The 287,382-nt window shown below is 35.8% G+C and overlaps 8 protein-coding genes and 1 long non-coding RNA gene across 25 annotated transcripts; 5 read left to right on the top strand and 4 right to left on the bottom strand.

Annotated features, from left to right (window-relative positions):
- The first annotated feature begins 12,169 nt into the window (after positions 1-12,169).
- inaE (inactivation no afterpotential E) lies at positions 12,170-68,480 on the top strand. 4 transcript variants are annotated; one of them, XM_073978102.1, is made up of 14 exons: positions 12,170-14,316; positions 42,150-42,244; positions 42,310-42,416; positions 51,044-51,148; positions 55,126-55,227; positions 55,298-55,475; positions 55,787-56,006; positions 56,080-56,279; positions 56,345-56,875; positions 57,044-57,185; positions 57,249-57,481; positions 57,657-57,680; positions 63,906-64,038; positions 66,376-68,480. In XM_073978102.1, exons 2-14 carry the CDS (start codon positions 42,150-42,152, stop codon positions 68,371-68,373), a joined length of 4,068 nt encoding a protein of 1,355 aa, XP_073834203.1. In that variant the 5' UTR covers positions 12,170-14,316; the 3' UTR covers positions 68,374-68,480. The 4 variants fall into 4 exon arrangements, with proteins under 4 accessions (XP_073834203.1, XP_073834204.1, XP_073834205.1 ...); XM_073978103.1 differs by lacking the exon at positions 57,657-57,680 and having other exon boundaries at positions 66,376-68,479; XM_073978104.1 differs by lacking the exon at positions 66,376-68,480 and having other exon boundaries at positions 63,906-64,442.
- A 6,085-nt stretch (positions 68,481-74,565) lies between these two features.
- On the bottom strand, positions 74,566-76,764 carry LOC141399421 (uncharacterized). The gene is made up of 2 exons (XR_012411841.1): positions 76,662-76,764; positions 74,566-75,258 (listed from the first exon to the last, which is right to left on the bottom strand). It is a non-coding gene; the product is annotated as an uncharacterized lncRNA (long non-coding RNA).
- Positions 76,765-81,807: 5,043 nt separating this feature from the next.
- Positions 81,808-82,776, bottom strand: LOC141399417 (dnaJ homolog subfamily C member 30, mitochondrial-like). Its single transcript, XM_073978118.1, has 2 exons — positions 82,370-82,776; positions 81,808-82,303 (listed from the first exon to the last, which is right to left on the bottom strand). The coding sequence occupies exons 1-2, from the start codon at positions 82,656-82,658 to the stop codon at positions 81,903-81,905; spliced, it is 690 nt and encodes a 229-aa protein (XP_073834219.1). The 5' UTR covers positions 82,659-82,776; the 3' UTR covers positions 81,808-81,902.
- Positions 82,777-84,613: 1,837 nt separating this feature from the next.
- LOC141399418 (mitochondrial coenzyme A diphosphatase NUDT8) lies at positions 84,614-89,260 on the top strand. Its single transcript, XM_073978119.1, has 2 exons — positions 84,614-84,978; positions 85,048-89,260. The coding sequence occupies exons 1-2, from the start codon at positions 84,704-84,706 to the stop codon at positions 85,565-85,567; spliced, it is 795 nt and encodes a 264-aa protein (XP_073834220.1). The 5' UTR covers positions 84,614-84,703; the 3' UTR covers positions 85,568-89,260.
- A 4,405-nt stretch (positions 89,261-93,665) lies between these two features.
- Positions 93,666-112,349, bottom strand: Clic (chloride intracellular channel protein 5). Of its 2 annotated transcripts, none has more exons than XR_012411840.1 (4): positions 112,049-112,317; positions 95,857-96,123; positions 95,021-95,795; positions 93,666-94,845 (listed from the first exon to the last, which is right to left on the bottom strand). XR_012411840.1 is itself a non-coding variant. In XM_073978080.1 (4 exons), exons 1-4 carry the CDS (start codon positions 112,115-112,117, stop codon positions 94,356-94,358), a joined length of 768 nt encoding a protein of 255 aa, XP_073834181.1. In that variant the 5' UTR covers positions 112,118-112,349; the 3' UTR covers positions 93,666-94,355. The 2 variants fall into 2 exon arrangements, 1 of the variants encoding a protein (XP_073834181.1); XM_073978080.1 differs by having other exon boundaries at positions 93,666-94,544; positions 95,553-95,795; positions 112,049-112,349.
- Positions 112,350-137,363: 25,014 nt separating this feature from the next.
- On the top strand, positions 137,364-236,902 carry LOC141399408 (uncharacterized). 9 transcript variants are annotated; one of them, XM_073978086.1, is made up of 12 exons: positions 137,364-137,714; positions 138,784-139,255; positions 198,897-199,303; positions 218,818-219,650; positions 230,182-230,345; positions 230,414-230,559; positions 230,693-230,898; positions 234,443-234,635; positions 234,702-234,930; positions 234,995-235,726; positions 235,805-235,947; positions 236,041-236,902. In XM_073978086.1, the coding sequence occupies exons 4-12, from the start codon at positions 218,908-218,910 to the stop codon at positions 236,287-236,289; spliced, it is 2,805 nt and encodes a 934-aa protein (XP_073834187.1). In that variant the 5' UTR covers positions 137,364-137,714; positions 138,784-139,255; positions 198,897-199,303; positions 218,818-218,907; the 3' UTR covers positions 236,290-236,902. The 9 variants fall into 9 exon arrangements, with proteins under 9 accessions (XP_073834187.1, XP_073834182.1, XP_073834186.1 ...); XM_073978082.1 differs by having other exon boundaries at positions 137,365-137,714; positions 138,015-139,255; XM_073978083.1 differs by having other exon boundaries at positions 137,365-137,589; positions 138,015-139,255.
- Positions 236,903-262,495: 25,593 nt separating this feature from the next.
- On the top strand, positions 262,496-264,587 carry LOC141397423 (uncharacterized). The gene is made up of 5 exons (XM_073973574.1): positions 262,496-263,134; positions 263,200-263,658; positions 263,720-264,063; positions 264,122-264,264; positions 264,323-264,587. Exons 1-5 carry the CDS (start codon positions 262,999-263,001, stop codon positions 264,459-264,461), a joined length of 1,221 nt encoding a protein of 406 aa, XP_073829675.1. The 5' UTR covers positions 262,496-262,998; the 3' UTR covers positions 264,462-264,587.
- Positions 264,588-266,114: 1,527 nt separating this feature from the next.
- Positions 266,115-268,802, bottom strand: LOC141397424 (uncharacterized). Of its 5 annotated transcripts, none has more exons than XM_073973576.1 (6): positions 268,718-268,802; positions 268,289-268,469; positions 267,750-268,241; positions 267,350-267,684; positions 266,985-267,127; positions 266,115-266,332 (listed from the first exon to the last, which is right to left on the bottom strand). In XM_073973576.1, the coding sequence occupies exons 2-6, from the start codon at positions 268,428-268,430 to the stop codon at positions 266,191-266,193; spliced, it is 1,254 nt and encodes a 417-aa protein (XP_073829677.1). In that variant the 5' UTR covers positions 268,431-268,469; positions 268,718-268,802; the 3' UTR covers positions 266,115-266,190. The 5 variants fall into 5 exon arrangements, with proteins under 5 accessions (XP_073829677.1, XP_073829680.1, XP_073829678.1 ...); XM_073973579.1 differs by having other exon boundaries at positions 268,289-268,456; positions 268,718-268,786; XM_073973577.1 differs by having other exon boundaries at positions 268,544-268,750.
- Positions 268,803-278,351: 9,549 nt separating this feature from the next.
- LOC141399409 (ubiquitin-conjugating enzyme E2 S) lies at positions 278,352-280,750 on the top strand. Its single transcript, XM_073978092.1, has 3 exons — positions 278,352-278,831; positions 279,653-280,120; positions 280,198-280,750. The coding sequence occupies exons 1-3, from the start codon at positions 278,823-278,825 to the stop codon at positions 280,327-280,329; spliced, it is 609 nt and encodes a 202-aa protein (XP_073834193.1). The 5' UTR covers positions 278,352-278,822; the 3' UTR covers positions 280,330-280,750.
- Positions 280,751-287,382: the final 6,632 nt, after the last annotated feature.

Below are 287,382 nucleotides of genomic sequence, written 5' to 3' on the forward strand. Positions count from 1 at the left end.
CCAATTTGAACTTCTATATCTCAATAACGGTAAAACCTACGAAATTATCATAAAAGTCAACACTTTCTTTAGTCCCATTCTGATAGGACTTGCGATTTCCAAGCAAAATCGTGAAGACCTAAAAACCCTTAAAAATGTCAAATTAAATCGCGATTTTTTTAAAAACAGCCCCGACGAGTTTTCCTTCAAAATTATTCTCCATTTAAATGAAACCCAAATTTATTTAAAAGTCGTCCATATCTTCCGCAAGATGTTAGCGTGTATTCGGGAAGTGAATACAATAATAAATGTGCGTTTTTGCCTGAATTTTACCTAAAATAGATGAATAACGCCGACCTATTTTTCCTAAACTGTCTTCACCTAACTATGTAACTTACAAAATAAATTTGGCTGGCTGCCGGCCAGCGACTTGAGGACCTTGTTCCTACTTCTGATCTTATGGCAAATAGCTAGGACATGCGCGGACGACTTAAAAATGCTATCGAAACGTTACACCCAATATGTGGTGGTCGGAATCAGGTCATCCGTATTCAGTGGATCCTAATTTCCGCCGTTCAAGTGGTGGATTTTGCCGCGGATATTTTCATATTCCTCAGACGGAAGAACAGCACTTAATCAGCTATGGAAATATCTCCACATATGTCACCGACGCCAAGATCGTACAATCATCCGCATACATTACGATCTCCATGCGGTCTTGAGGGTGTGGAATTTCAGAAAGGTAGAGGTTAAACATTTCCGGTGGTATTACCCCGCCTTGGGGAACTCCCTGTTTAACTCTATATATAATTCATTAACCAACGTTTCAAACACGGCTGGAGAGTGGTCTTCTCTATATCCTCGAACAGCTTGGCATGCATGACTGTATCGAAGGCCTTCGATAGGTCAAGTGCCACCATGACTGTTTGTTCACACGGCCTGTTCTGGTTCAGTCCTCTACTGATATGTTGAATCCATGTTGATGTTGGACAACTGGAAAACTGCTTCTCATCGTGGGGAGGATTAGTGCCTCTAGAATCTTTACTACTGGCGACAGAAGGGAAAGCATGTACGATTCACCTCAGCTGGCATCCTTGCCGGCGTAGCACACTCCTATTCGACTTATTACTTTCAGGGTCTGTTACTATCACGCCGTTGAAAGTAACAACCGTTCTATCATCTTTCCTTCTCCGATTCGAGAGTAATTGCGATGATGCTTTGCTTCAGGTGGCCTATCAACTTTTTGCACTTATGTTCGCCTACTAACCTGTTGCCTCTGTTGGCATATTTGGTATTCGACCAGCAGATATGTAGCGAGCGGCTGCTGCTGTGGTGATGTCCCGGAAAGTTCCCTTAGCTACCCGAGGATCTGAGGGAGTGGGCAGCTCTCTGAAGCCGTAATTGGTAAATTATCTCAACCCTTGCCAATAAGCTTTCCCATGGTTCCGAAAAGTACGGCGTTCAGAGGTTATGAAGTTGGGTGTTCTATTTACAGAGACGATGATAGGAAGGTGGTCTGAGCCAAGGGAAATGACAATGGTTCTTTCGTGGAGGTCTCTGGTATCCAAGTATGGATTTTGTAGCTGTTTGCATGGAGGGCCAATAATGTGTCTTTGTATTGCGAGGAGTGCTTTCATTAAGCAATGCGGCTAGTTGAGTGGAATATGCTGTAGATATCTTATGTGATTGCAGCTTACCGATTTCCAAATTGCATCTTGTCTGTTCTTACTTTATTTGCTTTAATCGGGTCCGTAGCGTTGTGATTCGGTGGTGGTGGTGTTTGCTCCTCAGAAAATTCATACATCCAACACGCTCTCTATGAATGTCTTCCATTTATCACAACGTGGTCAATTTGAAATTCGAAATGCTTAAATCTGGTACTGCTAACAACCATGCTTTTGCGCTGCGAAGTCTAATCCGCAAAATTTCAATTGCATATGTTTTATTTTCTTTGTCCAATATTTTAACGTTGTCAATGTTAGCTTTGTGTCCAGTTTTCGCAATATGTTGCTGTAATGCTGTATTTTCTGTTCCTTTATCGATGTCTGCTTTGTGTTCGTAAATTCATAATTTTATACCCTCAGCCTTTAGGCTATGAAGGGTATATACACTTTCATACGGGCAAAATGTGCCTCATCGAAATAATGGTTTTAGACCCCAAGTATGTTTGGACGAAATGTGTTTCAGACAATTTGGAGTCGATTGAGCAATGTCCGTCCGTCTGTCTGTCTCTCTGTCTGGCTGGCTGGAGCGCACGATAACTCTCGAAGGGATGAACCGATTCGGTTCAAATTTTGGCTTTCGTAATATTTTGTCCAAACTTAGTTTAAGTTCGAAGATGAGCTATATCGGTCCACTCCTTCCGGTACCTCCCCCACAAAAGTTCGAAAATGTTCGGAAAATTTGTACGCACGATAACTCTTGAAGGGTGTAACCGATTTGGTCCATACTTTGCCCATCGTGGAGCGTGTACCAGACTTAGATCAGGTTTTAATATGGACTCAATCGGTCCACTCCGTCGGGTACCTCCCACACAAAATTTTCGAAAAGTTCAGTTTAGGAACATCTCTCGAATCGCTTTGATTTTTGCTTTAGCAACTTGTATTCACTGCCCTCCATACGACGGTATAAGTTTCATCAGGGGCAAGTCCATACTTCCTGAGAAAATAGCCTGAAAGTTGCAAAAAACCCCTATGACACCGTGTGAGGAGGTTGGAGGGCAAAATAACTCTCGAACAGGTCTGCCGATTCGGTCCAAAGTTTGGCCTTAGTAATATTTTGTTCAAACATAGTTTAAGTTCGAAGATAAGCCATATCGGTCCACTCCTTCAGGTACCTCCCCCACAAAAGTTCAAAAATGTTCGGAAAAATTGTGCGTACGATAACCCTTGAAGAGAGTGGCCGAATTGGTCCATACTTTACACATCCTAATATATCTACCAGATATAGATCAGGTTCAAATATGGACTATATTTGTCCACTCCATCCGGTACCTCCCACTCAAAATTTCGGATACATGTTCACTTTAAGACCTGCTTTCGAATCACTTTGATTTTTGTTGAAGCAACTTGCATTGCTGCCTCAATTGCGATGGTAAAAGTTGTTTCAGGGGCAAGTTCCTACTTCTTGAGCAAACATCCCTGAAGGTCTAAAAAACCCCTATGGTACCATATGTAGTGGATGGAGATCCATTCTTTTTAGTATCTCCTCCGCAAAACTTTTGATATTAAATCCTAATCAACATATTTGTCAGTTCAAACGCACAAAATTTTTAAAACTCCCTAAATACATGCGTTTTTTGGAAAAAAAATTGTTTCAATATACACAGGCTGAGGGTATATCTCTGTCGGCAAAGCCGACTGATACTTTTTTACTTGTTTTTATCCACTCTTCCTGGCACGATAACCATTGAAGTCAACAACTCCCAAAATATAGACTATGTCGAATCGGCTGATCCGTTCGAGAGTTATTGTACGTTCCAGCCATTACAAATGGTGCCATAAGGGTTTTTTTACAACTTCCGAAATTTTGTGTGGTACCTAAACGATGGAGTGGACCGATATAGTCCATATTTGAACCTGTCTCGTAGAAATGTTACGATGTGCAACATATGTACCAAAGCATTCGGGATTTATCGTACACGCTATTTTACCGAAAAGTTTTGAACTTTTGTGGGAGTGGGCCGATATGACCCATCTTCGAACTTAAGCTAAGTTTGGACAAAATATTACAAAGGTAAAATTTTGGATCGAATCGGCTGATTGGGCTTGTCATTTTAATAATTGGGTCCACGGCACCGACGTGAAAATTTTTATAAGAGCAATTCAACAATAAGATGTAAAACCGTTGCTTAATCTTTGTGGTTTTAATTGTTTGTATATTTTCTCTAACTCGTTTTTATAATGAAGTATTTTGAAATTTCAGAACAATCAAAAATTTTTATAGCCTAGGTTACCTTCAGGCCATGTAGTGATATACTCTGAAAATTTCAGGAAGATCAGTTCAGCGGTTTTTGAGTCCATAAACTTCAAACAAACAAACGTACAAACATTTTTCTACTTTATATATATTGATTTACAGTGGTGGCCAATACATTTGCAACAAAATTGCACGTTTTAGGAAATTTTATTTTAAATATTTTTTTGAATGTAAATTTTTTTTGCAATTATTTATATTTCATTGTCTCAAATATAAGAATATAAAAAGTTTTGACACGTTATACAACAAAAAATTTGAAAAAATATATGAAAATACCTAACACGCCTAAAAATTTAATGGTCAAAACATATGCAACTGAACCAAATCCGATGCAAAAATCTTCAATATTTTGTAAAATATATTTTTTTTGTTTGATTCAAGTAATTTGTATTTGTTTTGGGAGAATTAAAATTGAATAAAATTTTGAAACTGATATCAGTCATACGTACTTCTTCGAGGGAGTGGCGGGTCGTACGGGAGAAGCATGGATATGGATGGGTCCAAGGGTCAAAATTTTCAAAACTAATGGAAATTTCTTCACATTTCAGTTGTCAATTTAATAAAATTCAAAGTTTAGAGTGCAGTTGCATCATTTATTTGCAAAAGCCAGAAGTCTGGGTCTTGAAAAACATATGATCGTAGGGATTTGGTCCAAATCAGAATGTTGGATACTGATGTATTGAAGTTATAACGGGCGTTGTCATTGGAAATTTTGGATTCTATAAACTTAAAAAGTTTTAGAAAGCTCATCAAATGATAACTAAACACCAAAATTGAGTATATATACACTTCCAGAAAAACGAAATGAATAAACTATAAATAATTGCGAATAAATACTTAATTTTAATTTCAAAAAAACATTTTAAATAAAATTTCCTAAAGCGTGCAATTTTGTTGCAAATGTATTGGCCACCACTGTATTACATATTATTTCCAATTGGAAACAGTTTCTTCTTCGTCAAAATCTCAACAAGTACCACACGACTTTGCGGACAGGAATATACCCTGAGCCTGTGCGAACTGAAACTTTCATCTATAGACAGATCGAATAGCGGCTACACAGCCAAAATCCTTAAACCCAAAAACTATGCATTAGGAGGTTTTCAGAAATCTTTAGCCATTTTCGGACGTATGAACTTGCAAACAAAATATGGATTTGTATCATTGTGTTGCGGAGGAGGTATAGGAATGGACCGGACCGACATAGTTCATTTTGGGAGTAGATCTTATTTTGGGAGTCATTCCTTTTAAAAGATATAGCGCCCACCAGTCATTTCAGTTCGCCACAGTATAATTTTCACCTTTTGACTCTAATGTCAGGAAATATGTACTTGCCCACGAAACACAAGGAATACCTTCAGTAAAAATTTCTAAAGATCCTCAAATATACATCAAACTGCACTTAAACAACTATTTTAAAGGTTTGTGAGGGAGGTACCCCAGTATGGCCCATTTTCGAGCAAAAACTAAGTTTGGAAAAAAATATTACTAAATCCAAAGTTTGGACCAAATCTGTTGCTCCGTTCAAGAAAACTCGCGATTACCACTTTAGCTAAAATTCTTGAAATTTGGGGGGAAAATACCGGAAGAAGTAGACCGAAAAGCACCATCTTCGAATTTTGTATGTATAAGGCTCGCTGAAATATTGCGATAAACAAAGTTTGGACCAACGCAGTATCCGGTTCCAAAGTTGTCGTGCGCATTAGCAACTACACACGATTGCCTTAGGTGTTCTTTACAGCTTTCGGGCCATTTTCTCTGGAAGTATAGACTTGCCTCTGAAAAACGTGTACGGTAGTAATAGGAGCCCCGGGAACACTTGTTGCAAAAAAGCAAAGCGTTTCCAAAGAGTTTTTTATTTATGAATTTATTTATTTCATATTTTTACTTATAACTAAATTATTAGCAAAAAGGAAGTGAAGCCATGACCATTGAGGTCTTAAGCTTACACAGCTTATCCAGAGAGGTCTTAAACTGCACTTCGCTTAAAATTTTTGAAATACTCTGCGGAAGTTTGCCGAATGAGTAGATCGATATGGCCCATCTTCAAAGTTGATCAAAATATCACGAAGGCTAAATTTTGGACCGAATCGGTTGATCTGTTTGAGAATTATCGTGCTCTATAGGCATCTACACAGACGAACGGACATAGATAGGCCGACTCCAAGTTTTCTGAAACAGACTTCTTCCAAACATACTTTCGCCCTAAAGTCATTATTTCGATAAGGCACATTCGGGCTAAAGGTTGAGAGTATAAAAAAATTTAGATTGGCAAAAATTGTGTTTATGGATTTTAGCTAAAAGAATGTATACATGTATAGACCTTGGATTGGGCGACATAATTTCATTTTAAAAGAAGTTAAGACTGGATTGCAGAGATTCCTTTGTTCCTGATAAATTTATGAGAAGATCCAGAATTTCTATAAGTGAAGTCCGACGATTGTACGCCATAATTAGTCTATTGACAGATGCACGATTTGGCGACAGAATTTTTCATTTACATAACCGCGATTGGGTGCTAGAATTTCTTGATGGACAGACTAACTATTGCTCAGCATTAGTTCTTTGCCTTCAGAAATTCTTTGTGATAAGAAGACATCGGATTTTTGCATATTTTTGAAAATTATAATGTTAAGATATTTGAAAATTAAATGTTATGATATTTCTAAGGTTTTCCGTTGTATTCGCTTTCATTGGTCTTACCGAAGTGATATCACTGAATTTCATAACATTCACTGTAGTTGTGAATTATTTGATAAATGATACGCCCAAAAATATATGGGCTTATTAATATATTCATTGTTTTGACAATATATTAACTGTGACATATTGTCAAAAAAGTTATAAAAACAAGTAAAAAAGTATCAGTCGGCTTTGCCGACAGAGATATACCCTCAGCATGTGTATATTGAAACAATTTTTTCCAAAAATACGTATATATTTAGGGGGTTTTAAAAATTTTGGGCGTTTGAACCGATGAAAATGTTGATTAGGATTAAAGATCAAAAGTTTTGCTGAGGAGATACTAAAAGGAATGGATCGACATTGACCGTTATGGAAGTGGATCTCCAACCGCAACATAGGGTGCCACAGGGGGTTTTTACACTCTTCGGGCTGTTTGCTCAAGAAGTATGGACTTGCCCCTAAAAAAACTTTTAACATCGTAAATGAGGCAGCGAATGCAAGTTGCTTCAACAAAAATCAAAGTGATTCGATATCAGGTCTTAAAGTGAACTTATCCGAAATTTTGTATGGGAGGTACTGGATAGAGTGGACAAATATAGTCCATATTTGAACCTTATCTATATCTGGTAGATATATTAGGATGTGTAAAGTATAGACCAATTCGGTCATCCCCTTCATGAGTTACCGTACGCACACTTTTTCCGAACATTTTTGAACTTTTGTGGGGGAGGTACCTGAAGGAGTGGACCGATATGGCTTATCTTCAAACTTAAACTATGTTTGGACAAAATATTACTAAGACCATACTTTGGAAAGAATCGGCAGATCCGTTCGAGAGTTATCGTGCGCTCCAACCACCATACACGGTGTCATAGGGGTTTTTTGCAACTTTCATGCTATTTTCTCAGGAAGTATGGACTTGCCCCTGATGAAACTTGTACCGTTGTATGGAGGGCAGTGAATACAAGTTGCTAAAACAAAAATCAACTCGATTCGAGAGATGGCCCTAAACTGAACTTTTCCGAAATTTTGTGTGGGAGGTACCCGAAGGAGTGGACCTATTGAGACCATATTGGAACCTCATATTACTCTGGTAGAAAGTTTACACTATACAAGGTATGGACCAAATCGGTCACTCCCTTCAAGAGTTATCGTGCGCCCAAACTTTCCGAACATTTTCGAACTTTTGTGGGGGAGGTACCGGAAGGGGTGAACCGATGTAGCTCATCTTCGAACTTAAACTAAGTTTGGGCAAAATATTACGAAAGCCAAAATTTGAACCGAATCGGTTCATCCGTTCGAGAGTTATCGTGCGCTCCAGCCAGCAGGACAGACAGACAGACGGACGGACATGGCTAGATCGACTCCAAATTGTCTGAAACACATTTCGTCCAAACATACTTGGGGTCTAAAACCATTATTTCGATGAGGCACATTTTCATCGTATCAAAGTGTATAATATACATATATATATTTTTTTCCAAAAACATATTTCTTCTCTGTCTTAAAACACGATACTAAAAATTTTCGATATTTTATAACACCGTATCCATTTTATAACGTTTTTTGCTTCTCCTGTAAAGTTTTATTTTTGTCGGTTACGTCTTCCGGCATTTATGGTGACGATATACCCTCCTTAGCCTAAAGGCTGAGGGTATAACAAGATAAAATTGGCTAAGAAGTGTTACGCCATTTGAATTAAAAAATAGTAATGAAAATTATTTCATCAGTAGAATAGGTCTAAAATAAGGTTTACATCTTTGCTAAATAAAACATTTTCGTTAACATGAATTTTAAAAATTTTGGTCAGGTGGGCCCCCCCCGAAATGAAATCCTGGCTACGTCCCTGGTCCACGGTTTGTGATACCTGTCCCAGAAATGCCTAAAAATGCATAGTACACTTAGGTCCGCCACTCCTGTTATTGTTTTTATACTCTCTGCATTTATGCTAACGAGGGAATATATACATACTTTCATATGGGACCCCAAGCATGTTTGGACGAAATCCGTTTCAGACAATGTGGAGTTGATTTAGCCATGTACGTCCGTCTGTCTGTCTGGCTGGCTAGAGCGTACGATAAATCTCCAACGATTCGGTCCAAAATTTGGTTTTCGTAATATTTTGTCTAAACTTAGTTTAAGTTCGAAGATGGGTTATATCAGTCCACTCCTTCCGGTACCTCCCCTACAAAACTTCGAAAATGTTCGAAAAATTTGTGCGCACGATAACTCTTGAAGGGAGTGACGGATTTCGTAGATGGAGTTGTTTCTAATATGGACTAAATTGGCCCACTCCTTCGGATATCTCCCACACAAAATTTCAGACAACTTTACTTTAAGACCGGCCGTCGAACCACTTTGATTTCTTTTGAAGCAACTTGCATTCGCTGCCTTAATTACAACGGAAAAGTTTTTTCAGGGGCAAGTCCATACTTCTTGAGAAAACAGAACGAAAGTTTAAAAACACCTACGGCACCATATGTAGTGGCTGGAGAGCAAGATAACTCTCGAACTGATCATTCGTCATATTTTGTCCGAAATTAGTTTCATTTGGAAGATGGCTAATACCAGGTCCACAACTTCCGGTACTTCCCCTCAATTTGGTCCGAACTTCTAAAATGACCGATACGGTCCTCTCCTCTCCAAAAGTTCAACATTTGTGTCTAAGCGCAGTTTAGGGTCTGTTCGAAGATCCTTTGAAATGTATACCGATGGTGTTCGTTGTGGTCCTGTTTGCAGCAATATTATGTTTTCTGTGGACCAGTGGATCATGTGGACCGTGCTTCCTGGCATACTGGTCCAAAAGTTATACGATGACCCACTAAATGACTAGTGGGCGTGATATCTATTGAAAAGATATGACTCCCAACATAAGATCAACTTCCATAATGGACTATGTCGGTCCATTCCTTCGAGTACCTCATCCGCAACACTTTAGAACTTTAATCCTAATCCACATTTTTGTCGGCAAGTTCAAATGCCCAAAAAGGGCCACAAAATTCTGAAAATACCTTAAATAAATTCGATCTGTCCGTCTGTCTAGAAAAAATTACGTTAGGTCTTAGTAAACAATTTTCTAGAACATACGAACTCTGTAGAAATAGTTCTTAATGGCTAAAATAGCAAATCAAATGCGATTTTTATCCTCTTTTCTCGGTTCCTGCTCCATAGATACTAAACCGTTCAAATTTCAAGAAAACAATGGGACACAATAATATAGCAAAGATATCAGCGCAAACAACTTTCTGGAACATACGAAATGTCTATGACCGGTTCTTAAATGTGAAAATAGCCTAAAATTTTTGAAAATTTTCGATTTTTATACTTTTTTCTCCGATTCCGGTGCACAGATGCCGAACCGCCCAAAAATTAAGGATACAGTCAACTACAAAAATGTACCTATGATTTCAATAAACAACTTTTTAGAACATAAAAACATTCTAGGAAAGGTCCTTCAAGCTGAAACTCACAAAAAAATTAAATTATTTTTAACGTTTCCCCCAGCTCAGTAGAGTTGTACAATCTAGTTCATTTGAAAGATCTAGTTCAATAGCTCAGCTCTTTAAACTGAACTAGGTCAGTAATCTAGTTCATAGTTCACTGTCCAGTTCAAACATTGGGATCAAAATCGTTCACCGGCTCTTAATCGGTCGTTTGATGAAAACGCATAAATACACCAAATACAAACAAAAGACTAATATAATTTAACTACTCCATAACAAAAATATTAAATTTGCATAGTTTTATTGCACTCTTAAAGAAAGATTAATTAATTTTAGAAAAAACATCCTTCATTTAGATGGCTGGCAAAAAATCGTATGTTGTGTGTGTAGAAATTGTCATTACAAAAAAGCTTTGTGTGTGTGTGTTTCTTTTTATTTTCCCCTTTTTTCTATTCAAAAAGGCAGATTGAATCTGGATTCGACATATTGTAATATGTTATGTCTTGTATGTTTTTGTAAAAATTTTCATTTTCGGACAGCTATTCCATGTACCTTGATCCAAAACATAAACAAACTGATCACATTACAAAGGCATCCCTTAACATAGACGACGCCGTCACTTTATGTATTTGTGAACGACATGTTGAACTAGATTGTGAATCGTTCGTTGATCGTACGGTCACCGACTGATTATAGTTCAGTGAACTATTGAACTATAATGAACTATATCGAGTGATCTAGTTCATACGCTCTTTTCAATGAATCGTTCAATTGAACTAGTTCGTTCATGAACTATACAACTCTACAGCTCAGTAGTGCGATTCTCTAACTCATTTTTTGAGTTACCGACAAAAATCGGTAAAATTAAAATGCAAAATTATGAATAACAAGTTCAAATAAATGTTGACAACACTCTCGCTATCGGTAGAACTTTACGACTCTTTTTTATTCGTCGCTAACTTACCGAAAAACATCGTTAATTGCCGAAATTATAAGCATTTTAATTTTACCGACATTCGTCGATAACTCAAAAAATGAGTTAGAGAATCGCATTACTGGTCTGGAAATGACATATTGTTCAAAACTCAAGGAAATTTGAAAAGTTTGTTATTTACGAACCTGAATTTTGAGCTTGAAGAACCGTTCCTAGAATATTTTTATGTTCTAGAAAGTTGTTTGTTGAAATCTTAGGTACATTTCTTTAGTTCGGCATCTCTGGAATCGGAATCGGAGAAAAAATTATAACAATCGAATATTTTCAAAAGTTTTTGGCTATTTTCACATTTAAGAACCGATCATAGACATTTCGTATGTTCCAGAAAGTTGTGTGCTGATATCTTTGCTACATTATTGTGGTCCATTGTTTTCTTGAATTTTGAACGGTGTAGTATCTATGGAGCAGGAACCGAGAAAAGAGGATACAAATCGCATTTGATTTGCTATTTTGGCCATTAGGAACCATTTTACAGAGTTCGTTTGTTCTAGAAAATTGTTTACTAAAATCTTACGTACATTTTTCTAGTTGGTTGTTCCGAGAAAAAATCAAAAGGGACATTTGACCTTGAAGGTGAGGTTGTATGGATTTTATGTGTTCACAGTTATTATTCTTTAAGACGAGAGCTACAACTTTTCTTCTTCGAGTAAACCCAAATTCTTGGCGGTTTAGATGCTATGTGCCTGACAAAATGATCCCTTTTGACATCAAGGCCTCAGGTATTTTGGGGCCCATAACCGTGAAAGTTGAAGTGATAAGGGAAAACGCCGGAACACGTGTCTTGTTATTTTTGGTCTTCTATCCCGCTGCGGTGTCAGAATATGGTTAATAATTTTCGTGTCGCACAGTGTAATCATAGGCTGACCGAATTTAACTGTCAGCAAAGCCGAATGATTATTTATTTGTCTTGTTCTTTCCGAGTTTTCTTGCCAAACTAAGCCACTGTGCACATTCCTCTGTGCAAACAAACACCTTTCCAGCTGGTTCAAGTTGACAACACTGCTAGAACATATGTTTGCGGCTCTCATTTATCTCTGGTCTTTCATAACAACAAAAGATACTTTCTCTTTGAATGAGGTTTCTCATTTTTGTAGTGACTGCTCATTGAAGAAAAAATACCAAAAAATTCATAGTATTTTAGTCAGTCAGCGAGTCGACCGACGACAACGACGACGTTGCACAGTGAGCGAGCGCAAGGCTACCAAGTGAAAGTGCTGCGTTTTTAAACGGTATACAACAACGCGGAATGCGGTTATATTTTGTTACAAATTTTATTTAAGAAAAATCAAGCAAAAAAAGATGAAAAGAAAAATTATATAAAATAGTGAAATATATGCTCACGATGAAAAGCAATTGCCGATGATGATGATGAAGAAAAAGAAAAGTAATTTGTGTTAAGTGAAAAGAAAAATTAAACAGATAGGTATATTTTTTGCTGCTAGAAGTGATGAGGAGGAATACCTTCAATTTTTGCATATCTTTGCCAAGCTACCTATTACATACATACATACCTACCTATCCAACTAAAGTTTTCCTCCTCTTGTGTGCGTTTGTCTCGTTCATCCGTTCTTCTTCTTCTTTACATCAAAAAATGCCCTTAGTATGCTGCCGCGCGGCTGTGGTACTCAAATGTGTACACATCGAATAGTGGTGCTTCGTCCATACCTCTGTACATATCTACGATGATGTATGTTTTGAAAGAGAATGAAGTTATTTGGTGGTCTTTGTTGTTGTTGTGTTTCATTTACAATTTAAGCTGCTCTGTCCAATCCACCAACCAACAAACCAAACGACCGACCAATTCTATGTGGGAATGAAGTGTATCTGTGGTTCCTAGTGTCTGTACGTCGGTGTGTTTGTGCGCGTGAAAAAATTGCAAAATAGAGAATAAGAGCGCAAGCAAACAAAAATGTTTAAGAATGGAAAAAATGTTTAGCATTTAAGTGAATTTGTTGTCCCCAAAAAGATAATTTTCAAGAATTAAATAAAATTGAGTGTAATTTAAAATCAAATAATTCTGAGGGTTGAATGCTAGCGACAGCCAGTCAATCAACCAACCCTCCATGCGTATTATCATTGACCCATGTTCAAAGAAAATCAACAACAACAACAACAACAAAACAAAAGTAAAGAAAGGTACCTATAAAACTGCGAAAAATTTGTAAGGGAAGCCTCTATTAGTTTACATTGAATTGGATTTGTGTGTCATTAGTGAGAAACGAGTTCCTTCCATGCATGCCATTTGGCCAAGTTTCATTCGTCGCCATCACATGAAAGTGTATTCGACAAAGTGATATGTAGTGCAGTAGTGCAATAGTCTACTACCGAATCCCCTCCTAGCTAGGCTAAGCCCAACCGACCGACACTCAAAAGAACCTTCTGTGAAAAAGAAAGAAAGCAAAACATTTGTTGTTTTACGCGCCGTATATCGATCGCTGGTGCCATTACGCCTGCTACGTCACACTTACACGCTTTGGTGCACGAACGGGGTAGCTTGTGGTACTGCTAGGCCGTTGGATGATGGTTCACTGTAGGACCTCTTGAAACGTTAATCTGCCACAACAAACACTTGGCCCCCTTTTTTTCTTCCGAACAAAAGCAAAACAAAAATAAAAACTCTGTGAAATGTTAAGAAAAAGTCGCTGTCTTTGCTGTAGAAAACAAAACGAAATACTCAACAACAACAAGACGAAGAACTACAACAATAAAATTGTCAACCTTGTTTCATTATTTGATGGAAACAGCAACAGCAGCAACAACAACAACAATACAATCAATGCTGCATCATCCTCATCATCTAAGCCGTCACCAGCGTCGTCGTCAACTGATGTTGGTATACACAACAACTTAAAGCGAAGAACAACAGCAACAAAAATAATAATAAAAGACGACAAGTTATACAAACAAAAACAAACTTGCGCTGGCGTAAGTTGCTGTCACCACTGTCGCAACTGCTCCACAAAATTGGGGCTCAATCAACGAAAGTCGTTCACAAGCTATGCCGGTAATTTTATCCGGCTGCACTCCATTAGCGATTACAGCAGACGACAGCATCTTGACTCTAAGAAACTAAACCTCGCCAAATTGCAACAGCAGCAACTACTTCATCACTGCTAACCGGAATACAACATCATCGCCGCCGCCTCCGCCCCCGCCTACAACTGTGAAATCTCTACACTACACCTCACCTCTTCTCTCTTCCTCAACTTTAAGTACTTAAACTAATGTGCATCTAAGGTAAGGAGTTTAGCATTTATTTTATTTCTAATAGCCTCCACCCCCCCCCCCCCCCTCCCCAACCTCCTTCCTCAGTGTTGACTTAAAGTACAGTTTTGACACTTAAACCGTTTAAGAAATGGGGGGGTTAAGTTGAGCATCATTTTGAGGAGGAAACAGGAAAATGTTAATGCATAATTATTTGAAGCTTCCTTCGTAGAAAAGAAAATCCTATACTTTTTATTGCAAGAACAAGAAGAAAATGTGTACAACACTCCGTCGTTAGAGCATCACAAGTAAGGAACCACCACCACAACTAGCTTAATCCATACGCCACACCACACCACATGAACTCCAACAACAGTCCAAAAAGGTTAGAATGTTTGGAACACAACCCCCAAAAATAAAACACCTCCCCCCGCAGTTCCATCATACCTTGGCATGCTGCTTTTATAGTCAAAGCACGAAAATGTCAATGGGCCACACACAAAACACAATCATCATCGTCGTCAGCCTCAGCATCATCATTATCATGTACGTAATATAGCGAAGAAGGAAGAGGAGAGGCAGCACAATCAAATGCAATACACAGACACATAAAACCAACGATCCATCCAACACCGCCGACTGACTGACTATTGACGAAATGACCTTTTGTTTTCTTCTTCTTTTTTTACTTTTTTTTTTTGGAAAAAAAGATAATACATAATTTCAAAATTAAATTTTTGGAATACATAAGCAATGAACCAACCGGTTTTTCTTATTTTCACACCTTCCCCAAATGTTAAAGCTCTGCCGAAATTTATGTTTCAAAACAAAAGTGTTTAAAACCAAACTCGTTTGTTTTGATGTTGGGGACACAACCTATTTGGTGGCATGTGTGTGCGTCTGTCTGTCACTCTGATGTTTTGTTTTAATGTAAATGCTTCACATTTATATAATATGTAAGTTAGTTGCCACAAAACAAAGATGGCTCTGAATAAAATTTAGTATTCAAACGATAATTTTTAAGGTACACAATATTAAATATTTTTGCAAAACTTTAAGAGAGTTGATAACCGGATTTGAAAATATATTTACACTAGATCGCATAAATCTGCGTATAACTATTGATATGAAATGTATTATCCCATTTATGGGGAGAAATAAAATTAAAAAAAAAAAAACAAACAAGTAAAAAAGTATCAGTCGGCTTTGCCGACAGAGATATACATTCAGCCTATGTGAATTGAAACTTTCATCTACGGACAGATCGAATGAATTTAGGGTATTTTCAGAATTTTGAGGCCCTTTTTGAACTTACAGACAAAAATGTGGATTAGGATCAAATTTCAAAAGTGTTGCGGAGTAGGTTCTTGAAGGAATGGAACGTCATATTTCGATAGATATCGCACCCACTAGTCATTTCAGTGGGTCATCGTATAACATTTGGACCAGTATGCCAGGTAGCATGAACTTGTCCACGGAAAACATAATATAACTGTAAACAGGACCACAACGAATAGCATCGATATACATTTCCAAAGGATCTTCGAACAGACCCTAAACTGCACTTAAACAAAAATGTTGAACTTTTGCAGGGAAGGTACCTTAAGGAGAGGACCAATATGGACCATTTTTGCATGTTAAATTGGGACAAAATATTAAAAAATCCAATGTTTGGAACACATTGGTTAACCCGTTCAAGAAAATGTATCGTGCATACCTTGTTAGCGACATTTTTTAAATTTTGGAGAAAGTACTGGAAGTTGTGGACCGGTAGTGCCCACCTTCGAACTGAAACTAAGTTTGGACAAAATATGTCGAAGGCCAAATTTCCGACCAAATCGGTTGACCAGTTCGGGTGCTATAGTGCGCTCCAACCACTACGCATGGTTCCATAGGGATTTTTACAACTTTCGGGCTATTTTCTTAGGAAGTATTTACTTGGCCCTGAAGTTGCTCCAACATAAATCAAAGTGATTCAAGAGCAGGTCTTAAAGTGAACATTTCCGAAATTGTGTGTGGGAGGTACCCGAAGGAGTGGACAAATCTAGTCCATATTCGAACCTGATCTATACCTGGTAGATATATTAGGATGTGTAAAGTATGGACCAAATGGGTCACTAACTTCAAGGCTTAACTTCGAACTTAAACTTAACTTCGAACTTAAACTAAGTTTGGACAAAATATTACGAAGACCAAATGTTGGACCGAATCGGTAGATCAGGGACCTAATTATGTGATTCGATATCGAGTTGTTTCGACCTGAGTACTCAAAGTTGGGATGACAACATTCGTTATCGAGTAAAATTATCGAGAAATTGAGCATAAATTTGCGAGTAATTTCTCGAGGCCAAATTACCTATCGTAAACAAATAAAATGAAAGATTTCCTTATTGTCTTTTTGTTTAAAATGTAAAAATTGTTGTTTGTTGTCGTTTTATAGAAGAAAAACGATGTTAGTAAATAATTGGCAGCATTTTTTAGACAATATAACAAGAGAAATTGGGAAAAGTCCTTTGCAGTCGTTTTGAAAAATTGTGATAAATTTAGAATTAAAATGCATGCAATCATTAACTAAAAATTACTTTTGCAGTCGTTAAAAAATAAGCATTTCTGGAAAAAAGAAAAAAAATATTTAATATTAATAGCCTTTATTGTATAAGGGAAGTACATTTTAAACATTTCATCCCCCGTTGTTTATCAAAGGAAATATTCTCTCAGAGAGGCTAATGCAAAACATCCACCAAACTCTCTCTCATTTATTTTGAGAGAGGATTATTAAGGTAGATGTATCAGCAATCCGTTACAACAATGTCAAAAAGATTTTGCAAGAATTAATAATTTTCTTATTTCCATAGCACAACTTCATTCCGAAATTATTATTGAATGTATTGTTCAACAAATTCCACAAATATTTACATTTTTCATTCATAATTCAGTCTTTTTTTGGTTCTTGCTTTCAAAAAACACCTTTTTTACATCTACCTTCATCATATTCCCTATAGTACACATAGGCTTTCATAGTTCGATTACCGGTTACTCTCGAAACATTCGATCAACGATTTCGATCGAATCTCGTCATGCCGCTTTTTTATCGTGTCGAAATCTTTTTCACGAGCAAATACTCCATCGAATCGAATTACGTAATTAGGCCCCAGTTCAAGGGGTTTTTACAACTTTCAGGCTCAGAGCTGATATAATGTTGCAAATTCTACTGCACGGTATGATCTTATTTAGTTTCAGCAGGAGTCCTTTTTTCCATACTGTGTCATAGGCTGCCGACAGATCGACGAATGACACCGCTGTTTTTTGCATCTGGTCGAAACCATTTTCTATGAAATTCGTGAGTGCTAGTACTTGGTCGGTGCAGTTCCTACCTTTTCTAAATCCAGCTTGTTCAGGTGGGATAAACTTCTCTATTTCTTCCTCAATTCCGCTCAATATAAGCCTTTCAAATAACTTTAGGCACACTGAGAGAAGGGCAATCGGTCGGTAGCTCAAAGCTTCAGCTGGGTTTTTGCCTGGTTTGAGAAGGGCAATGACTTTTGACTTCTTAAATAGACCCGGGATACGGCCTGAGTGAAGGATATCGGTGTAGGATCTGGCAAGCCATTTCCTAGTACGGGGACCACTATGTTTTATGAACTCTGGGTAAATGCAATCCACCCCTGCTGCTCTTCCATTTTTCATCTTTGACAGTGCTTGGTCAATTTACGATACGGAGAAAGAGTCGGAGAAGGAGCCTTTTGGGGCGGTGTAACTACGTAGGACCTTTAGTTCAGAGTTAATGTTTCGTGTTAACGGTTTCTCAGCCTCGGCCTTCGATAAGTTGACTATATGGGCAGCAATGATGTTTGGATCCATCTTAGGACTTGTGGATGATGGGGACTTGCGAAGAAGTTGCCACGCTTTACGACTGGAGTGTTTGAAGCTCATGTTGGATTTTTCCCACTCAGATTTTCTCCCATCGTTCAGACTTTTTATGAGTTCATATGCTACCTCTGGGTTTTGGTTTGTACGGAATTCTTCGAGAAGTCTTTCACTGTCCTCATTCCAGAATGGGATATAGTCTTTACGGAAGCCTCTTGGGATGCACTTTTTGGCTGTGGCAATAACAAGTCCAGAGAAACGTTCGAAGTTGTTGGACTTAGAGGGTATAAATCTAACGTCCCCGTCGATTTTAGCGGTGAATTTGGGCCAGTCAGCTTTGCGAAAGTTCCACCTCGGTTTAAGGGTAGATCTTATAATCGGAACGGTTATGCCAATGTTTACAATTGTCTTGAGGCTGTGAGGGGGTTGTCATTAAAACCAGAAACAAAGCATAGGTCGGGATTGTAATCACGGTGCCATCTGGCAGAGCGAAAGCTGCCGGGGTCCTTGCCATCAAACAGTTGGTGGAAACCATGATTTTTCGACCATTGGTAGAGCCATTCGTTGGCATATCTCAAGAGTCTGCGGTGGCTGTTGAAGTCACCGCAGTAGACAGCCGGGTGGGGGTAGACTGGCAGCACGTTTTCCTGCCAGGAGACTGTGGGAGGTTTATAGATGTTTACGATGTGCATGCCTTGTATAAGAGTTGTGATTATTGATACATATGCCTCCTGTATCTGAACGTAAGAACGTCACCTCAGCAGAAGATATATCATTATGTACATATGTAGCGATGCCGTATTTCCTGTGATTAATAGCTGCTAGAAGTTTATAGCCAGATATATTGCCTCTGTTGTGTAATGTTTGGTGTGAACCTGTAAGAGTTTCCTGGATGAGGACGACGTCAACTTTTTCATCTGGACAGATAGTAAAATTTTGGGACTAGGCATATTTTTGCAATCGAAACATATGACATTGAAAAACTATGCAAGATGCATAAATTTTTGCATATGCAAAATTTATGCATTTTACATATTTTCTTATGCAACAAATATTTCAATAATAGGTACAAAAATGTTTGCATGTACAATTTTTCTGCTTAAAATTCTTTTCAGACAAGTCAATAAAATAGAGAAATATATATAACCACAGCCTCAACCTTCAAACTACCGAAAATTGGGAGGTATCGTTCTAATCGGGAGGTAGCGTACTATGGAGACGTGGGCCTATACCGACAAATTTCAGGTGGAAAGTTTTATACTCCCAACGAAGACTCTATACAAAATGTGAGCCATTTGAATGTGATGTTGAGACCACCACCTTCAAAATATCGGAAATCGGGAGGTACCGTTCTATGGGGGCTATATGAAAACGTGGACCCCTGCGGACATATTTCAGGTGTAAAGTTTCATACCCATAACGAAGACTTGATACCACATTACAGCCATTTCGGTGGGATTTTTATGCCACAAATCCTTGTATTTATTTTTGCATATGGTTTTGCATATGCTCATTTTATGCAAATATCTAAAAATATGTCAAAATATGCAAACATTTCTGGGCCTAATTCGTTTTATTTTGTGATAAAACTAGTTTCTGTCTAAACAGATTTTCTCTACGAGCATCCTAACCATATATGCATTTGCATAGGATTCCGCTGTCTACTGATCAAGTACATTTTTTCAAGTCATATACGAGGGCGGTTCGGAAACTTCTTAGCCTATCAATGAAAGAGAATAGTTAGTTTTTCAAAAATATTTCTATTTTTCAATATAATCTCCTGAAACTTCAATACACTTAGTCCAATGCTTTTCTAGCAATTCTATCCCTTGATTAAAATAGTTTTCCTCAAGGTCTTCAAAATAGTGGTTTACAACTGTAAGTGCATCTTCATTTGAGGTAAAAAGTATGCCAGCAAGGAATTTTTTTAGATTTGGGAACAAGTAAAAATCACTGGGAGCTAAATCAGGAGAATAAGGTGGGTGGTCAAGCAACTCGTACTTTAATTCGTTGATTTTAGCCATTGTTAAAACACTGGTTAACTCGCTTACTCAAAAAAGCGAATTGTACGGTCTTAAGATTAACATTAAGAAAACGAAATATATGGTAATAAGTAGAAAAACTTACCAAAACAACACATCATTGAAAATAAAAAGTGACGAAATAGAACGGGTAAGGAGTTTTAAATATCTTGGGGTCCTTATAAATGACCAATGGGATGCCTCGAGAGAGATAAAATGCCGAATAGAATTAGCTAGGCAATCCTTTTTTAACCATCGCAAAATATTAACAAGTCATGACGTCAACATCACAACAAAAATGCGCTTCATAAAATGCTATGTATGGTCCACTCTACTATATGCTGCCGAGACATGGACAATAAAGTCAATAGACGAACAAAAATTGAACGCATTTCAAATGTGGATTTATCGCAGAACACTGAAAATTCCTTGGACTGACCGAGTATCAAATGAAGAAGTCCTGAGAAGAATGAACACTAAACGACAACTTCTTGATATCATAAAAAGTAGGAAGATATCCTATATGGGACACATAATGAGAAACGAAAAGTATTCTGTCATCCAGAGCATAATTAAATGTCAAATTGAGGGAAAAAGGCCAAGAGGAAGAAGAGAAATATCCTGGATAAAAAACATTTTGGAGTGGACAAATCAACCAAATGAAAGAAGCCTTATCAACGCTGCGAGGAATAGAGAGATCACCATTGCTGAATAATTTACCACAACATATTCATAAACATATATCTATATATACAGCTAAAAAATACTTAATTTGTTATTGTATGATCGCCAAAATCCGAATGCGGATCGGCAAATAAAGAAGAAGAAGAAAACACTCTTGTGCGCTGGTGCGATGTCTTGATGAAAAATTATTTTTTCGTGTTGTAAGCCAGGACGTTTTTCTCGAATTTGTACATTTAATTGATCCAAAAGGTTGCAAGGGTACTCTGAATTTATTGCTTTACCCTTTTGCAGATAGTCAATCAATAAAATACCTTTGAAGTCCCAAAAAACCGTTGCCATAACCTTACCAGCCGATTGAATTGTTTTTGCCTTCTTTGGGACACTTCCTCTAGCTTCAGTCCATTGTTTGGATTGTTTTTTGTCTCTGGAGTATAGTGGTGGATCCATGTCTCATCAACAGTTATGAAACGACGCTTAAAATCCATTTTATTTCCCTTAAAACAATCCAAACAAGCTTGAGAAATGTTCCTTCTTATGCGTTTTTGATCGACTGTTAACAAATGCGGCACCCATCTTGCAGAAAGCTTTTTCATCTGTAGTTCTTCATTCAAAATTAAATGGACTCGATCATTTGAGATGCCCATGATATTAGCAATTTCACGCACTTTTATTCGTCGATCATTTAATACCATATCATGCACTTTGGCTACAATTTCTGTTGTTGTTGCTGTTTTTGGACGTCCACTACGTGGTTCATCTTCAATGCTTGTACGATCACGTTTAATTTCAGCAACCCATTTTTTTTACTGTTGCATATGAAGGAGCACTTTCACCTAACACATTCACCATACCATTATGAATTTCTTGTCCCGATAAACCTTTTTTATGTAAATATTTAATGACAGCACGCATTTCTAAGTTTTCCATTGTAAAAAAATTGCGGATGCGTCTTTTTTGAACACCTGTTTCTATATGACGGAGTTGCCAGATCGAAACAAAATTTATCATGTGTTCATAACAGAGATGGAAGGTTCCAAAACACTTAACTTTTTTCTGTTTATACCGCGCTTTTTGTGCTAGGCTAAGAAGTTTCCGAACTGCCCTCGTAACATATGTAAATATTGATTTAAATCGACGAAAAAACCATACCACACATTTTTTGCAAAATTTCTAGGAAAATTTTCATTTTACCTGGAAATTACTGTTTTTCCAAAATTTGCCTATTTTGGTATCCTTGATATGTATCGGAAGGGTTTGTATAGATTTATCGGTGGCAAGTCTTTATTAAACATCTGTTGATGACCTCTGAGAGACCTGCTTAATAATTCGTATAATTATTTGATCATCCCCATCAGGAGATGTTGTTCTTACACCTCCATCCCATCTTATGGCGATTTTAATTCCTTTTACGCGGTATCCAGCTCTGTTTTAGATATTGTGCTGTTCCTATGCTTAGTTTTGGACTTCGTTTAAATTACCACCGATTCGGTCCAAAATTTGGCTAATATAAGTTAACTTTGTTTAAGTTCGATGATGGGTTATATCGGTCCACTCCTTCCACAAAAGTTCGAAGATGTTCGGAAAATTTGTTCGTACGATAACTCTTGAAGGAAGTAACCGATTTGGTCCATACTTTGCAAATCGTGAAATGTCTACCAGACTTAGATGAGGTTCCAATATGGACTCCATCGGTCCACTCCTTCGGGTACCTCCCACATAAAATTTCGGATAAGTTCAGTTTAGGACCTGCTCTCGAATCGCTTTGATTTTTTTTTGAACATCTTGTATTCACTATCCCCCATACGACGGCACAAGTTTCAGCAGGCGCAAGTCCATACCTCCTGAGAAAATAGCCTGAAAGGTGCAAAAAACCATATAACACCGTGTGTAGCTGTTGGAGCGCAAGATACATCTCCAATGGACTTGCCCATTCGGTCCAAAATTTTTCATCCGTAATATCTTGTCTAAACTTAGTTCAAGTTCAAAGATGGATTATATCAGACCACTCATTCCAGTACCTCCGCCACAAAAGTTCAAAAATGTTGTGGAAAATTGTGCGCACGATAACTCTTGAAGGGAGTGGCCGATTTGGTCCATACTTTACACATCCTAATATATTTACCAGATATAGATCAGGTTCGAATATGGACTATATTTGTCCACTCCATCCGGTACCTCCCACACAAAATTTCGGATAAGTTCACTTTAAGGTCATGTTCATGTATGTCGATAAGATAATGAATGCGCAAGAGAAACTACCAAATTTGAGTGTGTTTTTCAAATTTGTTTTTTGTTTTGAAGCAAAAGCAATAATACATATTTCCAAAACTAAAGCTTGGGTGTGTTTCATGCGCACACATTTTCGTTTCGAAATACATAAACTGGGGTAAGACCTGCTATCCAATCACTTTCGCTGCCTCAATTATGACCGCAAAAGTTTATTCAGAGGGCAAGTCCATACTTCTTGAGAAAACAGCCCGAAGGGTGTAAAAACCCCGTATGGCACCACAATGGTCTATGTCGTTCCATTCCTTATGTACCTCCTCCGCAAAACTTTTGAACTTTAATCGTAATCAACATTTTTGTCGGTTCATACGCCCAAAATTTTGAAACCCCTAAATACATACGTTTTTTGGAAAAAAAGTATTTCAATTTACACAGGCTGAGGGTATATCTATGACGACAAAGCCGACTGATACTGTTTTACTTGTTCTTAATAAATTTGACATGTCCTGTTTTCGGCATACTTGTCTGTCAAAAGTAAACATAGGTGGGATAAAATGTACTCCTCATGAAAGCTGATTAAAAACAATCCGATGCCAATCAATAAAAAAAAAATTCGTCAAAAATGAATTAATAAATATTCGTACCACGAAGTTGCAAATATTTTGAGCAGGCTGAAAAAAATGTGTTCATCCGATATTTTACACATTTTTGTAACATAAGTGTTCATAATTGAATAATCATTTTTATATATTGAAAATAGAGTCAATAAAGAATCAATTAACAAAAATAAATATAAATTTCAAAACTCAAAATGTCTCTTAAAATAGATTGAATGTGATATAGGCATCTGTAGTGCGATTCTGTAACTCCTTAACGACAGAATTAACGACGAATGTCGGTAGTTAACGATAATTTTCGGTAAGTGCTATTCTGTAACCAATTTTAACAATTTTTGTCGGTAAATTTTGTCGTTAATTACCGAAAATTATTGTTAAGTTAACAACCAAAAAAAAGTAGTTGTTAAGTCTTAACGACAGTAAATTATTGCAATATTTTGCTGAATTCTTTTAACAACGGCGTTTTATATGAACATATGCTATGTCAATGAAGACGGTACACAAGGTAAATTCCGCCTTATTGAGAAAAATCTTTTTAAGGCATTTACATAAGGGTTAACTATGTAGGATAACAGGGGGAAGCTTCGCCACTGTTGTGCTTTCGCCGGCGCCGATTTTATTGAAGCTGCATAAAGATCACCAAAGAGAAAGTTGTAGATCTTCGATTAACTCATAACTTTCCCTTTGAAGATCTACATGTAGCATCAATTAAATCGGCGCTGACGAAGGCGCAACATTGGCGAAGCTGCCCCATGCTACTACCCTACGTATGAAGACTGCGCTAACCTTTGTTTTACTTATTAAAGAGGAAAAACGTTAGCTAATGCTTCAAAAGAACTCTAGTGTGGTACTGCTATGTAAGACCTATACCAATGTCCTTAACACTATCTTTCTAGGAGGCGCGTGACGTGAATAAAATAGTACGTGACACGTGAAGAGTATTACTATAACCTACTTTGTTCTGTGATAATCTCATAGATTTAAACCCAGCATCACTAACAATCAGAATGCTAAACATGGAGTATAAGCTGGGATTTTCGAACTTTTCATACTCTCCGCTTTGAGAAATGTGGGCGTGAATTGAATATGTGAATATATAAACTCAAATGACGGTAACGTGGATCCACGATCACTGAAGGGGCTTAAGTCATGTCAAATATCACAGCTGAATTTTGATACAGAGCGCCAAAACCCAAAATATGATCCCAACTTTTAAATAAAAAATACAACTGCGCTTTTAAAAAGATTAATGGTGGTTTTATCACTTTTATTACTTTTAAATCACACACACAATAAAAACATCTTAAGAAATGCTTCATTACTGGCATCCGTAGCCATCCAAAAGACACACATTTGAGCCACATTCCTTCAAAAGTCTGAATTGTTTCCTTCTTAAACGCTTCATGTTTTGTATTCGCGACGAAATAATGTTTTCAGCTTCAAAATATATTTTAATTAATATTAAAATATAATATTTGACATTTCCTTCCAATCGATATTCGTCGGTATGAGTTAACGATTTCTACAATCGGTAACATAAAGTTACAGAATAGGACATTCGTTAACTCAACCGAATATTTTCGTTAACTACCGATGTCGGTTCGTTATTAAAAAAAGTTACAGAATCGCACTACTGAGTTGCAAATGTTTTGAGCAGCACTGTAGATAGAGAAATTATTCAATAAATTGTAATACTTCAAAGTTATTAGTAGACATCAGGCACCGTTTTGGGGATTAACTTGAATTTGTTTAATTGAACCAACCACCTATTTACCTGTAATCAAATTAACATATCATAATTTTCAACTAGGAAATCGAAATTTCAATATAATTTTGCTATAAAAGACAATATCGCTCGCATGCAAATTACAAACAAGAAAACAACAACCAAATAAAAACGTGTAATGAAATTGTTAATAAGCGTACACACTATATTTACCGCCGCATAATTTCATCAAGTCTTATCAAAGAAATAATCGGAAATTAATAAACAATTCAAAGCATGTCCAAACGTCAACACATCACAACCAACATCAGCCACAGTTCTAAACAAAGTATTTCATTGTTAATCGGTGAATGACGATGATTTGTTTGTTTTCTGTTTAGTTCAGAATTTAACTCGATTTGAAGTGGGATGTTATTTTTTATAAGTCACAACGAACGACTCAGCATTATTTGTTGGAATTAGAAAAAAAATATTGTTTATCTTGTATATCCAGTTGCAAATATTTTTACCGACCGCATCAGCTTATTAATATTGTTGTGATTAATTAATTGGCATTGTAATTTTCCTAGAAAAATTCTATGTAGCTTCGGGAGTTCTGAGTTTATGGATAGAATACAATTACCACAAAATCAAAACCGGCTTTAAATTTGTATTCATTGCGTTATTTGTTCTGCTCTGATTAAAATTATTGTTGTTTTTCTTTTGTGTATTGTTTTAGGTGCATATGACCTTGCAAACATACACCCAGTATTGCTTAAAACATTTGCAACTGATATACTTCTTAAAACCGATTTTATATATTTTTGAGCTTTTGTTGTTGTTGCAGCAGCGCAAATATGTTCGATGTTGTGTTATATCAGTTATCACGTTGTGCTAGTTCCTTTGCATCCAGACTCAAAAATTCTGCAACTTGGACTGGTTGAGTCCATAAAGAATAAGGATACAGGTGAATGGGGTGTTAGAAGGGCAGTTAAACAAATGCAGTGTGTCGTGTGGTCCCAATCCATATACCGTGCAAGTGTTGGGTATGATGGCATCAATTCGGGCTCAATACGAATTGAGCTGGTTGCGACCGTGCCTTGGCAACTGTCGTTCTTCTGCTGCGATGGATGTGGGGTGGCCCCTAAGCACGGCATTCACACTGTATCTCTGTACTGCCTGCGCGACTGCATCAATGTGAATGCTATCCAAACCTGCCTGATCGGCTCGTTGGTCTAGATGTTCCGGTTTATACCTGTATACATTTCTCTCTCTCTCTAGATCATGAATATCTCCGCTGACATGCCTCGGTGGGGGAAGCCTGTCCTTTAAATCGTGACAGGAATGCTCATGTTGATGTACCGGTAAAGCCTTCGTCTCCTCATGAAGATGGTCCACTGGTGTCATGAGAAGGCACCCTATTGCATACTCATGGCGACATTCTGGCAGGTTTGAATATTCTTTCACTGGCGCCGCAATGCTATGTAAGACATCAACAAGGATTCTTTCTCAACAAGGTTTATTTGTCAATGCTGCCGGTCAGAGACTTGAGACCTTGTTCCTGCTTCTGATCTTATCACAAATAGCTGTGACTTGCGCGGACGACTTAAACATGTTATCTAACGTTACACTCAATATTTTGTGGTAGTTAGTGGTCGGTAGGCTCCCACTTTTCAAAGGTTCAAGTGGTGAACAGTGTGTCAATGGATTTAGCGGTGGATATGTTCATATTCCTCAGATGGAAGAGCTGCACTAGGTGACTTATGTAGACATTTAACCTATCACATGTCAACGACCCGACATGTGATAGGACACGACACCAAGATCGTACTATCATCCGCATACATTACGATCTCTATGCCGCCTGGAGGGTTCAGATTTAGGTATAGCTCCTATATACAGTGCTATACAAATTTGTATGGAACGAAAGGCGAATTTTAAACAAATCACTCTGCAGACCACATTTATTGTCCAATCGATGAAAATAGTTTACCAGTTCTTTGTAGTGGCTAAACAAGTAATCATACAAAAAATTTTGAAACTTAGAGGCCCCAGTGTCACGTGTTACCATTTTCCGATTGAGCTCAAACCTTGGCAATCTTAATTATACCCTCAGCATTTATGCTAACGAGGGTATATACGGGCAAAATGTGCCTCATCGAAATAATGGTTTTAGACCCCAAGTATGTTTGGACGAAATGTGTTTCAGACAATTTGGAGTTGATTTAGCCATGTCAGTCCGTCTGGCTGGCTGGTGCGCACGATAACTCTCGAACGGAGCAACCGATTCGGTTCAAAATTTGGATTTCGTAATATTTTGCCCAAACTTAGTTTAAGTTCGAAGATGGGTTATATCGGTCCACTCCTTCCGGTACCTCCCCCACAAAAGTTCGAAAATGTTCGGAAAATTTGTGCGCACGATAACTCTTGAAGGGAGTAACCGATATGGCCCACACTTTGTACATCGTGAAAGTTCTACCAGACTTAGATGAAGTTTAAATATGGACTCAATCGGTCCACTCCTTCGGGTACCTCCCACACAAAATTTCGGAAAAGTTCAGATTAGGACCTGCTCACGAATCGCTTTGATTTTTTTTGTATTCGCTGTCGCCCATACTACGGTACAAGTTTCATAAGGGGCAAGTCCACACTTCCTGAGAAAATAGCCTGAAAGTTGCAAAAAACCCCTATGACAGCGTTTGTAGTGGTTGGAGCGCAAGATAAATCTCGAACGGATCTGCCAATTCGGTCCAAAATATGGTCTTCGTATTATTTTGTCCAAACATAGTTTAAGTTCGAAGAAAAACCATGTCGGTCCACTCCTTCAGGTACCTCCCTCACAAAAATTCAAAAATCTTCAGAAAAAATATGCGCACGATAAGTCTTGAAGGGAGTGACTGATGTAATCCATACTCTGCACATCCTAATATATCTACCAGATATAGATAGATCAGGTTCGAATATGGACTATATTTGTCCACTCCTTTGGTTACCTCCCACGCAAAATTTCGGATAAGTTCACTTTAAGACCTGGTCTCGAATCACTTTGATTTTGTTGAAGCGATTTGCATTCGCTACCTCCATTAAAATTTTTTTCAGGAGCAGGTCCATATTTCTTGGGAAAACATCCCGAAAGGTATAAAAAGCCCAATGTCACCATATGTGGCTCTCGAACTGTTCTACCGATTTGGTGCAACATTTGGTCTTTGTCATATTTTATCCAAACTTAGTTTCATGGGACAATGCCAATCCCCAACTTCCGGTACTTCTCCCCAATATTTAAAAAATTTCACTAAAATGTTAGGACGATATCACTTTAATGGTGCAACCATTCTAAATTTTGACAAAATATTAGGAGATCCAAAGTTTGGACCAAACTTTAGATTTGTCAAAATTTAGTTTAACTTCAAAAATGGCCCATATCGGTCCTCCCTAAGGGTACCTCCCCCACAAAAGTTCAACATTTGTGTTAATTCCTAATCCACATTTTTGTCGGCAAGTTCAAATATTGAGAAAGGGCCACAAAATTCTGAAGAGACGCTAAATACATTCTATCTGTCCGTAGATGAAAGTTTCAATTCACATTGGCTGAGGGTATACCTCTGCCGGCTGACACTTTTTTACTTGTTATTAACAAAACTAAACATTTTGAAAGGATGTCGCAAAAAAAACCCGACATCGACTTTTTAAAACCACTCTAGTATATATAACCAAGTAAAACTAGTAATTTTTTGCACATATGTTTAAGTTCTTATAGGACCCGATCATCTTAACTAATCTAAATTCATATACGAGGTTCCGGGACTCTAATCTGGACTCTAGACTATTACATATAGAATAAAACCTTGGTATTTAACAATTATCCTTAGAGCACAGGATTCCAAAGGATATATTAATGTATTTAGTTAACTGGTTTCCTTTACGATGTCTCCTGATAATAAATAAAATGTTTAACTCACAAATATAATTTCTTCAGATTTTAAATCAAATTTTCTCAGTTGCAAATGTTTTGAGCAGAACCAAAGGTGAGTTCGAGCCTTGTTATGTATATTTTTGTAAAACTAGTGCATTTTTTGCAAATTAATTATTAAACCTTCAAAAGGGACCCAATAAACAATCAATCTACAAAAATATTTGCATTTCAGATCCACAAACTACCTCAGAACTATATAAAATATGAACTAGTCATTTCAGTTGCAAATGTTTTGAGCAGCACTGTATATTTTAAATATTCACAGTGGTGTAGGGTGTCATAAAGTCGGCCCCGTCCGACTTTGATCCTTTCCTTACTGGTTTTATATCTATTAATTATAATCTTTACAAAAATGTCATCTTATGATTTTTTTACGGTTAGGTTAGGGAATTATAAAATATTGACCATTGTGATTAGATTAGAAAAGTTCGTTTCTTAAGTCCTTACAGTATTATTTTATTTTCATCACTCATGTCAAGGAAAATCGTAAAATGATGAGTTTCTATAGTCCTAGAAGAGAAATGAGCTATATTTTTATATATAGTTCCCAATCTGAAGTTGAATCTGGATTTGAACAGCTGAATTATAAACATTATAATATAATCAGTTCAATTAAGAAACATAGAGGGGCAAATAAATTTGCTTGGGGTAGGGAATGGCCTTAACCTTGAATAGGCATTTATAACAATTGAAAAACAATGATGGCAGATTAATGTGAATTTTGATAAGAATTAATTGGGCTTCGAAACAACATCATGTGGGCAAAATGTAAAAATAAAAATATCGCTTAACAACAACAAAACACGAAGACTTGTTTACGATAAATAAATTATTGATTTGTTCCAGAACTGCAAGAATCTACTAATTTTTACTATTTCTTTCGATAACATAAAGGACAAGGCATTATATGTATGTCTGTTCCACAACCTGCAAGAATCTGCCAATTTTTACTACGATAACAATATTTCTTTTACATATAAATAACTATAACTTAAAAACCGCAAATTAACGTAGACCTTGAAATTTAAAATAATCCGCCATTATGTCATCATAACCAGTTGTGAATCATCTTAACAATAAAATGTGAAACAATAAATGATTACGTTTTCGCAATTTGTAAATACGATTTGCACATCGCATCGATAAACAACCATGCTTTATTATGATTCGCTGGGTGCAAAGTTAAATAATTGCAAAATTGTTATTTGTTATCTTGATTAAAGGTGTAATCAATACATTGGTTTCGCTAAACCTGATTAAATATCAAATATGAATGGGATTTGTTATAATGCAATAAATACCAGATTTCGATTGTTGAAATATTAGATGCACACACTGCAGATTATACTCCAGTATGTCCATTAAGCAACTTTAGATCGGCATTCGATATTGCGCTGATATAAACCTACTATTACCTAATTTTTAACAAGTTTTTACTTCTTTATGAAAAAAGAACCCTTCAGTGAGGCACTAGTAGTTATACGAGGGCTACTAGATAAGTTTCTGGTCTAGGCAATACTACATGTTGACAGACGCTATTTGATATTTCCATTGGAAAGTTTGGTGTACAAACATGTGTTGCGTGGCGTTTACTGCGACATAAAAAATCAATTTAACAAAAATATATAATTTAGACAACTTTCGACGTGCATCGATTAAATCTTTGTATGACTATGAAGCACCATTAATAATAATAATAATAATAATAATAATAAAGTTAAGGATTTCCAGTCGAGTTAAATTAAAAAAATATATTTCAAAGGCAAACCACGGTGCCTGTTTCTATTAGTAAAACACTGAAGTTATCACTTTTAATTCACTTTATTAATTTACTTGACACTTATATTATTACTTTGGATTACTTGACACTTTAATTATAAGACAACGTTTACAATCGACTGCGTAACTAAGACTAACTTCTGTATTCGATTAATGTCTTCAACAGAACTCCCAATCGATGGTATTGCATATATTTTGAGTCGTGGGAAATGCATGATCAGGGAATAGTGTAATTGGGCCGGATGCGCGTGCAATGCTTGGTCAGTGGTTTTAGCTGGTCGTAAGTAAAGGTGAATGGAACTATGCTTTTGATGATGGTATGAGTTGGGCGCGTGCAGAAGTAATATGCTGATTCGAACAATTATAATTGGTCGGCAGTGTCGACTACGTTCTTAACTCCTCCCTCCTTAAAAATCTGCGTCCCGCAGATCACATGGGTAGGGGTATTCATCACTTGTGGTAATTGGATTGTTGGCAGGTTTAGTTTTTTGGTGATTTTATGCCAGAGAATCCCAATACAGATGCCAGCTAGTATTAAGATCGTAATGTAAGTTCCTAGAGATATATCCAGTTTCGAAGCAAGGCTTTGAAGTTTTTGAATGTTGCGCAATCCAATGCTATGTACGTGATCAATGTCCAAAACAAAACTTTCGGTAGTTACATTCATTAGGACTGGTGGTAATGGCTGCAATCTGGAACTTAATGTACTGGAAAAGTTCCTGTCACCAATAGTAATGCTTTCGTTGTAGAGTTTAATTAAATAAGTACCGTTGAGGGTTTTGGTGTGTTGCTGGAGATTTATAGCACCTTTGTAGTTAGTAAGGAACAGGATGTCCGTAGTGATCATTTCTATAGTATGTTCATTTGTTAGCTTGTATCGGCAGCTGGCGTTTCTGCTTTTAAGAAGATGTGGTATGCAAGTGTCCTCAGGTAATTGCTTTAGTGAAGATTGTCGACATACCGTTACATTATTGATTTGTAGGCAAGGGCTATAAACACCATAAGTTTCAGCTTCGCTAACAAGGACTTCATCGTAGGGTAGTTCGATTTGTTTTCCGTTTTTAATAGGGGCTCTGAGGATGAGTCGATGGTAAAGATCTTTTCTCAATTTTGGTATGGACAGCACATATAGTAACACGGATCCATTTGTATAAATTGATGGAGTGCCGTATTCAATGGCTTCGACTGCATTCGCATATGGCAAGGTTTCCATTTCGTCTATGACATCCTCGACTTCGCCTTTGTTTAAGAGATTGGTGTTGATGATGTCATTTTTTGCCAGTTGGCATGCCCTAATTATCTCCTTGAGGACGTCCTTCAAGACAATGACTTGGTTCATGGTGTTCTGTCCAATTTCCTTGTTTTCTCTGCCGTTGCTTATCTGGTTAATGGAGTCGACAAGTTCATTGGTTTTCCGAATTACATCTCTCGTAGAGTTAAGAAGATTTTCATTGATTTTGTATTGCTCATTGTTATTTCTAACGATAGAGTCTTGGCTTCTGAGCAAATTATTCCAATCCGCTGCGTCAGGGTTTCCGGCTACCCATTTCCATGCTGACCCAATCCAATCTATGGATCTCTTCTGCTTCGTAGCGCAACCTAATTCCTCCAACATTTTCTTGATTTGGCCGATTTGGTCACTATGGGGACGTCATACTGAAAAATCTTTGCTCCCTCCAATGTATATATGGCAAAGCCTGCCAAGATGGTGAAGACTTCTCGTAAAAGCATATCTCTAAAATGTAATAATTGTGTTGATTAGGGGTTAGTAGAAAGGCAAGGCCTTTTTTTTATATAGTTAATTATTGGTTAGTATATAGTATATATCGAGCCCTTCCCGCGAAAAAGGTGTAAGCGACAAACAGCTAATTTTACAGGAGACGGTTTTTATTGAATAACTTTTGATATAACCAAAATTGTTTATTTAAATTTGGTATAGTTCTGTTATTAAATCCTATTTACTGAGAAAATAAAAAAATTGTGGAATATCTTTAACATAACGGTAGTTTGTGTCGCTTACATCTTTTTCGCTGTCACGCATTCAGGCTTTTACTTTGAGAAGTGGCGGTTACATCAAAAAAAATATTTGAAACAAATCATTTTTAGAGTAATTCTTATATACAATTTAAAAACAATGCACACTAATTTTATAGCAAGTATTTATTTGAAGAATTATAAGATTAAAACGTATTTCTTGTAATATAGTTGTATAACGACATGGTATGTAAATGTGCAATTTGATGTAAGCGACAATTCGCTGTCATAAACAAATGTACACAAAAAGCAAAAATGGCGCTTACATCAAAATTGTTTTTGCTCTAATTTCGTAACGGTACATGGCTGAGTTCTAAAAATTTGGGAGATGGTGTGTTGGAATATTCTTCATAGATTTCCGTAAAAAAACGAAAATCGAAAAAATGTCGCTTACATCTTTTTCGCGGGAAGGGCTCGATATATTTATTTTTGGTTGTAGTATCTGATTACATTTTTTTTTCAAATTAGTTTATTTTTTGGCCAATGTACATGGGGATATCCCAATTTTCAATTTACTATTATTCTTTATAAGGTGAAGGTCGATTATCTATCATTATAAGAAAGGTAAAAAAGAAGTCTCTTAAGCCATGGACAACTTTTTAGTCCTTCAACCGATAGGAATCTTCCCTACTTCATTTTTTTATTTTTAACATATTTTACATTAATTTTTGTCTTGGCCATTTATTATAATCATTGAAATCGTAATGTTTCCAGTTTTAAGCATTTGCCATTCATATATCATGATTTTTCTCTTTGAGTAATAGAATGATTTCCATCAGTATAAGAAAGAACAAAAGGAAGTCTCGTTAAGCCATGGACACCTTTTGAACCTTTCAACTGACGGGAATCGTCACCACACTCAGTAATTCATAAATCCAGTGGAAGGAAGTGGAGGATTTTATTTAATTTTTTTCAGATTTTTTATGTGTGCCTTGTGTATCCTTTTACCACTTACCGTGCGAACTGTGACCTTATTATCTTTATCTACAATTTCTTTCCTATAAACTGGCTTATTCTTGCCTTGTATGTTTTTAATTCGGACAAAAATAGCATCGCCCTTTCTAAACTTTCTCGGTGGTGAACGTTTCATATTCATGCGTTTATTTTTTTCTTTTGCATTTCTCTTTATAATATTTCTAAGGTCTCTATTTATACTTATACGTGCCTCTATTAATTTGTCAAAGTCTATTGTATTAAATCTGTTAAAAAATATATCGTTCGGTCTTTTTCCTGTGACTGAATGTATTGTATTGTTATACCTGTCCACCGAAACGTATGTGAGTTCAAGAACGCTAAGCTCCGCCTTTTCTGCCCTTAAACATCTGTAAATTTCATGAAGAGTAGAGTGAAATCGCTCTACTTGGCCATTCACTTCGCTGCGTTGTGATGGAGTTAGGTATATCTTTATACCTAATCTTTCTAGAAAATCTCTAATTAATGGGCTAATGAAACTACTCTCGTTATCCATTACCAGAATTTTCGGAGCGGTAAAAAAATTTAATATTTTCACGAGTTTTTCTCTGATTGTCAGGACTGACCTATCGCTGATGTGAAATACCTTAGCAAACTTTGAAAATTTATCAAGTACTGATATAAATTTGTGACCTTGAATTTCAACTATATCCATATGCAAAATCTCACAAGGCATCGTCGGTATAGGTGTCTCTTGAAATTGTGGTCTTGTAGGTTTCCTATCATATTTATTTGTGTTGCAAATATCACAATTTGTCACGAACTTCCGAATGTGTGCAAACATGTGAGGAAAATAATATTTGTCTAATATTTGTTTCTTATTTTCTTTGGCATTCCTATGGGCTCTGCAATGCTCTTCCTTGAGTATTTCGAATTGTCGGTTTTCGCAGTTAATGTCAGTAACTTTGTTCTGGGCTATCCTGATCTTGTATTTTGAAAAGTGCTCCAAATAGAGACTTTGTAATATCGACAAATAACACTCTGGAATTTTTATACCATTAACCACACCTGGGTTCAATAATTCTTTTAATTTTCGTAGTAGTGTTTCTCGATTCCATTCACGAGACGAAACATAATGACGTATGAAATTCTTGTGTGGTGTGTCATTTGATTGGAGTTCCGGTCCATTTTGTATAATTATCTGGTTTCGGAAAACGTTAATTGGGACTTGCATGTGGGGTATAAGGTCGGAAGCATCCTGATCTGCGCTGTGAGCCGTTGATCCTGTGGATTCAATGTCTTCGTTATCGATCTCCGAAACTATTACTGTACCTTCCGATGCTGTTCTTGTATATTGCGAATCGCCTTCAGTAGCAGTATCCGTCGATGTCTCACTGATGTGGTTGACACTTGTTTTTAATCTAGAAAGAGCATCAGCGACGAAGTTTGATCTACCGGGCTTGTAGATCAACTCGTGATTATACTCTTCTATACGTGCTTTCCATCGTTTTAACTTGGAGTTAAAGTTCCTATTACCTAATGCGTAGGTAAGTGGTTGATGGTCCGTATATATCTTTATACATTTGGCACCGTATAAGTAATTCCGTAGATTATCAAGCGCCCATACGATGGCTAGCATCTCTTTCTCGTTAGTTGCATATGATTTTTCAGTTTTATTAAGTGAACGAGATATATAAGCAATCGGTCTATCTTTGCCTATTTCTCCTTGTGAAAGGACAGCACCTATAGAATAGTTTGATGCATCTGTTGTAAGGTTGAATGCCTTATCAAACTCTGGAAATGCTAGAACCTCCGCTGATGTTAATAGAGTTTTTAACTTTTGAAAAGCTACAAGTGCCTCATCGGTTAAGTCTATAGGAATCTTCCTAGACTGGTTGGCTTTGACTTGTGCATTTTCCCCCCTGGACATATTTGTCAAAGGTTTCGCTACCTTTGCGTAGTCTTTAACGAACCGTCTATAATACGATGTCATTCCTAAAAATGATTTTAGTTCCTTGAGGTTACTTGGGGGTGAGATATTTTCTATAGCGTTTATCTTCTTCGGATCCGGTTTTATCCCACTCGCGCTCACGATGTACCCTAAAAATTCAACCTCTGTTTGCATAAAGTGAGTTTTTTCAATATTAGCTCTCAAATTAGCCTCATCGAGTTTTCCAAAAACTAAGTCAACGTTATTCAGTAGTTCCTTCTCACTATTACCGAACACAATTATGTCATCAATATAGACATAACAAATTTTTCCGATATAGTCCTTTAAAACATCATCGATCATCCTCTGAAAGATTGCCGGAGCATTCTTTAATCCAAAAGGTAATCGTAGAAATTCAAATTTACCATTCATCGTTGAAAATGCAGTTTTCGGTATATCAGAGGGTTTCATTGGAATTTGGTGAAACCCAGAAGTCAAATCTATAGTTGTAAAATATTTGGCATTACCAAGACTTGCCAATGTAGCGTTAATGTCGGGTATGGGGTATGTATCTGGTATAGTTACTGCATTAACTTTTAGTATAAATGGGGCAGGTGTAGTTGTTCGTATCTCCGCTTTTACATTCGTTGAAACTGCTTGACTTTTGTCTATTGGCCCAAATAAATTTTTGTATTTTTCCAGAAGTTGGTTAATTTTTTCTCGAGTACTAACTGGTACCGAATCGTCTAGTACATAATTTAAAGCATTGCTGAATTTAGCCTTTAGGGGAATTACTATCTTATTTCTGATAAGGAGAATATTCTCCCTTCTATCTATCAATGCATCTAGTTCTTTAAGACAGTCGACACCTATAATTCCATGAAATGTTGTTAGTCCGGGTAAAATGTAAAAGGTAATTTTGTCTGATATTCCAAACCTGGAAAAAAATGCTCCTGTTATTTTTTTGGTTATCAGAATTTCTCCACCCGCCGTATTAACTACAATTGGTTTAATTAAGGGTGTACTTCCGGCAGACAGGTCTGGGCTGCAAAAGTTTTTGTTCGAGCCGGTGTCGATCAAAAACTGTAATATTCTATTTTTTCTGTCTACGTATTCTATGTAAGGTAGGCTTGATGGCCTTCCTAGATAAAATTCTGTTCACTCGTCTCGTCATTGACTTCGTCAGGCAGTGCTTCCTCACTGATATCATGTGGATCAGGATCTTCACAATTAGCATCTAGGTGAAAAATACGCGGCTGTTTGTCCCTATTATGAATTTCAGATCCATGTCTTTTCTCAGGTTGCCTGGGGCGATTCATGTAATTGACATTCCTTGATTGTACAGAACGATCCACCTCCATAGGCTCATGCTTGATTTGCGGGTTCTTGGGGTATGGAACTGGCCTATAATTCGGGTTATAGTCATGACTGTTATTCTTTGATTGCCAGTTATTGGCTTTGAAGTTATTGTTCTGCCTGTTGTAATTATTGTAATGTTTGGGTGGTCGAGCTGGTGTAGGTGGAGATGTATCTGTTGGACTGTTTGTTGACTGCGAATTCTTATGCGTTCCTGGATGCAAAATATTATTCCTCATTGTTAGATTTTGTAGTTCAAGACAAGCAGAATATGCCTCGGGCAATGTCCTTGGTCTTTGTATGATCACCATTCTGGACAGAGCCGGGGTAAGACCTCGTATAAATATGTCTAATGCTCTGTTCCTATGGGTACTTATTAAAGCATTAATAGTTTCTTCGCTATATGATTCACTTTTTATTTTGTTAATTATCAGGGACAACTGGTTATTCACAGTTGAATAGAATTCGTCGATCTTCGACGATCCCTGAGATAGCTGGTTGAGTTGATGCTCCAGCGTCTGGACATCCCTCTTGTCTGCATAATGCAATGATAATATTTTCTTTACGTCTTTCCAGTCACTGTCGAAGATGTTGTAGGACACCAATGCCGTGTCCGCTTCTCCAATAACTTTTTGCCTAATACTTTGCATGATTGTCCTATATATTGGCTTATCCTTTACGATCTCGAAGTCCTTTAGGACCATCTCCACAGAGTGGACCCAAGAGACATAATGAAGCGGGTTACCGTCAAAAGTGCGCAACTCTTTGACACTATCCGGTAGCCGACATTTTGACTTAAGGTCTTCCTCAGTTCTAGGAACTGCTAATGTATACACCGCTTCCTCAGTGTTTGGGGTTCCATTTTGCCTTAGCCGTTCTAACTCGTCAAGTCTCATTTGATTGTTCATTTGATTGTTCAAGTCTCCCTAGTCTATTCTCTACTAACTTGACCTGTTCTAAAAGCCTATTGACCGCCCCCGTAAGGGTTGCCAAAGTCGTTCTCATTTCCTCCATTATTGTCACAAATTGGAATGGTAAAAGGACTCACCTGGTTATACGGCTTGTTTCGTTTTTGAACACTCTCACTTCACTTCTCACTTTATAGGATTTTTTATTTAAGATTTATTTTCTTTTCTTTGGATTCTATTTGAAAAAATTTTAAGGATTTCTTCCTTTTCTTTATTTCTTTCTTTCCTTTTTGGAATATTTTCTTTCTTTTCTTTTACAATTTTTTTAAGGATTTTTTTCCTTTTTTGTTTGGTATTTTTGATTTATATTTTATTCTTTCTTTCCTATTTAAGGATATTTCTTTCCTTTGTGCAATATTTTTCTTTTTTTTCAATTTTCTAAAGGATTTTTATTCCTTTTTTGTGTAGTATTTTTGATTTTTATATTTTATTCTTTTTTCCGTTTAAGGATATGTATTTTTTTGCTCGTTGAGCCTTAGTTACGCGACGCGACGCGATCGACTGGATATCCTTTGTTATCCTCGCGGAAGGTCCGTATTTTTCCTTTTTGGAAAACCGCTTTTATGCTCACGGTAACCTACTCGGGTACGGGTAGCTTCACATTCACTCCGGTAACCTTCTGTGATATTTTAGGGTTAATTGATCACCAGGAATACCGGTTTGGCGAAGGAGGATAACTAACAATGATTCTGGAGGGTCCCGTAGGATTCGCAGAATTTTTTGTTATTTTAAGGATCCCGCTTTTTTACACTTTAAGGATTTCCAGTCGAGTTAAATTAAAAAAATATATTTCAAAGGCAAACCACGGTGCCTGTTTCTATTAGTAAAACACTGAAGTTATCACTTTTAATTCACTTTATTAATTTACTTGACACTTATATTATTACTTTGGATTACTTGACACTTTAATTATAAGACAACGTTTACAATCGACTGCGTAACTAAGACTAACTTCTGTATTCGATTAATGTCTTCAACAGAACTCCCAATCGATGGTATTGCATATATTTTGAGTCGTGGGAAATGCATGATCAGGGAATAGTGTAATTGGGCCGGATGCGCGTGCAATGCTTGGTCAGTGGTTTTAGCTGGTCGTAAGTAAAGGTGAATGGAACTATGCTTTTGATGATGGTATGAGTTGGGCGCGTGCAGAAGTAATATGCTGATTCGAACAATTATAATTGGTCGGCAGTGTCGACTACGTAATAATAATAATAATAATAATAATAATAATAATAATAATAATAATAATAATAATAATAATAATAATAATAATAATAATAATAATAATAATAATCGTGGGTTCGATTCTCCGGCCAGGCAACATCAAACATTTTTCAACGGTGGCAAAATATCCCTCATTTCCTGAGTATTTCAGCCATGTAAAACTTCGCTGCATCATATAAATAATGGTTATAGACCCCAAGTATGTTTCAGAAAATGTGGAGTTGATTTAGCCTTGTCCGTCCATCTGGATGGCTGGTTGGAGCGCACGATAAATCTCCAACGGATCAACCGATTCGGTCCAAAATTTGGCTTTATTAATATTTTGTCCAAACTTAGTTTATGTTCGAAGATGGGTTATATTGGTCCACTCGTTCCGGTACCTCCCCCACAAAAGTTCGAAAATAACCGTAACCGAATTGGTCCTAGATGAGGTTCCAATATGGACTCAATCGGTCCACTACTTCGGGTACCTCCCACACAAAATGTCCGAAAAGTTCATTTTAGGACCTGCTTTCGAATCGCTTTGATTTTTGTTGAAACAATTTCTATACACTGCCCCCACTAGGGTCAAATCCATACTTCCTGAGAAAATACTCCGAAAGTTTTAAAATACCCGATCGATAACTCTCGAACGGATCAGCCGAATCGGTCGAAAATTCGAATGGACTGTGAATCCCTTTGGTTTTTGTTGTAACAACTTGTATTCGTTTTCCCCACGACGGTACTTTTTTTAAGGAACAAACCCTTACTTCTTGAGATAATGGCCCAAAGCTCCAAAAAAGCCCCCCGGCACCGACTAAACTGGGTTGTACGTAAGATAAGCCTCGAAGGGAGAACCCGATTTGATCCAAACGTTGTACATCGTATTATGTAGCCGTCAGAAATAATGTCTGTTACTTCTTATCTTTAATTGATGGAGTATCAAAAAAATTGTTTTTTTTTTTTTTTGAAATCGAAAAGACAATTTTAGATATTTTTCCTGATACATATATGTATGTATGTATATATTTTTTTGTTTTTAAAATAATCTTCCTCAATGAAATTACATTATTTAATTCTGTCATTCTGTTAATTATACCCTCAGCATTTATGCTAACGAGGGTATATACACTTTCATACGGGCAAAATGTGCTTCATCGAAATAATGGTTTTAGACCCCAAGTATGTTTGGACGAAATGTGTTGCAGACAGTTTGGAGTCGATTGAGCAATGTCCGTCCGTCTGTCTGTCTGGCTGGCTGGAGCGCACGATAACTCTAGAACGGATCAACCGATTCGGTCCAAAATTTGGCTTTCGTAATATTTTGTCCAAACTTAGTTTAAGTTCGAAGATGGGCTATATCGGTCCACTCCTTCCGGTACCTCCCCACAAAAGTTCGAAAATGTTCGGAAAATTTGTGTGCACGATAACTCTAGAAGGAAGTAACCGATTTGACCCTTACTTTGCACATCGTGAAATTTCTACTAAACTTAGATAAGGTTCCAAAATGGACTCAATCGGTCCACTCCTTCGGGTACCTCCCACACAAAATTTCAGATAACTTCAGATTAGGACCTGCTCTCGAATCGCTTTGATTTTTGTTGCAACAACTTGTATTCATTGCCCTCCATACGACGCTTGTTCATCAGGGGCAAGTCCATACTTCCTGAGAAAATAGCCTGAAAGATGAAAAAAGCCCCTATAACACCGTGTGTAGTGGATGGAGCGCAAGACAACTCTCGAACGGATCTGCCGATTCGGTCCAAAATTTGGCCTTCGTAATATTTTGTCCAAATATAGTTTAGATTCGAAGATAAGCCATATCGGTCCACTCCTTCAGGTACCTCCCCCACAAAAGTTCAAAAATGTTCGGAAAAATTGTGCGCACGATAACTCTTGAAGGGAGTGACCGACGTGATCCATACTTTGCACATCCTAATATGTCTTCCAGATATATATCAGGTTCGAATATGGACTATATTTGTCTACTCCTTCTGGTATCTCTCACACACAATTTCGGATAAGTTCACTTTAAGACCTGCTCTTAAATATCTTTAATTTTTGTTGAAGCGATTTGCATTCGCTACCTCCATTACGACGGTAAATGTTTTTTCAGGGGCAAGTCCATATTTCTTAGGAAAACAGCCCGAAAGGTGTAAAAAATCCCTTTGTCGCCATATGTGGCTGTCGGAGAGCACGATAACTCTCGAACTGTTCAACCCATTTGGTCTTGGTCATATTATATTCAAACTTAGTTTCATGGGGCAATACAGGTCCACAACTTCCGGTACTTCTCCCCAATATTTAAAAAATGTCACTAAAATGCTAGGACGATATCACTTGAATGGGGCAAACAATTTGGTCCAAACTTTGGATCTCCTAATATTTTGTCAAAAATTAGTTTAACTTCTAAAATGGCCCATATCGGTCCTCCCTAAGGGTACTTCCCCCACAAAGATTCAACATTTGTGTCTTAGTGCAGTTAGTTCCTAATCCATATATCTGTCGGCAAGGCCGACTGACACTTTTTTACTTGTTGTAATAATAATTTTAATTGAAAATATTTTTAATTTGTCCTCTCCTTTCAGATGCCTGGTCTTGTTGTTTTTCGAAGGCGTTGGTCCGTTGGCTCTGATGATCTGGTGGTGCCTGGTGCATTCCTCCTAACTATTCATCTTATTTGGTAAGTTGATGAGGCTTCTAAATAATTGTTCAATGCCTAATCTCTCTCTCACTCTTCCTTTTCAGTTTAATTACTGTTATTGCATCTCTTTGCACTTTTGAATACGACACTAACATTTTCGATGTTAAGTTACTTTTTTATCATCAGATAGGCTATGTAATTATATTAGGTGGTAAGTATTGGAACGATAAACTAAATTTATAATTGAAAAAAGTCTACGACATTCATGTGCAAATTCATATTCGGCTGATTGTTTTAAAACTTCAGTTGCTTTGTGTAACACAAATCTGTTAAAAGTTTCCAATCCTATAAATCTTAAACTCTTATAATTTTTAAAAGAAAACATTTATAAGACTGTTGGAGGTTTACTTCTCGAATCAACAATTCAATTTTAATTATTATTTTAAACTTTTAATGTACGTTTAATTATTTGAGCATTGATTCATTAGATTTTTTATATAAAAATTCTTCAAACTTCTGTTGATACAAAATGTAGTCATGACTACCAAAAAGACGTAAAACGATTAGAAGCCATATTTGCCAAAAAGCACACACTGCTTTAACTTTCCTTCATTTTCGGTCATGTTCTAGAGATAACAACACAGGTCGTATCATAAATCAAAGTTTTTATTTATTTTTAGCACTTCAAGTGAACATTATTTAGATCTTTTGTTTTGGTTTTTTGTTTGTTAAATTTCCGAATAATGTGGAAATAAACAGAACACTTTCAAATAAGATTTTCATGATAAAATACGAGTAAAAACGTTTAATTGTACACTTCTAGCAGTTTCGGTCTATTTCATTTTGTAAAATTTAATGTTTCGTATCGCACGAATGGTTATTTTGATAATAAACGAAACCCAACCCCCAGAAAAGAACAACAAAATTACTTGTGTTCAAACATGTTAGTTGTTGTTTATAAATATTCAAATAAAAAATCTTCATACAGGTATATTTGCTTTTCGTTACAAGAGTACCTACAACAAACAATTTTAATGTTTGCACAATTATTTTTTGTTTTAATGCTTAATCCATAAACTAAACATATTCATGTTTATGCCGGATTTATATTTTCTGGGATGACCTTAATTTTTGTTATCAGCAGCTTGTCTACATGAGCAGCATTCTCGTCATCATCACCATCACAATCTTTAAATCAGATTTAAAACACAGAAATTGTGAGTGAGTGAATCATAAATCTAAAAAAAAAATATTTTCAAGGTAATCAGCCGGAACAGAAATTTTGTGACGTTATAGAAACGGTAATTTACTTTAATGGCTCTGAAACAACTATTTTTTTGATTTAAAACATTGCCAATGAAATGTAAAAAAACCGCCTTGTACTATGTGTGAGTATGTCGACATTGCAAAATGCTGACACTTCGCCCTTGCCACTTCGACAGTGCCACATTATTAAATAAACGGTTTAGTTTTTAAAGAAAGTCTTGCAATATTGCATGGTGATGGCCACTCTTGGTGCGGAGTGGTGAGATAGAACAATAGTGGGATTCTCTAACGCATTTTTTGGTTACCGAAAAAATCGATAAAATTATAATGCTTACAATTTCGGTAATGTAATTTTCATTCATAATTTTGCGTTTTAAATTTACCGATTTTTGTCGATAACCAAAAAATGACTTAGAGAATCCCCCTACTGTTCTATCTCACCACTCCGCACCCACTACTGATTTTTATTTGTACTTAAATAGGTACTAAATTGTGTACGATTAGTATTAAGTGCCAAATAATTTTTTAATTGGCTTATTTTAAAGTATAAAGCTAGGTTCACACTAGGCCAGCCAAGATCATCCATATACGTTAACGTGACTACATCATACATGTACTCACAATGAGAACAACAATCAGTCGTCGTTGAGCAGCCGACAAGTAAACATGTGCATGGATGTACGCATAATTTTAGTGGGGACACTGAACAAAACCGCACACACCCACCACATGTTTACTGGTCGCAGTTCTAACAACCACTGAATGCTGATACAAACTTTCTTGTGATTCTCTCACTACTTTACTCTCTTTCTTATTTTGAGCATCAATGCACTAGGCAAATATTTGCTCCAGCGACAGGGAGTGTGTGTTTACTGAGAGCAATTGAGCATAAATTTCAATGCATTATTTACGCTCATCTGCTCTCAGTAAGAGCACACTGCCGGTCGCAAGAGCAAATATTTGCATAATGTAGGGATCGTTGATGTACACGCCTGCACGTTGTCGTAACAACGGAGATTAACAAATCCAAAGGATATTACTCTCCCAACAATTCTCTCTCATTTATTTTGGACACCAATGGTAGGGATGCAACAAAACGGTATATGTGACTGTAGTGCTAAGAGTACCAAATTTACTCTCCGATTGAGTACAAAATTTAAACATGTTATTTTTAATAGATTTTCTTTATTTGCTTGATATGGTCATATTAAAGAAGTCATTTTAAATAACAAACAATAAATTACAAGTGTTAATTCTAATGTACAAACACTATTTAAGTAAGTGCTGTTTTACATTTAAGCGACTTGTCTTACGATTTTTTGTCTCCTCTTTGCTCATCTTCGTAAATTTCACACACAGGGTTGCATTTTTTTGTAACATGGTACCAAGTGTACATTTTGTTAAAAATACTTAATGTAAAAAGAAGGTATTTTATAGAAATATGTTATACAAATTTTAAAATGCTTATAACAAATAAACATTTTATGCTTTAAATGATTTTTTATGCACAAAATTCATTGCAAAACTAAAGTTTGTTTCAATTTCTCTTACTATGTTTTGCAACTCTGCCTAACAAGAATAACCACCACAAAGAGGAGACAAAAAATCGTAAGACAAATCGCTTAAATGTAAAACAGCACTAAAACATGAAGAAAACATTTCGTACGTCCGTGCGTGTGTTCTTTTGTTGACGTCCCATCAACGACTGAGCGCAAGAGAATAAATAGAAGCAAACGAAATTAAATTTACGCTAGAGTACTGTTCTGTACATCCCTAGCCTAGTGTGATCCTAGCTTAAGTAGCATAGAATATGTGGTAACATTTTCAAGTCGATCGGAAAAATTTTGCCTGGGATATGAACTTTGGAAGGAAAAAATTTATAGTGTTTTGTATGCAACATGAAAATTAAAAAAGTGTTTTTCTGTATGTGACATTTTGAAATCTGTGCCACCTCCAGCTCGAAAACTAATGTCATACAATTTTGTGGGGTTATCAAGGACATCAAAATCTAGTCCTTCATCGATTGATTTTTTTATTTTTTTGCCCGTTTTATGACCAGAAAACGTCAGTTTTTAAATCTAAAAATTTAAATTTTGAATTTTTTGGTCTAAATATGCCCACAAAAATATATGACGATCGGTTAATTCGTTTTCGAGCTAGAGTTGGCACTGCAAAACGCTTTTACAAAAAAGAGTCATTTGTCAAAATACCACACAATATTTTTCTACAAAAAAAAAAAAAAAAAAAATCAGACACTAGATAAAGATGTACTCTTGTAGATAAAAAAAATCTACCAAAAAGTTTGGTAGTTTTCTTGAAAAAAAAAAACAAGTAAAAAAGTGTCAGTCGGCTTTGCCGACAGAGATATACCCTCAGTCAATGTGAATTGAAACTTTCATCTACAGACAGATCGAGTGAATTTTGTGGCCCTTTTTGGACATTTGAACTTGCCGACAAAAATGTGGATTAGGATTAAAGTTCAAAAGTGTTGCGTTGTTGAGGAGGTACTTAAAGGAATGGACCGACATAGTCCATTATGGAAGTAAATCTTATTATGGGAGTCATATCTTTTCTATAGATATCCTAGTTATTCCAGTGGGTCAACGTATAACTTTTGGACCAGTATGCCACTAAGTATGGACTTGTCTACGGAAAACATAATGTCGCTGTAAACAGGACCACAATGAACAGCATCGATATACATTTCCAAAGGATCTTCGAACAGACCCTAAACTGCACATATACACAAATGTTGAACTTTTGTGGGGGAGGTACCCTAAGGAGAGGACCGAAATGGCCCATTTTAGAAATTAAACTAAATTTCGACGAAATAGTAGGAGATCCAAAGTTTCGACCAAATTGGTTGGCACGTTCAAGAGATATCGTGCATACCATTTTAGTGACTTTTTAAATATTGTTAGGAAGTACCAGAAGTTGTGGACCGGTTTTGCCCATCTTCGAACAGAAACTAAGTTTGTGCAAAATATGAAAAAGGCCAAATTTGAGATCAAATCGGTTGATCAATGAAACTTGTATCGTATAGAGGGCAGTAAATGAAAGTTGTTACAACAAAAATCAAAGCGATTCCGAGAGCAGGTCCTAAACTGAACTTTTCCGAAATGTTGTGTGGATGGTAGCCGAAGGAGTGGACCGATTGAGTCCATATTGAAACCTAATCTAAGTCTGGTAAAAATTTCACCATGTGCAAAGTACGGACCAAATAGGTTACTGCCTTCAAGAGTTATCGTGAGCACCAATTTTCCGAACATTTTCGAACTTTTGTGGGGGAGGTACCGGAAGGAGTGGACCGATATAGCTTCGAACTTAAAGTAAGTTTGGACAAAATATTACGAAAGCGAAATTTGGGTCCGAATCGGTTGATCCGTTCGAGAGTTATCGTGCTCTCCAGCCAGACAGACAGACGGCCATGGCTAAATCAACTCCAAATTGTCTGAAACACATTTCGTCCAAACATACTTGGGATCTAAAACCATTATTTCGATGAGGCACATTTTGGCCGTATGAATGTGTATATACCCTCGTGTCACCCCTTGGGGTATGAAAGTAATAATGAAAGTGGAAAATTTCACAAAAATGTGAAGTAGGTTGGAGTAGGTGGTCACACAACGGAGATCCAACCCGAGTTTTCATTTTTGGGATTTCAGTTGTAAAGCCTATTATCACATCTGCGGCTGGTTTCCTTCCGAAAGCAAAGCATGCCTATGAAAGTAGAAAATCTCACCTTTACAACAATGTATAGTAGGTTGGCGTAAGTGGTCAAACAAAGGAAATATCGCAATTATCTATAATAGGCTGACTTCCTTCCGTGTCGTCTGTTGCTTTGTGTTTTTAAACCTTGTCAAAATATTTCAGTTGCACGCTCATGCATTGTTCCTCGAAAATGCAACTAAAGGCAACAGAAATAAAAATGATACATGTTTGCTTTTTACCTGCGTTAAAAATTCGTATTTGTGACGTTTTGAAACACGTAGTTTCGCAGTTGTTAAGTACTACAGTGTTAAGAAACATAATACTTCGCACATTTGCAGTCATTTGCCAAGCAAGTGTCGTTACGGAAGTCCGCCATACATCCCACTTTTGCATCTTTTTTTTTTTTGTAATCACACGAAATGTTGGTGGTTGTTGGGTGTCCCAGCGGGGAGAAGCCTATTGATTTTGATGATGGTCGGATAACATTCAGGGTCGGAATGGGCAAAAACCTTTTGTAGGGAAAATTCAATGTTTTATTCTTTATTACACGCTTCGGGTAGGGTTATTCCAAAAGCAAAGCCTGCATGGAAGAAGAAAATATCACCTTTACATTGATGCAAAGTAGGTTGGTGTAGATGGTCATGGCTTGCAGCGCTGTTGTCGTGCTGTGCTGCTTACAGAACCCATGCTGATGGCCGACAACTGGATAGCTATATTTCTGGCACTGGGGAGGACAAACCCTCAAGGGTCTTTGCTGCGGGCGACAAAAGCGAAATCGGTCTGTACGATTCACCTATGCTGGTATCCTTGCCTGGCTTCAGTATAGGGACCATCCCAATTTCCAGACTTCTGGCACAATGTGGCTGGCTAGCGACAGGGTGAGAACTTTGTTGAGATACTCAACTCCCGGCTCATCCAGCTGTTTGCGCATTACCATGGAGATTCCTCATGGCATTCGCAACATCATCCCTTGTAAATTGTCTTGGTTCTTCCTCGGTAAGAAGGGATCTAATGTGACGCGGTACTATTCTCTTCATCATGTCACTACCGGGGTGATCGACAAATTTTCGATTAAAATAACTTGCGCACCTCTTCGGATCAGTCAGCGTAAAGTCGTCAAAAATTACTGAAGTCCTATCTACGTTCTTTCTAGGGTTCGAAAGTTAGTCACAATTCTCTTATTCCGGTTCCAATGTTGCAACTCTTCAGATATTTTAGCCACTTGTTCCCGGCTTGTGGTCACTAGGATGGGCTGGACAAAGCTCACTCACACTCACTTACGTACTAGTCCCGCTTCGTGTATTCGACCAGCAGGTAAAAAGCGAGGGGCTGCGATTATGTCCCGGAACATTATTTCTGCTACCCGAACATCAGAAGGGTTGAATTGGTCCTTTGGTGAACTCTCTGAAACTAGGCAAGCTCTCCCATGATTGTTGAAGGTGAGGTGATGAAGTCGGGCGGTCGGTTGATGAAGACGGTTATAGGGAGATGGTCTGACCCAAGAGAAACAACGGATTGCCAGGTGACGCCAATAGCTTTACCAGGTGATACGATGGTAACTTTTCAAAAAAAAAAAAAACGTAGAAAACGTAGAACTATCAATGTGATCAGCATGCGCTATATCCATCTGGTAATTACCTAGGACCGAATCCCGTAATGAGTCGGTTATGAACTTCAAAAGCGTGCTAATTTTGATTTTGGAAATGTGTACACATGCGTACAAAAAGTACTGAATGGTACTAAATTTGGTTAGACTTGGATTTGGGTGAACGGATAGACCTGGAATCTCATAATTTGGAATTAAAGTTACACTTGGTGTGTAGGATTGAGATATGGAGGTAGTTTTGGAAATTCGTACCGTTATGTGCGAAAAGTACTAAATGGTACTAGATTTAATATTGGTTGTAGGAATAAAGGTGGCATTTTGATATTTGGTATTAAGGTCCCTGTTGTGTTGTTACTAAATGCTACTAAATTTAGTATTGGGTGTACCGGTCAGAGTTAAAGTGTAGTGTCGAGATATGGAGATGGTTTTGTAAATACGTACCGTAAATCTGAAATTTGGTATGAAAGCCGCTTTTGTTGCGTCGGGCTGAAATATGGAAGTGGTGATACGAAAAGTACAAGGTGGCGCAAAAGTAATCTTCCGAAGTTTTTTGGCTGTAATTTTTAAAAAAAAAAAGAAAAACTTTGATTTTTCTTGTGGATTATTTTTATTTGGTCTTTTAATTTTTTTACATCAAGTCGAGAATATGATATCAGATAAATGGCCGCCGCCACAGTTTATTGCCTTTTGAGCCCTTTTTATGCCATTTTCCATCACTTTGGCCAAAACTTCCGGCGATAGGTCCTCACAAAACCATACTTCCTGAGAAAATAGCCTGAAAGGTTCAAAAACCCCCTATGACACCGTGTGTAGTGGTTGGAGCGCAAGATAACTCTCGAACGGATCTGACGATTCGATCCAACATTTGGCCTTCACAATGTTTTGTCCAAAATTAGTTTAAGTTCGAAGATAAGCCATATCGGTTCACTCCTTCAGGTACCTCCCCCTAAAAAGTTCAACAATGTTCGGAAAAATTGTACGCACGATGAACTCTTGAATACTTAACGCATCCTAATATATCTACCAGATATAGATCTGGTTTGAATATGGACTATATTTGCCCATTCCTTCGGGTACCTCCCACACAAAATTTCGGATAAGTTCACTTTAAGACCTGCTCTTGACTAACTTTGATTTCTGTTGAAGCAACTTGAAATCGCTGTCTCAATTACAACGGTAAAAGTTTTTTCAGTGGCAAGTCCATACTTCTTGGCAAACAGCCCGAAAGTTGCAAAAGACCCCTATGGCACCATATGTAGTAGCTGGAGAGCACAATAACTCTCGAACTGATAAACCGATTTGGTCCAAAATTTGGACTTCGTCATACTTCGTCCAAACTTAGTTTACTTTTTAAAATGACCCATATCGGTCCTCAGCCACAAAAGTTCAACATTTGTGTCCAAGTGCAGTTTAGGGTCTGTTCGGAGATCCTTTGCAAATTTATACGATGATGTTTTTGTGGTCCTGTCTGCAGCCCATATATGTTTTCCGTGGACAAGTCCATGCTTCCTGGCATACTGGTGCAACAGGTGTACGATAACCCACTGAAATGACTAGTGGGCGCGATATCTATCGAAAAGATATGACTCTCAAAATATGATACACTTCCGTAATGCACTATGTCGGTCCATTCCCTCCTCCGCAAAACTTTTGAACTTTAGTCCTAATCCACATTTTTGTCGGAAAGTTCAAATGTCCAAAAAGTGCCACAAAATTCTGAAAAGACCCGAAATACATTCGATCTGTCCGTAGATGAGAGTTCCAATTCACATAGGCTGAGAGTATATCTCTGTCGGCAAAGCCGACTGATACTTTTTTACTTGCTTAATATTTAATTTATTTCTGAGTTCAGTCAAACGGTAACAGTAGTTTGGTAGAAACTATTAGGAAGGTTAGGAATCAAATTTTGTATTTGAATAAATTTTTCAAATTTTACTTTATGAATTCTAAATGTTCTAAACAATAACGGTAAAATAAAAGTTCTGTTTGCTTCATTTTTTCTATAAATCTAAACTTTTCGCTAACGAAGTAGCGGGTACATGCATGTTCTATACTATAAACATATATTAAACTTTTATTTTTGAAAATTCTAATATTTTAATCTGTCAATTTTGAATTTGCACATGAATGTCGACATTGACGTCTGTAGTAAAATGTGCAATTACTTGAAAATGCACATGTGAAAACTGTCATTGTTTTATTGATTTATTTTTCTTGTTTCTGATATTTTTGTTCGTTTTTTCGTTTTTTTGCAGCCTCATTGGCCATAGAAATTGGAATATGTATTATATCGATGAGAGGTAGTATATTGGACTCAGATGCCCGAGCGCCAATAAATATGTGGATTTATTTAAAGACTGGTGAGTCAAAAAAGTGAACAAAAAAATACGAGTAAATAAAAAACAAACAAAAACATTTGCGTATATGTACATATAAACATTAGAAAGAAAACAGATGACAATTTTCCCACACCACTCTTTGGTCAAATGGAGACTATAATTAAATTTTTGTTAATCGCCAGACACTAGTATTGGATTTAGATGAAAGTTATGAAATGTGAAATTGGTTATGATAAAGAAGAGACATAGGAAAAATCACTAATTAAAAATATTTTCAAAATACTTTTAAATGTGTTGTATATTTTCTTTAAAATAATTGTCTACACTACTTTAAAAGAAAATATACACCATATTTAATAGTAAAAGAAGAGGGAAAATTAAAAAAAAAATACTTCAAAAAATTAAAATAATTTTTAAAATTAGAATTTGTTAATATGTCCTTTGCGCTTCCAAATGTATCATTTGTATTGAAATCAAAAGCGACGGAAATACAATTTTGAAAACTAATGCCATGCAGTGGGATTCTCTAACTGTGTTTTGGTTACCGACAAAACATTGGTGACAATAAAATTGTCAACACTGTTGCTATCGGGGTTTGGGTGCCACCGTGGTGCGATGGTATGCATGCCCGCCTTGCACGCAGAAGGTCGGGGGTTCGATTCCCCGGCCAGGCAACATCACACATTTTTTCAACGGTGGCAAAATTCCCCTCAGTAATGTTGGCGACATTTCCTGAGTATTTCAGCCTTGAAAAACTTCTCCATAAGTGGTGTCTTAAGACACTCCGTTCGGACTCGGCGATAAACAGTAGGTCCCATATCATTGAGCTAATATGAATCGGGGCGCACTCATTGATATGAGAGAAGTCTCCCTTGACCCGTATGGGATGTTGTTGAACAATGTTTTTGTTTTTTTGCCATCGGTTGTTGTTGTTGTAGCAACGCAAATGTGTTCGTTCGTGTATTATTTCAGTTATCAGGTTCCTCTGTATCCAGAATCAAGAATTCTGCAAACTGGACTGGTTGCGTCCATAAGGAATCAGGAGACAGGTGAGTGGGGTTAGCTGGACAACTAAACAAATGCAGTGTATCGCGTGGTCCCAATCCACATGTTGGACAGGTATTAGGTATCGTGGAGTCAATTCGGGCCCAATACGAATTGAGGCGGCTGCATCTTCCGGATCTTACCTGGGCTAAAACCACTCGTGTTTGCCTTGGCAGCTGGCGTTCTTCTGCTGCGATGGATGGGGGTGGTCTCCAAGTACGGCATTCACACTGTATCTCTGTACTGCCTGCGCAACCATGTCAGTGTGAATGCTATCCAAGCATGCCTGATAAGCTCGTTGGTCTAGAGCAGCCATGCACGCGTCTTTACGAAAAAGTTAACTACAACTCTCTTTCCCATACAAAAACCCAAAATAGTATTCTCTTCTTGTGCACCATTGGTCTAGAGGTTTTCTTGTATACCTTTGGACCTCTCTCTCTAGATCATGAAGATTTCTCCTGACGTGCCTGGGTGGAGGAAGCCTGTCCATTAAATCGTGACAGGGGTGCTCACTGCGATAACACCCAAGCAGGTACTGCATCGACAACATTTTATTGTGTTGACGCACCGTTAAAATCTTCGTCTCCTCACGAAGATGGTCCACTGGAGTCATAAGGTGGTACCCAGTTGCAGTCCTCAGGGCAGCATTCTGGCAGGTTTGAATCTTCTTCCACTGCGATGCGCTAACCTTTGCAGACCATGCTGGCGCCGCGTAGCTTACCACAGACCGGCCTATTGCATTGTAGGTGGTCAACAAGGTTTCTTTATCAGCACCCCAAGTGCTGCCGGTCAGCGACTTGATAACCTTGTTCCTACTTCTGATTTTATTGCAAATAGCTGTGGCATGCGCGGACGACTTGAACATGCTATCCAACGTTACACCCAGTATTTTAGGGTAGTTAGTGGTCGGAATCAGTGCACCATCGACCTATATGTTCAGTGGGAGCCTCATCTCAGCCGTCCGTGGCTGTGGATTTAGCGGCGGATATGTTCATATTCCTCAGATGGAAGAACTGCACTAGGTCAGCTATGTATGTAGACATTTAACCTATCACATATGTCATCGACGATAGGACCCGACGCCAAGATCGTACAATCATCCGCATACATCACGATCTCTATGCCGTCTCGAGGGTGTGGAATTTCAGAAAGGTAGAGGTTAAACAGTTCCGTAGATATCACCCCTCCTTGGGGAACTCCCTGTTTCACTCTACGGGTTTTGGACTTCTTGTTTCTGAATTCTACAAATGACTGGCGTCCACACATATACCCAACGTTTCAAACATGGCTGGAGATTTATTTTTTCTATATCCTCAAACAGCTTGGCATGGCTGACGGTATCGAAGGCCTTCGATAGGTCAAGAGCCACCATAACTGTTCATTCGCACGGCCTTTTCTGGTTCAGTCCTCTACTGATATGTGTGGATATGGTGTCTAATGCTGTTGTAGTACAATGCATTTTCCGAAATCCATGTTGATGTTGGGCAACTGGAAAACACCTTCTCATCGTGGGGAGATCCTCTAGGATCTTTGCTACTGGCGACAGGAGTGAAATCGGCCTGTACGATTCACCTCTGCTGGAATCCTTGCCAGGCTTCAGTAACGGGACCACCCTGCCAACTTTCCAGGCTTCTGGTATGATATGGGTGGCTAACGATAGGTTGAGGACACTTGTTAAATACTCAACTCCAGGTTCATCCAGTTGCTTAAGCATTACCATCGATATTCGGTGTGGGCCCAACGCTTTGGATGATTTCGCGTTTCGGATGGCATCTGCAACATCGCCCATCGTAACTTGTGGTGGTACCTCCGCGGCTGGAAGGGCTCTTCTTATACGGCGTAGCACACTTCTCTTCGCCCTATCACTATCGGGATGCTTTATGAACTGCCGGTTAAAATAACACGCGCACATATTTGGGTCAGTTACTGTCACGCCGTTGTTATGTGTTTGTGTTCGTGTGTTGCTATCGGTAGGACTTAGCGACAGCTATATTTTAGTTGCTGCTAACTTACCGACAAATTTCGTTAATTACCGATATTATTTATAGGCATTTTAATTTATGGATTTTTGTTGGTAACAAAAAAAAGATTTAGAGAATCCCATTACTGTTCCTCTAAAACGATTCGAAACCAAATTAGTTCGAATAACTAACAAACCTATTTTTTTGAAAATATTTTTAAATAATTTTTATTTCCAATCAATAAAAAAATATTACCTGTTTCACTAAGACGTATATTTTTTAAAAATATTTGAATGAACATTTGCTACAACATAAGTTTGGTAGTAATTCGAACGAATTTGAATTCGAATAGTCTTAGAGAAACTGGCCATTACAATAACAGCAGTTTGTTAGTAGATCGAACGAATTCGGTTTCGAAATGTTTTTTCCCTAGAAAAACTGACACCATACGTGGTTAAACTGACCACATCCGTTGTCGATAGTGTATCAACACCGTTTGTGGTCGATTTGAGCCCGCCGTTGTCAATTTGACAACGATATGTTGTCGGCGATATCGAGAATTGACAAAGTACCGTGGTCAATGTGATCACGTTTGTGGTCGAAATATTAAAAATTTAACACATATGTGCACATGTTGACACCAGAGTAAAAAAATGACAACAGCCGAGGTAAAAAAATGAACACGCTTGTGATCATGTTGACAACATATGGTGTTGATTTTGAAACGATTTTTCCCTCCGTGCGGAATTTTACAATTTTTTTTCCATATTATTTCCAAAAAAGGGTGTCGATTACATAATTCAGTGATTCTAGTAGTTTTCAACGTTCCAAAATATTGATTATAAAAAATTTCACGTTTTAAAATTACTTTCCGTGCGTAAAATTCCGAGTAATATATTCGTAATTGGACTGATTATTTTTGTTTTAACTAAAATTTTATTTTCATATAATTTCTAAATATTAACTAAGCTCTCTCTCTCTCTTTTGTTGTAGCTGTAATGCTATTTGATATATCATGGTTAATCCTGGGATCAATATGGCTATCTAGGTATTATCTGGATTCTCCAGTCAATACACCAAAACAAATATTCTTTGGTAAGATAAAAACACATCTTTTATAAATCCTCCATCTTAATATAATTTAAAACCGCCATTTTATTTACAGCAATTGTGATCTCAAGCTGGGCTTTAGTTTTTGTAACGTGTATAACAGTTTGGTGTACTTTTGACACAGCCGGAAGATCTTGGGTCAAAATGAAGAAATATCAACGATCAATGCGGGAAACCGAATCTCGTTTCAATTACAAACGCAGCAATAGCATGAATCGTAATTGGCGGCAAAGGTAGGTACAAACAGGAAACAGTGAAGTCTTTAGGCCTTGGTACAAAAGGGCCATGGCATTCTTACTAAAGTCATTTCTGGTAAAAGAATAAAGACGGAACGATCTAAATTCCATTTAGGCTGACCTTTGCCTTTTGGTTTTAACAAAAATGACTTAAGCGTGACTACCATGTCCCTTATGTACCGGGGCCTTTACAGTTACAAAGGTTTAACAATGTCCCTCATATGTCAGATAATGTTCAGTTCTAAACATTTCGAAACACTCTGTATAAAATTTGGTTAACCCTTTATTTTGTTTCTCCTTTTTTGCAGAAAAGTAATACGAGCATATCAAGACAGTTGGGACCAACGTTGTCGCCTACTTTTCTGTTGTATGGGTTCCTCAGAACAGACTCGCAACTCTTTTACCGACATAGCTAGGCTATTAAGTGATTTTTTCAGGGAATTGGACGTTGTGCCGTCCGATGTTGTGGCCGGTTTAGTATTATTACGTAAATTTCAACGTCTCGAAAGAGAGGCCATTGTCCGGCAGGTTAGTTTTGTTTGACACATTTTTGCCACGCTTTATAAATAATTGATAAATTCTTTTGTAATTCCGTTTCCAGAGAAAAAATGGTACCTACGAATTTTTAAGTGGTGTACCCATAACAGAACGCACGCAATTTCTTGCCCTAAATGATGTCAAAAATTATGAGTTCTTTCAAACTGTTATACATTATATGTATTTTGCTCAGGGTGCCTATGGCTGGCCCATGTACTTTATTATAAATCGTTCCAAAGTTTGTCATCTGGTGCCGGAACTTAAGTAAGATACTGCAATGCATATTCTTAGTTAATCAGTTGTTAATTGCATTTTCTGCTACTTTTCAGATGCTTTGCCTGTTGTACTGGCGGTGCGGCACCAACTGAGACTGAGGTTATTCAGGATAATTGTTGTTATTGTAACTATGCTGCCCTTAAAAAGACTTTACAAGTGGGTGACATTGAAATCGTTTATGTCACATATCACGTGGACGTTGGTGAGACGCCATTTTTTGTGGCCATCGATTATACCCAAAAGAAAATTGTGATAAGCATACGTGGTACGCTCAGTATGAAAGATATTCTCACTGATTTAAATGCTGAAGCTGAAGTATTGCCCCTAAATCCACCACGTGATGATTGGTTGGGCCATAAGGGTATGGTTCAGGCTGCTGTTTATATTAAAAATAAACTCCAGGAGGAGAATATCATAGAGCGGGCTTTGAATAAGAACCCGGAAAGGAATACCGATAGTTTTGGTTTGGTAGTAGTGGGACATTCATTGGGTGCTGGAGCTGCTTCAATATTGGCAATACTCTTGAAACCAGACTATCCATCGGTACAATGTTTTGGTTATGCTCCGCCGGGAGGACTTTTAAGGTAATTACAATGAATGTTATTATAAAAACTAGTGAAGATTACAATAATATAAAACTTTTTTGAAACATAAATCCAATAACCGAAATAGTATATGAATAAGCTTCACAATAAACTATTCACAACAATTTAAATGTTCACTTTTCTTACTAATTACTCTCCAACATTTAGCATGCCCGCCGTTGAATACTCCAAATCGTTTATAACCTCTGTGGTATTGGGCAAAGATGTTGTTCCCCGCATAGGTTTATACCAAATGGAAGCCCTAAGGGCTGATCTCATAAATGCCATACAACGCAGCATAGATCCCAAGGTATGTATAAAAGAATTCCAAAAAACACGACAGTTTTTTACCCCTCTCTCTCCCTCTCTCTAGTGGAAAACTATATCATGTTCAATTATTTGCTGTGGCTGTGGACCAGAACCCAAATCGGTACTGGAAATGTCTGGCAAAGATACCCACATAAATAAATATCAAGAGGAGCGGGGCACAGCTCGTTCCACGAGTACACATCCCACAGATAGTTCAATAGCTTTAACCTTACATCAACCACTATATCCTCCGGGACGTATTATACACATAGTTCGTCATCATCCCAAAGCAGACGAGTAAGTAGCCTAAACTCCAATTTTATTCTGAATTATTTGTTTTTCCTTTCTTTGTAATTGAATTGTAAAACTTTTGAAGAAAACACGTAATAATTTAATGCTTTTTATTGCTATTTATTTATTTGCTTATTTTCTATGCCAATACCAATAAAATATGCAAATAATTTAATTACAGGAAAAAATATGACAGAGGTTGGAGGTAGGAAAGCTGGTTTCATGTAGAACAAACAAAAAATACCCTTTACCTTATGAACAAATCAGATATATGAGAGTAGAGTTTTAAGTTGCATGCCTGTCTTTTGTTTAAAAAATCTATTTTTTGTTTATAACTTGCATGTTAAATGTTATATACAAACATAAATACACACTTTGTCAGGAAAATATTTCCAGTAATCTATTTTTTTCAATATAAAATTCATCGATGGGTGACAGATATTAACAGTAACGCGGACTTTTCTATAACGAAATTGTTTTTAAAGAACAAGTGGAAATTCTCACACAAAACAATGTCTCTATAACGAATTGTCTCTATAACGTAGTAATTCGTCGGTCCCCAAGTGCTACATTATAGAGAAGTTCGACTGTATGTATATAAATAATAAGGCCGCCATCAGACTATCTGCTTTTTCACATGTATGTTGTCACTTTGGGTATACTAATATACAGAACAGAACAGCTGATGGCGGCCTAAGCGATTTTGTTTTGTATAGGGATTGTGTGGGCTAGCATTCTACCACATGGGTGAGGAATTGTGCACAAGAGCCTTTTTCACCATGTCGAAAAGAAGATGGAAGAAATAAAAAAACACCCAAACTTCACTTTCCGAATTTTTTATTTTCAATGTAAAATAACGCAAAGAAGTTTTTCGTTCGTCCATTTTCAAATCGACAAACAGAAGAGGCACTAAGAAATATGGTATTAAATTTTATTAAATTATATTTCATATCAGTCTTAAGCAAACAATTAAGATATATAACACTATATAACGATATGACTAAAAAGAAAACTAATACTACTAATGTCATCCAATCCCACGGCAGCGGGTTCTTTCGTACCGGATTGACCCGAGACCATAGTGTTTCGGCCAGCGGCTGCCAACCCAGCATCAAACCTGTGCTTCACCTAGATTTCTATACTGCTACAAGAACAACAACTAATGTCATGAACAAATAAATCCTTCACCGGCGATGCGGATAGCAGTGCATAAGCCGAACAATTTTAAACTTTTGTGTGGGGTGTCAGAAGCAAGAAGTCCTAAACTTCTAAATTGAAAGTGTTGTCACGAAGAGTTAACGTTCAGAGCCAAACTCATAACTTCCAAAGGCTACGCATTTATCATGGAAGCCATGCAGGTTGAACGGACAAATATCCGTCGCTGTAAAAACGCATTGGAAGTGAGAAATCAAATTTCCATAACAGAGAAGTTACTCCTACAGCCGACATGTTTGATGAGCTGTTTAACTAACCTTGAAACTGGTCACATAATTTGGTAGTTGTATGAGTTCGAAACTTCGGGTTTCCTTTTTCACTTGCAAGAAATCTTCTATCATTCAGGTCATCTCCAACAAAAACAAGTAAAAAAGTATCAGTCGGCTTTGCCGACAGAGATATACCCTCAGCCTGTGTGTTTTTTTTCGCAAAAAAAAAAAAACTTATGTATTTAGGGGGGTTTTCAAAATGTTGGGCGTATGCACCGACAAAAGTATGGATAGGATTAAAGCTCAAAAATTTGCAGGGATATCGATAGATACGAAAAAGATAATAACGCTGTAAACAGGGCCACTAAGAAAACCTTCGGTAAAAATGTCAAAAGGATCCTCGAACCATACAAAAATGTTAAACATTTGTGTGGGTGGTACCTCAAGGATTGGACAGATATGGCCCAAATTTGAACATAAACTAAGTTTCGATAATATTTAGAGATCCAAAATCGGTTGCTACGTCTATGAGAAATCGCGCGTACCTTTTTAGCGAATATTTTCGAACTTTTGGGGGGGAGCTACCGGAAAGAGTGGAGCTATAAGCACCACTTTCGGATTTCATCTAATATTCGAAGAAAAATTACAATATCCAAAGTGTGGACGAACGCAGTATTTGCTTCGAGCTCTCCAGCCACTACATAGTACCATAGGGGTTTTGTACAACTTTCGGACTGTTTTCTCAAGAAGTATGGACTTGGCCCTGAAAAAACTTTTACTGCCGTAATTGAGGCAGCGACTGTAAGTTGCTTCAACAAAAATCAAAGTGATTCGAGAGGGGTCTTAAAGTGAATTGATCCAAAATTTTGTGTGGAAGGCACCCGAAGGAGTGGACAAATATAGTCCATATTCGAATCTGATCTATATCTTGTAGATATTTTAGGATGTGTAAGGTATGCGCACAATTTTTCCGAACATTTTTGAACTTTTGTGGGGGAGGTACCTGAATGAGTGGACCGATATGGCTTATCTTCGAATTTAAACTAAGTTTGCACAAAACCCATCTTCGAACTTAAACTAAGTTTAGACAAAATATTACAAAAGCAAATTTTGGACCGAATCGATTGATCCGTTCGAGAGTTATCGTGCGCTCCAGCCAGATGAGGCACATTTTACCCGTATGAAAGTGTATATACCCTCGATAGCATAAATGCTGAGGGTATAAAAAACAAGTAAAATAGTATCAGTCGGCTTTGCTGACAGAAATATACCCTCAGCCTGTATAAATTAAAACAATTTTTTCCCCAAAAACGTATGTATTTAGAGGTTTTTAAAAATTTTGGGCGTTTGACCAACAAAAATGTTGATTAGGATTAAAGATCAAAAGTTTTGAGGAGGAAATGTTAAAAGGATTGGATCTACATTGACCATTATGGAAGTGGATCTCCAGCCCCTACATATGGCGCCATAGGGGTTTTACACCCTTCGGGCTGTTTGCTCAAAAAGTATCGATTTGCCCCTGAAAAAACTTTTACCATCATAATTGAGGCAACGAATGCAAGTTGCTTCAACAAAAATAAAAGTGATTCGATAGCAGGTCTTAAAGTGAACTTATCCGAAATTTTGTTTGGGAGGTACTGGATGGAGTGGACAAATATAGTCCATATTTTAACCTTATCTATATCTGGTAGATATATTAGGATGTGTAAAGTATGGACCAATTCGGCCACTCTCTTCAAAAGTTTCCGTACGAACAATTTTTCCGGACATTTTTGAAATTTTGTGGGGGAGGTACCTGAAGAAGTGGACCGATATGGCTTATCTTCGAACTTAAACTATGTTTGGACAAAATATTACTAAGGCCAAATTTTGGACCCAATCAGCAGATCCGTTCGAGAGTTATCTTGCGCTCCAACCACTTCACACGGTGTCATAGGGGTTTTGTGAAACTTTCAGGCTATTTATTTTGGACTTGCCCCTGATGAAACTTGTACCGTCGTATGGGGGGCAGTGAATACAAGTTGCTAAAACAAAAATCAAAGCGATTCGAGAGCAGGTCCTAAACTGGACTTATCCGAAATTTTGTGTGGGAGGTACCCGAAGGAGTAGACCTATTGAGTCCATGTTGGAACCTCATCTGGTACATATTTCACGATGGGCAAAGTATGAACCAAATCGGTTACAACCTTCAAGAGTTATCGTGCGCAAAAATTTTCCGAACATTTTCAAACTTTTGTGGGGGAGGTACCGGAAGGAGTGGACCGATATAGCCCACCTTCGAACTTAAACTAAGTTTGGGTAAAATATTACGAAAGCCAAAATTTGAACCGAATCGGATCATCCGTTCGAGAGTTATCGTGCGCCAGCAGGACAGACAGACGGACGGACATGGCTAGATCGACTCCAAATTGTCTGAAACACATTTCGTCCAAACATACTTGGGGTCTAAAATCATTATTTCGATGAGGCACATTTTCATCGTATCAAAGTGTATACACCCTCTTTAGCCTAAAGGCTGAGGGTATAAAAATCAAGTGTTTTATTGGAACAGCTATATCTTAAGAATGGCTCCTTCTAGGAAAAAATTATAAAGATCAAACTTGTAGATAATTTTTCTGTCTACAATATTTATCTTGGTCACTTTTTGGTCAGATCAACCGTTTTCAAAAAATAAATCCGAAAACCTAAACATCTTAAAATTTGACTTTGGCCCCGAATAACTTTTTTGCACACATGGGATCGATGGGGACTTTTAGGACGTTGCTTCTAATGGCAAACCCTAGCTCTCCACCAAAATTCAGCTCTTTGGGAATTTTTGCTATTGCAATGTCTATTTTGACTGGGCTACAAATGAAGTACCGTCGTAATCAGTACATGACTAGACAGCGGAATCCTATGCAAATGCATATATTGTTAGGATGGTCGTAGAAAAAATCTGATTAGATAGAAACTCGTTTGATCACAAAATAAAAAGAATTAGGCACAGAAATGTCTGCATATCTTGCATATTTTGCATATAGTGCATATTTTGACATAGTTCTACATATTTGCATAAAATGAGCATATGCAAAACCATATGCAAAAATATATACAAGGATTTGTGGTCTAAAAATCCCATCGAAATGGCTGAAATATAATATTAAGTCTTCATTAGGGGTATGAAACTTTACCCCTTTAGCCCCACGTCTTCATATAGCGCCCATAGAACGTTACCTCCCTATTTTCGGTATTTTGAATGTTGTGGCCTCAACATCACACTTAAATGGCTGACATTTTGTATAAAGTCCTCGTTGGGAGTATACAACTTTCCATCTAAAATTTGTCAGTATATGTCCACCTCTTTATATAGCACCCCTAGAACGGTACCTCCCGATTTTCGGTATTTTGAAAGTTGTAGCCTCAATATCCCACCGAAATGATTGAAATTTGGTATTTAGTCTTCGTTGGGGGTATACAACTTTCCACCTGAAATTTCTCGGTGTAGGTTCACGTCTTCATATAGCCCCCATAGAACAGTACCTCCGGATTTCTGGTATTTTGAAGGTAGTGGGCTCAATATCCCTCCGAAATGTCTGAAATGTTGTATTAAGTCTTCTTTGGGGGTATAAAACATTCTACCTGAAATTTGTCGGTATAGGTCCACGTCTTCATATAACCCCCATAGAACGGTACCTCCGTATTTCTGGTATTTAGAAGGTTGCGGCCTCAATATCCCTCCGAAATGGGTGAAATTTGGTATGTACTAAGTCTTCCTTGGGGGCATACAACTTTCAACCTGAAATTTGTCGGTATAGGTCCACGTCTTCGGATAGCCCCTATAGTACGGTACCTTTGGGGGTAAACCTAAAATTTGTCGGTTTAGGTTCAGGCCTTCATATAGCACCCCTAAGAACGATATCTCCCGATTTTCGGTATTTTGAAGGTTGAGGCTGTGGTTATACATTTCTCTATTTTATTGACTAGTCTGAAAAGAATTATAAACAGAAAAATTGTACATACAAACATTTTAGTACCTATTATTGAAATATTTGTTGCATAAGAAAACCACGCCGTTAAACATGACAGATGTCTACTCATTCCTTTAACTACTATCGGTTCCAATGTTACAGCACTTCATATGGTCTAACCACTTTTTCCGTTTGTGTTCACTGACCAATCTATTGACTTCCAATGTTAGATCTCTGACTCTGATATCGGTAGATTTCGTAGGAAGAAACTGATCAGACTCATTCGCTAATCTCTACTGTGAAATTAGGCCTCACTTCAAGTATTCTACCAGCAAGAATGTGGCGAGCGGCTACAGCAGTGATGGTGTCTTGAAAATCCCTCTTTGCTACCCGAATATCAGAGAGTAGTTTTCTTAAGTGTTGGTTTGTGATTTATCTGAATCCTTGCCAATTGGTTAAGGAAAGTATGTACGATTTTTGTCTGCAACTCAGATGTTTCGGCCAGCAACTTCTTATGGCAAATAGCCGGTGTTTACCCGCAGACTTAGATAAGCTTTCGAACGTTATACGGACATACTTGCGGTAAATATTTCAAAGCGTTCCAAGAACAACACTTAAAAAAATTTCTTTTAGTAGTATTTTCCAATTTTAAATTATTAGAAATAGTTTTAAAAAATACTTTAGGTAATTTTCATATAAAAATATATTTATTCAGAAAAAATAAATATTTATTGTATATATGAAGGAGTTTTATATGATATAGCCCCAAAATTGAAATATTTGTTTGCTTTAAAAGGTATAATGCATGAAATTAAATAGGAACATCAATCAAACTGTTTTGAAGTTTTCGGAACATCAATAAGGGAAAGCAACAAATCAATGTTATTTTTTGAAATTTGTGTGTGTTGTATAAATTCGATGTTCCCCTATAAATAATAAAACAAATGTGTTCTATGTGTTAAATGTTTGTGTGTTGAAATTAAGTCGAATTTTCTTTAACCAAATAATTAATTAATTCCCCTCTGTTTTTTTTTCTTTTCTCCATATTTTGTTTTACAGAAATGTTCTGAAAAGTCGTGAACCCGTTTATCAGGCAATCTGGGCTGATACAACAGATTTCGATGAAGTTCTAATATCACCGGTTATGCTGCAGGATCATATGCCGGATAAGATTTTAGCTGCCCTAAAGAAGGTAATTGCCGAAGCGTCTGATGATACATCATCGGCCAGTAGTAATGCCAATTTGACAAGCAGTCCCCCTCATACAATTACCCAACATGTTTGATGAGACTATGTCTCTCTCTCCATCCTCCACATCATCTCTGCTGCACTGTCATTTGTAATTTAAAAGAAAAAAGAAATCAATTAATCTCTTTTGTGTTGAAATTATTTTGTATTTTGTTTTATTTAAGTACATATTTGTAATTATTATTTTTATTATTAATTGTTGTAAGATTTTGTATATACATTTTTATATTTTTGTATATCATTGTTTAGCCTTTAATTAGCTTATCTGAACCAAGACATAGATAGAAATGAAATTTTTTTTTCTATTTTGTATTTGAAAATAAATATTTATTGTTTTTTTATCGCAAATTCATGATTTTTATTTTTTTTACATTGTTTTTAATTTTTTTTTCTGCTTTGTGTGCTTGGAACAAAAAGTGTGGTTAACATTTCAAAATCACCTGGAGAATTCGCCGAATTTATTGATTATTCTTATTATACCAAATCAGTTCAAAGACCCAAATAAATATGGACTGATAGAAAACTATATTTACAAAGTTTTCAAACCCTACCAAAATAAAGCGATCCCTACTAGATTTTTATCAAGTTAAGGATGAGTTCGATCTAGAGTATACACGGGATCATCTTAGCTTCATTGACAACATCTTGTAATGAATCTAAGATCATCCCATATAAGGACCCCCTATTCTGCGAAATACATATTTTAGTCTTGCTTCTGCAATTTATGCCATGGTTTAATCTAAGTTTGGTTTCATTTCCTTAAGCAAGTTCCACCCACATAGACTAATGAATCGTATAGACAAAGAGATTGTAGTGTGCTTATTTTTTGTAGGTGTCGCCCTTACGGAAACTGCTTAATATTTTCACTCAATTGCACAATGTTTTGGGGTAAATTGGGTATACATTTCGCTTGTCCCCCGTCGGAGTCATTTAAAATCGTGTTTGAAGCTCTAAATCTTCTTCAACGAGGCAAACAAACATCAAAATTTGACAGACAAAACTTTTTATATGAAAATGTACCTCATCGAAATAATGGTTTTAGACCCCAAGTATGTTTGGACGAAATGTGTTTCTGTCTGGCTGGAGCGCACGATAACTCTCGAACGGATCAATCGTTTCGGTCCAAAATTTGGCTTTCGTAATATTTTGTCCAAACTTAGTTTAAGTTCGAAGATGGGTTATATCGGTCCACTCCTTCCGGTACCTCCCCCACAAAAGTTCGAAAATGTTCGGAATATTTGTGCGCACGATAACTCTTGAAGGGAGTAACCGATTTGCACATCGTGAAATTTCTACCAGACTTAGATGAGGTTCCAATATGGACTCAATCTGTCCAATCCTTCGGGTACCTCCCACACAAAATTTCGGAAAAGTTCAGCATAGGACCTGTTCGCTTTGATTTTTGTTGTAACAACTTGTATTCAGTGCCCCCCATACGAAGGTACAAGTTTCATCAGCGACATGTTCATACTTCCTGAGAAAATTGCCTGAAAGGTGCAAAAAAACTCTATGACACCGTGTGTAGTGGTTGGAACGCAATATTACTCTCGAACGCATGTGCCGATTCGGTCCACAATTTGGTCTTCGTAATATTTTGTGCAAATTTAGTTTAAGTTGGAAGATAAGCCATATCTGCACTCGAATCACTTTGGTTTTTGTTGAAACGATTCGCATTCGCTACCTCCATTACGACGGTAAAAGTCTTTTCAGGGGCAAGTCCATATTTCTTGGGAAAACAGCCCGAAAGGTGTAAAAAACCCCTATGTCACCATATGTGGCGGGCGAAGAGCACGATAACTCTCGAACTGTTAAACCGATTTGGTCAAACATTTGGTCTTTGTCATATTATATCCAAACTTAATTTCATAGGGCAATATCGGTCCACAATTTCCGGTTCTTCTCCCCAATATTTAAAAATGTCACTAAAATGCTAGGACGACGATATCACTTGAATGGGGCAACCAATTTGGTCCAAACTTTGGATCTCCTAAAATTAGTTTAACTTCTAAAATGGCCCATATCGGTCCTCCCTAAGGGTACCTCCTCCACTAAAGTTCAATATTTGTGTCTTAGTGCAGTTAATTCCTAATCAACATTTTTGTCGGTTCAAATGTCCAAAAGGGCCATACAATTCTGAAGAGACCTTAAATACATTCGATCTGTCCATAGGTGAAAATTTCACTTCATATTGGCTGAGGGTATATATCTGTCGGCAAAGCCGGCTGACACTTTTTTACTTGTTTTTCCCCAATATGTTCATAATTGCACTTTCTTTTTCTAGGTGGTAACAACCAGTGGTCCACGAAAACCTCATCGCCAGGCATCAAATGCATTTTCAATGGCCTCAAACGATATTCAGCGTAGCAATCAGGATGTCTACAGTTGTTATAACATTTCGAATGCCGAAGATATTCATCAGCAGCAGCATGGTGGTGATGGCGTTTCTCAAACTTCACATCACACCGCCGATACGCGTTCGAATACAACGACAAATCACACCGAAGCCCAAATGCATGCAACGCTGACAACGGTACAGCAACTACAACTCCTGCAGCAGCAACAAAGAGTATGTTTAGAAACATCATTTACCAATCTCCACAGTCCAGTGATGATTCATAAACATGCGCATTTTTGTGAAAGTATAAGCTCCAGTAAAGCCTCATCATTGGCGGGCAGTGTCCTCAGTCGTAGCCAATTGAGCAGTATCCAGTGTGACATATCATCGGTTGCGGAGAATAGCATAGCTACGGTGGCAATGGCAGCGGCAGCACGCAGAAGTCCCATGGTCTCCATACACAGTAATGAGGCTACACACTCCTATAGAATGGAACAACAAAATGCCACAAAAACGAAACAAGTCGCATTTGAAGATACAACACCGCCAACACCAGCGTCACCAATTGCAACTGTAATGGGTAATTTACAACGTCATTCATCAGAGAAGGGTCCAAACAGTGCCAGCAAACCAAAGTCATTGGTAATACCTCCATTACGTCGGGCTTCAGTGAACGATACAGACGATGCGAACAAAAAACGTACCGATAACTGGGGTGTTGCACCTTTAGCTAGTCCTGAAACTCTCTCAGAGATATCCAGTATATCTTCACGTAACAGTCTGGGCACAGGTCTTGATCGACAACTGCACGAGGGTGTGGCCAGCGATTTGACGAAAAACGGTTGTGATAACAATGGTGGCATGTCCATGTCGCCAGAAGAAGATATTTACGAATCACAATTACACACTCCCAAGGTAATGCGTAGAGCACCAAAGTTCATTGAAAATCTGTCGACATGTGCTGAGGACAAACGAAATCTGGACAAATATAAACGTATGGGCCGAGTTTTTATTAGTCATCCGCTTTTCCATCACCAACCAAGTCAAAATTCAAGTGATGACGATGATAGCTTTGAATCGGCCGACAGTTATAAAAGTAAACCTCAACAAAATGGGGAGAGGAAACGAGTAGAAGTTGAACAAAACTGCCAGAACCTTTGTTCAACTGAAACCACCAAATTGGAAGACGATAAAGTCTGCCAAACAACAATAACGAGTGAAGTCTCAATAATACAGTTAACAGCCAGCGGTGATAGTATTCTCTATGACCAGGATGATGAAGAATCATCGTGTCAGAAAAATACACTTAATATTATGTCGTCTCTAGATACTGGAGACTATTATAGCGCCAACTCGTCCATAGAAAGAGTATCATCCTCAAATCACAATAACATTGGGGATGATGATGATGTCGATGCGGATAGAGATCTTAAGGAATCGTCGTCTCTGACAGCTGAAAACTATCAAGAAAATCATACCCAACGAATAGCAACAATTATTCCTCCAGGTGTCTTAGAATCACACTTTCCCCTACACTATGACGCATTTACATCCACAACCACAATTGCAACCACAGAACCATACACAACAGTCACCACAACGTATCCCATAACAACAAACAACGATGAAGATCAGCAACCACCACAAACACAACCACAGCCACAGACTGTAACAGTACAAAGCCCTAGCAAAATGTCGATATTATCAAGTCCATCATTGCTTGGGCGGAAACGAAACAAATATTGTATATATCCCTCCGGACTCACGACTCCATCTTGTATTGTAAGTGGTGGTGGTGGGAGTGGCGTTGTTGATGCAAGAAGATCATATAACATTTCCGCTACTACAGCCACCACAACAACTACAGGATCCAATTTACCTGAAATTCTAGTTACAAATGGTACGAGACAGCCTAGTAAAATATTAAATGAAAGTACGGTATAATCTAATCTTAAATGAACTAAAAAGGAACATCTACACGAACTCTCTAGTAAAACCAAAGAACACAAGAGTCCTATGATAGAAGAATAAATAAGAATAAATAAGAATAAATTATGAATTGATCACATGTAACGTTGAATGTTGAGTTCAAGTTAGATACACCTTACTGCAGCTAAATCTTTATAATTTATTCGTGCAATCGGAAGGTACTCTCTGTTGGTTGTACAGTCCAATTCTAATCCAATTTTTTAATGTGATTACACCGCGTTGGAAGCGGCCTTGCTGCTGACAATCTTCTCATTAGAGTTGTGTAGGTCCGGAACTATCTAGTTCATCCCCAAGGAAGAGGTTTTTTTAAGTATCAACTCCAATGATCAGAACTATGGAAACGTGTGAATACACAAAAGAAATAGATTTGCCCAACTCTACTTGTCTCATTGGTAATGGGGGGTGGTGTCGAACACAATGCTGATCGAATTTGATGAGGAATATTCATGTACCGCGCCCGTTTAGACCCGTTTCTATGCCGTTTAGTAATCGTAACACAAAAGGTACTACAAAGTACCTGAAGAATTTTATTCCGTTTCCCATTTTTCCTTGTTACCATCCCACGATGTTTAAAAAAAGAGATGAAGATTGTGAAAGATGACACGTTGTGAAATTCTGACCACTATATCTACTAGTTAAGAAGTCTTTAAAAGCTAGATGATGGCTATCTATATTTTTTTCTATACATTTTACGTCTCTGCCAATGATATGCATGGATATCCCAGCAAAATATTTCGACGCCAAAGATGCAAGTGATCTGGCATGTCATCTTTTTATACCCTCAGCATTTATGCTAACGAGGGTATATACACTTCCATACGGGCCTCATCGAAATAATGGTTTTAGACCCCAAGTATGTTTGGACGAAATGTGTTTCAGACAATTTGGAGTCGATTAAGCAATGTCCGTCCGTCCGTCTGTCTGTCTGGCTGGAGCGCACGATAACTCTCTAACGGATCAACCGATTCGATCCAAAATTTGTCCAAACTTAGTTTAAGTTCGAAGATGGGTTATATCGGCCCACTCCTTTCGGTACCTCCCCCACAAAAGTTCGAAAATGTTCGGAAAATTTGTACGTACGATAACTTTTGAAGGGTTTAACCGATTAGGTCCATACTTTGCAAATCGTGAAATGTCCACCAGACTTAGATGAGGTTCCAATATGGACTCAATCGGTCAACTCCTTCGGGTACCCCCCCCACAAAATTTGGGATAACTTCAGTTTAGGGTCTGCTCTCGAATCGCTTTGGTTTTTGTTTCAGCAACTTGTATTCACTGACCCCCATACGACGGTACAAGTTTCATCAGGGGCAAGTCCACACGCCCTGAGAAAATAGCCTGAAAGTTGCCAAAAACCCCCAGACACCGTGTGAGGTGGTTGGAGCGCAAGATAACTCTCGAGCGGTCCAAAATTTGGCCTTAGTAATATTTTGTCCAAACATAGTTTAAGTTCGAAGATAAGCCATATCGGTCCACTCCCTCAGGTCCCTCCCCCACAAAAGTTCAAAATTGTTCGGAAAAATTGTTCGTACGGTAACTCTTGAAGGGAGTGGCCGAGTTGGTCCATACTTTACACATCCTAATATATGTACCAGATAGAGATCAGGTTCAAATATGGACTATATTTGTCCACTCCATCCGGTACCTCCCACACAACATTTCGGATAATTTCACTTTAAGACCTGCAATCGAATCACTTTAATTTTTTTGAAGCAACTTGCATTCTCTGCCTCAATTACGATGGTAAAATTACGATGATAAAAATTCAGGCAAGTCCATACTTCTTAAGAAAACAGCCCGAAGGGTGTAAAAACCCCCTATGGCACCATATGTAGTGGCTGGAGATCTTCTTCCATAATGGTCAATGTCGATTCATTCCTTTAAATATCACCTCCGCAAAACTTTTGATCTTTAATCCTAATCAACAATTTTGTCGGTTCATATATCCAAAAAATTTTAAAACCCCCTAAATACATACGTTTTTGGGAAAAATTTTTTTTTCAATATACACTGGCTGACTGTATATCTCTGTCGGCAAAGCTAAATGATGCTTTTTTACTTGTTATCATCTTAATCGATGAATTTTATATGAGCGTGGACCCCAAAAGATGATATTCGTTTTTGGATCCAAAGCATGTCACTTACACCAATGCTTTGACATGTCATTTTCACCAATGCCTTTTGGCACACTGTCATGGTCCACAATGATACGCCTTCTCTTGTTCATGTTTTTGAATTTCTCAAGAGACTACAGGCAAAGAAATTGTAGTGTACCACACAGAATTAATAGAATTATTGTAGCAACATGGTAAGAAACAAGCATCCATTTGCTTCAAAGTGATTCTTCCATGGAAAACTTTCGTTGGATTTGGCTCGCCTTCGAAGACCCCCACGGCCGATTGTTGATTTGTTTCGGCCTCATACGTATAGATCCAAGATTCGTTGCTACGATGGGATGTAACCACATATCTTCTGGAGTCAGTTGAGTAGGTTTGGTAAGGCAGTTGAAAATATTCAGTGCGTCGTGCGGGCCAGTGTCATATGCTGGGATCCTCTTCGAGGACCGCATTCACAAGATAGTCGTTTGTGGCATCTGCGAATGTATCCCTGTGACTGTAATTTTAATCTACTTGATATGCCTGTTGGTCTAGGGATTCTCTCTTGTAACGTTAGACCCCTTTCTTTAGATCATGAAGATCCCTCCTGATCTGACCTGGGTGAGGGTCCTATGTACCATATAGTGATTAGGATGGATCTCACGTTAATGCCAGAGCAAGTACTGTAACGAAAGCTTGCCATTATATTGCTGTACTGGAATAATCATTGTCTCCTCATGTAGATGACCCACTGAAGGACATGAAGAGGCACTCTGTTGTGGTACTCAGGGCGACATTCTGACAAGTTTGAATATTTTTTTCATTGCGTTGCACTCGTGTATATTCTGGACCACACCACAGACCGCTATCACGTTATATGTGGTCACAAAACATTTTTTATCTGCCCCACAAGTACTGCTGGCTAGGGACTTGGGAGCTCTGTTCCTACATCTCAGCTTGTATATGCTGTAGAATGTGACCCTAAAATCTTGGGTTAGTTAGTGGCCGGAATTCTGATACCATCGACCATTACAATCAGTTCAGTGTTCACCTCCGCAGTCCATGTGGTGAACAAAGTGGTTGTAGATTTAGTGGCGGATATTTGCATATTCCTGGCATGGAAAAAATGTGGTAAGATCAGTCAAATAGGTGTTCAGCGTTTTACAAATGATACCAAAATCGTACAATTAACCGCATACGTTACGAATTCAATACCGTCTAGAGCGGGTGGAATACAGGAGAGCTAGAGGTGATATCACCCTACCTTGAGGAATGACGTGTTTCACTATACACGGCTGTGTTTTCTTATTCCTGAATTCCATGTATGATTGGCGTTTACACGAATAATTGATTATCCAACGTTTCAAACTTGTCCGGATGGTCGTCTGTTCAATGCCCTCATATAGTGTGGAGTGCTGGACAATATCAAAAAATGTTGCTAATTCAAGCGCCAAATGATTGACGATATACTTAAAATGGTGTGTCCTTACTTCTATGGCTCAATATGGCTCAAGGAAACTGCATCTCATTAGGAGTTTTGTTTGGGGATGCGCAGCTGCTGTGATGGAAGCCACTCCACTCGGAGACCTTGATGTCCATTGTGATCATCATTTGGGGATTAGTAAAGACATTTTTCCAATGGCAGTTTCATTAAAAGAGCCTGAAAAGAATAATGCCATGCCATGCTTTAGTAGCAGGACTGCCCTACTCTCTGTACTTAAGAACAATGTCTGTTTTATCGGTCGAGGTTATGTAAAGATCAACCAATCAAGAATATAACGAAATATATTGAGCAACATTGACTTATATCAAGAATGACAATCTTATCCTGGTTCAATCTTGTCATTGTAGTGATGCATTTCCGTCGGGATACATACAATATTTTGAAATATTTGCAACAACTAAAACTTCTAAGATGTTCATGTGCAAGTACATACATAGATGTATTGCTTTTTTTAACCAACTAAGATTAACAGCAATTACAACCTAGGACGTCGTTACTCCTAGATCATTCCGCACAACACAATGGAATCATTGCGTCATATTTTCAACACGCCTTCAAAAGAATGCGAAGAAGTGCGTATTACAGATAGCTATGACCGACTTCCGTATTGTCAGTTGCTTTGTATTTGTGCATGAAACTAGGGGTTCTTAAATCGATTTCCCCACTACTGCAATTTCATAAAATGACTCGATTTAAAAACTCCTAGTTTCATGCAGAAATACAAAGCAACTGACAATACGGAAGTCAGCCTATCACGCAGCTGAAAACCCAATAAATTCACCAACTCCTCATCTTTTACCGTGTGCTCATCCTTATCAGCGAACTCAACTGAACGTTTCATCTTACGCAACATGTGTTTTTAATTCTTATATTGAACCTATGATGTCTTTCTAACTGTCCTATTATCCTACTGATCTTCTGAACTCTAGTCCTAACGTAGTCTATAGTATAAACTAACTAGTTAATATGTTTAGAACATTGTTTGTTATAAAAAAGAAGTAAACTAAATACTGTAGTAGTCAATATTTTAACTATACACCAACCAACCAACCGAACAAAAACCTAAACTAAACTAAATGTATTGAATTATTCATATTATTATATGTATACTTAGCTAGTTATAGTTGTACACATACTGTACGTATACGTTTAACTGGTTTAACTGTTATGTGTACAGTATGTATAGTTATACAATACCTACTACCTACCTAAACTCAAACAAAAAACAAAACACTAACAAATTATAAACTAAGATAGGACAATGGGGGTGTCAAGTTTCGTTTTGGAGGGAAATTTTTCGCCAGACCTATGTCTCTTTCCTTCAAGTAAGCTCTTGGTAGAAGAATTGTTATGTCTCCGATACGTAAGATTGAAATATTTCCATTGGAAACGAATAAGGACATCTTCATTTCCCATCCATCCTCTAAAACTACACAATATAGAGTCAAATAGTTTAATATTAGGAAATACCATAAGTAGAAAATTTACAAAAACAACAACAACAACATTACTTAGGAAATGTAGAAGTAACGAATTTGTTGAACAAGTGATAATGCCATCCGTTTTTTAACATAATTGCGCATAATAATAAATACAAACATACTTAATAATAATCATAATAATATTTTCATTATTAATAATAATGAAAAAGTAATAAAAAAGAATTCTCCCGTCCCGTGTCCATGTCCTTTTTAATCCAAATATCCGATAGAAAAAGTATAAAACGATCTCATTATTATCAGTGCACAGTCGTGAACACTTTTGCGAAGCTTTTTATATATATTTTCAATAATACCGAAAAGCATAGGTCGGAAATATGTCCATATTTACATTAGGCAATTTTCCTTGCGGCACTTGTCAGTTTGTCGGTGAGAGAGGATGTTGAGAGGCAAAAGGTTACCATATGCCTCACCTCTCTCTCCAGCAAACTGGCAATTGCTGCAAGGAAAATTGCCTAATATAAATATGGACTATAACAGTTGTTTTGAAGAAAACTGTTTCTTCCACATCTTTACACAACCTTTTACTCTTCTATCCTTATTGTGATTAGTGAAAAAAAAAAACCTTTTACTGAGTGGTCCTTGCTGTATTAAACTGCTTTGAGAACATACATATGTATTTGAAATCAGAATAAATTTAATTTTTTGCACACTAAATTGTGTTCACGACTGGATCAGGGAAGAAGGAAACATGAATGTATGCGAACATATCGTCAAAATAAATAAAAACAACCTAACTCCAATTGCATAAAATCAATCGACTGGAAAGCAGCAAAGAATTCCTTCTAGTCAAATTAAGTGAAAAGTGTGATGACACACACAACATTCTGTCACCAGAAGTACACCCACTTTACAGGCGGCCTAATGTAAATTGTTGTTTTGAATTTATTGTGAGGTTATGTACACTTCTTTCCGAGACGATAGATATGTAATGAGAACAAATTTAAACATTTAACATAAATTGATGACTGTGATGTGAATGGATCTCCTCATATAGATTTTAAAATGCCAATGTATATAAAATACATACAAAGAACAAACAAAGAAATTCAATAAAAACAACAATTTTATTTTTTACATTTATTTTTCTCATTTCTTGGGTTTTTATACAACACAACATACCGTCGTAAACCAGAGATGCATAACTAATGCGCAATGAATGCAATTAAAACAAAAATAAATAAATTAAGAAATTTCCAAAAGTAACAATTTTGTAATAATTTTCAAATAAATTATATAAAAATGGGAATAAAAAAAATAAAATTTAAAATGTTAAAATGTTTTATTTGCAAAATATTAAATTATTTAAAGGTTTGTATGCTTAAATCTTAAGAGCAAATTGTTAATGCGCGTATTTTAATTACAGGTGGAAATAAATTTAACACACAGAATTTGTTTGAGAAATCTTAAGACTTTCTTTTGAAAATTTTATTAAAATATAATCGAAATGATATCCTAAGTTGAGAGTCAACAATTATTTGAATTGGTCTTGGACCACGAATATCGCCTCAGTTCATTCTATAACAAAAAAAAATCCAAATTTAATGGTGATAGCACCAGTGTAATAGAAAAACCTTAAACAAACAGCAATACTTGACTACACACTCGATAATCCTCAAGGAATATGAAAGAAAACTTCCAATATTGAAATGTAAACGTCCACAGCGAAATATATTTTTTGTAATGTAGTTATCGATATTTTGCAGGTGCACCAGGGCCTTAACAAATCATTGGAATGAAACTAAAAAACAAAAACATAAACCAAATAAGTAAAAAAACAAGTAAGAAAAGTCTATAGTCGGACGGAGCCGACCATGGGATACCCTATACCACTATACCTGGACAATAACTCTCCACGGAACTTCTTTTCAATGGTTGTGAAAATTTAATTATCAAATATCAGAGATATAATGTATAATACTTATGACCAAAACCAAAAAGTTATCTAGCATGTCAAAGACATTTTTGTAGTAGGAAAGGAAAATTTAGTTCACACAAACTAAAATGTATTGAAACCCACTTATGTAGTACTACTACATCCGTTGTTTAACCGCTACGTTATTGAAATTTTTACCAATTTCACACAAAAGTTTCAGTCCATTTAACCCGCTAAGTATTATCTGATCTTCACGTTGGTTTGTGCGCTTCTTCTTCATCATAAACTCAAACTTTGTTTAAAATTTTGCGGTTTATTGTTTTGACCTACAGAGCCGCTACAAAATTGGTTAAAATTTTGTTTTTGATCCATTTCATCCCCTGAACATTTCACGATCATCACCAAAAACTAATCATTTCTATTCTGGCCGAACCCAACCTCCTTAAAAAATTAGTTACAATCGGTCCATAATTGCGGCCTTAAGCTTGTTTACTATTTTTAATGGACGGACACACATCGCTAAATCGCTTTATCTCGTCGAGATATGAATTTTGGCATACCAAATAAGGAGTCTAGGACGAATATTTCGTGGTGTTACCTAAACTTTTCGAGAGACAATAGCATGGGATAAAAATGTGGTTCTCTACACAGAACCCATTATATATTAGGCAGTAGGCCCGTTATCTAGCAAACACTTTATTGCAATTTACATCAGAGGAAAGGTCAGTAGTTTTTTTCCATATGTAGGCTACTTTGCGAAATATATATGTCCTCAAGGAATTAAAATATCGACCAAAAATAATTTTTTTATATTTTTCATACAAAAGTAATGGTCAATTTCACCCGCTAAAGAATATAAGATCATCATTCAAAATTGTAGGCATCTTTTTCGACCTATACTCTTACCCGGTGCAAAATTTCGTGACTATTGATGTATAATTACGACTTCTAGCGAGTTTATTATTACACTACAAACAAATAACGGAATATATTAGGCTGTAACTCTGTTATCTGATCATGCCTAAGTTATAGTGGTTTATGTCTGAAAACCCCCACAAAAAACCTATAAAGGAATTTCTCATAATTTTCAAAATAAATATTGAACAAAACAAAAAAACATTAGCGGTATTCACTCATTGTGGTAGATTTACAACTCTTGTTAATGTACTATATGTACCAGGGTTTTTTACTACGAAGTGTGAATGTCTTTTTGTGAATTTCGTAAACAAATCAATCGTAAGTCTATCTTTTAGTTTCAGTTTTATTACACTTTTTTCATAAAAAATTGTTTTTTTCTTGGCCTCCATTCTTTTATTATTCTTTCATTCTTTTTATTTTTCCCATTTTTCTAGCAAAAGAAAACAAAACTCCGACATAAATAAAACTCACAACAAAGTGACGACACAACAATCAGCTGTTTTAACCCTTGTAAAAGTACAATGGAATGTTTACAATACTTTTAGGTCGAGTAAATTAACAACCCTGTGGTAAATTAAACGTTCATATATTTTGTTGTTGTGGTATTGTAAACACTTGTAGATCTACAATATTAACAAGATGTACAAGATCTACAATGCCACTTTACTAACATGAGTGAATACCGCTATTATATTTTTGAAAATTATGAGAATTTCCTTTATAGGTGTTTTGTGGGGGTTTTCAGACATAAACCACTATAACTTAGCCATTTGTTAACCGATTTAAAACAATAATAGCTTATTCAAAAGACATTATTCACCCCCTTAAAAGGAAGTAGAATCAAAAGAAATCCGTTGTGGATATGCCCGTTTAAATTTGAAAATGTAAGAAACCCAGATTTTCACTACTTTTACCGTTATAAAAAAATAAAACGAAGTGACCCAAACGAAATAAAGGCATTGTCGTTGTCCATGGATCCCAACACGATATAATTTTGCGTCAGAACACTTGAATATTTTTCGGGTCAAATTTTGTAGCACAATGTCATTTATCGACATTTTCCGAAAGGTTTGCACATTCTTTAGGCCAAAACTGCCTAAAGGAGCGTTCCAAAGCTTTTGCGATGTATTAGAGAGTTTTCAATTACTGTCTTGGCTACAATGTTTGTCTTTGTGTTGGATCGAAAATCTCAATGGTTTGGCTGTTATATGCCAAAATATCCAAAAAACTTCAATAAAAAACTTAAAGTCAAAATCGGGAGGCTCGATTTTCATCGTAGACATATGGTCCAGTAGACTTTTTTGCTCAGTTCAACTCCAGGAATCAGAAACGCGAAGGGCTCATTAAGGTTTTCAAATCGCCCCGGCCTAATATACATTGTGGTATAGGGTGTAAATATTCGAACGGTAACCATTCGCTTGGACTTACCAATATAAACGAATACGAATGCTTTAGTTTTATCGACTTTTTATTGGTAACACCAAAACTTAGGAAGGACTTAGATATCGTCAACCATGCCAAGCTGTTCGAGGATATAGAGAAGACTATCCTCCAGCCGTGTTTGAAATATGTGTGGACATCAGTCGTTGTGGGTGTAACGTTTAAGTCGGTGGTGCTCAAAATATTTTGTGCATTAGTCTCTCTGAGCGTGCCTTTCCTTTGCTAAACCACGACAGATGAGAATAAAGAGAACATATGTTGTTGTTGTAGTCACGTTAACGTTGATCTTGGCTTGTTTAAGGGGTTATCCCTACTTGTCAATTTTAAAAAATCAAAAAAAAAAAATGTTGGGATATGACCTTTCAAAGTGGAGAATCCGTAGTGGTTTGTGAGTTTAGACTTCTTTTTGCATAATTTGGCTATCTCTCACAATGGCTACCTGTTGGGAATTCCCTGAAATGAATTCATTTGAAACCTATGAATGAGACTCGAAGACGTACACTGGCCTATTAAATTATAATCCATATGGCGAGGTAGAAGTCATAAAGTAGGAATGTATCGTTTGGGGTCCCGCCTTCGAAGTTTCTGTCTATTACTTCAGTGTCTACTATGGACTTGCAATTCGACGCCATTCGAATTCAATTCACGATATGCGTGAGGCAATATGGGCGACATTTGATCATTACAGTCCAGGCGATACAAATCCACGTAACGAGAGATGTCCACCCGGTGAAGACTCGTGGTGTTCATATTAACGGACTCGGGCAAGAAAAGAGGAAATGACATTAGTTTATAAAATTTATTGTTTTCTTAAAATGTTAAGAATAGGTTTATAAAAACATTTTGATTGTTTATAAATATATTTTATGTATGTTTTATATTTCATACGAATTTACGTTGTTTGTTGTGTGCGAAAAAATAAGGACACTTCATGACAACTTTTAATAAGGACCAAATTTGAAAGAAATTAATGCAGGTTTTTACTAAATAATGGTAGATAAAGCGTTTCACTTCCATTAGTACTTTGTAGACGAGTTATTGATTTTGAAAACGGCAGCGTATCGTCTAAGAATGAGTCAACCAAATTTTGGCACACCTGTACTGGTACCGCGTCCCACGTAACCTATATAAATTGCCAAAAGTCGTCATATTTTGGTGGACACTTTCCCCTGCTTGATCTTTTAACTTCATTACACAAATTTTCAGTCGGGTTCAAATCAAGGGATTGTGCGGGCCATTCCAACAACTTAACTTAATTGTCTTTTTATTTTTGCCTTATTAAGGCGAAGGTCATTTATAGTGATTTTTAAATAATTCTCTTTCGAGTTGAGCTTATTAGACCTATTGTATACATTGAAAAATTAGGAGTCAACCGAAGTCCCACGCATTCAACCATTACGCTACGTTTCACAGGTGGTTAAGCCGATCTTCAGGCGTATTGAATGTTGTTTTTGTGGCAGACGAAGGCAGAGCTTGGGAACTAGAATATACATATATCGCACTTCATTAGATAAATGCAAATGCGAAATTATGTCAGTTAATTGAAACTCCAAACTTTTCCTATAGTCCTGCTTGGTAATCCCATTTTTCAATGTTCACAAATGCTATGGTAAGTTTTATTCCTACGTCATTAGTAATTGCTCTCCTATATCAGAAGATTTTTGATCATCAATTATTGTCTACTAAAGTTTTGACAAGTTGATGGTGGCTCAGAACGCTAAGACGCCGGCAACCTTGACAATCAGTTGTTGGAGACCCAAGTTCGAATCCCAGCCTGGCCCATGCTGAAATTATTTTTTTTTTATTTTTGCCTTATTAAGGCGAAGGTCATTTATAGAGATTTTTAAATAATTCTCTTTCGAGTTGAGCTTATTAGACCTATTATATACATTGAAAAATTAGGAGAAGTCCCACGCATTCAACCATTACGCTACTAAATTGTCCTTATCCATGTTGCCGTATGTTTTGAGTCATTATCCTGCTTGAAGACTCATTTGAGAGGCACATCCTAGCACATTCAGCATACGGTAGTTTTATATTTTTCAAAATTTCAATGTAATCTAGTGATTCCAAAACACTTTGAATTCTGTAAGAAAATGAGCCCCACACCATGATGTTACCTCTGCCATATTTACTCGCCTTCAGAGTATATTTTGGGTTATATTATTGATTTTTTGGTCTTCTACCTTGATGAACTCCTCTATCCGAACACAAAAAGTAACTTTGGTATCATCGGACCAAAGAATGGTACGCAATTTTTTTTAGACCAAGCGATGTGATTTCTAGCAGTCTGTATTATTTGTTGAATATTTTTGTACCCTACACCACTACGTGGGATGGGTATTATGTTTCAGTTAAAATGATACTTTTCTGACACTATGAGCTCTAATGTGGACACCAAAGATGGTTTTACGAGTTGTTGATTCGTCAAAATTAATATTTAAGTCGTTTTTTATTTCATCGGTTTCGCGACTTATTATTACAGGTGTAATTTTTGGTGTTCTGCAACGAGTTTCGTTTTTGAAGTCCACTTAACTGCATTCTCTACCATTGTTTTGAAAATCTCAAGGTTTTCCTGTAATTTTTCTATATGAATTTCCTTCTTTATTTAAACATTTAGTGATTTCTCGAGTAGCGTGATAACAACCCGTATTTTTACCCATATTTAAAAAAGAAAACTAAAAACTATCGGTAGATTTAACATTTAATGAATAGAAATTAATTCACTTTAAACATGTACTAACAGGAAGGCATCCCAAGAAATAATATCAAATTATTTCACTAAAACGAAAAACTGTCATTATTTTTCACAGCAGAAATCGCGTATTTTACGAAAAATATTTGTTTTGTATAAAAAGGAGACGGGAAGAAACCAAAATCGTAACGGAATTTCTTGTCGCAATACATGTACATTTTCAAAAACAAATTTCCATCGCCAATTCTTCCATTTTACACATTTTAGGAGCGATCAAAGGTAGTGATCGTCACTGTCCTTATTATTTTTCACATGACTGTATATACAAGCTTGACTGTATATACCTTTCAAGTGAAGCATTGTGAATTTTACAGCTTACATTGCGACTGGTCTTTTTAACGAAGGTACAAAAGCATTGTTATTTTATTTGAGCTCGATCGGAGTGAGCTGTGGACAAAACGCACACGAATATGCTAACAAAATCGACCAACCACGAATTGCACTGGCAGAGAGACGAGCGGCCGAGTGCACTCGTGAAGGAAGAATGTTGCGAAGGCACACCAAATTTCCATTTTACAAGCTGCATCGTCGGCGGAAGAGCTCCTGTATGGACCAGGAATAGATGACTCCTTGTCATTTTACCAAAAATACATTATTCAGCACAACTGGGGATAACCCCTTAAGTCATCCGCGCAAGCTCCAGCTATTTTATTTATTTCAATTCACATATGCCCAGTCCTTCGACCTTAAGGTGGTACACTACAATATAATGCCATGATAACAAGTAAATTTTAAATTATGTAACTTAAGGGAGGGATGACGCAAAATAAACCAATTTGGAGGCATTATAAATATAATTTTTACATTGAAAGTTAATGCCAAGAAGCTCCTCCTTGAAATTCAGTCATCACTTTTAACTTTAAGTTAAGCGGAACGCTCTAAATCTATTCGGTAAATTCAAAATATAACAAAATGGGGGGTTAAACTATGATGATGAAAATGTTAAAAAGTTCAAAATTTGCACCCAATCGAGTACTCCGTTCGAGAGTTATCGTGCAGTCTATCGGCACCAAATTGTCTGAAACGGATTTCGTCCAAACATAAATTATTATATCCATGCTAAATCGGTTTATAAATTATAATACGTTGTCAAGTCCATTTTTTTAGTTGTATCTTTTCACACGTTGATCAAAGAAACTGATTTTCAATAGAAACTCCTTAGGTCATATAGCTCGATTAATAATTAAATTATTTTAAAAATCTCACAAATAATGGCATTCACCCCTAAAAAGACAAAAAAAAACTTAAAAACTGATTTGCATTTCAGTTTTTATTTCTATACAATATCATCACACAATATATTTTCAATATCGATTTTTTATTCACACTTATTACTCATACAACAAGTTCAAGAAACAATTTATCTACATTGACTAAGCCTCGTTTAATAGACCAGCTATGACGTCTTCGTACTATCCTTTCCACTTTCTTTAATCTTAATTTTATCTTCCTTTGATGAACCAAATGTAGATTCAGGTGAAAGTTTTAGGAACACCAGTGCAGTTATGATCATAATACCAAATAACAATATTTCATTTTGGAGCATAAGGGCACCGTCTTTTTCTTGCTTCTTGGTACGGTCGTATTTTTCTTTTGCATTCTGGCGTCGTTGAAATGTATTCGCATAATGTGTCCGCGACCACTCATCAAGATTATATATGGGCGATCGGCCATCAATGTCAGCTACAGTGGATTTCGTAAAACGTGATTTATAGAATTTTGTTTCAGGATCATCTTCGACTTCTGGTTCTGTTTTCATCGATTCTTCAGGTCGGTCTGCCGTTGTGTGAATGACACCTTTAATATAAAATAAACGTCATTTGGTTATGCATAAAATATGAACAAGAGGGTGGCAAAAAATACCTTTATCATATAGCCTCCTTAGTTTATAGTTGCCCAACACTTCGTAGGCTTGTGTTATTTCTCTGAATTTCAATGCAGCCGAATCACTTCCTTGATTCTTGTCCGGGTGATACATCATTGAAAGGCGATAATAGGCTGCTTTGATTTCACTCTGTGTTGCTTTCCTTGGTATTCCCAGAACATCATAGTGATCCGCAAATCGTGTACTGCTCGTAGATATTTTAGCCTGCTGTACAAACCATAAATTGCGTAGAATCACAGAACACTGCCTTGAAGATGTGGACAACATTGTCCACTTATATATTTGGCTTTATTTGTTGTGCTGGGCTCGTTGTTTTGTTTGTTATATCACTTCATTGTCAAGTTCATTCACAACAAAAATCAGTTGATTTGACAAAATCAATCAGCTGTTTAACAAAAAAAATAAACAAATATTGAACAATTTGCAGGTGTAGTAACAGAGTTGCCATTTCGTTAAACATTAAAATTTAAGGCTAACGGGGAAATTGCCCTTAAAATTGAGTTGGGCAATCTCGTTCAATTGAAAGAAAGTATCGTTGTCCATTGAACTAGTTATGCTTGGTTTACATTTACGAAATCCACTCGATTTCAACTGTCAATTCCATTGCTTAAACGTCAAATGAAATCGAATGGATTTCAGATGAGTTTCCATTTGACGTATACGCAAAGGAATTGACAGTTGAAATCGAGTGGATTCCGTAAATTTAAACCAAGCATTAGTGATCCGGATCGTTCAATTGAAAGAAATTGCCCAAATCTACCTTAAAAATCTCTGAGAACTTGCAAGGTTTTACTGGAGAAATTTCAAGTTGCAAAATCTTTTTTTTTTTTTTTTTTTAATTTGGAAAAGATTTATTCAATTCAATTTATTTTCATAAATGGGAACCTAGCCCATAGGGCCAAGAGCGGTTCGAAAAGCTACAAAACATACACTACTCCAAAAGCTTAAATCTAACAATACATTAAATTTAATAGTCTTAAAATTCATTAACAGGATGTAATTAAAAAAAATATGAAGATCTGTTTAGTAAATCAGCTAAGCAATATTAGAAATAAGGAACATAAACAATCATAACAAAAATTTGTACTAGTCGAAAAATTATTAATCTTCAAAATCACTCCGATTGAAATGTTCAAATAACTTCATTTTATAACGGATTAAGGAGCCACTGAATGTCTTAAGATCTTGCGGTAAACCATTAAACACACGGGCAACCCGTACCAAAAAGGATTTTTCCAAAAAAGGGGTCAAACGCGGTATATGAATTTGTTTATTCCTCTCCGATCTACTAAAAACAAATAACTCTAAAACAGAGGAAGGGGCTTGGATTTGTATCACCTTAAAGAAAAACAACATGCACCTAATATTCAGAAAAACATCAAACGAACTACCAAGAAATTCTTCTACATACGAAGAAATATGATCACGACGTTTAAGCACAAAAACATAGCGCATGACCTTATTAAACAATAGTTTAAGCTTACGCAAAACATAGCCACAACTTCCACCAACAACCTCAATACAATACAAAAAATGCGGCATTATCAATGCATGTACTACCTGTATCCTAATTTTCTTAGGTAGGACAATATCCAAACAGTACAACTTTCTTAAAATAAAGTTTACCTTGGAAACTAAACAATTAACATGCAGATCAAACTCCAAACCACTATCAAGCAACAAACCAAGACACTTCATCGAGCTTACAACATCTATAGACTCCCTATAGATGGAAACATTTATAGAACTCTCTTGGAAGTTGCCAAAAAACATAGCCTTAGTCTTACTAGTATTTATTGAGAGCCCATTGTTGGACAACCACGTGACTAACATATTACGTAAACAGACACACATATTGTTTAGAAGCAAGTGTTAAATGATTTCCTAGAATTAATTATGTCAGTCACCATTCCTTGGATATCAATAATTCGACCGCAATATTTGGATTAATTCTAATGCGTTTATGCTTAGTGCAGCGCATTGCCAAGCGTATGCCTTCTCTTTCCAGAAGGATGACTTTATTTTTCCGATATTTCTTATATGACAGTGGGAAATGCGACAAAAGGAAGGAACCAAATCGACGAGATAAGTATAAAATCGTTAGAAAGATTTTTTTAGAAATTCCTTTTATTGAAAGTTTCCTTTATAACGTTTCCCAAATTTTTATATCACCCTTATAAATCCACTGCCTTCATAAATTGTCAGCTGACGCATCAGCTGTTACACTTCCAAAAGTAAACAATTGTTGATTCTCTTACGTTACAACATCTTTGCCATCAAACGAAGTACAAAGCAGCCTGAGGGGTGAAATTATGTTGATTTTCAGAACCCGTAAATCCGTTGCGTTAATCCACGCCACCTTTCTTCAAAATTCAAAACGACTCTTTCACAAAACTCTTATAAATGCAAGCCAGGAAACCACCACAGAATATGCCATTGATGAAGAACTTTTACTATCGGAGGAAAATCGGAAGAGATGCTTGGAAAAAATGAAAGCAGCGGCACCAATGGGTATACGATTAAAGGGTAACCAAAGTGAAATAAAATTTGCTGCAGTGCTTATTGCCATTTGTACCGACGAGAATGGGTAAGAGCTTCTCATTTTTGAAGATCTTGCAAAGTTCAAAGGTTAATTTCTATTATTCTCATTTCCCAGACGAAATCCCTCAATACTCTACACAAGAAGAGCACGAACATTAAGAAGGCACATGCGACAAATTTCATTTCCTGGGGGTATACAAGATGAAAATGAAGATTTCATAACATGTGCACTACGAGAGACAGAGGAGGAAATTGGTCTGCCACGGAGTCGTGTAAAAATTTGGGGCACAGGAAATTTAATAAAACCTCCACACACAGCGGCAATAATGCCAGTAATTGGAGCGGTGAAGAATTTCAAGGAAAGTGAACTGAAATTAAATGAAGACGAAGTAGAAGAAGCTTTCACTGTCTCCATACGTCGTTTGGCTCATCCTCAAACACTGCATTATACACAATTCAAAACTGGTTATTCCGGACCTGTGTTCATAGTCGATGATAAGAAAATCTGGGGCATTACAGGATTTCTAACAAATACTTTTCTAAATTGTTTTCTGCCACCAGAAATGAATTATTTAAAAAATCGTGTCAAATACATAAGGCCCCTGAAAGTCACCAGCGGTGGTGACAAGAAATGATGTTTCTACATACCAAGAGCGAATGTGTTCTATAGGCAAATTTTAATGCTTGTATCAAATGATGTACAAAAAATAGTAAATTTTATCCGTTGTAATGTGTTATGTAAACTTATTTGTTGTAATAGATGACTTTCTTGTATCCGACGATACCTCACCATAAATAGTGCCTGCTCATTTCACAAGTAAAAAGTTTTAAAATAGTAATAGTTTTAGAGTCCCAGCAAAATCTTCGATGCTAAAGATGTTCATTCACTTTACAAGGGCGCGGTCCCCAAAAGATGCAATTCATTTTTAGATCCTAAGCATGTCATCTTGACTAACCTTGTAAAATCGCATCTTTACTCTCCCTTTGGCATGTTTTTATAACCTCCACCATAGGATGGGGGTATATTAAGTTTGTCACTACGTTTGTAACTACTCGAAATAATCATTGTAGACCCCACAAAGTATATATATTCTTGATCAGCGTGCAATTCTACATCGATATAGCCATGTCCGTCCGTCTGTCCGTCTGTGGAAATCACTCTAGCGTCCGAACGGATTGACGTAGGTGGATGAAATTTTGGGAAAATCTATTATTTGTACGTAGGACTTCTGGTATTGAAAGCGGGCTATGTAGGTCCACGCTTTCGTATAGCCCCCATACAAAATGACGCATGACGCGTCGTCGTTTTAAGGAATTTTTAAGATATTTGGCCCATTTTACCACCGAATTGGTTGTAATTTGGTACTTTGTGTCTCCAGAGGCCAAAAAATACTCCTACCAAAGTTGGGTTATATAGGTCCACGTTTTGGTATAGCCCCCATATAAGGCCCCATATAAAGTACGCGTCATTTTAATATATTTTGAATGTATTAGACCCATTTGACCACAGAATTGGTTGTAATTTGGTATTTTGTGTCTCCAGAGGCCAAAAAACATTCCTACCAAAGTTGGGTTATATAGGTCCAAGTTTTGGTATAGCCCCCATATAAGGCACCATATAAAGTACGCGTCATTTTAATATATTTTGAATGTATCAGACCCATTTGACCAAAGAATCGGTTGTAACTTTGTATTTGTGTTTCCAGAGGCTAAGAAACATTTCTACCATACAATATTTATATAGGTCCACGTGTTGATATAGCCCCCATAATACGATATCTCCCGATTTTCGATATTTTGAAGGTTTTACCCTCATTATCACACCGAGATGGCTGAAATTTGGTATTTAGTCTTCTTTAGGCTTATAAAACTTTCCCCCAGAAGTTTGTAGGTATAGGTCCACGCCATCATATAGCCCCCATAGAACGGTACCTTCCGAATTTCGGGTTTTTGAAGGTTGTGGTCACATTAATCCACCGAAGTGGCTGAAATTTGTGGTGGAGGGTATAAAAAGTTCGGCCCGGACGAACTTAACGCTTTTCTTACTTGTTTCTCCTTAAGGAGGTCAGTATGGAATGTGGTAAGCGACCCTTGACAACTATTTTTATGTGTACATGGCTAGATCGGCGGTAGCAGAATTCCGTTCACAAACTGCCCCAAAATTTTAGGGTCACATTCGACACTACTTTCAAGTCGTGCGCGCACGCCACATTCATCTGTGACAAACTGAAAAGCAGGAACAAGGTCCTCAAGTCCCTATCCGGCAGGAGGCAAAGATTCTTCCAGTAAAGAAACACAATGAGATGCTTTCTTTGCGGTACTTGCTTGGGTGTTACCGTGACGGCCATCCCAATCACCATCTGCTGGCTAGGACCGACACATTCAGGCATATGAGGAAGGATATTCATGCTCTAGAGAGGGAGGTCCAAAAATATAGGAGAGAACCCATATCAAGCAGCCCATGAGGCCATAAGCAAATATAGTTTAAATAAAGTCCTCGGAGTACATCCCACATCTATCGCAGTTGAGGAGGGTCAGATGCCACGACAAACCAGTCGCCTAAATTCTTTTTGGGCGGAAAACGACCGCGCCGTGCAAGACATCTGCCCAGTATGCGGCATGGTCCCGATCGACACAAAACACCTTTTGAACTGCATCGCCAAACCTCCAGTGGATCTGTGGTTACATCCCATCGAAGGTGCCATTTTCCTTGAGCTGGAGATAGACCCAGAGCCAGATTGAACAGAAGAACGAAAATACAAACATAATATAAAACACTGTTACAACAACAACAAAAGCAGAAGTCGTGCCTTAATTGGAACAAGAATTCTGAAGTTCCATAGAAAGGGTTTCCGCCTTAATTAACCCCTCACCATTTAAGCATACTACACATTATGCTTGTTCGATAACTTCGAAAGTAACAAGTATTTGCAAGTTCTTGCAAGTACTTGCAACTACTTCTCATTTATTTTAATGAACAAGTTTGTTATCGAACATTTTGTAAAAGTTTGTACAATTTTGTTTTCAGATGGGTCCAAACTTTGGATCGGTGGATTGGCTTTGCAAATCATATTTCAGGTGCGAGTGTGAACTATATGGGTCCACTCCTTTAGGTAAAAAAATGCAACAGTGCAGTTTAAGAACATGTATCCGAATGTTTTTATTTTTTGATAGGAACCCTATTATTACGGTACTATTGGGGGCAAGGCCATACTTTCTGAGATAATGGCGCAAAAGCGTTTCAAAAAGGTCTATGTCGGACAGCACATTGGGTACCTACCTTACAAGAAGTTCAAAATGTTCGCTTTAGTACAGTTTAATGGTTATTTTGGGACTGTTAAGAAATTTTAACTTTCTTTTCCTATGTTCATTGTTTTTATGTGCAAATAGATGCTTCCTTAGATAATCATTGAATGATGCGATATCTATTTACCGATATTGACCCAACCTTTACATATTGTTATATTTATTTCAAACTTAAATCAAATGCGAAGTTAGACTCATTCCGGTACCTCCCTCACAAAAGTTCAAAATTTTCGCCGAAGTTGAAATTTTTAGTGATTGTGCTCCTTGTTGTCCCCAAGAACTTTAAAATTGGAATGGAAAGGAATGAATCCTATAGTCAGTTCCACTTCCGAAATGGACTATGCAGGTTCACTCCTTCAGGTACTTTCTACCCTTAAGCTCAAAACCTTCGCATTTGTCCGGAACGAACAAAAATTTTAAAATTCAAACCCAGTAAGATATATACCACTCTTGTCTGTCTTGGGAGTTGTACATGGTGGATGATTTCAAGGTATAAGACGAGTTTACCCACTAAGCTCGGATTGTAGATCTCGTCACCCTGATCACAAATATATATAACATTTGTGGCGGATGTCCATACTTCCCGAGATATGGGCCACTTAAATTGCTAAAATTCCCTCGTTAAAGGCCGGCTTACTTAGTGAAAAATCTACAATTTAAAAAATATTTTGTTCCCGTGCCCGAAATTAGCTCCTATCCATAGGAGAAAGTTTTAAATCCCCGGCCGAAGGACGTCTATTTAAGAAAAATTAAATGTTTAAAGAATTTGTCCGCGTAGTGCGTAAACTCGACTTGTTCCGATCTCACTGTACATTGTTCACAGTAGGTATAAGCTTGTTGATTTAGAGGTTCCCTCTGTATCCCAGAAGGGAGCGTTTCCATAAGTTGATTAATTTTTTGTTTAGCTAAAATATACAATATCTTACCTTACCTCTCCGGCGCATCCACAGATATCCACATACAATGTATTTGTTATTATAATATAATAGATAACTTATAATAGATAACTTCCCTTTCAAAAACTCCGGATTTTTTATTATATTTAATTTAAAGAGCACTTAGGAGAAAACGCTTGTTTACAACAAAGCAATTCAATTCATTGTTGTTATTGTTGTAATTCATGTTTGTTTTTTTTCTCCCGACACTTTTTTATGTTTTTTTCTTTTTTTTTTTTAACAGGATAAATATTTTTTCAATGCAATTTTTTTTATTCAAACAAACAATTCAAAATGGCGTTTGAAATGACGTTAAAAAAATGACGTTTTAAATGACGTTTAACTTTCTCACTTTTTCAATTCTCAGTTTTTCAATTCACACTTTTTCATTCAAACTTTTTCATCACTTTGACAACTTTGACAAATGACTTTTTAAAAACAGTGGCTCCAAGGAAAACTTCGGGCTTTTAAAAAAAGCCATAGAATTTTTTTGACATTTTTATCACAACTATTTGTCATTTTTTAGTACTTAATGCATGAAAAGTGTTCGTTTTCTCAGTTTGAAAACAATTACTTGTGAAACTGTACATTATTTCAGAACGTTAAGGTTTTATAATAGTTGATAACTTCCCTTTCAAAAACTTCGGCTGTTTATTATTTGCAGGATTCTGTTCAAAACAAAAACTCAAAGTCGGAGAATTGACAAACCGCAAGTTGACGCTCGCCGTTGGTTAAGAAACGACGTGGCTATGTACAATTAAATTACAGGGTTGCCATTAGTTTTTGGGGCAAATAGGAAAGGAAAATAAATTTGTTTTTGTGTCTAATACGTAGTTTATACTTGCATTTAAAAAATGTGTTTTAGGAATTTACGTCAATTATTTGACAAATATTCTATGGAATTGGCAACTTAAATGACGTATGTTCTATAATACATGTTAGATGCCGCTTTATAGCCTGTTTATATTTGAGTTCCTTTACTAGGCGTTTACAACAGACAGTTTGTCTTCAAATACAACTCTGATTTACTAACACATGCATACATTTGTTGTGTGTCTTTCAGCTGTCCATCAGTTTTTCACAGACAGCCCGGTTGACAAATTTTTGACATTTTTGTGAAATAGAAGTTAGATGATAATTCAAATGTGGTGAAAACAAAAGAATATGTACAAAACAAAATATGTAAACGGAAAACAAAAAGAAATCGGTGATTTTCATTCATAATTTTACAACTGTTTTCGCAGTTGTCTGGACGCCTACGTCACACAGGCAAGTTGCGGGATTTTGACAATCAATACATGAAGTCAACTGTCCTGTCATTTGTAAACGCAGGGTTACATGCCTAAAATTACCATTTTAACCTGCAAAGCGTTTCATAAATATGAAACAATTTTTAAGAGCGAGAAAACAAAAATGACTTTTCCTTTTACCGCAATCTAGCAGACAAATTACTTCGGGTAGAAAACGGTCAAACTGATTTTTCGACATACATTTGACGATTTTTTGAAAATGAAACAAAGAAAACAAAGTCCCGGTCCACACTAGGGTGAATTTCATTAAAAAATTTAATGAAATTAGGTGTTCTTAAATCGAACTCCCCACTACAGCAATTTTATGATTTTACTCTACTATGGACGTCGATCTAGAGACGCATAATTTCATATCAAAATTTCAGTGAAATTACTGTAGTGTGGCCCGGGACAAAGGCAAAAAAAAGAGCGCGCTGACAATGACAAAACCAGATCAAAGATATTGAAATAAAAGAAGAAAATTGTATTTTTATGTTTGTTTTTGACAATACTAGATCTACAATTTTTTCTTCCATTACTTTTCTGTAAAAGTTTTTGATAGTCCCGGTCCACACTAGAGTGATTTCATTGAATAAATGCATGAAATTATGCGTCTCTAGATCGACCTCCATAGTAGAAGTCGTGTTCCTTTACGTGCCTGAGGTTACCAGATTTTACCAATTTTTACCCGCAAAGTGTTCCCTTATGCCAAGTTTACACTTGCGCTCCAAAATCCATTGGATTTCACGAAATCCTGAAATACACCCCGGTGTTTACACTTATTTTTTGTTGATTTCAAACATATCACAATGATCAAGGTAGATGCATATGCGCAGCTGATTGAACATGAATTTTCAAAACACGTTGTTGTAAATTGAATTAAACATCAAAAATATTCGACAATACAGAACTTTACAACTTTATTTAAAAAATTATCTATATATCATATCAATTGTGTATAGTACCAAAAAATAAAAAAAAAAATATTAGTACATGCAGTAGTTTTCCCATTTAGTGCTAAAAATGCGTTCCCGTACTCCGAAATCCAGCAAGATTTGCACTTCTCTTTAAACAAAAATAGCGCCGAATAACACCCTCTTCTCCTGTTTTCTGCCATACAATTTTAACTTATTAGAAACTAGCAGCAAGCATGTTCATATGTTCATTGGTATCTAATATTAAAGCTGATACGTTGATTTTGACATTTCTGCTGGAGTTTTTGCAATTTCCGTAATTTTTCCGTTTCCCTATTTTTTATGAAATTTGTATGGGGGAAAAATTTTTTACAATTAGATCTATTTTCTAAAATTACCATTAAAAAAGTACGGGAACACAATAAAAATTGCATTGTAACAAAGTTATTTAATATTTTTCACGTTATTTACAAATTTTGATACTAAAATTTTTTGTTTCAGCAATTCGCACATCTACCTTGTTTATTGTGATTTTTAGGCAAAAGCAAGGTTGTATATCATGTGTACTGTGATTTCGATGTTGATTTCGCTGAAATCACGAAATGAGATGATTTCATTTTTGTACGCGAAATCATGATAAATTTTGCATGATTCCGCGCGAAATCACGAAACGCCTTCGAAATCACGAAAAGACGCCGAATGTAAACCAAACATTACTTTCAAAAACATACAATTTATATGATAGCAGTTCACCACTTTTACCATTTCTTGCCACTGTTACCATTTTTAAAAGTAAAGAAACAGACCAAGAGTAAAATCATAAAATTTCTGTAGTGGGGAATTCGATTTGGGAACACCTAATTTCATGAAATTTTTAATGAAATTCACGCTAGTGTGGACCGGGACATAGGAAATTTGACAGTTCCCTCTTTTGCCACTTTTACCCTAAAAAGAGTAAAGGGACAAAGCATAAGGGATCGATTATGGATATCAACCCAACTCCAGTTGCGTTGCCGACAGGAAATTTAATAACAGAAACTTCCATTTCCGCATTGAAATTCATAGAATCAAATTAAAAGCTGAATGAATTTCACAAAAAGTTCTGTCATTTTACTTATTTCTGGTATGTTCCAGTACTGCAAGAATCTACAAATTTTTACTATTTTTTTCGATAACATAAAGGAACAAATTTTATCGTAGTGAGAAATAGTAGCTTCTTGCAGGTTCTGCAACAGGCATAAAATCTATTTTTAACATGTTTGTTTTCTCCACATTGGAAACACCCGCAACTACAGTTGAGTTGCTATCCATAATCGACCCCTAAATTATCTCTTTTCTCCGGGATAACTTTCTTTGCAGATTTATGTGACGTGAACGAAATGGAATTGTCATTTGAAACCCATTGGGTTTACTAAATCCGGTTATATGTAAAGTACTATAAGCTGCATTTACATTTAAGCTGTTTTTTTAAATGCGTCATTTATGTTGTCAATTCCATATGATATCTGTCAAATAAAATATGTATTTGCTTCAAGTACCTGTTTTAGGTAGAAGTGAGTTTAATAGTACGTTTATATTTAAGAAATCCACGTTTAGACGATATGTGATTAAAGAAATCCTGTGGATTTAGGGGTCGATTATGGATAGCAACCCATCTCCAGTTGCGTTGCCCACAGCAAATTTAGTAACAGAATTTCCTATTTCCGCTTTAACATTTATAGTTTTTTACAATTAAATTAATAGGTTCAAAACTCTGATATTGATTGAATTTGACAAAAATTTCCGTCTTTTTACTCATTTTAATTGCATGATTTTCTCTTCTGGCAACGCAACTACAGCTGAGTTGCTATCCATAATCGACCCCTTAGTTTGACATATACAATATATTTCGAACATATCGATATAATGCCCTTTATCATCGCATAAGTGTTTATTCTAAAGCATACTACACACGGTCCAACAAAACTGACAGTCATCGAGGTCTATTCGGTTAATATCAAAGTCTAGCTGAATAATTACTTTCCTAATCACTAAATTATACCTTAAATGTTGTATTTCAATCATTTTTACCTAAGAAAAAGTTTTTATTTGCCAGAAAATTGCCGTAAAAGTACGTTGACTGTCAGTTTTGTTGGACCGTGTGTACTATGCTTAAATCAACTATTGACGATTAACCCAATGAATTCTGATCTTCTGTTATTTTGATTAAAGATTGTCAAAACTTTTACAAACTATCACAGTTCCGTTTCTCCCATACCACCATAATAATGCAAAGTAAAACCAATCATATTCATTTTATTAGTATCAAATATAAGAAATACTTTATTTTTGTTTGTTTGTTTTGAAATTGTATTTGTATATACAAAAAATTATTTGCAATTATATTTTTCTTTTAATAAATTTGTATGAATTAAAAATATATGTTAAAAAAACACTCTTTTTGTTAGTACAAATGCGGATAGTAGAATGGTCATTATTTAAGATTATTTGGATACTGTGTCAAAAGAGTCAGGTTTTAATTGCCAAAGAAAAAATAAATCAAGACATCGGCGCCTATTCCATCATGTGGAAGATTCTGTGAGCTAAGGAGGAACATTATTAGATGTAATAAAAACACATTTCAACTTAATACATATTAACAAAAATAATTGAAGAAAAAAAAAAACAAAATCAAGATCTCTATCTTTAAAATAATATTATACCGATATGGAGGCACAATCGCCCAGAAAAACTATATATACGATACGATTTTGTCAATTTGTTTGCACTATTCAAAAAGTGGATGGAGGGGGTTTTGTAAAAATTAAACCTTTTTTAAATTAAATTAAGCAAAAGAGAAAACAGAAAAAAAAACAAAATAATCATTAAGAATTGTTTATAGAATACTCGTAGTAGTAGTGGTTGCAGCGCAGCATTATACACACGCACACACTGATTGAATTGTGAATAGAGACAAATGTTAACTACGATTAAATCTTCTTATTCAGATATATCGATTGGAATGGATGTGGTGAAGGTGGGTGTTTCCAACTCTTCGTGTTTCTTCATTTTCAACATTTGTTGCAATTTGTAATGATTGATGATATCCTGATCGGCCGGACATGATTGAGTGAAGGCATCCAATTGATACATATGGTACATGTATCGCCACAGAGCGGTATAATGAGTCTGGAAAGGGAACAAATGAATAATTAATAAATAATTTAATGAGTTATTAAAATAATTCCTGTGACAAGAAAAAAATACACTTCGATAACAATTTATCAAGGGATTTTAACCAAAAATGGGGATATGTTGCCAGAAATTATAATTATATATATTCAAAAATTATATATATTCAAAGCTGTCTGTGAAGCCAGTAAAAGTAATAAAGTTACATATGAACACACATTCAGGTAACCAGAAAAGGCTGTTCTAGCCTTTCTGAATATATAGGCTTAAGTTAAGTTGAAATGGCAGAGAGACAAAACTCACGGGGAGTTTTCATTCAGAATTACCCCCAATATGAATCGGCATGTACTCACTGATATGAGAAATATCCCTTCTGGAATGTTTGACGCAATATGATAGAGGTTATCCTGAGTGAGAACGCTCCGTGAGTTTTGTTTCTCTGCCGTTTCAATTTAATGGAGAGATAGAGAAACCCCACGGGGAATTTACGTTCAGAATAAACCCCAATAACAATTACTCCACATACTACCATTTTATAAGGGGTTCCACAATACTTAGTTGACCTTGTTGTCGATAGGAGGGTTGTTATGAGGAGTCAGTGTGGCTCGTTAACCTGATCGCAGTCTACATGACGTCTGGTTTCTCTGTACCAACTTCAAGAATTCTACAAACCGAACAAGCAGAAACTATGAGGAATCGAGAGACAGGAGAACCGGTTTGGTAGGATAATTAAAGAGTAGAAGTGTATGAAGTGTATATATTGGATTTCGTCCTGTTAATTTGGGAAAACATCCACATCTTAATTGCAATACAAGAAGTTTCGTTTGCTTGCCAGCCAGCTTTCTTCTGCAGAAATGGAGGAGATGGTCTCGGGGTACAGTATTCACACTACACTCAGATAAGCCTTTTGTAAACAAGGCCCCTTTTTTTCTTAACACTCCATAAAAGGGATAGAGTGATATTATAACTTATTGTTAACATTAGAGATGTTTCCCTCATACTTACGGGTATTTCAAAATCTACGAAATATTTTCCAGCCACTCGAATGTGTTGCAGACGTGGCATCAATTCACAATCGAAACAGCACATAGTGTCGCCGGTCAGGAAACGTGTATTGCGATTGGCCAAATGATCGTTGATCTTCTTCAAATGTGACAGTAAGGCATTATTTTTAGCTTCATCTTTCTTGACCAACATCAACTTAAGTTTAACATATAAATTTTCAATTAAAGTGGCAACTTCCTTGTCCTGCAAATGAGAGAAAAGATTCACCACACATGCATTAAAACAATAACAATGTTTTGTTTACCTGAACAAACAGATTATATCCACCAGGGATACTTTTCATGATGTGTCTTTCGATTTTGTCATTTTCCAAAATAGCCAAACCGTTGTCAATTAGAATTGGCGGATGAGTTGCCTCGAAATTCGTGCGAAAATCTGGTGGTGGTTTTTGCATATCCACTGTGGTCACTTTTAGGCTGATTGTCTTCAGTTCGGCCAACAAATACAAGTCCATAAAGTATTCTTGACAGAATAGACATGCTCCTTTGCGACGGCCATCGATTGTGGAAGCCTAAAATGAAAACAAAGAAAAAAACATAATAATTTATTAATCGAAAATAAGATTTCCTATTGACGTAGGCTGTGAAATTAAAATAATTAATATAGTGAATATATTAAAAATGATATAAATTTGAGGTTATGCCGATATATAGACTAATCGAAATGGTTCACTGGGAGAAATTCATATTAGGGGCCACAATACCTAATATGATATGACGGTAGTCAAGTTTAACAACCAGTTTTTGTAACTTATTTTTGTTCGTTCGTCTATATTCGTAATAATTTAGGCATTCATAGCTCAGCCCCCAGATGACATACACATCTAATTTTTCGTATACCCGTTCCATATATCATTAAGGATTCCTCATTTAAAAATCAGCGCTCTACATTTGCGCTAAAGCGAGTAAATCGATCTACAAAATTTGACAATTCGTGTGAGAAGAATAAAAATTTTTACAAAAACTGGGGGTAAAATTGAGAGTTCAGACTTCGAAATATGTATGTATAATGATACAATAAGAAGGTAGCAGCAACTGCCGTTTTTGGTAACATAAGATGTCAAAATTTGACATAAATTCAATGCAATTGACACATTATGTTACCGTCAGCTGGGCTTCAGCTGGGCTGATAATGCTACCTTCTTATTGTATCATGGTATGTATGTGAAAAACAAGAATATATTTATATATATCTACATTTAGCAGGTATGACTTGAAAACAACCTGGTAATACCGATCATTAATAATAACCTGATATACATAAATAGCTGCATTAAGGCGCTTACAGTCTAACTTCTCTAGAACGAACTTCCCTGCAGCGAATACTTCTCTATAAGGAAGTTGTTTCAAGGCAAAAGTTTAAAATTCTCTATAACAAATTTTCTCTATAACATAGTAATTCGCCGGTCCCCAAGTGCTACACGTTATAGAGAAGTTCGACTGTAATTTTAACAGAAAAAGTGGTATGACTGACAAAATGATCGCCCCTATTAAAAAGATTTTTCAAATACTAGGAAATAATATTAAAAATATTATTGCAAAACAAAATTGCATAATTATACAAATTTCAAGTGCGCATTGTTCTATTTATAAATGGTGAGTGTGGATGGTTGAACGTGGGACGGGGGACAGGTATAAGGTACTGTAGAGGTAACTCATAGGTGGTATGGAGGTAAATGATTAGTTAAAAACGAAAATTAATCATTTATATGTAGATATGGCTTCGGTTATTGATGTGAGTCTCTCCAAGGGAGAAAAGAGAGAAAGGTGGTTCCGACGGTGCTGTTTTAACAACACCTTGGAACAAAATAGTGACTTGTATTAATCAGTAACCTGATTAAAAATATCAATTGAAAACAAAGTTCCGGTAGTAATATTTTCATAGGAACTCCACATGACAGAATCTTTTTGTTATATTGTAACAAATTATCGCCTTCCAAATTGAAATTAATATCTCAAAAAATGGCACATTCTTGATGACATCATCATCTTCATTCATAATCGCAACAATAACAGTTTGTTGTTCAAAACTGTTTTCAAGTGCTAAAAATATTAAAGAAGAACAAGAAGTTTGTAAAATGTGTCGGTGGTATGAGTGTTGTGTGGTGCCGCTCCAATGTTTGTATTAGTAGTACACGCTGATAAAATTCTGATTAAACTACTTTTGCTTTCAATAATTTTTATATTTGGTTTTATACATCAAAAAATTCATAAATTATTTTATATCCAAATTGTTTCATCTTTAAGCACGGTGGGTGATCGGTCACGTGATTTGCTACTTTTGTGTTTTAGTTCATCTCATTTCCGTATTTGTATATTCTTGTTTATTTCTTCGATTTGTGTTGTTTCTATTTTCTTACTCTTCTGTTGCTGTATCAATGAATGAACGTACGAACTATCTGTTCAGTTCGTTTACTTAGCACACAAGTCCCGCCGTTTCCCCAAACGTTGTTCCCCAACAGTCAATAGCCATCACTCACATCACATTTCAATGATGTCATATGACATTAGCAGCAAAGGGTTAGAGTAGTATCTGTAAAGTTTGCATTTGGCTACCGCCACCAACTGTCCATACCGTACCACACCAATACACTCACTCATATGCGCAGTAATCGTGTTTCAAAGTTCTGTCTTGAAAATATGGATGGATGGATAAAAATAAATTAATTGAATTACTATCAGTCATGTTTTGAAATATTTTGTTATTTTCCAAGGGAAATAAAATTAAAAAAAAAAAAACTATTATTGATATGCATATGTTACTACGAGTACTAATGCGGTGAAGAAATTTGGGGGAAATTTTAAAGAAACAAAAAGGTAAATAGAAGAAAAGCGTATCACAAGAACTCAACACTATATAAGCAAAACTTCAAAAAATACTCATGTGTATGATTTTTCTGTGGGAAGTTTTGGGAAGAATGACCCAGAAGTCTTTTTATATGGTAGATACCTAGTATCGACTTCCCCTAGAATAAAATTATGCCTTTGTAATAGAGACAGCAAGTTACCTGCAATTAAAAGGCCAACCGAGCCTGGTTTTAAATACACATATGCGCAAAATTTTGAAATTTGTGTGGGGATATGTCGGATCAGATTTTGTTTTGTAAAAAATTCAATTTCCTGGCCCATATCTAGGCTTGAGAGGTCAAACACTGTTCGAATTTTCACGTGCTGTTATTTTTTAAGAAATCCTGACAACGCTTTGTTTTCTTTTTTATCAATTGAACGGAGTTGTAGTTATTTTTAATACCCAATTGGGGTTATTCTGAACGAAAATTCCCCGTGAGTTTCTTCACTTACTCCCTTAAGTTGAAACGGCGGAAAGACAAAAACTCACGGGATTTTTTCGTTCAGAATAACCCATGACCAAAGTTTATTTCGTCCATGTGAGATACTAGTAGTCTCCCCAACAGCGCTTAACACCAGCCGTTGCTGTTCCAGTCCCTGAAAATGTACCCTTTTAACAATATAATTGCATTGGGTTCTGAGGTAAAATCGAGGAAATAGTGGATTTCTTGAGTCGGAAGAATATCACGATCAGACCTATCACGCTTGAGCCGTACATGGAATGTATGGGGGATATGAGCCAGGTGTCGAACTGCCGATAAATAACTGCACTCCTGGTTAGTTAAAGAGGCAACATCAGCCTGCCTTGGAAAGGTCATAATCGACTAGTCTTTGGAGACTTCAATGCAGGATCATGAATTGTTCTAGATAATGACTAGAGGGGTGTAGCTCGGACTACGCACATTGATAGAGCTATTTTTGTACGGTCAATGAATTCGCCCATACCAGCACCCAGCAAAATGTTCGATGCCAAAGATGACATTCAATCATGGGTGCAAGTGATCTAGCATGTCATCTTTTTAGCATCTTCATCCATGAATTTTATATGAGCGTGGACCCCAAAAGATGACGTTCTTTTCTGGATCCTAAGCATGTCATTTTAACCAATGCGTTGACATGTCATTTCCACCAATGCTTTCATTCATTTTCACCCATGCTTTGACATGTCATTTTAAATAATGCTTTGGCATGTCATTTTCACCAACCCCTTGGCATGAAATTTTCATATTGTTTGGAAAATGGAAATGCTGTATTGAAATATGGTTTTCATGAAAAACAAAACTCTTTATTAATTCAAACGAATTCATGAAATAGCTACAATTAATTTATCAATTTATCAGTTTAGTTTTTCAAAAGTTTACATCCAAAATTGCAATGTAATCACCACCGCTGCAACGCAAAAGATTACTTCCTCCGTTCTCCGCAACTGATATTCTTTCATCTTCTTTCATCTTTTACAATTAACTTCCCATCACCAGTTCAGATTTCGACATGGACTCCACATGCACTCCTTTAAGTATTTTTATTTCGTAAATTACTTTTATTTTATAATTTTGTTATTTTATAACAACATTTTGGTAATTTATACTCTTTTGTTTACTGACGGAAATATGTAGGGATCTACAACCCGGCTTGCTTTAGGGATCTCAAAGAACAAAATGTAACGAACGGGGAGGAGAGACTTTTTATGGAAAATACCATTTATGCTTAATTAATTTATTTTTAATTGTTTCTTTCCAAAAGTAGTTTCTTCTTTATTTTCAGATTCTTGTTCCTTTTCGTTTCGGACTTTTTTTTCAAATTCCAAGAAGCGAGATTTGATTGATTTCATTCTATGTCAGATTTGGAACAGACAAGGGAACTTTTAAAATAGCAATGTGTGCAGTCCGATTCTATTTTTAGCTCGATGGTTGGGACTTCATATAATACCAATTGTTTAGAAGTTTTAGTTGTTTGATATGCAGGAAATGTAAGACAACATCACGACGACAGTTCTAACAACTTTGGTCTGTTCCAGAAACTGCAAGAATCTACTTATTTTTACTACGATAACAATTTTTCCTTTATGTTATCGGAAAAAATAGTAAAAATTAGTAGATTTTTGCAGTACTGGAACATACCAAAATGAAAATAAACAGGTGTGTAAATAAAAACACAAACATCATCTCTATTGGATCGATGGAATGGGTACAAATGCTGATGAAAAGATCGGATCTTTCACGACTTCCTTTGCATTGGTTCAAATCCAAATGAAAAGATCGGATCTTCCACGACTTCCTTTGAACCAATGCAAAAGATGACATGAAATCACGTCATCGCAAAGAACCCCTTCCGTCAAATTTTGCTGGGCATTTGTGTAGAGTGACCCAGTTCGACAAACATAACCATCGTGTCATTTGGTCTAACAAATGACGTCGCCTGTCAATCTGTCGTTCTCATGGTTCAGACGATCTCTGTATAATTGTTTCAATCAGCAGATCGCCCGACTTCAACACCTCTGAACCTCGCAGTTCGGGCTGCAGAAAGGACGTTCCGTTCCGTTTGGTAGAATACACAACGTGAGACCGAATTCCTAAACAGATGCAGAGGGAATAAATGAAGAAGGAAAATAGGACCTCAGTCCCGCTTGGCGACGCTACGCTGACTGACCCGAAGAGGTGCATAAGGTATTTTAATCGACAATTTGTCGAGCACTCCGGCAGAGACTGAGCGAAGATAAGAGTACTAGGTCGCAATACATCTCTTTCTGACGGGGAGGAACCACCTCATGCACAATGAATGATGTTGCATATGCCTTTCGGAACGCTAAATTATCTAAAAACTAGGGCCCTGACGAAATCTCCATGGTAATGCTGAAAAAGCTGGATATCTCAGAGTGGTCCTGCTAGTAAAGCTAGGCAAGAATGCCAGTAGAGGTGAATCGTACAAGCATATTTGTTTTTTGTCGCTTGTAGCAAATACTCTTGAGGCTTTGCAAGCCATCTCCACAGATATTATCAACGAGAACAAGTTGTGCGGCAGTGTTGGTAGCGCTAGACTTACCAAAAGCCTTTATACTGCTATCAAGCACTGTACGTTGTTTGATAACCAAAATATATGTGTGAACACTTGTCGTACAAGGGATTCAGGATCAAAAAGCCGTTTTCCCGTAGAGTGAAACAGGGAGGTGGGTTGATATCTCCGGAACTGTTTACCTCTACCTCTCGTGTATTCCACCCCATCCATACGGGTGTTGAGATCGCAACGTATGCGAAGGATTTTACGATCTTGGATTCAGGTACCTTCCCCGATGACATTTGTGAAAGGCTGAAATCCTATTTTGAGATATCCGTCATAAATCTACAGCCACTCTGTGCACCAAATGGACTGCACAGGTGAAAAGAAAGTTGAATGTCATGGTCGATGGAAGCAGAATTCCCCAAAAATCTAGAGGTCACATTCGACAGCACGTTCTCGTCGTCCGCACATGCCGCAACTATCTGTGACAAGTTGAAATGTAGAAACAAGGTCCTCAAGTCCCTAGCCGGCAGCACTTGGGGTGCAGATAAAGAAACCTTGTTGGCCACATATCGTCCTTGTCATGCTTAAGTGTTCTATATGCCGTTTTTGACTTTTTGAGATATAGGTGGTTTGGTCGGCTTTTTCCCACCTGCTCTAGTTTCCGAGATATCCACCTTCAGGCCCGAAAGCTTAAGTTCTTTTCAGGTATGAAATTAATATTTTAGTAACTTACGAATTTATAATTACATTCCAAAAATTAGAACTTTTATTTTCGATTTAGAAAGTTGGAATATATTGAGGCAAAGATGGGAAAATTTTTTTGTCACTTTGTTCCGTATGATTTAGAATATTTTGCATTTGTGTCATAAGTGTGGATATGGAATAATTCGACAAAAAATCTATTTAAAAAAATCTCTATAACTATTTTATTTGAGCACACATTTCTTCAACTTTTGGCAAAGATGTTCTATATATTATTACTAATAAATCTTGTCAAACATATAAATATGTTCATCAGTCAGCCCCAAGCAGTTGTGACGTAAACATTAAAATGCGATTATATCAAAACGGGAAACGCCCCAGCAAAATTTGACGGAAGGGGTTCTTTGCGATGACGTGATTTCATGTCATCTTTTGCATTGGTTCAAAGGAAGTCGTGGAAGATCCGATCTTTTCATTTGGATTTGAACCAATGCAAAGGAAGTCGTGAAAGATCCGATCTTTTCATCAGCATTTGTACCCATTCCATCGATCCAATAGAGATGATGTTTGTGTTTTTATTTACACACCTGTTTATTTTCATTTTGGTATGTTCCAGTACTGCAAAAATCTACTAATTTTTACTATTTTTTCCGATAACATAAAGGAAAAATTGTTATCGTAGTAAAAATAAGTAGATTCTTGCAGTTTCTGGAACAGACCAAAGTTGTTAGAACTGTCGTCGTGATGTTGTCTTACATTTCCTGCATATCAAACAACTAAAACTTCTAAACAATTGGTATTATATGAAGTCCCAACCATCGAGCTAAAAATAGAATCGGACTGCACACATTGCTATTTTAAAAGTTCCCTTGTCTGTTCCAAATCTGACATAGAATGAAATCAATCAAATCTCGCTTCTTGGAATTTGAAAAAAAAGTCCGAAACGAAAAGGAACAAGAATCTGAAAATAAAGAAGAAACTACTTTTGGAAAGAAACAATTAAAAATAAATTAATTAAGCATAAATGGTATTTTCCATAAAAAGTCTCTCCTCCCCGTTCGTTACATTTTGTTCTTTGAGATCCCTAAAGCAAGCCGGGTTGTAGATCCCTACATATTTCCGTCAGTAAACAAAAGAGTATAAATTACCAAAATGTTGTTATAAAATAACAAAATTATAAAATAAAAGTAATTTACGAAATAAAAATACTTAAAGGAGTGCATGTGGAGTCCATGTCGAAATCTGAACTGGTGATGGGAAGTTAATTGTAAAAGATGAAAGAAGATGAAAGAATATCAGTTGCGGAGAACGGAGGAAGTAATCTTTTGCGTTGCAGCGGTGGTGATTACATTGCAATTTTGGATGTAAACTTTTGAAAAACTAAACTGATAAATTGATAAATTAATTGTAGCTATTTCATGAATTCGTTTGAATTAATAAAGAGTTTTGTTTTTCATGAAAACCATATTTCAATACAGCATTTCCATTTTCCAAACAATATGAAAATTTCATGCCAAGGGGTTGGTGAAAATGACATGCCAAAGCATTATTTAAAATGACATGTCAAAGCATGGGTGAAAATGAATGAAAGCATTGGTGGAAATGACATGTCAACGCATTGGTTAAAATGACATGCTTAGGATCCAGAAAAGAACGTCATCTTTTGGGGTCCACGCTCATATAAAATTCATGGATGAAGATGCTAAAAAGATGACATGCTAGATCACTTGCACCCATGATTGAATGTCATCTTTGGCATCGAACATTTTGCTGGGGCGATAGGTCGGTCTGTGGTAACCCAGCAAAATGTTCGATGCCAAAGATGACATTCAATCATGGGTGCAAGTGATCTAGCATGTCATCTTTTTAGCATCTTCATCGATGAATTTTATATGAGCGTGGACCCCAAAAGATGACGTTCTTTTCTGGATCCTAAGCATGTCATTTTCACCCATGCTTTGACATGTCATTTTAACCAATGCTTTGGCATGTCATTTTCACCAACCCCTTGGCATGAAATTTTCATGTCTTGTTTGGAAAATGGAAATGCTGTATTGAAATATGGTTTTCATGAAAAACAAAACTCTTTATTAATTCAAACGAATTCATAAAATAACTACAATTAATTTATCAGTTTAGTTTTTCAAAAGTTTACATCCAAAATTGCAATGTAATCACCACCGCTGCAACGCAAAAGATTACTTCCTCCGTTCTCCGCAACTGATATTCTTTCATCTTACAAAAGGTTTTTTCAATTATCTTCCCATCACCAGTTCAGATTTCGAAATGGACTCCAAACGCATTCCTTTAAGTATTTTTATTTCGTAAATTACTTTTATTTTATAATTTTGTTATTTTATAACAACATTTTGGTAATTTATACTCTTTTGTTTAGTGACGGAAAAATGTAGGGATCTACAACCCGGCTTGCTTTAGGGATCTCTAAGAACAAAATGTAACGAACGGGGAGGAGAGACTTTTTATGGAAAATACCATTTATGCTTAATTAATTTATTTTTAATTGTTTCTTTCCAAAAGTAGTTTCTTCTTTATTTTCAGATTCTTGTTCCTTTTCGTTTCGGACTTTTTTTTCAAATTCCAAGAAGCGAGATTTGATTGATTTCATTCTATGTCAGATTTAGAACAGACAAGGGAACTTTTAAAATAGCAATGTGTGCAGTCCGATTCTATTTTTAGCTCGATGGGACGTCATATAATACCAATTGTTTAGAAGTTTTAGTTGTTTGATATGCAGGAAATGTAAGACAACATCACGACGACAGTTCTATCAACTTTGGTCTGTTCCAGAAACTGCAAGAATCTACTTATTTTTACTACGATAACAATTTTTCCTTTATGTTATCGGAAAAAATAGTAAAAATTAGTAGATTTTTGCAGTACTGGAACGTACCAAAATGAAAATAAACAGGTGTGTAAATAAAAACACAAACATCATCTCTATTGGTTCGATGGAATGGGTACAAATGCTGATGAAAAGATCGGATCTTTCACGACTTCCTTTGCATTGGTTCAAATCCTAATGAAAAGATCGGATCTTTCACGACTTCCTTTGAACCAATGCAAAAGATGACATGAAATCACGTCATCGCAAAGAACACCTTCCGTCAAATTTTGCTGGGTATATACTGGAAAAGACCCCTCATCCACGCATTTCAAGAGTCATCTTCATGATCAAGAGAGAGAGAAGGAGAGGTCTAACGTTACAAGAGAGAACCTCGACATCACCAAACCTATCAAACAGGATTAATAGCATTGACGCAGATGCAGTCGCAGATGCCGAGCTCAGCTACGCCATAAACCATCTTCGGAGAACATCCCACATTTATCGCATTTGAGGAACGTCAGCTGCCACGTGAAATAAGAGTGTTTTTTCTACTGCCCTGCCAAACATAATCAACAAAAATATAATATGCTGTTAGAACAACCAACTCACGTTTGCTTTTCTAAACTGAGTGTAAATTTCGCACAGTGCTTTCTAACCACCCTCTTATAGTTCTATTAGAAATAACACATCATATTTTGTATTATTCCTCATTATGTTGTTTTATGATGCACTTGTCTAATGTCTATTTTAGCAATTTGCGTTTTACTTGCAGCAGCAACCCATTTTATGAATGTTTAATGACTCAGGTAAAATAAACAAATCAAAAGCCAACTAGAAAACAGCAATAAAAAATCAAAACGCAAATATTAAAAACTAAGTGGATATTTATGGGTCCGTGTATGTGTGTGTTTTGTTATGTATTTGCAATGTTTATAATTGGCGAACTGCATGATGAGTAACAAGTTTTGTTTTCGACCGACCATATAAAGAAGCATTTATGAATGTCGGTTCAAAAGTTTATGTGCATAAATTAAATAGCTCTTAAGTTAAGAGTTTTTATAGCTACTTGGTGGGTTTTTTATTTATTTTAATTGTATCCATGCTTCGCTAATATACTCTAACAACAATTAGTTTGAAATAAAGATTCATAGTTTTATTTGGTTAATAATTGCGGAACGTATAAGCATATGCAAAGAAAGTTTCTTTAAGTGATAGAGCACATAATTTCAATGGGAAATACATAGCATCAAAGGGAACGTGTTGAGAATATAATGTAGTATGACTTGGAAACTCCAATATAAATGCAGCAAAGTGCAGATAACTCGAAAATTGCATTGCTGTGTATTTATTCTAAAGCAACAACAATTAATGTATACTTAGGATCGACAATGGTTTTGTTGAATCGTCATTCAGTAAAAACGATATAATTAGGTGTCTGTGGTTTATATTAGGTATTTTAATACCCCGTTTATAATTAATCGGATTTAATAAACCCACTAGGTTTCAAATCATAATTCCATAGCTCAAACATTAAATAAATCCTTATAAAAAAGGTGAACCCGGCAAAATGCTCCAAAGCAAACGCCGTTTGAATACACGAAAAAATAGGTATTTTTAATTTGCATGAAATAATAAACCGGTCTTTTGTGCCTATTGCTTTATTTTGATATCACACATGCATTGAAAAGTATGATAACCTTTTATTAAATGTAAGCAATTTATCTTCATTTGACATTTTCTTCTTAATTTCAACATCAATGTCTAATACCAAATCAAGCCATAAAACATAAATGGTTTCCAATGAAATTAATTGGAGTTCAAGAAACAATCATTATTGTTCATAGTTGTTTATTTCAGTTTCAGTTTCTGATAACGAAGAATACAAAACTCCGATAGATACCCAAACCAACATGCATATTTTGTTGTATTCCTGTTTATATGTAGTTTGTTTTTTTTTTTTTTCAGTTCCGAAGCAATCAACAACACCCGTCATTAGAAATAGGAATGAGGTAAGAAAATATTTCACCTATGAAGTATGTATTTAGAATGCTTTCAAGATTATTAGTTACTGTAGTGTGTGAACAGCAACAATATACAATAATAATAGTAAGGTGGTATAGCTAGCAAAAGTTAGAGATAAGATAGATTTTCCTAATAACGAAACACACTTTCATATATAAGAGTGAGCGAGTGAGTGTGCAAGTTGAGATAGTTACGTGCGTGTAGCAGTAACTCTTTATGTTGGGTCGCTATTTCTTTTTTTTCGTATGTTATTGCCCCGCTAATTGTCGCAGCCATTCGTTCGGCAATATGAAATAATTAAAAGTGGTTATTGATATGGACGTGAAGTATGCAGAGTATTATAACCAAAAAAAGAGTTTATTATGTGGCACCATATATGGCATTTATCGGGTATTTTATTGAATGGCGCCTCCAAAACATGTCTAAATTTGCTGTTTTTTTTTTTGCAAAAACTTGGGTTTTAGGTTCACAGTTATTTTCAAAGATATTATTTCACGGCCAAAGCTTATTGATAGTTTGCATATGGAAGTGTGGACATTGGGTTGCCAAAAATAGTTAAAAGAATGTCAAGTTTTTTTTTGGGAACGTTGTCTCCACAATGACCTAGGAGATGATACTGCAAAGAAATTACAAATTTTGTGAAAAAACAAATGCAAACTACCGATTCAAGTATTTTGCAATAACTGTGAGATCTTGTAGTTTGGCTGATGTTGTTATCAAAACTTTGCTAGACAGATCTCTTATCAAACAACGAGAATCTTCCACAGAATTTAGTCACTGCTAAAGTTGACAAAAGTAGACAAATGCTCTGTTCCAGAACCTGCATGAAGCTACTATTTTTTACTACGATAGCATTTTTCCTTTTATGTTATCGGAAAAAATAGTAAAAATTAGTAGATTCTTGCAGTTCTGGAACAGACCAAAAATGTTTTTAAAAATGATTGTGTAAACATTAAAATTATTAACAATTCGGTTAAACAAAATAAAAAAGGACGTACGCAGTGGGGTGGTCCCAAAACAAGACAACTTTTCATACACTTTTCGAACATATTGCATCCAAAAAAGTCATTAAGAACCTTTCTGCAATGGCCTGGTGATAACAGTGCGCCATTCCTATGAGGAGGATAAGTTTTTACCGATGCATAAACACAACAACTTAGGCACATCAGGAGATATCTTCATAATAATAAGAGATGTCCAAAGTGATAAACGGGAACCTCTAAATCAAATAATCTATCAGGACAGCCTTCTTTCCCATTGATACAGTTGCGCAGACAGTTCAAAAATATTCGCTCGATTCGCTATGAACGCAGCCAGAACAGGTTGTTTAATTTTGAATTTTGTTAAATGCAGGAGAACAAAACCCAGATAACTGATACTATACACGAATAAAATAGCCTAAAATAAGAGTATTCGTCTCCTCAAGGAGACATAATATTGCAGTTCTCAGGTTGGCGCTCTAACATGCCTGATTACTTTTTGAATGCATTGCATATGTATTCGCTTAGTTACCGCGTTATATGAAGTCAACAAGGTGTATTTATATACACCCCAAGTGCAGGCAGTTAGAGATTTAAAGACTTGGTTACCAATTTTCAACTAGACCCAGATATCTGGGACATGAACATGCTGTCGAATGTAACCCATAGAATTTTCGGGTAGTTACTGGCCGGAAATAAATAAGTAAATTATGATATCATTGATCATTCTGCTACCATCCACAAACGTAAATCGAGCACCACCAACACTGTTCTATTACACGTCTGATTCTGGTTAAGTTCTTGACTGTTACATGTGGAGATGCCGTGTAGATAGCTATTTCTGCAGCCGGGGAAGAGTAAAGACTCAAGAATATTTGCTACGGCTGACCATTGCTGACATACTTGCCCGAACCACGCCTTGTTCTCGCAATTATCCGCAAACATAACGATCCCTTTGCCGTTTGGAGGGGTTGGAATACAGGAAAGTATAGGTTAAACAGTTCCGAAATTAGCACCTCTCATTAGAGAACTTTCGAATTCACGAAACAGAGCTTCGAATTTTTGTTCCCAATTACGCAAACTAATCATCGCCTGTGAGGCCATCCTGTCCCAGAATTTGGGATTGATTTGTAAGGTATAAAATTCCTGACTTTTCAAACGGTTTAGTATTAAGATGGGAATTCCAGCCGATCAAAAGCGTTCGGTGATTTATCTTCCTTTTCTCCAAAATTAATGTATTTTGGTGGTTTTCGGAATTTTATGGCAGTTTTACGACGTATGATCTTCCCGACAAAAACATGGGTTTGAATTAAAACTCAAATGTCTTGTGGAGGAGGTACCATTTTGGAAGTAGAACATATTTTTGGAAGTCATTTCAGTTGGTCGCCGTATAGTTTGGAGCTTTTGGACAATACGTGCATGGACATGCGCACGTAAAACATAATATCGCTACAACACACGTGGTAGCTTCGGTATAAATTATCAAAGGATCTTCCAACACATCCTAAACTGCACATAACCAAAAATGTTGAACTTTTGTGGTGGAGGTACCTTAAAGAGAAAACCGATATGGACCATTTTCGAAGTTTAACTTAATTTGGACAAGATATAACGAATATCAAAGTTTGGACCGAATCGTCTGGGTAATTTTCTCAGGAAGTATGGACTTGCCCCTGAAAAATTGTAACGTCGTAACTGAGGCGGCGAATACAAATTGCTACAGCAAACATAAAAGAGAATCGAGAGGAGATCTTAAACTGAACCTTTCCGAAATTTTGTGCGTCAGGTACCCGAAGGAGTGGATGTAGACCCTGTTCTAAATTGATCTATGACTCGTAGAGATAGTAGAATGTGAAAAGTATGGACCAACTCGGTTACTGCCTTCGAGAGTTATGGTGTGCCCCATTTTAGCAAAATATTTTGAACTATTGTGGGGGAGGTACCGTAAGCAGTGGACCGATATGGTTCATCTTCGAACTTTATCTAAGTTTGTAAAAAATATTGCAAAGGCCACATTTTGGAACGAATCGGCTGATCCGTTCAAGAGTTATCGTGAGCTCCAGCCACTACACTTGGTGCTACAACTTTTGGACTATTTTATCAGGAAGTATAGAAGATTATAATAGGAATAAAAACATTCCTTACTTATTACTTTATTTTATATTAATTTTGTTATATAAACATTATAATGTAGTATACAGCTTAAGGTCGAAAGACTAGGCAAATATGAATTGAAATAAATAAATAAAAAATAAATAAATATGAACGGATTAATTTCATTTTATTACCAAAGATTAGATATACTACATCTTCGAAACCTATACACCCCCCTCGAGACATTGTAAAAATAAACAATATGGAAATTTTTCTCACAATCCCTCACATTATTACCCATTGAACTATAGCGAACAGAAAGTATGTATTGATTGAGACTTTTGTAATTGGCAATATTCACATTGAATGATGAACGAATGAATGTCAGTTTCAATTTAAGGTAAATTGTCTTTGTACAGCAGCGCATAACAAGTTTATGCTGTGAACTTTCACTTTCTCCTCTCTCTCTAAATACAAATGGAAACATAACAACATTGGTAGCCCCCAAAGACAACAACACACCACATCCAACTAACATGGAAACAAAGAAGAGGAATGCAACAGCAGCGAAAATCTCCATTAGGCATTTTGTAGCACAAAGCTAAGAAAGATACAAACATCATCTAGTCATTCATGTATGGCTTGACAAAATATTGTGATCACGCCGCTGTAGTTGTGGAAGATCAAAATGAAGAAGATTTGTGTGGGGAAGTGGGTGGCAGGTGAAGAGTAGGGAGACAAAATATTAAAACGTTTAGAAACATGGCCAACAATGAATACTTTTTTACGAGCAGAAAACAAACAGATCAACAGCCACATAAGCACGACCAAACAACTTCTAATGCAGTCAGTCAGTGGTTCCATACACAAAAATACTGCTGTTTGTTTTCGTTCTCGTCTTTTTGCCAGATTGCATTCATACTCGTAGCTGTCCTCGTTGACGTTTTCTGTTATTTGTTTCTTCAAAAGCTTTGTAGGAATTCAAATTTGCATATCTAAATGGAAATCATGTGTCACATGTGCTGGAATGAGAACGCCAAGTTGAAACGGATATTTACATAGCGTTCTTTTTTTCTTTTAGACGAAATTTCGGGACTTTTGAAAAACAGAACTATTATGACGCATAGCCAGAACCGCGTTCTGAAATGTCAAAGGAATGTGTTAAAGCGCTCGATAGATAAGTGGTGCCGCGAATACACATAAAGGGAAACAAATAATAAATAAAACAAACATTGGACCTCTCCCCTTCCTAAAGAAAATAACAGTGACGTTGAATTGTCCGCTTTGTTTGTTCGTCGTCGATAAAAAACAATTATCTTGGAATACACATAACGATGTTTGCTATCACTTTGAAAAAAGAAAGACGTGACAGTCAGGTGGCCCGGAGGGTGTGCCAGCCAGCCAAGTAGTTATTGTGCTGCTGCTACATACAGGCAATATCATCACCATCATAAGCAATGCTTCTGGCCCAGTGCAAAGCCACTGAGGAGGGGGAGTGCAAAAGAAATATACAAAGCACACATTTGGACATTTGGGAGATACTACAAGAAACCTGTTTTTCTTTCTACATATTTGCTTAAATTGTTAGATGGTTGGACTGACAAACAACAACTTTATGATTGCCATTCAACAACTTCATAATTATTATCCCAAATCCACATAATTTTACTGTGTTGTTTGTTCCATCAACATCTTTCGTTTGTCGCAATAGATGCCTCCTCATCATATCCACAAAGTCTTCACCCAAAGTCGTACCGATTGATAATCCCCCATACCCACACATATACACCAACAATTGCAACGCACTGGTAAATTGTGTATAACAACAATTCTCGCCTTTAAAATGTTAACAACTTTTGCAAATTCAATATTTCTATCATTTTTTTCTTGAATTCTGCTGTGTGCGACACAGTATCAGCGAAACGATAGCGAAATACATGTACAAACCTTTATAATCAATTCAATTTCTGGTACTTCGCTGGTTCCATTGGTTTCTTGAAGTTCTGCTTCCGACATGATTTTTGTTCACGTTTCTTTTCCAACAAAATATAAAAACAATTGTTTGGGAATTTCTTTGCGGTTAAAAGCTACTTTTTTTATTAAAGCGTAATCCAAATTTCACTAAAATACTTTTTCTTCCTCTTTCGTAAAATTTTCAACCGACACGACCAAGAAGCACAAGAAAACAAGTCAGTCAGCAGAGGTAGAAGCGAGTCGACTTTCGGTCGGCGGCGCGCCGCCGCTTCTCTTTTTTAATGTTGTAGCCGCCGTCGATTACATCGGCTCAAATCGGCGAAAAATCGCCGCCGTCAACTCGACTGGAGATGGCGCGCGCCGATATTTTTTAATCGATTTAACGGAAAAAAACTATTATTAGACATCGGATTTTGCATATTTTCACTAATAAAGATACGAAGATTCTGATTGGACCAAAATTCGTTTCAAACTTGGTTTAATAATAAAGGTTAGCTAAAGCTTCCTGTCAATTTAATTTTTTTTCTTTCGACTGTTCCTAAAACGTCAAAACAATATACACAATCTTTGTATGTGTGTGTGATGTTTGAATAATATGCCAACAATTTTAAAAACAATCGAATTCAATGATTTTCAAAATTGTTTTTAGAGCATTTGTATGGAAGAAATCTTTCAGCTTATTACTGAAACAAACATTTTATCATATCCACAACTCGATTATGTGGAGAAACCTTGGCCCTTCATACATTTTTCGCGTTTTTTATAAAATGCTCAAAATTGGTATTTTGTAAACAAACCCACTTGTTGCCTTTTTGTTTACTAATTTTGAAGTTTTATGAATTCAGGAAAAACTAGGGTTCTATAGATTTTTTTCATTTAAATCTACCTCTTTACTTATACCATGGTTTCAAAGAAATCTAAATTCGATGGCAGGGTCATATTTCGAATTTATTTTGCATATTTTGCATATGCACAAAATATGCAAAAAAATATGCACTCTAGTGTGGACCGCGACTTACCCCCTGTTTTTGTAACTATTTTTTGTTCGTTCGTCTATATTCGTAATAATTTAGGCATCCATAGCTCAGCCCCCAGATGACATACGAACCTAATTTTTTGTAGACGCGTTCCATATGTAGTTGAGAAACCCTCTTTTAAAAATCTGTGCTCTACATTTGCGCTGAGGCGAGTAAATCGATCTACAAAATTTGACAGTTCGTGTGAGAAGAATAAAAACTTTTACAAAAACAGGGGGTTAGCAGAATACTATGCTATTGAGACCCCTTACCACAGTGTGGATTTAAAAATATGGTTATATGTATATTGTAATACCATTTTTTTATTATTAACCTATTACAAAATAAAAAATTTGTTAAATTGTCAAATATGTATTTTATGTAAAATTCAATATTTTGTTTGTCTTATATGCTGTTTATATTAGAGCTTTTTGCAGGGTTAACCTTCATTGAGAGGATTTGTTTGAAATATAAGCAATGGAATTGACATTTAAAACCCAGTCGGTTTGTTAAATCCGGTTATATATAAACGGGGTATTAGTTTGTTGCATTAATCTGGTTTTAACTCAATGTGAAAACATCGATGTCGGATTTTTTATGCGACACTCCCCTAAAGTGTTTAGTTTGGTTAGATTTTAATGCTAAGTTAACATTTACGAAATCCACTCGATTTCAACTGTCAATTCCATAGCTCAAACGTCAAATGAAATCTCATCTGGATTTCATTTGACGTTTAACATATGGATTTGACAGTTGAAATCGAGTGGATTTCGTAAATGTAAACAAAGCATAAGATTGTTAAAGTTTGAGCACAATCGGAATATGTTAACACATGCCACTGGGGCCTCGTAATTATGAAAATCTCGATTTTTTGGCTATTTGACGACTTCAGCGACCCATATCTGTGAAACGGTTAAAGCTATTTGCCCACACTATGCATTAACTTAAATGCCATACTATTTTTAATATTTCTTGCCGAACAACAAAATACCTATGTATTACTGAATTCGAGAAAATAACGTCAATGTCCCGAAAACGCCTTAGGCTGAAAATGGAGTCTATTGTGAAAAAACCCTTATTGCAGTGTTTTATTTAACTTGTTTTGGTGTCTGTGTAGTTCAAATCTAGTAACTTATTTTCCACACAGTTGCAGTTGACCAATCGAATTAAAACTTTGCACACTTTTCAGACTTGGATGACAATACATGAATATGAAACCAAAACCAATGTGGATCCATTTTTTCTTAGAGCCCCCACATAGCGGTACCACCCGATTCAAATTATTTTAAGGATTCTGTTTTAATTTTTAGGCCGAATTGGCTATAATTTGGCATTTGGGGTTCACAAAGGTACAGAAACTTCCTCACCAAAAATGTTGGACTCAGGTCAAGGTTTTGGTATAGCCCCTATATAACGGTACAACACGATTTCAGGTATTTTAAAGTTTTTATCTACATTTTCGGCATAAATTGTCTATAATGTTGTTATGTGGTTCTCAGTGGTAAAAAAAATTAAATGCTGAAAAGTTAAAAATAAAAAATTGTTAACAAAATAAGTTACAGTGTTTTATTTATAAATGCTCTTAAAACTAAAAAATAAATTTTAATGATGAAATCTCTCAAAGACCGTGTTTAGACAATCAAACTGGAAAGAAAAATTTTCTTCTCAATTTCTTTTAAAATGTCCTTGTTGTTTAGACACGGAAATCATGTTTGTGTCAATTTTATAATTTTGCTTATTCTTCTTCACACTCATTTTCTCATTGCGCCGTTTCAAAAAATGCCAAGGCAAAATTGTAATGAAAAGTAAAAATGGACGTGTGTGATAAACAATTAATTATTAAAGGAACCCTTGAATTGCATTTTAAAAAATAGTTTTTCCTCCAAATGGTTTTTTTTTCAATTGTCTCCGCTGTTGTTTGTTTCTCGACAGAGAAAATAAAATGAAAGAAAATACAAAAACAAATCTGCAGCCAACTTCAGGTTGTATACGAAGAAAAACGAAACAAAACAGAATTTGCCAGTACGGAGGTGTGTGTACCCCCTCTTATTCCTCTCTACTCCCTCGCCCATAAACTCAATTTTCTTTCCCATCAACTTTCCCTGTATAAACAGGGACAAATAAAACGCTTGCATTTGAATTAAAAATTGTGGCAATATTAAACGACAACCGTTTTATTTGAGAGAATCTATCATTAAAAATTATTTTCTAGTTTTAAGTGCTTTTATAAATAAAACATTGTAACTTATTTTTTATTATTTTTTATTTCTTCCCATATGATACATTTTTGGGAATGAAAACAAATGTCTTTTACATTTTGTTCATATTTAAATTTATATAAGGGACTGACATAATGTGATTTTGGAGCCATCTGAATAAACCAAAGTAACAAAAGAACAACTGTTGAAATTCGCATTTCGTAAAATTTTCAAGAAAACAAGTACAAGTCAGAGCGAAACCAGGGGTATGCAATTTGATAATTGACCTTCGATAAATCGATATCGTTGATGTATCGATTTATTTTTTAGGAAATGTAGAGATCTTTCAATCGATAACTATGAAATGAGGTACCCACTAGAGCTGACAAACCATCGATATTCCCAAAATTAGATATTTTCGATATTATGTTTTAAAATATCGATTGCTATCGATATTATAGTTAAGTTGTCATTCTCATTAATTTGGAGATGAATATGGCGGAAATGTCAATGATTTTCTTGAAATTATGCAAAAGTAGTTCACAGAAATGTAAAGGAGAATAAACAACTGCTTTGTTTTTATAAAAAATGTAAAAAATACATTTTATTTTACCGAAAAATGTCTACGTGTGACTACGGACTTACTTTCTTACACACACATAACCGAAAAGCAGCGAAATTTCTATTTATTTGAATGGATTTCAGGTTAGGGGTTTTTATTCCGATAATATCGATAGGCAAAACTATCTATCGATATTGAATTTTTAAATAATAATCGATTATATCGATAGTGCCATCGATTTTTTGCCAGCTCTAGTACATACTAGAGCTGACAAACCATCGATATTCCCAACATTAGATAATTTCGATATAATATTTTTAAATATCGATTGCTATCGATATTATCGTTACGTTGTCAACACCATTAATTTGGAGATGAAAATGGCGGAAATGTCAATGATTTTCTTGACATTTTGCACAAGTATTTCACAGAAATGTAAAGCAGAATCAATAATTGCTTTTATTTTACAAAAATATTAAAAACTGCATTTTACTTCTCCGAAAAATGTGTACGTGTAACTACGGACTTACTTTCTCACACACACAAAACCGAAAAGCAGCGAAATTTCTATTTATTTCAATGAATTTTAGGTTGGAGATTTTTGTTCCGATAATATCGATAGGCAAAACTATCTATCGATATTTAAATTAAAAAAATAATCTATTTTATCGATAGTGCCATCGATTTTTTGCCAGTTCCACTAGAGCTGGCAAACCGTCGATATTCCCAACATTAGATATTTTCGATATAATGTTTTAAAATATCGATTGCTATCGATATTATCGTTAAGTTGTCATCGCCATTAATTTGGAGATCAAAATGGCGGAAATGTCAATGATTTTGAAATTGAAATTATGCAAAAGTAGTTCACAGAAATGTAAAGGAGAATAAACAACTGCTTTATTTTATAAAAAATGAACAAAAATACATTTTATTTTGCCGAAAAATGTGTACGTGTGACTACGGACTTACTTTCTAAAGCGGGGTGCACAGATCAGTTTTGACTGCCGATTTTTCGGAAATATCGATAAACGTCAAACTGTCCAGCAACCACAAAATATATTGTGGTTGCCTGATGACTGACAGAAATGAACGGCCACACTGGCAAGTAACCGATTATTTGAGCAAAACTGACCGTCAAAACTTATCGTGTGTACACCACCTTACACAGACATTACCGAAAAGCAGCGACATTTCTATTTATTTCAATGGATTTCAGGTTAGTGGTTTTTATTCCGATAATATCGATAGGAAAAACTATCTATCGATATTGAATTTTTAAATAATAATCGATATTATCGATAGTGCCATCGATTTTTTGCCAGCTCTACCCTGAGCCCCTGCCCCACCTTCTTCATTTTTGAACCATGCGCCCCATATCGTCAAAAATAATAACAGCAACTGTTGCAGCTGTGCCATCTAGCGGTTATTACCTAAAGCATGAAATCGTTATATGTTTATTTTAATGTGGCAATGCCACAACGGCAGCACTGCCACATTCAAAAGTAGTTTTCTAATAAGAAAACGTTAAAAGCAAAAAATAAATATAATGGTACAATTAATATAATGCAAAGTAAAAACTACAAAAATACAATTTAACCACACCCACATAGAAGTCGTTATTGTTTGTAACGTTACTTTCACCGGTACCAATAAGCCCACCTGATTATTATGTTTGTTTTCAAAAACATTATTGTTGTTCAAAAAAATCAAAACGATCGGAGACGAGCTGTCATACTGCACTTTTCCCAAATTTTGTGTGGGAGGTTCACAAAGGACTGGACCGATGTAGCCCATATTCCAACTGATACATTGAAGATTTATTGAGGTACGAAACAAATATCAGATAAAGGAAATAACAAAATGATAAATCATCTGTGGTATCTTAGTCCTGAACTTGTTGGCCGGCCTGGCATTGTGTGATCTGATAGTTCAAACCACCGTAAAGAGCCAAATGCGACAAATATGACCTCATATCTAGGTTATTTTGGAAATGTGACCTCATGTGTACGAAAAGTACTAAATGGTATTAAATTTAGTACAATTAGGATTTGGGCTAACCGGTACAGTTGGAATCCCGAAATTTGGACTTAAGATTACTGTTGGAGTGCCGGTTCGAGATATGGAGGCAGTTTTGGGAGTTCGTATATATGAAAAGTACGAAAAGTATTAAAGTACTAAATGGTACTAAATTTGGTACAATTTGGATTTGGGTGAACGAATAAAACTAGAATCACCAATCAAATTTCGAATTAAGGTTAATGTTGGAGTGTAGGATTGAAGTAGTTTTGGAAATTTGTACTTATGGGTACGAAAAGTACAAAATGGTACTGAATTTAACTTAACACAATTTGGATTTGAGTGAACGAACAGAGCAGGAATCCTGAGATTTGGAATTAATATTACTGTTGGAGTGTAAGAATGAAGTAGTTTTAGAAATTCGTACATATGGGTACGAAGAGTACTAAATGGTACCAAAATTGGTACAATTTGGATTTAGGTGTAGGATTGAGATGTGGAGACAAGGGAGACTTCTCTCATATCAATGAGTGCACCCCGATTCATATTAGCTCAATGATATGGGACCTACTGTTTATCGCTGAGTCCGAACGGCATGTCTTAAGACACCACTTGAAGAGAAGTTTTACATGGCTGAAATACTCAGAAAATGTCGCCAACATTACTGAGGGGTGCCACCGTTGAAAATTGTTTGATGTTGCTTGGCCGGATACAGCTATAATAATGAAAAATGGCAATAAGATTACTGTGGAGTGTAGGACTGAGGTAGTTTTGGAAATTCGTACGTATGAATGGAGTTGGAATCCTCACATTTGGAATTAAGATTACTGTTGCAGTGTAGGATTGATGTATTGAGGTAGTTTTGGAAATTCGTACAAAGGAGTCGGAAAATTACTAAATGGTACTAAATTTGCTACAATTTGGATTTGGGTGAATGAACAGAGTTGGAATACAGGGATTTGGAATTAAGATAACTGTTGGAGTTTAGAATTTATGGGTACGATGAGTACTAAATGGTACCCAATTCGGTACAATTTGGTCTTAGGTGATCGGATACATTTAGATTCCTTAAATGTGGAATTAAGATTACTGTTGGGGTGTAGGATTAACATTGTTTTGGAAATTCGTTCTTACGGCTACGGAAAGTACCAAATGTTACTAAAGTTGGTAAAATTTGATTTAAATGAACGGATACAGCTTTTATACTGGATTTTGTATATTGGTATTTTGGTACATTGTACAAAAATTGGTACCTTTTGCTATTTGCTAAAATATAGAATTGAAATTATCTCTGATATAAGGTCGTAGTTTTGGAAATTCGAATTAAAAAGGAATTAAATGCTGTGCGATTTTTAGCGAATGGGTAAAGCAATAAATATGAAATTTAAGATTTGAGGAGCCAGGCAACATCAAAATTTTGCCATCGTTGAAAATTTTGATATTGCCTGGCCGGGAAATCGAACCCACGACCTTCAGTGTGGCGGGTGAGCATACCATAGCACCACGGTGGCACCCATCATCCTCAGTGTTGTTTATTTGTATTTTATTCCCTTTCCGCATACGAAGTAGCGGGCACTTTGTTGGTAACATAATAATCTGCTAAAAAAGAGACACTAAACGGCCAACAAACTCAATTTAGGACACTTTGAAGTTTTTCTGATGACTTTTTCTAACTTTAACCCCCAGTTTATGTATTTCGAAACGAAAATGTGTGCGCATGAAAGACACCCAAACTTTAGTTTTTGAAATATTATTTCATTTGCTTTTGCTTCAAAACAAAAAACAAATTTGAAATACACACTCTTCCGCATTCGTTTTCTTATCGACATACATAAACAGGCCCTAATTGTCAATTTTACGACTTTTATGACGATTTTCGGCCAAAAACTGTTTGCATATTCTGCATATTTTTTTCTTGCATATTTTGCATATTTTGTGCATATGCAAAATAAATACAAAATATTACCCTGTTATTGAATTCAGATTTCTTTGAAACGAATTTTGGTCCAATCAGAATATTCGTATCTTTATTATTAAAAAATATGCAAATATGCAAAATCCGATGTCTAGTCATAACCCTAATGTACATGTATAACGGCCCCTGAATATATGCACATATGTAGTTCGGTTCCCTCGTGACTTAAGATCCTCTCATTCTTATCTGTAGAAAGAGAGAAATTCAAGTCATGCAAAAACAAACTATTTTTATCAACCAACCCTAAGTGATAATCATAGGAAGAAGAAAACAACTTTTATGGATTAGCACTAAATAAAATTAAAAAGAAAAAACAAACCATCCAACCAAACAACAACCGCAACAAGAAAACAAAACGAACAAAAATAAAGTTATAAAACTATTTATAGATTTAAAATACGAATGAATGAACAAAACAAAGAAAACATTCGGCTGACGTAGTTGTTGTTAAGTAACGACGACGACATTTATTTGATGACACTTAAAGTGGCCTACATATGTAGATGCCGGGATGGGATATAAAAAGGTATATGTAAAAGGTGGTAAAAACAACAACAATAATAATAAAAACATATATGAAAAAAATGAACATTAACACCTGTTTCGCAAAATTTAATCATTTCTCAGGGTCAAAGAGATTGTATTAGACAAATTGGACAGATAGTGTGAGTTGAAATCTGTGCAAAAATTTCGGTTTTCGTATGCAGGAATGGAAATTGTGAGAAAATGTCAGTATTTATTAATATGAATGTGGGAAAATACCTATATGACTTTCAATTAAGATTACAATAACCGTAGACCACTCGACTTTTGCGGCTCGACATCTGCAATGCGGTTCAGCTAACATTCCAGGGTAGGGATATGTAACGGAAAGCAATAATCGATTTTTCGACTTTTCGCTTATGGTCTAAAACTAAAAATGCGATTTTTCGGTCTTGCGATTATTTCAGTTGTCTTAAAACTCGACTTTCGACTTTTTCGCAACCGCAGAAAATCAATTATAATCGACTATTCCTCGATGTTCGAGTTTTCTTTTGAAATTGTAAAACCGCCAAAAGTGTAAAACTGCCAAGTCAACAATAAGTCTGTCTGGTTACTTTCCCAGCAAGAACTTTCTCAGAGAGTAAGGAGTTTTTATTCTCTTTTGCTAGAAAATTATAAAAAGTAAACAGACACCTTCCCAGCAAAAACCAGCAAGCAATCAGCTGACTTGCCAAAACAGAACAATTTGTCGGCCAATGAAGGAACCTACTGAAGCAAAAATGTGTATTTTATTAAAAATAAAAAAAGAAAATGACCCAATAATGGATTTTTCCACTTTGTTCTACAAAAAAATAATACAATTGGACTTGCTATTTCCGCAATAAAATTGTTTTTTATATTCACAAACATAAATCAACGAAAAATTAAAAACAGATGATTGTTTTCAGGAAGAAGAAGATTTGCCAGTGCTTGCTAGTAGAAATTTGTCCAGCAAGAATTTGCAAACTCTCAGAGAAAGAACTGTCAAAATGTCTCTCTCAAATCGCTCTCTTTTGCTGGTTTTTTGTGTTAACAGACGACTTCCAGTAACAATTGGTACAAATGTTACAATACAGGTCGTACGTATGAACGCAATTGACGGGGAAATCTGCAGACGAAAATTGACATGCATTGGTCACATTTCGAGTAGATCCCCTAGCGAAATCGCAAGACAAGCACTGGATTCGAACTCTCGGGATCAGTAAATACCTGCATGAAGAAGATATCGGTGTGATGAAGAAAGAGTTGTTTTCTGGTAATATTACTTAAAAACAATAAAAACAACCTAGCTAGTGATCGTCAAAGGTGGGGATAATTTTTTGAGGTCCATATGTTACTCGTGATCTTTTATATAATTGACAGTATAATTAAAGGAAATACATATAATCGATTCAAAGAAACTTACTTACCTGCTAGGTGGCCCAATGTAGCATCTGTTGGGTTATATTTCCTTTTTTCAACGTTCGTCCCATGATGTCGGTTTTAAAATATCGCACGAAATTTAGACATGACTTCAAAAATCTTTGAAAGTGTAGGACAGTTGAAGGACAGCCTTTTACAAGTGGCTGCTATTTTGATTCTTCTGTAATATTAGTGTATTTTAGGGATATATAGTTCTTGGACGGTTGACGTAGGGGATGGAAGATACCAAGGAACGGTCCTGACTGGTTTTAACATGGCAAAGCCCAGGATTTATCTTGGTCCCTCTTTCATCTCAAGTGGACACTGACCTCCCCGTGGTGTCACCTGGGGAACTGCCTTTAACACCCGTTAAAGGCAGGGAGCTAACATGTGCCGGGCGCGTTCACCTATAAGAACGTTAAAAACTTGGGTTTGGGCCTGGGGTTAGTAACCCTCCCCTAGAAAAAACAGCCTACTATGAGAAAACGAAAGAAAAGAAAAACAAATCCCTCAAAAGTTGACGACCCCCGCAAACGTTTTAAGGACCATGATCTGCGAATCTGCACCTGGAATGTTCGCACTCTTTATAGAGAAGGTGCAGTTTATGCATTGGCAGATGTACTTGAAAAGTACAAGAAATACGATGGATTGGGAAAGGCGTCACAACAACACCTAAAGGTGACGCACTGTATTATAGCTGCCATGACGTAAAGCATGACTTTGGTTGCGGATTCGTAGTTAGTCGGAGACTAAAACATCTGGTATCCAGCTTCACCCCAGTGAATGAAAGACTTGCTGCAATTCGAATAAAAGCTAAATTCATCAACATCAGCTTTATTTGCGCTCATGCTCCCACTGAAGAAAAGGACGAACAGACCAACGATATATTTTACGAGCGCTTAGAAGAAACTTATGACCGTTGCCCTGCCCATGACATTAAAATTATACTACGCGATATTAATTCCAAAATTGGAAAGGAGAATATCTTTGGCCCAATAGTCGGGACATTTAGTCTCCACAGTGAAACATCTGACAATGGTATGAGGCTGATAGACTTTGCAGCTGCAAGCAACTTGGTAGATAGCAGTACCAGATTTAAGCATCTCGATATTCATAAGGGCACCTGACTGTCGCCAGATCAAAGAACAAGAAATCAAATTGATCACGTTGTGATAGATGGAAGACATTCATCAAGCATTTTGGATGTACGATCGTTCCGAGGTGCAAACATAGACTCGGACCACTACCTTGTTGCAGCAAGGGTACGTACCCGAGTAAACATAGCAAACAAAGTGCGAACAGACACAACACGGAAGTTGGACATCGGTAAGCTGCAATCACAACAGATAGCTACAGCATATTCCACTCAACTGGCCCAACTGCTTAATCAAAGCACTTCTCGTCCCGATAACATACCAGGACAATGGCAAAACATTGACCACTCCATGAAAACAGCCGCAAAATCAGTACTTGGATACCAGAGACCTCCACCAAGGAATCCATGGTATGACCAGGAGTGTCGTGCTGCTACAGAAGAGAAAAATGCGGCATATAGGGCTACTCTACAATCAGTAGCAACGCGTAGCGCACGAGGGAGGTATCAGGAGAAAAAAAAAAGAGATGAGAAACGTCTTTTCCGCAGGAAAAAGAGCGAGATAGACAAGCGGGAGTGTGAACAAATCGAGATGTACATGAGACAGAATGAAGTCCGTAGTAGTGGCGAAGTCGACGAAGATACCACAGATCCAATCCCAGAAGATGGTATTGAATATATACCACCCGGCCAAGATGAGGTAAAGACAGCAATAAACCGGCAGAATAATAATAAGGCAGCAGGGACCGATGGCTTACCAGCCGAGCAGTTCAAAACCGGAGGCGACACGCTGACAGTGTATTCATCAGCTAGTTAGCACCATCTGGCAGGAAGAACGAGTACCCGACGACTGGAACCTGAGTATCCTGTGCCCCGTCCACAAGAAGGGAGATAAGACAGTATGCTCTAATTACAGGGTCATAAGCCTACTCCCTATTGCCTAAAAGATCGTGTCAGGGATATTGTGCGAACGACTAAACCTAATGGTCAACGAGATAATTGGACCATACCAATGCGGCTTTAGACCTGGCAAGTCCACCGTTGACCAGATATTTACCCTGCGGCAAATCCTGGAGAAGACCCAAGAGATGCAGATCGACACTTACCACCTTTTTGTCGATTATAAAGCAGCCTTCGCAGCCCGCTACGTTCCAAGGTATTCCAAGCCATGTCTGAATTTGGTACCCCGCAAAGCTCATTCGGCTTTGCAAAATGACTTTAACTGACACGAGGTCCTCAGTTAAAATAGGAAAGAACCTCTCCGAACAGAGAGATATCAGGCAAGAGATTTCAGGCAAGGGGACAGCCTTTCGTGTGATCTTTTCAACACCCTGCTAGAAAAGGTTAAACGAGAGGCAAACGTCAAAAGAATTGGCACAATCTACACCAATAGCCACATGTTACTTGCTGATGCTGATGATATAGACATCAAGGGACGATCAGTAAAAGAAGTAACTGATACCTTTATGAAGGTCGAAGGAGAATCTGCTAAAGTGGGTCTGGCGGTAAACGGCGAGAAGACCAAGTTGATGATGTCCACGCGCAATGCGTCCATTGAGATCGGACCAACTGTTGAAGTTGGTTCCTATAATTTTGAGGTAGTAAAAGACTTCGTCTACCTCGGCACCGCCGTAAACACAACAAACGACATCAGTTGTGAAATAAAAAGAAGAATTGTATTGGCCAACAGATACTACTTTGGCTTAAGTAATCACTTTAAAAACAAAGCCACAACTCGTCAAACAAAAATAACGCTTCACAAAACACTTTTCATTTCAAAATTTCATAGAACAAGAATCCAGCCCCAGGTGCGATATGAAATTTCATTTTGGTTCATTCATGTATAAAGTTATATGTGTGTGCATCTGTAAATTGGAGCTGTACCAAAATAGTTCAATTTAACGAGCTAGTTCATCATGTAGTTCCAATCGATTGCATCGTTTAGAAACTAGGACAGGGAACTAGGAACTATATTGCCCAACTCTACTGTAAATACACTATGCAACACTGAAAATGCAAACAACTTCTAGTATGCATTTTTTGAAAGTACATATTTAGACTACAAAAACCCTAGGGTTTTGTCCTGTCAGATCCAGTTCGGATTTTATGGCCTCATCTAAACCGGGCTAAATCTACATTCTTTTGCATTTATCATAAAGGCCTGATAAATGCAAAAAAGAATAGGAATTTGGCCTTGCTGTCTTTAGCAATATTGTAGCCCTAAACTAGTAGAACTTATCCTTGGAAAAAACCACATAATAAAAACTCCATCTAGGGCATCAAAATCTCTAAAATATAGAAAATTTTACATAATTGCTGAAATTCTGCTCAGTATCGGCTAAACTATTGGGAGCTGAATCTGAATCAAAAATCTGCCAAATAATATTCTCAACAATTCTTTAGAACATTCTGAAACTCTAAAATGCTTACTTCATGTTGTTTCAGCGGTATTTTGCATCATATCTTTTACAACACGTATTTCAAACACAGTTCACACCAACAGTTTATTCCCGCATTTCGGATTTCACTACTTTATTGACATTTTTATTAAATCGTCGTTGAAAAATGTACTGAAGACAACGACATAGAGGCATTTTACAACAATGACATGTTCTGAATAGTTATGTATTACATTCCAGGGAATATTTTTCCAAAAGAAAATATTCAGAAAAAATTAACGGTTTTGGAGATACGGTGCTAAATGTATAAAAATTGTGGAATTTTATCATATATTTTGAAATTTGAGTCATTAAATGTAGTGTTTGGAGTTCATTATTTCTCCAAATATTTTATTCTCATCCTTATCTACAAATTTCAGAGGTCAGAAGAAGATTCACATTGATGTCAGAGATATAGCCCCCTGTTTAGGTGGGGCCATAAAATCCGAGCTGGATCTGACACAACAAAACTAAACAAGGGTTTCTTGTCGTTTGGGTCTGTACTTTCAAAAAATCCTCAGTTCGAATTGTTTGCACAACATCAACTTATCCTAAAATACTTGAGACGTATGAGTTATGAGTTAGAATATTGAAAATAACACTTATACGCTATGGTGCTCTTGATATTTGATAATATTATATGTGGCGTATACATAATATCTAGATGCCCACTTGCAATTTCGACTATTTTTTCGATATCATAAAGGAATAATTGTTATCGTCGTAAAATTTATAGATTGTTGCAGGTTTTGAAACAGCATTCATTAAAAGGAAATACACACAGCCACAGACATACATACCGTCACCATAAATGCCCGAAGACGTAACCGACATGAAAATCGAAATTCGTTTTTTGGCGCAATCTGATACTTAAAGCTAAAATATTGGTTTCACTACTTATTCCCCTTAGTATATGATCGATAATATCCCATATACTCGCCTTCATAAGATTAATATTTCGTATAACAGTTTTTAATTTTATAACGTTTTTTTGCTTCTCCTCTAAAGTTTTGATTTTGTGGGTTACGTCTTCGGGCATTTATGGTGACGATACATACATATGTATGTACATATATCGTAGCAATGGCGGTAATCACTGTTATTTAAGCGGCTAGCCCTAGTTGTGTAGGCTTTTTAAGAACATAATAATCATCAAGGCAAATTTATGTAAGGTATATGCATGAATTGCAACAACTAACAAATTTACAAAAACAACATTGTTGTTATCGAAAATTAATCGTCAAAGAAAATGTTGAATAATAGGGTCGTTCCAAAATTTTTTTCAGGAATAACAAGTACATTTTAAAAATCCTCTAAATCCTCTAATAGAACAAATTTGAATCAAAATGTAAATATAACGCATTCAGAACTCTCGTAGGTAATATTTGTTACACGTTTAGGATGAAAAGCAGTATTTTGTGATAGCAAATTTCGAAGATTCAAATTTCATGAGTAGACCCTTTTACATTTTGAAAACTAAATTTACAAAAAAGTAAGAATACAGCTGATTGTCACTTCTACCTTATATAAATATGCCTTGGTAATCATGTCTTATGTCATGTTCACACGAGCGTTTCAATTACATTGTTCGCTTGTCGAACGATGTACACGAATTAATCCGTTTCCACGACACCATTCGTAATTAACAGAAACATAAACAAAATTTCCTTCATTTTTGTTTCCTTATTTTTACGAAAATTTGTACCGAAAACACATAAAATATACATTAAATGAATAGGAAAAGCAATATACTTTCTTCCAAATGTATCTTCTATATTTAACTACACACATTTCATTCAATTTTTCCATAAATTTTGAATAATTTTGTATTTTCAATATATTTTTATATGTTTCTATTTTCAAAATTAAAGAGAGAAAACAATGTTTGCGTATACAGACTTTCAGTTATTTGTTTCTGTTTTTTACGCGATTTTGAACTAATGGACAAGAAATTCGTGTGGAATCTGCATCTATATAAAATGTTTAGTTCATTAATTTTCATTCATCTGAGGGTATAAAAAGGAAATACCCTCAGCATTTATGCTAACGAGGGTATATACACTTTCATACGGGCAAAATGTGCCTCATCGAAATAATGGTTTTAGACCCCAAGTATGTTTGGACGAAATGTGTTTCAGACAATTTGGAGTCGATTGAGCAATGTCCGTCCGTCTGTCTGGCTGGCTGGAGCGCACGATAACTCTCGAACGGATAAACCGATTCGGTTCAAATTTTGGCTTTCGTAATATTTTACCCAAACTTAGTTTAAGTTCGAAGATGGGCTATATCGGTCCACTCCTTCCGGTACCTCCCCCACAAAAGTTATAAGGGAGTAACCGAATTAGTCCATACTTTGCCAATCGTGAAACGTGTACCAGGCTTAGATAAGGTTTCAATATGGACTCAATCGGTCCACTCCTTCGGGTACCTCCCACAAAAAATTTCGGAAAAGTTCAGTTTAGGCCCTAAACTTTAGGGTCATCTCTCGAATCGCTTTGATTTTTGTTTTAGCAACTTGTATTCACTGCCCTTCATACGACGCTACATGTTTAATCAGGGGCAAGTCCATACTTCCTGAGAAAATAGCCTGAAAGTTGCAAAAAACCCCTATGACATCGTGTGAGGTGGTTGGAGCGAAATATAACTCTCGAACGGATCTGCCGATTCGGTCCAAAATTTCGGTCCACTCCTTCAGGTACCTCCCCCACAAAAGTTCAAAAATGTTCGAAAAAATTGTTCGTACGGTAACTCTTGAAGGGAGTGGCCGAATTGGTCTATACTTTACACATCCTAATATATCTACCAGATATAGATCAGGTTCAAATATGGACTATATTTGTCCACTCCATCCGGTACCTCCCACACAAAATTTCGGATAAGTTCACTTAAAGACCTGCTATCGAATCACTTTGATTTTTGTTGAAGCAACTTGCATTCGTTGCCTCAATTACGATGGTAAAAGTTTTTTCAGGGGTAAGTCCAAGCTTCTTGAGGAAACAGCCCGAAGAGTGTAAAAACCCCCTATGGATCTCCAGCCACAACATATGGCTGGAGATCCACTTCCATAACGGTCAATGTCGATCCATTCCTTTTAGTATCTCCTCCGCAAAACTGTTGATATTTAATCCAAATCAACATTTTTTCTGTTCAAACGCCCAAAATGTTTAAACCCTCCTAAATAAAAAAAATGTTTCAATATACACAGGCTGAGGGTATATCTCTGTCGGCAAAGCCGACTGATACTTTTTTACTTGTTTCTAATGCCGGACATACACTATGGGCATGCAGGACAGCAACCGATGAACCCTTGTGTAAGTGTGTGATTGAATAGTGTGTGGCATTCCTTCAATCCATATTGCAAAAATGATGAATTTTCCTCCAGAACTCGATTTTGGGTTGAAGTTTTCCAAATTTGTAAATTCCTCACAAATAATATTTGTTGTTTTCAAAAATTATTTGTTGGTTACTTGGAAAATAAACAAAATTCATCGGATTGAAAGGGGTTCATTTACAAAATCAAAACTATTTTGATTTCAATCCTGCCAAAACTACTCCCAAATACATTGACAAAAACTTCAAAATTCACTAATACTATTACAAATGCTGTCGTGCATGCCCATAGTGTATGCCCGGCATAACAATTTTTGTGTTTTTAACAAATTTTTCAATTTTGAATTTAGACCTGTCATAATTAATTTTTTTCGATAAATTCTCTCATTTGTTAGGGATGGGACATACTTATTCGTCGTTCAGAGAGTATTTCTAATCGAACAACGTAGAAAAATCGTCGTTCGGTCATAGAATTTTGTGTGGGGAAATAAGTAATTTATTCGTAGTTATGGGTCGAACAACGAATAGAGAACGAACGACGTACCGCGGAAACGGGCTATTAATGCAAAAAAGGAATTAAAAAAAATATTAAAAAATTGTGAATTGTCAAAGTCAAAATTTAAACTTTTACGACAAAAATTTGTTCAAAAATCGGGCAAAAAATAAAAAAATATACGAAGATCGGTCCATTCGTTTTCGAGCTATCGTTCGACTTAAAAATGCCATTTCGAGAAAAAACGTGTTTTAAGTTGCGCCTCTACACAAAACACAACGTGTTCTTCACTTTGAACGGTCATATTACAGCCCATTTTGCTCCGTTCGACTTGAAACACTACTATACATGTAGTAACTTTACTTTTAAATAAACCAATATTTTATTCCTATTTGTTGAAAGTAAGCCCTTGAACAAATATACTTAATCGAAATATTGGTTATGGTATGTTTGGACGAAACGCGTTTCAGACAATTTGAAATCGATTTAGCCATATATGTCTGACTGCCTCGAATGGATCAAGCAATTTTTCAAACTTTTGATTTCTGATTTTCCTCGGGGCCAACAGCAGCATCTTCTGGCGAAGAAAATCGTTGACCACACTCATTTCTTCATGTGCGGGAATAACAATAAGTAATTGGGAGCAAAGTCAGGGCTTAACGGCGTATGACCCATCAACTCTACGTTTTGTCTGGTCAAAAAGGCACTGGTCTGAATCGATGTGTGAGAGCTAACATTGTCATGGTGAAGAATGATTCGTCTTCTCTTGATCGTTTTTCGAATTTTAGTGTACCACTCAGAATTAACCGTTCTACGTTCCTTAAGCCGTACAGTCGACACACGGTCAGTTTTGCCGATGAAACAGATCAATTGCTGTTTTGTTTCGCGCTCATACGCATAGTCCATAATTCGTAATGACAATCTTATAAACGTCTTCTAAAGCACCACGATCGTATTTTTTCAACATTTCTTTGCACCAGCTGACAAGAGCCTTTTTAGAGCGTTTGTCAAATTGTGCCGGGTGCACCTAGAACAAACCTTTTTGACGGATACGTGATCATGAAATATTGAACGTATGTTGGTGCAAGAACTGTCCAAGGATGCCTCTATCTCACGGTTTCTCACATGCAATATCAGTTCACGCACGGCATCAACGTTTTCTAGCACAACGGCCATTTTGGAACGACCTTCGATTTTGAGCGAGCATCGGCCACGACTGAATTCATTGTACCAATTTTTCTCATACATAGCTATAGGATGGTGCTTCATCGCCATTCAAGGATTTAATTTCAGCGATGCAATCTTGCCTTGTTATTCGGGGCAAGTCCATCATTCCTGACAAAAAAGCTAAACGTGACCAACTAAAATAGCTGGTGGGGACGATAACTATCGAAGGGAGTGACTGACGTTGGTCCAGTCTTTGCACATTGTATTATTTCTCTGAACCTTAAATCAAGTTCGAAGAGAGACTACGAGTATATCGTACAATTCCCTCCGTTACCTCCCTCACAACAGTTCAACCTTTTTATGTGCAGTTTGAGAGCTGTTCTAGGATTGTTTTAAAATTGTCACTGAAGGTAGAACATGTGATTGTGATTACAAACATAGAAATAGACTCAGAGGCTGTTAAAAATCTTGTCCCAAAATGGAATATTCCGGTTCGTTAATTCAGGTACCTCCTTCACAAAAAAATTAAAGACTTTGGATTAAAACAGTTTAAGGCCACTTCTCGAATTGTATTGAAATATTAATAGGGTGTTAATCATAGTTCAATTATTAGAAGGTTGGACTGCTTCATGAAATTATAAAAAAACAACTCTGAAGGCGAAACCTATAACTCTGCGTGTGCGTTTAAAAAACAAAAACAAAATACATATATTTCAATTTGATTTTAGCTCAGAAAACTAGACGATGGAGGATATAAAACGTTCGCCAGGCCCAATGGACACCGAGCTCACCGTGGTGCTACCTTGCTACCGTTAACATCTGTTAAGGGTATTGATCTAAAATGTTTACTCATAACAACGTTAAAAACTTGAGTTGGACATTGGGCTAATAACTCATCCCACCAAAAGACCGTACTATGGAAAACAAAGACACAGAAAACAATCCCCTCTTAAGTTGGCGACCTCGCAAATGTTTGATGGAGCATAAACAGCGAATCTATACCTGGAATGTGAAGTTTACGCTTTGGCAGATGTACTTCAAAAATACAAACCCGATATTACTGCCATACAGGAAATACGATGGATTGGGAAAGGCGTCATAACAACATATTAAGGTGGCGTTCTGTATTATAGCTGCCACGACACAACGCATGAGTTTGGTTGCGGATTTGTAGTTTGTCGGATGTGAAAAGGTCTGGTATCCAGCTTCATACCAGTGATTGAAAGACTTGCTACAATTTGTATAGAAGCAACATTTTTCAGCATCAGTTTTATTTGTGCTCATGCATCCACAGAACACTAGGAACAGACCAAAGATATATTATATGAGTGCTTAGAAGAAACGCGTGATTATTGTCCTGCCCATGACATTACATTTGTTTTATGCGATTTTAATGCCGAAATTGGAAAGGAGAATAACTTTGGCCCAACAGTCCGAAAATTCAGTCTTCCCAGTGAAACTTCTGACAAAGGAATTAGGAATTAGCGACAAAAAATGGTAGTTAGCAGTACCAGATTTAAGCATCTCAACATTCATCGTTCCGAGGAGATAACATGGACTCGGATCACCATCTTGTTGCAGCAACGGTACGTACTACGTATCCGATTAAACGTTGCAAATAAAGTACGAACAGACGCAACACGGAAGTTGGGCATCGGTAAGCTGCAATCACAGCATATTCCACTCATCTGGCCCAATTGTTTTATGAAAGTACACGTAGACAATGTTGAAGTCATTTCTGTTTTCTAAATGTCTGTTCCAGAACCTGCGAGAATCTACAAGTTTTTACTACGATAACAATTTTTCCTTTATGTTAACGAAAGAGATAGTGAAAAATAGTAGATTCTTGCAGTTCTGGAACAGACTATAAATTGTACATCTTCTGTATTTATTTTTGTTCGTATCCAATTTGATTTTTAATAAATTTATTTTGTCATTTGTCAACTCTGTCAAAACTGTTTTGACACAATATGTAGACCTCAGGAAAAAATTGTAATCAGATGCTTGCTGTGTCCTACCTTTTAATGATTGTACCATAGGGGTACCGAAGGAAAAGAGGCCTAGTGATGGTCGGACAATATTTAGTGATCCGAAACAACTTATTTGGAGGAATAGTCACCGTTTTATTCTAAAACGAATATCTCCGCTTCTATAAGGGGTATTCCAAAAGCAATGAAAGTAGATAATATTACCAACGGTATAAAGTAGCTTGTCAAACAACGTAGATATCGCAATATTTGCTAATCCATCCCATTTTTCATGTTTTTTTACAGTTCGCATTTTTGTTCGGATCGTCAAAAAATGTTGGTTGTTGATGGGGGTTTCGGAGGGGAAGAACAAGATTTTTGTAATAGTCGGATAATATTTAGTAGTCGGAATGTGCAAAAAAACTTATGTGGAGAAAAAACTCAACGTTTTATTTTTATGCAATTCGCAAAACCAAACCATAGCCTGTCAATGGAAGAAGAAATGGTCACCTTTACAATAATGTAAAATAGGTAATACCAAGGCATATTTATACAAGGTAGAGATGAAAAACAGCTGTATTCTTACTTTTTTGTAAATTTAGTTTTCAAAATGTAATAGGGTCTACTCATGAAATTTGAAACTTCGAGATTTGCTACAATAAAATTTTTCTTTTCATCCTAAACGTGTAATAAAAATGACCTACGACAGTTCTATATGCTTTATATTAACATTTTGATTCAAATTTGTTCTATTTCAGAGGATTTTCCTGAACAAATTTTTGGAACGACCCTATTATTCAATATTTATCTTTGACATTTAATTTTCAATAACAACAATGTTGTTTTTGTAAATTTGTTAGTTGTTGTAATTTATGCATATACCTTATAATAAATATACCTTGATAAAAATATATTGAAAATACAAAATTATTCAGAATTTATAGAAAAAATGAATAAAATGTGTGTAGTTAAATATAGAAGATACATTTGAAAGAAAGTCTATTGCTTTTCCTATTCATTTTATGTGTTTTCGGTTCAAATTTTCGTGAAAACAAGGAAACAAAAATGAAGGAAATTTTGTTTATGTTTCTGTTAATTACGAATGGTGTCGTGGAAACGGATTAATTCGTGTACATCGTTCGACAGGCAAACAATGCAATTGAAACGCTCGTGTGAACATGACATAAGACATGATTACCAAGGCATATTTATATAAGGTAGAAGTGACAATCAGCTGTATTCGTACTTTTTTGTAAATTTAGTTTTCAAAATGTAAAAGGGTCTACTCATGAAATTTTAAACTTCGAGATTTGCTACAATAAAATTCTTCTTTTCATCCTAAACGCGTAATAAAAATGACCTACGACAGTTCTGTATGCTTTATATTTACATTTTGATTCAAATTTGTTCTTTTTCAGAGGATTTTCAAAATTAATTACTTTTTTTCTGCAACAGTTTTTGGAACGACCCTATTATTCAATATTTATCTTTGACATTTAATTTTCAATAACAACAACGTTGTTTTTGTAAATTTGTTAGTTGTTGTAATTCATGAATATACCTTATATACATTTACCTTGGGTAATACCATGGTACAATAATACAGGTAGCATTATCATGCCAGCTGATGGTAACATAATGTGTCAATTGCATTGAATTGATGTCAAATTTTGACATCTTATGTTGCCAACAATTGCCGATGCGGCTACCTGTGTATTTGTACCATGGGTAATACCTACCATTTTCCCATGGTAGAACAAACCAGGTAAAGTAAATACTACAACAAATACAACACAACAACAACCACATAGAAATTTGTTTTTGTTTGTAAACGTTAGTGTCAACGTAAACAAAATAAGAAATGTCTACAAATTATTGGAATTTAAAAAACTAATAATTTTTCACATTTGATTGAATATTTTGAAAAACATGAATGAAAACTCGTTAGATTTTCAATTTGAATGTTTCCATATCATTCCACTAAATGCATAATTTCTCGCAGAAAGTAGAATTCTTGCAAAAATGTTTGTGGTCGCTGGTAATTCATTGAAAAAAGAGAAGCTGTTTCAATCGTTTGCTTTTGAAAACAAAAAGAACACATGTTTATTAGGGCTTTATTCTTTTCAAGTTTAACAAAATACCACACATATTAACAAATATTGTACCACCTCTATAAGCGGTGTTTTAGTCTGCGGCATGTCGTTCGGACCTGGAGGAGGTTACATGTCATTGATATGAAGGAGTCCCTATGGGATGATGAATAAATTTGTTCTTCAAAAAATATATATCCCTAATATACACCGAACATAGAAATAAATATATTAAATGTCGTATGGAATTTGACACTAACATTAGAGGCCAGTTCAGTCAGCTGGGTATTGTTTTTTTTTTGTTCTGCCATTTTCCATTCTTTTCGGAATTGGTGTAAGAAGTAAAGTGTTGGCAGGTATTACAACAACTAACAGTTTTACAATAACAAAATTGTTTTATGAAAACTAAATTGTCAATAACAATATTTGAATACTAGGGTCGTTCCAAAATAGTTCAGAAGAAACTTACGGGAAATATATTGAATGATTTCAAATTTAATCTTTATTGGCTTCGAATTTACTCTATACATAATGTGATACATTAGGTTGGTTTTAAGAAATCGATGTCGGATTTTTTATGCGGCCCCCACCTAATGTGTTTAATTTTGTTAGATTTTAAGATTGCCAAAGTTTGAGTACAATCGGAATATGCTAACACGTGCTACTGGTGCATCAAAGTTTCCATGGGACCTATATATAGCTAATATAAAAATCCGACCCGATTTTCAAAATTTTTTGTAGGATTACTTGTTTAGCCACAGAAATTAACTGGTAAAATTTGTTCATCGATTGGACAATAAATGTGGTCTGTAGGGCGATTTCGTGAAAATTCGCCTTTTGCTCCATATAAATTACTATGGAAACTTTGAGGACCCAGTGGCACGTGTCAACAATTTCCGATTGTGCTCAAACTTTGGCAATCTTAAAATCTAACAAAACTCAACAGGGGGGTGCAGCATAAAAAATCCCACATCGATTTTTCCCAACACTTCTTCACATCATATATTTATTATGCGACACTGTATAGAACAGATTAGAAGTCTATTTATTAAATTTTAGAATATTTTTAGCATCTCCCTAAAAAATGTTTACCAGTGAAAAGCTTACGCACAGGGGTAGTGATGTAGGGTATCACTTCATTTGTCATCCACGAAAATATTATTTGGAGATCTGTTCACAGTACATTTAGGTCTACCACTCCTGTTACTGTTTTTTGTATACCCATAGACTGAGGGTATTAGCTGTCGGCAAAGCAGATTGCTTCTCCATTCTTTCAAATCAAGTCATAAGATATACCGAATACTGTTAAGTACAGCACATTGTCAGTTTTGAATGACGATTTTTTGCAATTACCGATAACTGTCCAATCGTTCAGCAACCACAAAAAATTTTGCGGTTGCATCATGAATGACAAAAATGAACGACCACAATAGCAAGCAACAACAAAGCTGTCATTCAAAACTGACAATGTGTACCCAGCTTTAGCAAAAATGGAAATGTTTTTCTTTTATTTTAAATCAGAATATCGATCTAAGAGAAACTTTATGTTATATGCACCAATGTCACTAACTCATTTAAAATATAGCTGATAAATTAAAGAATCCCCTTAAAAATACCGGTAATGACGAGTTAAGACTAATAATTTAAATGATATTTGGTCCTAACTCAATAATATTCTCTATTTGTTGGGAATATTTCATTTATAGAAATTTTCCAAACAACGAAAAGTTCTGTCTGAATTTGTTTTTGCCGTATAAAGTTCAACTGTACAAAATAAAATATTATTATGTATCTACGTGAGAATATTTGAAAATGAATTATCTAGACGACGATAGCAATGTACAATAAAACGTAATAAAATATAGAATGAATAATAAATTAAATAAAACGGATTTGTTGTAACGTATTCGTTTTTTTTTTTTGCTTTAAACCAGTCAATTAAATAGCACAGAAACGTCATCTGTGTGTAGTGGCCAAGGCACAGTAAATAAGGTAGCAACATCTTTTATAAGAAAACTATTGTGAAATTTAACAAAAAGGTTTTTAACGATTTATAAAATTTTTTCAACACAATTCCATTTAGAAAGTATTTAGGCCATGTTTATTTTATAGCCTTTTGAAATATTTGAAATATTAGCAATGGAACTGACATTTGAAACCCAGTGGGTTTGTTAAATCCGGTTATATATAAACGTAATATTACTCTTGTTTCTTAAAACTATAAAAATAATTCAACTTCTGACTACAAGTTTACATTAGACATTTTTTCCTTGTTAAACTTCTTCATGAGGAAGTGACAATTTAAATTCATTGGATTTACTAAATCCAATAAAATATACTACTATAGTACATCTACATATAATCGGATATAATAAACCCACTGGTTTTATATGTCAATTCCATATGTCCTCATAAAGAAGGTTAACCCGGCAACAATCTATAATATAAACACGCTATTAGACATCTATTGTTCAATAAATCCATCAAGTATTTACAATTATTAATTAATAATTTAGTGTTTTTTAATTTATTTAATTTTGTTTGTATTAATTACACCCACTTTTTTGACCACTCCATGTTTCAATAGTTGAACTGATACAGATACCTGTATTATTATGGAATGACAGGCACATTGCATTCTTAACAGACAAGAATGCTTGGGTTGTTTACGTTATTTTCACACACACACACACTTCCATATATAATGGTTCCGATTTATAACAACAACACATCGAATTGTACACACACACACACACCGACACACATCGACACTAATTTTATGCTGCAACAAATGGTTTGTTTACAAAAATGTGTTTTTGCAAAAAAAAAAAAAAAAACACAACAAAAAATAACGATACATTTTTGCAGTCAACGGCTCTGCTGAAGTAAATACAGAACAGATGTTTCTCAGAGAAAGCACTCACAGAGGCCGAGAGTAAATGAGAGCAAACCAGTCGGTGACTTCGTGGTTGAGAAACCAATCATAATCATTCAAGCAACCACTGACGACACTCAATCAGTCTGTTATATTTGCTCGTCGTGTTCGGTTCGGTTCGTTTAGTTTGTGCGCGCTTTAATTATTCTCAACTTTTTTGACTTTTTTGATGGAATGATGATGATGATGATATTTCTTGCAAATTCCAAATAACAACCAACAGCAAGCAGCATCAGCAGCCGAAAAATTTATGAATTTGTTATATTTTTGCAACGTTGTTGTTGTTGTTTTATTGGTCTACTTAAATGGTTAGCTAACCAAAACTAATGCAAATGAAATTAAAAGAAAATCAACCAATAAAACAAAAAGAAAAAAAAACAAAGTGAAGTGAAGTGAGGAGGAGAAACAAAAAATACGAACAAAAAAGTAGGCGGTAGGTTAATGGGGGAATTGACAATTTATTGGCCCACTATTACCTCCTGGCAATGAATGAGTGAATAACAAAAACAGCCCGAAAACTATTAATAATCGATTGAATAAAAACAATCAACACCGGTCGTGGAACGTCTGTCCGTGTGCCGCCACAAATCAAGCACAGTACATCATATTCTATGGTGTGCCCAGCGGGTTGTGATAATAATTAAAAACGATTAGTAGCTTTATGAATTTTTATTACATTTCTTGTTTTTTTTTTTTTTGGTATTCTTTCGCTTTGGTGACGATGACGATGTAGATGGAGATGATGATGATGGTACACTTGATACGTCAAAAGCATAACTAAGTTGAGTGGAATTGGATTCGACTGTGTCTTATAATTAGCATATCAATTTCGAATGTGTGCTATAACAACAACGCGACCAACAACAACCATCGGCCACAAAAAGAAATGTTCGAAATCAAATAATATGCCAATCATCAATCACTCTCACAAGTGTCAGTCATTGTGAGATTGCTCTACAATAGCAAACGAAAAGAAAAGACAAACAAATACAAATCAAAATAGAGTGCAAAAACAAATTACCCCCTCCCCATAAAAAACAAAAAAGAAAAAAAGAAAACTAGAACGAATGATGAGTACAAAGTGGCGTATGATGTACGAGTTATCAACAACATAATACGAATAATAATACACATCTTCTCGTTTTCCTTCTTCGTGGTTGTCATTATACCACCCGCCAAGCACTTCGTACTTTCTTGGCCTTATCGTGACAGTCAGCTGTGCCCGTCAGCTGAGGGCTGGTGGGGTTTGGCATGCTTAAATAATAGCCCAGCACAACAACAAAAGCATCAACAACAGCAACAACAATAACGCATACTAGAACGTGTTTATTTGTAGATTTATGTCTGCTCTCTATTCGCTTGTTGTTCGTTAGATGAGTGTGAGTTCGCGTGTGTGTGTGTCAGTGTGTTCCTGTGTGTGAGAATATGCAAATATGTACCCAGAGTTTATTTTATTTTCTTCTTCCCATTGAATTAAAATAACAATTAAATTAAAAATATAGAAAGAAAAATAAAAAAGCCACCAAGAAAACCATTAAATGGATCGTCTAGAAAAGGCGCAAAAATAGAAATCAAGCAACCGCCGCAAACAAAAATATACATAAATCACAATAAAAAGAGGCGACATAAAAGTGAGAGAGTAGAATACACACATTCGCACAAGTGTTTGTTTGGCCTTCAACAATAGTTATCATCATAATTTGCAATAAAAAAAAATATAAAATAAAAAATAACATAAACAACAGAGGAATATCATCAGTATAAATTGATTGAATTTCTTTGGATTTTTTTTTTGTTGTGGAAAAATTTGTTTTTAAAATGGAAAACAATAATTTGAATATTTTGTGACACCAGCGCCAGCAACCAAAAACAACAACAGAACTAGTTGGCAAAAAACAACATACCTACCCTTGGAATAACAACAACCTACCACCAACCCCCTCGCATAACCGAGCCACTTAAAAATATAATCAAGTAAGTATATATATTAAAATTATACATATCTATATATTTGTGGGTATTATGTGTATGCGCTCCTGTGTGTGTGTCGGTGTGTTATAGAACCATTAGCACCAAAATACCAACGTTAGCTGCTAAGTTCCAAGGTTTTTTCGCTGCCGCGCATCGTTTATACATTTTTTTCGTTTGTTTGCCCATTTATTTGTTTCATATCTCTGCTCTGCTGCTCTCTTTTTTTTGCAGAGGGTACCAAATATATATGTCGCGCTCCCCCTTTATACCTCTTAGCTAGCAACTGAGAACAGAGTTACCGTAGTAATCAATTCTTTGAAAAGAAAAAAATGTAACAGAACCATGAAAAGCAATCGACGTTAGAATAAGATTTGAACAACAAGTAAGAACGGATTTAAGTTCGGCCGGGCCGAACTTGTTCTACCCTCCACCAGGAGTGGTATTAAAGTAAAATGGAACAATTAGTTTCCTTTTGTTTATGAAGAAGACTAAATACCAAATTTCAGCTCCTTCGGTGTGATAATGAGGCTAAAACTTTCAATATACCGAAAATCGGGTGGTACGGTTCTATGGGGGCTGTATTAAGGCGTGGGCGTGTACCAACAAATGTCTGTGGGAAAGTTTTATTACCCGAACGAAGACTAAATACCAAATTTCAGCCACTTTGGATGAATATTGAGGTCACAACCTACAAAATACCGAAAATCGGGAGGTACCGTTCTAAGGGGGCTATATGGAGGAGTGGACCTATACCGACAAATTTAGAGGGGAAAGTTGAATACCCCTAACGAAGACTAAATACCAAATTTCAGCCATTTCAATGGATTATTGTGGCCATAACCTTCAAAATACCGAAAATCGGAAGGTACCGTTCTATGGGGGCTATATGAAGGCGTGGACCCATACAAACAAAAATCTGGGGGAAAGTTGTACACAACCAACGAACACTTAATACCAAATCTTAGCCATTTTGGAGTAATATTGAGACCACAACCTTCAAAATACTGAAAATCGGAAGGTACCGTTCTATGGGGGCTATATGAAGGCGTGGACCCATACCAACAAAATTCTAGGGGAAAGTTTTATACCACCAACGAAGACTTAATACCAAATCTCAGCCATTTCGGGCTGATAATGAACCTAAAACCTTCAAAATACCGAAAATCGGGTGGTACCATTCTATGGGGGCTATATCAAAACGTGGACCGATGTAGCCCATTTGCAATACCAAACATCCTAGGAGTAATAGAAACTTCTATACCAAATTTCAAAGCTCTATCTTAAAAATTGCGAGCTGTATCTTGATTTCAACAGACGGACGGACAGACGGACATGGTTATATCGACTTAGAATTTTACCCTGATCAAGTATATACATACTTTATAGGGTCTCCGATGAATATTTCGATGTGTTACAAACGGAATGACAAATTTAATTATACCCTCCATATTACGGTGGAGGGTATAAAAATGTATTCGCATTTGTAGAAAGGGAATAAATTTGATTTAAGGCCCATTAGAGCCGTTATTATACCTTCATACGGGCAAAATGTGCCTCATCGAAATAATGGTTTTAGACCCCAAGTATGTTTGGACGAAATGTGTTTCAGTCAAATTGGAGTCGATTGAGCAATGTCCGTCCGTCCGTCTGTCTGTCTGGCTGGCTGGAGCGCACGATAACTCTCGAACGGATGAACCGATTCGGTTCAAATTTTGGCTTTCGTAATATTTTGCCCAAACTTAGTTTAAGTTCGAAGATGGGCTATATCGGTCCACTCCTTCCGGTACCTCCCCCACAAAAGTTCGAAAATGTTCGGAAAATTTGTGCACACGATAACACTTGAAGGGAGTAACCGATTTGGTCCATACTTTGCCCACCGTTAAATGTTTACCAGACTTAGATAATGTTCCAATATAGACTCAATCGGTTCCTTCTGGTACCTCCCACACAAAATTTCGGAAAATTTCAGTTTAGAGCCATCTCTCGAATCGGTCTAATTTTTGTTTTAGCAACTTGTATTCACTGCCCTCCATACGACGGTACAAGTTTCATTAGGGGCAAGTCCATACTTCCTGAGAAAATAGCCTGAAAGTTGCAACAAAAACCCCTATGGCACTCTGTGAGGTGCTTGGATCGGAAGATAACTCTCTATCGGATGTGCCGATTCGGTCCAAAATTTGGCCTTAATATTTTGTCCAAACATAGTTTAAGTTTGAAGATAAGCCATATCGGTCCACTCCAGGTACCTCTCAGGTACCTCTCCCACAAAAGTTCAAACGTGTTCGGAATATTTGTTCATATGGTAACTCTTGAAGGGAGTGGCCGAATTGGTCCATACTTTACACATCCTAATATATCTTCCTGATATAGATCAGGTTCAAATATGCACTATATTTGTCTACTTCATCCGGTACCTCCCACACAAAATTTCGTATAAGTTCACTTTAAGACCTGGTATCGAATCACTTTTATTTTTGTTGAAGCAACTTGCATTCGCTGCCTCAATTATGATGGTGAACGTTTTTCAGGGGCAAGTTTATACTTCTTGAGCAAACATCCAGAAGGGTGTAAAACCCCCTATGGCACCATATGTAGTGGCTGGAGATCCACTTCCATAATGGTCAATGTAGATCCATTCATTTTAGTGTCTCCTCCGCAAAACTTTTGATCTCTAATCCTAATGAACAATTTTGTCGGCTCAAATGCCCAAAATTTTTAAAAACCCTAAATACATACGTTTTTTGGGAAAAAAAATTGTTTCAATATATACAGGCTGAAGGTATATCTCTGTCTGCAAAGCCGACTGATACTTTTTTACTTGTTTTTGATATACATATGTACAAAAAGTAGCCCTTGGAGTCCACAAGAAAAAATATATGCAATTGTATTCAAGACCCCACAGGCTACCTTTGGTAAAAAAAATTACAACAAGAACAGTGGGGATCCTTAAACGAGGTTAAAGCCTAAGAAAAGCACAAAGAAATCCCAAAAAATATGTTTTAGTTGTGACATGTTACTAAATGACCTTTGGGGTTTATGATCTTCCACCTAATGTTAGGTACTCTGACCAACTTAAAGCCGTCCATATAACTCATTGATGTTGTGATTGTTTTTAATAAAGTTATTACTAAATCCAAATTTTTCTTGAGGCAATTGAGAGTTTGAGGGTAAGGAAGGCTGTTGAAGATTAATCTCGGCCGAAAGTAGGTCATCCTTAAACAACACAGCTGTATATCATTGTCTCGAATGTCAAAATGTCCAACTGATGACGAAATTGTAGCGATTTTATAGTAACATTGGCACAAAAATAGAAGAAGTGGGAGTTATGATGCATAGATACCTTTTATTACTATGGAAGTGTTACCGGGGGTAGCCATCTTATCAAACACACAATTACTGCAACAATTACAATCAATACACAAAGAACTCCCCCAAAACTTTTTGCAAGCGAAATTGCACAATGAAACATAATGATAAAAAGGCCAACCCCAGACATTGCGGTAGTTAAGAAAAGGGAATAAGTTTGATTTAAGGTCCATTGGAGCTGTTATTTTTGATATGTGTATCAAAGGTACCCCTTGGAGTCCACAAGAAAAAATATATGCAATTGTATTCAAGACCCCACAGGCTACCTTTGGTAAAAAAATTACAACAAGATCCGTTGGGATCCTTAAACGAAGTTAAAGCCTAAGAAAAGCACAAAGAAATTCCAAAAAATCTGTTTTAGTTGTGACATGTTACTAAATGACCTTTGGGGTTTATGATCTTCCACCTGATGTTAGGTAACTCATTGATGTTGTGATTGTTTTAATAAAGTTATTACTAAATCAAAATTTTCCTCGCGGCAATTGACAGTTTGAGAGTAAGGATGGCTGTTGAAGATTAATCTAGACCGAAAGTAGGTCATCCTTAAACAACACAGCTGCATATCATTGTCACGAATGTCATAATATCCAACTGATGACGAAATTGTAGCGATTTCATAGTAACATTGGCACAAAAATAGAAGATGTGGGAGTTATGCATAGATACCTTTTATTACTATGGAAGTGTTACCGGGGGTAACCATCTTATCAAGCACACAATTACTCTAACAATTGCAATCAATCACACAAAGAACTCCTCGAAATTACACAATGGAACATAATGATAAAAGACCAACCCCAGACATTGCTGTAGTAAAGAAACAAATTAGGCAATTAAAAATAGAAATCCTAGACAAAAGATAAATTTGATGACGTGGTACTGGAGACACGTGTATAATGTCTACTATTTGTGTGAATAGAAGGGGGAAAACGTCGTTGGTTCCGTGAATTAGAAATTAGATGTAAATGTCTCTTCACTCGTAGTGCAGATTTGCATTAGAAAAATTTTCTTGCGACAATTGTTAGTTCGTTTGGGAGAGAACCTCTAAACACCCTGTCTCGACGACAAACTGCAAGGAAAATTGTACAATGTAAAACTGGATTTACACTCCAATTATAATATATAATTGTTCCACAAACATTCCAAAAGGTACAAGGGAGACTTCTCTCATATCAATGAGTGCACCTCGATTAATATTAGTTCAATGATATGGGACCTACTCTTTATCGCCGAGTCCGAAGGGCATGTCTTAAGACACCACTTGTAGAAAAGATTTACATGGCTGAAATAATCAGGAAATGTCGCCAACATTACTGTGGGGTATTTTGCCACCGTTGAAAAGTTTTGATGTTACCTGGCCGGGGAATCGAACCCACGACCTTAAGCTCAAAGAATTGGTTGCTTGCCGGTGTGGCCGTTCTTTTTTGACAGTCATCGGGCAACCACAAAATGTTTTCGTTGGGGGTATACAACTTTTCCCCAGAATTTTGTCGGTATAGGCCCACGCCTTCATATGGCTCCCATAGAACGGTACCTCCCGATTTGCGGTATTTTGAAGGTTGTGTCCTCAATATTCCTCACAAATGGCTGACATTTGGTATTTAGTCTTCATTTGGGGTATTAAACTTTACAGATGACATTTGTCGGTAAAGGTCCACGCCTTCATACAGCCCTCGTACCTCCCGATTTTCGGTTTTTTGAAGGTTATGGCCTCAATATCCCACCGAAATGACTGAAATTTGGCATTTTGTCTTCGTTGTGGGTATAAAACTTTCCACTTGAAATTTGTAGGTATAGGTTTACTTCCCTCCGAAATTTGTCCGTACAGATCCACGTCTCCATACAGCGCCCATAGAACGGTACCTCCCGAATTTTAGTATCTTAAAAGTTAGCCACATTGTTTTAACGAAATTGCTGGAATATGGAAAGCTAGTTATATACCATCTTTCGGCTAAGGAGTGTATAAAGACATTGATACGACAAAAATGTGCCTCATCGACAAAACGGTTCTGGACCCGAAGTATGTTTAGACGAAATCTGTTTCAGACAATTTTGAGTGCACACAATAAATCTCGAAGGGATGAACCGATTTGTTAAAAATTACCCATTAAGTACGACTGACCTTTTTCAGAAAAGTTCACATTTTTTCGATAAAATATGTCATACGTTACCTATTTGGTCCAAACATCCTTATATTTCTTCCAGATAGAGATCAGGTCTGGATATAAACTATATCGTTCCACCCCTTCGGACCGTAGCAGCCACTACACTTGCTGGTAGTACACCCACGCCATGCGTGGTAAAAATTTAGCACTTTTGCCCTTCAATCCAATTTAATGCCAATTCTTGAATCGTGTTGAATTCGTATTGGTCCGAAATGTTCCAATATTTTGCAATTTTTTTCATAAACCTCTGCTACAATTATACCCTACACCACTATGTGGGAAGGTTTTGGCCGGTTTTGGCTTAAACGTTTGTAATACATCGAGATAATGGTCAAAGTCCCACCTTTATATATAGCAAAATGAATGTTTCGACAAGCTCTGATTCCATATGGCTATGTGTGCCCGTCCTCAAATAATAACAACGCTGCAGGTTGCAATTTTATTCGGATCGGTGTAAAATTTGTGTATATGTGATACCCAGAGAGTAAAAAGTCAGTCAATTGATTAGGTGTTGTTCAAATAATAATCAGAGGTCAGCATGTTCAAAACAACATATATGGGGAAATATTTTTTTTTAATTTTATGTTAATATCTCCGCATCTATTTATTAGGGGTATTCCTCACAATGAAAGTGGAAAATCTCAGCTTTACATCGATCCAAGTAGGTTGGCGTAGGTAGTCCAACAACGGAGATATCGTAAAAGTCGCTAGCTAATCCAATCCAATTTTTAATTTTCGAAATTTGAAACGTAATGTCGAATATCCTAGGTTATTAAAGAAGAGTCGATTTAGCAATGTCCGTCCGACTGTCTTAATGTGTGGAGAGCGCTCTGGAACGGATCAACCGTTTCGTCCAAACTTAGATGAAATTTGAAGATGGACCATATTGGTCCACTCCCTAGGGTATCTCCAACACAAATGTTCTAAATTTGTTGCTATAATGGTGGTCACGAGAATTCCCAAAGGGAGAAAACGATTTGGATCAGGTTCGAATATGGACTATATCGGTTCATTCCAACGGGTATGTATCACACAAAATTTCGAAAAAGTGCAGTTTAAGAACTCCTCGAATCGTTTTGATTTTTCTTCCTAAATTTTTAAGAGCAAGCCCATACTTCCTGAGAAAATGATCCGAAAGCTGTAAAAAAACACCTGCGGCCACCATGTGTAGTGGTTGTTGCGCACGATAAATTTTGAACGGATCAGCCGATTTGGTCCAACATTTGGCCTACGTAATATTTTGTCCAAACTTAGTTTAAGTTCGTAGGTAGGTTAATCGGTCCACAGCTTTCCCTACCTCCTACCAAAAGTTCAAAACTTTTCGCTAAAATAGTGCGCATGAGAATTCTCGAATACAGTGGCCGATCCTTTGCACATCGTAATATTTCTACGAGGCATATGTTCGAATATGACCCATATCGGTCTACGCCTTTGGGTATCTCCCCCTCAAAAGTGCAAAACTAATATTTTCTTCAAATGTATTTTAACTATGAGAATGATCCATATCGGTCCTCCCTCACAAAAGTTCAAAATTTTTTTTTGTTTTTCCCTTTCTTTTATAACATTTTTGTTTGAGTGAAGTTTAGAGTCTTTTCAAAGATCATTTGGAAATGTATACCGATTTAACTCCTTGTGGTCCTGTTTACAGCGATAATATTCCAAGAGCTCTAAGTTGTGCGCTGACCAACTGAAATGACTATTGGGCGCCATATCTATCGAATAGAAATGACTCCCAAAATAAGATCCACTTCGAAAACGGGCTATGCCGATGCATTCCTTCAGGTACCTCCTCCGCAGCTCTTTTTAGCTTTAATCCAAAAATATATTTTTGTCGGCAAGTTCATACGTCCAAAAAGGGCCACAAAATTTGAAAACCTCCTAAATACATAACTATTGGGGAAAAGGATTTTGGTTGCGTAGCCGGTATTCATGTCGATATTGTTAATAAATGAATGTTTCTATTCAAACAGGCTGAAGGTATATCTCTGTCGACAAAGCTAATTTGTATGTGCAGTACACATTTTCAGTTTTAACTGTCGATTTTTCACAATTATCGATAGATGTCCAACATGCACAAAATATTTTGTGGTTGCATGATGAATGACAAAAATGTACGTCCACGGTCATTCAAAACTGGCAATATGTACCCAGCTTTACTTGTTTTATAGGACATAGTGAAGTAATTGATCTACATTTATGGAAGCACTTTGATTTCAATGGTGCTTATATAAGTATTTTGGTTCAGTTAGCCTGAAGTCATCAGATATTAAAATCCCTTAGTAACTTCCTAAAAGGAATGTTGATCTGTGAAAAGCTTATGCATGGTATCACATAAACGGCCTCGTCACGACTTTTGCTTACGTGGTGTATTTGTAATTTTCCAAGTTTAATCGAAATATTAAATATACAATTCGAAGCGTTTCAATTAAACTCATACTTCCATTTTGTGGTAAAACCGGTTCAAATTCCTATAAGAATTAAGTTATTATACACGGAGAAAAAAATGCAGCAAACAAAGAGTCCCTAATATAACATACACTCCACGTCAGTAGAATAGAACACCTAAATTTCTGTTAATGTTAGCTTATTTATAACGAAGCGAATGAATCTGCGTTTTTAATCTTGTGGGGATTTAAAGTCTATGATGTTCCGTATCAAACACGAAAAAAATTATGTTTCTAGCTCTTCGCGAAATGATTTTCTGATCAATTTTCCGATAGTACAATGAAAAATAGGCATTTATTTTTGGTCATCAGGATAGAACAGTCACTTTATTTTCGCGAATTTTTGAGATATTAACGCCGAATTTTCTTTCAGATGATAAAGCAAGGCTTTCTAATCATTTTTCACCAAAGAAAACCTATAAATTATTCCGCGGACACTGAAATAACAGCGTTAAAGGGTTTAAATTGACAGATATTTGAAACATCTCGGAATATCAATAGGAGTCGCGCAGTTATATCATATTTCTTCCCAATAAGATAGAAAATGACGCAGGCAACCTCGACGGATACTGTCGAGTGCTTCGGATGCTGATAAGATGGAACATTTTCAAAATATTTATGAAAAACGTCAAAATTTCTTATAAAAACCATGATGTTTTGTTCTATAAAATGGTTTTTCCGCGAACAATTCTGCCGTTTAAAGGTTTGGAAATATGCTCCAGATTTAGAGGAAAATAATCTGATACGAAAACAACCGTTATCTTAATACACTGAGGGAAATTTTAATACTTTTTAAAACAACATACCAAACTTAAAACCTCAATTTCCATGACTGTGTTTTCCCGCGAAAACGGGGCATTTACATTTGCCAGTTCAGTTAAAAAAAAACTACTAATTCGTAAAATCCGGTATGGAGAGCATAACCTGGTCCATTTATATTGGAGGATTATTTTCCTCTAAATCTGGAGCATATTCCAAACGTTTAAAAGTCAGACTTGTCCGCGGAAAACTCATTTTATTGAACAAAACATCATGGTTTTTATAAGAAATTTTGAAGTTTTTCATAATTATTTTGAAAATGTTCCATCTTATCAGCATCCGAAGCACTCGATTGTATCCGTCGTGGTTGTCTGTGTCATATTCTATCTTATTGTGAAGAAATATGACATAAATGCGCGACTCCTACTGATATTCCGAGATGTTTCAAATATCTGTCAATTTAAACCCTTTAACGCTGTTATTTCAGTGTCCGCGGAATAATTTATAGGTTTTCTTTGGTGAAAAATGATTAGAAAGCCTTGCTTTATCATCTGAAAATAAAGTGACTGTTCTATCCTGATGACCAAAAATAAATGCCTATTTTTCATTGTACTATCGGAAAATTGATCAGAAAATCATTTCGCGAAGAGCTAGAAACATAATTTTTTTCGTGTTTGATACGGAACATCATAGACTTTAAATCCCCACAAGATTAAAAACGCAGATTCATTCGTTTTTGGATAAATAAGCTAACATTAACAAAAATTTAGGTGTTCTATTCTACTGACGTGGAGTGTATGTTTAGATCTAAACATATTGGATGTTGGGGACTGTTGCAAGCAAATAATATGTTTGGATCCAAACCCAAACATATTATTTGTTTGCTGCGTTTTTTTTTTCTCCGTGTACCTACTTTGAATTACAAATGGAGAAAATAAAAAAAAATATAAATTAAATAAATCAACTTACAAATTGCATTAATAAATTAAAAACAAATTAATGGGAAATGTGATTGAAATTGTTATATAAAATGGCAATGTTATAAAATGGCAAACAACTTCTAGTAGGCATTTTATGAAAGTACATATTTAGACTACAAAAACCCTAGTAGAGGTTTGTCCTGTCAGATCCAGTTCGGATTTTATGGCCTCATCTAAACCGGGCTAAATCTACACTTTTTTGCATTTATCACGCCTTTATCTCAGAAACGAATAGGAATTTGGCCTTGCTGTCTTTAGCAATATTGTAGCCTTAAACTAGTAGAACTTACCTTTTGAAAAACTCCATCTAGGGCATCAAAATCTATAAAATATAGAAAATTTTACATAATTGCTGAAATTCTGGTCAGTATAGGCTAAACTATTGGGAGTTGAACCAAGTAACCTTTTGCAAAAATCTTCCAAATAAAGTTCTCAACAATTCTTTAGAACATTCTAAAGTTCCAAAATTCTTACTTCATGTTGTTTCGGCGGTATTTTGCATCATATCTTTTACAACACGTATTTCAAACAGAGTTCACACCAACAGTTTATTCTCGCATTCCGGATTTCACTACATTATTGACATTTTTATTAAATCGTCGTTGAAAACTGTACTGGAAACAAGGCATAGAGGCATTCTACAACAATGACATGTTCTGAAGAGTTGTGTATTATATTCCAGGGAATATTTTTCCAAAAGAAAATATTCAGAAAAAATTAACGGTTTTGGAGATACGGTGCGAAATGTATAAAAATTGTGGTATTTTTTCGAGTTCATTATTTCTCCAAACATTGTATTCTTGTCCTTATCTACAAATTTGCTTCAGAGTTCAGAAGAAGATTCACATTGGTTTCAGAGATATAGCCCCGAATTTCTTTAAAAACTCAATATTTAACCATGTTTAGATGGGGCCATAAAATCCGAGCTGGATCTGACACAACAAAACCCAACTAGGGTTTCTTGTCGTTTGGGTCTGTACTTTAAAAAAATCCTCAGTTCGAATTGTTTGCACAAGATCACCTTAAAAATGTTGCACAGTGTTATTCGAGTTGCCCATCTAAATGGTGTAGTTTCAATTGTATCACCAATATTTTCCACCAAAATCCCAAAGGTATCTTCTGTGTATCTAAAATGTTAAAATTGTTGTGTGACCCAATCACGCAATTTACAAAAAATTATTTATATTTGGTGGCAACACTGGTTTTGGACAATATTTTCCGTGTTGATATTTCGTTTATAATAATAATAGGTATGTACTTGCGTCGATTATTTTTCATATTTGTTTATATAAAATAACAACAACAGCAGCAACATTACTATGAAGGAATCAAATCTACAATGTATACAAATTGTGTGTGCATTCTCTCAAAAAACAACAAAAAAAGACATAGACTGAGGGATGCCGAACGCCAGCTAGCCATTATGGAGAGGGAGAAAGTAAAACGCCAAGTAAGGCATTACCCCCAAGAAACAGAAAAAAAAACACAACCGTTCATTATCAGAAGAAAGGAGAAGGCGAAACAGCAACAACAACAACAAGAGCAAAAAAAAAAAACAACTGTTTTGGATTATCATAAAACTCAGCTAATAACGAACATAAGAGCAACAACAACGACAACGTAAATAAAGAAAAATTGTAAAGTTATTTTTACATTGTACCGGCGAACAGAACAGCAAAAAAAACTGCTGACGTAGTAACAGCAGTTGAGACTACGACGACGACCACGACAACCGCATTATTGTGCGGCTTGTTATTGTTGCTGACGACGACGATGATGATGATGATGTCGGCGCGGTGGTGTGGTATAGGTTCAAATTATTTTGCACTGACCACCAAACAATATATAGACCAAACACAACAATCAGACAGACAGAAGGGGAAGGCAGAGAGGCATTCAGCTAGACTTTTGCCAAAAAAAGTACAACAACACACAATCACACCAAAACAATACAAAATAATAAGAAACAACAACAACCACGACAACAATAAAAAGCAAACAAATATAAAGTTTAATTTTTGTTTTTGTTGTTTCATTATGACCCCCTGCTTAAAGACCAATGTCCCGTACGTCCCTCCACCACTGGCTTTATTTTGCTACACTTGTTTTTGATGAGTTTGTCTCATGGAGAGAATTTGAACAAAACAAAACCCAGCAGTGTACTGGCTGGCTGACTGGCTGGCAAGTGGGTTGACTGGTTGGTTGGTTCATCATCTTCCTCATCATCGTCTTCCATTCAAATGTAGCAACATTTTTATTCAGTATTTTGTTGTTGTTTTATTTCTTTGCTTAATTTAAATGATTCAAATAAATTTTGTCTTATCAATGTTGTATAATTTACCTAAACAACTCTCGCACGCTCTCTCTTCTCTTTCCCATACCATGAGAACCAACCCAAGCAAAAGATGGCGGCAGAGACAATAACAAAAAAATTCCAATCAAATAGTGGAGCAGCAGTTGAGAGACATCAACAGAAAATAGTTAAATCACCAAAAAAAAAAACAACAAAAAATGAGAGATTGCGAGTCTCCAAAAAATTTTCAAGAGCACAGAATGCGATTTAAGTTTGTAGACCTCATATTGATAATAAAATTAAATAAAAAACAGCAACAACTATAAAAATGTCTAACGGTGACTGCAACGTCAATGTTTCCATAAAAAATAAATAATAAAACAAAAACTAGAATTGGTTAGATAGACATCTATGTACAAACATATGTATGTATGTATGTATATAGGTATGTACTTAGTATGCTTTTTTCTTATTTTTTGAGAAAATACATTTTGTGTTGAACAAATAGAATAGATAAAATAAAATAAAGAAACTGTGGGCAGTCCAGTTGAATTGGGGTGTACGCCATTGATGGAGGACTTATTTAATATGACTAGAATTGAATTTATTAAAAATTGATGAAATAACCACCCATTCGCCCATTTTAGAATTTTTGTTCAAGGCATTTTCATTTGTTAATTTAGTGCAATTTAATTTCAATTAAGGCAAACCTCATATTTGGGAATGAAGAACTTTTGAAAATATTTTTTATACAGTTCTTACTGGGCTTGTATTCTAACAACATTATGGTTGGTTCACCATCCCCACCAAAAAATCTCGACTGCCAGTGCTAAAGTTTTTAAACATTGTAACCCCATTGCGTATGATTGTTATAATTTAGAAATAATACAATAACAATCATACGCACTGGGTTTAAAATTTTAAGGAATACAAAATATTAAACAATACCACGGCAGCGGGCACTACTACCAGTTTGATACCATACATATCGGGACTGGTCGCCCAGGACATAAGAGATTAGACACAATCATGGAATAGGGAAAGTGTAACACAAGTGCCACACTGGTGGAATAGTTCAATTAACACGTTTAGATTTCTCACTGTGAGGAGCGAGGCCTATTCACCTCTTCCGCTCTGAGACTGGCGAGACGAGCTTTATGACCATTATCTCAGGATGTATGGACTAACTCCGAAAAATGTTTCGTTGTAATCGGGACAGACAGAGAAGAAATCGTCTGCAAAGAAAAGACGAGTCCTCAAACTTCACTTTCCCCAAATGTTGTGTGGAAAGTACCAGCAGGACGGGACCGATATAGTCCGTATTCCAACCTGATTTATGACTGGATGAGATAATACGATGTGCAAAGTTTGGATCAATCAGAAACTCCCTACGAGAGTTATTGTGGGGATTTGCCATTTTAGTTGGTGCCGTCAGGATTTCTCGGATCTTTTAGGTCATTATCTCACGAAGTATGGACTTGCCACCGAAAAAAAATTGTACCGTCGTAAAGGGCGCCGCAGGGACGACCTGAACGATCCAAGAGGGGCTCTTAAAATTCACTTTCCCGAGTCGAGTGGACCGATATCGATCACATTCGAAGCCGATCTATATCTGGAAAAAAATTTGGTCAAAGTGTCAAAGTGTATATACCCTCTTTAGCCTAAAGGCTGAGGGTATAACAAGTATAAGTTGGTTATGCCGACAGAGATATACCCTCAGCCTGCGTGAATTGACTCTTTAATCTATGGACAGATCGATTACCGCCTTTACAACCAAAATCCTTTTTCCCAAAAAGTATGTATTCAGGGAATTTTCAGAATTTCGTGGCTTTTTTGGACGTATGAACTTGCCGACATAAAGATGGATTTGCATTAAAGCTCAAAAGTGCTATGTAGATGGTACCCGATGGGAGTCATTCCATTCGATAGATGGGAGCCCAAACCACCCATTACAGTTAACAACCGTATAATTTAAAGCTTTTGGAACATGATATTTGGAAACATGGACTTGCCCACAAAACAACACAATATCGCTGTAAACAGAGCCAATACATGTACCTTCGGTAACAATTTACAAACTATAATCGAACACCAGTTTTAGATCTGTTCGATGATCCTTTGTAAACTTTACTTAAAGAAAAGTGTTGAACTTTCGTAAAGTTCCTAGTGGCCACATAACTTCTCCACCAAAAATTGTTAACATAGGTCCATGTTTTGTTATAGGCCACAGATAACGGTACCTTCCGATTTTCGGTGTTGGGAGTTTTAGCTACAATGTTTAACCGAACTAGCTGTAATTTGACATTTGGGGTTCTCTGGGGTCAAGAAACTTCTCCACAAAAAATTGTCAACATAGATACATGTTTTGATATAGTCCTCATATAACGGTGCCTCCCGATTTTCGTTATTTTGAGGATTTTAGCTACAATTTTTAAACAAACTAGCTGTAATTTGACATTTAAGGTTCTTAAAGATCGCGACACTTCTCCACTAAAAATTGTCAACATAGGTCCATGTTTTGGTATAGCCTCCATATAACAATACTTCCCGATTTTCGGTATTTTGAGGATGTTAGTTATATTGTTTGATAGAAATACCCGTAAAAATACGTTTATCTATACTGATGTCGTTGTAAAGCAGATACATATCTTCTTTCCTATTTTAACTGAGGATCGAGTATCAGTTACAAAGCCGAATGAGCTTTGCTGGGATACCAAATTCAGACATAGCTTGGAATACCTTTGAACGTAGGGGACTGTCGAAGGCTGCTTTATAATCGACAAAAATGTGACAGGTGTTGATCCGCATCTCTTGGGTCTACTCTTGGGATTTTCCGCAGGAAAAATATCTGGTCAATGGTGGATTTGCTTGGTCTAAAGCCGCATTGGTATGGACTAAATATTTCATTCACCATAGACTATAGCCGTTCGCAAAATATCCCTGATACTATCTTATAAGCAATTTGGAGCAGACTTATGCCCCTGTAGTTAGCGCACTCAGTCTTATCTCCCTTCTTGTGAACGGACCACAGGATGCTCAGGTTCTAATCGTCGCGTATGCGTTCTTCCTGCCAGATGGTGCTAATTAGCTGATGCAAACATCTTATTAGCGTGTCGCCTCTGGTTTTGAACAGTTCAGCTAGTGAGCGAGTCGATGGCTGCTGCCTTATTATTTTTCGGACGGTCTATTGCTGTATTTATCACATACTACCCGGGTGGTATACACTCAATGCTATCTTCTTGGATTGGATCTGTGGTATATTGTTGTTGTAACAGTGTTTATTATTATGTTTGTATGTTCGTTCCTCTGTTCAATCTGGCTCTGGGTCTATCTCCAGTTCCTGGAAAGTGACTGCTTCGATGGGATGTAACCCCAGATTCACTGGAGTTAGATGAGTTGGTGGGCAGTTGAAAAGGTGTTTTGTGTTGTGCGGGCCCATGCCGCATACTGGGCAGATACTGCTTGATATGCCTGTTGATATATTGTTGGACCTCCCTCTCTAGAGCATGAATATCCTTCCTGATATGCTTGAATCTGTCGGGCCTAGCTAGCAGATGGTGATTGTGATGGCTCTTACGGTAACACCCAAGCAAGTACTGCAACGAAAGCATCTCTAAAATGTTGGGGCAGTTTGTGGTCGGAATTCTGCTAACGTCGACCACGACATTCAATTCTCTTCCAAACTGCGCTGTCCATGTGGTGAACACAGTGGCTGTTGATTTTGTGGCGGAAATCTGCATATTCCTCGAATGGAAAAAGTTGGTAAGATCGGTTAAATAGTTGTTCAGTCTCTCACAGATGTCATCAGGATAGGTACCTGACGCCAGGATAGTGCAATCATCCACATACGTTACGATCTCGATGCCGTCTGGAGGGTTCGGAATTCAGGAGAGGTAGAGGTTAAACAGTTCCGGAGATATCACCCCACCTTGTGGAACTCCCTGTTTCACTCTACGGTGTTTGGACTTTTTGATACTGAATTCCACGTACGACTGGCATTCACACATATAATTGACTATCCAACGTTTCAATCTTGGCCGGAGGGTTGTCTGCACAATGTCCTCAAACAGCGTGGAGTGCCTGACTGTATCAAAGGCTTTTGATAAGTCAAGCGCCACCATCACTGTTCTATCGCACGGTCGTCTCTGGTTGAGTCCTTGACAAATATATGTGGTAATGGTATGCAACGCAGTTGTCGTGGTGTGCTGTTTACGGAATCCATGCTGATGATCGGCAACTTGATAGCTATTTCTGATACTGGGGAGGACTAAGACCTCAAGGGTATTTGCTACGGGCGACGAAAGCGAAATCGGCCTGTACGATTCACTTTTGCTGGCATCCTTACCGGGCTTCCGTAGTGGGACCACCCTGCCCATTATCCAGACTTCGGGAACAATGAGGGTGGATAGCGACAAGTCGGCAGGAAGAGATGTGATGCGACGTAATACTCTTCTCTTCGCCCTGTCACTCTCGGGGTGCTCGACAAACTGTCGATTGAAATAACTTGCGCACCTCTTCGGGTCAGTCAACGTAACGTCGCCAAACGTGACTGAGGTCCTATCTTCCCTTCTTCCAGGGTTCGAGAGTGACTTAACCGTTGCCCACAATTCACCTATACCGACTCCAATGTTGCAACTCTTCAGATGATTTAACCACTTGTTCCGCTTATACTCGCCGACCAGCCTGTTAACTTCCAGTTTTAGCTCCCTGACTCTGGGGTCATTTGTAATCCCGTCGCCTCTACTGGGAAGTTTCGTCTTACTTTGGGTATTCGACCAGCAGGGATATGGCGAGCGGCTGCAGTAGTGATGATGTCTCGGAACGTCCTTTCCGCTACCCTAACATCAGAAGGATTGGACAGTTATCTGAAGCGGTGATTGGTGAACTCTCTGAAACCCGGCCAATCAGCTTTCTTATGATTGACGAATGTGCGGCGTTCAGAGGTAATGAAATCGGGTGGTCTGCTAATGGAACAAATATGGGGAGATGGTCTGATCCAAGGGAAATGACGGGTTGTCAAGTAACGTCATTTGTCAGACCAGGTGACACGATGGTTATATCTGGCGAGCTGTGACACTCTCCTCTAATTCTGGTAGGGCCGTCCTCATTGACCGTGCAAAACGTAGAACTGTCCATCTGCTCAGCCAGCGCTGTACCTCTCTGGTGGTTTCCGAGGACCGAATGCCACATCTCAAGATACGCATTAAAGTCCCCCAGGACCAGACGATTATGACCTTCCAAAAGCGGGCTAATGTTAGGCACGTAATCTCGGCGGGATGTGTACGTTCAGCAACTCTATCTCGGCAGTTCCACACCTGACTGCTACCCCCATACATTCCATGTTCGGGTCATTAGAGACAGGCTCAAGTGAGATAGGTCTGTATTGGACAGACTGGTGCAATAGGAAAACTAATCCCCCACCTTCACTTCTGGTGCGATCCTTCCTTAGTACGTTGTAACCATCGCAACGTCGTAAGCTACAGTTGTTGTTGAGCTTGGTTTCTTGCACCGCAGCGACCTTGATATTCCTCCGACTCATGAAATCTACTATTTCCTCGATCTTACCTCGGAGTCCATTGCAATTAAATTGCAAAAAGGATGCATTTTCCGGGATTGGGACAACAACTCCTGGTGTTAAAGGCTGCATATGCTGTTGTTGTCGAGGGGACTGCTGGGGAGTTTCGTAATCCGATGACGACTTACTGGGGACTGTATTCACACAGCATGCAGCAACATAGTCCCTGTCGTAGTCCCTCACGTGGACAAGTCCAGAGCAACCCCTTAGATGCACCCACTCCTGACATCTGTTGCATCTCACCGAAGGCTGGATGTGGGTGAAGATGCGGATGTGACAAACCGAGCACAAATATATTGGTCCTGGGTTTTCATCCGTCCCGACACGCACCAAAAGAATTCGGAGCAGGCATTCCGGGATATGCTGCTCCCAACACAGAAAAACGAAACAAATACAAACTTATGTACACTGAGGTGGCAGCCGCTAGCCGGAACGATGATGTTGTGTTCTTCCGGGTCAATCCGGTACGAAAGAACCCGCTGCAGTGGGATTGCTGTGGTATATTTGTCGTCTTCGCTTCTATCGGACACCAACAGTTTGAAAAAATGCTCTTTGCATATCCTAAGCACACTGTATCTGCTGCTTAGTTATCTCGCTGGTCTCTACAGGAGGATTTGCTGTTCCAAAGCCATCAGTTCGATGTTTCACTCAAACATGACTTATTTTTCAGAAAGAAATTTATTTTAATATGAGAAAAAATGATTACATTATAAGCGAATTTCTGTTAGGTCCCTGGTTAAAATGATACAGGTTGCGACAATTTCATTCAGACATGGTCGAAATCATAATTAATTTTCGAGGTATAGAGTCGACATCGGCTTTCTGGATGTACTTTATTTTATGTGCTGTTGGGAATTGATGATTTGCCCATTTAACTCTCCAATCAATAGTGTAAGATATTGATAATTTGTGTAAGCTCCAAACTTCCCAGAGGAGTAAAAAATATTTGTATCGAAAGCATGTTGGAAGATAAAATTAAAAAAAAAATCCATATATATTTTTGATTTACAGAAAAAAAGAATAAAATAAAAATTAGAAAAGATTTATCAATATTTTTTAGAACTCCTAATAATTCATGACAACACGTAAAAAGTCGAGCTTTGGGTGCACTGTCAGATGTGAACGAGAGAGCTATGACAAAGCACTAGCAAAATAACATAGATAAGGGTGTTGGCAGGGTTGTTTCCTTCTATCAAAAGGTTTCATGTTAAGGGTCCTAATGGCTACAATTATCTTTTTCGCATATTTCGAAATGAAGAGCAATTTATAAAACGAAAGCTGCCTTAAATTTGTTCATTAAGCTAATTATTGTTAAGTATAGCTCTTCCCAGCTAACATTTTTTTCCGAATTCGTTTCGAATTCGGACAGAATTTCTGAAAAAATGTCCGATTCTGATGCCGAATTCGTACCGAATTCGGTACGAAAGTTGTATGGACGTGGTCACCGAATTCGGAAAGAATTTTCTAAGGAAAATCTTAAAAAATATTAGAGTTTCGCGACGAATTCCGTCCGTATTAGGAAGTAATTCGGAGAAAAATTTAGATTTTCTGACAGAATTCGGTCCGAATTCGGAAGAAAATTCTGGAAAATTCGATGAAAATTTTAGATTTTCTTAAGAAAATCCGTCGGAATTCGGAAAGAAATTCTGGAAAAATTCGGAGAAAAGTTCAGATTTTCTGAAAAAATCGGAAACAACTCTGATGCTGACGCCACGTGTCGTACTGTACAGAACAAACCCCACTCAGAGACAATTTTCTTTCAATGTGCTATTTATGGAAGATTCTAATTTCAAACTTTCTAATGATTTTGCCTGTTGTTATCATTTTATGATTAACAGTAGAACAAGTATACTTCTACATATTTGTTGAAGCTATCAACACTAGCTTGAATAATTATATGTAGCATTTATATTAAAAAAATTTTAAAATTGTATATGCGAATTTTATGACCAGCCATTTTGTTCTTCGACATCAAACGAAAACAAATTGACTTAGAAATTCCATTAGAAATCGGAACGAATTCGGAATGACGATTCTTAAGATTCTTTAGAAAATGTGCAGAGATTCTAAAAATAAACTTATAGAAAATCGGTAAAATTTCAAGGAAAATATTAGAGAAATCGGCCACAATTCTAAAAAATATTCAGAAAATCTCAGAAAAAATCTGATATCAGAGCCCTCGGAAAAAATTGTTAGCTGGGTTAGTATACATACTCGTATGCATCAATCTGATACCAATATTATTTCTCGAAATGATAAAAAATATTTTAATAGGCTTAACTGTCTGCCACCCAAACGTAAAATAAGATATACATTTGTTTTTTGTCTTTCACTCATATGTTCGAATGTGTATTATGTTTATGTATAATGGGCTTAAATACTAAAGGCTAGACTTAATTATAAACAGTCGATGGTGTTAAACATGTTTTTTAATTCTGTTTCATATTATTGAGGAAACCCCATAAAAATGCAATGTCACAAAATGTGATGTCTGTGTCTGCATTTTTAAATAGCCACTTGTCTAGCCAGACGACATCACATGTTTTTGGTTCGTACAGAAAACAAAAGCATTACATTACAAAAAACATAGCTATGGGACAAATACATGGTGTGCAATTTGAAATAATATTGTCTGGCAAAAAATATCGTAAAATTTATACGTAATTTCGGTCGACAAATCGTAAAAAGTTACAACCTACTCACAATAAGTTTTTTTTTAATTTTACTCAATTTGTTTTATTTTTATTATTTTTTTTTCTCTTATCAACTTATTTTTATTATTATTAATTTAATTAATATAATTAAAGCAGTTATTAGGTCTTGAAGTTTGGTCGGAAAATCCCAAAAAAGTTTACTTTATATCCGTTGTAAACAAATAGTTCATTATATGGAGGCCACATTTTCTGAGACTTCCAAGTGTGGCGTAGAGAAAACCGCACAAGTACCAGGTGACAGACAGTAAAACAAAACAACCATAAATAACAAATTGTAAAATTGCACACAAATACCGGGGCTCGTCTATGAAGTGAAGGAGGGCACTACTTTAGTAGCACAACAACTACAAATGCAATTAGTTATTATCTCTCTTCTCAATGGCCGAGAGCACAGACAGACAAAAACCAGCCAGCCAGCCAAGCCAACCTGCCAGCCAACAAGCAAGTCAAACCAAACGATATCATCAACAATATAAATATTTGGGTAGGTTGGCACCAAAAGTGTAAACAAATGTTTGTGAATGTGTGACGCCCCGATTTACGAACACACACACATCTGTACGTTACGTATGTATGTATGTCATGTAGCCTAGTGTGGATATGGGTTTAATTGGGATAAGATTTGACGTTTTATTTATCTTTATCCGATGTATGTATGTTTGTTGATCATTCGATAACCATTGTCAAATTGTAAATGATGAATGTCAATAAATAATTATTATCCTGTTCTCTGACAAATAATTAATTGACACATGATGTGACATCAATCTCAATAATATTGGAAAAAGATGTATAATCATTAAATGAGAGAAGTTGTTTAGCAAAGGTAATTCGACATTTTTGGTTTCAAACGATTGAACCATGATGATTTATTATGTTGTAATTTTTATTAATTATCAGCTGTGGGGATTTTTCAACACAAGTGAAAATAGTGAAGATGTCAACGAATGTGTAGGCTATGTAATTATATTAAAATTAACGATTATTCATCGACACTTTATGTGATATATACCAAAAGGAGTTGTCTGATCATATTCCAAGTTTTTAAACAAATGTTAGACTATCAGTCTAATTACGAATATCAACTCACCGTGACTTTTTCACTTTTTCCTTTAAGTTAAAACGACAAAAAGACAAAAATCATGGGGAGTTTACATTCATAACTACCCTGTATATGTACAAAGTTTGGACGAAATCGATTATTTCTGCGAGAGTTATTGTGCATACCAGTCAGATAGACAAACGGACGAACAAAGCTAAATCGAATTCAAATTATGTGAAACGGATTTGGTTTTAAGATATTATTTCGGCGTGGACCACTTTCGATTGTTTAAGTACCCTCCATAGCCATAAGTCTAATAATTAAGTTAAATAATTTAGACTAATTGACGATCAGAATTGAAAGAGAAAAAAAACAAATTACATAATTCGGTATATGGTACACACCAGTCAACAAACAGCACCACTCGAAATACTGAAAGATTAGAAAACACTTCACTTAAGATATTGGTTGAAGCGTTTTATGGTTTTTGGGAGTTAACATTGCAATGGCGTGTTTCTGTTTTCTTATTCCGTTTATTATTATTTTAATTTTTTATTTTGTTCTTACTCTTTTCTCTCTCTCCCTCGCTCAAAAACTAAAGTCAATAATTAGGCGATAAATAAACTTTGTCATTAAATATTATTTTTATTCAATTTAAATATAAAAGACTGGAGGCTATAATTAGCAAATATTAATAAATCACATGAAATATATTAATAATAAAATTTAATATGTTCATAATTAAGCAATTGTTAGATTTCCAAGAATAACGATTGACTTTTGTTTTCAATGTCATACATAAACTGAAGCCTATGGACAAGGAGGTTTAACCCATTTCGCACTTGGCGTTCGATTTTTTGAACAGTAAAATCACTTTTTTCCAAACAAATATTTATGTATGAAAAAGGTAAAATTTTAAGTAAGTTTTGGTATATATATTAAGTCTCATCTTTCTGCAAATAAAAACAAGTAAGAACGGCGTTAAGTTCGGCCTGGCCGAACTCCACCACGAGTTGTATTGAAGTAAAATGGAACAATTAGTTTCCTTTCGTTTATGAAGGAGACAAAATACCAATTTCAGTCATTTCTGTGGGATATTGACGTCACAACCTTCAGAGTTATTAAAATCAGGAGACATTGTTCTAGGAGGCTATATCGAAACGTGCACCTATACCGACGAATTTCAGTCGGAAATGGGGCTATATAAAGGCGTGGACCTATACCAACAAATTTCAGGTGGAACGTTTTATATCCTCAACGAAGACTAATTACCAAATTTCAACAATTTTGGTTGGATAATGAAGCTAAAACCTCCAAAATGCCGAATATCGGGAGGTACCGTTCTATGGGGGCTATATGAAGGCGTGAACCTATACCAACAAATTTCAGGTGGAAAGTTTTATACACCCAACGATAACTAAATACCAAATTTCAGCCATTTTGGTAGGATAAGGAAGCTAAAACCATAAAAGTACTGAAAGTCGGGAGGTACCGTTCTATGGGGGCTATATTAAGGCGTGGACCTATACCAACAAATTTCAGGTGGAAAGTTCTATACACCCAACGATAACTTAATACCAAATTTCAGCCATTTTGGTGGGATAATGAAGCTAAAACCTTCAAAATACCAAAAATCGGGAGGTACCGTTCTATGGGGGCTATATCAAAACGTGGACCAATATATCCCACTTCTGTACCAAATATTGACTCTCTATCTTTAAAATTGCGAGCTGTATCTTGATTTCAACAGACAGACGGACGGACGGACAGACGGACATGGTGAAATCGACATAAAATTTTATGCTGATCAATAATATATATACTTTATAGGGTCTCCGACGAATATTTGGATGTGTTACAAACGGGATGACAAATTTAGTAGATTATTCATAGGTGGCGGGAATCTGGGAACTTAATGTGTTGCTAATGAATTGTCGATGTGTAATTGGCAATTCGATGCGTTGACGACGATTTCTAGATAATCGAAATTGCGTTGAATTTCGGGTATAGGATGTATTAGGCGCCCAGCTGCAGATAATATGGAAAACAATGTATTCAGCGTTCGGGTGTAGATGATCAAAAACACAATGTATTCGGTGATCGAATACATTGATAATGATAATGAACAACGACCAAAAGTCCATGTGGAACAGGCACCCTTAGTCCCATATGGGTATGTATTGGAAGTCTTCCAAAAACATTGGCGGATTTAGAACAGAATTTATCTCAAGAGAATTATTCCAAACCGTATAGCTGGGTACCCGCGATAGAAATAGCTCACATTGTCTGTTGATAATATGCTTATGTGATCAGTGACACAGGGGTCCATACAGATATGATTCTCCCAATTGCATGTCGCATCAGGTGACTAGTCTGTTGCATAACCAAACTGCGCAGTGCAGTCAATAATCACGGTATTTGTTACACTTGTTTCGACCTTCGTCTCTTTTCATTTAATTACTAATACTGCGACTAATTTTAGCTATAGCATTCCAAGTTCAATCAACTTCCGCCTATTAATGTATCGACAACTGTACCTTTTGGCTGGAATAGACAAAAATCCATATACATTCATATACATATATACAATCATTGTCAATTTTGTGAGACCTTCAAAAAAATTTAGCATTCATTCTTTAAATGTCTTAGCTTCATAATAATAACAATAATAATATGGAAAAACTACATTGTCTGTGAAAAAAAAAAAAAAAAAAAAAAAAAACAAAAAATTGCTACGTTTGCAACAACGCCTGTTTTGTTTGTCCCACATTGCACAATAAACACCACTCTGGCAATTATTTAAAAGCTCAAAAACATTCGAATTAACTTGAAAACAAAACCTGATAAAGTCAATTGGTTATGATCTATAGTTGACTCTTGTTGTTTGTCTCCCCCCGCCCTCACTCTCTTCGTCGCCCCCTTTTGCTTTCTCACATTATCTGGCGATCATAATGAAAACAATACCAAATATTAAATATTGGGCGATAAAAAAAGCACCAAACACTACAGCAACAACAATGCCGAAGAAGAATTTGATGCGCCATACTTGGCTGAGCAAGCAAACACAAAAAAGTTTTTCTTTCCGTTACTCTTCAAAACCTGACCAAGTCAATTTCATAATTCTGATCCGGGGGCAGTGATTCTTCCTCTTCTTCTGGTTGTGTGTGTGTGACATACCCAAAACACAAAATATGTTTGATTGAATACAGTTTTGCCACAAGTCTCTTACAAGCGGAGGGAGACGCCTGCCTCAATTGTTTGTGGGGTGAAATTTGTTACGATGTGGAATGTTCATTGCCTTAATTAAAATATCTGCTGAGAGAAAGAAAAGAGAACAATTTAGGTATCTTGTCTGTTTGTCCACTCTACATTCTTATGAAGAATATAATAAAAATACTTTTATACAATGTTTTTGTTTGTTTGTTTATTCAACCGGTTTCAAATGGACTCGATTGTATTCCCCCAATAAGACCAGCCAGCCAACCAGCAGTGCTCTAGAAAACCGTATTGTCTTCTCGCCTGTTTGTTTGCATCAACGGCTCAGAACACGTAAAACAACTGTACAAGAATAAATATTAAATAAAAAAAAACGCAAATTAACATTTAACGACAATAACAACATGTTGTTATTTTTTTTGCATTTTGTTGCAGTAAAAATTGTTTGACATATACGGACTCTGGAGACATGTATGTTATAATTTGTTCCCAGTTTGCCCTTAGGTTGATATGCGGTTTTTATGTCAAAAGATTTACACATTTATAGTGAAAACTCGAATGCAGTAGAAGATTCTGAACGGAATAAATAATTACCATACGAGTAGCATTTGCGATAACTCAAAACAACAGTTCTTCACAAACCGTACTGCTTTTATAAGCGTTTTTACTGTACAGTTTATTTTAAAAATGTGATTTGTTGTTACATATTTTTAAATTATTTTTGAAACAAAACATTTATTTTTGTGGTTAAGTACAACCAATTATTCGCAATTATATTGTCAAAGAATAGACATGTAAATTTTTATTTAAAAAGGATGTTGTGTTTTTTGGTCAAATTACGAAATTATGTTTCATAATTACACGTTTTTTACTTTGTTGTCGATCAAAAATTTAAAAAAATGCGTACACACAATATTACAATATAAACATGGTGCCCCTTAACTAACTTTAAATGAAAGGTGCTTACACCTGGGAAGTTTTTGCGGATTCTGTAACTAAAATGTTCATAGATGAGAAAAATCAAAAAACAAAAAAATCGCGGCACAGTGGCCGAAATCACTGATCTAGCGGCTCACAGTGTCACGACCGTGGTCAAAAATGGTAAAAACTAAATACTTCGTTGAACAAATTTATTGATGGGGAGTGATATAAAACATATTAATTAAGAAGAATCTGAATTTTGGTACTAATACGTGAAGTAGTTTTTGCTATATGAGGATTTAAATCCGACAATTTTAGTTAAAACGTATTTTTGTGTTTTTTTTTTCTAAAATTAATAAATTATATTATGCGTTAATATTTAAAATTTAAAAGTAACGATCGCTGCAAAAATGGTTCCTAAGTTCTCCTGGGATGTAATAAACTTGGCTATACTTTTGTTTGCATGTAAATATTAATCATATGATGTTTACATTTACCCAAACATTTATTCCTAAGTTTATTAATTTTCTGAAGCAAATGTTAAATTGAGTGGAGTGGGGAAAAAATGGTATAAAAGTGTATATCGATATTTTTTGCTGTATGAGTAGTAAAAAGTGAGTACTTCAAATATATAAAGGTCCCAGCTGCAGAGGTTGGCAGACGAATGTGTCATTTCTCTTTTTCAGCGACCACCTCACTGAGAGGATACCCCCTTTTTAACAAATCGTTTTGCGGTGTTTGCTATAGAGCGAAAACGAATGAACCGATCATCATATATTTTTGTGGGCTTATTAGGTACCTAATAATCTTGCCTTCAAACGAAAAAATTTTAAAAAAACCAATTCTTAAAAAACATGTGAGCAGCGAATATTTAAATTCGAATTTTTACAAAAAATTGACAGTTTTTTGACCACTAATGGTCCAAACATTTTTTTAAAGGAAATTTCTCATATATAAGGGCAAGAGTTTGATATATTCAATATGCTCACAAACAATATGAAGACTAAACACCAAATTTCAGTCATATGGGGTGGATATTGAGGCCAAAACACTCAAAATACCGAAAATACGGAGGCACGGTTCTATGGGGGCTATAGGAGGACGAGGACCTATACCGACATATTTCTGGTGGAAGGTTATTTCAGCCATTTCGGTGTGATAATCAGGTTAAAACCTCCAAAATACCGAAAATCGGGAGGTACCGTCCTATGGGGGCTATATGAAGGCGTGGACCTATGCAGACAAATTTCAAGGTGAAGGCTAAATACGAAAACTAAATACCAAATTTCAGCAATTTCGGTGTAATAATGAGGCTAAAATCTTCAAAATACCGATAATCGGGAGGTACCGTTGTATGGGGGCTATATCAAAACGTGGACCTAAGCCCACAATTCTCTGTTGGAATGTTTGATACCTCTGCCAAAGGCTAACCACAAAATTTGAATACTTTCGGTTGGTCATTGTGTCTAAAAAATTCAAAATACCGAAAATCGGGAGGTACGGTTCTATGGGAGCTATATCAAAACGTGGACTGACCAACCCAATTTTTTTTCCTGAAGATTGCAAGTCAATAATAGGTACGTGTACCAAAATTGATGCACCTACGACAACTCCTTCTATTTTTGGCCACAGTTAATATGAACTCGCGACATTGTGCGGCTCGAAATGAATAACATCCAAACGAATGGAGATATGTTTCTGAAATTCTGCACAAACTCAGTGGGTAATAACGGACTGAATATAAACAAAATTAGTTGTAATTTGGTACTCAGGCCTCCTAGAGGTCACTAAACTTCTCAGCCAAAAATTATGGACATAGGTCTACATTTGGGTCAAGGCCCATTTTTAGGTATCTCCCGAGTTTCAGTATTTTGGGGTATTTAATTAGGTGTAATTTGGTACTTGGGGTTGCCAGTAGCCACAAAGATTACTTACTTAGCTGGCCCGAACTAAGAAAAGATCTCCAATTCTCTCTATTTGTTGCTTCGCACTCTGGGATACCGCGCCTTTTCATCTCATCATCCACATGTTTGCGCCATCTATTCCTTGGCCTGCCAATTCTGCGTGCAGCGCCAAGCGGTCCGTGTTTATACGCCTTTTTAGCGGGTTCATCATCGCTCATTCTTATGATATGGCCTAGCCAACGCAATCGCTGCATCTCGATACGTTCATCTATACTGTCGTTGTATAGCAGATACAGCTCGTGGTTCATGCGACGTCGATATTCACCGTCAACGCAGATTGGTCCGTAGATCTTTCGAAGAACTTTTCTCTCAAACACACAAAGCACTGCCATGTCTGCTTGCGCAAGTACCCAGGCTTCGGAGCCATACATCAGCACGGGTAGTATCAGTGTTTTGTAGAGCGTTATTTTTGTTTGAGGAGATGTGGCTTTGTTTTTAAACTGCTTATTTAAACCAAAGTAGCATCTGTTGGCCAATAAAATTCTTCTTTTTATTTCACAACTGATGTCGTTTGTTGTGTTTACGGAGGTGCCGAGGTAGATTGAGTCCTTTACTACCTCAATATTATAGGAACCAACTTCCACAGTCGGTCCGAGCTCAATGGACGCTTTGCGCGTCGACACCATCTATGATGTCTATGTCATCAGCATAAGCAAGTAACATGTGACTATTGGTGTAGATTGTGCCACTTCTTTTGACGTTTGCCTCTCGTATTACCTTTTCCAGCAGGATGTTGAAGAGATCACACGAAAGGCTGTCTCCTTGTCTGAAACCTCTTTTGGTACAAAATTCTTCGGAGAGGTTCTTTCCAATTTTAAATGAGGACCTAGTATCAGTTAAACCCATCTTACAAAACCGGATGAGCTTTGCGGGGATACCAAATTCAGACATGGCTTGGAATACCTTTGAACGCAGCGGGCTGTCGAAGACTACTTTAAATCGAAAAAAAAGGTGGTAGGTGTCGATCTGCATCTCTTGGGTCTTCTCCGGGATTTCCCGCAGGGTAAATATCTGGTCAATGGTGGACTTGCCAGGTCTAAAGTCTCATTGGTATGGTCCAATTATTTCGTTGACCATTGGCTTTAGTCGGTCGCACAATATCCCTGACACTATCTTATAGGCAATATGGGGGAAGACTTATGTCCCTTATCTCCTTTCTTGTGGATGGGGCACAGTATGCTCAGGTTCCAATCTTCGGGTACGCGTTCTTCCTGCCAGATGGTGCTTACTAGCTGATGCATACACCTTATCAGCGCGTCGCCTCCGGTTTTAAACAGCTGTTTGCTATTGTTACCTCATCTTGGCCGGGTGGTATACATTCTATACCATCTTCTGGGATTGGATCTGTGGTATCGTCGTCTTCGCTACTATTGGATACCAGCAGATTGGAGAAATGTTCCTTCCATATCCTGAGCACGCTATCTGTATCTGTTACCAGATTACCTTGCTGGTCTCTACAGGAGGATGTGCCTGTACCAAAGCCATCTGTTTGATGTTTCACTCTTTGGTAAAATTTTCGGACTTCATTCTGGCTCCTGTACATCTCGAATTTTCACACTCCCGCATTAAGCAATTGGGCTAGTTGAGTGGAATATGCTGTGGCTATCTGTTGTGTTGGGTGCCACCGTGGTGCAATGGTATGCACACCTGCCTTGCACTCAGAAGGTTGTGGGTTCGATTCCCCGGCCAGGCAACATCAAAACATTTTCAACGGTGGCAAAATACCCCTCAGTAATGTAGGCGACATTTCCTGAGTATTTCAGCCATGTAAAACTTCTCTACAAGTGGTGTATTAGGCACGCCGTTCGGACTCGGCGATAAACAGTAGGTCCCATATCATTGAGCTAAATATGAATCGGGGTGCACTCAGTGATATGAGAGAAGTCTCCCTTGTCCCATCTGGGATGTTTCTGGAATTATTATTATTATTATTATATATGTTGTGTTTGCAGCCTATCGATGTCCAACTTCCGCGTTGTGTCTGTTCGTGCTTTATTTGCAACGTTTAGACGGAAACGTACCTTTGCTGCAACAAGGTAGTGGTCCGAATCAATGTTTGCGCCTCGGAACGATCGTACATCCATCACGCTCGATGAATGTCTTCCATCTATCACAACATGATCAATTTGATTACTTGTTCTTTGATCTGGAGACTGCCATGTGCCCTTATGAGTGTCGAGATGATTAAATCTGGTACTGCTAACTACCATGTTTTTTGCAGCTGCAAAGTCTATCAGCCACATACCATTGTCAGATGTTTCACTGTGGAGACTGAATTTCCCGACTGTTGGGCCAAATATATTCCCTTTCCAATTTTGGCATTAAAATCGCCTAGAATGGTTTTGATGTCATGGGCAGGGCAACGGTCCTGTTCGTCCTTTTCTTCAGTGGGAGCATGTGCGCAAATAAAGCTGATGTTGAAGAATTTAGCTTTTATTCGAATTGCAGCAAGTCTTTCATTCACTGGGCTGAAGCTGGATACCAGATGTTTTAGTCTCCGACTAACTAAGAATCCGCAACCAAACTCATGCTTTACGTCATGGCAGCTATAATACAGTGCGTCACCTTTAGGTGTTGTTGTGACGCCTTTCCCAATCCATCGTATTTCCTGTATGGCAGTAATATCGGCCTTGTACTTTTCAAGTACATTTGCCAATGCGAAGACTGCACCTTCTCTATAAAGAGTGCGAACATTCCAGGTGCAGATTCGCAGATCATGGTCCTTAAAACGTTTGCGGGGTTCGTCAACTTTAGAGGGGTTTGTTTTTCTTTTCTTTCGTTTTTTGATAGTAGGCTGTTTTTTCTAGGGGAGGGTTACTAACCCGAAGCCCAAACCCAAGTTTTTAACGTTCTTATGGGTGAACGCGCGGCACATGTTAGCTCACTACCTTTAACGGGTGTTAAAGGCAGTTCCCCAGGTGACACCACGGAGAGGTCAGTGTCCACTTGAGATGAAAGAGGGACCAAGATAAATCCTGGGATTTGCCATGTTAAAATCGGTCAGGAGCGTTCCTTGGTATCTTCCATCCCCTACGTCATTAATTACAAAATAATATATTTAGGCACATCACTCTATTAAATAACTCGCAAATTATAAATGCGTATGCATATTAAACACACACAATCGCACTCACACACACACACATACTAACATGTGTATACATTTCATATAAGAAACATTGAATTCAAAAACAAATTGTGTACAACAGCTAAACAGCAAATCAGTCATTAAAATTAAAATATATTCTGAGAATAAGGATTTTGAAACGAGTCGTCATGACAAGAGGCAACAGAAATGTGAACACGACACGTCAGAGATTTTTTAGTTTGCCTATATGTTTGCGTACGTGTGAGTGTGAGTGTGTCTTGTGTTTGGAAAAGTTCACTTGAAGTCACTGAATGAAGTTGAGAGAGAGCGACGACAATCTTCTTCTTCATGTTTTTTAACTTCAATAAAGATTAAATCTGTACAAATAAAATATTAAATAAAGCAAAAAACGACACACAACAACGTCAACAATAATGTTAATGACATCTTCGACTGGAGTTGTTGTTGTTAAATCCTTAAAGAAATACTCGTGGCTGTTGTATTGTCTGTTGTATTTTCCAGCTGATATCTGTCTTGAAAAATCTACAAATAATTACTGAACGACATTTTATTTGTTGTTGTTTTTGGTGTTGTTAAAATTTAAAAAAAAGGGATTATTTGCAATTTGCTTATCTTTAATTTATCACAAGTAGGACATGTTTAGTATAAAATACGACATGTCTGCAATTAATATCAGTGGATAAGGCAACAGCAAAAGAAAGGAAACAATTCTCACGATTACCTGACGATGTGGCAATTAATTTGGAATTTTATTATATTTATTCAAAATGTGAGAAAAAATGTTTTAATTCGAATAAAAATAAAAATTTGGAATAAAAACAATCACTTAAAAAAAAAAAAATAGTTAATTAGCTTATTTCTTAATATGATTTTAATTTTTAAATTATAATTTCCACAAATATTGTATCTAACTACATATGAGTTTACATACATACATACGTATATACCCAGCTGCAGGGTGTGGAAAATTCCACTAACAAAATAAAAATAACAAATAAACAAAAAGCACACACACAACCGAGAAGAATCCTTTAAAAATACACCTACACACTCTCCTTTTTCTTCTTCTTCGCATTTCCTGGAAATTTGAAAAAAAGATGCCAGAATCTCATAAAAATACCATCCCGCCACCACCACTCATGCAAATAATGATGTATTTTTCTTATAAATCGTTGAATTTGTAAATCTGTATGTGTGTGTGTTTTTGTCGTTATATACAAATTAAATGTTAAACGTATAAATGCCATAGTAAATACAGTTAAAAACGAATTTTTCCAAATAGACATTCTTAGAAATTTTAATTTTTCACAAAAGAAAAGCAAGCCTCCACAAATTGAATGGAATCTCTTACCCTCCTGTAGCAAATTAATAAAAAATAATTCTTAGAATATTTAAAATAACAAAATTCAATAAAAAGACATAATTTGAAAACCAAACAACAACAACAAATAATTAAAATAAATTCGACAGCAACAAATAGAAATTTAAAAATCCAATTAATATTTAGTAAAGCAAAAAGTAGACATAAAAACAACGTTAAAAAAAAAACAAATTATTATTTAATTAACGTTAATGGTTTTTTTTTTTGAAAATACAAGTACAGGTAAAGATTACCCATAATGTTTCGCCCGATGAATTTGATTAGAGTTCTACAATACTTACATATATAATAAAATTGAAAAGAATTATTATCAAGTTAAAGTAAAAAAAGTGTTGTACCCGTTTAAATGTGAAAATCTCAGAAAACACTTGACTGCAAACTTCAGATGTCGGTTAAAAAATTCCAACTAACATAAACAAACGACACGGCTCTGAAATGTTGCCACCTCTCACCCGTATCTCTCAGTATGAACCTAATTTTTGCTAACCTGAATTTCTTTCCCAGTGCTATCGATATTGTTTAAATTTAATTTTGTGTCAAATTCGAGCTAGGTTGCCCTTTAGTATTTTATCAGAAAGCCAGCCGCTTATCTACCGAGGCCTTGGCGTTGTTAAACAAGTTACTGGCTGGCCTTCGGTTAGGTTTTAAGATGTCAACCCTTGATTTACTATAACAGAACATTTAAGCTTTAAGCTGAACTGAGAATGACGTCGCACACGACCGTGGCCAAAAATGGTCAAAATCAAGTACTTCGGAATATTGATGGGAATTTATAGTAAACATTTAAATTTGAAGGAATTTGAATTATGATATTGATTTGTCAAGTAGTTTTGTCCATGGGAAGGTTCAAATCCGATAATTGTTGGAAATATGTATTTTTGTCCTTATTTTACTAAAATTAATAACTTGTATAAATTATGCTCCAAAATTATAAATAAATTTTTAAAGTTGCTTTGGATGTAATAAACTTGGATTTAATTTTGTTTGGAAGTATATAGTGATCATATGGTGTTTACATGTACCCAAGTCTGTGGTACTTAGTATATCGATTTTGTGTACCAAATTTTAAAATTAGTGGAATGGGAAAAAATTTTATAAAAGTGTATATCGATATTATTTGTTGTTTGAGTTGTGATAAGTGAGTACTTCAAACGTATAAAGGTTCCAGCTGCAGAGGTTTGCAGACGAACATGTTATTTCTCTTTTTCAGTGACCACCTCACTAAGGGGTTACCCCTCTTTTAACAAAGCGCTATGCGGTGTTGGCAATGGCGCGAAAACGAATGAACCGATCATCGTATATTTTTGTGGGCTTATTAAGTACGTAATAATCTTGCTTCAAAACGAGAGACTTTTAAAAATATCAATTAAAAAAAATGGTGAATAACGAAAGTCAAAATTCGATTTTTTACAAAATTGACCGTTTTTGGCCTTTAATCGGTCAAAAATGTTTTTAAAAGAAATTTCTCATATACAAAGACAAGAGTTTGATGTATTCAATAAACTCACAAAAAATATGAAGACTGAACACCAAATGTCAGTCATTTCGGTTGGATACTGAAAATGGGGAGGTACGGTTCTATGGGGGCTATAGGAAGACGAGGGCCTATACTGACAGATTTATGGTGGAAAGTTATAAGCTCCCAACGAAGACTTAATACCAATTTTAAGCCATTTCGGTGTGATAATCAAGCTAAAACCTCCAAAATACTGAAAATCGGGAGGTACCGTCCTATGGGGGCTATATGAAGGCGTGGACCTATGCAGACAAATTTCAAGGTGAAAGTTTTATGCCCCCAACGAAGACTAAATACCAAATTTCAGCAATTTCGGTGCAATAATGAGGCTAAAACCTTCAAAATACCGATAATCGGGAGGTACCGTTCTATGGGGGCTATATCAAAACGTGGACCTACACCCAAAATTCTCAATTGGAATGTTTCATACCTCTGATGAAGACTAACCACCAAATTTCTGTAATTTCGGTTTGTCATTATGACTAAAACTTTCAAAATACTGAAAATAGGGAGTTATTGTTCTATGAGGGCTATATCAAAACGTGGACCGACCATCCCAGTTTTTTGTCCTCGAATTTGTAAGTCAATAATAGGTACATACGTGTACCAAAATTTATACACCTACAACAACTCCTTCTATTTTTGGCCACAGTTAATATGAACTCGCGACATAGTGCGTCGCTATTCACCGTCAAAGTCTTTCGAAGAATTTTTCTCTCAAAGACATCAAGCCCTGCCTTATCAGCATGCTTCGGTATCATACATTAGTACAGGTGGTATCAGTTTTTGTTAAAGTGTAATTTTTGTTTGACGAGTAGCATCTATTGACCAATATTGTTCTTCTTCTTCTTATTTTTGTTGTTTGTTGTGTTAATAGCGGGGCCGAAGTCTTTAACTCAAAATTTTAGGTACCCACTTCCACAGTTGTCCGAGATCTATAGACGCATTGCTCGTCGATACCATCAACTTAGTATTGTCGCCGTTCTGTGCCAAACGATTTAGCAATGTCCATCCGTCTGTCCAGTTGGAGCGCACGGTAACTCTCGAACGGATCAACCGATTCAGTCCAAAATTTGGCTTTCGTAATATTTTATCCAAACTTAGTTAAAGTGCGAATATGGACCACGAAAGTTCAAAACTTTTCGCCAATATTTTGTGCACAATAACTCTCGAAGGCAGTAACCGATTTGGTCCATACTTTGCAAATCTTAAAATTTGTAAGCGACATAGGTCATGTTCAAATATGGCCTATTTCGGTCCACTCCATCGGTTACCATCCACACAAAATTTTGTAAAAGTGCAGTTTAAGACCTGCTCGCGAATCGCACTGATTTTTTTGCAACAACTTGTAACTCGCTGCCCCCATTACGACGGTACCATTTTCTTCAAGGACAAGTCCATACTTTCTAAGAAAATAGCCCGAAAGCTTTAAAAACCCATATGTTCATCATATATGGTGGCTGGTTCGAACGACAACTTTGAACTGGAACTGCTTTGCTCCATACTTTGCATATAGTAATATTTCTACGAATTTTAGATAATATTCGAAGATGGTTCTTATCCCTAAAATGATACGCGCGATATCTATTAATCGGATCAACAGATGTGATCCAAACATTGGATATCGTAACATAGTTGTCCAAACTAGGCCATATCGATCCAATACTTAGTGTACCTCCGTCACATAAGTTCAACATTTTTGTTAAAGTGCAGTTTAAGATCCTTTGAAAATTAGGAAATTACTCCCAAAATAAGACCCACTTTCAAAATGGACTATGTCGGTCCATTCCTTCAGGTACCTCCTCCTCCTCCGCAACACTTTTAAGCTTTAATCCAAATCCATATATTTGTCGGAAAGTCCAAATTCTGAAAATCCCCCGAATGCATATTTTTTAGAGAAAAGAAGTTTATTTTCACTCGGGCTGAGGTTATATCTCTCTCGGTAAAGCTGCCTTTTTTACGTGTTAAATGTGTCACTTACTTCTTTTACTGATTGACCCATTATGCCATTGCCATCGGAATAACCAAGTAACATTTCCTTTGTGTTATGCATCTCGTATAACAGCAGATTGATGAACGGATAACCCGAAAACCCATCTCCTAGTCTAAAACCTATTTTTCGTTCGTTCCTATTTTAACTGAGGACCGAGTATCAGTTAGAGTCATCTTACAAAGCCGAAGGAGCTTTGCGGGAATACCAAATTCAGACATGGCTTGGAATACCTTTGAACCCAGCGGGCTGTCGAAGGTTGCTCTATAATCGACAAAAAAAATGGTAAGTCTCGATCTGCATCTCTTGAGGTAAATATCTGGTTAATGGTGGACTTCCCAGGTCTAAAGCCGCATTGGTATGGTCCAATTATTTCGTTGACCATAGGTTTTAGTCGTTCGCACAATATCCCTGACACTATCTTGTAGGTAATAGGGAGAAGTAGTATGTCCCTGTAGTTAGAGCATACTATATTATCGCCTTTCTTGTGGAACGGACACAGTATGTTCAGGTTTCAATCGTAGGGTGGGTACGCGTTCTTCCTACCAGATGGTGCTAACTAGCTGATGCATACACGTTATCAGCGTGTCGCCTCCGGTTTTCAACGGCTCCTGCTGCCTTATTATTCTTCAGGCGGTTTATTGCTATCTTTACCTCATCTTTGCCGGATGGGAAACATTTAATACAATCTTTGGGATTGGTCTTCGCAAGTATTGAATACCATCAGTTTGGAAAAGTGTTCTTTCCATATCCTAAGCACACTATCTGTATCTGTTACTAGATTACATTGCTTGTCTCTACAGGAGGATGTGCGTGTACCAAAGCCATCAGTTTGATGTTTCACTCTTTGGTAGAATTTTTCGAACTTCATTCTAGCTCCTGTACATCTTGATTTTTTTCACGTTTTCCAAGCCCTCTCTTTTTATACCCTCAGTATTTATGCTAACGAGGGTATATACACTTTCATACGGGCAAAATGTGCCTCACCGAAATAATGGTTTTATACCCCAAGTATGTTTGGACGAAATGTGTTTCAGACAATTTGGAGTCGATTGAGCAATGTCCGTCCGTCTGTCTGTCCGTCTGTCTGGCTGGCTGGTGCGCACGATAACTCTCGAACGGATGAACCGATTTGGTTCAAATTTTGGCTTTCGTACTATTTTGCCCAATGGCTATATCGGTCCACTCCTTCCGGTACCTCCCTCACAAAAGTTCGAAAATGTTCGGAGAATTTGTGCGCACGATAATTCTTGAAGGGAGTAACCGATTTGGTCCATACTTTGCCCATCGTAAAATGTGTACTAGACTTAGATAATGTTTCAATATAGACTCAATCGGCCCACTCCTTCGGGTACCTCCCACACACTTGTATTCACTGCCCTCCACACGACGGTATTTTTCATTAGGGGCAAGTCCATACTTCCTGAGAAAATAGCCTGAAAGTTGCAAAAAACACCTATGACACCGTGTGCGGTGGTTGGAGTGCAAGATAACTCTCGAACGGATCTGCCGATTCGGTCCAAAATTTGGCCTTAGTAATATTTTGTCCAAACATAGTCTAAGTTTGAAGATAAGCCATATCGGTCCACTCCTTCAGGTACCTCCCCCACAAATTTTCAAAAATGTTAGGAAAATTTTTTCATACGGTAATTCTTGAAGGGAGTGGCCGAATTGGTCCATACTTTGCACATCCTAATATATCTACTAGATATAGATCAGGTTCAAATATGGACTACATGTGGTAGACACTTAGGCCAATCCATCCATTTGTCCACTCCATCCGGTACCTCCCACACAAAATTTCGGATAAGTTCACTTTAAGACCTGCTATCGAATCACTTTGATTTTTGTTGAAGCAACTTGCATTCGCTGCCTCAATTACGATGGTAAACGTTTTTCAGGGGCAAGTCCATACTTCTTGAGCAAACATCCCGAAGGGTGTAAAAACCCCCTATGGCACCATATGTTGTGGTGAAGATCCACTTCCATAATGGTCAATGTAGATCCATTCCTTTTAGTATCTCCTCGGCAAAACTTTTGATCTCTAATCCTAATGAACATTTTTGTCGGTTCAAATTCCCAACATTTTTAAAAACTCCTAAATACATACGTTTTTTGGAAAAAATTGTTTCAATATATACAGGCTGAGGGTATATCTCTGTTGGCAAAGCCGACTGATACATTTTTACTTGTTTGAGAAAAGTTTGAGTACTACTCTTGGTAATTTCATTCATATTACAAAGAAAAAATTTTAATATATCCTGGCACCCTACTTAATATTGGACTGACGTATACAACAAAGGTTACCCAAATAAAATCTAATTTACAACGGATCCGGGAAGTGGCCTTGATCGATTACTAACTTGGAGATTTATCAGTGCTAGACCGACAGACGACCAAGATCGACTCCAATGCGTTGCAAACAATACGCATTTCCTGCTAATATATGAGGTGTCTACAACAATTATTTTGCTAAGGCACATTTTTTGTCATATCAAAGTGTATATACCCTCTTTAGCCATTAGGCTGAAGGTATAAAAACAAAGTTAATAAATTGTTTATTTGATTTGATTAAAGTTTTTATAGCAAACCTGAATAAACAATTAAGAACATTTTATTGGCCAAAGCTGGGCGGATTAAATCAAAAGAAAACATCAATTCCATAAAGTCGTTAAGGAATATATCGTGAAAACTTGTCATAGACTGTTTGAACATTTTGCTTCCAAAAAGTCATATTTGTTTTTGTAAAATTCAACTAACAATATTCTGCCAATTTGGATTTAATTACTGATTTTAATTAATTAATTACAAACTTTTTTTAAAAAAAATGGGATTTTTGTTCAGTATTTTATACAACAAAAACATTCAATTACCTTCATTTGTATTCTCGCTTATTACTATGGCATAAATCAATCGAAAGATTTTGCATGACTAGTTTTTCTCACTTGTATCAAATTTCAAATTGTATAATAAATTTTAATTCAATTAATTTCCTAAACACCACAAAGATTATTCACCTTTCGTGACACAGCTTGAGGTGTTTTGTTGTTGTTGTATTTTATATTGGTTGATGCAAAGTCCAGGGTTGTGATTAAATTCGAATAAAACAAAATGAAACGAAAATAAATCTACTAAATAAAATTCCAGTTAGACAAGAAACGCCAAAATAAAAGACGTAAAAACAGCAATTCTAACAAGTTTTCTAACACTGGATCGACGCTGGGTGCCATGACTTTCTCTAGATTATAATATATACATACATACATACTCGTAAATATGTATGTACATATTCAAAAAATATAAAACAACAACTATTTTTGTTTCTTTTAAAGCCATTAGTAATGTAAATGCCGATCTTCAGCAGCCACAGAATGTTTTCTTTTTTGTTTTTGTTATTGTTTCTCTTTTCGTTCTTGTAAAAGATCTCCGTTAGACGTTTAGTAGTCAAAAGATCAATAAAAAATAGTAACAAATCGATTATCGGGTGGAACAAAACCGGTTCGTAGCAAGTTTAGTTTTTATTTTTGCCAGACTGTCTGTTTTCTTAAATCATTTTTTTGGGCAAATAAATAATACTGAAATAGTTTAGTGACAATATATAAAATATTATAAAATACATGTTTATGTGTGTGTTTTTGTAAATTTTGTGTGGGCTTAATTCTTTTAATTTCTAATTTTTAAATAGTTAACATTCTGATTTAATGAATGGAATTTTAGTTTTCGGACTTTCAACATATTGTTGTAATATATTCTTATCGACGAAACACACTATTTACCACCATTTATAAATCGAAACGAAACGAAGAATCGATTATTTTATCCAAAATGAGTTTTTGTTTATTTTTCCACGTTGAAATCTACATCGAAATCAATGTATTTTCATAAATGTACATTGAGTACTTTAAAGCCGTGACTTATTTAAAGAAAAAGTTAACAAGAGTTCTAAAGTTTCGCTTAAGTGCAGCTTAAGGTAATGTTGGCGACATTTTCTTGAGTATTTCAGTCATATAAAACTTTTAAGACACGCCGATAACACTTTCAGATTTTCGATGCATTAAACACGGTCAAATTCTACAACTATTGCAGAGGAATTCAGGGTCTATGCTAAAATTTTGGGTTGTTTTCACATTTTGCAAGAAAATATGAGCGTGTTGAGTTTTTCATATGTTCCAATCTATTAAAAAGGCCAAACACCAATAAACTAACCATAAAAAGTACAAAAAATTAAAAAAGAACAATTTTTGTAAACATTATTTTTCTAAATTTCAAAAGTTTAAAATTTGTTCACAACTTAAAAAAATACTGCTTGTGTTATCATAAAACTCATATAACTCATATAAAAATTCATATATTTAAAAAAATGTCAATCTGTTTAAAAAAAAATATAATTAACATGGGAGACGCGGTATGGAACAAGTAAAAAAGTATCAGTTGGCTTTGCCGACAGAGATATACCCTCAGCCTGTGTAGATTGAAGTACTTTTTTCCCAAAAAAAACCTATGCATTTAGGGGGGTTTTCAAAATTTTGGGCGTATGAACCGACAAAATATGGATAGGATTAAGGCTCAAAAATTTGCGGATATATCGATAGATAGGGTTTTTTACTATACTATCCTACGAAAAACATAATATCGCTGTAAACAGTGTCACTAGAAAAACCTTCGGTAAAAATGTGCAAAGGATCCTCGCACAGACCGTTAACCAGACAAAAATGTTGAATATTTGTGTGCGTGGTACCCCAAGGATTTGACAGATAGGGCTCAAATTTGAACATAAACTAAGTTTCGACAATATTTAGAGATCCAATGTTTGGACCAAATCGGTTGCTACATCTATGAAATATGGCGCGGGAGGTACCGGAAGGAGTGGACCTATAAGCACCACCTTCGAATTTCATATTATATTCAAAGAAATATTACGATATCCAAAGTGTGGAGATCGCAGTATTCGGTTCGAGCAGTGGATCCACTTGTATGGAGAAAGTGACCAAAAATCTTTAGAGTGTAAAAATCAAGCCAATACGCCGGTTACAACTCTGTGCTGCTGCGAAGAGTGTTTTAAGAGACCACGAGCGTAGCTTCTCCCCCTTTCCCCTCTGGAGGGGGTATATGGTAAAAATTGTTTTATGCTGTTAATACAAAATGACATGAACATGTCCCGATTTTCTTATGACGCTAAAATAGGCCTGGGGAAACAAAACAATCTCCAAAACAACATAAAATCCAACCAATTTAGAGGATTAAAAAAATTCACATTTTTTGTCTGAAAATTGGTAAAATTTTTAATATAGATCTCGTACCGTTCTTCCTGGAAGACACGCACCGCCAACGTAAGACAAATTTGGAAGAAGATTTCTTCATCTTGCCACTGATACCAATTATGTTAATGTACGTGGTCAGATAACAGAGTTACACGCTAATATATCCATAGAAACCCTATTCTAGGGCAGCTTTAGTCAGCGACCCCCATTTATAGTCTGGCACTAGATGGCAGCTGATTTTAATACTGAATAATCTTAAACCCATGACCAACTTTGGAAAATTATTCCCGAGGTGGGCTCTGGTGGGCATCATGACTAAAACCTTAGGTCAAATTTAAGTATATGATCGAATTGCCATTACAAAATACACTAAGATAATATGCAGCTAACTAGAATTCCACAACACGCTATAACACTATTTTTTAATGAAATTTAAGCTATTACCTCCTCCTTCAAAATCCACTATATTATTTTGCTATACGTATTAGTTTCGCGATATTTTGAATATATTTACTTGCACTTAAAATATAGGTTGTACTCACAACAAAAAATATTAGTCAAATGTTCCGACTTTTGAAGCTATTCTTAAGAAGATCGCGTTCGAATGAAACAAAAATTAATATATTTTTAAAAAGGTCCATGTCATAGCTGTCGGAGTTGCCAGATGTTGAACCAAAATTTTGACATTCATTTTTTTATTTTTGGCCAATGGGTGGATCCACTGTGCATAGGGGTTTTTTACAACTTTCGGGCTGTTTTCTCAAGAAGTATGGACTTGCCCCTGAAACAACTCTTACTGTCGTCATTAAGGCTGCGAATGCAAGTTGCTTCAACAAAAATCAAAGTGATTCGAGAGCAGGTCTTTAAGTGAATTATTCAAAATTTTGTGTGGGAGGTACCCGAAGGAGTGGACAAATATAGTCCATATTCGAACCTGATCTATATCTGAACCAAATCGGTCACCCCCATCAAGAGTTATAGTGCGCAAAATATTTCCGAACATTTTTGAACCTTTGTGGGGGAGGTACCTGAAGGCGTGGACCAATATGGCTTATCTTCGAACTTAAACTAAGTTTGCACAAAATATTACGAAGGTCACATTTTGGACCGAATCGGCAGATCCGTTCGAGAGTTATCTTGCGCTGCAACACACGGTGTCACAGGGGTTTTTGCACCTTTCAGGCTATTTTCTCAGGAAGTATTGACTTGCCCCTAATGAAACTTGTACCGTCGTATGAAGGGCAGTGAATACAAGTTGCTACAACAAAAATCAAAGCGATTAGAGAGCAGGTCCTAAACTGAACTTTTCCGAAATTTTGTGTGGGAGGTACCCGAAGGCGTGGACCAATTGAGTCCATATTGGAACCTCATCTAAGTTTGGTATAAATTTCACGATTTGGCAAATATGGACCAAATCGGTTACTCCCTTCAAGAGTTATCGTGCGCACAAATTTTCCGATCATTTACGAACTTTTGTGGGGCAGTCACCGGAAGGTTCGAACTTTAACTAAGTTTGGACAAAATAATACGAAAGCCAAATTTTGGACCGAATCGGTTGATCCGTTCGAGAGTTGTCGTGCGCTCCAGCCAGCCAGACAGAGATACAGACGGACGGACATGGCTAAATCAACTCCAAATTGTCTGAAATGGATTTCTCCCAAACATACTTGGAGTCTAAAACCATTATTTCGTTGAGGCACATTTTGCCCGTATGAAAGTGTACGTACCTTCGTTAGCATAAATGCTGAGGGTATAAAGAACATATATTTTTACCCATTTTACCCATAATTGTAAAATTAAAAGAGTGTTAAACGGACGTGACAGGATGGGATGAAAGAGGACACTCTCAGTCATCTTTCTGCGAAAACGGAACTTTGTTCCATGCTGTTCCCTAAAAGTTCTAGTCCACTAAAGTTAGAATTTCACTACAATTTAGTATCTGAGGAAAAATAAAATAGTTCACTTCGAAACGCTACGGTAATTTGTTAAAAAGGCAACGCTTCTACCTACCAAAAAAAAGAAAAAAAAAACAATGAACACAATATCTGTTATATTTCTTTCTACATACATTTTCTAAATTTACGTATTTTCAAAAATGGGGAAAATTTTTCGTCGTTAGAGGCACCCACCCCTTTCAATATTTTGATCTAATTTTTTGGTTTCCTTACTTTTAATATGTTTACTATCGAATCCTATATAGAAATTAAATATCAGTGCCGACAACAAATTGGGGGTTTTGCCAGGAAATTTTTTTTCTGAACCACTGTGCGGCGGATGTGTTGCTCGGCTCTGTGGTATTCGGGCAGTTGTCGGCTCGGCAATACTCCGGTCGGCAATCCTGAGATCGGCAATACTCGGCTCGGTGACGTTCGGGTGCGTGGTGGTATTCGGCAGTGTGACGATAGGCTGTATTAATTTGCAAATAAAACGGAGCGAACGAATCGCAAGGAGCAAGGAGCTTCTGAGTTTACGGAGTGAATAAGAGTTATGAGTAAACCAGGACATACACTAAAGTTAATGTTTCCCTTAGTGATGGTTCGATAGACTATGTCGGGCCTTTCCTTCTGACACCTCCCCCGCAAACGCTCAACACTTTCGTAATTTAATCCAGTTTACGCTCTCCCCACAAACACCTATACATCCAAAACTTCTTTTGTCACCTACGAAAATAAATTTTTTAATGAAGGATCTATTTATAGTTCTTTTATATCCACCGCTCCTAAATGTTCCCGTCATTCGCACACTATGATCAAAACAGATTTGAAGACGGTATATATTGGTGCCACCGTGGTGCAATGGTATGCACACCCGCCTTGCACGCTAAAGGTCGTGGGTTCGAGTCCCCGGCCAGTCAACATCAAACACTTTTCAACGGTGGCAAAAATACCCCTCGGTAATGTTGGCAACATTTTCTGAGTATTTCAGCCTTGTACAACTTCTCTACAAGTGGTGTCTTAGACACGCCGTTCGGACTCGGCGATTAAACAGTAGGTCTCATATCATTGAGCTAATATGAATCGGGGTGTACTCATTGATATGAGAGAAGTCTCCCCTGTCCCGCCTGGGATGTTTGTGGAACAATAAAATATTTTTATATTATTATATTTTGAATACCATTTTTTTAGATTCGTATTCGCCATTGCTAGTTCTGGTTATTAAGATTATGGAGAGCAGTGCTTTTCCACTTTTAAACGCGTATGGGAAAATTAGTTTACATTCGGGAATTCGTTCTGTGACCTTTTCGCGGTTCCCAGACATAACTCCCAAAATGATTTGACCGCTTTTTTGCTTAATTTTGAAATTTATAATTTTATAACTTTTATTGTTGTAAAATTTAAATTTTTAAAACAAGAAGTTTTATTTAGTTAAAATTGATTTAATTTCGGGAAAGGCAAAGAATACTAGTTTCGTCCAACGCCACTTGGACTCATCAGTTCTCTTAGTTCTTTGTACTGAACTCTTCCCCAATTTTATGACGACCAGAGCTCAAGAATAAGTGTAACCGATGAGTTTGTTTAAATGCGAATTCATCAGAAACATTTAAAAAATCTCGTAGCCGCATATGTAAACCGAGTAACTACTTCCCACTGTTATGGACTTTAGAAACAACAAAACCCGAGATTAAGCGGGAATTATTTTACAACAATAAAATAATACACATCTCAACAAAACTGCCGAAGTGAATCTAAAAATAGACACACAGCACGGTGACGATAGATTGTTGTTTACAACGAACCATCAAAATTTGTTATGCGTTTCTTTGCAATGCAAAGTCCATAACAGTGGGAAGTAGTTACTTGGTTTACATATGCGGCTACGAGATTTTTTAAACTACATCCCTTTTAAATAAAACTTGTTGTTTTAAAAATGTAGAAACAACAAAACCCCAGATTAAGCTGGAATTATTTTACAACAATAAAATAATACACATCTCAACAAAACTGCCAAAATGAATCTAATAATGTTATAACTATATTTTCTATTGACTGGAAAAGAACAGTTAAAAATTTTAGAGAATAAGTTTGAATTTACGCTGAATTGTACATTTGAGAAGGCTGAAGTGCCTAAGAATGCCGAAGTATCTACAGAAACATCCTGATTTCATAAAATTATTTAAAAACGAAATTATGACTAAATTTGTCAATAGCAGTTCGGAGAAGACTACGGTTATCGACGAAGACGTTTCGTATACATATTAATTATTTAATGTGTCTATTCCGCATTAGGACAAGCGTCGAGTCGTGTTGACAGTTGCAATTTTTACATTACGGTTGGCAACAGTCGCCTGACGCCGTCAAATTCTGTAGCCATAAAGTTAATTTTCGGACGACAACAAATTAGCTGTCGCCGTGCATATTTACAAGTGAATAAAAACAAGAAATTGAAACAAAAGTAACGTTTGAGTACTTATAATGAATGGTAAACATTACTACAAAACCGCAATTTGAAATGCTGGTTGAAAAAATGGAAGCCCACCCAAATGTAGCTCGTGGAGTCAAACTTTTTGGCGAAACTAAGGCCACTTTTAAAAAGGTATGGAAGGATGTTGCGGACCAATTAAATAGTTGTGGTCCACCAACCCGTACACCAGATGAATGACAAAGAGTGTGTATTCATTTTAACTGCAGCACTTCACTCAATACCACTGACAATATGGGTTGAACCCAACCGAGGTAAAAGTCATTGCCATGGGATCTTTGAAAACTTCATTCTGCAAACAAACCGTAAAGAAGCACACACTTTAAGGAGTGGCTGTTGACGTACGGATTTTTTAAAGTATTTTTTTCTCTACTGTATAAAGAACATCGTCTTCTGGAAGCCGACAATACGATTTAAACCTAAAATAAAATATAATTTAAAAAAATTAAGTTTCAGTGTTTTATTTACTCACTGTTCTCAGTGGTCAAAAAAATCTATTTAATAAAAAGTTAAAAATAAAATAAAATTTAAAAAAAAATTAAGTTTCAGTGTTTTATTTAGAAATGCACTTAAAACTAGGAACTAATTTGTCGCTTAGCCTCAATAAATATATTCTTTCTCACGATGGAATCTCTCAAATAAAACGCGTGCATTTAAATTATAAATGGTGGCAAAATTAAACGGCTAGCGTTTTATTTGAGAGATTCCATCGTGAGAAAGAATATATTTATTGAGGCTAAGCGACAAATTAGTTCCTAGTTTTAAGTGCATTTCTAAATAAAACACTGAAACTTAATTTTTTTTTAAATTTTATTTTATTTTTAACTTTTTATTAAATAGATTTTTTGACCACTGAGAACAGTCAATTTAGGCCGAAAATTTAGATAAAAACTTTAAAATGCATGAAATCGTGTAGTACCGTTATATAAAGGCTATACCAAAACCTGGACTTATGTCCATAATTTTTGGTGGGGAAGTTTCTGTACCATTGGTGACTCCAAATGCCAAGTTACAGCCAATTCGGCCTCAAAATGAAGATAAAATCCTCACAATACTTGAAATCGGGTGGTACCGCTATAAGGGGGCTATACCAAAACCTGGACCTATGTTCACAATTTTTGGTGGGGAAATGTCTGTGTCATTGGAAATGCCATATGACAGCTAATTCGGGCAAAAATGAAGATAAAATCCTCAAAATACCTAAAATCGGGTGGTACCGCTATATGTGGCCTGTAGGAAAAATTCATGTATTGTCATCCAAATCTGAAAAGTGTGCAAAGTTTTAGTCCGATTGGTCAACTGCAACTGTGTCAAAATTGAGTTACCAGATTTGAACTAAACGGACCAAAGCAAGTTAAATAAAACACTGTAAAAACAATTATTTTGTTGAATGATGGAAACAAAACATCTACTCACAATACAGATGCAGTTCTAAAGGATTCAATTCACCTCTTAAATGTCTTCTTATAGATACTACGTTAAGTACATCTCCTCTACCATCAAAAAATTGTTCCATTGAGCTTGTCATTCACTCGTTATCGGCGATTATTTTCGATCGCTTTACGCTATACAAATTTTTAATTTTGTCGCAGACACAACTGACAACGCGACTCGACTCTTGTCGTAATACGGAATAGACCCATTAATTGCTCAATATAGACATGTGAAAATAATTGTTTCTTAATTAGGGGTAGTAAGAAAACCTCTTTTTTTATCGTTCTATTTTTAAAGTATTTGCATAACCAAAGTTTTGTATTTTTATATTTTTGTGAAAATTCGGGCGATTTTTTCGAAAATATTTTCGCCTGCGACGCTTTTCGCTTTTTTCGAAATGAATTTGCATTTGCTTATTTTTACAAAAAACTTTTCATTTTCTTAAATATTGAAAATATTTTCGTAAAAAATCGTTCGATTTGTTAAAAAAGACGTTCATTTTTTAAAATCAGAAAATATTTATGTAGAAAAATGAAATTGATTTATATTAAAACATTCTTTTCCTTTCCTTATGAAATTAAAGTTATTTTTTTAATTTCCTTAAACATTTGAAATATAATTCTTTATCCGCAGTTCGACTGTATATTTGCACAATTGAAAATTTGTTACTTGAAAATCGTATACTGGTGAAAGTATTTTTCGCTCAGTGTTTGAATGTATATATTTACATTATTAGAAATATGTTGTTTTGTTAACAAAAATGTATATAATAATAACAGCCGTATTTATGGATATTTTGTCCATTGATCATTGTTGTTAAATTTATATGAAATCTAACAAAAAATGGTTATGAATATATCATCAAAAGAATATAATTAATATATTTGTACGAGTATGTATTTTTTTCTTCGAAAAAAACGGGTAATGATTCTTAAATGAAATTTGCGAATTGCTATCTAAATGACTTTTTAAACAGGCGCAATTAAATATATTTATATATACTGATACATACATAACTGGCTATAGATGCACGTTCCCTTCTGTGTGGTGTCAATAATTAGCTTTAGAATTTAATAACTTATTTTTTTATAACCCGTTTGTTTTGGTGAACATTTCAATAAATCTTCTTTATTTTAATTGGAAATAATTGTTTGTTTAATATTCTTTCTAGTCGATTAAACAACAACAGATTGTTGATTAACCCACTCAAAACTTTACAAAAATGTAATTGTTTAAGAATCAAAAACTCAACAAACTCAACAATTAACATTTAATTATCGTCAATCGTATAACGATTTAATTGCTACAACTAATAAACTATGCCAACAGTAACACATTGTTTGTTGTATAACAACAACAGCGAAAAAGACGGCAACTTCATTAATTATATTATTTGTTGTTTTTTTTTCAGTGGCAATCTTCTTGCATACCAATGAGGACTGTACTCTTTTTTCTTTTTTTTTTTTTTTAACAAAGTAATAACAATAATAAATTCGTAACTAAATATATTCGAAACAATGTTAAAGGGTCTGCACACAATGACTTGACATTTTCACAAGACAATGACAAATGAAAACATTTAATAAGATTCTGTAAAATAAATTGAAACACTTGCAACTTGTTGTGCTAAATATGTCTTTAATAAAAAAATGTGAATTCATCTTAAAAAAGCATTGAAGCTTTTTTTCTGGTCATGTAAATATTTACTATTTTACGTGAAATAAATAGTAAACTTATATTATTTAAATGAATCAGTTTTTCGCAATAACGGTTCAACAAATACAAAGTGGCGATTTTTTCGGTGGCAATTTTCTTCACTTGCAATTCACTCAACAATTATGTGTTTGTGTTCGTGTATTTTGTTCACCATGGGAGCGGCAATTTATCCAGGAAAGCCTGCTCCGAGCTCTTCTGGTCCGTGCCGGGATAGAAATTAACCCCGGGCCAGTATGGATCTGTTCCGTTTGCCAGATCCGCATCCACCACATGTCAACAATGTTTAGATGTAATGGATGTATGGAATGGGTGCATTTTCGTGGGTGCTCTGGCCTTAGGAGCACCCGGGATTACAGCGACAGGTATGTTGCTGCTTGCTGCGTTAGCGCATCACCCAGTACGTCTTCTACGTCATAGAAGAAGCCATGCAGATTGAAACGGGAGAATTCTCTTCGTTGAAGATTGCATTGGAAAAATCAAAGTTCGATGGCAAGCTTGGTCTCTTAATTACAATTTTACTATAACTTCGGTATAAGTATAAATTCCGAAACATTGCCAGAGAAGTCTAAGTATCCTCCGAACATACTTGGGGTCTAAAACCATTATTTCTATGAGGCACATTTTGCCCGCATGAACGTGTTTATACCCTCGTTAGCATAAATGCTGAGGGTATAATTAGGGATCTGACCATATTAAATCTAGGTCCACCGCTCCTCTTTTTTTTTGCTACCTAAGTTCCTTGCATATTATAGAAATCGGTGATGAATCTGAAATCTAAATCAGTGTGTGGCAGGCTTGGAAATTTATTTTTGGGATTTCCCAGAATCAAAGTACAATTTAAATATTTCCCATTCAGTAAGCATTTATTCCCGCAACCATTAAAACGTGTCAATGAAAAACACACATTATAAATTTGTGGTGGATTGTGATTCTCAAAAAGAGTTTATATTTTTATATACATTTGTACTAATATAATTATTTAGATTAACTCTTACGATTCAATGAACTGTTGCATTGTGTGTGTGTGTGTGCGTGACACATTTTACAATATGCGCGCATTTGTAGATTGCATCGGGCCATAAAAAACAGCAACATACAAATCGTCCGTCCACATGATGATGATGCGGGTTTTGCATGAAAAAAATATAACAAAAAATACAACAGAAAATTTCCCACAATCATTGTGGTAAATAAGATTTGGTTTTGTTGGTCAGTCAATCAACTAATTCACAGACCGATAAAAGTTACGGATGCGGAGAATTTCAGCCTGTTGTTAATTGTAAATAATTTAATTTGTTTTTTTATTAGTAAGGGATTTTTCAAAGATGACTTAATTTTGACATGTGCCCAATAAAGCAAAAGTTCAAACAAAAAATCACAGAGTTAAAACACGTTTTATCTATGGAGACTATGTAATCTAATGTATATAAATACTATGTAGTGAACACGACTATTGTTTTCAGCAATTTGTTCTGAGGCATATTTGTCACCGCAACCATTGCATTATATAACAGACTAGCAAATGCCCGCTACTTCGTATGCGGAAAGGGAATAAAATATATATGAACAATATTTAATATGGAAGAGGTGAACACTGGCGATTCTGTTGTACTAAAACATATTTTTAATATTAACATTTAATTGATTTAATTCCTTTTAATACTGTATACTGCAGTTAGAATTTCCCAAAAAAAATATCTGCCGTATCGCACCCCTACTATATTTTTTATTTCGAATTACCAAAACTACGACCTCATATCACAGACATACACCAACAGCTACTCATATTGCTAATTTCACACTTGACTTCTGATTTTACCCCTTCACTAACACAGCATTCCCTCCCAGTACGAGTTTCCAAACACTAAACATTATCTCACCCTTTCACAACAATTCAAGGTTCTAGCTTCAGTGGTTTCGCCAAGAACCCGAAAATTCTACGAATGCCGAAAATTCTACGAACCTAATTTTCGGAATTCAAAATGGCCACAAAAATTCGTATACCACCATATTAAGGTACCCCTCGACTTAGTGTATTTTAAAAATAGAACAAATATATATTTCCAAATTTTCTTTAAATTTGGACCTTGTATACTCAAAGGATACAAAAGTTTCATTTAAAAAATGTATACTTCTATCCACTTTTATTAGAAGAGATATTTTGAAGACTTCGCGTATTTTAAAGATTTTATGCACAATTTCCGACCGAAATTCGGATTTTGTGGCATGAAAGGTTAGAAAAATGTTTTTTTACAAACAATTTTACTTAATGTGCACGGGTATGATAACCGTATAAAACGGTACATTTTTTGATGCATTTCAATTTAGGCTTTTTTATTATCAGGGGATAATAACCTTCTAGCTAACAAAATTGTCGCATTGAACCACGTTATCAAATTAACATAAAAAAACAAAAAAATTTAAAAGATACTTCATGTTTAACTACATACTTCCAGTACATTATTTAGAAACACCTTCGCGTTAGCATAAAATCAATAGAACAATATTTAGTACAATTTTTCAAACTCCGAACTTTATCTCAAATATCAGAATGATCTTCTTAACAAATATTTTTCCATTTCATAGTTTTTTGTCCAAATTATATAATCCATGCTTTGTTCCTACACCCAACCCAAATTTAGTACCATTTAGCACTTTTCGTTCCCCTATAGTATGTATTTCTCACTTTAACCGTTTACACAATACCAAAATGGTTTTGGTACCAACATGTTACCAAACTTTTCGTACACATTAGGGTTATGACTTTTTTACAACTTCATATCCCAGTATCATAGCGTGATGAGTTTTGCCATAAGATTACATAAAATCATAATTATAAGGTGATTCGGTGAAAAAACCTCACGCACAAAATGATTTTAAAATTTGAATTTATCAAAATTATGGAAAATTGTTTGAAGTCACTGTAAGCAGATATACAATTGAAAATACACTTAAGAGTCACATGAGATAATTAAACTGACATAACATGTATTTCTCACTAATTTTCTTCAATTCTAAGAATCGTAAAAATGTCATAAACGCTTTTATTTAAAGTTATAATTTTTTAACAAAATACAAAAAATTTAAAATGTTTTCAAAGTGGTTTGTACATGACCTTTTTCAATATTTGAATGAAATAAACATTATTATAGTTATTAGTAGGCTTATATTTATTCATTCGTGCAACAAAAAATAATTTTTGAAAAACAATTTTTTTTCATTTCATAAATTTTTTCAAAAAATTATATTTTTAAAATCGATTTGTGCGTGAACTTTTTTTTATATTTCAATGGAATAAACGATAGCGTAGTGATTATTAGGCAAAAGTTCATTCATCCCTGCTACAGGAAATCATTTTTGAGAAAAAATGTCAAAAAGTCATAACCCTAGTACACATATGTATGTAGGTAAACGTTTCAAAAATTACTTCTAATAGTCAACATAAATACCAACCGCAATTCAGTTTTCCAGCTTCATCTGTTCCTCTGAAACCAATTATAATACTATTTAGTACTTTTTGTATAAATAATTAAGCATTTTCAAAACCTCCTTTTTACCTCCTCTCTAAACACCAATTTCTAATCTAATACCGAATTTCAAAATTCCAGTTCTACCCCTTTACAAATTGAACAAAATTCTGTACCATATAGCAAATACCAAAATGTACCAAATTTTGTACCATTTAGCACTTTTCATGCACGACTTTCCAATAACTACTTGCATATATGTATCTGCTCTATCAGTTCAACTAACTCCAAATTATAGCCAATGTAGTTCCATTTAGCACTTTTCCATAAGTACGCATTTCCAACACTACCTCAATCCTACACTCCAACAGTAATCTGTTCACGCAAATACAAATTGTATCGAATTTAGTACCATTTAGCACTGCTTCGTGCACATTAGTACGATTTTCCAAAGCTACCTCCATATCTCAATTCTAGATTCCAACAGTAATCTTAATTCCAAATTTCAGGATTCCAGCTCTATCCGTTCACCAAAATCCAATTTATACTAAATTTAGTACGTTTCGTGTACTTATAGTTAGAATTTCCAAAAACTTTTCTTTGTTACTTTCCATTTGTGACCCTCATTCCAAATTTCAGGATTCCAGCTCTATCCGTTCACCTAAATCCAAATTGTACTAAAATTAGTACCATTTAGTACTTTTCATGCACTTATAGTTTGAATTTCCAAAAACCTTTTATTGTTACTTTTCATCTGTAACCCTCATTCCAAATTTCGGGATACCAGCTCTATCTGTTCACCCAAATCCAATTTGTACTAAATTTAGTACCATTTATTATTTTTCGTGCACTTATAGTTCGAATTTCCAAAAACTTTTCTTTGTTACTTTCCATTAGTGACCCTCTTTCCAAATTTCAGGATTCCAACCCAATCCGTTCACCCAAATTCAAATTGTACTAAATTTAGTACCGTTTCGTACTTTTCGTACCCTTATAGTTCGAATTTCCAAAAACCTTTCTTTGTTACTTTCCATTAGTGACCCTCATTAAAAATTTCAGGATTCCAGCTCTATCCGTTCACCCAAATCCAAATTGTACTAAAATTAGTAACTCTCATTCCAAATTTCGGGATTCCAGCTCTATCTGTTCACCCAAATCCAATTTGTACTAAATTTAGTACCATTTATTATTTTTCGTGCACTTATAGTTCGAATTTCCAAAAACTTTTCTTTGTTACTTTCCATTAGTGACCCTCTTTCCAAATTTCAGGATTCCAACCCAATCCGTTCACCCAAATTCAAATTGTACTAAATTTAGTTCCATTTCGTACTTTTCGTACCCTTATAGTTCGAATTTCCAAAAACCTTTCATTGTTACTTTTCATCAGTGACCCTCATTCCAAATTTCGGGATTCCAGCTCTATCTGTTCACCCAAATCCAATTTGTACTAAATTTAGTACCCTTTATTATTTTTCGTGCACTTATAGTTTGAATTTCCAAAAACTTTTCTTTGTTACTTTCCATTAGTGACCCTCATTCCAAATTTCAGGATTCCAGCTCTATCCGTTCACCCAAATCCAAATTGTACTAAAATTAGTAACTCTCATTCCAAATTTCGGGATTCCAGCTCTATCTGTTCACCCAAATCCAATTTGTACTAAATTTACTACCATTTATTATTTTTCGTGCACTTATAGTTCGAATTTCCAAAAACTTTTCTTTGTTACTTTCCATTAGTGACCCTCATTAAAAATTTCAGGATTCCAGCTCTATCCGTTCACCCAAATCCAAATTGTACTAAAATTAGTAACTCTCATTCCAAATTTCGGGATTCCAGCTCTATCTGTTCACCCAAATCCAATTTGTACTAAATTTAGTACCCTTTATTATTTTTCGTGCACTTATAGTTTGAATTTCCAAAAACTTTTCTTTGTTACTTTCCATTAGTGACCCTCATTCCAAATTTCAGGATTCCAACTCAATCCGTTCACCCAATTTCTAATTGTACTAAATTTAGTACCATTTCGTACTTTTCGTACCCTAATAGTTCGAATTTCCAAAAACCTTTCATTGTTACTCTTCATCAGTGGCCCTCATTCCAAATTTCAGGATTCCAGCTCTATCCATTCACCCAAATCCAAGTTGTACTTAATTTAGTACCATTTAGTACTTTTCGTACACATCAGTACGAATTTCCAAAACCATTTAATTACATCAACACCACTTCCCAACCTTGATTTCCATACCAAATTCCATGGTTCTAGCTATATCCGTTTAAAGTATACAATTGGTACTAAATTTTGTAAATTTTAGTACTTTTCGTACACTTAGAGGTTGAATTTCCAATAACCCTTTGGTACATCTTTCTAGATCTCCATCAGTTACACTCGTTCCAAATTTCAGAATTCTAGCTCTTACCGTTTGCCTAATACAAAGGGTACCATATTTAGTACCTTTTAGTACTTTTCGTACACTTCTGGGTCGAATTTCCAAAAACCCAGCCTTATCTCACCCCTACACACCAACAGCAACCTACACCCAAAATTTCAATTTTCTAGCTTCAGCGGTTTCGTCTGGGCGCTGATGAATCAGTCAGTCAGTCAGTCAGTCACTCACCTCACTACCCTTTTATATATATAGATTATTAAAGTGTTTTTACCACAATCTCAAGACACCAGCGGGAACATGTACCGAATCCTTGAAACATATGCATAGCGGGGTGACTCGTGGGAACGTGTCAGCTATTGCCGTTGTTTTAACGGCTCAAAACAAAACTGCACTAAACTAATGAATTAAGGTACCTTACATTTTTTTAAGTAATCTTCTGTAACATTGGCATTTGCATGAGCAATTTGTGGCGTTTCGAACTACGACAATGACACTCTAATAAACATACATTTACTTTTTTTCCTTATATTTTTTAAACTTCCTAAATATAGCCCTTGCCAAAAGTGAATATCTATTTTTACGTAAATCTATTTTAATATATTTAAATGCTTTGTTGTTGTTGTTGTTTTTTGGATAGACATTTTTTTATTTATTTAACTCAAAACTATTTTGAATGTGAAAATATTGGCTTACTGTACGAGTAAAAAAAGACACACAAATTGTTTAGGTGCACAACGTTGAGTTGAACGTTCGACCCAATATACTATCGGTGTGTTTGTGTGTGTGTGAAGTGGATATAGTTGGTTGTTTATTTGCAAAAAAAAAAAACATATCATATCAACATTCCAAACATACCCCCCTTGGGGCAATAAAATAAAACGTTGTGAATTGACTACCAAAAGCATACCACTTACACATACACACATACTCACACACTCACACCAGGCCATTATATGAACGACAAAAATAGTGCAAATCAAAAAGCGCAAAAACAATAAAAACTATTGCGTTGTTTGTTGTTGTTTAGTTTAATAAATAATATATCCGTAAATAAATTTATTTGTGAACAATTAACGTTGTGCGGCACCGGCAGCAACCGCCGCTAAACACTGCTAAATGCCATGCCTGCCAATCAATTGACCGGCATTCAGCAATTGCCAATTAAAAGTCACAATATCGCCAATACCACCATCACCACTACCACAAGCCACAACTATCACACAACTAATACCGGCAGTCAGCCGCTGCGCTTCTGTGCTAAGCGAATAGTTGTAGAAATTGTAGTAAGCGATTCCAGAAATATAAATTACTCTGAGCACGAAAACAGTTCACTACTCACAACACACCGCCGTCGATACTACCTATGAATGAAAAATAAAAAAAAGACGACGCAAAATTACCCACTGAAATCAGAGATGGGAAGATGGAAGTGTTTAATTATTTTTTTTTTTTCAATAAAAAAATTATTTGTTTCTGTATAAAAAATTGTCTTTGCCGACAGCTAGATACCCTCAACCTATGACTGTACAAAAATACGATAGTAGTAGTGGTGGACCTACATGATTTATGAAACATACCAAATTTTCCACTTAAATAGGTTTTCGGAAATTTTCAGATTAATTTTTTGCGGTTTTGTTGGGTTAGGTACTACTACTATAAACAGTGGGCCTATTAATTCCACTGACAGACCCAATAACACAGTCTACACCTAAACTAACTTAAACTTGGGCGGTGTTTTTGGGACTTTCGGGTCATTATAGAGAGAAGTATGGAGAACAAAATTATAGCTTTGGGACAAGGAAGACAAACACTAATAAAAACTCTAAATATAGGTGTATGAAGGAGAGGTCCTAAATAACTCAGAAAGTGTTGGCATCCCTTAGCAAAATTAAAAAAAAAAAAAAACAAATAAAAAGTATCAGTCAGCTTTGCCGAAAAAGACATACATTCAGCCAGTGTCAATTGAAACTTTTATCTATTGACAATATCGAACCGAATTACGTACCACACAAACAAAATCCTTTCCCCCAATGTGTATGTATTTAGGAGGTTTTCAGGTTTTGCGGCCTTGTCTGGACGCATAAACCTGCCGACAAAAATATATGTATATTTGGATTGAAGCTAAAAAGAGTTATGGATGAGGTACTTGAAGGAATGGACCTACATAGTCCATTTTGGAAGTGGATCGCACACACCATTTCAGTTGGTCACCGTATAACTCAGAGGTTTTGGGCTACTATGTCAGGAAGCATGGACTTGCCCACGAAAAATATAATATTGTAGTTTAGGGCCCAGCAAAAATACTCATTACAAACCCATTATTTTAACAAGGGCATGGCGCGCGAAATAAGTAAATTTTTTTTGACCACTTTAATATGTAGTCACGACTTTTAGTAAGTACTTATTTAACTACTTTTTTAAGTGGTCAAAAATAACTACTCAAATCGCGCGACATGCCCTTGTTTAAATAATGGGTTAGTAGGGGGTTTTGTAATGAGTATTTTTGCTGGGGATCTGCACTACTAAACAAAAATGTTGAACTTTAGTGGGGGAGGTACCCTAATGAGAAGGCCAACCATTATTGAAGTTAAACTACATTTGGACAAAACGAAAAAGGTGGTAAGATCAGCCAAATAGGAGTTCAGGTCACTGACGCCAAAATCGTACATTCATCCGTTCATACCTTACGATCTCAATGCCGTCTGGAGGTGGTGGAATACGGGAGAGGTAGGGGCTAAACAGTGGGTGCCACCTTGGTGCAGTGGTATACACACCCGCCTTGCACACGGAAGGTCGTGGGTTCGACAATTTTCAACGGTGGCAAAATACCACTCAGTAATGTTGGTGACATTACCTGAGTATTTCAGCCACGTAAAACTTCTCTACAAGTGGTGTCTTAAGACACGCCGCTCGGAGTCGGCGAAAAACAGTGGGTGACTCATTGATATGAGAGAAATCTCCCTTGTCCCATCTGGGATGTTTGGGGGACAATTAAACTAATCTAAAACATCACCCCACCTTGGGGAACTCCCTGTTTTACTCTATCGAACTTGGACCTATTGTTCCTGAATTCAACGCACGGCTGGCATCCATACATATGTTCCCGCAATATCCTCGAAAGGACAAGGGGTATTTCTCTCATATCAATGACGGTAACTCGATTCATATTGGCTCAATAATATGAGACCTACTTTTTATCGCCGAGTCCCAACGGTATGTCTTACGACATCACTTATAGAGAAGTTGTTCAAGGCTGAAATACTCAGGAAATGTAAGGCAACATTACACTGAGAGGATTTGCCACTGCCGGCAATTGTGATGTTCTGGTCAAGCATTGAACCGCAGAGCTTCTGAGTGCAAAGCGGACGTGCTTACCACTGCACCACAGTGGTTCCCGTCCACACATATAACTGATTATCCAATGTTTCTAAGTTGGTCGGAGGGTAGTTTGCTCAATTTCCTCAAACAGCGTGGAGTGCTTGACAGTATCAAAGTCTGTTGTTACGTCGAGCGCCATCAAAACTGTCTTATGTCAATGCATGCTCTGGTGGAGTCCTCGACTCGACTGTTGTCGTACTGTGCTGCTTACGGAACCCATGTTGATTATCGGCAGCCGGATAAATTTTTCGGACGATGGGCAGGAAGGAGTAAAGCATCATGAGACTTTGCAACGGGCGACAAAAGGGAAGTTTGTCTGTACGATTCACCTTTACTAGAATCCTTGCCTGGCTTCTGTAGCGGAACCGCCCTGTAGATTTCAAGACTTCAGGAACGATGTTGGTGGCTAGCTACATGTTGAGCACTTTGGTGAAAAACTAACAGCCTGTTTCTGTATGTCGACACGAAAATGTGTGCGAATGAAACGTGTTTTTCAAAAATATTTCGAAAATTAAAGTTTGAGCTTGTTTCATTCGTACACATTTTCGTTTCGACATAGAGAAACAGGCTGTAAAACTGATGAGCAGGGATCTGTTTCAGCATTACCATGTAAATTCCAACAGGGTTTAAATTGTTGTGGTTCCTCCTCGGCAGGAAGAGATCTAACGTTGTACTCTTCTCTTCGCCATGACACTCCCAGTGTACACGACAAACTGTTGATTAAAATTGCCCAGGACCAAAATAATTTATTTCTTGCAAATAAGGTACCTAAAGGAATGAACCGACATAGTCTATATTGAAAGTGGATCTAATTTTGGGAGTCATTTCTTTCGCTGGTTTCAATAAAGTCTCCTAAGAGCCTTTATACTGTACATAAACGAAAATTATGAACTTCTGTAAAGGAGGTACCGGAAATGGAATTAAGTTTAAGACAGTTTGATTTGAGAGATTTTTATTTTCCTGGACCAATGTCAGTCACTATTTGAGGTAGGTAGTTAGTCGAGCCCACCAACCAGTTTAGTTGGTCGCCACACACTGGTTCAGAATCGTTTTCCTGGTCAAAACTCTGTAACTTTTGAACGGATAGATAAAATAAAATAGCTGTAAACGCTACGATAATTTATTATATATAGGCAACGATCCTACCTACCTAACAAAAAACAATGAACACAATATCTGTTATAGTTTCCGAAAAATAGCTATTTCTTTCTCCAGAAATTGGCAAACATAAAGTATTTTCCAAAATTGGTCAAAAATGTCCGCCTTTCAATATTTTACCTAATTTTTTCGTTTTCTTCAATAGTTTACTATCAAATCTCATATAGAAATTCAAGGCAAAAATAGGGTTCTGGCCAGGAAAATCGATTCTTGAACCATTGTGTGCCGTAGGATTTTTAGAGCTTTTGAACCATTATGTCGGGAAGCATTTGCTTGGACACGAATACACATTATGTCGCTATAAACCATAAAGACCACATGAAATACATTTGAAAAAATTTTCAAAACGATCCTCGTAAAGCTCCTTGAATACAGTCAAGCGAAAATTTTGAAATGTTATGAAGAAGGTACCCGACACATTCCTTATTTTATTATGATTTATTTCTGAAAGAAATATTAGGTTCCACAGCTTTTAGACCAAATCAGTTAATCCCTTCAAGAGTTTTCGTGTGCCCCTTTTTGGAGAAAATTGTGAAATATGGGAAGGTACCCTAAGGTGTGGTTGATACGTTCGCGAATTATCGTACGCACCAGACGGACAGGGCTAAATCGACTCCATATTGTCTGAAACGAATTTGATGGATTTTGTTTCTTTGGACTTAATCGGTTAACATCAACTTCAACGAATTTCTCAAAATGTAATTTTTCTTTAATTGTGCATTCTACAAGTCACGTTTTCCGTCCCTGGACTCTGTCGACTATTAACCCATTCAATGTATACTCTTATAGTAATAATAGTACTTGTTGTTTATAGTTCTTAACCACGAAATCAAACACACACACACACACAACTATCATATGTGTATGTAAGAATTTATTGAGCTAGCTAGGGGTTTTGAGGTTTGGGGTTAGATGCTTGTTCAATCTTAGATGTGATAGTGTTTTTGTAAAAACAAAAAATTAACAACTAATTTTGTATTCATTTCAGGGCATTCTGATAAACACCTGTATAATACAACAACAACAGCAGTAACAACAACAGTCACGACCACAATACCTAACATTTTGCTACAATAAAAATTAATAAAGTATAAATCATATAACATCAGCAGCAACAACAACACTCATTATTGTGAACAAAAAAATAGTAGACAAGCAGATTTAAAACACATTGCGCCAAATCTTGCAAAGCAAAACAAAACAAATAACAAGTGAACTTTAGTTTAGTTTGTAATGCCATTGTCGTTGTACTTTACACCAGCTGATATTGAAAGCGAAGCCGCTATTGCCATCACCAGTGTAGTCTAGTCCAGTCAAGGATATTTGGACTTTTCAAGCGCGCCATCATATTATTTATAATTAAAAACAGAAAAACAACAACCAAATGCCAGAGTGGTAAGTAATTTTATTTTTTTTTTTGTTTTTTTTTTAATAAAGGCAAGTTCAAGCAAGACAACTTTGTCATAGGCGATAATTGGGAATTGGATTCAATATTATTTATATATTAAGTAGTATTGAATCCAATCCTATCCTTTCAAGAACAAGTACGCATCCATGCCAGTTACAGATAGGAAGAGGGACGCCCGTTTATTTAACGGGTATTTCGTAGACCATCCCGACAGTGATAGGAATAATCATCTAGAGCGTTGGCTCAGATAGAATTTCAAGAAAGTTAAAGGACCACCCTCCTTCTGCTAAATCCAGACAAGGACACAAGCTGTCGCATGGTCGAGCCAGTCCTATACTCCGATTTCTATGTTGTCAATAGCTATCATAACGTGTGAAGTTCTTCTATCAAAGAAGTATGAACATTTCCGCCTCTACCACACCCAAAAGCTGAAAGCCTTGGTGACCTGATTTCGATCACAAACTAAAACCAAGTACTAGGTGTAATGTTTGAAAGCTTATTTAAGTCACCTACGTAAACCCCTACAATCGCAATAAGTTCAGAATGATTTCAAATGGACTTGGTGAAGACTTCAGTGTTTATCGCGTCAGGCTTTTGGCTATCACTGGTATATAGACTTTAATTCCGGTAATAGACATAAACGGCATACTAGATAGTTAGAGCAGGGTACTTCTCAATCTCACTGAGGAAAACGTCCTACTAACTCTCAGGGAAGAGAGAATGATTCACTACCGCCACAAAAACAGGAGAAACCCCTATCAAGGTACGTAAGGTAGTGAATAACGTGTTTAACTTTTTGTTCAAATAAGAATACTACTTGGGCCAAGGCGACTAAGTCACAGCCTTCAAAAAAAAAAAAAAACGACAACAATCCTAAAAGACAAAGAAGGTATCCAAATCCACTGGGACGGCCTCATCGCAAAGGGGTGACAGAAGTGAGTCAGCGGATGAACAAAGGGAAACCACGTTAGGTGCAAACATGAGCAGACGAAGCAATTATGGGTATGTGACAACTACTTTAATGGTCCCCGGTCCTAATTTGACCAATCCGAACGTGCAACCAGTGGTTGTGAAGAGGATGAGGTCGTCCGAAGATTAGCCTACTGTCGCGAAGAAGTTGACCCTGTCACATCCATTTCATTTGCCTGCGTCAAATAAGGATACAACTTGGTACTGACTTAGGTGAAAACGCGAATAGACAGCAATAATGAATTTGTGACAGATTCAACACTAACGCCGGTCAATCGACCAATCCAAAAGCACACGCAGTGTTTGTGAAGAGAATAAGATCGTGCGAGGAAAAAATCGTCACTGTCACAGCCGGTCACCTGCGTCATCGGTGATGAAGAAGGTTAGCGAGAAGATCAGTACTAGATACACCGAAATCTATCCAGTCAATGTATATTTTTTGAATCCTTTGACGTATGCGAAGGCGAGCAAGCTCAGCTCTTCTCAGAAACCATGGTCATCTAACCCCAAGCATTTTACGAAGCAATACTGCTCGAGAAATTGTCGCAGATGATCAAAAAATGCATTTTGCAAGGAGTGGTGGACAAGTCTGGGCGTATCAGCGATTGGCATTGATTGTTGGTGGAAGGTATTCTCAGCTCAGAGCAACGGCCAATCATATCTGTATAAGGCAGTTAAGGTAATTAGCTGCCAGATACCAGGTGCGATGATGACTAAAGTATATCACAATGCTGGGCGCATCAGCAATTGTCATTCTCATCTCGGAGGAGATTGGCAAGACCAAAGGCCAGGCTGTTCAGGTAGTTCTATATAAGGGTATCAGGGCAATTAGCAGCGAGAATTAGCAATCAGTAGATGTTCTGATTCCGCACCTGTTGCTGAGATATTATGTGGGATAATAACTTCAGTGTAGGTTTCTCCACTTTCAACGCCGTTTGGGAAGAACACCGTTTCTGACAATTTTAAGTCAATTTAGCCTCGTCCGTTTGTCAAGTGGCTGGCTTAAGTGCACGATAACTCTCAAACGGATCAACCAATTCTCAGAATTCTGGGAATATTTTGTCCAAACTTTTAATCAAGGTCGAAGATGGGCCATGTTGGTCCACATCTACGGGTAACAGTGGATTTTCTTATTCAGAAAGTTAAGAGCATTGCGGCACTTTGGAAAGGCACCAAACTGGCATATGTACCTGTTGCTGAGATATCATATGGTATGATAACTTCAGTGTGGGTTCATCCTCATTGAATGCAGTCTGTCAATTTGGAGACAATTTAGCCCCTTCCGTCTGTCTGCCTGTCTGATGTGAACAATAACTTCGAACGGATTACACGATTTGGTTCGAACTTTGATTCTCTGAATAGTTTTCCAAACTTGTATCAAGTTCGAAGATAGGCCATGTTGGTCCATATCTTCGCTATGGCGGATGATAACTCTCGAAGTGAGGAACAGATTTGGTCCAAATTTTCCATATCTTAATATTTCTTCCAGGCATGTTGCATTATCCATATTTCCTGAGATCAGATGTAATTCGAAAATTTTTAATTGTAATTCGTAACATTTTATTTGTAACTCAAAATTCCATTTGTAATTCGAATAATTCTATTTGTAATTTTTTTGTAATAATACGCAATTCGAATTATTTCATTTGTGATTCGAATTATTCCATTTGAAATTCGTATTATTCCAATTGTAATTCGAATTATTTCATTTGAAATTCGAAACAAAAAATACAAAATATTTTTTGTATAACTGTTTTTTCGAACTACAAATGAAAAAAATTCGAATTACAAATGGAATAATTCACCGTGGCTTGTTAGCACAATAACTATCGAAAGGAACGACTCCTGCACACCTTTGCTCTTCAATCCTGTTTAAGGCCGATTCTAGGATAGTGTTGATTTTTTAGCTAGTGTAAGCCAATACTTCCAATACTGGACCGCAAAATGTCCCAATATTAATGGTCACACTTTGAGCAATGAATTTTTTGAGTCATCTGGCGAGCGAAACGTTCCCACAAGCATGATAAAAGGGACAAAGTAGACTTCTCTCATATTAATGAGTGCACTACGATTTCAATGGCGTGTCTTAGAACACGACATGTATAGAAGTTTTACATGGCTGAAATAATCACGAAAATGTAATAATTATTTGGCCTGGGGACTGAAAGCGGACATTCAGTATGAATGGTGGGAGTGAAATTCATTGCACCACAGTGGCACCAATGATAATTATAATATTAAGCTTATTAAAAAATCTTCAGATTTTTTTTTCATTGTTTTTCCAAGAGATGTATTATAATTATGTACACTATTAATATAGTAAAACATAAAAAATATATATTAAAAAAATAATAATAATAACAACAGTTTTTGAGAAACCAATATTGGTCTGTAAACTTAAGTATAATAAAAAGACGTACTTACTTAGCTGGCCCCTTACAGAAGATTTGTTCGATAGACCGAACTAAGAAAAGATCTCCAATTCTCTCTGTTTCGTGCTTCGCTTTTTGGAATACCGCGCCTTGTCATCTCATCATCCACTTGTTTGCGCCATATATTCTTTGGCCTGCCAATTCTGCGTGCACCGCCATGTGGCTCGAATTTATACGCCTTTTTAGCGGGTTCATCATCGCTCATTCTTATTATATAGCAGATAAAGCTCGTGGTTCATACGACGTCGATATTCACCGTCAACACAGATCGGCCCGTAGATCTTTCGAAGAATTTTCTCTCAAACACGCCAAGCACTGCCTTATCTGCTTGCGCAAGTACCCTGGATTCGGAACCATACATCAGCACGGCGTTATTTTTGTTTGACGAGTTGTGGCTTTGTTTTTGAAGTGCTTACTTAAGCCAAAGTAGCATCTGTTGGCCAATACAATTCTTCTTTTTATTTCACAACTGATGTCGTTTGTTGTGTTTACGGCGGTGCCGAGGTATACGAAGTCTTTTACTACCTCGAAATTATAGGAACCAACTTCAACAGTTGGCCTGATCTCACTGGACGCATTGCGCGTCGACACCATCAGCTTGGTCTTCTCGCCGTTTACCGCCAGACCCACTTTAGCAGATTCTCATTCGACCTTCATAAAGGTATCGGTTACTTCTTTTACTGATCGTCCCATGATGTCTATATCATCAGCATAAGCAAGTAACATGTGGCTATTGGTGTAGATTGTGCCACTTCTTTTGACGTTTGCCTCTCGTATAACCTTTTCTAGCAGGATGTTGAAAAGGTCACACGAAAGGCTGTCTCCTTGTCTGACTGAAGATCTTGTGTCAGTTAGAGTAATTTTACAAAGCCGAATGAGCGTTGTGGGGATACCAAATTCAGACATTGCTTGGAATACCTTTGAACGTAGCGGGCTGTCGAAGGCTGCTTTATAATCGACAAAAAGGTGGTAGGTGTCGATCTGCATCTCTTGGGTCTTCTCCAGGATTTGCCGCATGGTAAATATCTGTTCAATGGTGGACTTGCCAGGTCTAAAGCCGCATTGATATGGTCCAATTATCTCGTTGACCATAGGCTATAGTTAGAGCATACAGTCTTATCTCATTTCTTATGGACGGGGCACAGGATACTCAGGTTCCAATCGTCGGGTACGCGTTCTTCCTGCCAGATGGTGCTAACTAGCTGATGCATACACCTTATCAGCGTGTCGCCTCCGGTTTTAAACAGATCGGCTGGTAGGTTGCCACCGTGGTGCAATGGTATGCACGCCCGCCTTGCACGCAGAAGGTCTGGGGTTCGATTCCCCGGCCAGGCAACATCAAACATTTTTCAACGGTGGCAAAATACCCCTCAGTAATGTTGGCGACATTTTCTGAGTATTTCAGCCTTGAAAAACTTCTCGACAAGTGGTGTCTTAAGACACGCCGTTCGGACTCGGCGATAAACAATAGGTCCCATATCATTGAGCTTTAATATGAATCGGGGTGCACTCATTGATATGAGAGAAGTCTCCCTTGTCCCGTATGGGATGTTGTGGAACAATGTTTTTTTTTTTTTTTTTTTTTTTTGCTGGTAGGCCATCAGCTCCTGCTGTCTTATTATTCTTCAGACGATTTATTGCTGTCTTTACCTCATCTTGGCCGGGTGGAATACATTCAATACCATCTTCTTGGATTGGATCTGTGGTATCTTCGTTGACTTCGCTACTATTGGATACCAACAGTTTGGAAAAATGCTCTTTCCATATCCTTAGCACACTATCTGTATCAGTTACCAGACAACCTTGCTGGTCTCTACAGGAGGATGTGCCTGTATCAAAGCCATCTGTTTGATGTTTCACTCTTTGGTAGAATTTTCGGACTTCATGCTGTCTCCTGTACATCTCGATTTGTTCACACTCCCGCTTTTCCATATCTCTCTTTTTCCTGCGGGAAAGACATTTCTCCTCTCTCCTTTTCTCCCGATACCTCTCTCGTGCGCTACGCGTTCTTACTGATTGTAAAGTAGCCCTATATGCCGCAGTATTCTCTTCGGTAGCAGCACTACACTCCTGGTCATACAATGGATTCCTTGGTGGAGGTCTCTGGTATCCTATTACTGATTTTGCGGCTGTTGGCCATTGTCCTGATATGTTATCGTGACGAGGAGTGCTTTTATTAAGCAGTTGGGCCGGTTGAGGGGAATATGCTGTGGCTATCTGTTGTGATTGCAGCTTACCGATGTCCAACTTCAGTGTTGTGTCTGTTCGCACTTTGTTTGCTACGTTTAATCTGGTACGTACCTTTGCAGCAACAAGGTAGTGGTCCGAGTCTATGTTTGCACCTCGGAACGATCGTACATCCAACACTTTTGATGCATGTCTTCCATCTATCACAACGTGATCAATTTGATTTCTTGTTCTTTGGTCTGGCGACAGCCTAAGGACACCTGGAGATGCTTAAATCTGGTACTGCTAACTACCATGTTTCTTGTTTCTTGCAAAGTCTATTAGCCTCATACCATTGTCAGATGTTTCACTGTGGAGACTGAATTTCCCGACTGTTGGGCCAAAGATATTGTCCTTTCCAATTTTGGTATTAAAATCGCCTAGAATGATTTTAATGTCATGGGCAGGGCAACGGTCATAAGTTTCTTCTAAGCGCTCGTAAAATATATCTTTGGTCTGTTCGTCCTTGTCTTCAGTGGGAGCATGAGCGCAAATGAAGCTGATGTTGAAGAATTTTTCTTTTAATCGAATTGCAGCGAGTCTTTCATTTACTGGGGTAAAGCTGGAGACCAGATGTTTTAACCTCCGACCAACTACAAATCCGCAACCACACTCATGCTTTGTGTCATGGCAGCAATAATACAGTGCGTCACCTTTAGATGTTGTTGTGACGCCTTTCCCGTTCCATCGTATTTTCTGTATGGCAGTAATGTCGGCCTTGTACTTTTCAAGTACATCTGCCAATGTGTAAACTGCACCTTCTCTATAAAGAGTGCGAACATTCCAGGTGCAGATTCGCAGATCATGGTCCTTAAAACGTTTGCGGGGTTCGCCAACTTTAGAGGGGTTTGTTTTTATACCCTCAGCCTTTAGGCTATGAAGGGTATATCAAGCTTTTTGTAGAAAATTAACTTATGTTGAAACTGAGGTATGGGGTATTGTAACTCGCGATCAGTTTTACTATACCATATCTTTTGACCGCATTTCGGTAAAATAAACTGTTTTAGCCCGATTCACCGAGGGGTTTCTTAAAATAATAATTTGAGCGGAAGCTGTGGTCGTACTAATGTAAAAAAATCGAAAAAAATCGTTGAATTAAACGAGTTTCATTATGTTATTTTCCAATTAGTGGTTTTACAACACAATGTAGAGCTTAATGCTCAAAGGAGAAGTTGAAGAGTACACTTTAGAGTTGAAGTTTCTAATGTATGATTTTTTAATATATCCACTGTATCTACCTCAAACGGATGCTGACATTTTGAAACCTGAAAAATGGGGTTTTTTGAATTTTTGCTCTAATCGGGACGCGCAGCTGGATTTCTCTAAAAGCTTATTATTTGATTGTAGTACTCGCGATTTCGCATTTTTTAATGTATAACATGAGGGTGTAGCCCTCACAGGATCACAGTAGTATACGCCCAAACACGAAATTTTTGTGCGTAAATTTTTCTCAAAAACCTATGTTTTTGGTTTAAAATTTACAAACGTCATTCGATTTCCGTGGAAACCCGCGTAAATTTAGTTTTTTTACGTTCTGAATCTAACAAGCCACGACGCGTAAAAATCCACCCACTAGATCGGCGGATATGATACCCCTCAAATTTCGAAAATTTGCAAAAAATTATTTTGAAAATATCGCATATTAAAACGGGTTTTGGATGTGTCAGTTCTACTTAAATAAATAGATCGATACGCGTGTTTAAACTGTGCGAAAACAGATATTTAAAAACTCTCGTAAATCCAGAGATATAATAGATTCTTTCTAAAAATTGAGTGCGATGCTACATCCACGGTTCTTGATGGATCGCATTGAAACGGCATAGAATGATGTATTTTTTAAAGGTGATTATTGAAATCGGATGCGCATAAAATGTAAATGAACTTCGCGGAAATTATGACCATTTTACAGTATTTTGCACCCTAATATGCAGCAGATCCTACATCGTGGCCGCCAAATAGAATTTGACAAACTGTACATCAAATAAGAGGGATTAATTCGCTGTGTTGGAAAATCGGATGCGCATCATGTCATTTTCATAATTACGCGGTCTATATGCGTCTCAAATGTTATAATATTCAATATAACATTATTTTAACGTTATGTCACAATTGGAATTCCTTGTGATTTAATATAAGGTTCTAATAATATTATCCAATAGGAAAACTATAAGCGAAAAGTTTGTTACAACGGAATATCATCATTATTGCGTGAAATTTTCACGAAAATGTCGAAGAACTCAAACATTTTTTCTCCAACTTTTCCTATAAATCCATAAAAAAATAAAGTTAGAATAATATCATTTTAATTTTTTCCTAATATTTTCTTCGTATTTTTGCAAATAACATGAATACTATAGCTCCAACCTTCACAACTTAGGTTTCATTTTACTCCTCAACATGTCTGGATGCTGTTATAATTTTTTTATATATTTTTCGTAAGTATGAGCGCTATTGTTTCAAAAATATGTTTGTAAATACGTGAAATTATTTAACAAATTTGATTTTTCGCGAATCCATTGAGACTTTGCGATAATTTTTTGCATCATCGCAAAGGTTACGAATTCAGTTAACGATAATAGGATATAACAGCTAACTATATTAAGCCGCGATTTTTTTAGAATTTTTTCTAATTATCATAATTAATACGGTCATATCTTTTGCGCGCAACGATCAAAGTTAGTAACGAAAACAGATTTGGAATGCAGATTTTTTTCTTAATCTATGTACCAAAAATCATTGATGTAGTTCAAAATTTTTTATTGATTTTTTGAAAAGGAAAAGACAATTTTAGACATTTTTCCTGATATACACTTTCATACGGGCAAAATGTGCCTCATCGAAATAATGGTTTTAGACCCCAAGTATGTTTGGACGAAATGTGTTTCAGACAATTTGGAGTCGATTGAGCAATGTCCGTCCGTCTGTCTGTCTGTCTGACTGGCTGGAGCGCACGATAACTCCCTAACGGATGAACCGATTCGGTTCAAATTTTGGCTTTCATAATATTTTGTCCAAACTTAGTTTAATACGGCGTTTAGATTATAGTTTTTTGCAGGGTTAACCTTCTTTATGAAGATTTATTTGAAGTATACACAATGGAAATGACATTTGAAACCCAGACCCACTGGGTTAACCCGGTTATATGTAAACGGCCTATAAGTTCGAAGATGAGCTATATCGGTCCACTCCTTCCGGTACCTCCCCCACAAAAGTTCGAAAATGTTCAGAAAATTTGTACGCACGATGACTCTTGAAGTGTGTAACCGATTTGGTCCATACTTTGCCCATCGTGGAGCGTGTACCAGACTTAGATCAGGTTTTAATGTGGACTCAATCGGTCCACTCCGTCGGGTACCTCCCACACAAAATTTTGGAAAAGTTCAGTTTAGGAACATCTCTCGAATCGCTTTGATTTTTGCTTTAGCAACTAGTATTCACTGTCCTCCATACGACGGTATAAGTTTCATCAGGGGCAAGTCCATACTTCCTGAGAAAATAGCCTGAAAGTTGCAAAAAACGCCTATGACACCGTGTGAGGAGGTTGGAGGGCAAAATAACTCTCGAACAGGTCTGCCGATTCGGTCCAAAGTTTGGCCTTAGTAATATTTTGTCCAAACATAGTTTAAGTTCGAAGATAAGCCATATCGGTCCACTCCTTCAGGTACCTCCCCCACAAAAGTTCAAACATGTTCGGAAAATTGTGCGTACGATAACTCTTGAAGAGAGTGGCCGAATTGGTCCATACTTTACACATCCTAATATATCTACCAGATATAGATCAGGTTCAAATATGGACTATATTTGTCCACTCCATCCGGTACCTCCCACTCAAAATTTCGGATACATGTTCACTTTAAGACCTGCTTTCGAATTACTTTGATTTTTGTTGAAGCAACTTGCATTGCTGCCTCAATTGCGATGGTAAAAGTTGTTTCAGGGGCAAGTTCATACTTCTTGAGCAAATATCCCTGAAGTTCTAAAAAACCCCTATGGTACCATATGTAGTGGCTGGAGATCCATTCTTTTTAGTATCTCCTCCGCAAAACTTTTGATATTAAATCCTAATCAACATTTTTGTTAGTTCAAACTCCCAAAATTTTTAAAACTCCCTAAATACATGCGGTTTTTGGAAAAAATTTTTTTCAATATACACAGGCTGAGGGTATATCTCTGTCGGCAAAGCCGACTGATACTTTTTTACTTGTTTTCTTTCATTTTTTCATACCAGGCTGTTTTTTCTAGGGGACGCCCAAACCCAAGTTTTTAACGTTCTTATGGGTGAACGCGCGGCACATGTTAGCTCACTACCTTTAAGGGGCGTTAAAGGCAGTTCCCCAGGTGACACCACGGGGAGGTCAGTGTCCACTAGAGATGAAAGAGGGACCAAGATAAATCCTGGGCTTTGCCATGTTAAAGCCGGTCAGGACCGTTGCTTGGTATCTTCCATCCTCTGATAATAATAAGACTGTTTATTTATAGTTTATTTGTATACAATGAATTCAATAAAATAAACACACAAAAATTATATAATATTAGGAAATAGTATATAGGATAGTTTGACGAATTTTGAAAAAAAAAATGATACACACACATGGCTGAAGCAACCAACCTTTTCTAGAGCTAAAACTTCTGATCGAAATCCAAATAATAATAACTTATCCACAAAGCAGCGTAAAATTAGTCTCAGTGTAGTTTAATTTGTAAGCTTTCAAGTGCTATAGAGAACCTATTCTAAATTTGATAATATTGAATTGTCATAGGCAGGTACTTCGGTATTGATGAGCTTCGCCTTGGCATTGACATTGGTATTGGTTATCCGCATTTAAGTGATCTGTTGACATGCATTAATAAAATGACAAATTGTCAAACATTTAATAGCTCATTTTGAACAAATACCTCCCCAAATGTTTTCCCTTATCGATGATAATTATTAACAATATAAATTGTTGCCCCTCTTAATCGGGGGTGTACTCGTATTGTTGTTATAATTTGTTGGAGAGACCTTGAAAATTGCAAAACTCTTTGCCTAGAGAACATTTGCTCCCATATTGCAATTCCAAGTCGGAACGTAAATAATTCTCATGGAGATCATTACATTGTATTAACTTGTTATCAGCACGTAGTGTGAGTGTGTGTGTATTGTTTATTTGACCTTGACTACTCAAAATTGAATTTGTGCGCAATATGTTTTACATTTGTAACAAAATAATATTTTTGTATGTATTCTGGTGAGAGTGTCTGTCGGTCGGTATGTGGCTGAGTGAGTTTTATTTTCTGGTATTGGATACTTCAAAGAGGCGCAGTGTGGAGGAAACGTAAACCAATAGATACCGGTACTTAACAATAAAGTGTATATTGTTGCAAACAAATGTTGTTATTTGAGGAGAGCCAGAACGAGAGCCGGTGAGGAAGAACAACTCTCTCATGCACAAAACCCATAAACACTTAAAAGTTAATAACAATGTTAATGAGTATTAAATTTGCATTTAAAGCAATTTAAACAACTACAACAAAAGTAATGACAATCACCGGCAATTCATTTGCATTATTAGCCGCCTCATATTCGAGAGAAATTAAAGGCAAATGCAATGCACTGTACTCGAAATGACGTAGTACCACCATCTAGACCTCGACTTAGTTTAACAGCAGTTCGTAATGGCACAACAACGTATAAAGTATACACAAATATGTACAAAAAAATATAAAAAAGCGTTAATTGCATTATAAACTATGACTGTCTGGTCAGACTACCTACCTATCAGCCAACCTACATACTTCAGTATTCATTTAATATGCATTAATTCATAATTAAATAGCAAATTGTTACTATTTTCTGCTTCTGGGTGAAAGGGTAACGGAAAAAACGAAAAAACACACAACACTTGATTATGAATTTCGTGTTATTATAGTTTAGCCATTTGTGGTGTTAATATGGCATCTATTTTTGGCATCCAACTGGTTTCGATGGTTATTATATGCAGCATAAATTTGCTAAAGAAAGAAAGAAAAAGAATACAAAAATCAATGATTTCATGTTTGTTTCATTGGCTTGATTTGATTAGATTTAGAATAATAAACAAATCACTATAATACTAATTAAAAACTAGTACGAATAATCATTAAAAGTTATTTATACTTACGTTTATTTATTTATACGTTTTAATTATAAATAAAAACAAAAACATTTCCATTTGTCGAGGATTAATAAAAAAATATAATTACAAATTGATTTTATATTATGTCTGCAGTATGACAATCATTATCATAAAAATTTCAATAAATTAGTCATTCGACTGCCTTTTTTGCGGGCGTAACAATTTCATTAAAAACCTTTTTGACCTTTGGAAGTAAGAGTGAAGACAAATCGGGGCTGTAATTATGGATTTGTAAGTATACTGCGTGAAAGCAAATATTATTTGTTAGCATGAATTTTTATTACCTTGAAATAGTACTTCGTAACCCATAATTGTTTTCAAAGGTCCTGAAGTAGGTGGTCAAATTTGTTTTCTGTTGTGCCTTATGTCTAAAAGAAACATTTTATACGAATATCGCAAGGGACCTTCATATAAAAGAGTGCAACCTAAAGGTTTTTCAGCTCAATATATGGCGAACTCCTTCTTATCGTACGACACCAAGTGTTTTTCATTATTTTATATAGCTACAATGAAACATTCAAGCCGCAATGCTTCGATTTTCTCTGCTGCTTATCATCAGTTTTTATTCTAAAGACCAAAAATGTGCCTTATCGAAATAACAATTTTAGACCCAAATATGTTTGGACGAAATTCGTTTCAGGCAATTTTGAGTCGATTTATCCATGTCTGTCTGTCTGTCTGGCTGGCTGGAGCGCACGATAACTCTCGAACGGATGAACCGATTCGGTTCAAATTTTGGCTTTCGTAATATTTTGCCCAAACTTAGTTTATGTTCGAAGATGGACCATATCAGTCCACTCATTCGTGTACCTCACCCACAAAAGTTCAAACATTTTCTGTACAATGGTGTGAATGATAGCTCTCTAAAGGGAGCAATCGATTTGGTATCAGGTTAGAATATGGACTATATCGGTCCACTCTCTCGGGTACCTCCCACGCAAAATTTGGAAAAAGTGAACTTTAGAGCTCCTCTTGCATCGTGTTGATTCTTTTTTCAGTAGGTTGTTCTAGCGGGCTCATTTACAACGGTACAAATTTTTTCCGGAGTAAGTCTTTACTTCCTGAGATAATGGCCCAAAAGCTCCAAAAGCCTGCCGGCACATACTAAAAAGGTAACTCTAAAAGTTTTTCAAACATTTATTCCAAACTTAGTTAGATGTTTGGTTACTAAAAATGTTTGGTATACATATCTCAATGATTTGGTATAGCCCCACATTATATATACACGCAGAAAAATATATGTTAAAAATATGTTTGGACCCAAACAAATATTTGTTTGGGACTGGTTGCAATCATATATATGTTTGGATCCAAACATAATTTGTTTGTGTCGAAACAAAAATATATATTTGCAACAATTTGAAACATATCTCAATTTTATTTGTTTGGGTACCAACATATTTTTTATGGGTGGAGAGAGGATTTTTGTCAAAGAGAGTAACAGGAGGGCTGTTTCATAATAAACTAGCAAAGTGCCCGCTACTTTGTATGCGGGAAGGATATATAAAACAAGTAAAGAAGTGTCAGTCGGCTTTGCCGACAGATATATAACCTCAGCCAATGTGAAGTGAAACTTTCACCTACGGACAGATCGAATGTATTTAAGGTTTCTTCAGAATTTTGTGGTCCTTTTTGGACATTTGAACTTGCCGACAAAAATGTGGATTAGGAATTAACTGCACTAAGACACAAATGTTGAACTTTTGTAGGGCAGGTACCCTTAGGGAGGACCGATATGTGCCATTTTAGAAGTTAAACCAAATTTTGATAAAATATTAGGAGATCCAAAGTTTGAACCAAATTGGTTGCCCCGTTCAAGTGATATCGTCCTAGTATTTTAGTGACATTTTTAAATATTGGGGAGAAGTACCGAAAGTTATGGAGCGGTATTGCCATGAAACTAAGTTTGGATATAATATGACGAAGACCAAATGTTGACCCAAATCGGTTGAACAGTTCGAGAGTTATCGTGCTCTCCGACCGCCACATATGGTGACATAGGGTTTTTTTACACCTTTCGGTTTGTTTTCCCAAGAAATATGAACTTGCCCCTGAAAAGCTTTTACCGTCGTAATGAAGGTAGCGAATGCAAATAGCTTCAACAAAAACCAAAGTGATTCGAGAGCAGGTCTTAAAGTGAACTTATCCAAAATTGTGTGTGAGAGGTACCAGAAGGAGTAGACAAATATAGTCCATATTCGTACCTGATCTATATCTGGTAGATATATTAGGATGTGCAAAGTATGGATTACATCGGTCACTCCCTTCAAGAGTTATCGTGCGCAAAATTTACATTTTTCTAAACATTTTTGAAGTTTTGTGGGGGAGGTACTTGAAGGAGTGGACCGATATAGCCCATCTTCGAATTTAAACTATGTTTTGATAAAATATTACGAAGGCCAAATTTTGGACCGAATCGACAGATCCGTTAGAAAGTTATCTTGCTCTCCAACTACTACACAAGGTGTCATAGGGGCTTTTTGCACCTTTCCGGCCATTTTCTCAGGATGAAAATTGTACCGTCGTATGGGGGGAAGTAAATACAAGTTGTTGCAACAAAAATCAAAGCGATTCGAGAGCAGGTCCTAAACTGAACTTATCCGAAATTTTGTGTGGGAGGTACCCGAAGGAGTGAGCCGATTGAGTCCATATTGGAACGTCATCTAAGTCTGGTAGAAATTTTACGATGTGCAAAGTATGGATCTTAACTTCCTTCAAGAGTTATCGTGCCCACAAATTGCCCACGAAGGAGTGGACCGATATAACTCATCTTCGAACTTAAACTAAGTTTGGACAAAATATTACGAAAGTCAAGTTTTGGATCGAATCGGTTGATCCGTTCGAGAGTTATCGTGCGCCCCAGCCAGCCAGACAGACGGACGGACATTGCTCAATCGACTCCAAATTGTCTGAAACACATTTCGTCCAAACATACTTGGCGTCTAAAACCATTATTTCGATGACACACATTTTGTCCGTATGAAAGTGTATATACCCTCGTTAGCATAAATGCTGAGGGTATAAAAACACTCTTCGTTCCGATAAGCGCAGTGGCAAAGTATTATCGAGTCCATGGAAACATTAAAAAAACCATACTTAGATACCAGAGGCCTTCACCAAGGAACTCATTGCTCGAAAATTCTATCAAATAGTGAAACACCAAGCTGATGGTTTTGGAACAGGTACGAACAAGGTAATATGGTTACAGATAGTGTACTCAGGTTATGAAGAAATATTTTTATACTCTCAGTTTTTAGATTAACGAGGGTATAAACACTTTCATACGGGCAAAATGGGCCTCATCGAAATAAAGGCTTTAGACCCCAAGTATGTTTGGACGAAGTCCGTTTCATACTGTCTGGCTGGCTGGAGCGCACGAAAGGATCAACCGATTCGGCCAAAAATATGGCATTTGTAATATTTTGTCCAAACTTAGTTTAAATTCGAAGATGGCCCATATGAGTCCTGTTCTTGGGGTACCTCCCCCACAAAAGTTCAAAACTTTTCACAAAAATGGTGCGCAAGATAACTCTCAAAGGCTGTAATCAATTTAGTGTATACTTCACTTCGGATATAGCCTACATTGGTCCACATGTTCGGGTACCTCCCACACAAAATTCGGGAACAGTACAGTTTAAGACCTGCCCTCGAATTTTTATTGCAAGAACTGGTATTCGATGTCCACATTACGACGGTATGCGTTTTTTGAGGGGCATGTCCATTAAGGTTATGACTTTTTTATAACCTCATATCCCTGTATCATCTTTCTTCTTTATTTGCCGATCCGTATTCGGATTTTGGCAATCATATAATTACAATTTTAATATTTTAGATGTATATATGATATCTATTGTGTAAATTTATTCTGCAATGGTGAGTTCTCTATTCCTCGCAGCATTTATAAGGTTGTTCTCATCTGGCGTATTTGTCCAATCTAGAATATTTTTTATCCATGATATTTCTCTTCTTCCTCTTGGCCCTTTTCTCTCAATTTGGCATTTTATTATGTTCTGGATGATTGAGTATTTTTCGATTCTCATTATGTGTCCCAAATAAGATGTTTTCCTATTTTTTATGGTATCAAGCAGCTGTCGTTCTGTGTGCATTCTTCTTAGCACTTTTTCATTTGGTACACGCCCTGTCCATGGAATTTTCAGAGTTCTGCGATAAATCCATATTTCAAACGTAAATAAATTGCGTCCGTTAATTTTATTGTCCATGTTTCGGCAGCATAAAGTAAAGTGGACCATATTTAGCATTTAATAAATCGCATCTTCGTTGCAATGTTAATGTCATGACTTGTTAATGTTTTATAATATTTGAAAAAAAATTGTCTGGCTACTTCAATTCGGCACATTACTTCCTTTGACGCATCCCATTGGTCATGTATGAGGACCCCGAGGTATTTAAAGTTCCTTACCCGTTCTATTTCATCATTTTTTATTATGAGCGATGTGCTGTTTTGGTTATTTCTTCTACTTATTACCATATATTTCGTCTTCTTAATATTTATTTTTAGACCGTATAATTCGCTTTTTTCATTGAGTAAGGTAACTAGTCTCTGTAGGCCATGTAGACTACTGGGAATTAATTATTTATTACTTCAGAGTAGTTTAGCCTTAAATCAATTTGTTCGTTTTCCACTGCTTCTTGAAATATTTTATTGGAATATATGTTGAATAATAATGGTGAAAGGATGCATCCTTGTCTAACGCATTTGGATATTAATACAGTGTCACTAAGTTCTTCATCGACTTGAATATTTGCAGTTTGCTGCCAATAAAGGTTCTTTATGCATCTTATTTCCTTACAAAAACAGGGGGTAAGTTATTCATTCATTCGTGCAACAGGAAATAATTTTTGAGAAATTTTCTTTTCACACTTCATAAATTTAAAAAGTTTATATTTTAATCGATTTATTCGTGAACTTTTATTTATATTTCAATGGAAGAAACGTTATTTCAGTGATTAATAGGCACAAGTTCATTCATCCGTGCTACAGGAAATCATTTTTGAGAAAAAAATTCGAAAAGTCATAACCATAATGTCCATTAGGGCTATAACCAAAAAAATACCACCACATAGCCGTGTAGAGCATGAAAAACTATTATGAAATACGGTGTCAATTTTTCTCTACCGCGAAAAAACTTTCCGCACCAAATGCATTGAAGTTCTGCAATGCATTTTTTAATTTTATCTGTCATAACAACATGTTTGCTTTTCATTAAAATTTTTAATTTTTTGTAATCTAATTTAAAATCATTATCAAAGCGTTCTGGACCAATTTCTTCTCAAATCGCGCCATTTCGGACCATATTAGGAAGTTTTGACACTATTGCAATTTTTTGGTTTTCTTTATAAACTCGTAAATTTTATGTTTATATTTTTTAACCTATCGGGCCATGGAATATGGGGTCATTTGAAACGAATTCGCGAAAGTTACAGGCTGTTTTTGTTGACTTTGCTTGTGAGAATCGTATTTGTTTTCTACAAAAATACAACACCAGTACCATGTGGGGAATTTTGTCCTAATAATGAAAACGCGTTTCTAAGATCGATTCGGTGAAAAAAGTCTCCGCACCAACTTTGATTACTAAAACCCTTTTGATGCTTTTTCTACTTATAATTTTAAATTTGCTTTGTTTAAATAAATATTTATAGAAAAAAATACAATTCTCACAGGCATAGTCAACAAAAACAGCCTGTAACTTTCGCGAATTAGTTGCAAATGACTCCTATTCTCTTGTCCGATAGGTTAAAAAAATATAAACATAAAATTCACGAGTTTATAAAGAAAAACCAAAAATTGCAATAGTGTCAAAAAATCCTAATATGGTCCGAAATTGCGCGATTTTAGAACAAATTGGTCCAGAACGCTTTGATAATGATTTTAAATTAGATTACAAAAAATTAAAAATTTTAATGAAAAGCAAATATGTTGTTATGACAGATAAAATTAAAAAATGCATTACAGAACTTCAATGCATTTGGTGCGGAAACTTTTTTCGCGGTAGAGAAAAATTGACACCGTATTGCATAATAGTTTTTCATGCTCTACACGGCTATTTTTTTGATATTTGCAAAAAAGTGCAAAAAGTTATATCCCTAATGTCCATACATCCTGAGAAAACTACTCGAAAGCTGTAAAAAAACCTCTTACTGGATACTGGGTGTTTCCAAACTTTGCTTATCATAAAATTTCTGCAAATCTTAGACAAAGTTTGAAGATGGTATTTATCGCTCCACTCCTTCCCCCCACTAAAGTTCAAAAATATCAAAGCAACCGATTTGGATCTCGTAGTATTTTGTCCTAACTTAGTTAAAATTCTAAAATGGACCATATTGCTCCACTCCTTAGTGTACGTCCCTCACAAAAGTTCAACATTTTTATTTAAGTGCAGTTTAAGGTCTGTTCGCGGATCCTTTGGAAATTTTTACCGAAGGTAAAAATAGGTCCTGTTTACAGCGAAAAACATAGGACAAGTCTATGCTTTCTGATAGTCCAAGAGCTCACAAACTGAACTGACTGGTGATCGTGATCGCCACTTCCAAAATTGACTATGTCGATCCATCCCTACAGATGACTCTACTTTTGAGCATTAATCCAAATCCATGTTTTTGTCGGCAAGTTCATACGTCAAAAATTCTGAAAACCCCAAAATATATAATTTTTTTAGTGAAAAAGAAGTTTCAATTCATACTGGCTGAGGATATATCTCTATCGGCAAAGCCGACTGATACTTTTTTGCATATTTTTCTTATTTTTAACATAAACATAAATATCGAATTGTATTCGAATTTCTAATGTTAAACGGGATTCCAATAACAAACAAGTTAAATTGTGTAATTTCCTTTATTAATTCCGATATGAAAAACAAACCCACACAGTCTCACAAGCTGAGATATTTCCCATAATAAATTATAATTCTATGAAAATGTTTATATATGTATGTAACTACTACATATATTATTGTGGAATGATTGATATATGCACATACAGTATGTATGTATTTATTGTTGAAAACAACTCATACGCTCCAATACACTCAACATGACGACTGAATTCACAGCAATATTTTGTTATACATGACGTATACTTAATGTGGTGTTTATTATACGCCCAATTGGAATTTTTAAATAATGACAACTATTACCAAGTGGGGGAGAAGAATGCCGAAAAACAACAAATGACACTGATATTAATATCTCTATTAAGGTATCGTTGGTGCCACCGTGGTGCAATGGTACGCTAAAGGTCGTGGGTTCGATTCCCAGGCCAGGCAACATCAAATTTTCAACGTTGCAAAATACCCCTCAGTAATGTTGGCCACATTTCCTGAGTATTTCAGCCATGTAAAACTTCTCTACAAGTTGTGTCTTAAGACGCCCCGTTCGGACTCGGCGATAAACTGTAGGTCCCTTAAAATTGAGCTAATAAGAATCGGGGTGCACTCATGATATGAGAGAAGTCTCCCTTGTCCCCTTCTGGGATGTTTGTGGAATAATTATTATTATTAAGTTATCGCAAAGAATAACATTAAATACAGGTATTGGTTTGGCTACATATTTGAAAATATTTCCTTTCATACCCAATTGTCGCATTTTACCTTGGATTTGGTTATTTTACAAATACCCATTAAGTATATCATTATTATTTTTCTTTTTTGTTTGATATCTTGATTAATAATAATTCTTTTTTTCTTCTCTCTCTCATTTCAGCATTTCCCCCACGCAAAACTGTGTCTTAATCTTTCTTTAAAATAAAATAAATTTTAAAACGTCCAAAGAAATGAAATTTCTTCAGATGAAATGGGACCAGAAAACATTCCCCTATTAAACGAAATCAATATTATGAACATGGATACCTTGAATGGACAACACTCCGTTGCCAGCAATATGGAGTTGGGAAATCTAAAAACCGATGAAGATACTCTTAAACTACACTCAGTTTCATCGTGGAATCAAGACAACGATGATGGTACAGATGGCGGTGGGGATGATAGTGGTGCCATATTGGATGACAATGTTTCACAAGTCGGTTCGGATTATTCCGAATTTCAAGCCAATGATATGTTTGGTCATCCCATGTCTGCAGAGAGCTATGCCGAAGATATAAAATATCATCCCGCCGAAATGATGTTGAGACCAACAGCATCATCAGCCATACAATTTAATTACAATTTTCCTCCCCTGCATACGTTAACACCGCAGCAACAGCAGCAGCAGCATTCACTGCAGCAAGTGCAACAACATCCCTCACAATGCTCCTCCTCACATCCTGCTCTATATGGTGGTGATCAGTCGCATCGACATGCGCCTTTGCCTGACCGTCACATGTATCATCGAAATTCCCGGGATATGTGTGATTCACCACCCACAGCCGATTACAACCAAAATTCTCATCCTAGTCAAAATTATTTTCCTTCGAATATGTGGTATCCCAATACACCAATTGGTAGTTATCGATCCTATGGATCGCAGGCTTATGGTCGACATTATGGACCGCAGTTTCCGCACGATCATATGATGGACATGTTTCAGTTGTCAAATAGGTAAGTACGAAAAAAAGAAAATTGTGAATATGAAAGAAAATCAGGGAAAATGAATGAGTGCAGGAAATTTAATATTGTTGAATATTTTTTGTTTAAAGCAAGTAAGAAAAGTTGACTTTACCTCAAAATGCTCCTTAAACCTATAATTTTTAATAGAACCCTGGCATTCAGCGTGCAAAGCGGATGTGCATTCATTTGCCCACGGTGGCACCCATATCAACATATATGGTCTAATTTTGAAAATCAGTACTTTTCGATATCTCTAGCGAGTACGTGTCATATGTAATATCTCCCACCCTACACCCACTCATTCCATTCAATAACTACGCAGTATCCACCAACGACAGAAATCTAGGAAAACAACAGGTTTCCACTTTTTTTATATGAATGGACTCTGGTTAAACAAAAATAGTTCAATTTTGTTGTAGTTGCTGGCCAAGCTGCGGCAGCAACATAAAAAAATCACGCACACTCAAATAAATACGCGTGGCCATGTCATTTCATTCCATTGCCAACTTAAAGGCAACTACGCAAAACAAAAAATGATGAAAACATCAAGAAGAAGGACACACAACACGTAGCAGGAGGGGCAGTAGCATTCGCAGCTTCTTTAGAAGTATTTCCTTATAATTCGTTCAGAAATAGAAAAAATTCCATGGACAAGGACTTGAATTGAACTCTGTGAATGAATGTACACAAACAATAAAACAGCATCCGTATGAAACGAAATCAAATATCCCGCAGGAAACCGCACACTCATGAACGCACACATACACATAAATACACAGAGACCCATTAAAATTAGAGAGAAGCAGAGGGTGGCATCACATGACTGTTGCTGTTGAAGACAATCTTGATGTTTTCCAGACATTAAATAAATTAATAAGTGTACATATGTATGTATGTGTACAAACACATACATAAACATGTATTTTGTTTGTTCGATCACAGAGTCCTTTAACTGAAAATGTATTTTAGATTTGTTATGTTCAATTTCGAATTTATTTATTTAGGCCCTAGATGGGATTACATTATTCAGTTATATTCGATTTGGATTTCTTTTTTTTTTTTTTTTTTTGTCTACACAAAAATGCCCATAACGAGGATATGGTTGACCAATGCCTTCTAAGAACAGAAATTGTCACAAGAATATTTTATAAAAGAGTTTGAGTTAAGAGATATTTTTTTTGACAATTCTGTGACGGAAAACTTAAAAATTGTTGTAGAGGAAATTTGGCCGCAAAAATTTGCAACATAGACCGGCAACAACTAAAAATTGTAAACATTTCGAAAATAAAATGTCCCATTTTAAAGTCGTTTTTGTTGTTGAAAATCTAAGGAAACGAAAACGTATTTAATAAATTGTTGGAAACAGCTGATTTCTTGGATGTTCATTTAAAATTTTGTGCGATAATTTCATTGAAAGAAGTTGCTGAGAATTTATTGACATGCTGTTGGTGAAAAAGTTATCATACAGACCTATTGTAACTCAAAATAAAAAGAAATCAATCACTTGACCTTCAATTCCTCTTAGATTTGGATTGGTTTTATACCATTCTGAATTCCTGGATTTTTTAAAGATTTCTTCGTGGATCATGGATTTTTATATATATTTTTTTCTAGAACCGTCTACAGGATCGGGGATTTTTTTAAATATTTGGTCTACATGATCATGGATTTTTTAAATATTGTTAAATATTTTTTTCTAGGGTCGTCTACAGGATCGTGGATTTTTTAAATATTTTTTCTAGGATCGTCCACAGAATCGTGGATTTTTTAAATATTTTTTCTAGGATCGTCTACAGAATCGTGGATTTTTTAAATATTTTTTCTAGGATCGTCTACAGAATCGTGGATTTTTTTAAATATTTTTTCTAGGATCGTCTACAGAATCGTGGATTTTTTTAAATATTTTTTCTAGGATCGTCTACAGGATCGTAGATATTTTAAATATTTTTTCTAGGATCGTCTACAGAATCGTGGATTTTTTAAATATTTTTTCTAGGATCGTCTACAGGATCGTAGATATTTTAAATATTTTTTCTAGGATCGTCTACAGAATCGTGAATTTTTTAAATATTTTTTCTAGGATCGTCTACAGAATCGTGGATTTTTTAAATATTTTTTTCTAGGATCGTCTACAGAATCGTGGATTTTTTAAATATTTTTTTCTAGGATCGTCTACAGAATCGTGGATTTTTTAAATATTTTTTTCTAGGATCGTCTACAGAATCGTGGATTTTTTAAATATTTTTTTCTAGGATCGTCTACAGAATCGTGGATTTTTTAAATATTTTTTTCTAGGATCGTCTACAGAATAGTGGATTTTTTAAATATTTTTTTCTAGGATCGTCTACAGAATCGTGGATTTTTTAAATATTTTTTCTAGGATCGTCTACAGAATCGTGGATTTTTTAAATATTTTTTTTCTAGGATCGTCTACAGAATCGTGGATTTTTTAAATATTTTTTTTCTAGGATCGTCTACAGAATCGTGGATTTTTTAAATATTTTTTTCTAGAATCGTCTACAGAATCGTGGATTTTTTAAATATTTTTTTTCTAGGATCGTCTACAGAATCGTGGATTTTTTAAATATTTTTTTTCTAGAATCGTCTACAGAATCGTGGATTTTTTAAATATTTTTTTTCTAGGATCGTCTACAGAATCGTGGATTTTTTAAATATTTTTTTTCTAGGATCGTCTACAGAATCGTGGATTTTTTAAATATTTTTTTCTAGAATCGTCTACAGAATCGTGGATTTTTTAAATATTTTTTTCTAGAATCGTCTACAGAATCGTGGATTTTTTAAATATTTTTTTTCTAGAATCGTCTACAGAATCGTGGATTTTTTAAATATTTTTTCTAGGATCGTCTACAGAATCGTGGATTTTTTAAATATTTTCTAGGATCGTAATCGTGGATTTTTTAAATATGTTTCTAGGATCGTCTACAGAATCGTGGATTTTTTAAATATTTTTTCTAGGATCGTCTACAGAATCGTGGATTTTTTTAATATTTTTTTCTAGGATCGTCTACAGAATCGTGGATTTTTTTAATATTTTTTTCTAGGATCGTCTACAGAATCGTGGATTTTTTAAAAATTTTTTTTATAACCGTCTACAGAATCGTGGTTTTTTTAAATATTTTTTCTAGGATCGTCTACAGAATCGTGGATTTTTTAAATATTTTTTCTAGGATCGTCTACAGAATCGTGGATTTTTTAAATATTTTTTCTACGATCGTCTACATAATCGTGGATTTTTAAAATATTTTTTCTAGGAATCGTGGATTTTTTAAATATTTTTTCTAGGATCGTCTACAGAATCGTGGATTTTTTAAATATTTTTTCTAGGATCGTCTACAGAATCGTTGATTTTTTTAAGATTTCTTCTATGACCTAGGTAGATTTTTAAAAATTTTTTCTAGGACCGTCTAAAGGATCGTGGGTTTTTCGAAGATTTCTTCTGGGATCGTAGATATTTTAAATATTTTTTCTAAGATCGTCTACAGGATTGTGAATTTTTAGATACATTTTCTAGGAACCTTTTTTTAGGATTGTGGATTTTTAAATATTTTTCAGGAATCACGACGCGATTAATGTGGATTTTTTTAATATTATCTGTCGTATTGTCTTCCAACACCGCCTTCTCCTACCTGAGTTTTTGGTTATAACTGATATATTCATTTGCCAGTGTTTATTATAATTTAGAAAAATTACATAAATAATAACATTATTATTAGAAAATATTAATAAAAATTAATACTTGTTTCCTCAAAAAAATGTGTCTTCTCTTAGTTATTCCATTATTCAATTTTCAAGACAACATTTTTCTTCGGGTTTGGTCATCTCCTTTGTAACAACACAACATAAGGCAAAAACATCAGACATCATTTACATTCTCATCCAAGTACTACATTTTAATATTGTCTAACGACTTGGCTTTCAAGCCCCCCAAGGCATACAATTTGACTGTCTGCCTGTTACTAAAAAATTTGAAAAATGTCTGGTCTGTCGCAAATGTTTGCCGTTTCTTTTTTTTGTTTATTTAACTATCAAGGATAATTATTACAAATTTTAAGATATGTACATTTTTGACTGTCGTCTCTCATCCACGTGACGTTAATGTTCATCTCTGTCAGCCACACACTTCGTGGCAGTGTGGCAGGGTTGTTAACATTTTGATTTGTGGCTGTTGTGTCAAGGACATTTTTGTTCAAATCACTTTCGTTCACGTGAAATTCGTATTCTGCGACGTACAAATTATTATTTATCAATCAAAATCAAACATAAAACTGTCATTTAATGTCAATATCAAATATGAATGAAGGTAATAAAATGTGTTGCCTACTTTTAGCCAACTCCAACTGATAATGTCTACGTCATAGATTGACGCCAAAACCAACAAAAAGACATTAACCATCAAAAGCATGGCTAGACGTTTGAGTTAATCATTTCATTAAATATTAATTAAAATTGGTATTTCGAATAATTTTGGGTAATATGTACAAGCTATACACACATCCTTACTTTGTAGGTATTTGATTCGGTATTTGAATTTATTTGAAATTGTTTAATGCTAATCAAATCTATGTACATTAAAATGTTGTACGTTTCATATGTATGTGTGTGTTTATACAAAATTACAGCTTTTTTCCAATTTCGTACAAATGTTCATTTCTTTGTGCATTTCGTTTCTTTAAAATTTTGGGAATATTGTAACTAAAATAGTTTGTAGCTACTCGAATTGTTAAGCAAAGTAAATTCATTACCTACAGTACACAAAATATCGTGAAGTCGAGTCTCCGGTTCAATTTTTCAAAGTTGACTAAATCCATCGGCATATTATTGACTTACATTGCCTAAGTATTTCAGCCATGTAAAACTTCTTTACAAATGGTGTCTATTTTTGTCACACCGTGATTCAGAATTTGATTTTACTGGTCAAAATCCCAATTAAAAAAAAAAATATTGTTCTAACTATGCAATTTTAAAAACAAGCCAACATCTCTCCCAACCGTCTACAGGATGATTTTTTAAATATTTTCTTAGGATTTTTAATATTTATTAGGATCATGGATTTAAAAAAAATTAGGATCGTGGATTTTTAAAAAATGGGATCGTGGATTTAAAAAAAAATGGGATCGTGGATTTAAAAAATATTTTTTAAGTATCCTGGATTTTTTAAATACTTTTTAGGATCGTGGATTTTTTTAAATTATTTTTTAGGATTGTAGATTTTTTAAATACTTTTTAGGATCGTGGATTTTTTTAAATTATTTTTTAGGATTGTAGATTTTTTAAATATTTGTATAGTGGATCTTTAAAATATTATTTCTAGGATCATGGATTTTTTAAATTATTTTTTTAGGATCGTGAATTTTTTAAAATATTTTTTCTATGATCGTGGATGTTTTTAAATATTTTTTTCTATGATCGTGATTTTTTTTCTAGGATCGTGGATCTTTTTAAATATTTTTTCTAGGATCGTGGATTTTTTTAAAAAAAATAGTTCATGGACTTTTTAGTATTTTTTCTAAGAACGTTGATTTTTTAAAATATTGTATAGAACCGTGGATTTTTTAAATATTTTTTTCTACGATTGTGAATTTTTCAAATATTGTTTCTTCGGTCGTGTATATTTTAAATATATTTTTAGAAAATCGTGGATTTTTAAATATTTTTTTAGAAATTCGTGGATTTTTTAAATATTTTTTTAGAAATTCGTGGATTTTTTAAATATTTTTTAAGAAAATCGTGAAAAAATCAGCCATGTAAAACTTCTTTATAAATGGTGTCTATTTTAGTCAGAATTTGATTTACTGGTCAAAAACCCAATTTTTAAGAAAGAAATATTTTTCTAAATTTGCCATTTTAAAACAAGCCAACATATCTCCCAATCGTCTACAAGAAGATTTTTTAAATATTTTTTAATATCGTGGATTTTTTTAATATTTTTTAGAATCGTCGATTTTTTTAAATATTTTTTTATATATATTTTTATAAATAATATTTTTTAAATATCTTTATCTAGGATCGTGGATTTTTTTAAATATTTTTTAGAATCGTGGATTTTTTAAATATTTTTTAGAATCGTGGATTTTTTAAATATTTTTTAGAATCGTGGATTTTTTAAATATTTTTTAGAATCGTGGATTTTTTAAATATTTTTTAGAATCGTGGATTTTTTAAATATTTTTTAGAATCGTGGATTTTTTAAATATTTTTTAGAATCGTGGATTTTTTAAATATTTTTTAGAATCGTGGATTTTTTAAATATTTTTTAGAATCGTGGATTTTTTAAATATTTTTTAGAATCGTGGATTTTTTAAATATTTTTTAGAATCGTGGATTTTTTAAATATTTTTTAGAATCGTGGATTTTTTAAATATTTTTTAGAATCGTGGATTTTTTAAATATTTTTTAGAATCGTGGATTTTTTAAATATTTTTTAGAATCGTGGATTTTTTAAATATTTTTTAGAATCGTGGATTTTTTAAATATTTTTTAGAATCGTGGATTTTTTAAATATTTTTTAGAATCGTGGATTTTTTAAATATTTTTTAGAATCGTGGATTTTTTAAATATTTTTTAGAATCGTGGATTTTTTAAATATTTTTTAGAATCGTGGATTTTTTAAATATTTTTTAGAATCGTGGATTTTTTAAATATTTTTTAGAATCGTGGATTTTTTAAATATTTTTTAGAATCGTGGATTTTTTAAATATTTTTTAGAATCGTGGATTTTTTAAATATTTTTTAGAATCGTGGATTTTTTAAATATTTTTTAGAATCGTGGATTTTTTAAATATTTTTTAGAATCGTGGATTTTTTAAATATTTTTTAGAATCGTGGATTTTTTAAATATTTTTTAGAATCGTGGATTTTTTAAATATTTTTTAGAATCGTGGATTTTTTAAATATTTTTTAGAATCGTGGATTTTTTAAATATTTTTTAGAATCGTGGATTTTTTAAATATTTTTTAGAATCGTGGATTTTTTAAATATTTTTTAGAATCGTGGATTTTTTAAATATTTTTTAGAATCGTGGATTTTTTAAATATTTTTTAGAATCGTGGATTTTTTAAATATTTTTTAAAATCGTGGATTTTTTAAATATTTTTTAGAATCGTGGATTTTTTAAATATTTTTTAGAATCGTGGATTTTTTAAATATTTTTTAGAATCGTGGATTTTTTAAATATTTTTTAGAATCGTGGATTTTTTAAATATTTTTTAGAATCGTGGATTTTTTAAATATTTTTTAGAATCGTGGATTTTTTAAATATTTTTTAGAATCGTGGATTTTTTAAATATTTTTTTAAGGTCGTGGATTTTTGAATATTTTTTAAGGTCGCGGATTTTTAAATATTTTTTTAAGGTCGTGGATTTTTAACTATTTTTTAAGGTCGTGGATTTTTAAATATTTTTTTAATGTCGTGGATTTTTAAATATTTTTTAAGGTCGTTGATTTTTAAATATTTTTTAAGGTCGTGGATTTTTAAATATTTTTTTAAGGTCGTGGATTTTTAAATATTTTTTAAGGTCGTGGATTTTTAAATATTTTTTAGAATCGCCGATTTTTTAAATATTTTTTAGAATCGTGGATTTTCTAAATATTTTTTAGAATCGTGGATTTTCTAAATATTTCTTAGAATCGTTGATTTTTTAAATATTTCTTAGAATCGTTGTTTTTTTAAATATTTTTTAGAATCGTGGATTTTCTAAATATTTCTTAGAATCGTTGATTTTTTAAATATTTCTTAGAATCGTTGTTTTTTTAAATATTTTTTAGAATCGTGGATTTTCTAAATATTTCTTAGAATCGTTGATTTTTTAAATATTTCTTAGAATCGTTGTTTTTTTAAATATTTTTTAGAATCGTGGATTTTTTAAATACTTTTTCTAGGATGGTGGATTTTTTAAATATTTTTTAGACTCGTGGATTTTGAAATATTTTTTTTTAGGATTATCTACATATTGGATATGTACCAATGCAAATATTTACATACCTGAATATGTTGTAAGATGTATACACATAAGTACCTGTACCTATTGTAGAATGATTATCAGTTGCGAATAAACCACCAAAGTGTTCTTGTGTTTTCCTCGTGTATTCCTAACACTACAGGATCGTGGATTTTGAAATATTTTTTTAGGATTGTCTACAGCATCGTGGATTTTGAAATATTATTTTAGGATCGTGGATTTATTAGATATTTTTCAAGGTTCGTGGATTTTATAAATAATTTTTCTTAGGATCGTGGAATTTTTAAATTATTTTTCCTAGGATCGTGAATTTTTTAAAAATTTTCTTTCGTGGATTTTTACGTTTTCTACGAACGTTGATTTTTTAAAATATTTTTTTAGGATCGTGGATTTTTTAAATATTTTTTCTACGATTGTAAATTTTTTAAATATTTTTTCGACGGTCGTAAATTGTGGATTTTTAAAATATTTTTTCGACGATCGTGGATTTTTAAAATATTTTATTGACGGTCGTGAATTTTGGCGACAGTAGTGTTGGCGACATTTCCTGAGTGTTTCAGCCATGAAAATCTTCTCTACAAAGTGGTGCCTCAAGACACGCCGTTCGGGCTCGGCGATAAACAGTAGGTCCCATATCATTGAGCTAATGTGAATCGGGGTGAATTCATTGATATGAGAGAAGTCTCCCTTGTCCCATCTGCGATGTTTGTGGAACAATTATATTATATATATTTTAAATATATATATATTTTTTTATTTTGTGGATTTTTTAATTTTAGGATCGTAGATTTAAATAATTTTTGGGACGCGGATTTTTATTTTTTTATTTAGATCGTAAGTTTTATAAATATTCTATGGTTGTGCATTTTTAAAATATTTTTTGAATCGTGGAATATTTATATTATTATTTTTCAAAAACCAACATCCTGTTTTTTTAGATTATTTTTAAATGACCAAATGGCCCACAATCGCGTTTTTAAAGAATATTCCAATATACATATATTAACGATCTGTTTTTACTTTTTTATTTGTCGAATTTTTCAAATCACTTAAAATTCAAATTTCGATTTATTTATCTATTTATGTTTGAATCTACATATAAGGCCATGTTTATATTATAGCCTTTTGCAGGGTTAACCTTCTTTATGAGGATTTATATGAAATATAAGCAATGGAAATGACATTTGAAACCCAGTGGGTTTGTTAAATCCGGTTATATATAAACGTACTATAACTTTTCGTTTGTCTCGATTACACAAATCTAATGGCCTGTTTCACTAAGACGATTCGAATACAAATTCGTTCGAACAACTACCAAACTTCTGTTGTTTGAATAATATTTTATCATTTTTTTTTTGTTTTCAATCAAATAAAAATGTTCTACAACAAAAGGAGTTTGTTAGTAATTCGAACTAATTTGAATTCGAATCGTCTTAGAGAAACAGTCTATAACATCATTTTTAGATTTTTTAACACAAAAGTGAACTACATATGCTATTAGTCAAAAGTCAGTTTCAATCTGAATCAGCTGCATACATATGTAGCAAATCCTTCTAATTAATCCTTAATTAGCATAATTTAAAACAAACAAAAAATTACAAAAAAGTTAGCCCAAATCATTTGTACCCATTATTGAACTCATCGCATGGCATTAACCAATTTGCTTGGCATTTACCAGTGAATCTGTAGAAGAGATTTGACATTTTCAGAAATGAAATTATTTCGAATGAAAAACATCTGATACACATGCAATGTCGAAGATGAAAATTCATATTAACTCATACCCTGGACTCAAACTTCAAAGAGAATCCCACATACCTTGGGGTTTAATCATTACATGTTTTCAATTCCCCCCGCCCGTCTAATTTATTTCATGTATTCATTTCATAGATTTCATAGAAATGGCAAATTACATTTCGCAGAATGAAAAAAAACACAAATAAACAATTACAAGAAATCGTTTCGTCCTCGAGTCGGTACGTAGGTACATCTCCTCTAACCACATTCGATACGAGTGTTTCGAATTATTCTGATTAATTTATTTTTAGAAAAAGTTTTACAAGGTTGTTTTGTTATGGATGGTTTCTTCGTTGGTTGGTTGTTACGTTAATGACAGGAATGTTGACAAAGGTATGGGAATGACATTAGCCTAAATGAAACATTAACAGAGGGGTAATACTTTAAGATGTATATTTATGTTAAAGGACTTTGTGGTATATTTGCTATATGAATAATTAATAATTACAAGGACGAACAAAAAATTTAAACAATTATCTGTTAATGTTATAAAATTTTGTTCTATAACGAATATTTTATCTATAACGTATCGTATTATAAAACATGGCTATGTTTATCCACAGAAAACAGTCTCTTTATAACGAATTTTCTTTATAAAGAAGTAATTCTTTGTCTCTAGCAGCTATTTTATGGAAAAGTTCCTACGGTTAGAAAATATAACCCTGCTTTCAATATATATTTCCAAAACATTTTAGAATTGTATATGTTCCCTAAATAATCGTCATTTCGTTTTTGGCTGTTTTAAGCGGACGTGAGGCTCGCAATCGTGCCGAAAAGAATAGACGTGATAAACTCAATGGCTCAATACAAGAACTCTCAACAATGGTGCCACATGTTGCAGAATCTCCACGGCGAGTCGATAAAACGGCCGTTCTTCGATTTTCCACACATGGATTACGTCTTCAGTATGGTAAGGGCGAGTTGAGAGGAGCTAAGACTGGTTTTAAATTGTAATATTTCATCTTTATTCCTTTATAGTCTTTGGCAAGAGCCTCAATAATGAATCGGTTCAAACCACCGATACTCTCATGAAATTATTGGAAAGTTTCTTCCTAACAATAACGTGCAGTGGCCAAATTGTTTTGGTCTCATCGAGTATTGAGGAACATTTGGGACATTGTCAGGTGGGTAAAACTATAAACGAAATAACAAAAAAAAAAAAAATGATTTATTAATTTTACTCACCAAAAAATTATATACATAGTTCTTCCTTGATATTAAAACATTTATTTCAACCCCCTATATTATTTATTCCAGACGGATTTATATGGCCAAAATATTCTCCATATTACCCATCCCGAAGATCATCAAATGCTAAAACAGAAACTAATACCCACAGATTTGGATACCCTATTCGATATCCAACCCGAAGATGAAAATGGTGAACCCAGACAACGAACTAAGGCTGAAGAAGATGAAATCGATCGTCGATTACGAGAAGATCGACGAAGTTTTACTGTGAGGTATGTAAATAAAAGGAAAAGGAAAAAAATGAACATATTTTTGGTGACATAAGATGAGGCGCGAAGCTATTCCGTGGTATTGGTTATAATCGTGTTGGACATTATATAGAATGTGAAGTGTCTAAACAAGATGTATTTGACCACCTCAGTGTACATATGTTTATATTTGTACCATTTTCCTGTGTTCGGTGAGTTTAGACCAACTTCCTAGAATGTCTGATGTTCGGATAGCAACAGAAGAACGTTCTGGGACATCATTATTGCTACAGCCAACCGCTTTATAACTGTTTGTCGAATATTCGAAGTGAGAGGCGACGGTGAGCGTGATGAGCTTTGTAGAGCCAATCCCAGTCACTCCAGAGTCAGGAAACTGACGCTGAAAGTTGACAGGTAGGTGCACATAAGAAGAACAAGTGCCTGAATTGTTTGAGGAGTTGCATTGGAGTTACAATGAAGCCGGAATAAGTGAATTATTTACAACGATAAAGTCACTCTCGAGGTCTGGAAAGAAAGAAGATAGGAACTCAGTCACGTTTGTCGACGTTACACTGATTCGACTGATTTTGACTGATTTGTCGGGCATCACTCCCGCGAAGGGAAAAGTAATACATTGCATCAGATTTCTTCAGGCCGAGGATAAACCTCCGCAATTTACAATGGATGATGATGCGAATGACCCGTACATGGAATGTATGGGGGTAACAGTCAGGTGTGGAGCTGCCGAGATAGAGTTGCTGAATGTATACATCCCGCCTAGAAATAGCTGTATCCCTGATTATAGGCCTGACATTAGCCCGCTCTTGCAAGGTCATAATCGTCTGGTCCTGGGGGATTTTAATGCGCATCATGAGATGTGGCATTCGGCCCTCGGAAACGACCAGAGAGGTACAGCGCTGGCTGAGCAGATTGATAGCTCTACGTTTTGCACGGTCAATGAGGACGCCCCTACCAGAATTAGAGGAGAGTGTCACAGTTCGCCTGACTTAACCATCGTGTCACCTGGTCTGACAAATGACGTTACCTGGCAACCCGTCATTTCCCTTGGATCAGACCATCTCCCCATAATTGTCTCCATTAGCAGACCACCCGACTTCATCACCTCTGAACGCCGCACGTTCGTCAATCATAAAAAGCTGATTGGCCGAGTTTCAGAGAGTTCACCAATCACCGCTTCAGAGAATTGCCCAATCCTTCTGATGTTCGGGTAGCGGAAAGGACGTTCCGGGACATCATCACTGCTGCAGCCGCTCGCCATATCCCTGCTGGTCGAATACCCGAAGTAAGACCAAATTTCCCAGCAGAGGCGACGGGATTAGCAAATGAGCGTGATGAGCTTCGTCGTATCAACCCCAATGACCCCAGAGTCAGGGAGCTGACACTGGAAGTTAACAGGCTGGTCGGCGAGCATAAGCGGAACAAATGGTTAAATCATCTGAAGAGCTGCAACATTGGAGCCGGTATAGGTGAATTGTGGGCAACGGTTAAGTCACTCTCGAACCCTGGAAGAAGGGAAGATAGGACCTCAGTCACGTTTGGCGACGTTACGTTGACTGACCCGAAGAGGTGCGCAAGTAATTTCAATCGACAGTTTGTCGAGCATCCCGAGAGTGACAGGGCGAAGAGAAGAGTATTACGTCGCATCAGATCTCTTCCTGTCGAGGATGAACCACCACAATTGACAAAGGATGATGTTGCCAATGCCATCAGAAACGCTAAATCATCCAAAGCGTTGGGCCCTGATGGAATCTCCATTGTAATGCTGAAACAATTGGATGTGCCGGGAGTGGAGTACCTCACTAAAGTTCTCAACCTGTTGCTAAGCACCCTCATCATTCCCGAATTCTGGAAGATGGAAAGGCTGCTCCCGCTACTGAACCCAAGGAAGGCTAGAGAGGTCAATCGCACTGGCCGATTTCGACTTTGTCGCCCGCAGCAAAGATCCTTGAGGCCTTAGTACTCCCCAGCGTCAGAAATAGATATCCAGTTGCCGACCATCAGCATGGATTCCGTAAGAAGCACAGCATGACAACACACACCTTTGTCGATAACTCAACCAGAGAAAGCCGTCTGATAGAACAGTGATTGTCAAGCACTCCACCCTGATGGAGGACATTGAGCAGACAACCCCCTGACCAACTTTAAACGTTGGATAATCAATTATACGTGTGGACGCCAGTCGTAAGTGAAACAGGGAGTTCCCCAAGGTGGGATGATATCTCCGGAACTGTTTAATCTCTATATATCCTGTATTCCGCCCCTCCAGACGGCATTGAGATCGTAACGTATGTGGATGATTGTACGATCCTGGCGTTAGGTACCTTCCTTGATGATATTTGTGAAAGGCTGAATTCCTATTTGACCGATCTTACCACCTTTTTGCACGCGAGCACGCGGCCACTCTGTTCACCACATGGACGGGGTATATAAGAAGAGAGTTGAATGTCATGGTCGATGGTAGAAGAATTCCGACCACACACTACCCCAAAATTATAGGGGTCACATTTGACAGCATGTTCTCGTCGTCCGCGCATGCCACAGCTATCTGCGACAAATTGAAATTTAGGAACAAGGTCCTTAAGTCCCTGGTCGATAGCGCTTGGGGTGCAGATAAAGAAACATTGTTGACCACGTAAAACGCTATATGCCGGTCTGTGGTAAGCTAGATTCGCAGACCAAGAATGTAAATGGCACGCGATGGGAAAAAATCTTCAAACTTGTCAGAATGCCGCCCTGAGAACAACAACAGGGTGCCTCCACATGACCCCAGTGGACCATCTATATGAGTCGGCAAAGATTCTTCCAGTACAGCAACACAATCACATGCCTTTGCTGCAGTGCCTGTTCGGGTGTTACCGTGAGAGCCATACCAATCACCAAATGGTGGATAGGCCCCTTCCATTCAGGCAGATCAATGAGAATCTTTATGATCTAGAAGAGGTCCAGCGTTAAGAGAGAGAAGCCTAGATCAACAAGCATATCAAGCGGATTTGAATAGCATTCATACGGATGCAGTTGCCATTAGCAACTATCGTTTGAATGAGGTCCTCGAAGCACATCCTCCATCTATCGCAGCTGAAGAGCGTCAGCTGCCACGACAAACCTAGAGTAGTTAAGCTCAACGGGAAGGTGCAGCCGATTAAACTCCTATAGAGCAAGGATCGACGACACAATGCAACACATCTGGCCAGTGTGCGTCACAGGCCCGCACAACACACGGCAACTTTTTAATTTTTTTAACCGAGCTTTATGATCTCGGTGAAAAAGGAAAGCCGACAATACGAACCCACACACCCACCACTATGTGACATGCATTTTTCGCCTTCGGTAAAGGCTCTTCAGACATATCGGATGTGGAGCGGCTTCGGTGTCGTCGAACTTTTCTTCTTGTTTTCTTTCTTTATTTTTTATTGTTATTTTGAATCTAAAATCCATCTTCACGGATAAAAATAGAAATTTTTCATTTAAATGGCGCCCAACGGTGGGCCTATTATTAATAATAGAAATAATGCTTTTATATTTATTTATTATGTCTTCTTCGTTTTAGGTTGGCCAGGGCTGGACCACGTTCAGAGGCTACCACATATGAATTGGTAAAAATCGATGGTAGTTTTCGACGCAGTGATATGGCTCCCAGAGGCCTCAAAACCAGTACATTTCCCTCAACACTTCAACTAATGCGCCGAAGTCGAGGACGAGAGGATATTATGCCGTTTCACACGATAAGTGGAAATGATATTGTAAGTGAAGAACCCTCTTCTTAGAATTTTACAAATTTTGAGTCGTATGTAATTTTTCTTTCCCAGGTTCTAATTGCCATAGCAAGAATTGTGCGACCCCCGGTTATCAATCCCCTAATCGAAGCCAATCGTTTGGAGTACAAAACAAGACATCTGATTGATGGTCGGATCATAGACTGTGATCAACGTATTAGTTTGGTGGCTGGTTATATGACCGGCGAGGTGAGAAATCTAAGTCCATTTACATTTATGCATCAGGATGATGTGCGATGGGTAATTGTGGCCCTAAGGCAAAGTAAGTAAAGCCATGGAAAGACAACACAACCGTTTCTCACAACCGTTTCGTTCCCATACTTTAGTGTACGACTGTAACAGTTCATATGGTGAATCTACGTATCGTCTCTACACCCGCAATGGAAACCTCATTTATCTCCATACCAAAGGATTCCTTGAGATCGACAAGAGCACCAACAAGGTTCACTCGTTCATTTGTGTAAATACTCTGCTAAGTGAGGAGGAGGGCAAAAAGCGTATAGAACAAATGAAAAACAAATTCTCTGTGATTATTGATACAAAAATACCGCAATCATTCTCTGAGCAGCCGGCACTGGAAAACCCACTGCAGCTGGAGCGAGCTGTTTTGTGTCTAATACAAAATTTACAACATCCCAGCTCAGATGATGACGCAGATGGGGAGTGTAGTTCTCAAAATGCCGGCTACTCTCAGCAAGACAGCTATCATTCGCATTCAAGTTCCCATCATACAATGTCCTCGCATCATATGGCCGGCAGTCGTTCAACAAAAACTCCACCATTGGCCTTGGTACCGCCGGGAGCTGATTCCATTAAATATTCAATAACAAAAAGTGTGTCCGTTGTCAAGACAATTGGCTGCATAACACAGACAAATGATTCGGCAGCAAGTCATCGGGGTGGCAGCTCGACTAGTGTCGACAGTGGTCGTTACTCCAGTAATATGGACAGTGATGAATACTCACCAAATGGTGGTTGTGCCACAAAAAGAAAACTGAATTATTCCACATCAGAAAATGAAGAAGACGAAGATTATGGTCCGCCAATGCAACGAAGAGGTAATGACTCTTGATTAATAAAGCTTATGAAGGGGTGGGAGTAAAACTTACATTTGTATATTTATTTCATTTTATTAGTTACAGAAACCAATTTTGAAAATCCTGTCCATGAAATCAACAATGAGTTCAATGAACAATGCAACACAGCAATTGAGGATATTCGAAACAATGACATGTCATTTGGCATTTCCCAATCAGATGAGCAACCATCTGAGGATATGGTAAGCATGGATTTTAGTGGTGGTGAATGGGAGGAAACAATAGCTTTATATTTTTGAATTTGAGGTAATATTGTTATTTATGAACCTTTACAGAATACCGAAGATCAACCAGAAGACTTCTATGCCTTAATGTCAAATGATGTGGTGGGCAATAGTTATCTAAACGAATCACGATTTACCAATGGCAATGGATTAGCAAAAGAACCATTATCCGATGATGAAATCAATTTCAATCACACAAGAACACAGAATCAAACATCCCCGCCCCCACAATCCTCCAGTTATGAATCCCCCAATAAGAAGTCCATGGAAGGGGGTGAAGAAAATAATTCAAATATATAATTAAACAAGTACAAAAATAACAACAACAGCTGGGCAAGTAATTACCAATATTAGAGACTAAAACAGCAGCAACCTGCCAACATCAGAACAAAAATACTTGACAATATCATCCGGTTTGCTGGAATGATATTTGAAATGAAAAATGAACACAAAACAGGTTTCATATAAACTGCTAATTTTTTGTTTATGTTTAATATGAAATTTTATCAATGTAGAATGAATGCATATGTCATTAATATTAAATGAAAACAACAACAACAACAGAAATATTAAATGTTTTATATAAGAAATTATTGGAAAAAAATAATTGATTTGTTTGCCATAATTAAAAAAAAACTTGTTATAAGATTATGTTCCCCCTACCTTTAACAAAAAAATACGTGTTTTTTAAACAAAATATATGACTGGGTCAGATATTAAAAAAGAAAAAAAAAACAATCTAGAAAAAAGACTAATTCAATTATGCTGTTGCAATAATAATAATTTTGTACATAAAATAACAATAACAACTTCTATGTAGTTAAGAAAGAATGTTATAAATACATACAAAAATAATGTTTAAAATAGCTAGTTTTATATACATAGTAAATAAATACACAATACATTAACTAAATACATATGTATGTTAATGAACTAAATAGTTACTAATGGTGCAATTTACACATAATTTTTACAGCAAAAAAAAAAAAACAAAAACGAACGAAGGTATAAAACAATAAAATCGAAACAAAAGAGAACACTTGAATGGCCTAAGTGAAATAAAAAAATAAATAGAAATATTGTTTTATTACAGATATTCCATAAATACAAAATAAAAATAACACTGTGCTACAATATTAAAATAAAATAATATTCTCGACAAGTTTGAAGTTATCTACCGAAACACATGAGACACACATTGCAATTTTTAGATTTCGTCAAAATATTTCAGTTGCATAGTAATGCATTATTCGTGCATTGCAACTGTGAATGCATAACAAATAAAAAATGATACATGTTTGCGTTTTTACTGCTTTAAAAATGCGTGAAAATGTTCCCGCACCAAAAGCGATTTCTAAAGGCCTTTTCATATTTTTTTTTCTTTATAAAAATTTAGTTTTTATTATTTAAACAAACATTTATAGGTATGTAAACGTATGTTTTATTCAGTTAATATTAACGCTTAAATATGGCGACCTGGTGAAAATGATGTATTAGATTAATCGAGGGTCCAATATTGAAGATAATTTTCAATTTCAATTAAAAACTGTTTATTAAAGATCGTTTTTTCCGTCGAATTGTAAAAATACAAGAAATAACTGCAATGGAAAACAGGAATGCAATCGGTTCTGGAACTTTTATAGAGAAAAAGAGACAACGTACACGGTGCGCCTTAACTAATTTTAAATGGAAGGTGCTTACACCAGGGAAGTTCTTGCAGATTCTAAAGCTACAATGCTCATAGATGAGAAATATCAAGAAACAAAAAAATCGCCATAGGGATTTTCAAATAAATCGCGATTTAAGTTTACATTTTTAAGGGTTCTTTGGGTTTTCACGATTTTGCTTGGAAACCGCGAGTCCTATGTAAATAGGCCTAAAAAAATGTTGTAGCTGTGAAAATTCTCCACAAGATTGACCATTATGATATTTTCGTAGGTTTTACCGTTTTTGAGATATAGAAGTTTAAATTGAGACAATGCACTGACTGTATCGCCGGATTAAAATATTAGACGTTGGCAACATTGTCTTTCATATGAGAATATTTTCGCTCAAAATTCGAGAGAAAATTGACTTAATTTGTCATATCCATCACACATTTCTTAAGAATTTCGAAAGTTCGCCCGACTTTATATTCATATGAATTCTTGCTAATTTTTTATAATACAAATCCTATAAGGAGCATAGGACTAGAACAAAGGTATTAAACATATTTCTATCTAATGCAAATCTTTTGTGGCACCTCCTCTTTCAACATCTTTTTCGATTTGTCACCTCAAATTGTGGGCGTCCTCTTCTTCGACTTCCGTGCCGATTCCACTCAATGGATTTTGTTATATCACTGGGATCCTATGCACTTCCATTTTCGTTCCATTATATTGACATAGATTAGTGATTGATTCGTCAGATCTTATAGGCTGTTATTCGGTAGTATGTTGGGCCAGCAAATGCTTAGTAAGCGTTTGTAAGCGATGTAAGAGGTCGCATTCAATATTTCGCAAACGTATACAAGTTCTGAATTTGCGTTTGAGCTGTAAATACATAACTTGCTTTGCATTGAAATAGATGATGATGTCAAAATTTTCTATATTTGTCCAGAAGCTTGCTATGCTTTTTGTATACGCTTATCGTTAAACTGGTGTTTGTGATAGTGCTATCTATATACAAAAGATTGCACATCTTCCAGTTGCTTTTGCTTTTTTTTAATGTTGATAAATAATCCGGCATTGGCGGCTACTATAACTATGGAGTTGATTTTAAGCGCCATATTATAGTTTGTTTGCGCAAGTAGACAGATATCCTCAGCATATTCAAGATCTTGCAGGAATCCACGTAGACCCCAGCTAATTACCCTTTGGTTTTGGAGTGCTTACTTCATGACAACATCTAGGACTCTATTCTACAGCTTTGGGGATAATATGCAGGTTTGCCTTATTTCTACTTTGATGAAGACCTCATCACTAAGAACTCCCCATGTAGTTTGTGAGAGCTTGCTTCGTTGTATAGGTATCTTAAAAGTTCAATTATTTTCTCGGGAATACATTCACATTTTTTTCATTCTCTGTTTGGTCACCTCTGGTTTATACCCTCATCCTTTAGGCAAATGAGTGTATTATACACATTGATACGTTCAACAATGTGCCTCATCGAAATAATGGTTTTGTTCCACAAGTATGTTCAGAAAATTCGAAGTCGATTTAGGCCTTTCCGTTTGTCTGTTTGGCGGGCACGATAATTCTAAAATGGGCTAACATTTTCTTCAAACTTAGAGTTCGTTGATATGCCATATATAGAACCACTCCCTCGTCTACCTCACACAAAATTTCAATTACTTTTACGACGGTACAATTTTTCGGTGGCAAGTCCATATTTCCGTTTTGATTTTTTACCGAAGGTACTCCTTACATAATGATCAAAAAATTATAAAAAACCCACTTTGACCAACAAAAATGGCTTATGGACGCAATAAAGAGTGACCGACATTGATCCATCACCCTTTGTATATCATAATATTTCTCTCAAACTTAAATCCAATTCAAAAATTTACCATATTTGAGTATAGGTTTGAAATTGTCATCGAAAGTAGTCCTTGTGATTCTGATTACAAAGATATATATACAGGGTAATCATGGATAAAAAATCCTTGCGGAATTTGTTCCCTTTCCCCATTTCACAATTTTTAATTTCCATATTTATGTCCAAAAAGGGAATATTTTTGTCGATTCGGCAAGAATATTCCATAATTACGTGAATCTAGAAGTTTTCAACGTTTTAAAATATTGATATTTAAATAATTTCACTTTTTTAAATTATTATCCGTGCGGAAAATTCCGAGGGAAATATTCATGATTACCCTGGTAGTTTTTTCCGTGAGAAAGACTATCCTTCTTGACATATAGATCCAGGAACTCTAAAAATTCGATGGTTACCAACTAAAAAAGCTGGTTGACATAATAACTATCGGGGGAGACACCCAAAACTACACCTTTTTCACATGTAATTCAAAACATTCCAGTTGTAATTCGTAACATTTCATTTGTAATTCGATTATTCTATTTGTAATTCGTAACATTTTATTTGTAATTCGAGAATTCCATTTGTAATTCGTATTATTCAATCTGTAATTCGAATTATTCCATTTGTAATTCGAATTATTTTATTTGTAATTCGAAATATTCCATTTGTAATTCGAATTATTCCACTTGAAATTCAAATTATTCCATTTGTAATTCGAATTATTCCATTTGAAATTCGAATTATTCTATTTGTAATTCGAATTGTTCTATTTGTAATTTGAATTATTTTATTTGTAATTCGAATTATTTTATTTGTAATTCGAATTATTCCACTTGTAATTCGAATTATTCCAATTGAAATTACAAATAGAGTAATTCGAATTACAAATGGAATAATTCGAATTTCAAATGGAATAATTCGAATTACAACTAAAACAATTCGAATTACAAATAAAATAATACGAATTACGAATAGAATCATTCGAATTACAAATAGAATAATTCGAATTTCAAATGGAATAATTCGAATTACAAATGTAATAATTCGAATTTCAAATGGAATAATTCAAATTACAAATGGAATAATTCGAATAACAAATAGAATAATTCGAATTACAAATGGAATAATTCGAATTACAATTGAAATGTTTCGAATTACAAATGGAATTCTCGAAATACAAATGAAATGTTACGAATTACAAATGGAATTCTCGAATTACAACTAAAATGATTCGAATTACATCTGAAAAAGGTGTAGATCTACTTCCAAAACAGACTAGTTCGGTCCATTTCTAGGCAATTCAACACTACAAAAGTTCGAAAACAAATTTATTTGAAAAACTTCCAAGTTTATTCGCAACGTAATCGTTAAGATAAATATCACAAAAGTTTCTATATTTTTTGGTCGGCAATTTCATATGTACATGTCAAAAAAGAGGAAAACGTCCAATTTTTTTGGTTTTTTTAGACCCCCATTTACTTATATAACCACAGTTTATACAGTTGGCCATTCAGCCCAAACTAGTTAGCCCTGACTATTTAGTTTGCTGTCAAATACATAAAATACAAAGGAAATCAAATCACAATAATGAACAATCTATTATGTTTGTTGTCAAATGTTGTTAACAGAACTCTGAATGGCCAACTGTATAAACTGTGTATATAACATTATTTTTAGGAAAATTTTCTGGCAAATAAAAACTTGTCTTTAGCTAAATATGTTTAAAATACTATATGCCTGTTCCAGACCCTGCAAGAATCTACACATTTTTGCTACGAGAACATTTTTTTCCTTTATGTTATCGAAAAAATAATAAAAATGTGTAGATTCTTCTCACGACAGGATTTATTTGAAATCCGGCACAAAATCTCCAAATCAACTATTGGTATATTCCAACCTGCAAGAATCTACAAATTTCATCGAAAATATAATAAAAATAAGACCAAATATTGGCTTTCCAGAACAGCAAGAATCTATCAATTTTTACTATATTTTCGATATCATAAAAAAAAATATTGTTATTGTAATAAAATTGTGTAGATTCTTGCATGTTCTGAAACAAGCATTATGTTTTGTAGAAAAAATCCGATAAAAGTACAAATTTTACTGGGTGTCGTTTGTTTACTCAATAGTTCAATGTAAAAGGCTTTACTCACATACAATAGCTTTGTTCCTTTACTTTTTTAATAGTAAAAGTAGCAAAAGAGAGAATTCTCTCTTCTCTCAGAAAACTGTGAAAATTGCTCTCACGTAACAAGTTTTGCACAAAAGTAAAGAAACGGAAAAATAGTGGATCTGGCAGCAATGTCAAAAAACAAACATGGCTGCTTAAATGATATAACAACCAAAATAAATTTCACTGTCTTTTATTTTCTTATTTCACTGGTTTAATTTTCATTATTTTATTTATTTTTATTTTGCTTTGACAAAGCTGGTAGTTTTCTTTTTTTGCCTTAATTGTCAAATAAATGTCAAATCAGCAGTTTGACAGAATTTCTACTTTTTACGCAACGAAATTTGTCGAGAAGAAAGTAGTAAAAGAGAAAGCCATTTTGGCTCTCTCTCTCCTCTCTCACTCTCTTAAAAATTGCTTCCAGTTTTACTACTTTTTGTGGTTGAGGAACGCTTTCGAGTTAAAAATGGTAAAACGTGAAAAAACTTTAACGTAAAGGAACAAAGCAAATATGTTCCTGAATAAAAGAAGAAAATTTATTTTTTTTTTTTTTTTAATTTGGAAGAAGAAAATTTATTTTGTTAATGATCAGCTGTTCTGATGGAACACCTTATAGTTGCATCATGGTTTCAGCCAAACTTCATCACAGAATTCATAACAATTTAGCACTTTGAGTCTCCAAAGGTTATGAAGTTGTTTTTTTTGTAATATTGAAATATTGGCTAAAAAAGAATGACATCCACTTATACACCTACATACATACAATCGAACTTCTCTATACCATTTTATAAAACATAAATATGTATTCCCACAACAAATTTATTTTTATAACGAATTTTCTCAATAATGTCCTTTACTTTTTAAAATGTTCAAAATTTTTATAAAATTGGTAAAAAATGCTTTTCGAAGTATGGAAACACTTTTCAAGTAAAAAGTGGTAAAAACTGAAAGACTCAGGCAGCATCTTTTTTTAATTTGTAGCACAGTGCTAATAATATTTGAGCCATTATTTAAAATTAAAAACTCAATGATATTAAAAATGAAAATAAATATTAAATGTAAAATATACCCACAACAAATAAAAAAAACTTTCAATTTCAACGATTTCCAACAGCGAAGATTTGAAAAGGATTTGTGATGGAACACTGTGGTAGTGAGTGTTGTACAACTAATAGATGTCTAAAATTCAACAATTTAAATATAAATTATTGTTATTATAAACTAACCTGCCCTTTTCACCAATCACTGTCCTTATGTTTATCGATTTGAAAGAAAATAGAAGCTCATTAACTAATTTTAAGATGGCATCAAGAAGAATATTCTTTTCATTTTAGTGTTTTTAATAAGTTGGATTGACCCAAAAGAAACAAATAAAAGAGAATTGAATTGTAGATAAATTTAGAATAGCGTCCAAAAAATCACGGTTATCTCTACACCACTCATTGTTAATATGTATTGACCAAGGTTTCACCCAATTTCAATTAAGAGTTACAAAAGGCTGTATACAAAAAAAAACCAACACTATACTTGAGGATAACTTTTACAATGTTATAAAAAATATTTACTATATTGAAAATGATATGTTGAAAATTTAGCAAAATTTTGCACAAAACGGTTGTGGCATCTAAACTAAACAGAACAGAATTTGCACATAGGATTGGAATGTATTTTAGATAAAATGAAACAAATTTATACAATTAGTCATATTATTTTGTGTTTTATTCAGTGGTATCACAAAAGTCAATTGAAACATACTGGATGGATCCGTTGGGCTAGGAAAATGCAAATTCTATTTTTCCCTCAATACACAATAACTAATTACTTCTAATCCGCATTAATGCTTGCTTTACATTACGAAATCCACTCGATTTCAACTGTCAATTCCTTTGCTTATACGTCAAATGAAAACTCGTCTGAAATCGACTGGATTTCATTTGACGTTTAAGCAAAGGAATTGACAGTTGAAATCGAGTGGATTTCGTAAATGTAAACTTACCCCCAGTTTTTGTAAAAAATGTTATTCTTCTCACACGAATTGTCAAATTTTGTAGATCGATTTACTCGCTTTAGCGCAAATGTAGAGCGCTGATTTTTAAATGAGGAATCCTTAATGATATATGGAACGGGTATACGAAAAATTAGATGTGTATGTCATCTGGGGGCTGAGCTATGAATGCCTAAATTATTACGAATATAGACGAACGAACAAAAATAAGTTACAAAAACTGGGGGTTACTATAAGACTTTTGTGATACCAAATTTGAAATGTGTAAATCCACAGAAATATTCTTCTATTAAAAAAGAGCTGTTTGCTTAGTTAAATTTATGGTTTACAACAAATGTTATTTGTCAGACCAATGTAAAAAAAACTAAAACAAAAAAATACTACAGAATTTATTACTGTCCCAGACACTCGCAAAACAGAAAAATTTTAAGTAACTGTACCACAACTCCTACAATAAGTTAAATAATAAATATAGGATAATATTTGTTAAAATATTTTTAATTGTACACTACATACATACACTATTAATGTATACCCTAAGAACTATTTGTATGTTTTTAAATATACTAAACGTAAACATATAACAGGATGTGTTTTTGATTTCAAACAAAAACAGAACAACAATATTTTATTAAAGAAAAAAAAAAAACAAATGCCATAAAAGACTGTTATAATATTAATAAACACATAATAAAAGAGTAATGTAAAAATTTAAATTAAATGGAGAAATGTTAAAGGATTAAATAAAAAAAACATTATGTAATAACTATACTAACAAATTGTATGTACCTATTTACTAATAAAATTAAAATATAAATGAAACATGTTGAATACACTATATACATATTTAGTTAATTATACTATGGGTTTTTAAGAACATAACAATGAAATAAAAAAAAAATCCCACAAACATCTCTGAAGAGATATGGGGACATAACATTGAAATAGCTACACATTGTTATTGTACAAACAGGGAAGAATATACAATATGTATGTACATACATGTATAAATATTTGTTTTATTATTATAATTTGTTTGTTTTGTGGGAACATTTTAAGACCAAACTATGTATGTATTAAGTCAAATTACTTTTCACTCACATGACTGTTTTAAAAACACAAGAATCCCCACTCCTCTAACATAGTAAATTCCTCTGAACACCCTTACCAAAAACCGGATTGGTTATTACCACCCTAATGTATGAATTAAGATGTGTTAATTTCACACGTTATCCCTAAAATTTTCCCTAATACTCCTTCAATATTTCCCCCACCCACTCGTCTGTCTGTACGTTATGTAGTGTCAGTGTAATTGTGTATGTTAAATGTTTTGCATTTGTTTTATTCTCAATAAAAAATATTTATGAGAGATGATGATGTTAATACAAACAATAAAAACATAATATTAAATAAGAAAAAATAATAAAAATGAGATATTTAAAATTGATAAAAAATACTTTTTGTTTTATGTAAATGCAATGTTTGGATTGGTAAGTATTTACAAAGACATAAAAATTTTGTGTGGATTATGTTTTTGAAACGTTAAAAATGCCGAAAAACGGGGGAAACGTTGCCTGCTAAATACCAAACTTAAGCTATTTTCTATGGATAATGTGGCTAAAATTATGAAAAATTCCCAAATATCGGGAGGTACCGTTCTATAGGGGCTATATCGGGGAGAAACTTTTTTAGACCCAAAGAAAACTAAACGACTTAAACATGCTATCGAACATTACACCCAATATCTTGGGGTAGTTAGTGGTCGGAATCAGGACACTAATGTGTCCAAGGGCAGCCTCATATCAACAGTCCAGGTGGTGAACAGTATGCCAATGCATTTGGCGGTGGATATTTTCATATTCTTCAGATGGAAGAACTGTACCAAGGCAGCTATGTAAATATTTTGCAACGTTTCAAACAAAGCCGGAAGGAAGTTCGGTTGACAGTATCGTTAGGAGCAGGTTGATCTAAAATGTTTACCACAGGTAGGTCTTGCAGTAGTGACCACGCTAATACTTTCCGAGATATAGGCTCAGAAAGTTCAAAAACCCCTGGGGCCTAATTATGTGATTCGATATCGAGTTGTTTCGAAGCGAGTACTCAAAGTTGGGATGACAATATTCGTTATAGAGTAAAATTATCAAGTTATTGAGCATAAATCTGCGAGAAATTACTCGTAGCTAATTTGCCTATCGTAAACTAACAAAATGAAAGATTTTTTGTTGTCTTTTTATTTAAAATGTAAAAATTGTTGTTTGTTATCGATTTATAAAAGAAAAATAAAATTAGAAAAAAATTTCAGCAGTTTTTTACACAAAAGAAGAATTAAAATAAATATACAAATTTATGCATTCATTACCCAAAATTGACTGTTTGCAGTCTTTCAAAACAATTTGAAAAAAGTAAGCATTTTCACAAAACAAGGAAAGATTCTCTCAGCAAAAAACTCTCCAAATTCCCTCTAATTTATTTTGAGAGAAAACTATTAAGGTAGATGTATAAGCAATCTGTTACAACAATGTCAAAAAGGTTCTGGAAACATAATGTTCTTATTTTCTTACAGCCTGTTTTTGTAAAATGTTTTTGGCCATTCGTTCGTCGATTTCATGAACGAAGACACAATTTGGTTTTCATAGCGGTTGACGTTTGTATTCGTGTGACAAACAAATGAAAGCTTTTTATTTTCGTAATTTTTTTGGTTTTCGTAACAAAATCAGACGAACGAATACGTCAAAAATAAACGAATGGAAAAGACCCATCGTTTTGAATGAAAATTAAATAATTTGAGTAATAAATGGCACAAAACACACGCAAACTGGAAGGGAATTCAATTTTATTTTTTTTTCATAGAAGCACACGCGTATATGTACATCCGTTTCTTCATATTATCACAATTATTTTTGGACAAATTTGATTACATTTTTTTCTTATTTTTTGTTTGTCATCTGTTTATCGGGGTTGCCATCAAGTAGCAAATTTTACGTGCAGATGCCTATGCAAAATTCACAAAATAAGTATCATGGAAACCCTGAAATATAAAAGCTTTTATGAAATAGACGAAAGCTTTTAGATAAATACGATTGGTTCGTAAAATTTTACAAGAACCAAATTTTGAACGTATGCGTTTTAGTACGAACGGTTCGTGTGACAGGCAAGCATTTTTACAAAAACACCCTGTTAGCACTACTTCATTCCGAAATTATTATTCAATGTATTGTTCAACAAATTCCACAAATATTTACATTTTCTCATTCAAAATTTTGTTTTTTTAGTTTTTGTTTTAAAATAAAAACATTTTTGGCTTCTAAAGTAAAGTACACATTGTCAGTTTTGAATGACGATTTTTTGCAATTATCGATAACTGTCCAACCGTCCAGCAACCACAAAAAATTTTGTGCTTGGATGATGAATGACAAAAATGAACGGCCACACTAGCAAGCAACAACAAAGCTGTCATTCAAAACTGATAATGTGTACCTAAAGATTACCTGATCGATTACCGGTTGTTATCGAACAAATCGATAACATTGCTTGAACGTTTTCGATCGAGACTTGTCATGCCGTTTTTATCGTGTCGAAAACTTATTCACGAGCAAATTCTCGATCGAATCGAATCACGTAATGAGGCCCCTGGTTTAGTTTAAACCGAAATTCTTTCGTATATAGCCGATCTTCGGACAGTGATTTAAGGCTGTCTCCTATGAACAGAAACACATTTTGGCTACGTGAACAAAATGTTCGCTTCAATCTAAATTTTGTACGATCGATATTGCGTGGGTATGGTAATCATTTGTTGTTGTTGTAGCAGCGTAGAAACCTACGTAGAAGCATAGACTTGATGCGGGGTTGGCAGCCGCTGGCCGAAACACTATGGTTCAGGCTCAATCCGGTACGAAAGAATCCGTTGCCGTGGTATTGCAAAAAATGTAACATTTAGATAATATTTACCCATTAGTTGTTGAAGGCAAATTTTGAAATTTTGTGCCGGAGGTACACGAGGCACAATGTCGCGAGTTCATATTAACTGTGGCCAAAAATAGAAGGAGTTGTCGTAGGTGCATCAATTTTGGTACACGTACCTATTATTGACTTCAGGACAAAAAATTGGGTTGGTCGGTCCACGTTTTGATATAGCCCCCATAGAACCGTACCTCCCGATTTTCGGTATTTTGAATGTTTTAGACACAATGACCAACCGAAAGTATTCAATATTCTTCGGCAGAGGTATCAAACATTCCAACAGAGAATTGTGCGCTTTGGTCCACGTTTTCATATAACCCCCATATAACGGTACCTCCCGATTATCGGTATTATGAATATTTTAGCTTCATTATTACACGGAAATTGCTGAAATTTGGTATTTAGTTTTCGTAGGGGCCATACACCTTCACCTTGAAATTTGTCTGCATAAGTCCACGCCTTCATATAGCCCCCATAGGACGGAACCCCCCGATTTTCGGTATTTTGGAGTTTTTAGCCTGATTATCAAACCGAAATGGATGAAAATTGGTATTAAGTCTCCGTTGGGGGACTTATAACCTTCCACCAGAAATATGTCGGTATAGGTTCTCGTCTTCCTATAGCCCCCATAGAACCGTGCCTCCTCATTTTCGGTATTTTGAGTGTTGTGGCCTCAACATTCACCCGATATGACTGATATTTGGTGTTTAGTCTTCATATTGTTTGTGAGCATATTGAATATATCAATCTCTTGTCTTTATATATGAGAAATTTCTATTAAAAAATTTTCTTGACCGACTAGTGGTCAAAAAACGGTAATTTTTTTGTAAAAAAATCGAATTTTGATTTTCGCTGTTCACAACTTTTTTAAAAAATTATATTTTTAAAATCTCTCGTTTTAAAGCAAGATTATTAGGTACTTAATAAGCCCACAAAAATATATGATGATCGGTTCATTCGTTTTCGCGCTATAGCCAACACCGCAAAACGATTTGTTAAAAAAGGGGGTATCCTCTCAGTGAGGTGGTCGCAGAAAAAGAGAAATGACACATTCGTCTGCAAACCTCTGCAGCTGGGACCTTTATATATTTGAAGTACTCACTTTTTACTACTCATACAGCAAAGAATATCGATATACACTTTTATACAATTTTTTCCCCACTCCACTCAATTTAAAATTTGCTTCAGAAAATTAAAAAAAACTTAGTAATAAATGTTTGGGTAAATGTAAACACCATATCGAGCCCTTCCCGCGAAAAAGATGTAAGCGACATTTTTTCGATTTTCGTTTTTTTACGGAAATCTATGAAGAATATTCCAACACACCATCTCCCAAATTTTTAGAACTCAGCCATGTACCGTTGCGAAATTAGAGCAAAAACAATTTTGATGCAAGCGCCATTTTTGCTTTTGTGTACATTTGTTTGTGACAGCGAATTGTCGCTTACATCAAATTGCACATTTACATACCATGCGTTATTCAACTATACTACAAGAAATACGTTTTAATCTTATAATTCTTCGAATAAATACTTGCTATAAAATTAGTGTGCTTTGTTTTTAAATTGTAGATAAGAATTACTCTAAAAATGATTTGTTTCAAATATTTTTTTTTGATGTAACCGCCACTTCTCAAAGTAAAAGCCTGATTGCGTGACAGCGAAAAAGATGTAAGCGACACAAACTACCGTTATATTGAAGATATTCCAAATTTTTTTATTTTTTCAGTAAATAGGATTTAATAACAGAACTATACCAAATTTGAATAAACAATTTTGGTTATATCAAAAGTTATTCAATAAAAACCGTCTCCTGTAAAATTAGCTTTTTGTCGCTTACACCTTTTTCGCGGGAAGGGCTCGATATGATTAATATTTACGTTCAAACAGAAGTGTAGCCAAGTTTATCACAACCCAAGAGAACTTAGGAACCATTTTTGCAGCGACCGTTACTTTTAAATTTTAAATATTAACGCATAATATAATTTATTAATCAAAAAAAAAAAAAAAAGAAAAAAACAAAAATACGTATTAACTAAAATTGACGGATTTAAATCATCATATCATCACGTATCAGTACCAAAATTCAGATTCTTCTTAATTAATATGTTTTCTATCACTCCCCATCAATAAATTTGTTCAACGAAGTATTTAGTTTTTACCATTTTTGGCCACGGTCGTGACACTGTGCGAGGGAGTGTTGTCAATGCAGTCGCAAAGCTCTAATCGGATTGAACATTTTTAAAGGTAGGTCTCGCCACCGTGATCACAAATATAAATAAAATTTGTTGCGGAATTCCATACTTGCCGAGATATGGACCTATGAAGTTGTAAAAATCCCCTTGTTAAAGGCCGGCTACATAAGTGGAGTATACAGCATCGTTCAAAACTGACAGTTAACGAACTTTTACGACGATTTTCTGGCAAATAAAAACTTTTTGGAAAATACGAAACGAAACGATTGGAAATGTTATTTAAAGTATTTTTACGCTCGCTGCTCAGGAGGGCCCGTGACTACACCAGTTCGTACTGGTGCCCACCATGTGCCAACCAGGCTTCAATGTCACCAATCCCACAAACAAGAACTCCACAGCCATTGGTCTGGATGGTCTGCCAACGAAGATGCTGAAACACATAGGACAGCATGGTGCTAACTACCTCGTCTGCACCTTTAACCTATGTCTCAGCACCTTCGAGGTCCCAGACATGTGGAAACTCGGAAAAGTTATCCCTGTCCCTAAACCAGGCAAACCGGCTCACATGGGAAACTCTTACTGCCCCATCACACTTCTATATCTTGTTGTGAAGACACTTGAGTCCATTATCCTACCGTTCTTCACTGAACACTTCCACCGCGCTGATCACCAGCACGATTTCAGATCTGGAAGAAGTACAACAACAGCTCTCAGTGAAGTCACGGCAAGGATAACTGAAGGACTGAACAGCAAGAGACCTCATAAACGAACAATACTCGTGGCTCTGGACCACTGTTGGGCAGAAATGCTCGGCCTCATACACAAAAGTGTAAAAAATACATGAGTCTCTCGCAATTTGTCCACCATTGTTCTGGACCTGTGTACAGCCTTCGACACAGTTAACCATGCTACTCTCTTGAGAGACGTGATGGAAACATCATTCCCAAACTATCTCAAGAGATGGCTGGTTAACTATATGGCTGACAGACAGTCCTACGTGGAATTTCGTGGACATAAAATCATGAATGAAAATTCGATTTATGTCCAATTTTAATGTTTCCAACCCATTCCTCTAAATGGATAATTGCAGGCAGGAAGGATATTTGTTACAAAAATCTTTGGGGTCGCTAAAAATTTAATGAAAATCTGCTTCAAACTTTTGTTTTTGAAATCAAACAACTTATGTTTATTAGGACTTTAATTATTTTAAATTTTACAAAATAATACACATTTTGTGCCACCTTCTCTACATCGCGAAAAAAAGGATTCGCATCAAAATAATTTACGTATCGTCTGTTCTGAACGGAATAACATATTGCAAACATTATCTTTAATTGACACTAGGTTGATTAATGTATCATATATAAACATCGACGTAAATTTAGTCCAGAGCAATGTCGGCCAATATATGTATGCTACCTTTGGATTGATATATGGTCAGACAATTGACAGAGAGAAGCGCTGTTCTGCAAAAATATATTCTCTTATGTTGCGCATATAACAAAAACTGACACAAATATCTTCATTATATGTCCCAATTTACATTAGGCGAGTTTACTTGCTGCAATTGTCAGTTTGATGGAGAGAGAGGTGAGACATATGGTAACCCTTTGCCTCTCAGCCCCCTCTCTCACCTACAAATTGACAATTGCCGCAAGTAAACTCGCCTAAATTGGGACTATGCAAGATTGCAATGTGAAGATCGATATAAGGCGACCCTCAGACCATCTGGTTTTTGACATGTATGTTGTCACTTTGGGTATACTAATATACAGAACAGCTGATGTCATACATCTGAAAAAGCAGATGGTCTGATGACGGCCTAAGGTATATTATTGTGTAGTACGTCTTGGGCGCCAACTTCGCGTTTTTATTCTGAACAGGGCTGCCAGATTAATTTTATGGAAAATCGTCAAAATGACGATTTTTTTTAAATCTATTTTATAAAATCGACAAAAGTTAAGTTATGAAGAGAATTTTCATATTTTATTTTATTAAGATTTACTTGGCTGAGAACACATTCAACATTTGCTGACGAATGAGGTAATACCTATCATTACCTCCCAGCAAAAATACCCCTTACTAACCCTTTATTTTAAAAGGAACTGTCGCGCCAAATAAGTAGTTATTATTTGACCATTGAAATAAGTAGTTAAAAAAGTAGTCGTTACTACCATGATACAATGATACAAGGTAACCTCACGCTCATAGCTCACAGAGTTGTATTCGCTTTCCGTCCCTTCATTGACAAAATGATTTTGACAGACTTTGTCTGTATGTATATGTTAAAATATACATGTCAGGTTTATTTACATTTTAAATTCCAAACCAATTTAATTTCAAATTTTTACATTTAACATTTCAGACAACTGGTAGTCGATTTAGCCTTGTACGTCCGTCTGGCTGGGGGATAAATCTTGAACGGATCAGCCGATTATGTCCAAACATTGATCAATTCCGAGAATGGGCCATATCATCATCCACTTCTTTCGGTACCACCCCTACAAAAGCTAAAACATTTTCGCTAAAATGGTGCGCACGATAACTCTCGAACAAATCAACTGATTTGGTCCAAAAATTGTTGCTCATAACATTTCTTCCGGGCATAGGTCAGATATGTACTATATGGTTCCAATCCTTCGAGTACCTCCACATAAAATTTATGCTTAAGTGCAGGATAGTTTTAAAATGTATACCAAACTTATTCCTTGTGACCCTGCTTACAGTGATATGTATTTCGTGGTCAAGCCCATGCTAAAGACATATTGGTCGATATGGCTGGTAATATTTCGTAATATTTCTTTCAATCATGGGCAAGTCCTTGCTTCTTGAGATAATGATCAAAAAGTAAAAAAAATCCTACGGTGACCAAATAAAATTGGTACAATGTCTATCGAAAGAAATGACTCCAAGATGGACAATGGAGTTTCGAAAATTTAATAGCGCGTAGTCATTAAACAACACTTCCCGTTCATTTTTTAAATTAGGGATCTGTTTTTAGCACATTTAGGTCAACCTCTCCTTTTATTTGTTCATCCACAGAAGAACTAGATGGCCTCTTAGGGAAGAGCTTTTAATAACAAGTAATAAAGTCAAATTGTGTGCCCTTTTTTGAACATTTAAACTTACCGACGAAAATGTGGATTAGGTTTAAAACAAAAGTATTGCGGAGGAGGTATTAGAAGCAATGAATCGACATAGTCCATCGCGCCTACCAGTCGTTTCAGTTGGTAACCGTATAAATTATAGCTTTTGGAAAACTATGTCAGAAAGCATGGGCATAAACACGAAAAACATAATGTCGTTGTAAACAGGGCTACAAGGTTTAGCATCGGTATAAATATCCAAAGGATCTTCAAACAGATCATGAACTGCACTTCAACAAAAAAAGTAGAACTTTTGTGGGGTAGTTACCCTAAGAAGAAGACCAATATGGGCCATTTTAGAAGCTAACTCAATTTAAACAGAATATTATCCATAATTTAGACCAAATTGTTTGCTCCGTTCAAGAGATATAGCGTTTTTTGGACCAAACCGGTTGATTAGTTCGAGAGTTAGCGTGCGCTACAGACAGACGGACATTGCTAAATCGACTCCAAATTGTCTGAAACGAATTTCGTCCAAACATACTTGGGGTCTAAAATCATTATTTCGATTAGGCACATTTTGCCCGTATGAAAGTGTATATACCCTGGTCTAATGGCTGAGGGTATAAAACAGCGGAATTCTATGGATGACTTCCGATACATCAGTTGCTTTGTAAATCTCTTAAGCATCCAGGTCCACACTAGAGTGATTTCATGAAATTATGCGTCGCTATCATGAAATCGCTGAAATCGAGTTCCTCGAACTAGGGACGCATAATTTCATGAAATTTTGACCGGGACATAACGTCCATGTTGTGCATTTGAAACGCATAATGGATAGATTTTGCAACGTCAATAAAGTGTAACGTGAACCTCATGTTTAGTACCACCATAAAATGTGCATATGTATATGTAAATAAGTTTGAAGTTTTAGATGTTTTATTTTTGTAAAAAGAATACATACTTATATGTTGGTTTACTAGATAATATCGTCACAATAAATGCCCGAAGAACCTAAATTTTACAGGGGAAGCAAAAAACGTTATAACATTAAAAACTGTTTTACGGAATATTAATCTTATGAAGGCGAGTATATGGGATGTTGTCGATCATATACGAAGGGGAATTAATAGTGAAACCAAAACCGCTGAATTGCTTAGTTTTGAGATCCTCCATTACAACAAAATCTGCAATATTATCCCATTTTCCGGAATGCCATTTCTTGATTTTGAACGTAGAAGCTTGAAATTTTGCCAGAGCATCGATTTTAGCTTTATGTATCTGTTTACGTTCGTGTCGGTTATGTCTTCGGGCATTTATGGTGACGATATATGTATGTATGTATGTTGTAAAGAGATGCACAACATATGTTGGACATTTTTATAATATAAATTTATAATATATATATATATATATATATATATATATATATATATATATATATATATATATATATTATAAATTTATATTATAAAAATGTCCAACATCTTGTAGCTTTAAAAGAATACAATATTCTCATAAATTTATGAATCATTAAGATCTCTCCTGATGTTCATGGAGTCATTAAGCTCTGATCGGGATCAAATTTTTTTCACTGATGTGATCGTCACCCTGATCACAAATATATGTAAAATTTATTGCGGAAGTCCATACTTCCCGAGATATGGGCCTCTGAAGTTCCGAAAATTCCTTTGTATGTAACTTCGCATTTTTGAACGGGTAATGGATACTATTGAAAAGCTTAAGAAATATACATTTTATTATTCTGCCGTGGATTTCAGACTTTTTCTATGGACAGGTGCAAATCTAGGGAACGGGAACAAAATTGTCTTTAAAATCACAAAATTTTTTTCCATATAGCCGGCCTTCGGCCTGGGATTTAAGGCTTTTACCCATGGACAGCTGCAAATCTAGGGAACGGGAACAAAATTTCATTTAAAATCATACATTTTTGTCTATATACATATATATTTATCAGGGTGACGAGACCTACCTGAGAAAAAAATTGGTTCCGATCCGAGCTGAATGAAAACGTTGAACTTAGCCCTTTATTCCAACTTTCACCCATTGTTTTGGTGTGGAATCAGAACACCATGTTCACTGGGACTTCATTTCAACGTGGGCGTGGATTTACTTACTTACTTACTTAGCTGGCCCATTACAGAACATTTTTTCTATAGGCCGAACTAAGAAGAGATCTCCATTCCTCCCTATTTGTTGCTTTGCTCTCTGGAATACCGCGCCTTGTCATCTCATCATCCACTTGTTTGCGCCATCTATTCCTTGGCCTGCCAATTCTGCGTGCACCGCCATGTGGCATGTATTCATACGCCTTTTTAGTGGGTTCATCATCGCTCATTCTTTTGATATGGCCTAGCCAACGCAATCGCTGCATCTCGATACGTTTAACAATATTGATGTCGTTGTATAGCAGATACAGCTCGTGGTTCATGCGACGTCGATATTCACCGTCAACGCAGATTGGTCCGTAGATCTTTCGAAGAATTTTTCTCTCAAACACACCAAGCACTGCCATGTCTGCTTGCGCAAGTACCCAGGCTTCGGAGCCATACATCAGCACGGGTAGTATCAGTGTTTTGTAGAGCGTTATTTTTGTTTGACGAGATGTGGCTTTGTTTTTAAACTGCTTACTTAATCCAAAGTAGCATCTGTTGGCCAATACAATTCTTCTTTTTATTTCACAACTGATGTCGTTTGTTGTGTTGACGGAGGTGCCGAGGTAGACGAAGTCTTTTACTACCTCAATATTATAGGAACCAACTTCCACAGTCGGTCCGAGCTCAATGGACGCATTGCGCGTCGACACCATTAACTTGGTCTTCTCACCGTTTACCGCCAGACCCACTTTAGCAGATTCTCCTTCGACTTTTATAAAGGTATCAGTTACTTCTTTTACTGATCGACCCATGATGTCTATATCATCAGCATAAGCAAGTAACATGTGACTATTGGTGTAGATTGTGCCACTTCTTTTGACGTTTGCCTCTCGTATAACCTTTTCTAGCAGGATGTTGAAGAGGTCACACGAAAGGCTGTCTCCTTGTCTGAAACCTCTTTTGGTACCAAACTCTTCGGAGAGGTTCTTTCCTATTTTAACTGAGGACCTCGTGTCAGTTAAAGTCATTTTACAAAGCCGGATGAGCTTTGCGGGAATACCAAATTCAGACATGGCTTGGAATACCTTTGAGCGCAGCGGACTGTCGAAGGCTGCTTTATAATCGACAAAAAGGTGGTAGGTGTCGATCTGCATCTCTTGGGTCTTCTCCAGGATTTGCCGCAGGGTAAATATCTGGTCAATGGTGGACTTGCCAGGTCTAAAGCCGCATTGGTATGGTCCAATAATCTCGTTGACCATTGGCTTTAGTCGTTCGCACAATATCCCTGACACGATCTTGTAGGCAATAGGGAGTAGACTTATGCCCCTATAGTTAGAGCATACAGTCTTATCTCCCTTCTTGTGGACGGGGCACAGGATACTCAGGTTCCAATCGTCGGGTACTCGTTCTTCCTGCCAGATGGTGCTAACTAGCTGATGAATACACCTTATCAGCGTGTCGCCTCCGGTTTTGAACAGCTCGGCTGGTAAGCCATCGGCCCCTGCTGCCTTATTATTCTTCAGCCGATTTATTGCTGTCTTTACCTCATCTTGGCTGGGCGGTATACATTCAATACCATCTTCTGGGATTGGGACTGTGGTATCTTCGTCGTCTTCGCTGCTATTGGATACCAACAGATTTGAAAAATGTTCTTTCCATATCCTGAGTACACTATCTGTATCAGTTACCAAATTACCTTGCTGGTCTCTACAGGAGGATGTGCCTGTACCAAAGCCATCAGTTTGATGCTTGACTCTTTGGTAGAATTTTCGGACTTCATTCTGGCTCCTGTACATCTCGATTTTTTCACACTCCCGCTTTTCCATCTCTCTCTTTTTCCTGCGGAAAAGACGTTTCTCCTCTCTCCTTTTCTCCCTGTATCTCTCTCGTGCGCTACGCGTTGCTACGGATTGTAAAGTAGCCTTATATGCCGCATTTTTCTCTTCGGTGGCAGCACGACACTCCTCATCATACCATGGATTCCTTGGTGGAGGTCTCTGGTATCCAAGTATGGATTTTGCGGCTGTTTGCATGGAGTGGGCAATGCTTTGCCATTGCGCTGATATGTTATCGGGATGAGGAGGGCTTTGATTAAGCAATTGGGCTAGTTGAGTGGAATATGCTGTGGCTATCTGTTGTGATTGCAGCTTACCGATGTCTAACTTTCGTGTTGTGTCTGTTCGTACTTTGTTTGCTACGTTTAAGCGGGTGCGTACCTTTGCTGCAACAAGGTAGTGGTCCGAATCAATGTTTGCGCCTCGGAACGATCGTACATCCAACACGCTCGATGAATGTCTTCCATCTATCACAACATGATCAATTTGGTTTCTTGTTTTCTGATCTGGAGACAGCCAGGTGCCCTTATGAATATCGAGATGATTAAATCTGGTACTGCTAACTACCATGTTTTTTGCAGCTGCAAAGTCTATCAGTCTCATACCATTGTCAGATGTTTCACTGTGGAGACTGAATTTCCCGACTGTTGGGCCAAAGATATTCTCCTTTCCAATTTTGGCATTAAAATCGCCTAGAATGATTTTAATGTCATGGGCAGGGCAACGGTCATATGTTTCTTCTAAGCGCTCGTAAAATATATCTTTGGTCTGTTCATCCTTTTCTTCAGTGGGAGCATGAGCGCAAATAAAGCTGATGTTGAAGAATTTAGCTTTTATTCGAATTGCAGCAAGTCTTTCATTCACTGGAGTGAAGCTGGATACAAGATGTTTTAGTCTCCGACTAACTACGAATCCACAACCAAACTCATGCTTTACGTCATGGCAGCTATAATACAGTGCGTCACCTTTAGGTGTTGTTGTGACGCCTTTCCCAATCCATCGTATTTCCTGTATGGCAGTAATATCGGTCTTGTACTTTTCAAGTACGTCTGCCAATGCGAAGACTGCACCTTCTCTATAAAGAGTGCGAACATTCCAGGTGCAGATTCGCAGATCATGGTCCTTAAAACGTTTGCGGGGTTCGTCAACTTTAGAGGGGTTTGTTTTTCTTTTCTTTCGTTTTTTCATAGTAGGCTGTTTTTTCTAGGGGAGGGTTACTAACCCGACGCCCAAACCCAAGTTTTTAACGTTCTTATGGGTGAACGCGCGGCACATGTTAGCTCACTACCTTTAACGGGTGTTAAAGGCAGTTCCCCAGGTGACACCACGGGAGGTCAGTGTCCACTTGGGATGAAAGAGGGACCAAGATAAATCCTGGGCTTTGCCATGTTAAAACCGGTCAGGACCGTTCCTTGGTATCTTCCATCCCCTAGCGGTGGATATTTTCATATTCCTCAAATGATTATGTGTATGTTTTCGCACCAATTGTACAATATTGTTGGATATCGATGTCGGGGCGAATAGGAATCTTGAACACTGGTGGAAAGCGAATTATCTTTCTTTGATTTGTACATTCTTCTTCTTCTTGCGTTGGCTGGACTCAGTAACAATATAACGTTCCTTTTATGGTATATTTCACGATTTCCTTTGGTGTCGTAGGGACGAATTTTCACATGTCCATTTACATATTTTGAAAACCAAAATTACGAAAATATGTTACTCTCTAGCCGCAGGAACGTCCTCCATGAACCAAAAGACCACCAAAAACGAAAACTTTCACATATTCTCCTGAAATATAAAAAATATTTAATATTTGTTCCAAAAAATATACGTAAATGAAACGTAAACAAACAATAGCTGTGTCTGGTTACCCTAAAATTTGTAACAATTTGTACCAATTGTTGCTGGAAGTCGTCTGTTAACACCATGCATGGTTAACACAAAAAACCAGCAAAAGAGAGCGATTCGAGAGAGACGTTTTGACAGTTCTTTCACTGAGAGCTTGCAAATTCTTGCTGGACAAATTTCTTCTAGCAAGCACTTGCAAGCTCTTCTTCTTCCTGAAAACAATCAATCATCTGTTTTTAATTTGTTGTTGATTTATGTTTGTGAACATTAAAAACAATTTTATTGTGGAAATAACATAGTCTAATTGTATTGTTTTATGCTGAACAAATTTGTAAAGTGGAAAAATACTTTTTTGTTTCATTTTCTTTTTTATTTTTAATAAAATACAACGTGTTTGCTTCCTTTGTTGGCGGACAAATTGTTCTGTTTTGGCAAGTCAGCTGATTGCTTGCTGGTTTTTGCAGGGAAGGTGTCTGTTTACTTTTTAAAATTTTCTAGCAAAAGAGAATAAAAACCCCTTACTCTCTGAGAAAGTTCTTGCTGGACAATTCTTGCTGGGGAAGTAACCAGACAGACTTAATATTCTGTTATTGTTGTCATTGATATACAATAACAACAACTTTCATATTGTTTCGTATGCATGGTTGTATTTGGCAGCTCAAGGACGGTTTTTTCAAATGAGATTACCTTCTTATTATGCCATGCGTTACTACGTATTTTAGTGGTAAAAAATAACCACTAATTTCTTAAAGGGTTTTAAGGGGTATTTTTGGGTTGGTTTCTTTACAAATTTTGTTCTTATAGGAAGTGCATATGAGACATTACCACGTTTCAAACTGAAAATTGCATTACAAAAGCGAAATAAATCCGTTTCATTATTTTCAAACATTTCCGTTATATCCAAAAATCTTAGTTCACGAAATTTTGAATCTTTAAAGATTTCGAAAAAAATTGCTTTCACAATCAAATTTATTTCAATTTTAATACTTTCAGCTAACTGCAAGAGTCTACTATTATTGAAATTTTTAACAATTTTCCTTCATATTAAGTTCAAAAATAATAGATTTTTGCAGGCTCTGAAGCCTAGCAATTGTATATTTTGCTTGTTTTACTTGAATCCTGTTTTGTTTTATGTTAACAATTCCCTTTTGTATACACATACATAAATATATTTAATTATTGTCTACGAATTAAAATCAACTAAGAATATTTTAGCAGTTTCTAAAAAATCGTGTTTTACAAAATTAATTACGACTTAATTAGCAAAATAACCAAAAATCGTCATTTTTTGAGCAAAAATCGTCAAATCGTCATATATAGTTTTTTGACCAAAAAATCGTCAAAATGACGATAAATCGTCAAATCTGACAGCCATGATTCTGAATGATATTTTGCTCTCAAAAAATACACATCCCTAATATACCTAGGAAAAAGAAATAAGAATACAAAATGTTGGACTTTGACACTAGTATCATGTACCATGTTTAGAGATTAGGAAAATAATTATTCAGATAGACTTTGATATTATCGAAATATACCTCGTTGGTAAGTGTGTACTATGCCTTTGTTGGTCAGTGTGTACTATGCTTTACTAGGCGTTTACACCATCATTTTTTCATAGACAGTCGGGTTAACAAACTTTTGACATTTTTGTAAAAATAAGTGAGATAATAATTGAAATGTGTTGAAAACAACATAACATGAACAAAAACAAAATATGTGAACGGAAAACAAAAAGAAATCATCGATTTTCATTCGTAATTTTACAACTGTTTTTGCAGTTGTCTGGACGCATACGTCACACAGGCAAATTTTGGGTTTTTGACAATCAATACATGTACTCAACTGTCCTGTCATGTGTAAACGCAGGGTAAAGAGCATGGTACAATAAAGTAGAGGTAGGCCAGGTATGAGAAATGCCACCCTGCAGCCATGGCTTAAAACGTCAAATGGTATGGTATAATAATGGTAGATGTACCTGCATAGCTATCCCGTATTTCAAAAACATATGGAACTTAAATCTTCACTTTTTATATGTTTAAAGTGTCATATAGTGTAAAAACATTTCTTTAGCTAGGCTCCAGAATATTCTTGTTAGAAAAGTGTTCCAAAAATAGCAAAAGTTCTTCCCAAACTTATGACAGTGAAAAAATGTCATTCACTTATTTTCTACTTGACAAGTTTGGCTAATCTGACATCGTGATTGCTGTTATCCGATTTGCAGATAAATGTCAGCTGATTTTTTACAAAAATTGTAATTTTTACATTCCCATACTTTTGGTACAAATTTAAATTAATATCAATATTTGATAAATTGTTCATTCGTAAGTTTTGCTAAAAAATCAACAATTTTATTTTGCTACGCGAATACATATTTTTTTGTCCTTGTTTTCAATTTTAATATATAGTGTTACAGCAGATGTTTTTTGTTGGAACAATTCAGCGATACATCTACCTTTATGATTGCATAATATCAAAAACAGTACACAATGTCAACCCTGCATTTGACAGATTAGGCCATAAAAAGAAAAAAATTGTAAGCAGCTGTTAGCTGTGGCCTACCTTTACTTTATTCTACCATGGTAATTTTAATTTTTAATTTATTGAGACTAAAGGATAACAATAAGGTGATTTTTTTTTTACATAATAATGAACACTTACGACTATAATGTATTATCGCAATGATTAAATGGTGTTTACAGCATCAGGCTTATACATAGATTGTCGCTTATATACATAGATAGTGTTTATAAAGGTATATACGCCCTTGCTCCAGGGCTGATTAAAAGGTTTCTTAATTTTAGGGGTTGTGTACTTAAAACTAATGGGGAAATAATAGATAAGAACTAAAAAAAAAACAAAAACAGACAAAAGAAGGTAAACATGTAACTACCCTCGGTGGGTTCCGGCAAGGGCCTTTTCGTAAAACCCAGAAATACCATCGTTGTGTTCCAATGAAAGTCCCAAAGGGGATAAATAATAAACATTTGACCAGCTAATGTTTACTTGACTATTCACAACTTCAGACATGTTTTCATGAAGTGCCAATCTCTGGTTGAACTTTTCCAACATATCACAGACGTACCTAGAAAGCCGCTTAATCTTACAATTTGTATAAATGTAGTTATTAGAATATCTTTTATTGACGCACTTAAAATTTTTACCGATACAGAGTCTCAAAATTTTCCTCTCTAAGATTTCAAGTTCTTTCATAACCGACGGAGATATATTGAACCAAATAGGAACCCCGTACAAAATAACAGGCCGAATACAAGTCTTATATAGCATCAATTTTGTGCGGACAGGTAGATTTTTATTATAGAGAATTTTTAAAAATGATACAAAAACGCCTTGAGCTTTATTTCGTGCTTTTCTGGCATGCCCATTAAATTTAAAAAGTTTATTAAATTCGATACCAAGATATGTGACCTTATCTTTAAATGGTATTTCAACCCCATTTAAAAACAGCTGTAAAGATTTGCTTTCCGGAACAACAAATCTTTTACATTTACCCGAAGCATTTCTGATGCAAATGGCTTCGCACTTTGCAGCATTAATTTTTATGCCCCATGTGTCATAAAATTGTTTCACATTGTCAAGGTATTTAGAAATATTTAATAATGCTCTAGCGGGAGATTCGCTGTGGGAATACAATAAAGAATCTACCATGGTAAAGAGTATCTGGTATTTACTAGGCGTTTACACCAGACAGTTTGTCTTCAAATACAACTCTGATTTACTAACACATGCATACATTTGTCGTTTGTCTCTCAGCTGTCCATCAGTTTTTCACAGACAGCCGGGTTGACAAATTTTTGACATTTTTGTGAAAAAGAAGTGAGATGATAATTCAAATGTGCTGAAAACAAAAGAATATGTACAAAACAAAATATGTGAACGGAAAACAAAAAGAAATCGGTGATTTTCATTCATAATTTTACAACTGTTTCCGCAGTTGTCTGGACGCCTACGTCACACAGGCAAGTTATGGGATTTTGACAATCAATACATGAAGTCAACTGTCCTGTCATTTGTAAACGCAGGGTTACGGTAGCGTAAACGCGCGAGCACCAATGATGTAAAACAGCTGATGACATCAAATTTTTCATGTTTTAATTTAGAGAACCCTACTCTTTTTTATTTTGATTTTCTTATTCTAAGCATCTCATTCGTTTCATTCGTTTGTTGTATTCCTTGTATTCCTTATATTCATTCCTTGAGTCAGAGACTGGAGAGAGTTGGCTATTACATGTTTCAACGTAGTATTTCCAAATAATGGAGCCAGATCACATTTGCCGAGTATGCATGCAAGAGGGTGTACTTTTGGACTGGAATGTTTCACTTTGGGATACAATTTCTTATAGAGACTGCTTTTACAAATACACCCAACTGGGACTGGAGGAAATGGATGGTAAGTAATTGTTGATGTCGAGGATTCACAGCCGAAATCGCTTTAAAAAACACTATCTGTTTCAGATTTATTGCCACAATTTCTTTGTGAACTGTGTTCAGCAGATTTAAAAAAGTTCCATCTATTCGTAGTAAAGGCCATTGAGACACAGAACATTTTGCAACAAAAATTACAAAAGGCATACTCCGACACAGAAGTGAAAGTGGAAGATGAGCAGCAAATTGAATGTGTTTTTATGGTGGAATCGTGTCTTGAAGAATTGCCACCAACAGATGTAACAGATGTGGATTTGGTGGAAGAAAAAGTAGAAAAACTTCCAATTGAAGATAGCAAAACAATTAAATTTGAAAATTCAGCAGATGATGATGATCCTTTTGACAATGAATATGACTTGGAAAGCAATGTCGATGATGAAATTGGAACAGAATATACCCAACCCGATGATATAGCAGAAACAGCAGAAGAAGCGAAGGACAGCAAAGGCAAATCCAGATCTAAGAATCCTGTTATGTGTTCATATTGCTGTAAGTTTAGCGGACTGACCTTTCTTCTCTCAAAGTAAAGAAATTATTTTCCTTTTTATAGCAAAAATACTCCATAATACATGGTACTTGAGGAGACATGAACAAATCCATAAAGAACACCGAGAAAGAGAGGCAACTTGCTCGGAATGTGGATTTAAAGCTTACAGTAAGAAGGAATTAAATGCGCATAAGAAAATACACGATAAAAATCGGGAAAAGAAATTCAAATGTGAATTTTGTGATAAGGCTTTCTTTCATCGCGGTGCTTGCAATGTTCATCGTCGAATTCATTTGGGTCAAATGGTGAAGTGTCCCATATGCTCAAAAGAGTACTACAGACAAGTTGATTTAGATCGACATGTTCAGAGTCACTCAAATACACCTTTACATGCCGCCAAACCAAAGGTAGGCAAAAAAAAAAAACTTTTTTTAATCTAAAGTCAAAGCATTCTTTTGATTTCAGCCCAAATTTAAATATGTTGTCCACTGTAAGGAGTGCAATAAAGATATATGTAGCGCCAAATTCAATGCCCATCGAGCCCAGCATTTAAATGAACCTTTAATGCATTGTACACTTTGTAAAAAGGACTTCTTTAGTCGTGTCTCGTAAGTAGTGTTAATTTTTGGCTGCATATAAGGATTTTGATTTTTTTCTTTTTTGCAGTTGTAGCCGCCATATGAAAAAAGTCCATAAGAAATCATATGACAACTATGACGACATAACAATATACTATGAAAAGTATAGGCCGCGTCTGTCACACGTCTTAATGGAGCAACAAGAAGATGTAGTACCAAAGAAGTGAACAAAATGATGGTGTTGTTTGTAAATAAATTAATTACCATATAGTCAAATACTTAAGATTAAACTGTTAGAAGTGTCAAAAAGATGTCAATAAACTTGCATTTTAAAATACTTTAATTACAAAATACTACAAGGACGGTCCAAGTAATGACAATAAGGGGTCGATTATGGATAGCAACCCAACTCCAGTTGCGTTGCCAGAAGAGAAAATCATGCGATTAAAATGAGCAAAAAGACGGAAATTTTTGTCAAATTCAATCAATATCATTGTTTTGAACATTCAGCTATTAATTTAAATATAAAAAAGTATAAATTGTTATGCGGAAATAGAAAATTCTATTACTAAATTTGCTGTGGGCAACTCAAGTGGAGTTGTGTTGGTATCTATAATCGACCCCTAAACCTCACATTTTATACTATTATGATGATGAAGGAGATGTTAACAAAGTTGGGGTTTAAGGGTGGCTAGAAGGAATTAAATGACTTTAAAGCGAAGTCAAATGACGTTAATAGACACAGGATTTAAAAACACTGTCTAATGATGTAAAGGAGGTCAGCAAATGTCCAACATAAAATACGGATGTCCTAAAAGACGTCAATAAACGGTGGGGTTCAAGACAGAATCGACGACGGGTGGCCAAAGGTTTTAAAATTTATTTATGGGCCGATTCCGTACAGCGAGGCGAGTCATGTCGCGTCGTCTATCGTCTCTGTGACAAAATTTAAAAAATGTACTACGTACAGCGATAGAAAATAATCGTCGATAACAAGTTATTTTTATTCGTTAGTAAAAATGTACGGCGACAGCTAATTTGTTGTCGCCGGAAAATGAACATTTCGGCGACAAAATTTGACGATGTCAGGCGATATTGCCATACGGAATCGAAAAATTGCATTTGACAACGCGACACGACTCGCCTCGCTGTACGGAATCGGCCCATTAGTGATGCAAAGGGATGTTAAAAAAGTACTTTAAGAGAGCCGAGATTTGATGCCACTACAAATGTGACTTTAAAAAGGCTCTAGGAAAGAAAGACCCAATAGATGTCAGCTGGAGTATAAAAGAAATATGAATAAACTCAAATGTTAGGTGATTATTACGAGATCTCAATGTATACTAGGCAATTTTGTTTGCTGAATTGAGAGATACGGTTAATGGAAACTTTCTATCACTAGGTACAAACTGAGAATTGCATCAAGCGAAATTCAATAAGGTAATTTGAAACTATGTAGCTGGTAAGTGTTCTGGGAGCACTCGAAGGGTCAATCAAGAAATGCCAATCAACAACATGTGTTTTAGGGAAGCACTCACATAGGCCCAAGAGATGACAATAAATCTGTGTATTAAATATCAGTTAGAATTACAAATGGATGTTTCAGCCTGGAAGGACCCAAGGAAATTTTTGTTATAAAATACTATAAAGAGGATCCACAAGATGCAAATTGGTGTCTTCAAAGGCGGCTACGAAAAAAATGTTAATAAATGTGGGTATTAAAAGATGAACGAATCAACTGTGACAATGGTCATGGCATTTACACAATAAAAGAATAGTCTTCCTTTTGAGATTAGGATATCCTCGATGTGGCGCTTGATATAATTTTTAAAGCTTTGAGGATTACCCTCTGGTTATAATTGGTTTGGAAATTGAAACGATTTTTTTTTTTTTTTTTAATTTTTGGATTACTCATTTATTTGTTATGCTAATTTAAACTAAAATATTCTACATTTTTTACGCAGTCTTTGGTATCACCTCCTCCTGTTGCAGCAGCACTTTATGTGACAAACGCATACGGAACTTTTCATAATACATGGCTATGTCATCATAATTGCCTTTAGTTCGTTTATGTACTCTAGTCATGTGGCTGGTACAACTAGAATATCAGACGTGATATGATACAAAAAAATCAGCATTATTACGGTTGGCGTAGTCGTATGCGTTCAGCATCTTACATCCATAAAATATCGAAAGAAACACATTCATCATTCCCAGGACGGATTTCTTGGGTTATAAATAACATTTATTTTTGATACGACAAAACGGTATCACGTATGTATGGCGTTGAAATACGAGAAAAGAGTCGTGACCAATTTCAAAAGAATTTTTTGGCAATGATTAATGAAATATATTGGAAAAAAATAAAATAAATAAAAAGTTCACTACTTTTATTCATTTTCGTATGGCAAATTTCGTGTTTTTATCAGATGACAAACTTTCTATTTAAAATATGTTAGAGCAATGCCAATTTCTTAGTTCTTGTTCAAAAATAACCCTACGTCTTACGCCAAACAATTTGATTGTAAAAACTGTAGGGTTGGTTTTTCTCTTGGATTAAAAAATTAAACATGATCTCCTAATACTTCTATTAATTTTTGTTACCAAAAAATTCTTTCAAATTTAATATTTTTGCTTTTAAGTACTAATTCGTTCATAACACCAATCCGTCGTTTCGGCCCGTCAAATTGCAATTTTGGATACGACTACGCCAACCCTAATAAGGCAGAATATCAATAGTAGGTACTTACGTCTGCCGACTAAAGAAATCTTTTTCACAGAGGGTACATCGTATGAGCGGCTGATTCAGATGCTTAGCTCGATGTTCATAAAATTTTCTGCCATTAATATTTTTATTGCAATATTTACAGTGGACCAGATGTCTACTTCGATGCTAAATGAATGTAACCATGAATGTAACAAATCAATAATTAAATCCTTGTCAACAATATGTGTGTTCGTTTACTCAAAATTTGTACGAATTGTTACTGGATGTTCTTCGTTTACTCTACAGTGCAATGCAAAATACCTTGGTCGTTTACAAGAAGTTACTAGACTTGTACAAATTTGTACAAATTATTGAGTAAACGAACACACCTAATAATTCACATCATACCTTCATATATAGTGGGGAATTCGAATGTGATTTCATATGAAGATCAACATCGATTTGCCGTGGAAATTCCTTCGCACAAATACTACATTTAACACTCTGTCCCAAATGTATCCGGCGATGAACGTTACAGGAACCGCGATGGAAAAATGCCTTGTCACAAAACTCACATTTGTATTTCTTTTCACGATTTTCATCGTGACATTCCATGTGCATACGTAGTGTATTTTTGCTAAATGTTTTAAATCCACATTTCGGACACTCCACCACGCGCTCTCGGTACTCTTTGTGTGTTTGTTCGTGTACTTTCAAATAATAAACATCATGGATTATTTTCGCTAACAAATAAAAAGGCGAAAATTAATATGTGGTACTCTTTTAGCTAAAAAGTAAACAATTTTACAGCAGTAAGAACACATAGCAGGCTGTGCAGCTCTTTTTTTGGGTTTACAAACTTTGTCTTCGCTTTCATTAGCATCATTATTCATCTTGGTTTCAACGACATGAATAGGATCTTTAACTTCCTCTTCTTCTACTTTGATTTCGTCTTTTTCCATTACCACTTCATAACCAAATTCCGCATCCTGGGTTTCTTCAATGATATCATCTCCGACTTCTATCAAATCAAATTCTGCTGAGTTTGCATTTACTTGATACTCTTCTGTATATTCAACTTTTGAGTCATCGTCTTCCTCGTGCTTGTTATGTTCTTCCTCATGCAAAAAATCACTTTCTGTTGCTTCCAATTCGCAGTCATCTCCAGCAACTTCACAACATTCCGTATTTTGTATCGATTGTAGGAAACTTTTATTTGACGCAATAGCTTTTTCAATGAAAAGATGAACCTTCTTCAAATCTGTGGAGCAATACTCACACAGGTATTGTGGGTCTGAAACTAATAAGGATATTCAAAGATTGTTTATTTCCTCTTATTGAACATACCCATTTCTTCGATCTGAGTGTACTTGTAATAGCAATCCTTGTAGGATATCTTACAGTCATTGAAGGGGAACAACCTATTATTCCAGTCCAAGAGCAAATGACTCTGCATGCAAACCCTGCAGATTGGTTCTTCTTCCATCATTCTTCAGGACAGTATATAAAATGGGGCTGGAAATGTAAACTACAACAAACATAAAAATCAACAATCATATGGTCTTTTTTGCTTAAAAGTTGTGTTCGTGGTCACGGCATTACCACAGCATACTATGTTTTAAAGTTACGCAAACCTTATAACTTTAAAGAGGTTGTCCTTGTTCAAAATTCACAGGTTAAAATTGATTCTCTTTGAGAAATTAACTAAGGCAGGATAATTATCGAGGTCAAAATCATACGTTTATTTTGTTTATTTTGTTTTTTGTATCCACTTACACATGAACGAAGGGAATCAAAACAAAAAGGCCTGTTAGAAATAGGGCTGTAAAGATCAATTCCGGACCATGTCACGATAATAAAGGTACAACGCCAAAAACAGCTGATCATCATATTATGTAGTTGTCAAAATGCTTTATTGTGAATAAAATCACATACAAAATGTAAACAAGCAATTCACAGTAATGTATTATTGTGAACAATTTGACGTTTAGTATGATGTCAAGTAACACCTTATTTATTTTTGTGTACAGTGCAAGTTTGAGAAAACAAGTAAAAAAGTATCAGTCGGCTTTGCCGACAGAGATATACCCTCAGCCTGCAAAAATTGAAACAAATTTTTCACAAAAAACTTATAACCGACAAAAATGTTGATTAGGATTAATGTTCAAAAATTTTGCGGAAAGGGTACTTAAAGGAATGGACCGACATAAACCATATGGGAGCCATAGGGGGTTTTTACACCCTTCGGGCTGTTTTCTCAAGAAGTATGGACTTGCCCCTGAAACAACTTTAACCATCGTAATTGAGGCAGCGAATGTAAAGCTGGGTACACATTGTCAGTTTTGAATGACAGCTTTGTTGTTGCTTGCTAGTGTGGCCGTTCATTTTTGTCATTCATCATGCAACCGCAAAATGTTTTGTCGTTGCTGGACGGTTTGACAGTTATCGATAATTGCGAAATATCGACATTCAAAACTGACAATGTGTACTGTACTTAAGTTGCTTCAACAAAAATCAAAGTGATTCAATAGCAGGTCTTAAAGTGAACTTATCCAAAATTTTGTGTCGGAGGTACGGGATGGAGTGGACAAATATAGTCCATATTGGAACCTCATCTAAGTCTGGTAGAAATTTCATAATGTGCAAAGTATGGACCAAATCGGTTACTCCCTTCAAGAGTTATCGTGCGCACAATTTTTCCGAACATTTTCGAACTTTTGTGGGGGAGGTACCGGAAGGAGTGCACCGATATAATCCATCTTTGAACATGAACTAAGTTTGGACAAAATATTACGAAAGCCAAATTTTGGACCGAATCGGCAGATCCGTTCGAGAGTTACACTACACACGGTGTCATAGGGTTTTTTGTAACTTTCAGGCTATTTTCTCAGGAAGTATGGACTTGCCCCTAATGAAACATGCAGCGTCGTATAGAGGACAGCGAATACAACTTGCGTAAACAAAAATCAAAGCGATTCGAAACCAGGTCCTAAACTGAACTTTTCCGAAATTTTGTGTGGGAGGTACCCGAAGGAGTGGACCGATTGAGTCCATATTGAAACCTCTTCTCAGTTTGGTAGAAATTACACGATGTGCAAAGTATGGACCAAATCGGTTATTCCCTACAAGAGTTATCGTGTGCACAAGTTTTGCGATAATTTTTGAAAATTTGTGGGGGAGATACCTGTAGGATTGGACCTATATGGCCCATTTTCGAACTTACATCGAATCTGGACAAAATATTTCGATACCAAAAATTTGAACAGAATCGATTGATCCGTTCGAGAGTTATCGTGCGCACCAGCCTGCCAGACAGCCAGACAGACGGACGGACATTGCTAGATCTACTCAAAATTGTCTGAAACGGATATCGTACAAACATACTTGGGGCCTAAAACCATTATTTCGATGAGGCACATTTTTGGTCGTATCAAAGTGTAAATACCCTCTTTAGCCTAAAGGCTGAGGGTATAAAAAATTGGAAGTTGTGCAACCGGAGTTATGTTTGAAATCAAAAAGCACATGTTTATTGGGGCTTTATTTTTTTCAAATTTAACAAAATACCGCACATATTAACAAATATTGTAACGCTTCTATAAGCGGTGTTACAGTGTGCGGCACGTTATTTGGAATTGGAAGAGGTTACCCAGCAAAAAATTTGGAAGTTGTGCATGTGGAGTTATGATTTCGCAACATTCTTCGATGCAGTCCGCACGGAGTTATGAAAAATGCACTTCGTTGGATACAATTTATAAGCAGTTGCTTTAGAGATCCCTACAGCAACAAAAAACAGTTGGCTGATCCCGAAATCATTTATTCTAAAAACAAGAGGGAGTGTATACATTTCTAAGAATTTCTAATAAAATGAAGAAATAACAAGTAAAAAAGTATCTGTCGGCTTTGCCGACAGAGATATACCCTCAGCCTGTGCAAATTGAAACACTTTTTTCACAAAAAACTTATGTATTTAGGGGGTCTCAAAATTTTGTTCGTATGAACCGACAAAAATGTTGATTAGGATTAAAGTTCAAAAATTTTGCGGAAAAGGTACTTAAACGAATGGACCGACATAGACCATGGGGGTGTTATAGGGGGTTTTTACACCCTTCGGGCTGTTTTCTCAAGAAATATGGACTTTCCCCTGAAACAACTTTTACCATCGTAATTAAGGCAGCGAATGTAAGTTGCTTCAACATAAATCAAAGCGGTTCATTAGCAGGTCTTAAAGTGAACTTATCCAAAATTTTGTGTGGGAGGTACGGGATGGAGTGGACAAATATAGTCCATATTCGAACCTGATCTATATCTGGTAGATATTATGATAATGTGTAAAGTATGGACCAAATCGGTCACTCCCATCAAGAGTTATCGTGCTCACAATTTTTCCGAATATTTTTTAACTTTTGTGGGGTAGGTACCTTAAAGAGTGGACCGATATGGCTTATCTACGAATTTAAAGTAAGTTTGGAAACTATATTACGAAGGCCAAATTTTGGCCGGAATCTGCATTTCCGTTCGCGAATTATCTTGCGGTTCTACCCATAAACATGGTGTCATAGGGTTTGTTTCTCAACTTTCAGGCTATTTTTCAGGAAGTATGGACTTGCCCCTGAGGAAACTTGTACCTTCGTATAGGGGACAGTGAATACCAGTTTTCAAAATGTAATAGGGTGTACTCATGAATTTTGAAACTTCGAAATTTGTTACCATAAAATACTGCTCTTCATCCTAAACGTGTAATAAAAATTACCAACGAGAGTTCTGAATGCGTTATATTTACATTTTGATTCAAATTTGTTCTATTTTAGAGGATTTTCAAAATGTATTTATGTTTTCCTGAAAAAAAAATTGGAACGACCCTATTATACAATATTTTCTTTGACAAATAATTTTCAATAACAACAATGCTGTTTTTGTAAATTTGTTAGTTGTTGTAATTCATTTGCCTTGATAAATATAAATTTGCCTTGATAAATACATTTTATTTATTCTGGCATATTTCGCAATGGCTTGCATTTTTATTGCATCTTCAGACTGATTAAAATGTGTGCGTAGTCGTAGACGTTCAAGTGACGTAGACGTTGCCGTAGGCGTACTCGTAAGTTAATTTTTTATGTGATGAACAATGATATTCAACAATTTTTGACTTTTAAAGCATGTTATATCCTAAAAATCGAAATAAATACATTCGTAGTTCCCAGAACAGATTTCTCGTTTTAAATATAAAATTTTTTTTTTGATACGTCAAATGGGTATTACGTATGGCGTTGAAATACGAGGAAAGAGTCGTGACCGATTTTGTAAACGACAGCAAAAGATTTTTTGGCAATGATTATTAAAATATATTGGAAAATAACTATAATAAATACAAACTTTACTACTTTATTTATTTGCATAAGATAAATTTCATGTTTTTAACAGATGACAAACTTTCTATTGAAAATCTGTTAGAGTCCTCATATAACGATTCATGCAATGCAAATTGCTTAGTTTTTGTTCAAGAGATGATGTCAAATGAATTGTTTTACAATTTAAAAAAAAAATATATACATACATATGTATGTATATTTTTTTTAACTTTGTATAAGAAAAAAAAAATTGTCGTTGTCGTAAAGCTGAAAACACATACAACGTTTGCGTAAAGTTTTGTGTCGTTTCGGCCGTTTTTACACTGTTGGGCATGATGCCGAAAAATTCAAATTCATTTGAAATATATGCCGACAAACAGATAGTGCGTTTTCAGACGATAGGGTTTGACTGCTCAAAAACGTGTTGTCCGTTTTGGTTATCATTCGCAAATTGTGCCAGTGTTGAAATAAAATGTGGAAGTAAGTGAACGAAAACGCACATAAAGTACTTTTTTTGATAAATTCGTTCGGCCAAATTTTGGCCGGAATCTGCATTTCCGTTCGCGAATTATCTTGCGGTTCTACCCATAAACATGGTGTCATAGGGTTTGTTTCTCAACTTTCAGGCTATTTTTCAGGAAGTATGGACTTGCCCCTGAGGAAACTTGTACCTTCGTATAGGGGACAGTGAATACCAGTTTTCAAAATGTAATAGGGTGTACTCATGAATTTTGAAACTTCGAAATTTGTTACCATAAAATACTGCTCTTCATCCTAAACGTGTAATAAAAATTACCAACGAGAGTTCTGAATGCGTTATATTTACATTTTGATTCAAATTTGTTCTATTTTAGAGGATTTTCAAAATGTATTTATGTTTTCCTGAAAAAAAAAAATTGGAACGACCCTATTATACAATATTTTCTTTGACAAATAATTTTCAATAACAACAATGCTGTTTTTGTAAATTTGTTAGTTGTTGTAATTCATTTGCCTTGATAAATATAAATTTGCCTTGATAAATACATTTTATTTATTCTGGCATATTTCGCAATGGCTTGCATTTTTATTGCATCTTCAGACTGATTAAAATGTGTGCGTAGTCGTAGACGTTCAAGTGACGTAGACGTTGCCGTAGGCGTACTCGTAAGTTAATTTTTTATGTGATGAACAATGATATTCAACAATTTTTGACTTTTAAAGCATGTTATATCCTAAAAATCGAAATAAATACATTCGTAGTTCCCAGAACAGATTTCTCGTTTTAAATATAAAATTTTTTTTTTGATACGTCAAATGGGTATTACGTATGGCGTTGAAATACGAGGAAAGAGTCGTGACCGATTTTGTAAACGACAGCAAAAGATTTTTTGGCAATGATTATTAAAATATATTGGAAAATAACTATAATAAATACAAACTTTACTACTTTATTTATTTGCATAAGATAAATTTCATGTTTTTAACAGATGACAAACTTTCTATTGAAAATCTGTTAGAGTCCTCATATAACGATTCATGCAATGCAAATTGCTTAGTTTTTGTTCAAGAGATGATGTCAAATGAATTGTTTTACAATTTAAAAAAAAAATATATACATACATATGTATGTATATTTTTTTTAACTTTGTATAAGAAAAAAAAAATTGTCGTTGTCGTAAAGCTGAAAACACATACAACGTTTGCGTAAAGTTTTGTGACGTTTCGGCCGTTTTTACACTGTTGGGCATGATGCCGAAAAATTCAAATTCATTTGAAATATATGCCGACAAACAGATAGTGCGTTTTCAGACGATAGGGTTTGACTGCTCAAAAACGTGTTGTCCGTTTTGGTTATCATTCGCAAATTGTGCCAGTGTTGAAATAAAATGTGGAAGTAAGTGAACGAAAACGCACATAAAGTACTTTTTTTGATAAATTCGTTCGGCCAAATTTTGGCCGGAATCTGCATTTCCGTTCGCGAATTATCTTGCGGTTCTACCCATAAACATGGTGTCATAGGGTTTGTTTCTCAACTTTCAGGCTATTTTTCAGGAAGTATGGACTTGCCCCTGAGGAAACTTGTACCTTCGTATAGGGGACAGTGAATACCAGTTTTCAAAATGTAATAGGGTGTACTCATGAATTTTGAAACTTCGAAATTTGTTACCATAAAATACTGCTCTTCATCCTAAACGTGTAATAAAAATTACCAACGAGAGTTCTGAATGCGTTATATTTACATTTTGATTCAAATTTGTTCTATTTTAGAGGATTTTCAAAATGTATTTATGTTTTCCTGAAAAAAAAAATTGGAACGACCCTATTATACAATATTTTCTTTGACAAATAATTTTCAATAACAACAATGCTGTTTTTGTAAATTTGTTAGTTGTTGTAATTCATTTGCCTTGATAAATATAAATTTGCCTTGATAAATACATTTTATTTATTCTGGCATATTTCGCAATGGCTTGCATTTTTATTGCATCTTCAGACTGATTAAAATGTGTGCGTAGTCGTAGACGTTCAAGTGACGTAGACGTTGCCGTAGGCGTACTCGTAAGTTAATTTTTTATGTGATGAACAATGATATTCAACAATTTTTGACTTTTAAAGCATGTTATATCCTAAAAATCGAAATAAATACATTCGTAGTTCCCAGAACAGATTTCTCGTTTTAAATATAAAATTTTTTTTTTGATACGTCAAATGGGTATTACGTATGGCGTTGAAATACGAGGAAAGAGTCGTGACCGATTTTGTAAACGACAGCAAAAGATTTTTTGGCAATGATTATTAAAATATATTGGAAAATAACTATAATAAATACAAACTTTACTACTTTATTTATTTGCATAAGATAAATTTCATGTTTTTAACAGATGACAAACTTTCTATTGAAAATCTGTTAGAGTCCTCATATAACGATTCATGCAATGCAAATTGCTTAGTTTTTGTTCAAGAGATGATGTCAAATGAATTGTTTTACAATTAAAAAAAAAATATATACATACATATGTATGTATATTTTTTTTAACTTTGTATAAGAAAAAAAAAATTGTCGTTGTCGTAAAGCTGAAAACACATACAACGTTTGCGTAAAGTTTTGTGTCGTTTCGGCCGTTTTTACACTGTTGGGCATGATGCCGAAAAATTCAAATTCATTTGAAATATATGCCGACCAACAGATAGTGCGTTTTCAGACGATAGGGTTTGACTGCTCAAAAACGTGTTGTCCGTTTTGGTTATCATTCGCAAATTGTGCCAGTGTTGAAATAAAATGTGGAAGTAAGTGAACGAAAACGCACATAAAGTACTTTTTTTGATAAATTCGTTCATGAAATATTTTTTATTTATTTTATATTATACAAACATTACTTCAAGAACATGTTATGATTTTTTAATTAATTTATTTTACAGTTTTCGTAAATGAGATTATTTTAAATGTTTTGAAATAAAAAATGTTCGAACAGAATTGTTTGTATAAAAGAAGAAAAAATCCGTCAAGGAAAATTGCCTAATGTAAATATCATCGTGGTATAATGGGGTTTCTACACGGTATGTTCTTTACATATTCATGCATAGCAACTGTCACTTTTTTCGCCCATATGTGATTCCTTCTGCACTGCAAAATTTTGTTTTTCATTCGTTTTCTGTTGTTTTCTTTAGCTCTGTTCCAGAACTAAAAAGTTTTTACAATTTTTACCACTTTTACACATTTTGCGTTCCCGTACACAAAATTTATATGAAAATCGTTTACGACTTTTACAACTTTTACCACTTTATAAAGTACGGGAACAGGCCATTTATTTATTCAGCGTACAAACAAAACAGCTGTTTACCTTTGGTTGTACAGACCAGAATAGAGCGCGTTCTATTCGAAAAATATACATATGTATGTATGCACATAACACTTTCATGCATTGAAATTTCTATATGGTTCACACCATGTGTACAAAATTCAGATTTGTAAAAAGTGACAGTTGGTATGCACAAATATGTAAAAAACATACCGTGCAGAGCAGCTTTAAGCTGAAAACAGATACAACGTTTGATTAAAGTTTTGCGTTGGGCGTCGAGAAAAAAACAACAACAGGGTGACGACGACACCAAAGTCCAGCGTTTATCTGTTTGTCGGCATATATTTCAAATGAATTTGAATTTTTCGGCATCATGCCCAACAGTGTAAAAACGGCCAAAACGACACAAAACTTTAACCAAACGTTGTATGTGGTTTCAGCTTTAAAGCTGAAAACAGATACAACCACAGTTTATACAGTTGGCCATTCAGAGTTCTGTTAACAACATTTGACAACAAACATAATAGATTGTTCATTATTGTGATTTGATTTCCTTTGTATTTTATGTATTTGACAGCAAACTTAATAGTCAGGGCTAACTAGTTTGGGCTGAATGGCCAACTGTATAAACTGTGGATACAACGTTTGATTAATGTTTTGCGTTGGGCGTCGAGAAAAAAAAACAACAACAACAGGGCGACGACGACACCAAAGTTCAGCGTTTTTCTGTTTGTCGGCATATATTTCAAATGAATTTGAATTTTTCGGCATCATGCCCAACAGTGTAAAAACGGCCAAAACGACACAAAACTTTACCCAAACGTTGTATCTGTTTACAGCTTAAGTAATAACTGTTTTCTCACATAGTCCCAATTTACATTGCGCGAGTTTACTTGCGGCAACTGTCATTTTGTAGGAGAGAGGGGTGAGGCATATGGTAACCCTTTGCCTCTCAGCACCCTCTCTCACCTACAAACTGACAATTGCCGCAAGTAAACTCGGCTAATGTAAATTGGGACATACTTTTATAAAATGAAAAATATGTGTGCGAAATGTGTATGAATAAAAATGTAAACAAATAAACATTTTTGTGTTAAACGCTGTAAGAAGTGACATGTGGGATAAAAATTTAATAGAGATTTTAATTAATAAATATCAAGAACACGAAAACCAATACAAAGTACGGCATCCAATGCATCATATTACCTAAAGCTGAGTACACATTGCCAGTTTTGAATGACAGCTTTGTTGGTGCTTGCTAGTGTGGCCGTTCATTTTTGTCATTCATCATGCAACCACAAAATGTTTTGTGGTTGCTGGACGGTTGGACAGTTATCGATAACTGCGAAATATCGACATTCAAAACTGACAATGTGAATTATTACGTTATTTTTTACATGACATGCGATATGAGGCAACAACTTTAGCAAACCATACATTTTACTCAATTTTATGGGATTCCAAGAATTACTTTTTTAAATGTTCATGTACAATACACACAAACCTTTTTGGTACATTTATGTAAAACCGTACTTCTTTTTGTTCAAAAAGTACGCTTGTATAAAATGACTTCAAAAACGCAACACTAGATGTGGAAATTACGAATGAGAGTCAAAACGGAAATCACGTTTTTGAGCAGTCAACCCCTATCATCTGAAAACGTTCATAGACGCTGGACTGTGGTATCGGCGTCGCCCTGTTGTTGTTGTTTTTTCTCAACGCCCAAAACAAAACTTTACTCAAACTTTGTATGTGTTTTCAGCTTAAATGTTACTTGGTACCAAAACATATCCCTACGACTACGCCGACAACCACAAAAACATCTACGCCGAACACTTTTTTGATTGTAAAAACTGAAGGGTTAGTTGTTCTTCTGAATTAATAGTTAAAAAATGATCAACTAATAATTCTATTAATTTTTGTTACAAAAAGAATTCTTTAAAAATTTAAATTTCTGCTTTTTTGTCAGGCTTGCATTTTTATTGCATCTTTAGACAGACTAAAAATGCAATCCGAAGAGTGCCTTTAAATTCAATCCAAAACACTACATCAAAAGCTGTAAATCGAAAATGGAGTGCATCCTAGCTTTGTGCTGTGGAAGCAAAATGGAGTGCATCCTAGCTGCGCGCTCCCTTGTAAAATTCATAAGTGAATTAATTCATAGAAAAAGATGTACTCCAACGGCATTTGTACTGTACACTTGTAGTGATTCAACTGCATCCGCGGATGCAAACTTTTTGCTTGGATTCTTGCAGGTTCTGTCTAATCGACATTTTCGATGTTCACTTATCGAATTTAAAGTGTAGCCTAGCCACACAACTTGGCTTGTGTTCCTTGTCGATAAGTCAACCTAAACATCTCTATTGTGTATCAAAAAGTTCAAGGAGAAAATAAATTATTTTTTTCATTTCGTTCAATAAATTTGTATAGTTTAAATTTAAACAAGTATTAAGAAACAACCTATTTTTTCAAGATATTTCCAATTCCAAACGATAATCCACACCAAAGAAGTTCCATTAAGCCCAGAAGATATCAACGAAAAAGAAAACAGACAAATTCAGAAAAAAGTACAAACCAACCAAGCAAGCAAACCACAACACTTACACACACCATTACATCAACACAAGCAACATTGCATACTGGCAAAAGGCAAGAAGACGCTTTTAAAAAAATCGTCTTTGACAAACGAGAAAGGATTTTGGTACTTTTATTTTTGGTGTCGCAGTTCCAACAAGGAAGAACATATTCAATATGAGTTCGGTAAGATTTTGAAAGTCAATTGTTAAGCGATTTATTAAAAGGAACCATAAGTATACAACTGTAGAATTAGTATGGAAAGGGGTTCACGATGCGATGCTTGAATTAACCTTCTTTAACAAAAAATGGATAGTCATTATGAACAAAAATTTGATAAATATTAAAATTAAACATAGTGTGAAATATTTAGTATATAATATATTGTAATTTATTATTTTCCGCTACCTAATGTGTGATGATTGGTTATTTCATCCCAAGCTTCCAGAGTGTTCTATTATACACCATTTAGATCCCACATCCACATTGACTATTTTTCAATTCTACCCGCAGTTCTCAACGAAACTGAACAATTGTCAAACTTATTGTAAATCACTACTCATTCTTAACAAAATCCATTCTCATTCCAGTCCCAGACAAATAAAATAATTTACAAAATTTGGCTTATCTCTCCTTTACCGACCCACCGCAGAAAAATATTAAAAATTTAGCACAGATAGTGCTTTTTATACCGATTCCAACGATTTATAACAAATTTGCATCTACCCATAGGAGAAAGTCGACGGATTGTTTGAAATTATACAGTGACTGTCACTGAAATGATGCAACCTGAAATAAAGAATGGAAACTAAATTAATTACTTAATTACTTTTCGAACATTCAGCAAAATTAATTGTAAGCTTGCTCCCATCGATCGTTTAAGCCCTAATGGCGGAAGAATGGGTCAACAATCCCGTTTTAAACCTCCTCATAAATATATGAAAATACGTTGACTCCCAGTAACCAATCCATCGAGATGACAACAATTTTTTTGCTTTTTTTTACAGATTTCGAATGTTGAAAACCTATCACCACAAACCATTCGACAGGTTATGAAGGAAATGCAAAGTATGGTCGAAACACCCCTGGAGGGTATTAAAATACAAATAAATGATGCCGATGTTACCGATATTCAAGCTCTAATTGAAGGTCCGGCTGGTACTCCATATGCGGGTGGTCTATTCCGTGTAAAATTGACATTGGGCAAGGATTTTCCACAAGCACCACCTAAAGCCTTCTTTATCACGAAAATTTTCCATCCAAATGTTTCTGCAAATGGTGAGATTTGTGTCAATACATTGAAAAAAGATTGGAAACCAGATTTGGGCATAAAACACATATTGCTCACCATCAAATGCCTTCTCATTGTTCCAAATCCCGAATCGGCTCTAAATGAAGAGGCAGGCAAGTTACTGCTCGAACGTTATGATGATTATTCGCAGAGAGCCAAAATGATGACTGAAATTCATGCACAGGTATTAGAATTATTTACTAAATTCTTCCAGAAAGAAGTTCCTGAAATTATTATTTTTTTATATTTTAAATATTACAGACAGCCAAATCTACCGATGCCAAGGATGATGATGAACCAAGCTCTAAGAAACATGCCGTTGACAAAAAATTACAGGACAAAAAGAAAGAGAAATTAATTAAAGAGAAGAAACGCATGCTTAAGCGATTATGAGTTTTTTGCTGCAAATTGAATAGTGCAAAGAACACGAACTCCTCCATTCATCAACTAGTTGGAGAGCGCGCTGTCAAAGAAACCTTTTGTGTGCGTTATATTTTCTTTCTGATTTTCTAAAAAAAAACAACAACAAAACAAAAAAACACCTGTAGCTTTAGCATATCTCTCATTATGTCATTAACAAAAATCTCTTATTTTATTATATGATTTCTGATTTCTTCACTACCCTAATAGTCCTCTTATATACAAAATAACTTGATTTACATTTTTACTTTCTTTTCAAGATCTTTTTATGTTATTTCAATTATCAATCCATCACACAACACACATCCTTTTAGATTTATTTTTTAATGTTTTCATGTTAGTTTTATGTATACACTCAAATAAACATAATTTTAAATTATATTTGAAAAATAAATGGGTTTTATTTTTAGAACAAAAACATGCAAAAAAGTGTCAGTCGGGTTTGCCGATAGATATAAGTCCTCAACCCGTGAGAAATTTAAGCTTTTGTGAGGGAAGTAGCATAAGTAGTAGACCGATAAGGTCCATTTTCGAGAGAGATTCAAAGTGTGGACTAAATCGGTTGCTCCGTTTAAAAGATATCGCACGTACCATTTTAGCGAATATGTTTGCACAGAGAGAGAGGGGGCAGAGAATACAGTTGTTGGAAAAAATCCAAACGAATCAAAGAAGCGTCGACTTCCGTATTGCCAGTTGTTTTGTATTCGTGCATGAAACTAGGGGTTCTTAAATCGATTTCCCCGCTACTGCAATTTCATAAAATTACTCTAGTATGGAACTCGATTTAAAAACCCCTAGTTTCATGCACGAGTACAAAGCAACTGACAATACGGAAGTCACCCGAGGTTTTAAGCTCCACTTTTTCGAAATTTTGAGTGGGAGGTATCCGAAGTGGTGCACCGATATAGTCCATATTCGAGCCTGATCTATATCAAGTATAAATATTACGATATGCAAAGTATGCATTTCGGTCTAGCTGAAAGATTCGCTATATAGATGCTGAACTCTCGGTTATTTTAACCTTAAAATTCAACGATAGCTCATGTCAGCCGAGCTTCATGTGGAGAAGTTTGGATGTTTAGAAGTTATGTGCTTCCTTGTTACCTATTTTTGTGCGGAATAGTATCGAAGTTAAACGAACTGTTCATCAAATGTCTGGAATAAGGGATTCAAAGTTTGATCCTGTTAGGGAAATCAATATCAGCTAAGCTGAAACTTTTACATAGAGAAGTCTGCTTGGGGGCCACCGTGGTGCAATGGTTAGCACGTCCGCCTTGCACTCAGAAGGTCTGCGGTTCGAATCCCAGGCCAAGCAACATCAAATTTTCAACGGTGGCAAAATTCCCCCTCAGTAATGCTGGCGACATTTCCTGAGTATTTAAGCCATGAAAAACTTCTCTACAAGTGGTGTCGTAAGACACGCCGTTCGGACTCGGCAATAAAAAGTAGGTCCCATATCATTGAGCCAATATGAATCGGCGTGCACTCATTGATATGAGAGAAGTCTCCCTTGTCCCATCTGGGATGTTTGTGGAACAATTATTATTATAAGTCTGCTGACTCAAGAACTCTGAATGTTTCATATTTGAAAATATTTTGCTGCACTTGTCCTTGGGCAATAAAAATCCCAATTAGGGACAGTTTTTTAGGAGTGACCATCACTTTCTTTCTTATTCTTTTGCGGAGTTTCCAAAATTACATTACAGATAGCATCTGTCATACGACAAGTTGGGTTCTAAAACAAATATAGAGTATGTATTTTCTTTTGGTGACATAAAAATAAAAGTGGAATAACCTATAACAGAATAATGTATGTAATGTTAGAATATGTATGTATATAAATATTAATACGAACTTTTTGCAATAAACATTTAAAATTCTTAGTCACAAACAGCAGCCGATTTTGCTTTCTCAATAAAAACTTTCTTTACCAAAATGAAACAACCCGAGGAATGTGGTTGCCACAATTTAAACCATTCCTAGAATAATTTAATGTTTTCATTTTACAAATTTAAACAATTAACAATAACAAACCAGCAATTAAAAAATATGTATTATAATTTAAAAGAATTCAATTCTTTTTTCAATCTTGGCCACCAAATAAGTATGGATCGTCGAAAACAAGTGTACAAAATTATTGTTTCATTATTTCAATTTAAGATTTTTTCTTGAATTTTGTACGTTGGCGTTTTGGTAAAGTCTGATTGAGTGGTGAAGTGCTGCTGTTGTTGTCTTCTGACTGTTGTTTTGTGCTTTTTTTGTTTAGTTGAACATAAAATTGTCAACAGTAAGTATTCAACATCTGCATCATGACAGTGGAACAAGTTAACATGTAAAATGTGCGTTGCTATGGTATTCCCGATTTTAATACCTAAAGAAAATTTACAATTGAAGAACTTTCGTCTGATTGGTAGTTTACCTTCGATGAATGTGAAAAATAAAAATATTTTTTTCCTTGATAGAAAAAATATTACAGCTCCTTTAAAAGTACGCCTAAGGCCCGTTCTTACATCAATGCCAGAAAAAAAGGCTGAATACATCAAGTTTACTCAAATCTGATTGATTTGAATTTGCTCTAAAAATTTTCTTGTTTTTGGTGCAGCATATTCTCGGGGGCACTTTAATTTTTAAAAGGAACACAAAGTTCATTTTAATTTATCTGACACTTATTAGTAATGCAAACTTGTAAGAAAAACAAGTAAAAAGTCGTTAAGTTCGGCCGGGCCGAATTTTTTATACCCTCCACCATAAAATAATCTTAATTAAAATGGAATAATTAGGATCCTTTCACAATTTTAGGTGTAACGACTTTTCGACAATGGATAGACTCTTACTGCCTCCCACTATTGCTGAAATTACACTGTGAACACAAATGTTGGGGCAGAGATAATTCCTTTTGGATATGAAAGCCCTTGGTGTGTGTATATTAAAAACCCCGATGGACAGATGCGCCGCGAGTGGAACTTCCGCGTTATGACGTGATGAAGTTTTTGCAAGAGACCCTGTAAGCTATCATGAATTAGCATTATATCTTTGTTTGTTGTTTTTGTAGAGCACTTAAGCAACAGTGAACAAATATATAACGCTAATTCCTGATCTTCCACAGGGTCTCTAACAAACATTTCATCACGCCATAACGCGGAAGTTCGACTCACGGCGGATCTGTCCTTCGGGGTTTATAATATACTCACCAAGGCCTTTCTTCCCCAAGAGGAATTTTCCGTGCCCCAGACTTTCACCTCCATTTTGTTGCACAGTGTTATCTAATCTAGCTGCAGGGAACTTCAAGAGTCAAATTGAGGGTAGTTTCATCAAAACAATGTAGACTGTCAAAATGGACCCATGTTGACGAATTTTAGTGAAGAAATTTCGTGTCTGCACCAATCAGAAACTTCCTGCGAGACTTATCTTGTATCGTCGTACAGGGAATTATCTTGCGGATTTGCCGTTTTGGGTGGTGCCGTCAGGGTTTCTTCGAACTTTTAGGTCAATATCTCAGGAAGTATTGACTTGCGCAAGAAAAAAATGTATCGTCGTACAGGGTGCCGCAGGGACAACCTACTGAAAAAAATTCAAAACGATCCTCCGAGAGAAGCTCTCAATCTTCACACTATCCAAATTTTATGTGGGAGGTACCCGAAGAAGTGGACCGATATAGCCCATATTAGAACCCGATCTATATCAGCAAGGAATAATGCGATGTGCTAAGTTTGGATCAAATCGATTGCTCCCTTCGAGAGTTATCGTTCACACCATTTTACAGTAAAATTTTGAACTTTTGTGGGGGAGGTACCCGAAGAAGTGGACTGATATGGCCCATCTTCGATTTTTAACTAAGTTTGGACAAAATATTAAGATACCCAAATTTTTGTTCGAACCGGTTCATCCGTTGGAGAGTTATCTTGCGCACCAGCCAGACGGACGGACATGGCAAAATCGACTCCAAATTTTCTGAAATTGAAATTAATTTCCAAACAACTTGGGGGGTCTAAAACCGTTATTTCGATGAGGCACATTTTTGGTCGTTTATATATCTTCTCTATCCTAAAGGCTGAGGGTATAAAAAGTCTGACAATTTTGAAATAGTGGAACATCAAACATAGGGTATTAATACGGCGACCAATATTTCTGAAAAAATAGTACATATACGAGGGCTACTTCATAAATTTCTGGCTACTACATTTCCATTGAAAAGTTTGACATTTCTTCCACGAGCTTACACATTCGATACTGCCTGAACACCTGGCTAGATGACGAATCATGGACCTATGTGTGTAAGCCAGAAACTAGCCAGACAGGATCCCTGTCCTGTGGAAAAGTTTGTAAACCACGTTTTGGAGGAGTTTTAATGGTAGTGGAAGAAGTGCTTCAACAATTGGTTTGAGCACATGCAGAATTATGGAGAATATTTTATAAAACATTAAAACTTTTTATGATGATAAATATTCGGGTTTTCATTATTAGGCCACAAACTTATACAGTAGCCCTCGTACACATTGATGAAAAGTTGCAGAAAAAAGGAATATCCGGATATACATGGATAAGTAAGTTTCTATCTTCTGGGAACAGAAAACAACCAATTCGGTAGAAAAATGTGAGTAAGATCTTCCAAATACCCTAAATGGGGGACACTTTTATATGGGGGTTATACCAAAATGTGGACCTATACTGTCTGAATTTTTGCAAGTCAAACTTGGTACCTGTAAACATGTTTTGTACCTTTTACAAAGACTAAATACCAAATTTCAGTTATTCCGGTTGAATAATGTGTCTAAAATTTTCAAAATTCCGAAAATCCAGGCCTACTGTTCTATGGGTGCTATATGATGACGTGATCCTATATCGGCAAATTTCTGGTGGAAAGTTAAATCCAAACGAAGATTAAATACCAAATTTCAGTCGTTTCGGTGGGATATTGAGAGCACAACCTTCAAAATAACGATTCAATGGGGGCTATATGAAGACGTGGACCTATACTGATAATTTTCCTCTGAAATATTTATTTAATACACTCATGGCATACTAAATACCAAATTTCAGTCATTTCGGTGGGATATTGGGGCCACAACCTTCAAAATACCTAAAATCGGGAAGTACCGTTTTTTGGGGTCTATAAGAAGACGTGGACTTACATATACCGAAAATTTCAGGTAGAAAGTTCTATACCCCCAACGAAAACCAAATACCATATTTCAGTAATTTCGCTGAGATATTGAGGTTACAACTTTCAAAATAACGAAAATCGGGAGGTACCGCTCTATGGAGGCTATATAAAGGCGTGGACCTATAACGACAAATTTCATGTGGACAGTTTTTCACCCCCAAAGAAGACTAAATACCTAATTTCGGGGTGTGATAATGAGGCTAAACGTGAGGTACCGTTCTATGGGGGCTATATCAAAACGTGGATCGATATAGCCCATTTGAAATATCAAACATCCTTCGAGTAATACAAACATCTAAACCAAATTATGAAGCACTATCTTAAAAATTTCGAACTGTATCTTGATTTCAACAGACAGACGGACGGACATGGTTATATCGACTTAGAATTATATTTCAATGTGTTACAAAATTTAATTTTTTTATTTTTATAGTTTACTTATTGAATTTTGCAATTTTTAATATAGAGAAATGTATGAAAAACAATAATCAAAAGTTTAATTTTGACCTTGAATTGATCTGCAACAAAAAATCCATATTTAGAGAGAACTAACCCTTTGCCTCTCAACGTCCACTCTCACCGAAAATTGTCGCAAGAAACACATTATTTTGCATCAGCGACAAAATCCACGGCTCCTCTTGTAGAGGGTCACGTTCATCATCTGGACACACCCGGTAGAGATTCGTAGCGCATTATTTGTAATGGTTTGCAATCCTCTTCATTCATATAAAATCATTGTCATATACTAACAACTTGTGTTAGTGAGTGTTAGTATGACTCATAGAGAACTTGAAATATTAAATTACGTTAAACTATGTTTGGACAAATATTTGAAAAAGTTTGAGAGTTACCTACCTTGCGCCCTAGTCATTTTAGTATGTGCCGGCAGGGTTTATTGGAGCTTTTGGACCATTATCTGAGGAAGTATGGAATAACTATGGGAAAAAATAGTACCATTGTAATAGGGAACATGAAAACAACATTCTGCAAAAAAGTTCAAATATATCGGAGACGAGCCCTCAAACTGCACTTTTCCAAAATTTTGTGTGGGAGGACCTGAAGGGCGGGACCGATATAGGCCATAATCCAATTCAATACGAAATAGTTTGGACCAATCAGAAACTCCCTGTGAGAGTTATCATGCAGATTTGCCAATTTAGTTAGTACCGACATGGTGGAGCTTTTAGGCCATTATCTCAGGAAGTATAGACTTGTCCCCGAAAAATTGTACTGTCGTAAAGGGGGCCGCAACGACAATCAGCTGAAAAAAATTCAAAGCTCTAAAACTTCACTTTTTCCGAATTTTGTGTGAGAGATACCCGTAGCAGTGTTACCCGATATAGTCCATATTCGAATCCGATCTATGCCTGGAAGTAATATTACAATATGCAAAGTTATTACCAATTTGGTTACTCCATTCGAGAGTTATAGTGAGCACCATTTTAGCGAATATTTGTGAACTTTTGTGGGGGAGGTACCCGGAAGCAGTGTACAGACATGGCTTATCTTCGAACTTAAACTAAGTTAGGACAAAGTATTACGAACCCAAAATTTGAACGAAATCGGCTGATCAGTTCGAGAGTTATCGTGTACACCAGCGGATTCCGTCCAAACATAATTGGGGTTTAAAGCCATCATTTCGATTAAACACAATTTTGGTATATTAAAGTGTATATACCCTCTTTTAGCCTCAAGACTGAGGGTATAAAAAGGCTAATCTAAGCTCGTTTTTGACAATTTCCGTTGGTTACACCGATGCAATATCTGATTTAATAACTTTTTGTTGATCATTTATTTTATGTCATCTTGATGGTCTTTGCTTAATCAATCACCCAGAACCGCTTCTGGGGCCAATCACTGAA

The sequence above is a fragment of the Musca autumnalis genome, unplaced genomic scaffold, assembly GCF_047663935.1.
Source record: "Musca autumnalis isolate F117 unplaced genomic scaffold, ASM4766393v1 scaffold_3, whole genome shotgun sequence".
Lineage (NCBI taxonomy): Eukaryota > Metazoa > Arthropoda > Insecta > Diptera > Muscidae > Musca > Musca autumnalis.

Coding starts and splice junctions, on each gene's coding strand:
- LOC141399418 (XM_073978119.1), top strand. CDS start 84,704: ATGTTGATTTTCAGAACCCGTAAATCCGTTGCGTTAATCCACGCCACC. Junction 84,979..85,047: donor ATTTGTACCGACGAGAATGG/GTAAGAGCTTCT, acceptor CTCATTTCCCAG/ACGAAATCCCTCAATACTCT.
- Clic (XM_073978080.1), bottom strand. CDS start 112,117: ATGTCGGAAGCAGAACTTCAAGAAACCAATGGAACCAGCGAAGTACCA. Junction 96,124..112,048: donor AAATTGAATTGATTATAAAG/GTTTGTACATGT, acceptor TTTTCATTTTAG/GCTTCCACAATCGATGGCCG. Junction 94,545..95,552: donor TCGTAGATTTTGAAATACCC/GTAAGTATGAGG, acceptor TTCCCTTTCCAG/ACTCATTATACCGCTCTGTG.
- LOC141399408 (XM_073978081.1), top strand. CDS start 218,908: ATGGGACCAGAAAACATTCCCCTATTAAACGAAATCAATATTATGAAC. Junction 230,346..230,413: donor TGGATTACGTCTTCAGTATG/GTAAGGGCGAGT, acceptor ATTCCTTTATAG/TCTTTGGCAAGAGCCTCAAT. Junction 234,636..234,701: donor CGATAAGTGGAAATGATATT/GTAAGTGAAGAA, acceptor TTTCTTTCCCAG/GTTCTAATTGCCATAGCAAG.
- inaE (XM_073978102.1), top strand. CDS start 42,150: ATGCCTGGTCTTGTTGTTTTTCGAAGGCGTTGGTCCGTTGGCTCTGAT. Junction 42,245..42,309: donor CTAACTATTCATCTTATTTG/GTAAGTTGATGA, acceptor CTTCCTTTTCAG/TTTAATTACTGTTATTGCAT. Junction 57,186..57,248: donor AACGCAGCATAGATCCCAAG/GTATGTATAAAA, acceptor CCCTCTCTCTAG/TGGAAAACTATATCATGTTC.
- LOC141397424 (XM_073973576.1), bottom strand. CDS start 268,430: ATGATGGAAGAAGAACCAATCTGCAGGGTTTGCATGCAGAGTCATTTG. Junction 268,242..268,288: donor CACTCAGATCGAAGAAATGG/GTATGTTCAATA, acceptor TATCCTTATTAG/TTTCAGACCCACAATACCTG. Junction 267,128..267,349: donor ATTCCCCACTATATATGAAG/GTATGATGTGAA, acceptor ACATTCATTTAG/CATCGAAGTAGACATCTGGT.
- LOC141397423 (XM_073973574.1), top strand. CDS start 262,999: ATGGAGCCAGATCACATTTGCCGAGTATGCATGCAAGAGGGTGTACTT. Junction 263,135..263,199: donor GGGACTGGAGGAAATGGATG/GTAAGTAATTGT, acceptor TATCTGTTTCAG/ATTTATTGCCACAATTTCTT. Junction 264,064..264,121: donor TACATGCCGCCAAACCAAAG/GTAGGCAAAAAA, acceptor TTTTGATTTCAG/CCCAAATTTAAATATGTTGT.
- LOC141399417 (XM_073978118.1), bottom strand. CDS start 82,658: ATGTTGTCCACATCTTCAAGGCAGTGTTCTGTGATTCTACGCAATTTA. Junction 82,304..82,369: donor AAGGAGGCTATATGATAAAG/GTATTTTTTGCC, acceptor TTTATATTAAAG/GTGTCATTCACACAACGGCA.
- LOC141399409 (XM_073978092.1), top strand. Junction 280,121..280,197: donor TGACTGAAATTCATGCACAG/GTATTAGAATTA, acceptor TAAATATTACAG/ACAGCCAAATCTACCGATGC.